The 239802-nt window shown below is 42.6% G+C and overlaps 3 protein-coding genes and 1 long non-coding RNA gene across 9 annotated transcripts; 2 read left to right on the top strand and 2 right to left on the bottom strand.

Annotated features, from left to right (window-relative positions):
- The first annotated feature begins 18161 nt into the window (after positions 1–18161).
- LOC133488938 (zinc finger E-box-binding homeobox 1-like) lies at positions 18162–55207 on the top strand. 4 transcript variants are annotated; one of them, XM_061797482.1, is made up of 9 exons: positions 18171–18281; positions 19370–19510; positions 36553–36753; positions 41684–41878; positions 43020–43219; positions 44368–44491; positions 47445–49129; positions 50497–50653; positions 51281–55207. In XM_061797482.1, the coding sequence occupies exons 2-9, from the start codon at positions 19495–19497 to the stop codon at positions 51943–51945; spliced, it is 3243 nt and encodes a 1080-aa protein (XP_061653466.1). In that variant the 5' UTR covers positions 18171–18281; positions 19370–19494; the 3' UTR covers positions 51946–55207. The 4 variants fall into 4 exon arrangements, with proteins under 4 accessions (XP_061653464.1, XP_061653466.1, XP_061653467.1 ...); XM_061797483.1 differs by lacking the exon at positions 18171–18281 and adding an exon at positions 18290–18931; XM_061797480.1 differs by lacking the exon at positions 19370–19510 and having other exon boundaries at positions 18162–18281.
- LOC133488940 (uncharacterized) lies at positions 36673–44452 on the bottom strand. Its single transcript, XR_009791774.1, has 3 exons — positions 44265–44452; positions 37095–37195; positions 36673–36996 (listed from the first exon to the last, which is right to left on the bottom strand). It is a non-coding gene; the product is annotated as an uncharacterized LOC133488940 (long non-coding RNA).
- Positions 55208–76434: 21227 nt separating the features above from the next.
- Positions 76435–189414, bottom strand: LOC133489302 (contactin-associated protein-like 4). 2 transcript variants are annotated; one of them, XM_061798242.1, is made up of 24 exons: positions 189282–189414; positions 160617–160727; positions 144957–145150; positions 138550–138697; positions 136937–137179; positions 133353–133528; positions 133148–133273; positions 127630–127909; positions 126603–126746; positions 126358–126532; positions 121930–122036; positions 119383–119502; positions 119099–119299; positions 117530–117692; positions 114683–114810; positions 113040–113210; positions 103087–103305; positions 100151–100390; positions 97424–97663; positions 90959–91092; positions 85586–85673; positions 83179–83397; positions 82231–82293; positions 76435–80768 (listed from the first exon to the last, which is right to left on the bottom strand). In XM_061798242.1, exons 1-24 carry the CDS (start codon positions 189358–189360, stop codon positions 80572–80574), a joined length of 3966 nt encoding a protein of 1321 aa, XP_061654226.1. In that variant the 5' UTR covers positions 189361–189414; the 3' UTR covers positions 76435–80571. The 2 variants fall into 2 exon arrangements, with proteins under 2 accessions (XP_061654226.1, XP_061654227.1); XM_061798243.1 differs by lacking the exon at positions 113040–113210.
- A 35764-nt stretch (positions 189415–225178) lies between these two features.
- On the top strand, positions 225179–238559 carry pold3 (polymerase (DNA-directed), delta 3, accessory subunit). Of its 2 annotated transcripts, none has more exons than XR_009791883.1 (12): positions 225179–225345; positions 225956–226011; positions 226117–226216; positions 226308–226347; positions 226432–226564; positions 228369–228615; positions 232714–232786; positions 232895–233030; positions 233571–233738; positions 235757–235830; positions 238131–238215; positions 238280–238418. XR_009791883.1 is itself a non-coding variant. In XM_061798394.1 (12 exons), exons 1-12 carry the CDS (start codon positions 225271–225273, stop codon positions 238471–238473), a joined length of 1320 nt encoding a protein of 439 aa, XP_061654378.1. In that variant the 5' UTR covers positions 225180–225270; the 3' UTR covers positions 238474–238559. The 2 variants fall into 2 exon arrangements, 1 of the variants encoding a protein (XP_061654378.1); XM_061798394.1 differs by having other exon boundaries at positions 225180–225345; positions 233571–233677; positions 238280–238559.
- The last annotated feature ends 1243 nt before the right edge of the window (positions 238560–239802 follow it).

Genomic DNA, 239802 nt, shown 5'->3' with positions numbered 1-239802 from the left:
TAGGCATGAAACTATACTGTTGCTCACAAATACTCCTGAGTCTAGCCTCCACTACTCTTTCCCATAACTTCATTGTGTGGCTCATCAACTTTATTCCTCTATAGTTCCCACAGCTCTGCACATCACCCTTGTTCTTAAAAATGGGCACAGGCACACTTTCCTCCATTCCTCAGGCATCTTCTCACGTGCTACAATTCTATTGAATAAGCTGGTCAAAAACTCCACAGCCACCTCTCCTAGATACTTCCATACCTCCACAGGAATGTCATCAGGACCAACTGCCTTTCCATTTTTCATCCTCTTTAATGCCTTTCTAACTTCCCCCTTACTAATCATTGCCACTTCCTGGCCCACCACACTTGCCTATTCTACTCTCCCTTCTCTCTCATTTTCCTCATTCATCAACTCCTCGAAGTATTCTTTCCATCTTTCTAGCACACTACTGGCACCAGTCAACATATTTCCATCTCTATCCTTAATCACCCTAACCCGCTGCACATCCTTCCCATCTCTATCCCTCTGTCTGGCCAACCTGTATCAATCATTTTCTCCTTCTTTAGTGTCCAACCTGGCATACATGTCATCATATGCCTCTTGTTTGGCCTTTACCACCTCTATCTTTACCTCTATCTCAATGTATACACCAAGTCCTCTCCTGCCTGCCTCTCTGATCGACTTGGCTGCAGTGGTCCAGTCTTCTGGAAGCTCCTCCTGTCCGCCGAGAGCCTGGCTCACCTCTTCCCGAAAAGCTGCACAAAACTCGTCCTGTCTCAGCTTCCACCACATGGTTCTCTGCTCTGCCTTTGTCTTCCTAATCTTCCTCCCCACCACCAGAGTCATCTTACATACCACTATCCTATGCTGTCTAGCCACACTCTCCCCTACCACTACTTTAAAGTGGGTAACCTCCTTCAGATTACATCGTCTGCACAAGATGTAATCCACCTGCGTGCTTCTACCTCCGCTCTTGTAGGTCACCCTATGTTCCTGCCTCGTCTGGAAAAAAGTGTTCACTTCAGCCATTTGCATCCTTTTTGCAAAGTCTACCACCATCTGTCCCTCCAAGTTCTTTTCCTGGATGCCGTATTTACCCATCACTTCTGAAATCAGCCCTATTTCCTTCACCGACATGTCCATTACAATCTGCACCAATAACGACTCTCTCTCCGTCTGGGATGCTCAGAACTACTTCGTCTAGCTACTTCTAAAATTTCTCTTTCACCTCTAGGTCACATCCTACCTGTGGGGCATACCTACTAATCACATTATACATAACACCCTCAATTTCAAATTTCAGCCTCATCACTCGATCTGATCCTCTTTTCACCTCCAAGACATTCTGAGCTAACTCTTCCTTTAAAATAACCCCTAGTCCATTTCTCTTCCCATATACACCATGGTAAAATAATTTAAACCCTGCCCCTAAACTTCTAGCCTTACTTCCATTCCACCTGGTCTCCTGGACACACAATATATCAACCTTTCTCCTAATCATCATGTCAACCAACTCCCGAGATTTTCTTGTCATAGTCCAACATTCAAAGTCCCCACATTCAGTTCTAGGGTCTGTGCTTTCCTCTTCTCTTTCTGCATTGCCCCTCCCCCCCCCCCCAATAGGGCTGCATTGGTTATCATGACTAAATATGCCGTCACATTAATTATATGACGCCTTTAGCAAATTGTGAGTGCATGTGACTGGGAGTGGTGTGGACATTGTTTATTTTGTGGATTATTTCTACTCTTTCTTTTTATTTTCATTGTGCAGTTGGATCGGCATGTTAGCCGGCGAGCTCCCTAAACTTCATCAGAAGGCGTATTTTGTGAGTTGTGCGCTAACACTCTGGTGTAACATGAGTCTGACAGTGTTCTGGAAAGCATCTGGTTAAGAGCTGTGTGATGTTGTTTTTACAGTAAAACAAGAGGAAGTGCTTGTAGGCGAGGGAAAAAAACAAAGAAAAGAAAAAAAAGCTCCCGTGTTTTCACCTGCCTTGGGACTGGGTCGAGACGACATAGGCGGCGGGACAAAATGACCTTTTTGCTGGTGTGGAGGAAGTGGAAAATAGTCCTCATTCATCCATCATTTGTTTCTTAAATTCAGAAAATGGATTTAAAAAGAAAGGACTCCATGACATGAATGATAATGCATCATACTGAGAGCCCTTCCCAGTACTTAGAGAAGCTCTAAAAACAACCCTCAGTGTGATGCAGTACGCAGCAAACTACAACTGCATTTATTCGTAAATAATAATAATAATAAATTTAATTGTCATTATTATTATTATTCATTTTTTATTAAACTAAATTAGTAATAATTAAATAAGACAAGGTCCGTTCACCAAATGTAACGTAATATGTAAAACAATCATTTCTATACTTACAAAAAGTATTTAAAAATACTTTAAAAAAATAAAAAAGACAAGATTTTATTTTTTTAAAATAATATTTAAAACTAAATGAAAACGAATTTTTTTAAATATTAATAAAAAAAGAAAAAAAACAAAGTAGAAGACAAAACATAATTTCTTTTTAAAATAATAGATATTTTTAAAACAATAAACAAAAGAAGTACATGGTAGATAGGAGATTCAATAAAAAATTATGAATTTAAATTAATAAAAAAACTATTTAAAAAAACAAAGCAGATGATAGAAAGTAGGAAATTAATTGAAAAAAGATTAGTTAAAAATGTTAAACAAAAGAAACAAAATTGAGTAGTTCAATAAAAAATAAATAAATAAATGAATTAAAAAAAACATGGAAAAAAAAAATATTTATTTAAAAAAATAAAACGAAGCAGACAGTGGGAAGTTAAATAATTGTTTTCATGAATTATAAAAAGATTAAATAAAGATGTAGAATCTAGATAAAAAGAAAATGAATTATTTAAATCACAAAACAAGCAGAAGATGGATAATAACAAATAAAAAATGCTATCGATGATGCTAACGGGGTGCTAGCAGTACTGCTAATAAAACAGATTCCATTCCCAAAGCATTTACCATGCTCACATGTTCAAGTCATTCTCTGACGTAGCGGCGTAGGTGTAACATGCACACACACGCAGACATGGCGCGGTCCATCTGGAGCCTGTTATAGTGGCTCCCACCCACAGGAAGTGGGCCATCATTCGAGAGTGACAGGTACATGGAAGGATATCAGCGCTCGTGTTCTGTGATTCTGTGACTTGTCTGCACTTCGCTTGATGTCTTTGAGGGCCTTCACATTCTGGACAACAGGGATAGCTGCTCGTCTTTTGAGAGAAACCAGCTGTGAGTGTGTGTGTGTCAGAGAGAACTGTGTGTGCGTGAGGGAGAGAAAAAGTGAGTGTTTGAGTGTGTGGCGTTTTTGTGTCAGGGTGTGTGATGTGTGTGAGTGCTGTCAAAGGAGATCATGTCAATGACGTCTCTGTGGGGACATACATCAAGTGTGCTCTTCCTTTCTGGCATACTTTTGATGTCTTTTTTTTCTTTCCTTTATTTCCAATATTTCATATCCTGGAATTTGGGCCCATTTCCTTTGATTGCATAGCCTTTCCTTTCATTCACTTTTTTCTTACCACTACTCTGCACACCTTTTCTCTTCTTTTGCATCAATGATATTCCCTTCCCACTCTTCCTTTTTTTCTATTAATTTCCTTGTACTTGTTTAACATTTGACTTTTGCTTCCCTTTCTTTGATTTGATTTCATTATCATCTCTTCCCCCTTTCCTCTATTTCAACACTGAAAGTATGTCATCCCTTTTTCCTTTTCCTTTAGTGCCGAGCGTGCGTGCCAAGTAATCCACGGCGTTCATGTTGAATAATGTCACGCAGGTGCGTCACCATGATTTAACGTCTACGCTGACTCACACAACCCCCTATCTCCACTTGCTTTTATATGGGAGTTATACAAATATGTATTTACAGCAGCTTAAAAAAGTATTTAACACGTCACCATTTTTCTCACCAAATATATTTCCAAAGGTGCTATTGACATGAAATTTTCACCGGTTGTTGGGAATAACCCAAGTAATCCATACATACAAAGAAAGTAGAATAAATAAGATCAGAAATTAAGTTGTGCGTAATAATGTGAAATGACACAGGGAAAAAGTATTGAACACATGAAGAAAGGGTGGTGCAAAAAGGCATGGAAAGCCAAGACAACACCTAATATCGATCAATAATCCAACTGCAATCCAGCCCTTTGTCAGTGCAAATGTATATCAGCTGGTTAAATCCTAATTGACGGCCTACAAAAAGGTCTCATTGCCAAGCTGTGAGTCAAGACATTTCATGATGGGTAAGAGCAAAGAGCTGTCTCAAGAACATTGCAAAGCATAACGATGGAAATGGTTACAGGCGCATAGCTAAGCTTTTGAACGTTCCAGTGAGTACGGTTGGGGGCATAATACGCAAGTGGAAAACCAATCATACCACCATAAATTTACCTGGATCAGGTGCTACACACAAGATTTCTGACAGAGGAGTGCAAAGAATAATTAGAAGAGTGAAGTTCGAAGGTGGGAACATGATGGTGTGGGGCTACTTTTCAGCAAATGGTATTGGTAAACTTCTTATTAGTAAAGGAAGGATGAATGGGCAAATGTACCGAGAGATTTTTGACAAAAATCCGCTGCCATCTACGAGGATGATGAAAATGAAACGAGGTTGGACATTTCAGCAGGATAATAATACAAAACATACCGCAAAGGAAACTCTCAATTGGTTTCAAAGAAAAAAAATTCACCTGCTATAATGGCCCAGCCAATCACCTGACTTGAATCCAATCAAACATCTATGGAAAGAACTGAAACTCAAGGTCCATAGAAGAAGCCCACGGAACCTTCAAGATTTGAAGACTGCTTGTGTGGAGGACTGGGGCAAAATCACACCAGAGCAACGCATGTGACTGGTTTCTCCATACAGGAGGCGTCTTGAAGCTGTCATTGCAAACAAAGGCTTTTGTTCAAAGTATTAAATAAATACCAGTTGCGTGTTAAATACTTTTTCCCTGTGTCATTTCACATTAGTATACACAACTTAATTTCTGATCTTATTTGTTTTACTTTCCTTGTATGTATGGATTATTTGGGTTGTTCCCAACATCTGGTGAAATTTGCATGTCAATAGCACCTTTGGAAATATATTTAATGAGAAAGAAATCCATCCATCCATCCATCCATTTTCTTTACCGCTTATCCTCACTAGGGTCGCGGGCTGCTGGAGCCTATCCCAGCTATGTTCGGGCGAGAGCCGGGTAGACCCTGAACTGGTCGCCAGCCAATCGCAGGGCACATATAAACAAACAACCATTCAGACTCAGATTCACACCTATGAGCAATTTAGAGTATTCAATCAACCTACCATGCATGTTTTTGGGATGTGGGAGGAAACCGGAGTACCTGGATAAAACCCACGCAGGCACAGGAAGAACATGCAAACTCCACACAGGCGGAGCCGGGATTTGAACCCAGGTCCTCAGAACTGTGAAGCAGACGTGCTAACCAGTCGGTCACCGTGCTGCCATGAGAAAGACAAATACTTATTTCAACTGCTGTATGTTCAATATGCATATGTGAAACATTCATATGTTTGTGTGTTCTTTTCCATATATGGGTGTGAGTGTCATGTGACATGTCTGGATCGCTGGTCCTTTGGCGAAAAAAAAAAAAAAAAAAAAATGAGGTCAGCAGCCTCCAGGTTGACGCGTGAGCAGCAGGCAGCTATGTAAGAGGGGCCGTTAGGGACATTATTCAGGATTAGCTCTCACACTTACTATTCAAATGCTTTCACACACACACTAACTACTGAAAGGCTCTCATAAGGACAACTCAAACACTCTCATTTGTACGAGTCTTGCTCGCATATATACTACTCAAATGCTCTCATTGGCTACTCAAATACTCTCGTTTACACTACTCAAATGCTCTCATTTACACTAGTCAAATGCTCTCATTTACACTACTCAAATGCTCTCATTAATACTACTCAAATGCTCTCATACACACGCGTCTTGGTCTCATCAACACTACTCAAATGCGTTCACGTCAATCACATTCTCACACACATCACTGGCATTCACATGTTCATGTCAATCATGCTCACACAAGAATAGCGTAAATCTTTTATTAGGTAGTTCAATTCAAAAAGTGAAATTATAGAGATGAACTGCACACACTCAGAGTGAAATATTTCATATTTAAAATATGTATTATTTTGATGATTGCAGCCCATAGCAAATAAAAAAAATCCCAATATTGAGAAACTAAAATATAACATCAAACGAAATAGTCAATTAATTCAAGAAATAGTGATTTTTAATGTAAAAATTAGGCTGGAATTTCCCCTCTGAAAAGTACTTCAGCGTTTAATCACTCTATGAGTACAGAAGAAAAACTTTTAAACTATATTCTAATATATTGAGCGGTACCTATATTTAAAAAAAGTCATGAAATATTTGACTGTGTGTACTCTGGAGTGCATATCTATGACACGAGTTTCACTACGACAATTAAATTCCTTCATTCCCTTTGGACACCTCGTTAGGTACACCGACGCAGGGGAGCTTTAACGCGACTATCTGGCCATCCTGCCTGCAACGAACCGTATACGTTACAGATTGTAACGCAGCGGTGTTGAAACTCTGTCTTGAGTCCAGGAGTAAACACACGTCCACTGCGCTTTAGCCCGAAAGGCACATTTATTTGGCAACATCCACGTCCGAATAATTACGCCTCGCTCTTGATTGACGAGCCACCCTAGCTCTACGTCATGCACGACAAGGCTTCTGATTGGCAGACCATTACGTCATATCCTACAGAACTTACACATTAAAAGCGATCATTTTAAATCAATGAGGAAAAGCGTTATTGTAACACAATAATCAACAAGTATATGACATATACACATTAAAAATATATATGTATGTATAATGCTATGTAACGCTACTGCTTAAGTTAGGCTTACTATTGTACTTTATGGCTGTTGATCAATGCCATATTTTATTTTGAAACCACTTACTTTTCAACTCACACGCTCACATACACGCCTCAAATGTTTGCACACATACAGGTCAAACACACTCACATGAACATGTCAGATCTATTCACATACCATCCTCAAATCCATTCATAAAATATACTCAAATCCTTTCACATTTCCATCTCAAATGCTCGCATACATACTTGTGGTAGATTTATTTTAAGATAGATAGATAGATAGATAGATAGGATAAGCAGTATATAAGTTGGATAGATACATTCTGCTGATATTTATAATGCGTTAAATCGAATATATAGCACAGGTGTACGTAACTGGAACAGTGTTTCTCAAAGTGTAGTGCCAGTACCGCTAGTGGTACCCGAAAGTAAATTAAATGTTCACTGCATGATGTTATAGTGACTTCATGTTTTTAATCAAGTACAGTACATTTGTAAATAACAGTACAGTTGTTATTAAAGTTTTAATATAATACAGTAACATTTAATCATTTAGTATAGGGTTTTTTTCAAACATGTAGCTACAATATTTTATATGACCTTATGTTTTAATTGATCATTATTTCAGTACAGTTTATTTTATGTTCTCATATTCAAGCGCACTGTTACTGTTCAAACTGTTCATAATGTTATCGTAGCTCACACTAACACTACTACTAATACTAACACTACTACTGTATTTTAATATTTGTCATGATGGTGGTACTTGAAGAGTTAAGTTTTATTTTAGGTCGTAATTTAACAGGAAGTACTGCCTGTCTACTTCCTTTACAAACTAGAAGACCCCATAAAACCTGAAAACATTCAATAGGGCGCATCAACTCATTATTGAAATCACTATGGCGGCTCAACATCCCACAAGTAACTTAACCGAAGCAGCAGCATTTGAGTAGTGTTGATGAGAACATTTGACTAGTGTAAATGAGAGTATTTGAGTAGTGTAAATGAGAACATTTGACCAGTGTAAATGAGAGCGTTTGAGTAGTGTAAATGAGAGCATTTGACGAGTGTAAATGAGAGGATTTGAGCAGTGTAAATGAGACCATTTGAGTAGTGTAAATGAGAGCATTTGAGTAGTGTTAATGAGAGCAAGACGCATATGTATGAGAGTGTTTGAGTAGTCCTTATGAGAGCCTTTCAGTAGTTTGTGTGTGTGTGACAGCATTGAATAGTAAGTGTGAGAGCTAATCCTGAAAAATGTCCCCTCATACTGACACACTCTCATACATACAACAATCACACAACACCCATACACGCACACCCACACTGCCTTCCCCTCACACTCACTCAGATACGCACAGACACACACACACACACGCACACACAGAAACACACAAATACACATGCGAACACACCCTCTCACACCCTCTCACACACACCCTCTCTCACTCACACACACACACACACACACACACACACACACACACGAGTATACTGTCACGATTGGTAATCGTATAATATCGGACTGGACCCAAAAGCAGGCGGAGGCGGAGGAAGTAGATGAGTGGGGGTGGGAAGGTATGATATCCGAGAAGTGATGGTGGTCCATTGGAACAAAGAAAGTCCAGGTAGCGGGAGCGTGGGCTGGTGGAAGAGCTTTGACGGCGTGGTAGGAGCGGGCAGCGAAGCGGGAGACACAGAAGGAGCACTGGGGACGGAGGAGGACACAAGACGATTAGTAGAAGGCAGGTAGCCAAGTAATCAAAGGAACACACGAAAAGGAATCATGACAGCCGGCCTGTGTGCCACGAACGAGCGTCAATACTCTCGGGCTGGATTCCTGGATCTGGCAGGCTTAAACGCAGGCAGTGATGAGTGCTGATTGGGAACAGGTGCGCAGGCGAGGGGGTGGTAATTGCTGGGGAGAGAGCGAGAGCGAGAGAGAGAGAGAGCGGGGAGGGAGGGGCGCAAAGCGCCACCCAAGCTACAAACCAGGAACTGCAGGGCACAGATCACGACATAATATGAGGCTATGCTTGTTGTTGTATATCGACTGTATGACTCATCTCACTCAAAAATAAAAATCAGACATTGGCGCTTATCGTCACCGACCTTTATCAAAATGGCCGTCAAGATGGCAACATGAAGTTGCCGCTCGCCGACAACAGGAAATGAATGTCGCGTCATGACCCTCATCGTAACTCCTGCAGAAGCTTCAACTACAACAATCCAAATAAAATCTCTCATTATATTCACAACAATCCGATTTCCAGTTTTCATTGACCCCCCTCCCCCATTTACTTATTAAATAATTAACGATAATTGACAATAACATTAGTTGAAACAAGTCTTTCTCTTTGATTTTTTCCCCTTCTGGGATTTTCTTTATTTCTCCTAATATGAAACAAGCTTCCAAAGTGTTTTTATCCAAGCATTAACTTCTAAAGAAATAACAGAAATATTAATAATAAAAATATATATGCGAACACCATCCATTAATCAATTTTCTATTGTGAACTACAGTGGGCTAACAATTTTTTTTGTCGTTTTTAAGTGAAGTGCAAAAATGGTTAGCGAAAAGGCATGTCTTTCAGATGAATACTGGTCAAAATCAAGGTTTAGTTCCTATTTTGACATACAGGGGGCAGTTGTAGTATAAACTATTTTTATTTATCATCTTTCATTAAATCCTTTTGTGTGTCCCAGTGATCCTAGGAGCTAAGTTGTCTGGGGCTTTATGCCCCTGGCAGGGTCAACCATGACAAACAGGTCCTAGGTGAGGGACCAGACAAAGCACGGCTCAAAGACCCCTAATGATGACGACAAACAATGGACTTCGTTTTCCCTTGCCCGGACGCGGGCCACCGGGGCCCCCCACTGGAGCCAGGCCTGGTGGTGGGGCTCGAAGGCGAGCGCCTGGTGGCCGGGCCTGCACCCATGGGGCCCGGCCGGGCACAGCCCGAAAGGGTAACGTGGGTCCCCCTTCCCATGGGCTCACCACCTGTGGGAGGGGCCATAGGGGTCGGGTGCAGTGTGAGCTGGGCGGTGGCCGAAGGCGGGGACCTTGGCGATCCGATCCCCGGCTACAGAAGCTGGCTCTAGGGACGTGGAATGTCACCTCTCTGGCAGGGAAGGAGCCCGAGCTGGTGTGTGAGGTCGAGAAGTTCCGACTCGATATAGTCGGACTCGCCTCCACACACACCTGGGGCTCTGGTACCAGTCCTCTCGAGAGGGGTTGGACTCTCTTCCACTCTGGAGTTGCCCATGGTGAGAGGCGCCGAGCAGGTGTGGGTATACTTATTGCCCCCCGGCTCGGCGCCTGTACGTTGGGGTTCACCCCGGTGGACGAGAGGGTAGCCTCCCTCCGCCTTCGGGTGGGGGGACGGGTCCTGACTGTTGTTTGTGCCTATGCACCAAACAGCAGTTCAGAGTACCCACCCTTTTTGGAGTCCTTGGAGGGGGTGCTGGAGAGCGCTCCCGCTGGGGACTCCATTGTTCTGTTGGGGGACTTCAATGCTCACGTGGGCAATGACAGTGAGACCTGGAAGGGCGCGATTGGGAGGAACGGCCCCCCCGATCAGAACCCGAGCGGTGTTCTGTTATTGGACTTCTGTGCTCGTCACGGATTGTCCATAACGAACACCATGTTCAAGCATAAGGGTGTCCACACGTGCACTTGGCACCAGGACACCCTAGGTCGCAGTTCGATGATCGACTTTGTGGTCGTGTCATCGGACTTGCGGCCGCATGTCTTGGACACTCGGGTGAAGAGAGGGGCGGAGCTGTCAACTGATCACCACCTGGTGGTGAGTTGGCTCCGATGGTGGGGGAAGATGCCGGTCCGACGTGGCAGGCCTAAACGTATTGTGAGGGTCTGCTGGGAACGTCTGGCAGAATCCCCTGTCAGAAGGAGTTTCAACTCCCACCTCCGACAGAACTTTGCTCATGTTCCGGGGGAGGTGGGGGACATCGAGTCCGAGTGGACCATGTTCCGCGCCTCCATTGCTGAGGCGGCCGACCGGAGCTGTGGCCGTAAGGTGGTCGGTGCCTGTCGTGGCGGCAATCCCCGAACCCGTTGGTGGACACCAACGGTGAGGGATGCCGTCAAGCTGAAGAAGGAGTCCTATCGGGCCTTTTTGGCCTGTGGGACTCCTGAGGCAGCTGATGGGTACCGGCTGGCCAAGCGGAATGCAGCTCTGGTGGTCGCTGAAGCAAAAACCCGGGCATGGGAGGAGTTCGGTGAGGCCATGGAGAAAGACTTCCGGACGGCTTCGAGGAAATTCTGGTCCACCATCCGACGTCTCAGGAGAGGAAAGCAGTGCACCACCAACACTGTGTATAGTGGGGATGGGGCGCTGCTGACCTCGACTCGGGACGTTGTGAGTCGGTGGGGAGAATACTTCGAAGACCTCCTCAATTCCACCGACACGCCTTCCCGTGGGGAAGCAGAGTGTGGGTTCTCTGAGGCGGGCTCTCCTATCTCTGGGTTTGAGGTCACCGAGGTAGTTAAAAAGCTCCTCGGTGGCAGGGCCCCGGGGGTGGATGAGATTCGCCCGGAGTTCCTAAAGGCTCTGGATGTTGTGGGGCTGTCCTGGTTGACACGCCTCTGCAACATCGCGTGGACATCGGGGACAGTGCCTCTGGATTGGCAGACTGGGGTGGTGGTCCCCCTTTCCAACTACAGGGGGATCACACTGCTCAGCCTCCCTGGTAAGGTCTATTCAGGGGTGCTGGAGAGGAGGGTCCGTCGGGAAGTCGAATCTCAGATTCAGGAGGAGCAGTGTGGTTTTCGTCCTGGCCGTGGAACAGTGGACCAGCTCTACACCCTCGGCAGGGTCCTCGAGGGTGCATGGGAGTTCGCCCAACCAGTCTACATGTGTTTTGTGGACTTGGAGAAGGCGTTCGACCGTGTCCCTCGGGGAGTCCTGTGGAGAGTGCTTCGGGAGTATGGGGTACCGAACCCCCTGATACGGGCTGTTCGGTCCCTGTACGACCGGAGTTAGAGTTTGGTCCGCATATCCGGCAGTAAGTCGGACTCGTTCCCGGTGAGGGTTGGACTACGCCAAGGCTGCCCTTTGTCGCCGATTCTGTTCATAACTTTTATGGACAGAATTTCTAGGCGCAGCCGAGGCGTAGAGGGGGTCCGGTTTGGTGGCCTCAGTATTGCATCTCTGCTTTTTGCAGATGATGTGGTTCTGTTGGCTTCATCAAGCCGTGACCTCCAACTCTCATTGGAGCAGTTCGCAGCCGAGTGTGAAGCGGCTGGGATGAGAATCAGCACCTCCAAATCTGAGACCATGGTCCTCAGTCGGGAAAGGGTGGCATGCCATCTCCAGGTCGGGGATGAGATCCTGCCCCAAGTGGAGGAATTCAAGTATATTGGGGTCTTGTTCACGAGTGAGGGAAGAATGGAACGGGAGATCGACAGGCGGATCGGTGCAGCGTCTGCAGTGATGCGGACTTTGTATCGGTCCGTTGTGGTAAAGAAAGAGTTAAGCCGAAAGGCGAAGCTCTCAATTTACCGGTCGATCTTCGTTCCTACCCTCACCTATGGTCATGAGCTGTGGGTCGTGACCGAAAGAACAAGATCCCGGATACAAGCGGCCGAAATGAGTTTCCTCCGCAGGGTGTCCGGGCTCTCCCTTAGAGATAGGGTGAGAAGCTCGGTCATCCGGGAGGATCTCAGAGTAGAGCCCCTACTCCTCCGCATTGAGAGGAGCCAGATGAGGTGGCTGGGGCATCTGATTCGGATGCCTCCCGGACACCTCCCTGTTGAGGTGTTCCGGGCATGTCCCACCGGGAGGAGACCCCGGGGACGACCCAGGACGCGCTGGAGAGACTACATCCTTTGGCTGGCCTGGGAACGCCTCGGGATCCCCCCGGAAGAGCTGGATGAAGTGGCTGGGGAGAGGGTAGTCTGGGCGTCCCTGCTGAAGCTACTGCCCCCGCGACCCGACCCGGATAAGCGGTAGAGAATGGATGGATGGATGGATCTTTCATGAAATGTTAAATTTGATTGCTGTTTGGTCTCAGACAACTATTGCAATATTTTTTTTCTATTCCTTGTTTCTTTTGTTTAAGGTAACCTAGATGATACTGACTGGGATCCAACCTATGAAACTGAAGATGATGACAGTATCTCAGTTGTGGATAAAAGTGTAAGCAGTACGATCCAATATATATATCCAATATGATCCAAGTCCAAAATCATTACATTGGGCCAAATGCAAGAATCTGGGGAAAACCCAAATTTATATAAAAAGATATAAATCCCCCAGATTTTATTGCAGCCAGAAAACTTGTCATTCACCTGCAAAATGGCAAGAATTGAGTTACCTCACTCTTGCTCTCATTGACTCAATTTAGTCTTCAATTAAGCTAACATGCATTTTTTGGGGAATGTGGGAGAAAGCCAAAGTACCCATAGAAAAGCCAAGAGCTAACCTAATATTATGCACCTAATATAAGTAATAAATACATAATATTATGGCATCCAAGTGTACCTGATGAGCATGTTGTTACTTTTTCTATGCTAGTTCTTGCGCATTTTTCCGATTTCTCCAGATTCTCTGAACCTTTTGATGATATTATGAACCGTAGATGATGAAATCCCTAAATTCCTTGCAATTGTACGTTGAGGAACATTGTCCTTAAACTGTTCGACTATTTTCTCACGCACTTGTTCACAAAGAGGTTAACCTCGCCCCATCTTTGCTTGTGAATGACTGAGTAATTCAGGGAAGCTCCTTTTATACCCAATCATGGCACCCACCTGTTCCCAATTAGCCTGTTCGCCTGTGGGATGTTCCAAACAGGTGTTTGATGAACATTCCTCAACTTTCTCAGTCTTTTTTGGCACCTGGCCCAGCTTTTTTGGAACGTGTTGCAGCCATACAATTCTAAGTTCATGATTATTTGCTAAAAACAATAAAGTTGATCAGTTTGAACATTAAATTTCTAGTCCTTATTGTGTATTCAATTAAATATAGGTTGAACATGATTTGCAAATCATTGTATTCTGTTTTTATTTATGTTTAACACAACGTCCCAACTTCATTATATATATCATATTTGCATTGGTTCTCTGACCTTGACTATGTTGCACACGTCACCTGATCTTTGATATTGCACATTCAAATAATACTTTTTATACTGTATATACCGTAGTTTTATTTAGCTTTTTGTGCTGTCTTTGTACCACCGCTTTGAGTACCGTAATTTCAAACCTCTGTATGTGTTACGCATATTGAAGAATTGACAATAAAAGCACCTTGACCTTGATCCTGCCACAAGACTCTCCATCGCATAGTGAGGGCAGCTGAGAAGATCTTTGGAACCTCTCTTCCCTCCCTATAGACCATTTACAGCATCCACCTCAGCCGCACAGCCCTCCGCATAGCGGGCCATGTAACCCATCCATCTCACAGCCTCTTCAGTTTGCTGCCATCAGGGAGTAGACTGCGGAGTCTCCGGGCCTGGATCAGCCACCTTTATTCATCAGGCCTTCAGGAAGCTTCTCTTGGCCCGCTCCAACCCCTCTACCTCTCTTGTCCTCTGCCCACCTGAACTCTGAACCCCCACGCGCATGCACACACGCGCACACCTCGCCACACTGCCTTCTAATTTGTAAATGTCTTTATGTGCCTTGGTGCTCAGACATTGACTATGTTGCACATGTCTCCTAATCTTTTATATTTGCACATTTAATTTATAATTTTTATACTGTATACAGTACACCATGGTTTTATTTAGCTTCTTTAGACTGAGGTTTATTATTTATACTTTTTTTGATATATTCTTTTGGAGCACTGTGGGCCCTTGAGTACCATAATTTCAATCCTCTGTATCTGCTATGCATATTGTAACATTGACAATAAAAGTACCTTGTACAAACCACAAAAAACTGGGCCTACAATAGAATTGACACCTTTTAATACCGTATTAGCATTCACCATAGCAATCCAGTAAGGTAGAAACCAATGGTACATGACGAGGATGTTGTTACTTTTTCTATGCTAGCTCTTGCGCTTCTCTAAATGCTAATGCTAAGCGCTAACACCTCTTAAAGCAGGATCATCTGCTTATACCTCAAAAGCACCCCAAAACCACAAGAGGTTTATGACACCTTTTCACGCAGCATTACCATCAGCATTCACATTCGCAATTCAGCAAAGTAGTAACACCTTAAAGGTTTTGTAAGGGTTCATTCTCTGCCCCCCTTGTCTGTGTCCCAGCTTTACTCCTCAGTAGGACCCCCACCTGAGCATTATTCCCTAATGAACCCAGTGAAGAACAGAAGGAACTTAACTTCCAACTTAATTCCATTTCCTCATTGGATGAACGTTAAGCAGCATGGGGCTCACCTGTGGAGGTGTTGTCATGTAACCAAGCCCCCTGACTCACCCGGGGGTGCTCGACCCCCCCCCCCCCCCTCCCACCGAGGAGCCCATGCATTCAACAGAAATTCAAACGCTTACCTTAGCACCTGTGTGTGGATTTCAGACACATTTTTACATTAGCAAGGAGTAAAAACAAAGTATTAATAGTAATAAATGCTTTTTTAAACCTGAATTGTAAAGAATACTGTGAAATTCAACTGAAACATATATATGTAATAAATATAACTACTTAACTATATAACTATTTATTTAACTATTTCATATTACAGAAATAAGGCAATAACGTAGACTGTATATTGGTTTTTGTAACTACTGAATTGGCCTGTGAATTTACCATGATTGATTTTTGTTAGTTAATTTAGTTTTAAGTATTTTTTAGAGAGTGATTTCTTTCCAAAATGAAATAATAACAAAAAAAAAATCAATTAAATAAATTATTATTTAATTGATTAAACTAAAATTTATAATTATTTTCTTAGCTTGTTGTTCAATCATTTATTCAATTCTGTAAAATTAAATATTTTATTCCTCCTTTTTTAATTTTTTTTTCATATTTAGCCAGAAGAGAAAATACATGATTATTTATCAATTTAAGGGCAAAAATGCTACCCTTTTAAAACTCAAAAAATTTAAGAAAATGGGTCCAAATAAAGTACATAAAAGTAAAGGCAAAATATTTATAGCTCATCACTAATTTTAAGTCTCTGCTGTGATTTGTCCCTCCAGTCTTTCACCTCATTGGGAATGAATCTTGCATGTGGCGTTCAGGGGGACCTGGTGCACACCGGGGGTTTCGGAAACCCGATCTTCCGCAGGTACCAGAATAGCCCAACGGGCATGGCAAAGGCCACTTCACTGACCTGCTGTGGCCTGTTGAGCGGAGGATCCTATACACCATACATATAACTTGTAAATATATAATATAAATGTGTCACTTGGTAAACCAATGATGACACTTGGATTTTTACAATAATCATTATTGTTATTAATTATTGGGAAAACCCATATTTTATAATTCAGAATTTGCTTACTGTTACGACTATGTTATTATGAGGGTTTTATTGTTTTTATATGGTATTATGTGTCATAAAATTTTACAAAATGATGGTTTGGTCATGAAATCTATTTTTTGAGTACAATTTTAAGAACATTTGATCGCTGTTAGGTAACTTTCTTTTTTTAATTATTATTTTCCCGTGTTACCAGAGGAATCAGGGGGACCACATCATCATTTTCTTTATTGCAATGTTTCGTTTATTGATTCTTTTACTCTGAACTGCTTCATAGTTTTATAATGAAGAATAAAATAAAATAAATAAATAAGCCGCTTCTCCTCACTAGGGTCGCGGGCGTGCTGGAGCCTATCCCAGCTGTCATCGGGCAGGAGGCGGGGTACACCCTGAACTGGTTGCCAGCCAATCGCAGGGCACATAGGAACAAACAACCATTCGCACTCACAGTCATGCCTACGGGCAATTTAGAGTCTCAAATTCATACATGTTTTTGGGATGTGGGAGGAAACCGGAGTACCCGGAGAAAACCCACGCAGGCACGGGGAGAACATGCAAACTCCACACAGGCGGGGCCGGGGATTGAACCCGGGTCCTCAGAACTGTGAGGCTGACGCTCTAACCAGTCGGTCACCGTGCCGCTAAAAGATAAATTAATGAATAAAAATACATTTTAATGAACCAATTGTAGAGGACAAAAACGGTTAATTTAATGCAACAAATGTTTCAGGACATTTGATAATGTCCTGGTAGAGCCCCTTAACAGGCAATTGTACAACAGTTTATAAAAGGTAAACCCAAGGTATTATATAGTACAATCCAATTTTACTTACAGGGTGGTTTCATTTGAGTTGATCACTTCAATGCGTTGTAAAGGCCCAATGGTAAAGATCATCGCCTGCCACCGTGGGGGACCTAGGTTCAAGACTCCGACTGGACCATCCGCCAACATCCCCCGGACTCACGGTTGTGGTGTCCTTGAGCAAGACAGTGATACCCCGAAATGCTCCCCGGGCGCTTCAGCTGCCCCCCTGCTCCAGTGTGTTCCACTAACATGTGTATGTGTTCACTGTGATGGGTAAAATACAGAGAACAAATTTCGTGTGCATGCATGCATGTTCATGACAATAAAGGTGATTCTTCTTCGTCTTCTTCTTACCGTCAAGCAGTACAAATTGCTGAAAATCAAATCCCCTTGTTGACACGTGCCAGCGTGTTTTTCACCTGTATAGCGTTTACTTTAATATTTTTAATAATTCGACTACATAATGACATAAGTGTTATATGAGTTGTTTCTTTGTGACCAGTAGGAGGTGTCGCGTAACGAACGAGTAGGTGTTTGACGTATAGCAAGAGAAAGCGTCGCAAACCAGGTGTTCGGGGCGAAAGGAGGAAGGGTGTCTATGGTAACGAAGGATAAGGTGTTAGCCATAAAGTAGAAGACAGTGTCGCAAACCAGGTGTTCGGATTGGGGGAAACACAACACCCGTTCATAACATGGCATTTTATGATACAAACAGGTATTATTTGTTACATATTAAGTGTTTGTTTTCAGGTGTGTTTTTTTAAATATTTTTTTTACAGCACAACAGGTTAGGAAAGGGTGTTTTCGTAAGGGGGACATGGGGGAAGGTGATGTCGTAAAGCAGGAGGCAACGTCGCAAACCAGGTGTTTGTCGCGAGAGGAGGGAGGGAGAATAAGATTCTCTGGTAACGAACGCGAAGGTGTTGACCGTAAAGCGGGAGGCAGCGTCGCAAACCAGGTGTTCGGAAAAGAGGAGGGGGGGGGGGGAAGGTGACGTCGTAAAGCAGACATGGGTGGGTGAGGAAGGGGAGGGGGGTGACTCGCGAGTGGCTGTGTGTGTGCTTCAGACTCGCAGCGAGCGAGGCGATCATGGCGGATGGCCCCAGGTGTAAGCGCAGAAAACAGGCCAACCCGAAGCGGAGCAGCGGTGAGTTGTTCAACTCCGCCCGGCCCGGGCCACCGCCGCCGCGCGGACCCGGACTCGGACCGGACCCTCACTCTCCTCCTTCCCGGACTTGTTGCGGTCGACTTTGGTGGAGTTTAACGGGGGGCGGTGTGTGTGTGTTTTTCTTTTTTTTTTGGGTGTACCGTTATACCTGGATGGCGTCTCTCCCTCCGCCTAGCGGTACTCTCTCCGAACCGTTATCCCTTACAATAAATCCGGGAGCGCTTGTTTTGTCACTTGTTTGATTGATTTTCACTACTTTTTGCACTTTTGCAGTTGACTTTTCCCCCCCTTTCTCCACAACAACGTGGCTCTCGCTCGCGCTCCGCACTTTGTTTAACGGCAAGAGGATGAACGCCCGGGCCAGGGCCGGGGCGAGGCTCGGCGGGGCTCGGGGAGGGCCGCCGAACCGGGCCGTGGGAGTGCACCGTGGGGTAACGACAACTCGGCAGGGAGTCGCTTTAATGGTCGGACTCTGGCTCTGGACGTCGCGGCTTTTTTGCACGAGGTTTAGTGATGGCAGAGAGATGGGATGTTTATTATTTCGTGGCCACTTCCCCCCCTCATTCCTCCGCCTCCTTCTCTTCCTCCTCCTCTTCCCTGCTGCTGCACCAAATGTTGCCTCGTTTAAGGTAAGCGTGGAAGTGATTATCCAAAGGAAATAATAAAATAAATAAAATATAAAAGGGAATAATGACTTTTATCGTCGTCGTCATCACACGCACCGGACTCCCTTTACTAATCCGCTAATTCTCCCGCAAACCTGCGTGGAAGTACGTGTCCACGCAACAGAAAGTGGAGCACATGGTAGCGTTTAGTCAGTACGTCACGCACCTGTAAATTCGGCGTCGCTTTGGAGCAGAAAAACTCACGCGCCGTCGTACTTCACGTGCTATGTTTACATTAGCCCGCTAATAATAAGGGACCGTTATTCGCGCGTGTATGAGGGGGCGGAGAACACCTTTCCCCCCCTCCCTCTCTCCTGTCGTGATGACGTCACGACGGTGCGTCCGTCCAGGAGCCATCATCATCACCGTCCTCATCTTCATCCTCCTCCTATTTACCTGAAGGTGGCTCGGCGATGGTTTCGAAAGCGTAAGAATTAACAGAATACCTGCAGAAGCTCGACCGGAAGCGGATCTGGTGGCGCGTGTGTGGCGAGGACCTCGACACGCACACGCACAAGGGGCTGCAAATGACAACCTGCGCAGGTAGCGATGCCTTTTTTTTTTCATGGCCTCCTCTGTTATTATTCTTTTTTGCTTTGATAATCTCGCGGGATTTATGTCATCGTGACTCACTTGTGCGTGATTTTATTTCCTCGCCTCCTTTTTTGTTGTTGTTGTTGTTGTTGTTGCTCGTTTGATTTATGCAAAAAAATATTGCTGCACGCGCGGTGCTTCGCCGTCCATTGTGGTTTGCGGTTCATTCGCACTTTTATCGGCTCAATGGCGGCCGTCACTGCAGTGAAGGGAGGAGGGGTGGGGTCGGGTCGACCCCTCGCCCCCCTCCCTGGCCCCCACCCTACCAGGCTTGTGGCTCACTCGGTTCCTTCGTGCCGCACAGGTGATGCAAAACCTCAACCAAGGTGCCTTTTGTGACGCGAGTGGTGCGTTTATGGTCCTGGGAGGACGCGGTGGTGGCCCAAAAACGGGAGCGGGGGAGGTGGCGGGCTCAGGTGTTGTCTCCCTCTTTAACTTATTGCACGAGGCGAAGCCATGTGATGATGATAATTATCTGATGATGATGTAGATGAAGACCTGGTTGTAGATGAAAGTGGAAACTGCATGAAACACGTGACGTTTGCATTTGAATAGATTAAATATACAGACTATTAATCCAATGTGGGCTGGACAACATTAATTCAAAATTGCAGTAAAAGGGGGAAAATGTGATACAAACGTGAGAAAAAAGTAATAAGTAATTTTCCCCCAAATGAGAAGTATTTGAAAAAATATATGTATGTAAGGCATATATGGATAAAGTTGAAATGTTACAAGGAAAATTTATAATGTCACAAGAACAAAGGAAATAATACGGGAAAATGCTAAGCACGTAAATCTGTAAAATGTCAAGAATAAAATGAGAACATCATGACACTATTAAAAAAAATTGGAAAAAAATAAAATGTCACAAAATAAAGTAATGAATATGTCCATCCATCCATCCATTTTCTGAGCCGCTTCTCCTCACTAGGGTCGCGGGCGTGCTGGAGCCTATCCCAGCTGTCATCGGGCAGGAGGCGGGGTACACCCTGAACTGGTTGCCAGCCAATCGCAGGGCACATACGAACAAACAACCATTCGCACTCACAGTCATGCCTACGGGCAATTTAGAGTCTCCAATTAATGCATGTTTTTGGGATGTGGGAGGAAACCGGAGTACCCGGAGAAAACCCACGCAGGCACAGGGAGAACATGCAAACTCCACACAGGCGGGGCCAGGGATTGAACCCGGGTCCTCAGAACTGTGAGGCTGACGCTCTAACCAGTCGGCCACCGTGCCACCTAATGAATATGTTTTCCTATTAAATATTATGAATACATAAATTATGTATGTATGAAGTACATAATACGATTAAAATGCTACACGAAAAAAAAGTCCTTTGTCACAAGATAAAGTGATTTATTTGAGAAAAAGGTGAAATGACAAGAATCAAGTCGTAACAGTATGAGAAAAAAAATCAGGAGCTTATGGGAAAATCAAAATGATACAGAATTATGTTAATATTTATTTTAATACAAATTATGAATAATTTTACATGTATATGATCTATAATACTGGCACGGTGGGTGACTGTTTAGAGCGTATGCCTCACAGTTCTGAGGACCGGGGTTCAATCCCCGGCCCCGCCTGTGTGGAGTTTGCATGTTCTCCCTGTGCCTGCGTGGGTTTTCTCCGGGCAATCCGGTTTCCTCCCATATCCCAAAAACATGCATGGTAGGTTAGTTGACAACTCTGAATTGCCCGTAGGTGTGAATGTGAGTGCGAATGGTTGTTTGTTTGTTTGTGCCCTGCGATTGGGTGGCAACCAGTTCAGGGTGTACCCCGCCTCCTGCCCGATGATAGCTGGGATAGGCTCCAGCACGCCCGCGACCCGAGTGAGGAGAAACGGCTCAGAAAATGGATGGATGGATGATCATTAAAATGTATTTTTATTCATTAATTTATCTTTTAGCGGCACGGTGGCCGACTGGTTAGAGCGTCAGCCTCACAGTTCTGAGGGTGTACCCCGCCTCCTGCCCGATGATAGCTGGGATAGGCTCCAGCACGCCCGCGACCCGAGTGAGGAGAAACGGCTCAGAAAATGGATGGATGGATGATCATTAAAATGTATTTTTATTCATTAATTTATCTTTTAGCGGCACGGTGGCCGACTGGTTAGAGCGTCAGCCTCACAGTTCTGAGGACCCGGGTTCAATCCCCGGCCCTGCGACCCGAGTGAGGAGAAACGGCTCAGAAAATGGATGGATGGATGATCTATAATAATAAGGTTGAAATGTTATAACAATAAGTTTTTCTTTGGAAAAACAGTGAAATTGCAAGAATAAAGTCATAAAAGTATGAGAATAAAATGATGAGACTATTGGGAAAAAATAAAAACTATAACTTATTATATTATTATATATTATATTATATTACTTTAATATTCGTTTAAAAAGGATTACATTTTTCCTTGAGGATTACAATGAGTGTAAGCAAAAAAATAAAAATAAAAATAATAATACAAGAAAGAGGTTTCAATGTCATGAGTGTAATGTGATATTTTTCAGAGAGAACAATTCGGAGAATAAAGTCAGGTTATTAAAGGTTATTAAGTAACAAGGATAAATTCAATTAAAAAGTAGTCCAATTCTGGCAACTAAGTCACAATAATATGAGAATTAAGTCCTAATTTAACAAGAATTAAGTTGTGGTATTACAAAACATAATTTTATTAGAATTAAATTATATGTTTCCACGAGAAAAGTTAAAATTGTCTTTGTGTTGTGCATTATTTCCTGTTTTGGAATCATGTGACTGCCTTTTCGGCCAATCAGCAATCTCCTCCTCCTCCTCCTCCTTAAAAAATATCACCCTAATTGTGGCAAATGTGTTTTATTCTATTGTGTATTTCTATATATTTTCATATTGTTTATGATTTTTTTTTTTTACATGTAGAGCATGTGTGTGGGGTTCAAAGGTCACAAGGCTGTGATTGGATGTTGGTTGCCGCCATGTGATGCTGCCATTACTCTCTCTCTCTCTCTTCATGTGTGCGCATGTGTGCGCGTGTAGCAAATCGGATGACAAAGCACAACAGGACGTCTTTAGCAAGTAAGCATCAAGTCCTCCTCCCCTTTTTTGCCTTTGTAGTGCGTGGGGGGGAGGTGTGCCCCGACCACTGATGCGACTGCTGCTCTGTGACTAATTGAGCAGTCCAGCGTGTGTGTGTGTGTGTGTTAAAGTGGGGAAACTGCTACTTTCCTTACCAGTTTTGCATAACAGTTTTGTATTGACATGCATTAAGACATCCCTTCCTGTTGTTGCTGTTAATCATGACACAAAAATGCAGTGTCACTAAATAGTCTGAATCTTAATTGTTTTTGTGTATTTATTATTGAATTTGTATTGTATGAACGCGACATATCGCGGGGCAAAGTGACACTAAAAAAAGGGGGGGGGGAATGATAAGAAAAAAGTTGTAATGTTAGCAGCATAAATTTCGAGGGATGCAAGAATAAAGTAGTAAAACTAAGAGAGAAAACTTGCAGTTAGCAGAATAGAGTTTACAGGAATAAAGTGGTCATATCTCAAATAAGTTATACTGTTGAAGGAGAAACTTGTAATGTTACGAGAATTATAGTGTTTTAATATTATGAGGAAAAAGTCAAAATGTTACAAGTAAAAGTTGTAATATTAGCAGAATAAAGTAAATAATAAAGAATGAGAATAAAATAATAAAATGAGAACGATCTATAGCCGAGTATAAAATATCATTTTTTCATAGTTACAAGAATACAGTCGTAAAGTTACGAGTTGTACTAGTTGAAATATTGTAAAAAGCAGAAATAGTAGTATTTTCTTTGTTGAAAAAAGCAGCAAAATTACGAGATACATTTCAAAATGTAACCAGAATAAAGACGTGATATCACGCCTATTAATGTCATGAATCAAAGTAATGAGGTTTTATTTTTTTTTAACAAAAATGTAAAATTAGAAGAATAAAGTCGTAGCAATGGAAACTGGAATTGCTAATAAAGGCTTATTCTATTCTATTTTATTGTATCATATTCTATTCTATTGCATTGTAATTGTATGACTCAGTCAGACCTAATTTAGCACTGGTGTCACATGACTCTTGACGTGCCCTTTATGACTCTTATTTTGTCCGAAAGAGGAGGTGTGAGATTAAACGTGAAAGCACGAGTGTGAGCATTAAACTAGCGTGTTAGCGTGGTAACGTGGCGGCGTCGTGCACTACCGGTGGTGGTGCTGTGGGCGTGGCCTTAGCATCTGGACAATGAAGTGTTTGCATGGGAGCCCTACCACCCCCTCAGCCCCCTTTAAGAGGTCAAAGTTCACTCCATTAACGCTCCCCAACCCCGACGCTTTGTTGCACGTGCAAGTCAGCACAATGTGCTTGCTTAAGTAATCACATTACATCATCATACGCTAAAACGCTATGATGTCATCAGCACGCGTAATGATGCTTCCATTAAGCGAGAGAACTAGCAGTAAGCGAAAGACAAAAGCAGCAAAAGGTGGTTTCAGACGGAACTTACAGAAGGGGAAAAAAGGGAACAAAAAAGTTATAACCAAAGATAACAATAACAGCACCTGCTAATATGTAGCTAGAGAGGGGACAGACAGAAAAAAGGGAACAAAAAGCAATAAAAACATCTTCTGGTTTGTAGTTTGTGAGGGGAGAGAGGACCAAAAAGCAATAACAAAAGACAACAACAGCAATAATATGCAGTGTAATTAGAGAGGGGACAAACTGAGAGAAGAAAGTGTGGAAAAAAGCAATAACACAAGCCCACAATAGCATTAATATGTAGTTTGACAGTGAGTAGGCAGAGAGAAAAGGTTACAAAAAAACAACAACAACTGAAGACAATAACAGCAATAACGACACCTTCTTGTTCTTATTTTGTGACGGGAGAGTGAACAAAAAGCAATAACAAAAGACAACAATAGCAATAACATCTGTTAGTATTTTGTTCGAGAGGGGACAGACAGAGAGGAGAGAATAAAAAGCAGTAGGAGACAACAGTAGCAAAATTCTTCTGACACTTAGTTTGTGCGTAGACAGACACAGAGAAGAGAAAACAAACAGCAAGAGCAAGGGACAAAAACTGCAACAACACCTGCTGGTATGTGTTTTTAGAGGTTGGACAATAAAAAGCAGCAATAACAACACCTGTTGATGCAGTCTGTACAAAAGAGACCAAAAAAAAGCAATAACAAAAGACCACAGTAGCAAAAATAAGTAATTTGAGAGGAAACAGACGGAGAGAAGCGAGACAACAAAAAGCAATGCCAACACCTTGTGCTACTTCATTTTAAAAGCGGCAGTCCGAGAGAAGAGAGCGAAAACAGCAATAGCAAAAGACAACATCAACAACACCTGCTCGTCTGTCTTTTGGTTTTCTTACATTCGTCCATCCATTTTCTGAACGTCTTCTCCTCACTAGGGTCGCGGGCGTGCTGGATCCTATCCCAGCTATATTCGGGCAAGAGGCGGGGTACACCCTGAACTGGTCGCCAGCCAATCGCAGTTAGTTTTCTTCGTTTGCATCAAAAAGCAACAAAAAAAACTGATGAATCTTTTTTGTTATTGTTAGCCCTCATTCTGTTTTTGTTTTGCCTGTTGTCACCTTTCTTTCTAGCAGACATTTTAGCAGCTATACGGTGCAGTATATGCTATATGCAATTTTTAAGCCTTTCCTTCACTTTTAATGGCAACTTTTTAAGCACACCAGATTACTGTTGAGCCAAATCCTTCTTTTAAGGCTTTACAATTCTATAATTATGCAACAGATGAATGGTGATGTTATCACTTCTTCTTTATGTGATGAAATTCATCTTTAATCTGCATCTTTTTTTTTGAAACAAAAACAAACAAAAAATGTTCTCCAACCTGAAGGAATTTGATCATGGCTTGTGTGTGTGTTGCCAGAAAAGACAGCTATTCAAAGCGCGTTTGTGTGTGTGTGTGTGTATAAGACAAATCCTCCTCCCCCCATCTATGTGGGCGGTGGGAAAGTCCTGTGTCTCTCTTGTGGCGCTGTTGAATTTGCATATCTCTCCGTCCTACTTTCTCTTTCTTTCTTTGGCTGGGCCTGAGAGGCTCAAAAGAAGCAGCTGGTTCCACTAAAGTGTGTGTCTGTGGGGGGGCGGGAGGAGGGGGGGGGGAGTGAAGCACACCGCAGCGAGCACTTACAGTAGGTAGACTCGCTTACATACCAGGAGTACTACAGCTTGTCTTAAAATTAGACTACAAGACAAATTTGGTCTTTCATGATTGCACTATGTCAGACTAATGCAATAAAATCTTGTATTCCGATACCACCGCATCCCGTTTTTTACGATCACTGGGCTTTATCTTGTCAACTCAGACGCGACCGGATACACTCGTTACCACGGCCACGACAACAACAATCGATCGCGTCGTGTGTATTAAGAACTAAATGGGGGGGGGGGGGGAACGTGTATTGGTGCTCGGCAGAGGACTTGCTTGAGGTATGTTCACGTACTTTGAATACGATACGGCTCGCAAGCAAGAAACAAAACGTTATGTAACCTAGCAAGATAGTGCTAACACTAACGGTTGTACCGGCGTTCTGGCGAATCATGCTCTAAAGTTCCGGTGTGTGTGCAGTAATGTAATTACAATTGGGTAATTTAATTACAGTAAGTTAGCACCCATTATTTCTGTGATGTTGTAATTTTGGTTTGACCTGACTGATTACAATACATGACCTGACTAGACCAGTGATTTCCAACCTTTTGTCGGGGACGGCAATGCCGTAAGAGCAGATCCCAAAAATAGACTCTTGATAAAAGGTCCAACAACAATTTTAATTCAACGAAAGAGCATGTGATGACGAGACGTACTAAGCCAAAGGGACTCACAACCAGAGAGAATCAAAAAATGTATAACACAGGGGGACACGACAAAAGGTCTGTGTGGTAAACGATATACTAACAGAGTAACTAAGTTGAGACAGAGGACAAACGTCGGGCTGCGAACACGGGGCAAAATCGGGTGAATATTCCGACAGCCGCACACTGTCACGGTGGCCCCAAAAAGGCTGATGATGACAATTCACAACAGGTGTGTTACCGATGTCAACGCCCACCATTGCTCACTCAGACACTGCAACACAAAGAAAAACAATTGGAAAAACAGGGTCATGACACCTTTATGGAGCCAAGGCACATATTTTACAATTGAAAAATCTCACGGCACACCAACAAACAAAAATGTCACAAAAAGTGGACACATTAATCAGTGTATTTACTTTCTGTCATCTAATAAAAGAGCATTTATTTGTTCTGTCTGTCACTATGCCTCACTGGCACAAATAGATGAACAAAGATATCCATCCATCCATTTTCTTTACTGCTTATCCTCACTAGGGTCGCGGGCTGCTGGAGCCTATCCCAGCTATCTTTGGGCGGGAGGCGAGGTACACCCTGAACCGGTCGGCAGCCAATATGTATTGTAAATATAATTTTTTGAGCAATTAAGTAAATGAACAAGTCCTTTAAATAGACACATTGCTCCTTCTTGTGATCGAATCGGTGATCGTTTATCGTTTTTTTAAACTCGCTGATTGGTGATCGGTGCTCGTCCCCAAAAATCCTGATCATGTAAAGCCTACTTAAAATATGATCAATAAATTACTTTGTTATTTTGATAAACTTAATATACTGTACTGTTGCTGTTATCCTGCAAAAAAAATCTGAATGTTTTAAAATTAAGTTTAACATCCTAAATGTATTATATATTTTTTATTATTGTAATATTGTTGTCTTAACATTTTGCAGTCATAAAAACCACAAATGAGGAATGTCCCATTATTATTATTATTATTATTATTATTATTATTGCAGTTTATGTATTTTTTCAATTATTCTCATTATTTTTCTTAATTTGTGTTCAACTCTTTTTCTTAATTTGTGTTTTTAATTTCAACAACAGAATTGCACTCACCCTGGTCATGTTTGCAATGGCCACTTATTGCTCGGCAGAGTTCGTTGGGGTCAAGCTGACCAAATCATAAACAAAGAAATCCAGTAGTGAAAATTGTAATAATATTTATTTATTTATTATTTTTGTAGTTATTTTTAATTTGTTTGCAAGGACAACTTGTTGCTAGGCAGCGTTCGTGAGGCTCAAGACAAAAAAGAGATAATACAATTTTCAGAATGAATGTTTTAGAAATTACTTACAACAAAATTGTGATAATTAGTTTATATATCTTATTATATTTTTGTTTACTTACTCTATACTTTTGTGATTTAATTGTCAGAATGAAGGCTATTTTAAAATTCAAATCTACTACTAAAATGTAAATGTTTTTAAAATGTTACCAATACATTTTGTAGTTATTGTTGTAACTATACATATTTTATTATTTTATTTTTGTACAGTTTTAATAATGTTAAATAAACAGAATTGTTTTGTTCCTAGGGGCTGAAGCCTACCAAAAAGAAAAAGGAATACATAAATTGTTTTTATTATATTGATTTATGATACAAAAAAAGCAAAGCAAAGCAAATTTATTGATATTGCGCATTTCATACACAAGGTAACTCAATGTGCTTTACATGATTAAAAGCATTTAAAAGCAAAGTAAAAAACAGCTTATAAACATTTAAAACAAAGAAGAAAAATAAATAAATTAAAAATAAAATTAAAAAAGTAAATTAAATAAAAATACAAATACGCTGTTGTAATGTGGAAGCTAAGTGATTGAATTACAGGTGTGTGCATATGTGTGTGTGTTTGTGTGGGCGTCTGTGTGTGTCTCGGGGGTCCGTGTTGATGAATCAGTTAGCGTCAAGTGTCGGCGCCTCCGAGACCGCCGAGTCCCCGTGGAGGAGCGCTAATGGAGGCCACTCAGGGAGGCCTGATAGACGGCAGGTGATGCTGTTGTAATAGAGGTGGCTAGTGAGCTACATGCTAACTGCTTGTTAACATCACATACGAGTGTTCTTCCTGCCTGACGGCGCCTTGTCAAAGTAAAAGCAATGTTCAAAAAGTGCCTTCATTGTATAAGTTTGAATGTGCGTGATGACCTTTAGTTGAACTGCATGTCACATTTTCCTTCCGCTCCCCCCGCCCTGCATTGTGTTTGAAGAAACACACGCACGCACACATGCACGTACAGTGGATATAAAAAGTCAACACACCCCTGTTCAAATACCAAATTTTGTGAAATACAAAAATGACACCAAGATAAATTATTTCAAAAACGTTTTGCACCATTAATGTGATCTACAACGTGCCTATGTAATTTTTTACATAATTACATACTTAATGGTATACAAAAATTAACAAGTGAGATAATGTGGTTGTGTGCACACCCTCTTATAACTGTGATGTCGCTGTGTTCAGAATGAACTAATCACATTCAAACTCATGTTAAAAGGAGTCAGCACACATCATTCGTTCCTCTGATTGAACCCAAATAAAGTTTAGGCTGTTATAGTAGGCTTTTTCTGACTGCATGCAAGAAGTCAAAATATGGTGACACCCTCATGTCATCCGTCTGTCTGTCTGTCCATAATCTATAATCTATAATCGACTATCTATCTATCTATCTATCTATCTATCTATCTATCTATCTATCTATCTATCTATCTATCTATCTATCTATCTATCTATCTATCTATCTATCTATCTATCTATCTGTCTATCCGTCTGTCTGTCTGTCTGTCTGTCTCTCTCTCTCTTTCTCTTTCGCTATCTATCTATCTATCTATCTATCTATCTATCTATCTATCTATCTATCTATCTATCTCTCTATCTATCTATCTATCTATCTATCTATCTATCTATCTATCTATCTATCTATCTATCTACAGTTCTGCTCACCTTGATTGGCACCCATGAAGCTTGCGTACTAAATCTGGAATATCTCCTGTAGAAAATGAATCAAGTGAAACATTTTCTTTAGACAACTTGTGTTTGATACAAAAGAGCAAATGATAAACAACATTGTATGGACAGATGAAACAAAAATAGAGCTTTTTGGGAATGCACACAAACAGTATGTTTACAGATGACGCAATGAAGCCTTTAAGGAGAAGAGCACCCTGGCAACAGTCAAGCATGGTGGAGGAGCCATAATACTGTGGGGCTGCTTATCCACATCTGGTACTGGAGGCCTTGACTGTATCACAGGCATCATGAAATCAGAAAATCATCAAGAGATTTTAGAGCGAAATGTCTTACCCAGTGTAAGAAACTTTGTTTGTGGCAAAGATCATGGGTCCTCCAGCAAGACAAAGCACACATCCAAAAGCGCACAGGAATGGAAGAAAAGGAAAAAGCTAACTGTTTTAAAATGGCCAGCAATGAGTCCTGATCTCAATCCAATTGAAAATCTTTAGGGGGAGCTGAAATCTGCCATTGGGGAAAAGAACCCTGCAAATGTTAAAGCACTTGAACAAATTACAAAGGAAGAATGGAAGAAAATACAACCTGAGAAGTGCAAAAAGCTTATAGATGGATACAAGAAACGCTGTCATTGCTCCCTATGGGTGTGCAACCAAATATTAAGGAAGGGTGCCAATATTGCTGCACATGCTGTTTTATGTTGTTTTTTTCGTCTTTTTCTTTGAAATTATAATATCTAAATTGAAAAAAAAAATCTTTTTTGAATTACTTTGGAACTCCAGTTAAAAGATCCGAGTGACATAAGTACATTTCCATTTATTTCTGAAGGATTATGCAAAAAATGAAGGCGTCCCAATAATGGTGAGCACAACTATCTATCTATCAATCATCCCTCCTTCTTTTCTCACCCTTTTCACCTCATCTCTCACCAAACCCTCCCTATACCTCCCTTAAATAGTGGACAAAGGACTATACATTCAATGTTATGTATTATGCTCTATGCAATGTTATATAAACACAATAATTAGTGGTTATTTTTAGAATAAGAACACTTCCTGCAGGGCCTTGGAGAGGCTGTAACGCTCTGCTGAGAAACATGCACGTACACATGCGCGCGCACACACACACACACACACACACATTGTTCAAGTGTGAGCCTCTATAACGAGCAGGTGACTGGATTCATTAGTTACACACTTGACCTCCAGTGCACTGCGACTCGTAGAGAAAGTATTAGCGCAAATGCTAAAGCTAAAGTGACGATGTCATACCTGGCGAGGGACATCCAGTTGCCCCCCAACGTGGATGTTGTGCCATACAGCACTTACTCTGCGTGCATGTGTGTAGGTGTGTGTTAAATTACTCCACCGTAATCGCGACATAGTGAGTCATCTTAACGTGAGTGCATCACCTGAGCAGGAAGTGACAGCAGGACACAAACAGGAAGTGACCGCTTTTAACCCCGCTTCCCGACGTGTCACTTCCTGCACATGCACCTAGCTTCCTCGTACGTCACTTCCTGTGTTGATGGCGCGTGTGCTGATATACTGTCGGCCAAATGTGTACGTGACTACATAAGAGATTGGACACAACAGTTCCTATGTAGCAGTGTCTCCTGAGTAGTGTGTATCCTATGTAATACTACATGCAGAACAGTACTACAAAGGATACAGGACTCCTTATGAAACAGTACTACATAGGAAACAGTACTGCTTAGATGACAGTACTACATCGGATACATTACTAATACATTACTACTTAAATTGCAGTACTACATATTACATTAGAATTGGAGTGCTACTTTAGAATACAGGACTGCTTTGGAGAAACATGATTGAGGATACACACTACTACATAGGATATAGTAGTACATAAACTACAGTACTCCACTGAATACAGTACTTAGATTGCAGTACTACATAAGATGAGTACGACATAGGAAATAGGACTTCTTAGGAGACACTTGACAACTTAGGATGTGTACTACTCCATAGGATACAGTACTTCATAGTATACATTACTGCATAGAGTACAGTACTACATGAGGATGCAGGATATAGGACTACATAGCATACAAGTATGCATAGGATGCAGGTCTACATAGGAGACAGAACTAGAGTAAATAGGATAAAGTACTACTTAGGATACAGAACTGCATAAGATACTACTCATACTACGTTTAATACAGTACTAAACAGGGGACATTACTATATAGGATAAAGGACTACATAAGTTACATTATTTACTGTATGTAGGGAGTACTATATCCTATGCAGTGTTGTATTCTAAGTAGTCTTGTGTATGCTAAATAGTACAGTATCTATGTAGTGTATTCTAAGTAGGATTGATATGCAGCATCATACACAGGACTGCTTAGGATATAGGACTACATAGGGTACAGCGCAAGATAGGACTATTTAGGATTTGCAGGGCTACTTAGGATACACAGGACTGGATATGACACAACACTACTTCATACGATACAATACTACATAGGTTATACATGACTAGGATACACACTACTACATAGGACATATTTGAGTATTTAGGATACACATTACTACATAGGAAAGGGCCCTCATTATCATCATAGAGGATTACATAGAATACAGATGGCTAGTGCTGTCACGATGAAATGTTTTTGGAATTGATTCGCATATTGATTATTGACCTAATAATCGAATAATAATGCCCCCCACTATTAAATTTATTTGTTTTAAATTACTACTAACATGTATTTTGTTCTCATTTATGAGAGATGGACTCCAACTCTTAAACTGCATATGTTGGTACTGAGTGTATGGGTATAAATTTGGTGTACAGAATCTGAGACAGCAAAATGCTAAACGCTGAATGGTTAGCAATCGCGATTATCATTAGCGCATTTAAAAAAAAAGAAGCTGACTACAATTCAGCTCACTCATAATTCTATTATGTTATGTTATATACATCTAACTGTGTCTTATAAATCACTTAAAGACGTTCCATTGTCGTTTTTGGCCAAGTTTATTATTGGCCCAACATTGCATCCGCCTGCAATAAATGTTCGTGTAAAACATGGGTTCTGGCAGCAAACATGGTTCCGGGCAGAACTTTTTTTTTTTTCTTTTCTGGTCCCTGCGGAGCTTCGAGGCAGAAATTTTGTGTCGACCTATTTTTGACGTCGGCTTAGCCGGGTTATTTGATTTTTCCCCCCAGGCCTACACATGGCTACTTAGGATATATATGATACAATACAACATAGGGTACAATAGTAGTGTATCCTATGTAGTAATGTATGTAATCCTGTAGCATACTGAGTTTTGTGTCTCCTAACTGCTACTCCATAAAGTACAGATATATCACTACATAAGATACACTACGGCATAGGATATACAGCAACAGTATTACAGTACGTAGGATACACTTCAACATAGAATACAGGATTACAGTAGTTAGATTACAACATACGATACACTATGAAATATGACATGATGCACCACAACTCAGGATATAATACTACATATGGTTCATGGCTCTGGTTAGAGCGTCTGCCTCACAGCTGAGGGCCAGGGTTCAATCCCCGGCCCCGCCTGTGTGGAGTTTGCATGTTCTTCCTGTGCCTGCGTGGGTTTTCTCCGGGCACTCCGGTTTCATCCCACATCCCAAAAACATGCATGGTAGGTTAATTGAAAAATCTAAATTGCTGGTAGGTGTGAATGTGAGTGCAAATGATTGTTTGTTTGTTTGTGCCCTGCGATTGGCTGGAAACCAGTTCAGGGTGCCCGATGATAGCTGGGATAGGCTCCAGCACGCCCGCGACCCTAGTGAGGAGAAGCGGCTCTGAAAATGGATGGATGGATAGCTAAGCTATGAGGTAAAAGGAAAAAATGGGCGACTGTGCCTTTAAGAGGGCCTGCAGCTGCTCTCTGCGTTGAAGTCTGGTCACATCTAGTTGCAGACATGCACACACACACACACATATACACACAAGCACACATATACATATATACATGAACACACACACACGTACACACAGTGGGGTAATTGTCTGTTGGGGGCTTGGCGGGCTTCCCATGCTGCACAGCTGCACTGGGTCAACACTAACACACGTACACGCATTAGTTGGGGTCTGGTGATGGAGTGTGATGCTTCACATCAATTTGCTCACCTGTAGCGACCACTCGTGGACTTGCTCGTTGTTGTGTTTGTGCGCTACCTACTGTACCTACCGCGCAGTGGACCTTGGTGTTTTGCTCGTGACTTCCTGTTTGGGGTCACTGGTGTGGGCGTGGGGTCCACTCGTGTGAACTCCGGTGAGATCTGTTGTGAACCGGAAGTGCTGGCAGACCCTTACACAATAAGTTGCTGCATTTATTCATGACTAATTACGTATATCTAAATTGCAGTACATAAAAAAATTACATAGACACATTTATACATAATGATATACTTACATGGACATACAAAAATCATTGCTTACTTATTTACATACATAGACACATACATAGTTAATTATAGGGAATGTTGTGGGTATACACATACTGAAATAAATGGTTACATATTTGTTTAAATATTTTCATAGCTACATAGACATATCGTTACATAATTACATACTTAATGGCGTACATATCCACATCAGAATCAGAATCATCTTTATTTGCCAAGTATGTCCAAAAAACACACAAGGAATTTGTCTCCGGTAGTTGGAGCTGCTCTAGTACAACAACAGAGAGTCAATTGACAGAGAACACTTTTAAGACATAAAGACATTAAAGAAAAACAGTCACTGCTCAATAAATGGTTGCTAGTTATCTGGTAATGCCGGTACAATTTTTTATTATTATTTTTTTTGACAATTGTGCAAAAAGATGCAGAGTCCTCCAGCACTTAGAGCAGTTCGAATGACTAATCTCGCAATAGTCCGGTGCAATGACCATTGTGCCAAGGGCGCCGAGACTTCAAGGAGTGTATGCAGTTTAAAGTGACGAGTAGTGCGATAATCTGGGACAATGTTGATTGTGCAAATGTTGCAGATACTCCTCAATCAGTGTGGAAATGGAGCAATGCTACTCTGGCATGAGTGGCCTGTATTGGTCAACAACAGTTATGCAAATAGTCCAGCGTGGCGAGACTACTACAGTGAGTGCATGAGTAATATATAATTGGCCCGACAGAAATGTGACAACAAACTCAGACAAAATAAATTCGCAGCATGTTGCAATGGAATTGTAAGTTAGCTGTTTAAGAAGTTGATGGCAAGAGGGAAGGAGCTGTTGGAATGTCTGCTAGTTCTCGTTTCCATTGATCGGTAGCGCCTACCTGAGGGAAGGAGCCGGAAGAGCCGGTGACCGGGATGTGGAGGGTCCGAGAGGATTTTGCATGCTCTTGTCTTAGTTCTGGCAGCGTGCAAGTCCTTAAGGGTGGGTCGGGGGGTACCGATAATCCTTTCAGCAGTTTTGATTGTCCGTTGCAGTCGGAGTTTGTCCTTTTTTGTAGCAGCACCAAACTCGACTGTGATGGAAGAACACAGGACTGATTCGATGACCGCTGTGTAGAACTACCTCAGCAGCTCCCGTGGCAGGCCGTGCTTTTTCAGAAGCCGCAGGAAGTACATCCTCTGCTGGTCCTTTTTGAGGACGGAGTTGATGTTGATCGCCCAATTCAGGTCCTGAGAGACTGTAATTCCCAGGAACGTGAAGGTCTCGACGGTTGACACAAGGCAGCTGGACAGCGTGAGGGGCAGCTGTGGCAAAGGATGCCTCCTGAAGTCCACGATTATCTCTACAGTCTTGAGCGTGTTCAGCTCCAGGTTGTGTCGGCCGCACCACAGCTCCAGCTGCTCCACTTCCTGTCGAAATGCAGACTCGTCACTGTCCTTGATGAGGCCGATGACAGTGGTGTCGTCTGCAAACTTCAGGAGTTTGACAGCCGGGTGCGTTGAGGTGCAGTCGTTCGTGTAGAGAGAGAGAGCAGCGGAGAGAGGACAAAACCTTGGGGTGCCGCAGTGCTGATGCTGCATGTGGATGAGGTGGTGTCCCCCAGCCTCACCTGCTGTGTCCTGCCCGTCAGGAAGCTGTAAATCCACTGGCAGATGGCAGGTGAGACGCTGACCTGGAGAAGCTTGGAGGAAAGGAGTTCAGGGATGATGGTGTTGAACGCTGAGCTGAAGTCCACGAACAGGATCCTCGCATAGGTCCCTGCACTGTCGAGGTGATCTAGGATGAAGTGCAGTCCCATGTTGACTGCATCATCCGCAGACCTGCAGGGGGTCCAGCAGGGGACATGTGACGCTCTTGAGGTGGTCCAGCACGAGACGTTCAAAGGACTTCATGACCACAGATGTCAGGACGACAGGCGACTGTAGTCATTCAGACCTAAGATTGTAGTTTTCTTGGGGACTGGGATGATGGTGGAGCGTTTGAAACAGGATGCTACTTTGCACAGTTCCAAAGATCTATTGAAGATCTGAGTGAAGACTGAAGCGAGCTGGTCCGCGCAGACTTTGAGGCAAGATGGGGACACAAGGTCCGGGCCTGCCGCTTTGTTAATCTTTTGTTGTTTGAAGATGCGTCTCACATTTTGTTCGTGGATGGTCAACGCAGAAGTCAGAGGTGTGATTGTGGTCAGTGGTGCGGCTGGGTGGGTGTGGGCTGTGAAAGTGTCTTTTTCAAATCTGCAGTAGAAGGTATTCAAGTCGTTGGCTAGTGTGCTATTGTTCTCAGCTTGGGGTGATCGTCGCTTGTAATTGGTCAGCGATTGTAATGCATGCCAGACTGAATTAGGGTCGTTAGCGCTAAACTGTTTTTCCAACTTTGCTGCATAGTTCCTCTTTGCAATGTTAATGTCTTTAGTCAGCAGGTTTCTAGCTCGATTATACAGGGCCCTGTCCCCGCTTTGATATGCGTCCTCCTTAGCTTGACGAAGTTGCATACTTACATAGACACATGCTTACATACTTTATTACCTACTTTACAACACAGACATTCCCACGACCCTAGTAAGGATAAGCAGTACAGAAAACGGATGGACAACACAGACATATTTAAATAATTACATACTTATTTACATACATACTTGTGACTGATAATTGCAACGATGTGTTAATGTGACTTTTAAGTCTGTCTGTTTCTTTTCCTGTTGTCTTCTGTCCCCTCGCAGTGACGAACGTAAATGGCGGCTTGGAGGCCAGCAGCTCCGACTCGGACGATGACGACAAGCTACACATCGTGGAGGACGAAAGCCCGCCTGACGCCGAAGAGACCGCGGTGGCGAGGGGGGACCGCCGCGACGCCAAAGACGCGACAGACGCGACAGACGCCAACAATGCAGTATTAACACAGAATGGAGCCTGGAACGGAGGTAAGTGTCACAATTGGTAATGGTATAATGTCGGACTGGACCCAAAAGCAGGCGGAGGCGGAGGAAGTAGATGAGTATGGTTTAATTTGTAGAAGCTCGGGGTTAGGTAGGATATCTGAGGAGTAGGATATCTGAGGAGTCCGTTGGAACAAGGAAGGTGCAGGTAGCGGGAGCGTGGGCAGGTGGAAGAGCTTTGACGGCGTGGCAGGAGGAAGGAGCGGAGCGGGAGACACGGAAGGAGCACTGGGGACGGAGGAGGACACAAGAGGATTAGTACAATGCGGGTAGCCAAGTAATCAAAGGAACACACGAGAAGGAATCATGACAGCCGGCCTGTGTACCACGAACGAGTGTCAATACTCTCGGGCTGGATTCCTGGATCTGGCAGGCTTAAACGCAGGCAGTGATGTGGACAGGTGCGCAGGCGAGGTGGTGGTAATTGCTGGGGGAGAGAGAGAGAGAGATAGAGAGAGCAGGGATGGAGGGTTGCAAAGCGCCACCCAAGCTCCAAAACAGGAACTGCAGGGCACAGATCATGACAGTAAGAACACCTTGGACTAAAGATTTGGGACACATACGATGTGAAAAGGGAAGGAAGGAAGGAAACAAGATTGGTATGAATGGAAGGAAGGAAGGAAGGAAGGAAGGCTCTAAGAAGGAAAGGTGGAAGGTAGGAATATAGTGAGGAAGGAAGGAAGGTAGAAAGGAAGGTTAGAAAGGAAGATTGGGAGGAAGTGAGGGAGGAATGGGAGAAAGGAAAGAAGGGAGTAATGATGGAAGGGAGGAAGGAATAAAGGTTGTAAGCAAAAAAGTGAGGGTGGGAGGAAAGATCGAAGGAAGGGAGAAAGAGAGGAGGAAAGGAAAGGAGGAATGTAGGAATAAAGTGAGTGAGCAAGGAACCTTGGAAGTGAAGAAATGATGGTGGGACAAAGGAAGGAATGCTGGAAGGAAAGGATAGGAGAAAGATGGAACGATGAAGAATAAAGACTGGAAGGAAAGAAGGATGGTAGGGACGGAAGGTGGGAGGAAGGATATAAGGAAGAATGGAAGGGAGAAATCAAGGAAAGAGGAAGGTTGTAAGAAAGAAGGAACGGTGGGAGGAAGGAAGAAAATGGAAGATAGGAAGGAAAAAGGATAGAGCAAAGGAAGGAGGAAGGAATGAAAGATGGAAGGACGGAAACAAGATAGAAGGAAGAAAGGAAGGATGAGAGGGATGAAGGAAGGATGAATTGAAGAAAGGAAACAAAAGATCACCCAAACGAATAAGGGAAGGAAGGTAAGAAGGAAAAGAGGAAAGATGAAGGAAATGTGGAAGGAAGGACTGAGGATAGGAAGGAAGGATGAGTGGAAGCCATTGTAGTCCATTTTTGGGGGTGCTGAAGCACCCCAAAAATAGATCCCAGCACCCCTAACATTTGAGAGATCAACATTTTTTTAAATTGTATGTCATTTTCAAACAACCTCGAAAAGTGGAAAACCATAGTACTACTTGTTTGTAACATAACGAAACAGCGTAACAGCAAAAGTACAGCACCCCAACTAACAAATGGTTTGCGCCACCCAATCCCTCCCACTTTTCCTTGATTGGGCTCTGACCTTTCTACTTGCACAGAACAATACTCTGCCTTCAGTGATATGGTGTAAGTCCTGGCTTAAACCACGATTTGTGGCACATTTCTTCACTACAACCACTCAATAGCAACGCACTATTTCACTACCAGTCCTCATTTTTGCTGCATTTAATCGTAGCTCACTGTTTGTTATTTGGTGGGAGCGAGCTGACATTTATTTATTTATTTTTTCTAGCTAGGAAATGATTCACACGGTGGGCGACTGGTTAGAGCGTCTGCCTCACAGTTCTGAGGACCGGGGTTCAATCCCTGGCTCCACCTGTGTGGAGTTTGCATGTTCTCCCCGTGCCTGCGTGGGTTTTCTCCGGGCACTCCGGTTTCCTCCCACATCCCAAAAACATGCATGGTAGGTTAATTGAAGACTCTAAATTGCCCCTTAGTGTGAATGTGAGTGCGAATGGTTGTTTGTTTGTATGTGCCCTGCGATTGGCTGGCAAGCAGTTCAGGGTGTACCCCGCCTCCTGCCCGATGATAGCTGGGATAGGCTCCAGCACTCCCGCGACTCTTGTGAGGATAAGCGGCTCAGAAAATGGATGGATGGAAATAATTCAGGTGGCCACTATCCTCTGTTTGAATTGAAATGAGAGAAGTTAGTTGTTGTGTCATGTATTAAAGCCAAGGTGCTACTGAATAGCTTACTGACTCTCAGGGTGGGACTGGGGGGTAAAAGTGGCCCGGGAGTCATGGACAGACCGCCACAGTTCATCACGCCATAATGTTAGTCAAATAAGCATTTTCACCTAAAGCATCACAAAGTTTCAAACATAACTTACCATTATATCACTAGGTTTTTCATGTTTGTTGAGATTCAGCTGTTGAGGAGTAGGCTAGCCGCGGCTTGCGCTGGCAACGGAGTCCTGTGTGGCGGTCGCCAAACTCGAACGACCGCCAAATTATGTGTGCCCGGCACTTCCTCGAGCGATTTAAATATTTTGTTTTTTTTAATCTCTCAACTTCTCAGCAGCACCTTTTCGTTTTGGAGGTTGTTTTTTTTTCATGTCCATCTTAACTCTGGTCCGGCTGGCTATCTATCTACAGGTTCTAGTACAGTTAGCTGAAGAGTGATTGGCAGGTGATGGTCAGCCACAACAGCTAGGGAAAATGGGTGTGACATAAACATATGTAATATGTAATTTGATTGGCTCAGCATAGACAGTAGTAGGCGAAAACATGTAAGTACAGTATACCCTCACATCGCAACAATGGGCCCACGAGTCACAACACTAACCTCCCGCCCGCACCCCTCCTAGTGGACAACAAAGCTGTTGGCTGACGGCTCCCCCCCCACCCCCTTTTCTGTTTCATTTGCTTCTTCCTCTTGTGGCCACTGGCCCATCGTCCCACCGGTCCACTGGGGATATCCCCAGTCTCCCTGTACGCCAGTCTGCCCTTGCTGACTGGCACAGGTTTGTAGCCCATTTTTGGGTTAAAATGAAATCCCAACACCCTTAAACCTCTTATCCTAGAATTGCCCCCTGATTGGATGGAAGAAAGAAATCAAGAATATATGGAAGGAGGGAAGGAAGGGTAAGGAAGGAAGAAAAGATAAGACAAAAATATTGGGACACCTTCAGGAAATTGAGAAAATGAAGAAAATATGGACAAAAGTGATTGGATACTCACAGGAAGTAAAAAGTGAAGAAAATGTAGAGTTTGAACCAAAGCACTGAGACAGAAAGAAATAAAATTGAAGAAAGCACTTGAAAGAAAAAGAACCAATGGTGTGTCGGCAGGTGGAGGTGACGACTGAAGAAGGGAAGCAGATGTGGAAAAATTGGGATGATGAGGTCATGGGAAGCCCAGATCATGTGGCTAAACACACGCACACACACACGGCTGGCTTCACCTGTCCCTGACCGAGCTTTGCAGCAAGAGGTGTGGCATTAGGGGCTCGTCTGGCTTCCATTATAATCCTTTGTCTCCATGGCAATGCGGAAAACCTTCTGACATGGGGGGAAAAAAAAGTTCAACAACACATACACGCACGCACTCACGCACATGCACACAGTTCCCATTCCTAAAACACATGACACGGGTGACGCAACGCATGTCTGTCTGTCAGCCATTGTGCCTGTTCCATACGTGGGAAAATCCAGATTAAAATAACAACACCTTGACTCGGGATGCCGTGGCTGTAAACAAGCCCAACAGAGGCTTATTTTATCTTAGTTTATCTTCATTCATCTTAGCTTACTTTAGCTTGGTCTAGCCTAGCCTGCTAACATGGCTAGAACATGCAACTGAGACTACAACCCTGAGCATTGCTAATGTGAGCTAAAGGTAGTTCTACACTTTTGAAATTAATTTATTGAAGGATGGTAGGAAAGAGGCAATAAGGATTTTTGAAAAGGAGGACAAATGAAGGATGGATGGAAGGAGGAATGGAGGGAGAAGGGAAGGAAAAAAGGTAAAGGAATGTATGAAAGGAATGAAGGAACGACGGATGAATAGAAGGAAGGCAACAAGGATTGTATGAAAGGATGGATGGAAGGTAATAAGAATGGAGGCTGAAGGGTTGGAAGGGAGAAAGGATAGGAAAGAAATCATGCTGATGAAAGGGAGGAATGATGAAGGAAAGATCCAAGTAATAAAGAATAGATGAAGGAAAAGGGATGGTGAGAAAGGAAGGAGGGACAGAAGAAAGAAGGAAGGCAGAGAGGAAGGAAGTATGCAATGATAGAAGGAAAGAAACAAAGATGGATGAAAAGATGGAAGGAAGACTGAAAGAAGGATGGAAGTCAGGACTGAAGGATGATAAATGAAAGGAAGGAGAGAAGGAACAAAGGATGATGAAGGAGGGAAACAAGGATGTACGAAAGGATGGAAGGGAACAAGACTGTATAAAAGGAAAGGTTAGAAGAACAACAACAAGGATATATAAAAGGAGAGATGGAAAGAAGGATGAGAGGAAAGGAGGAATACAAGAAGGGAGGGAACAAGGAAAAGATGGTGAAAAGACAGATGGAAGCAAGGAGAAAAGGGAGGGATGGAGGTAGGATGCAAGGATGGAAACAAGAATAGTATATGAAAAGAAAGTAGGAATAGTGGAATGAATTAAGGATGGATGGAAGGAAGGATGTAGGATTAAGGATGAAAGAAGACCATTTTCAGGGTCTCCGCCAGCCACATCAACACAAATTGACCCTAACCTGGATTTGAAACCCCAACACTTACATTGAAACCCTCATTTGAAACCTTAACCCTGGATTGTGGCGCCGTCTAGTGGTGACTCTGTGCAAAAACAACACACGCTCTTGTCAGGATGGAATGATTCAAAGCATGTTTGGGTGTGTTTTCAGTGAAAGAGGAGTGCGTGTCCGGAGAAGAAGAAGAAGAAGAAGAAGAAGAAGAAGAAAATGGAGTCAAGTGTGGAGTGAAGAAAGAAGTGGTGGTGGAGGAGGAGATCCTCCAGAAAGAAGACACGGCTGTTATCTACCCAGAAGCCCCCGATGATCAGCAGAGTCCTGCGGAGACGGGGGGCGTGGACGAAAACGGTAGTACAAGCAGAAATTGTGTAGTAATTAGTAATCTACTCGGTTTTGTAAACATCAATGATGATTAAGTCTTCAATAAACATCACTTTTGATCTTTGGGAACGATAGCTAATGATGGTAAAGCGATTTTGTCTTCAGAAAACCGAACATATTTTGTCAACTTCAATGACAATTTAAAGTGAAAGTGTTTTCCTAAACATCAAAGATGATTTAGCGTCTCTTTTTTCATTAAATACTGGAGAATTTATATTCTTCAGTAAACCTGAAACATTTTCGTAGATATCAAAGGTGTTGCAGTCTCCAGTTAACTTGTTGCACAAGGTTTTGTAAACATCGACGACGCATTTGAGTTGAACCAAACTAAAGTAAGTTTTTGTTATAATCAATTTCGAGTCAATGCATGGGTTTTCAATAATATTGAAGACGATTTACAGTCTTCAATTAACTCAATTTACATATTTTTGTAAAAATCCATCCATCCATTATCTGAGTCGCTTATCCTCACAAGGGTCGCGGGGAGCGCTTGAGCCTATCCCAGCTATTGTCGGGCAGGAGGCGGGGTACACCATGAACTGGTTGCCAGCCAATCGCAGATTTTCGTAAACACTGAAGATGAATTCATCTTCAACTAAATTATCGTAGGTGTTTACCTCAAAGGCGGTTTAGAGTCACTAAATTCTCATCAACATTGATGATTCATAGTCTTGGAACGATATATCGAAGAGAAATTTTAGCCTTCAGTGAGCCTAACATTTGTTTTTGTAAACATCAAAGGCAGGTTTTCAATGAACGTGATGTACGTTTTTCGCAAAGATCAAAGCCGATTTAATATTGAAAGTGTATTTTTGTAAACATTGAGGACAAATTTGAGATCAACAAACCTGCTTATCCTCAAAATTATCGTAAACATCAAACATATTTAGACTAGAAATCTAACATACGATGCTGTGGTAAACATAAGACTATCAGTCTTCAACTAACCTAACATGCGTGTTTTCGTAAACGTCAAAGTCGTTTTTGAGTCTTTAACCTAAGCTAAAGGGGAATTCAGTAAAATTCTGAGCTCTCGTCAAAACTTAACACACGTGTTTCAAATACATTTTTGATATTTCAAAGAATGAACGTGCGTTTCTGTAAACAGGCACACCAGACTCCCTTCAGCTGCACACGTGTCCGTACTGCTCGCGAGGCTACAAGCGCAACGCTTCGCTGAAAGAACACATCAAGTACCGGCACGAGACCAGCGAAGACAACTACAGATGCTCGCACTGCAGCTACACCTTCACATACCGCTCGCAACTCGAGAGGCACATGAGTCACCACCGGGGCAGCAAGGAGCAGGTAGTGATGAAAATGAAACTTTTTTCACAATTTAGTGACAATTTCTAGTATTAGTTTGCCCAACAAAATTTCAACAAAATGGCCATTTTTAAAACGAAATGGCTGACTTCCTGTTCGTTTTACCAAACAGGTTCTTGAGACTTTTTTGCGGTTCTTCTCCTGATAGATATGTCAACCAAATTTTATGCTGCTAAGGAATACTGGCTTCAGGGTCTGAATATTTTTTTTATTTATTACCGTCACCCTTGGAAATGGCCCAAATTACCATCAAAATGAAATTTTCAAATTAAAATAGCTGGATTTCTGTTTGTTTTACAGCATAGGTTCTTAATGCTTTTTTGTGGGTCTGCTCATGATAGAGATGCTGACCAAATTTCATGATGCTAAGGGTAACTGGCTTTGGAGGCTGAATTATAAAAAAATATTACTTGGACACTTGGAAATAGCCAAAAATAACCCCATATTCAAACCAAAATGGCAGACTTCCTGTTTGTTGTACAGCACAGGTTTGTGAAACTTTTTTGTGGGTCTGCTCATGGTAAAGATGCCTACCAAATTTCATGCTGGTAAGTGAAACTGACTTCGGGTGCTGCTTTTAGAAAAAAAAAGAAAAGCTTTGATCCTTGAAAATGGACAAATTACCCGAAAACAGCCATTTTCAAACAAAAATAGCAGACGTTTATTGTTTATTATTGTTGTAGCTCAGATTAGCGTTACGATTGACAGTTAAAAGGTCAAACAGACGAGAAGAAGCATACGGACCAAAATCATGAATGATTAACTTAAGTAAGCTGCAGGTGCAACCAAATTACCTCCCCTCCACCTTCTTATACAAACTATTTTTAACATAACCTTTATTATGTCCAAGTAGAATCATTTACATTATTTTTAATAATTAACATTTTTCAACTAGTTTCTTAACCTTTGGATGGACCCCTGGTAGTCCACCCTCACTACTATTCTGGAAACCACCCCCATCTATTTATCCCAATGGACCAGTCTGGCTCAGTTTGGCCATTTCCTACTTGATGACACGTGCGCTCACCTTCCTCGCTTCTCTTTAGCATTAGCATGACCGTTAGCGCTGTTTCTTTTTTCTTTTCCTTGCATCAGTGTCTGAGAGTGTTTCTTTTATTTCCCCGCCTCAGCGTCACGTGCAGTCGTCCGGTGGCGGTGGAAGTGGAGGAGGCCCTCGCAAGTTCAAGTGCACAGAGTGCTTCAAAGCCTTCAAGTACAAACACCACCTGAAGGAGCACCTGCGCATACATAGTGGTGAGTGGCAAAATTTATAGAGTTCTTGCTAGGGATGGAGAAACCGAGGCTTTCTGAAGCAATTAATCATTTGAGACAACTAGCCTAAAATGATTCACTGTTTTGAAGCATTTGACACACTTAAATCAGTTATATCAAAACCATATGTATATATATATATATATATATATATATATATATATATATATATACATACATATACACACAGTTTTTACATTGGACCTCATAGCCTTTTGAAAGGTAATGTGGAAGTAAAATCCTTGTGAAACAGGGATATTGATTGTTAGTCACTGGCAACTGTGTCTAAGGCAAATCGGTGATGAACAACTTTTATTTTTATAAAATCGTTGATGCATGTCATGCCTGGCACGCACTTGTCGCAACATCAAAGATGTGTTTTTGCTCTATGTAAACTATGAAGCCAAAAAGCCGTCTATGTATACAACTTTGAGTCACGGTGGTCGGTTCAACCACAAATGGACTCGAACACGCGCCACGTCCGTCCTCACAGATTGAGAGCGGAGTCCGCTACAGCTCTGCTAAAAACTCCAGACTGCAAGTCTGCCGGGCAAAAAACAACTCTGGTAAAAGTACTGAGCCCACTCCCTAAAGTAAAGGTACAAAAGTACACACTTATAAATGTACTTAAGTAAAAAAGTAAATCTACCTTTTTCAGCCCAATAATAGAGTACATGTAATTAGATCAGGGGTGTCAAACTCATTTTTGTTCCGGGCCACATTTTTTTTCACTCATAGGACCGTTAGGACTCTGAAACCATATAAATGTTTCATCACCTTATCATAGTATTACATATACACAACAAATTGACGGATAACTAGTTTTGAAATTTTGTTTGTTCAGCTTTCGTTAAAGTTACTGTAAAAATGCGTTTATTTACAAAAACTTCTTGCAATATCTCAATGTCCTCAATTTCCTCTTATATGTTGCATATGACAATTTAAAATTTAGGTACAAATTTTAGTGAGAATCCGTTGGCACGGTGGAATCACAGTTCTGAGGACCGGGGTTCAAATCCCGACCCCGCCTGTGTGAAGTTTGCATGTTCTCCCCCGTGCATGCGTGGGTTTTCTCTGAGTACTCCGGTTTCCTCCCACATCCCCAAAACATGCATGTAGGTTAACTGAAGACTCTAAATTGCCCGTAGGTGTGAATGTGAGTGCGAACTGTTGTTTGTTTCTATGTGCCCTGCGATTGGGTGGCGACCAGTTCAGGGTGTACACCGCCTCTCGCCCAAAGATAGCTGGGATAGGCTCCAGCACGTGAGGAAAAACGGTACAGAAAATGGATGGATGGATTTTAGTGAGAATTAAGATGAAGCAAATCATTTGCTTTTATGGGCCACATAAAATGATGGGCGGGACAGATGTGGGCCCCGGACCTTGAGTTTGACACCTGTTAGTTAGATTTTTTTGTAATGCATCTCTCCACATGATTTGCATGCTTTCTCTGGCGGGCACAATGGACAAAACAAATACAAACAAAAATTAAATGAAAAGACGAGCATTTATTTGGACTATTTAAATAAAGATATATACAGTACAACATAAATAGTTAAAAATAAAAAAGCTATTTTTATTTTTATTTTTTTAAACAGGTTATTATTATGATTTTTTTTTTACGGTTTTGTTTTAGCAGTGTGCAAATAAATGTGTTGGAGGTATTTTATTGCTCGAAAAGTGACTGCCAGCGAGCCTGACTTCGACAAGCTAACATTCTAAAAAACTATCACGGTTCATTCATTGCAGGCACCTTTGGAAAAAGAGAGTAAAAAAAAAATCATTCTTACCCATGAAAGGTTAATCCAAGTTCAGAGTGATTGTACGAACCGTACGCAGCACAGTGTGCAGGCATCTTTGTTATTTTGGTTTCCGACCTGCCATCCACAAACATGGAATCTGCCGAAACTTTGCCCCCACTAACTTAGTTAGACATCGAATGCACCGATACTTTCCCCCACTAGCTTAGCATTGTCGCAGGCACGCGGCTCAAACAGGAGTGTCGTATCTACAATGTCTAGGATCAGTGGGTTGACTTTACTTTCGATTTCCTGTTTTTCGGCATTCTGCCTTTTACATTGCGTCGTCGCTAACTTGAGAAGGTTTGAAAAGTAACAAGCAAATTTTTAAAATGTAAGGGGTAGAAAGTACAGATATTTCTGTGTAAAATGTAAGGAGTAAAAATAAAAAGTTGTCAGAAAGATAAATACTTGAGCAAAGTACAGATACCCAAAAAAATTCTACTTAAGTACAGTATTGAAGTACGAGTACTTTGTTACGTTCCACCTCTGCAATAGGGTTCTTGGTTTGCCACCGCAACAATAAGCTGTTAAAGTTCAGAAATTGGTTTAACATTTAACAAGTCGAAAAATGACACGCAAAACGGATTTTACCTTGTATTTTGGGGCTGAAGGCCTCTCGAAATCAATAGGTTCAAGAAACCCGAAACCCTGAGAAGTCTTTGAACATTAACCTGTTTCGGTTCCGAGATTCGTAGAGAAGTGTCAAGCATTGCTTATTTTTACCTTTGATCCCAGCTACCTCATGTAGTTTTTGACTCAAGATGTCTCAAATATGGTTCTTGTTTTCACATACACAGAACAAACTGTTCATGTTCGGATAGATTTTACTTTTCATCCCAGCTCTCAAGTACCTTTTGTCTAAAAAGATCTGTCAAAAGCAATAGGGTTCTTGTTCTGACATAGATATTCTGTTGAAAGTTGCGATACTGAAATGCAAAACTTTTATTTGACGTTTAAATGCTAAATTCATGTATCTTGGCCACCACTGAACATATTCTGAAAAAAATACAATAGGGTTCTTGCTCTGGCAGACCTATGACATGAAATTGTGTCGTTCTGTGACATTCATTGTAGGGAGTTCTGTTTTATCAATGTTTTATATTTATTTTTAATATTTTTTTTTTGCTTTCCAGGTGAGAAACCATACGAGTGTGCCAACTGCAAGAAGCGATTCTCACACTCTGGCTCGTACAGCTCGCACATCAGCAGCAAGAAGTGCGTGAGTGCGGCCAACGCCCCCAACGGCCTGGCCCGCAAGTCCGTCAAGTCACTGCCGCCCGTTGCTGACATCCCGGGGGTTGCGGTCACCTCTACCCGCGTGGTCCTAACGGAGAAGCCGGAAAGCAAACCCCTCCAAGAACAGCTCCCCGTCACGCAAATCAAATCAGAAGCGACCGAGGTGCCCTGCAAGCCGGCTGTGGCGTCGGCACCATCGGCCAATGGGGCGGCGCCCCAGCCCCAACCGCTATCACAGGGCGTAGCTATGGTGCTTCCCACTGTGGGGCTGGTGCCCCCCATCAACATCAATCTGAGTGACCTGCAGAACGTCCTGAAACTGGCTTTGGATGGGAACGTTTTGAGGCAGGTTCTGGGGACCGCCAATGGCTCTGCGGTGCAGGGAAAGCCGGGGATCGTGGTCCAGCAACCTCAGCAGCAGATCATTAGCCTGCCCGCCTTCGTTGACCACGATGGGACCACCAAGATCATCATCAACTACAGCATCGGACCCGCACCTGTCACCACCGCTACTACTACTGCCACCACCACCCAACCCATGCCGCTTCTTGTCAAAAACAACCTGGTCCCGGCTGCACCCATCCCGACCAAAACTGACAAGCCACCCAGTCCCAAGGTTGACCTCAGCCTGGTGAAGGAGGAGCCCGAAGAGTCGGTGCTCATCACAGAAACAAAAACAGACCAATTGAAGAGCATCAAGACTGAAGAAGCTGAGGTGCTGCCACCCGACACCGGATCTGGTACTTGTTCACTGTGCGACGAGTGCCCCGAGAACCTGGAGGCGTTGCACTTGCTCCAGCACCACAAGGCGGCCAACGGGGAGGCGGTGGACTCGGCCGCCTTGGACCCATCCTTCGCCGCCTTGCTCAGCGACGCCGGTGTGACGCTGGAGCAGGAGCCAGCTGTGGATGATCTCCTGACCCTCCTTAAGACCTACTTCGCCTCCAACGCCAACCCTGACCAAGAAGAGCTAGAGAAGATATCAGACTCTGTTAGGATTCCCGTGGACGTGGTGCGGAAGTGGTTTGCCAAGATGAACTCTGGAAGAAAAATCTGTCAAGACCAGGCGGCGTCCAAACAGACTGAACCTCTAAACTGTGAGTCAGAGGCCCCCAAACAAGCCTCGTGTCAATCCCCATCTGAATCCCCGTCGTTAAACACCAGCGACTTGGTCATCATCAAAAGCGAGCCAGAGGACCCCGAGGCTCTGGACTCCCAGGCCGAACCCTTGGACCTGTCCCTCCCGAAACAAGTCCCCCCTCCCACATCTGCTGCACTCCCAGAGGACACCTCACCTGCCAAAAAAACACCCCAGCCTGTGACCCTAGCCTGCCTAAGGAAGGAGGAGGTGGGTGGTCGTACTATCTATGTGGCCACGCCTCAGACGCGCCGAACCGCCGTCAACATCATCCCCACCTCACAGCTGCCCACCTTGGTGGCCATCACAGGTCAGGGCCCGGTTGGCTGCCTTGGCGCCCTCGGGGGCTCGGCCAAGCGGACCATTCTCATCCCACAGCTCACCTACACCTACGCCAACTCGGCTGGAACCACGGCGAAGACGGTCGTGCTCAACGGACACAAGGTAATACCATCTTTGAGTTATAAACAGCAGTCATTTTAGTACAGAACCTTGTGTCACTCCATAAGCCGATTGCTTTTACATTGGCACCTTGACTTACAAGTTTATTTCCTTCTGTTTTAAATCTTCTAAATCATCCATCCATCCATTTTCAACACCGCTTATCCTGGTTAGGGTCACGGGGTGCCGGAGCCTATCCCAGCTGACTTCGGGCGGAAGGCGGACTACGCCCTGAACTGGTCGTCAGTCAGTCGCAGGGCACATATCGACACGGACAACCATTTGCACTTGCATTCACACCGTCACTGATTGGGTACTGAACCCACGCTGCCTGCACCAAAGTCACGCGAGTGTACCACTACACCGTCAGTGACGCTTATTAATCAATTTACTCTTATATTAAATCAATATTTCTCATGGAAATTAAATGAAATATCATTAATCGTTCCACCATGTTTTTTTTTTTAAACGTCTTTTCAATAAAGAAAATAGCACGATATTGTATAAAAACATCCATCCATTTTCCGCAAGGCTTTTCCTCACTAGGGTCACGGGTGTGTTGGCGCCTACCTCAGCTGACTTTGGGCGAGAGACGGGGTACACCCTGAACTGGTTGCCAGCCAATCGCAGGGCACATAGAAACAACCAAATATTTACACTCACATTCACACTGATGGGCGATTTAGAGTCTTCAATTAAACTACCATGCATGTTTTGGGGATGTGGGAGGAAACCGGAGTGCCCGGGGAAAACCCGCGCAGGCACGGGGAGAACATGCATACTCCACACAGGCGGGGCCGGGGATTTGAACCAGAGTCCTCTGAACTGTGAGGCAGATGTGCTAACCAGTCGTCCACCGTATAAAATGTAATAAAACAAAAGAGAATTTGAAGGAATAAACCGGTTTCATATAGTATAATTACATACTGTATTTGTGTTTTAAGATGCGTGGCTGAGTGATTGATGTCACAAGTTGATTTCAGTTTGAGCGTCTGGGTGCGGGACAGGAACTCCTTGCAAGTGTTCTTATTTTGTATTTGTGTTTGACAGTTCAGTAAACGACTGAAAGTGCCTCAGTCTATGTGGCTCTCCTTGCCCACACACGCGGGCATTACTGTACCTTGATTGCTCTATTTTCTTTTTCACTTAATTCAAGTGGCAGCATATCTGGAGATTGCTCTTAGCCAAAATTTTGGCTCAAAACAGCAAAAATAAATAAATCTACCAAGCAATGTCTAACAAGAACCAAGTCCCGAAGCACTGCGGAAATAAAGTCAAGTAACCTGTTTAAAAAAAACGACTTGGCTCCAACTCCAAAAGGGTATTTGAAGCTAATCCCACTTGAAGTTTTGTTGTGTTTTTCCGTGCAGACACCGGAAGCGAGCTCTGATGGCGCGGCGGACGAACAAAGGGAGATGTCACTAATGAAGAAGCCACGTCTGGAAAACGGCGTCTACGCTTGTGACCTGTGCAACAAGGCCTTCCAGAAGGGGAGCTCCTTGCTCAGGCACAAATATGAACACACAGGTACGTCCTACCTGGTGGTCTGACCCAGAGGTGGGGGACTTGTCTCAGATCTCAGTAGCCAATTTTAGGATTTTTGGGACATGCTTGGCTAAAACAAAATTTGTATTTTTGAGGTAGTCTGCCATTTGTCTTATTTTCCTTAGAAATGTGTTTTTTTTTTGTGTAGTCCGTGCAAACCTGGTAACCCACCAGTAGGCCCTGTGGCGAAGTGTCGTTGCCCCCTCCCATTGAGGGAGCTCAGAAGATTTTTACATTTGGATTCAAGGATTATATTTTTAATAAAATCAAGAAAAAGAGAATGGCAACATGCAAGGTTTTTATCTCAAAGCAAAAAGATATCTCACGTCTTCCCTCACTACAAAACCCACAAAGACAGGTAAGCTACAGTAACTTCACAGTTTAGCTAACCCATAGCTGGTCAAATATGAACTAAACTGAATGTCGGTAACACATTTAATTGTGAAGACAAAGTAATAGACAAGCCAGAGACTGGTTTTGGTACCATTAAAAACGGATTCTGAATGTGTGGGTACAGCTAACTCACACAAGTACAAATACTGAGTGCAAAGTGGCTCACGTTAATGAGTTGACCTCTGCATCGAGCCGATGTTTTTTTTTGGATTGCAGGAAAGCGTCCTCATGAGTGTCCAGTGTGCCACAAGGCCTTCAAGCACAAGCATCATCTTATTGAGCATTCGCGCCTGCATTCCGGCGAGAAACCCTACCAGTGCAACAAGTGCGGAAAGCGCTTCTCTCACTCGGGCTCCTACTCGCAGCACATGAACCACCGCTACTCCTACTGCAAGCGGGACGGCTCCGATTATGGCTCCAGCCCGGACGCAGACGCCACCGCCGCCGCAGTCGTCGTGGGAAGTCCGACCGCCACGCTGGACTCGGACGTCGGCGAGAGCGAGGACGACGACGAAGCCATGTGTGTCGACGACATCCGGGTCGTACAGGTGGACGACGGCGAGTGCGAGATTTACGAAGGCAACTTTGATGATGATGATGACGACGATGACGACGAAGAAGACAACGTGGAGAAAGATGATGAAAAAGAAGAAGAGCATGTAGAAGAAAAGGAGAAAAACCTAGATGTGGATGAGTTTGCGTGCCAGGTGGTAGAGGTGGAACTGAAAGACGAGCAGACGCCGGAGCCCCCCGTAGCGGACAAGGCGGAGGCAGCCGGCGTCAACCTTGAGCAGATGGCGGACTGCACTTACAAAAGCATCAGGGACTGGTCGGACAGTGAGGAATCCTCCGACGATCAAGCTGTGACGGACACCAAATAAGCCAACCCTCCCCCTTCGGGACACTTTTGAGAGCCCCAGCTCCAGATCTAACTCTGGCTTTGACTCCGGTTCCGGTTCTAGGTCTGGCCTCCAGATCAGGTGTCGTATGGAATATGAACCCTTTTAAAAATTAACCCACCCAATGGCTGCCCCACCAAAATTTGCATATAAAGAAAATAATTTAATGTTCTCGACCGGTTAGTCACGGTTAGGGTTAGAGTCAGTAATATATGCTATTTGTAGTCATTTAGTTAAATTTCTTTTTATCACGGAAGTAATGACCCCCTTACGCCCCAAAAAGGTTTAACATTACCTATACATGCCACGAGATGGCACCAAAGCACTAATTTTGTCTAAATGAAACTTGTCAACTCACTTCACAGTAGTTTCTTGGCACCACAATGCCACGAGCTGGGATCAAAGCACTGCTTTGGCCTAAATCAAGCTCCTTAGTTCACGTCATCAGTTTTTTTTGTTTTGTTTTGCACCAAATTAATACTTTTATTTAGTTTGGCTTAAGCAAAGAAACAATAACAGCGGATAGGTTCCCCCTCAAAAAAAATCTATGATTTGGTGATTTTGCAAATGCCTGGTTCACGCAACATAAAGATGTGTATGTTTTTAAGTGAATATTTTAGGAGTTGGTGGGTTCATATTTTATGGGGGTCCATTTACAGTCTGACATCAGGCTCTGACTCCGACTTCAGTTCCAGCTGCAGTTCCAGATCTGGGTCCGACTCTGGCTCCGGCGGCGGTTGGCTGCTTTTAACGGTCCACTACTGTGTCCAAACACCTAGGTGTGCCTGAACTCTTTTCTTTCTCTTGCAAATATCAGTGTTACAAATGTTTGTTTATAGACACTTTGCTTCGTGTTACTAATTTGACTTTTATTTTTTTGGGTTGCCAATGTTTCCGACATCAGTATTTTCCTTGAGTTCTACGAACAAAAAGCGCTGCACTACGGTTTTCCCCATTGTCACCCTTTCAGTGTTATATGCCATTAGCTGACGTAAGCTGGCGTTTGTTTTTATTTTTGACTGTTAGCCTTAAGGAAAAGGAAAAAAAAAAAATTTCCCCCACCCACCCACGAGCAAAATGGGCGGCGCCCCTGCCTTATGCAAGACTTGCGTGCTGTTAAAGTGCCATTGAACATTGTTGTTGTCGTCTCCCCACTCGCGTGGAGGGTGTTAACAAGCGTCTGTTACTGTACGTTACCTGTTACATTACATACGTTTCGCACGATGGTTTCTTTATCTGTTACAAGCGCCCAGCGCCACGTTCACACCCGTATGACCACCCGTTAACCACAGCCGTCAAACACCATGCATGTCAAATTATTTACGTAATTGTAATGATTTTCGTATTTTTTAAAAAATACTGTATTACGTCTCAAAAGCAGTAAAAGCTAATCTCTAAAATCAAATGAAAATCAACAACACAGTGTTAATGATATGCCCTAAATGTTTTAAGTCATTGCGATTTGTAAACAGTAAAGTTGACAGTTTTAGTAGTAACACAATTTTAACAATTTTCTGGAGTTTTACCCCAAAAATTTCAGTGCGTTTTGTAAAGCAGTAAAAGTTCCAAGTTTACATTTAAAAATAAATAAATAAATAAAATAAAATAAAAATAAATAAATCTACGATTTTTTTTTTTTACATTGAATAAAATCTGCTACGCGTTTTTTTTTTCATATTTCATTAAGATTCATAAAGCAGTAAAACTTCTATTTTTTTATAATTAATATTGCTGCACGTTTTCAAATGTTTTTATATTTAATTAAATATAAAAATTATTAGAACAGGAAAAAGCTCAAGTTTACAAGTTAAATTTTTTCAATCGGCTTCACGATTTTAGAGATTTGCAATTTCAGGGCCAACATTTTGAAAATTCTTGCAAAAAAAAAATCCTGAACCTTAATTTCAATTTGTGAGGAAATAGTGTTTGTTTAAATAAACTAGTTTGCTACACTTTAATTTTCAATTCTTTTTTTTTTAGAATTCTATTTTTTAATTTGCAACTGTTTACCTTTTTTTTTTTTTAAAATGTAGTCTTCCATTACAAAGAAGTAAAAACTCAAGTTTACAAGATTACTTCATAAAAACAGACAACTTATGTGATTTTAAAAAAACAAATATTTTTTTCCTCGAATTGTTATGTGTAACTAGCTCCATTTGAAAAGTTTTTAAAACGGTTTGGCTACACAATTTCTAACGAATCTTTTTAAACCTTATTGTCCTTTGTTTGTAAAGTGGTAATAGTTCACGTTTACATAAAGAAAATATACAGAATTCAAATTATGTATATATTATGCTCGCGCACTTCAACGATGTTTGCATTTTTTTTAAATTTCATTGTGATTCATAAAGTAGTAAAAGCTCAAGTTTGTTTGAACAAAAATGTAAGTAAATATTTTCCCGATCTTGTTTCCATTGTGAAGTAGACAAAGCTCAGGTTTACAACCTCACTTTTAAAGAATTAGCTACACCAATTTTTTATTTTTTTTTGTAATTTTCTTTTGTAAAACTTTTATTTTCACAGTTTTGTTTAAGTTTAATTTTACATCTAAAATGACTTGACAATAACGCTTAATTTTATTTTATCCCATTTGTGCACTTGTTCCGGTTGAAAATGTCGGCGCGCTGTCCCGCACTTTGGGTGGCAAACGTTCGCGAACGTGGCGCTCGCCTGGTTTTTCCTGTTTATTACTTTACCAAAACAGTATTTCTTTTGTTGTTGGATTTGAGCGCGTTTTTAACAAAGCCAGTATTAAAAACTCTTTACACAACTTTTTTTTATATATATATTTATGTCTTTTTTGTATTTTCCTTTTGACGGTTATTTATTACGCTTTATTATTGGTAGTGTACATGACTGTAGGATGAATCGATAATATATTTTAGTATGAAAAACAACAAATCAAACAAGCTCAGCCCACCGTGTAGTTCTGGGACTTTCTGAGTTGGTTTTACAGAAAAAAATTAGGGGAAAAAAAAATAAATAATAAGATAAAAAGTAAAAATATTCGTCTTGAATTCTATTAATGTGTTCAAAAACAATGAAGAAAAAGCCAAATGAAAGTGTTACACGTCGTTATGAAGCTACTGATTAAAAACGCATGCGATGAAGCTCCAACCTTTTTTTGTTTGTTTTTTGCTTTTATCATTTTTTTTCCTCTGGTTTTTGTCGTGCCATCATTGCATCACATTTGTTCCTTTTATAATGTTTGTCCCTTCACAATAAACGTGACTGCATCTCTGAATTCGTTGTCTTCGCCTTGATGTTTTCAAAATCGGAAATCATCCCACCTTGACTTTAATGGAACAAACATCAAGAAAAAAACATTCTAATGGGGAAAAAAACATGCAATACAAATGACTCAAATTAGGCTTTCCCAAACTTTTTTAAGATGCACACTCCCTTAAAAAATTGGTGTACCCCCTTATCCCTTGCACATACCCTTAAAAACATAAAAGAAAGCTTATTAAAACTTATACACAAGGATTAGTGGAAATAGCGTCCCCAAACTTTTTATGCCATCCACCCCTTCCATATTCGAAGAGTTGGTGTAACCCCTCATTCCTGCACACATCCTTGAAAAATATAGAAAAAAGCTCATTTCTAAAAGTTACAAGCACGAGGGGACATATATGACGATTTTGTCAGATGAGTCCCAAACCTTTAAAGCTTAGCAACCCCTTAAACAAGTTGGTGCACCCCGTCTCCCATGAACACACTCGAAAAAGGCCAAACAAAGGCAGTCTATAGCAAATTAAATAGATTACCGTAAGTGCAGTTACATTTACATCATAGAACAATGTTCTTTTTAAGCCATGCATCCCCTTCAATATTTTAAATAAAAAAATAAAATAGAAAAACTGATTTCGAAAAGTTACAAACAAGCCTCAGTGGAAGTCAATGAAGATTTTGTCATAAATGAGTCTTTTGCAAACTGTTTTTTGCCTTTTTTGTTTTGTGCACCCCCTCACACCATTAAAAAACATCAAAGAAAGCTGGTTTCTAAAAGATACATACAAGCGCGAGTACAAATTTATGACGATTTTGTAATGGAGGAGTCTTTCCTGAATGTTTTAGGACTTAAACAAGTTTGTGCACTCCTCTCTCTCTTGAACACACCCAAAAAGGCAAAACTAAGCTGTTTTTCCCCCAAATAACGGCATCATTTTAAACTGATAAAACTAAATTATAGCTGTTGAATTTATGTTGAAGAACAGCATTTTCTGATGCATCCCTGTCAACACACAGTGGGCCCAGCCCCTCTCCCTGCACACTCCCTTTAAAAAACTAATCAAAGAAAGATGATTACAGAAACCAATCATGTTGCAAATTAAATGAAACTTCACAGTAAAGATCCAATCAAAATATGGGCAAGCGCCAGTGGAAATTAGCAGTACTCACTTCTGAGGTAAATAGGTCATTCCCATATTCCCATACCCTTCAACAACATTGCGACAGAATTGGCGCACCCCCTCTCACCTGCACACACCCTGAAAACAACAAAACAAAGCCTGCTTATTACCATTTAACTGATCAGGTTTCAAATTAAATTTCATAAATTAAATTACAGATGAAGTAGTCGTAGAACATCCATCCATCCATCCATTTTCTGACCCGCTTATCCTCACAAGGGTCGCGGGTGTGCTGGAGCCTATCCCAGCTATCTCCGGGCAGGAGGCGGGGTACACCCTGAACTGGTTGCCAGCCAATCGCAGGGCACACATAAACAAACAACCATTCGCACACACATTCACACCTACGGGCAATTTAGAGTCTTCAGTTAACCTAGCATGCATGTTTTTGGGATGTGGGAGGAAACCGGAGTGCCTGGAGAAAACCCACGTAGGCACGGGGAGAACATGCAAACTCCACACAGGTGGGCCCGGGATTTGAACCCCGGTCCTCAGAACTGTGAGGCCGACTCTACTGACCGAGTTGGTGCCCCTCTGCCCTGCACACGCCTTTAAAAGCATCAAAAGAAAAGATACATATAGTCAATAAAGGCCTCGTTTCGTCATGCTGAAATTCGAATTACAGTAAACTCAAGAAGGAACTAGAACTAGAAGGAAGAAGGTCCTGTCATGCTGGTAGGCTGTAAAAAACAAGCGTCCACTAGATGACGCAAGAAGACAAGTCAATGTTGCACTGTTGTCGATCCCTCCAGTTTTATTTATTTATTTTGAAAAAAATCTATATTTTGAATCCATCTAAAAAAAAGTGCAGCAAAGTGCAGCAGACACATATAGAAAATGGGAACTAACATAATAAAAAGAATAAAAGCTTGAGCGTGTTTGTGTGTGATAAAGTGACTAAGTGAATATTTTAAGTGTGCCGAATGTAAATGTGAGGCAGCAGTGGCATAACAAAAGGGCACCTGAGTGCTTTGCCTAAAAGGCTGTGCTGAATATTCACGCAACGCACCTGATGATGTTATTTTTCTCCAACAATTGCTGCTGAAAGCCAAAAATGTATTTGTCACATGGACAAAAGCACAGAAAGAAACAAAAAGGGTTTTACAACTGCCAATCACACAAAGATGAGACGTTTATACAAAAGAGTTTTTATTACGGGCTATGATGGATTTGAGAACAAAAATCAACAAGGACAAATCAAAGTGTGCAACATGTTTATGCCTTTAAAACCAAAGATAAAGTCTGACACACACACACACACTGTGATGTAACATGACTGTCATGACAACAATTCTGAAATCAATGCAACACACTGTTTCATCACAACTACTGCATGCTGTGTGTGTGTGTGTCCATATGAAACTGACATGGGTGTGTGTATCCGAGTGCATAAAGGTGTGTTTATGTGAAATAAAACAATTAATTCGACGCACTAACTAAAAACAATTGTTGATTTTCTATTGAAACAAAATGTTTTTAAAAAATAAAAGTAAATATAAAAACAATCTTTAAAACTAAAAAAACAAACTAAAAATGAAAATAGAAAAACATCCATAAAACACCTTAACAATTAAAAGTCAAATTAAATACAACAAGAACAAATGAAAATGGAAGTAAAAGTAAAAAAAAAAAGAAAAAAAGCCAGAATAAGGAAAATTCTCACCCATAAAAATAAAACAAAAACAATCTCTCAACCATAAAGCCAAAACCCAAAATGTGAAACTAAATAAGTGGGAATTTAAAAAAAATCCTCAGATAATAGAAATCAAAATAATAGTGAAAATAAATATATAGACCTGACCGGACCTGTAAAAATACAAAGTAAAAGTAAACAGGAAAAAAAAACTGAAATACAGTGGGTACAGAAAATATTCAGACCCCCTTACATTTTTCATTCTTTGTTATCTTGCAGCCATTTGTAAAAATCATTGAAGTTAATTTTTTCCATAATTAATGTACACACAGCACTCCATATCGACAGAAAACGACGGTATCGTTGACATTTTTGCAGATTTATTAAAAAGAAAAACTGAAATACTATTTCTTCTGATCATCCTTGAGATGGTTCTACACCGTCATTGGAGTCCAGCTGTGTTTGATTATACTGATTGGACTTGATTAGGAAAGCCACACCCCTGTCCATATAAGACCTTACTGCTCACAGTGCATGTCAGAGCAAATGAGAATCATGAGGTCAAATGAATTGCCTGAAGAGCTCAGAGACAGAATTGTGGCAAGGCACAGACCTGGCCAACGTTACAAGAAAAATTCTGCTGCACTTAAGGTTCCTAAGAGCACAGTGGCCTCCATAATCCTTAAATGGAAGACGTTTGGGACGACCAGAACCCTTCCTAGAGTTGGCCGTCCGGCCAAACTGAGCAACGGGGGGAGAAGAGCCTTGGTGAGAGAGGTAAAGAAGAACCCGAGGATCGCTGTGGCTGAGCACCAAAGATGCACTCGGGAGATGGCCGAAAGTTCTAGAAAGTCAACCATCACTGCAGCCGTCCAACCAGTCGGGGATTTATGGCAGAGTGGCCCGACGGAAGCCACATGCAAGACACATGAAAGCCTGCAGGGAGTTTGCTCAAAAACACCTGAAGGACTCCAAGATAGTGAGAAATAAGATTCTCTGGTCTGATGAGACCAAGATAGAATTTTTTGGCCTTAATTCTAAGATGTATGTGTGGAGAAAACCCGGCACTGCTCATCACCTGTCCAATACAGTCCCAATAATGAAGCATGGTGGTGGCAGCATCATGCTGTGTGGGAGTTTTTCAGCTGCAGGGACAGGACGACCGGTTGCAATCGAAGGAAAGATGAATGCGGCCAAGTACAGGGATATCCTGGACGAAAACTTCTCCAGAGTGCTCAGGACCTCAAACTGGGCCGAAGGTTCACCTTCCAACAAGACAATGACCCTAAGCACACAGCTACAAAAACGAAGGAGTGGCTTCAGAACAACTCCGTGACTGTTCTTGAATGTCACAGACAGAGCCCTGACTTAAACCCAATTGAGCATCTCTGGAGAGACCTGAAAATGGCTGTCCACCAACGCTCACCGTCCAACCTGACAGAACTGGAGAGGATCTGCAAGGAGGAATGGTAGAGGATGCCCAAATCCAGGTGTGAAAAACCTGTTGCATCATTTCCAAAAAGACTCATGGCTGTATTAGCTCAAAAGGGTGCTTCTACTAAACACTGAGCAAAGGGTCTGAATACATAGGACTGTGTGATATTTCAGTTTTTCTTTTTTAATAAATCTGCAAAAATGTCAACAATTGAGTTTTGTTTCTGTTAATATGAGGTGCTGTGTGTACATTCATGAGGGGAAAAAATGATTTTAGCAAATGGCTGCAATATAACAAAGAGTGAAAAATTTAAAAAACTCTTATCCAAACATAAAACCATCCACCCATTTTCTGTACCACTTATCCTCACACGGGTCGTGGGCATGCTGGACCCTACCCCAGCTTTCTTTGGGCGAGAGGCGGGGTACACGGTGAACTGGTCGCCAGCTAATCACAGGGCACATAGAAACAAACAACCATTCGGACTCACATCCACACCTACGGGCAATTTAGAGCCTTCAATCAACCTACCACGCATGTTTTTGGGATTTGGGAGGGAACCGGAGTGTCCGGAGTAAACCCACGCAGGCACGGGGAGAACATGCAAACTCCACACAGGGGAGGCTGGATTTGAACCCCGGTCCTCAGTTTTGTGAGGCAGATGTGCTAACCAGTCGGTCACCGTGCCGCCTCAGTAAAATTGGAAATACAAATAAAAGTAAATACCGTATAAAGACAATGTATAAATATATAAAACCGTTTTCCTTAAAACTAAAAATTAAAAGTGAAATCCCAAAAATACACCACCAACAGCAACAATAACTAATGAAAACAAGAGTAATAAATAAAATGCCAAAAACACCTGCTCACCCATAAAAAATAAAACCAAAAACTCTCACCCATAAAGTTAAAACAAAAAAAACAATAAAATAAACAAAATAAACAATAAAAAAAAAAAGAATTGTGAAATCATAAACTACTCGTAAAAATACAAATAGAAGTACAAAGAAAAATAAAGACCCTTGATTTACTCACGTAAACAAAAACAGAAAAATCAAACTAAATTAAAAAAAAACCTCATCTGTATAAATAGAACAAAAGAAAAACCCCTTCTCCGGACAAAATAAATGAACAAACAAGGAAGTCCATCCATCCATCCATTTTCTGAGGCGCTTATTCTCACAAGGGTCGCGGAAGTGCCAGAGCCCATCCCAGCTATCATCGGGCAGGAGGCGGGGTACACCCTGAAGTAGTTGCCAGCCAATCGCAGGGCACACATAGACAAACAACCATTCCCACACACATTCACACCTACGGGCAATTTAGAGTCGTCAATTAACCTACCACGCATGTTTTTGCGATGTGGGAGGAAACCGGAGTGCCCGGAGAAAACCCACGCAGGCACGGGGAGAACATGCAAACTCTACACAGGCGGGGCCGGGGATTGAACCCCGGTCCTCAGAACTGTGACGCAGACGCTCTAACCAGTCTTCCACCGTGCCGCATAAGTCAATTAATAAATAAATAATCACCACAAGACTTTCTATCTTTCCGATTACGACCTGTCTCCTCATTCCGGTTGCCTGGCAACCATAACTATTTAGGAAGCGAACGCCACGATGTTATACGTCACCTCTATTAAGGATTAGCAGTCGATTAAAGTTGTGCAAATCCTCTTCTTTGCTCCAAATCTACCCGGCAGCTTCCCTCTCAGCACACGTTTTATTGCCCCTGTTGGCACTTTTCACTTGAAAGGGATGCCATTAAAAGCGGCGCCACCCGGCATATTTTATAGTTATATTTTTTAAAAAGTGCACAGAGAGGGTGGCTTCCCAAAATCTTCTTTTCCTTCGTTTGAGTGAGTGTCGCTGTCAGCAGCATCTGAACACACACACACACACACACACACGCGCACACTCACGCACACAAACACACACTTGGCTTTAAATACATCCATTTGCAAATGTATTATTCATGCAGGCCCGGTAAGCACTAATGTATTTTTACCTGATGTTTAATGCATCGCAGAACACCAGCATGCTGAGACATGTTGTGTAATAACAGCTCTCCAACATGTCATCAAACCTCCCGGATGCTGGAAATATTCCGATAAAATGCTCACGTCGGAGCCTAATGTTGGATCAGGTAAGGCTCATCAAACATAAGTGTCAATCAAACATGCTTGCAGCTGTGCATACAGTCTGTTTGTTTTTTAAATCCAGTAAATTTTTTGCTTTTCAAGTAAGTGGCGGCACGGTGTGCGACTGGTTACCGCAACTGCCTCACAGTTCTGAGGACCGGGGTTCAAATCCGGCCTCGCCTGTGTAGCGTTTGCATGTTCTCCGGGTACTCCGGTTTCCACCCACATCCCGAAAACATGCATGGTACCTTAATTTAATACTCTAAATTGCCCGTAGGTGTGAATGTGAGTGCAAATGGTTGTTTGTTTATATGTGCCCTGCCATTGGCTGGCAACCAGTTCAGGGTGTAGCCCGCCTCTCGCCCGACGATAGCTGAGATAGGCTCCAGCACGCCTGCGACTTTAGTGAGGATGATCGGTACGGAAAATGGATGGATCCATTTTTTAAAGTACAGTTCAGTTGTATTTAACTTTGAAATACATTTACATGTCTGTTTTTAAAATGTTCCTAAAGTGCAGTACAACATTTATTCAAGTTGTCAGTCATCTTAAATCATTTAAGTCATTTTTTAATTTTCCAATACAGTGGTACCTTGAGATACGAGTTTAATTAATTCCGTGGACAAGCTCGTAACTCAAAACATCTAAAATCATCTTTCCTTATTGAAATAAATGTAACATCCAACATGTCTATATATATATATATATATATATATATATATATATATATATATATATATATATATATAATATGTATATAATATGTACATATATATAATGTCTTTCTAAATAAGAATAATAATACTTGATAATATTGTACTTTATGCAAATACACAATAATGCCATAATTAAATAGAATGTAAGGAAGTTAAACAGTTTTTGCTTCAATTCAATGGACATTGTGTTGCTTCTTCTGGTGCCTGCACCTTGGCCGCCTTAGAGGCAGAGTATGATACAGACATACAGATATACTGTACACAGAGACAGTAAGTAAGTAAATATTAGTCATTCTTCACAGAGAATAAAAAAAAATATATACGTTGTTATATTGTCTGTCTTCTACCTGGCAAGATAGATGCATGCTTAAAAATAAAAATGAAAGTAAAACTACTAAAACACTAAAACTACAAATTAAAACCACAGGTGAAAGTAAAATTAAAAAATCTTCACCCATTGTCTAAAGTTTTGAAAAATTATAGAAAAAAAGGTTTTAAAAAAAATCACCATCACAAATAAGAGTAAAACAACCAAAAGTAAAAAAAAAAAAAGGTAATACAAATGAAAGTAAAATCATCAAAATCAAGCATCGATAAAACTGAAACTTAAAAAATTCACTAAATATGTGTGATGATTACTTAAGTGATTTCTTCATTTTTCTTTTTAAGAAAAAATTTCACGTCATTGTGGTGTGTTGTGCTTTTGAGGTTAAAAAAAGCCATTTAATTCCATAAAAAAAAAAGGCTGTTGGATAACAAAATAAGGCAAAAGTGAAGAGCTGTAAAAAAAAATTCCAACTGACAAATTGTTAGCCTAACAGCATCGTGGCCTAAGCCATATTTGAACGTTTTGGGAATATAAGAAATACAATTTTTAGCAAGCACATTGTTATTTTTTATTCATTTGCTAAGCGTAAGTTAAAAAGGACTTAGACAATTATGCTATTAGGCTAATGAAATGTACAATTGATGACTTGGAGCACGGTGTATGAGAAAAACCTTGTTGGACAATGAGCCACATTCTGCTTCATTCTCTAAAATACGATTGTCTGATCGCAACTTAGCATGCAAACATTAGCACAAGCACCTGCTTTTGGAAACTAATAGTGATTTTTGTTTTCTTTGATGCTAATTTTGGAACACTTTTCTGCACATGTGGATGCCAAAATGATGGATTTGTAAAATCCTTTGTCTTTGGAAAATAAACAAGGTCCTCAGAGGTGCGGCCGTCGCGATGGGGTCGTCGAGGTGTGACATTCGGAATGTCCGGATTAGACCAGCAGCGACTGGCACAGCGTGAGTGGCTCTGACAAAGCTTCCACTGAATGTGAATGTGTTTTAGTGTATGTTTTTGTGGAGATAAAATGGTCGCAGTAGCTGCATTGATTTCTCAGGGAAATAAAAGATGAATGACCAAGCCAGGACACACCTTTTTTAAAACAAATATTTAATTTTCCCATTTATGGCTAGACAGGAAAATTGGTTTTCATAGTTTTTTTGCTGGTTACAGTGTGCGCTGTTATTTCCTTACTTGAGACAATTTCATTAAACCTTCATGTGTTAAGGTTTAGGTTAATGGTAGGGGATAAAGATTTAGGGATAGGGATTGGATTTGGGTTAAGGATTAGCTTTAGGATTAGGGTTTTGGTAAAGTAAGATTATGGGTTAGAGTTAGAGTAAAGCAATGGTTAGGGTAATGGTTGGGATACTGTAGGGTTAGGAAATAGGAGATTGGGATAGGTTTAGGGTCAAAATAAGGGTGAGAGTTTGGAAGTAGCGATTAGAGTTAGGGTAAAGATGAGGGTTTAGGTTTAGGAAGTCAGTACAAATCCCTGTGATGTCAAAATAAACAAGCTGTCTAAATTTGACACACCACACACGTGTTGTTAAAAAGCCTGCCAAATTTTAATTGTTGAAAAAATTTGCCAAGTATATACAATGAGGGCGGCACGGTGAGTCACTGGTTAGCGCATCTGCCTCACAGTTCTGAGGACAGGTGTTGAAATCCCGGCCCCCCTTGTGTGGAGTTTGCATGTTCTCCCTGTTCCTGCGTGGGTTTTCTCCGGGCACTCCGGTTTCCTCCCACATCCCAAAAATATGCGTGGTAGGTTGATTGAAGACTCTAAATTGCCCGTAGGTGTGAATGTGTGCACGAATGGTTGTTTATTTATATGTGCCCTGCGATGGGCTGGCAAGCAGTTCAGGGTGTACCCCGCCTCTCGCCCGAAGTTAGCTGAGATAGGGTCCAGCACGCCCGTGACCCTCGCGAGGCTAAAGCGGTACAGACAATGGATGGATGGATGGATATACAATGAGGCTTCAAAATCATGAAAAACCAAGCCATTCGATCCACTCATAAATGCCATTTAGTGCGTTCACTCATTGTGCTGTAACCAACCCAACTCACCTGTCAACTGTCAAACAAACACAAATACTGCGATATGGAAAAACGGATGCTACTTTGTCTAGCCTCTTTCTTATACATACACATAACCACGTATATATACGTAATGTTTACTTAAAGCCTCCAGTGGCTGGAATATATCTCACCGGGTCATTGCTTGGCTTTTCCACACCGCATCAATTGAAGCCCTGGTTTACACGTTGACTATCAAGTCTGACTTTTTTTTAAATTTCCACCCTCCTCAAACTTCCACTTTCCTCTCCGTGACGTGTGCACACTCAAGGTCAACAACGAGGCTCTCTAAAGTGATCACGCCAGCCTGAAACCCCTGCCCACATGCTGACTGTCACATTAGAAATGACATTTTTTTTTGCCCTCCTTGCACTTCCACCTTTCTCTCAGTGATGTACAGACGCTCACGCCCAACAACAAGGCGCGCTAAATTGGCCATACCAGCGGACTATCCATTTAACACTCTATCTCCACAATTGAGTAATACATAGTTCTCAGTCTTTGCACATTTTCAGCAATTATCTGAAACATGTATAATGTATTTTGAAACAAATCGTTGAATTGGACTTTTGGTAAGGTTAGGGCTTGGGTAAGGGTTAGGTCTATGATTAAGGTTACAGTTTGAACAATTTTCGGGTTAAGTTTTTTTTCTGGGGGGGGGGGCAGTTTTAGCATTTGTATAAGTGTTGGGTATACAGAAATTGTAGTGTCAAGTTTCAGATAAGGGTTTGGCATACGGTAATGACAGCATTAGTTGGGTAAACCCAACCCTTGTTCAAACCCTAACCCAACCATGACTGAAACCCAAAGGCGCAATCCAACCCTAGCATTACTAACCCTCACCCCGATTATCTTCCAGTTCAATGGACGCCATCTTAAAAATGGCAACAAACACACCACACGTGATGCTCATTTCAAAATGTCGATTGTTTTCACATGGAATCATGACAGCAGTTATCCACCAAGGCAAAGAAACGGCAAACGTAAATGAGACTCACGACATCCAGAGCTGCAAAAAAAAACCTCACGCAGGGTGATGTTGAACCCCCACACCCCCCAACATAATCCACGTCCGCTGAACAGCAAAGACACTCAAGTTCAGTCATAAATGAAGAAATACTTTTTTATGACCTCCTGCAGGGCCAGCCCGTCCTGCATGGGACAAATTGCCGTAATTACACCAATCGTCTCAGCAGAGGCTCAGATTACAAACGGTGGACGGTGGGCTTTGTCATTAGAGGAGGCCTGCTATGAGAGGAGATGTATTTTCTTTTCCTTCTGCAGGGCGGAGCAATAAGTGTCACTCGATGCTAACTTTGACGCCGTTGGTCATCAAATAGCGCGCTAACAAAAACTAGGATTAGCGGTTTATATAAATAGTAAAGAAAAGTGGACCTCATCCATAATACTGGGGAATACCTTTGGAGACTATATGCAGTAAGACCCTCCAAAGTGAATTTAACCCAAACATGCCTCAAACCCGAACCTTAATCGTAGACCTAACCATTACCCAAGCCCTAACCTTACCAATATTCTAATTCAGAGATTTATTTCTAAATACATTATACATGTTTGAGGATAATTGCTGCAAACCTGCACAGACTGAGAATTATGTAGTAATGAATTGTGGAGATAGCAATTGAGAGAATTGTAAAGACAGCGCATTAAACAGTTTTTCATCATTTCATTTATTCACCAATTTATTTTTAAGGCCTGACTTTTCCGCGCCTTCAGGATCTTTTTGTTGATGATGTCCGAGTGTTGCTGATCAGACCGGGAGGGGCGTTGTTGCCTGCAGTTGTGAATAAAAACTTGCATTGTGGAACACACCTCGCTGTCTGTTTCAACCACTTGTTACACAATCCGACACGCACTTTTAAAGTGGAAGGAGAGTGGGGGATTATTCCAGCACACACAAAGAGCTCTGTGATTATTTTCAAATGTTGCTAATTCCCACCATGAAGAATCTGCTGCTGTGGTGGGCCTCGAATGAGGACTGGTTCCTCTGTTTGGCCAAGTTGTGCAAACGTTATCTGGCTGTCCCAGCGGCAAGCTGTGAGTGAGAGGTTTTTTTAGTTTTCCTTTTTATATTCTTTTCTCTGCTATTATACAGTAGTACTCCACTGAAAAAGATCTCAGTGATGTCAGCGAGTTGTCAACATTGACTCGACTTTCATCACATTCGTGTTGACTGAAAAAAATGCAACTCCTAACCTCAGTCCTACCAGTCAAACCCTATCCTAACCCTAACCCTACCCTTACCCTGACAACAACTCCCACTCAAACCCTAGGATTACCCTAACCCCTACTTGTTGGATTTATCTTACCCAACATTATAAAAAATAGACACAAAAAGAATGAAGACACTGGTTTCTTTTTCTCATGAGGAGGGCGTATGGGAGATTGTTCAGATCACAGCCTCTCAACACGCTCTAACCAATCTCTCCCGTCGCTCCTGCATTTATTTGAAAATAGGGTTTTTTTTCCCAGACATAATGTTCTAAACAATAAGACACAACACAAAACATTGGACCAACACCTGTCACGTCCCCGACCACATCCGATCACGTCCTTGGTCCAGGCGCCCTTCCATCGGATGATGCTGAGTCATCTTTTCGAAGGCGAGACATCTAAAATCGTCCATAATACTAATGCAAGCTAAGCAAATAAATGATAACTTCTAGAATATATTTAACATTTCCCTCCTGTTTATCATGTATTTGCACAAATTCTCATATCATCTTACAGTCACTTCATTTCGATTTTTAACTGTAGAATCATTTTTATGAAACAAATACATTTACACTCAGAGTAAACTTGTCATACATGAATGTTGTAGTTTAAACATCGTAATCATCTGCATCAGGAAACAAATCAGTTAAAGCAAAATCATCATTATCATCATACAGTAATGGATACATCAGCTCCCTACGGTTCTTCATGTGGGTTATGGCTGTGGTGATTAATTTACTGATTAATGCCCGAATGCATGGGATACAACAACATCCACACAATGTCAGAATGGCTGCAAAAACAGCAATTGATATCAATATTGGTGAAATTAGGGTTTTATATTTACCAAAAACGTCCATTCAGCTGTTCCACAAGGAGTGTTGATTGAGGGTCCGTAGACCATCGATGGCTCTGGTCAAGCTGCCATCTGAAGCAGTATTGTTTGTTCTCCAAACATACCGCAAACACCTCCCTCTCTTGCGAGGAGCATGTCGACAGCTATGCGGCCTTGGAACGTCCTTGAGCTGCTCGTGCACAGCTTCCAACCCACTCTGAGTCCAATTTCCTAATCTCTGTACATTGAAGTGGATGTAGTTTATCCCATCAACATTTTTATTAATCGTACACCAACAGCATATGAAGTATTCAAATCCTCCTGCAACTTGGTCAGCTAATTTGTATTGATTAGGAACCCCACGAGGAACACCTATGGCGTCGATGTATGTTTTATGTTGGATAATTTTGCCTCTGCCAGGATAAATCTCTTTTTTGTCAAGTATGTCCAAAACACACAAGGAATTTGTCTCCGGTAGTTGGAGCTGCTCTAGTACAACAGACAGTCAATTTACAGAACACTTTGGAGACATAAAGACATTGACAAAAAACAATTGTGCAAAAAGATGCAGTCCTCTAGCAGCAGTTTGAATGACTAATATCGCAATAGTCCGGTGCAATGACCATTGTGCAAAGGGCGCTGAGACTTCAAGGAGTGTATGCGGTTTAAAGTGACGAGTAGTGCGATAATCTGGGACAATGGTTGTGCAAATGTTGCAGATGCTCCTCAATCAGTGTGCAAATGGAATAATACAATCTTGTGATAATTATGCCGGAACTATGCGCAACAAAGGCCTGGGACCCATGCAAACTACACAATCTTTTCTCGCTACATTTGCTGCTTGTTCCATCAATAGTAACCAATTGTTATTTTGTCCTGAAACTCCTGTGACAACAAGGAACCAATCATCAGTAGTTATGTTGTTAACCATTAAAATTTGTCCACCTTTCTTTGAAGTTTTCAATGGCATTTTTGGTTTAACACGGTTCCTATAACACAATACTACTTGGAAGTGGGGATCTTTTCCACCAGAATATGCCCACAAGCTCACTATCAAACACATTGGGTGACTTGATTCGTATTTCAATATTAAACTATGGGCCGTTTTGCTTAGGTTAAACTTCTTTCTATGTTCTTTTGCTGTTCTTTTTGACCAACTGGACCAATCATAACCTGTTTCACCAATGAGGTGTTCCCATCCAAAGCCTATAGTTGCATACCAGTCATATCCAAATCCCCAATTCTGCCCATTCTCTTGAGCATCATTGGTGAGAGCCGCATATGGAATTATAATTAAAGCAGCTTGATTTTGGGGGGCACAAAATATTAAACCGTTTTGCCGCATTTGGAGGCCATGCCCACAATTTTGATCATCAGCTGTACTCCTTTTGATACGAGTTAATGATTCAACATTTTTTATTATTGGGTTCATCATATTGGTCCAGTTGGTAGGTGATTTTCTATCTAAAAAATTGGTTGTATCATTTAGGGTGGGACGTCCCATGTACCACATAAACAAAACCAACAACATAGTAGCCAAAGTTGCTACGTAACAACTTATCGAATCTCGTAACCAACGTGGGTGTGCCATTCTGCTGAGTTCTCACTAAACGGGTTGGTGACTTTTTTCTTCACTGACCAGCAAGAGTTTTCAGCATCTCCACATCTGCTCCCGCTCCGTTATCAGACTTTTGCTCACCTTCCCTATTTGAGTACTCAGCTGAAATGACTCTTTTACAGTGTGTTAAATGAACCCACGTGTTTCTTTCTGCTTTTTTTTTAGGGCTGTAAAGTGTCAATCTATCTGTGCCACCATCCCTCCGGTTGAGACATGTGACACAGCATGGCTCAATATAGCAGCCCATTTGAATAGTTTTTTTTTTTTTTTTTTTTTTTTTCCTGTGCTAATGTAAATTTCATTTTGTAGTTTTGCACTTTGTTTTTCTCAATAATTGCGTTTTTGTTGTGGAATACTCATATTGGCTATCAGTATAGATTGTACCATCTTTATCATTAGTTTGCATGCCTCTGTTAATGCTACTAATTCAGCAGCTTGTTCAGCCAATTCCCTATCATGCTGCGTGCCTTCATTAAGTAAGCGTATTAGTGTGGCTGGATTTAAGGTTGTGCATCGCTCAACAGTCAAATGTGGTTGTGACAGCAAGATGGCAATGCAAGATAAATGTCTTGCAGGTGATAAAAACGCCATATTGGTTTGCAATAGGAGAGCAGACACTGTATGTGAACTGCTCTCTACTGCCGTCAAGGCTGCCACAAATTCTCTGACACAACGTAGTAATGCAAACGTTACGTTGTCCAATTTAGTTGAAAAATAAGCTATTGGTCTTAGCTTATCACCGTATTGTTGTGTAAGTACGGAGGTCATGCAATAGCTTTTACAATCTACCATTTGAATGAATGTTTTATCATTAAATTTGGAAGGCCTAGCGCAGCACTGGACACCAAATGTTGTTTAATGTCACAGAAGGCCTTTTCTGCCTCTGTACTCCATTAAACAGGTGATGTAATTTTAAGGTTGTTTTCATACATTAATTTTGACAATGGTGCAACAATTTCTGCATAGTTTGGAATCCATGCTCTACAATAATTTGTCAGACCTAAAAATGATTATTATATGTTTCTTCGTCTGTGGTTTAGGATTTCTTAAGACTATAGCTTTCCTGTCTTCTAATATAGTCTTTCCTCCTATACTTAAATTATGGCCTAGATATTTGACTTGTCTTTTACATCATTGCAATTTATTTTTGTTAACTTTATGTCCCTCTTCTGTTAGATGATGCAGTAAGTTCAATGAATCTTTGCATGTCTCTCCATCTGTAGATGCCAGAAGACATGCGTGTTGTCATAACTTGTGAATAAATAGTTGGACTTTCACAGTAACCTTGCGGTAATCTAGTAAATGTATATATATTTTTTTTTTTCTCAAATGTGAATGCAAACCAAAATTGACTCTTATTTTCTATTGGTACTGAAAAGAATGCATTACTTATGTCCACTACTGTAAACACAGTAGCGTCTGGTCTTAATGGATTTAACAATGTGCGTGGGTTTGGTACGCATGCTGCTCTCTGTATTACTGCAGCTCATCACATTCTTTTTTATCTTTTATTTTTGTGATAAGCTGCAAGGCTGCAGACAACAGGGCCTTTCCCACGTTTAACGGTGGTTTGTCTTTTATTTTTTATATAATTTGATTCCTGCAACGCGGCTATTTTTTGTGTATTTAACCAACCATTAAAGCCGTGTTCGGTTATCCCTGTCTCTAAATATTAAATTTTATCAGGATCCTGTTTTTTTTTCTTTTAAATTTAATTTAATGAACCTCCAACCTTTACACTGCAGTGTATTCCTGTTTTTTATTTTACTACTTCCTTTCCCCATTTGAAAGAATTTGGTTCAGTGTAATACTACCTAGGGTAGTCTAGAACACTGTTTCTTTTCAGTAGGACGGTGATTCAAATTTACTTTCTGTGGTAATTCTCACTTCAACTCTTTCGAGTGGAGAATTCTTGCCTTTGCATCAACAAAAGTCCACCGTTTACTTTCCCACTGTTTTGGTATGGAATGAAAAACCTAGTGGTTTCCCATTTCCCATTTACACTCTCATTCAAACAGTTATCATTCACACTGGCTCGTCAGAGGACTCCGCCGTCCTATACGGAATTTAACTACGTCTGTCAACAGCTCATTCGAGGACTCCGCCGTCCTATACGGAATTTAACTACGACGCCACGAAACTTTCCTAGTTTCTTTATTTCACCCGCCATTAACTAGTATTCACAGGGTTTATTAAACACGGAATTTAAGTACGTACAGGACTCCGCCGTCCTCGCGGAATTTGTGGACTCCGCCGTCCTTTTTCCTAAAAATTTTTTTAAAATTTAACTCACCAGTCGTCTTCAATCCTGTGGATTGTCGTCAACCTTCAGATCCCAGTTGAGGAGAACGAAGACCAGTCCCGTAAAGGGTCTCACGTCCCCGACCACTTCCGATCACGTCCTTGGTCCAGGCGCCCTTCCATCGGATGATGCTGAGTCATCTTTTTGAAGGCGAGACATCTAAAATCGTCCATAATACTAATGCAAGCTAAGCAAATAAATGATAACTTCTAGAATATATTTAACCCTAATTTAACCTTAGAATTAGCCCAACACTAACCCAAACACTTCCATTACTTGAACCCCAAACCCAACGCTGTTCTAACCCTACCTTGAACCAAATCCCAACCCTACCAGTTACCCTATCCCAACCATTACCTTAACTCTACCATAAACCTAGCTTTACCATAACCAGTTCCGTTACCAATAACGTAATGCTACCATGACTCTAACCCACCCAGTGGTTCAACCCTAACCCTACCATTGATGTAACATATCCTTACTCTACAATTACCCAAAACCTACATTAGCCTTATCCTAACCCCAGTGGTCATTCAAACCCTACCATTACTCTATACTCTAACCCTATAATAACCCTTAATCGTAACAAAACCCTAATCCTAATCCTTACCTAAAACCATAACACTATGATGACTTGTACGCCAAACCCTAACTTTACCAATACTCGAATGCAAACTTAACCCAACCATTACAGCCACCCTAAATTAACCCTTACCTAAACCCAAACCCCAAGTCTACTACTGCCATAACCCAAACCCTAACTGTACCGTTAACGTGACCCTCAACCCACTTTTGAGGAAAAAATGACTTAAGATCAAGAATGGATAACATGGTGGATGACTGGTTAGCACATCTGCCTCACAGTTCTGAGGTCCCGGGTTCAAATCCAGCCTCCCCTGTGTGGTGTTTGCATGTTCTCCCCGTGCCTGCGTGGGTTTTCTCCGCGTATTCCGGTTTCCTTCCACATTCCAACATGCATGGGAGGTTGATTGAACACTCTAAATTGCCCGTAGGTGTGGTATGGGAAATGGATGGATGAATGGATAGAGAATACCTGAAACAAATACTACTAATACTAGTTACTTGCGCAGTTTATTGTCTTTTTGGATGGGTTAGACAATTTAACTTGGAGACAGGTCTGGCCAAGAGAAGGTGTCAAAGCTGGATTTTTAACCTTCTTACATGCAAATGATCCAATCAATACACATACTACAGAAAGATATAGCCAAGTGGTCAAAGAAAGAAAGCTGTCTCAAGGGGCGGGTTCCTAAATCCATGCGGTCTCCAAAACATCTAACCTTGCTCGTCCATCTGATGAGCTCATTTCAAATACTTTCCAACCTGGTCACTCATGGAGAGAAGCCCAACATCTTCATTTCCACCACTTTGAGCTCTGCTTCCTGTTCTGTCCTCTTTAGTGCCACTGTCTCTAATCCGTACATCTTGGCTGGCCTCACCACTGTTTTATAAACTTTGCCCTTCATCCTAGCAGAGACTCTTCTGTCACATAACACACCTTCCTCCACCCGTTCCAACCTGCTTGGACCCGTTTCTTCACTTCCTGACCACACTCACCATTGCTCTGGACTGTTGACCCCAAGTATTTGAAGTCCTCTACCCTCACTATCTCCTCTCCCTGTAGCCTCACTCTCCCCCCTCCACCCCTCTCATATATGCACATACTCTATATTCTGTCTTACTTCGGCTAGTCTTGATTCCTCTCCTTTCCAGCACATGACTCCACCTATCTAAATGTTCATCCGCTGGTTCCCTGCTTTCACTGCAGATCACAATGTCATCTGCGAACTTCATGGTCCATGGGGATTCCAGTCTAGCCTCATCTGTCAGCCTATCCATCACCACTGCACTATTCTAACATACTTGTCTGCCACTCCAGACGTCCACATGCAGTACCACAGTTCCTCTCCAGGTACTCTGTCATAGGCTTTCTCTAGATCTACAAAGACTAACTGCAGCTCCTTCTGACCTTCTCTGTACTTCTCCATCAACACTCTCACGGCAAATAATACATCTGTGGTACTCTTCCTAGGCATGAAACCATACTGTTGCTCACAAATACTCACATCTGTCTTGAGTCTAGCCTCCACTACTCTTTCCCATAACTTCATTGTGTGGCTCATCAGATGTATTCTTACTAATCATTGCTACTTCCTGGTCCGCCACACCTCTCTTCTACTTCTTCCTCCTCTCTCCTTTTCCTCATTCATCAGCTCCTCAAAGTATTCTTTCCATCAATAAGCACACTACTGGCACCAGTCAACACATTTCCATATCAATCCTTTATTACCCTAACCTGCTGCACATCCATCACATCTTTATCCCTCTGTCTGGCCAACCTGTATACATCTTTCTCTCCTTCTTTACTGTCCAATCTGTTATACATGTCATCATTTACCTCGATTGGTCTTTGCCGTATCTACCTTTGCCCTAGGTCACATTTGTGTGTATTATTGTCCCACTTCTTATTAGCTAGCCTCTCTTTGAATGCTTTCCTGTACTTTAAGGTTCCACCAGCAAGTCTTCTTCTCCCCTTTCCTACCAGAAGACACACTAAGTACTCTCCTGCCTGTCTCTCTGATCACCTTGGCTCTAGTGGTCCAGTCTTCTGGAAGCTCCTCTTGCACCCCGAGAGCCTGTTTCACCTCTTCTTCAAAAGCTGCACCAAACTCTTCCTTTCTCAGCTTCCACCACATGGTTCTCTCCTCTGCCTTTGTCTTCTTAATCTTCCTCTCCACCACCAGACTCATCTTATACACCACCATGTCATACTTCATCACCTGTTTCCTTCATCAACATGTCCATTACAATCTGCATCAATCACAACTCTCTCTCTGCCTGGAATGCTCTTAATTACTTTGTCTAGCTCTTTCCAGAACTTCTCTTTCACCTCTGGTTCACATCCTACCTGTGGGGCATAACTACTAATTACATCAAACATTACACTCTCAATTTCAAGTTTCAGCATCATCACTCGATCTGACATTATTTTCACCTCCAAGACATTCTTAACTAACTCTTCCTTTAAAATAACCTCTACTACATTTCTCTTCCCATCTACACCATGGTAAAATAATTTGAACCCTGCTCCTAAGCTTCTAGCCTTACTGCCTTTCCACCTACTCTCCTGGTCACACGAAATCTAGTATAGCTCCCTTTCTCTTTATCATCATGTCAACCAACTCCCTAGCTTTTCCTGTCATAGCCCCGACATTCAAAGTCCCCACTTGTGGGTTCTGTGCTTTCCTCTTCTCTTTCTACCTAAAAACCCGCTTCCCACCTCTGCTTTGTCTTCGACCCACAGTAGCTGAACTTTTACAGGCGTCCTATTGGTTAAAGGTACCAGTGGCAGATGCTGTTAACCTGTGCCATGACCGATCCGGTATGGAATTCTTTGGATCAACACTCAAAAACACATTGGGACTGGCCTACAGTTTGCACTGGCTTGTGCCCCCCCTTGTGGCTGTGGTCCTTACGCAAACCCTGACCCTAACTAAACACTAAACCTTACCACAAAACAATCATTTGAGATTGCATGGTTCCAGTCAAAAACAGCTGACGTTAGTTTTCAAAGTAGTCACGAATCGGTCCATTACCCAGTCGTCATTCCAGGATAATCAATTAATTAGCAAAATTTCTCTCTTGCTGTAATAGCAGATGCTATCTTTACCCGAGCCGCGCTCTCTCTCATTTCGCTTTCAAGCCTCACGGAGCTGACGAAGGGGTCCGCCCACCTCCTCCTCCTCATACCCCCACCCTCCCACTGTGCAAATGGAAGCATGGGATTAAAGGCGACATGCAAGATGAGAGTGGCACTCAGCAGGCCCGCGGGGGCATCTCGTTCTGTTCACGGCACTGCTGCTTCTGTAGCGTCGATGCACCAACTGTTTACGTGGCAGAAAAAGCACGAAATTATAGGGGAATGCTGAGAGATGATGCCCCTTGATACAATGCCTATATGCCCCCCCAGGTGGCTATATGCATTAGAAGTGATGATGCAAAGAAGATTGGACATAGGATGTCGTTTGGTTCTGTGATTGCATTGGAATCAGTTAAACGGTAGCGATGATATTAATAGCGATAAATGATAACAAGCTCATATTTGCATTAAGGTGAATGGTGAAAGCGCTGTTAGATTTTTTTGAGTGACGCCAGGACAGAATTTTAAATTTTTTTAACAAAATCATGTTTTAAAAATTCTATTAAGATTTCTTCGATTGCATTGAATCCATCGAACGCTAGCACAGCTATTAAACGCGATAACCAAATAAGATTTTCATATCAGCAAAGATTGTGAATGCTGAACATTCTGTTCGATTTTTGGGTGGTGTCAAAATTATTATTTTTTAAAATATGCTAATAAAATTAAATTGTTTGATTGTGTTTGAATGCATCGTGCGGGAGCACCAAAATGATTCAAGACATCAAGTAAAGGTGTTTATATCGGCATGAATGTGAATAAATTCAAACATTTGATCTTTTGGTGATGCCGTGATACAATTATTTTTAATCATGAAAAAGTATTTTCTAAATTAATAGCACACAAAGACAGAATCAAACACACATTTTGTTCTCTGATTGCGTTGGAAACAAACAAACAAACAAACAAACAAACGGTAGACCTGCTATTATTCACGATAAGCGATAATGTTTATATTCCCGCCAATGTGAATGCTGATCGCTAAGTGGCAATAAAGGAAAAGGTGTTACGTGATTATTTATAAAACATCTTTTAATATCATCAAACAGTGTGTCAACAAACAAAAAGAAAATACGCTTCAAATATTTTGGGACATTATTTTTACAATTTCAGACATCTATGAAAAATGATAAAGTGGAGAAGATGTGCAGTTTGGACTAACGTATCGGGACACTTAGAGGAAGTTGGACAGAAGCATTGGGACACCTGCAAGAAGTGAAAAAGTGAAGAAAATGTGGAATTGTGACAAACGTTTGGGGACACCTCCAGGACTTTTGATAAATGGGACACCTGCAGGAAGTCAAAGAAAATGAGGACAAAAGCATTGGGACAGCGATGGGAAGTGAAAAAGGAGACAATATGTGGAGTTTGAACACCTCAAGCAAGTTAAAATAAAATGAAGAGTTTGGACAACAGTATGGGGACACCTACAGATTGAGAAAAGTGACACAAAATGAGGACTTGGTGGACAAGATCTTTGTCCCAATATGTTTGTCCATTTCATTTTATTTCCCTTTCCTGAACCGACCTTCTGCCAGGCCAGCACTTATGATTATTTTCTACCTTTTTGCAGAAAAATCAAAACAGCAGAAAAGGAAAAAAGTTCTACACAGACAAGAAATGCAGAGATGCACCTTGAAGTTGTTGATAGTTTCCTCATTAAAATGCTTGCCGTCTGTTTGACAAACAGCTGCCGCGCCGTCTATCAGGATGGCTTCGCTCCATCGCGACGTGTCTTCATTACATCCATGAGTGCCTGAGACGTCGCTCTCGTCGCCGTCAAAAGGAGCTCTTCGAAAACAAGCGCCGCCGCTGCCAGCCTTCTTTGGAGATGCTTCAAAGCTTCAAAAGCTCTCCGAGGACTTTTAGCGAAGTGCCACACGCTCGCAGCAGGCGGGAGAAACATCAAATAAAAACTACAAAAAAGCAAAAAGCCCTCTGTTGAGGAAATAAAGACGTTTCACAGATGTGTTTTGGATTTCCTGTCTCACATTGGCAACCTTGACAGGATTAATAATTCAGTAGGCCAACAAGAACGAAGTGAGTCATCAACCTCCTTCAGTCCACATTTGGATGTCTTTCAGCGCATAGCTTGAATGTCACTCAGTCGAGTGTAGACCTCCGACAAGGCAACATGAGTGGAAGAAAAAATTGTGCAGTGTCTTATTTTTGTTTGTTAGCTTACAGGGTACATCGTGATTCATGGAGGTTGGAATCAGGTTAGGATTTTGAGCTTTTTTTTGTTTTTGTTTTGGTTACAGTATTCCATTTGATTTTTATTTGATCTGCATCAAAAATGTTTAAAAGTTTGAGGAAAATAATAGCCCGCACACCTGGAATGAAACACACTTGTTTTTTTGATTGCATCGGAAACCACTGAACAATGAAACGTGAATATGAAGAGATCAAATGCAAAAGCAGACATCTCCATGTTCTGTGAATTTAGAAAAAAAAAAAAAATTTAATTCCTGGATCCAGGTTAAAGATCATTTTTATTTAAGGTATTCTAAGTCTTTCAAATAGGTCTTTGATGTAATTTCATTGCAAAACCCGACAACTCCAAGAAAATAATTTTCTTTAAAAACAGACAAGTCGACGGCACGGTGAGGGCGACTGGTTAACACGTCCGCCTCACAGTTCTGAGGACCGGGGTTCAAATCCCGGCCCTGTCTGTGTGGAGTTTGCATGTTCTCCCCGTGCCTGCGTGGGTTTTCTCTCAGAACTCCGGTTTCCTCCCACATCCCCAAAACATGCATTCATTGAACACTCTAAATTGCCCGTAGGTGTGAATGTAAGTGCGAGTGGTTGTTGGTTTCTATGTGCCCTGCGATTGGCTGGCGACCAGTTGAGGGTGTACCCCACCTCTCGCCCGAAGATAGCTGGGATAGGCTCCAGCACACCCGTGACCCGAGTGAGGAGAAGCGGAACGGAAGATGAATGAATGAACAGACAAGTCCAAAATTTTCACATGACTATAAAATGACACTGAAATGGTAAGTATTATGCTTTATGAATAAAAATTAAAAACAGGTTAGTGTACAATAATTAGTTTCTTGAACTAACCCTTAACCCCTACTAACCCCTACCTTAAATGAACCTTTAACCCTAACCCTTCAAAGGGGAAGACAAGTCACATTGATTGCTGATCGTGCCAATGCCATCGTTTTTGTTTCCCGTTAGTTTCATAAGCTATACAGTATGAGCAATTGGTAATGTATTGTGTTTCATGTATACTATTCTGTCTGTCAAAACACTTTGTAAAGACATTTTTACAACAATCTTCTTCATTGCTGCTACCCTCAAGATCCCGTCGACTCACTTGATTGCGACCAACATTGGCGAAGGCTTCCTTGTAGACTCTGCGGACCTGATCACTAGCTCACTAATAAGTTTCATGACATCATCTCTCTCGTACCATTTCATACAATTAGGCAATAAAGTTGAAAGTTAGATTTTACGCTCACGTTCAAGCACAATCAAAGCTATAGTCGCAGCGAGATAACGAGAATTAACGGCCGCAGACATGTTTAAGGATGAACGTGATGACGTCAATACTGTACGTACAGGCTCGTGACGGATGAGAAATGAGATGATGGGTTCGGGTGCAGTGAAATGGAGCTTATCGGTTTCTGCAATAAAACCTTTATTTTCAACGGGTTTTACATACAGTAGGAGTTGTTTGGTTTTGCAGGGTTAGGAAATGCAACATCGAACAATGCCATGATAAGCAGTCTGCTAGTAGGCGTGGCTCTATTTTTGTCTCAATGGCGATTGTCGGCTTTTGTGTTTGAACACCACAAATACATTCCTCTAATTCAGAGACTTACAAAAATACAAAGAATTCTTCCACCCCTCTAGATGACAGTGTAGGTGACGACCGCATCGGAGCATTCTGATCGGAATTAGATCTTTCGGTGAGCCCAGGACATCACTGTTGTTTTTCACTCATTTCATTTTGATTTCAGTCAAAAGAAAATGTTTGAGAAAACTCTCGTTTGTTAGAAAAATAATAGCACATACGCCCAGAATAAAATGCACATTTTTGACTGTGTCTGTTGGTAGCGCTTCTATTGAGTGCAATTTCTGTATGTGTACCTTCATTGAGATCCTGTCCTAAATCCAATGGAAAATTGTACAAAAACTGAAGGGGGCGTTTGAAAGGTGGCTTGATGCCCTCTATTTTTGTATTGTTTTGTAAAGAGCACATTCCGTGTTCTATTCAGGTCAATTTATTCAAATTCACTACCAGTTGATATGTGAAAACCGCATTTTCCTCCATACACCACTGCTGTGATTATGTCTTTTCCACATGCAGTACAACATGATCTGACATTTGATATCAATCCAAAAGAAGTTTAAGGGAGAAAGCTCACGTTTAGGAAGAATAATAGCACATGACTTAGAAACAAATGCTTATACTGTATTGTATTGTTATTGTACATTTGTGTACGTGCACCTTTATTCAGATTCTGTCTTTTCCACGTATGACATGATCTGACATTTGATCTTGAGCAAAAAGAAGTTTTGTGAAAAAGCTCACATTTGAGAAAACTAATAGCGCACACCCCCAGGCTGAAACGTGCATTTTGTTTTTTGAAAGCGTTGGAATTTGTCGAGCAGTATCGCTGCTATTCATCGCAATAATTGATAAAATGCATTTCTGTATGTGCACTTTTATCCAGATTGACATTTGATCTTTGTCTCCCAAATTGGGGGAACAAAATGCCCATAACAAAATGCAGATTTTGTTCTTTAAATGTATTGAAATGTGTTGAGAGGAATCACCGCTATTTATCGCAATAATTGATCAATAACATTTCTGCTTGCGCACCTTTATCCAGATCCTTTATCCTTTTGTGCATTTTCCACGCGACTTTCTTCAGGTTTGATTGGCTAAATCGGCCTTACAGTTACCTGTTAGCGGTTGCTTTGGCATGTACCTTACACCCTGCGATACCCATGTACTTGTGGACATGCTGGAATCATCCGGCTCATGTGATGTTTCCTCACCATTCTCCATTTGAAAAACTGAAAGATCATTTCAAAATTGTCCAGAATATCGTACAAAGACACATTGACATTGTTGAATATTTACATGTGTACAACTATTTATAAGTGTGACCAAGCATGTCCGATTGCCTTCCCTCGCGCTCAGATGAAGTACTCTTTTGGGCTCTGCCCCAAGGCATTGTGGGAGTCTGTCTGGCATTCGAAGGGTAAGTCTTGGCTTTCCTCCTGCTGGCTGCCTTTCACTTCCTGGTTCTGGTACGTTTCCTTCCGCCGGTACACAAATTTGGCGACCACGGCCAGGCCGGCCAGCGTCACGAAGATGATCACCGCGATCACGCCTGCCAGGAAGAGCCATGAATACGTTTAATTACGATTACGGTTTTTAAATCTTTTAATATCCTTATATGAAATAAGCGTATAAAAAAGCTGTTTTCAGATAAAAAAAAAAAAAATCGATTCCATTTTTTTCCCCTTTGGGGAGTTATGACCGAGCTCCACAAATGCTGCCTAGCAACAGGAAAGGGAAATGAGTGGGGGAAAAGTAAAATTTTGAAGGAAAAATCAAGATATCACAATATTAGGGGCAGAGTGCTAGTGTTCCACTAGATGTCTTTTTTTCTTTCTGTTCATAATACAGTATGCATTTTATATGTAATACAGAGCAGTGGCTGAATTTTCAAATTCTAACTTGTTCATTTGCCAAAGGGGCAGTTGTGGTCAAGCCCCATTAATTCTGCCTAGCAACAGAAAGGGGAAAGAAGTGTGGGGGATGGGGAGTCAAATTACTGTATGACAGAAAAGTTGTGAAGAAGAAGAATAAAGTCTCCAAGGTGAAATAATAAAGTCATGATCAAGTGTTCTACTTTGACAATACATAATGCATTTTATTATTAATACTGACTGAATTTTCAAATTTTAACTTTTTCATTTGCCTATGAGGCAGTGATTGAGTCCCATGAATTCTGCCTAGCAACAAGAATGGGAGAAATGGGAGGGGAACGTCAGATTATGATAGAAAAGTTGTTTAGTTAAAAGAATAGAGTCCTAACATTAAAACAAGTAATGAAGTCATATTACTATGAGTAAATTGAATTTGATGAGAACAAAGTACTGTACTTAAGACTGAATTCTGAATTCGAGACAAATGAGCCAGTGCCCCACCATATCTAGCAGGCATTTATTTATTTTTTTAACGCAACACGATATTTTATTATAAATAGAGAGCAGTGAATGAAAAGTGCAACTTTTTCATTCGCGTGTGGGGCAGTTATGATCAAGCCTCATGTTTTCTGCCTTGCAACAAGGGGCCATGCTATGAAGGAGTATTAGGGTGACACCGAGTGAAAAGAAGACGTGTGGAATTACTAGACAAAGTTTCTGGTTGTGACTGCATTTGGGGTAGTGGCCCACCACATGTAGAAGTTTTTCTTTCTACGCATTTTATATTCCATACAGAGCAGTGATTGAATTGTGAAATGCCAGTTTTTTTTTCCAGCTATGGGGCAGTTATGATCAAGCCCCATGAATTCTCCTTAGAAACCAGTGGTCACTCTACAGTGTTTTTGGCCCACCATGTGAAAAAAGTTCAACTATAAAAAAAATAAAAATAAATGAATCAATTCTTAATATTAGGAGAATACAATCTTAATAATACAAGAGAAATTTGATGGAAAAAAGTAAATATGACTGATTTGGGGTGGATGAGGCAGTGCCCCACCTGATAGGATTTATTCCCTCTGTTTTTACAATCACGTATCTATTTTATATATAATACAGAGCAGCAATGAAAATGTTGGGTACCTCCAATGAGTGCAGAGTCTGTCCGCATGGCATTGACTAAAGGCTGGCCAGAACCGGACGGGTCTACAGCGACGGAAGACAAGAAAAAGAGGAAAGGAAGAAGACAAGAGGAATAAGAGCAAAAGTTAAGGCAAAGCAGGCGACATAACGCCGATGTCTGATGAGGCACAACGCGACCAGGCGGAAAATGATTAGATAACAGCGACACAGGCGGAACACACAGCACAGCGGAAATAATTAGGTGATATCTAGTTATCCATCCATCCATCCATCCTCCTACTGTATGTCTATCTACAGCACTATGAAAAAGAATTTCCCACCCTTCTCAAATGATATTTTTGGTAGAGCTTCCCCACTTCAATGTTTAAGATAATCAAAGAAATGTAGATATCAGACAAAGCTAACCCAAGTCAACATAAAATGCAGTTTTTAATTGGTGATTTGATTTATTGAGGGAAAAAATAGCTATTCAAAGACGGTGGGGAGGCCGCGGGCCCCGAAATGACTAGCTAGTTGCACCCTGCTTCGAGCCAGCGCCGCCACCGCCGCTCAGCATGACAACCAAAGTGGATTAGCGGCTCGTGCATTGATGGAGAACTAATGTGAATTGCAGGACACGTTGACTGTCGACATTTCAAACGTACGTCGCGGTAATAAATATGCATGCTTCAATTCGGCGCGACGAGACATTGGGTCTTGTCTTCCCCGATGCGCCGTTCCCCGCAGCTGGGAAAGCCCGTGAGCCTGACTGATTAGCCAGCAGCAGCTGGACGGCGGATTGAAGCATTTTACAAAGCGGGGGGGGGGGGGGGGGGGGGGGGGAACTAAACCCTTAACATTGTTCACTCACAGCAGAATGAGAGGGCTCATTTTGAACTCGTTTGCGTTTTGGCACAGGCAATTTTGATTCGCGAGCGTGACATACATGGGCAATATTCGCTTCGCTACCTGACAGGCGTGGCGTGTTGTGCGTGGCGTAGCTATTGGACGTCGCAGGCGAGCCGCAGTTAGAGCGGACCAATGGCCCACTGACGTCCACGGTTCCACCGTGCAGCCGGAGCAGCGCCTCCTTGAGGGGGCTGATGGAATTAAAGCGAACCACTGACAGACAGCCACTGAATCCCAGCGTGGACAAGCGCACCAGATCTGGATCCACATCGTCGGACTCTGAAGGGAATGAGAAGACCACCGAGGTGAGAATTGAGTCAGTGGACAGTACATCCCCGCCAATTCATGATTCACCATGCTAGCCAACAATTAAGTAGTTGTGATAATATAAAAAAAAAATTTGGCCCCCAATTTAACAACTTTTTTCGAGTAGTTTTATGACTTTTTTGTTCTATTCATAAGATGCGTTTTTTAATTGGCTATTGTGAATTTGTCCTGCATTCTTGCGACTTCTTCACCCATTCTTTCAACTTTTTTCTCCAATTGTCACGACTTCTTCCCGTATTCTTCCCACTTTTTCTCCTATTCTTACAACTTTTTTCTCCTACCCTCACAAATGTTTTCAAAAATTCCCGTGACTTTTTGCTCGTGTTCTTGTGACGTTTTTCTCATATTCGTATCTTCTTTTCCTCAAATTCTTGCAGCATTTTTCTTGTATCATCACTTTTTCTCGTATTTTGGTGACTTTTTTTTCACCTATTCTTACAACTTTCTCCTATTCTTACAAACTTACAAATTGTTCTTGAGACATTTTCTCATATCTTGCGACTTTTTTCTTGTATTCCGACATCTTTTTACCCCTATTCTTAAGAATTTTTCTAAATTCTTACAATTTTCGATATTTTTGCTACTTTGTTCTCATATCTGACAATTTCTGTTGTATTATTGCGACGATAATCTTGCATTCTTACGACTTTTATCTTGCATTACTTCTTTCTTGCATTCTTACAACTTGTTTCTCCTATTCTTCCAACTTTTTTCTTATATTCTTACAATTTTCTTCTTGTTTTCTTTCGTTTCTCCTTTTTTATGACTTTCTCATATTTTTACGATTTTTTTATTTTATTATTACCACTTCTATCTTGTATTCTTACTGATTTCTCGTATTAATACAACTTTTTTTGTATTCTTGTCATTTTTTTCTCTCATTATTGTGACTTTTTTCTTGTATTATAACTCTTCTCTCATTCTTACAACTTTGTACGCGTTACTGTATTTAGTTATTTTCTACATAATATTTTGCGAATGGTAGTTTACAAATCGGCAGGGGTTGACTATACACCATTCATCATCTTTCTTGTGTGTGAGTGACACGTGGCCCATAAGCTCCTCTAGGCCCAAACCCTCCATCACGGCCGAGCCCAGCCACCCACCATGTTTGTGCTTTCATTTGTAGCGCTGCTAGATGACGGGGTCAGCGGGAAGCGACAGAAAATCCACTTTCCCGTTGCTTTTCCTCAATGACGGTTTGACACCATTGGTTAAAACACAAGCAGAAAGCACATCGTCGCCTTATGAGTCTAGTAAGTGTTCGCGATGAGACCATAACAGGCCACTTGTTTTACAGACAGGCTTTCTCACTGGCTTCCTGTTAAATTGGTGCATTCGAGGCATAACGGTAAAGCCTAGATTTATTGGTCTGATCCTTCAAGACAGAACTCAAAAAGCGGGACATCACCTTGTCTGAAGTATGCGTCTGCACGGCTGTTGCGGCTTCTCACACTTAGATAATTAATTGCGTCAACACGACAATTTGGCAATTTAGTCTCATCCATCTGACTAGTATATGGGATTCAAATTTGGTAGCAATTAGACAAAATATGTAAGACAAGTTTGTCTTTGAAAGACCCCTTGGAAATTTGCCTAAATATGTGTTTTCGGGTTCCTGAGAATTTTTTCATGAGTCTACACATGATAGACATGCCCAAAAAGTTCCATAATGCCAAGTGAAACAGCTTTCAGGGGCTGCATTTTTTAAAAAAAAGTCATGAGATATTACTTCATTTCGAGGAGAAGTTTGTTTTTGAAGGAGGCCTGGAAATGACGAAACTGACCTGAAAATGGCCACTTCAAACCAAAATGGCAGCCCTCCTGCTGCTCTTCTCCTTATAGATACTGTACATCTGCCAAGTTACCATTTGCAAAGCAAAACTGGCTTCACAGGCTGAATTAAAAACAAATAATTTGTTCCCAAGCATGCAAAACCTCTACAACAGATTTGTCTTTGAGGGAACCCAAGACATAGTCAAAATGAGCCACATATGGCCACTTTATTTCACAGTATGGGTTCTTGATACTTTTTGTGGGGGCCTACCCATGATACAGTGGACATGCCTACCATATTTCATGCTGCTAAATGAAACTGGCTTCAGGGGCTGAATTTTCAACAGCCGTTTGTTCCACTCACCTTGTACTTTGCCAAGCAAAAGTGACCTGATGCCGCTGAATTCGCCATCTGACGTCAAGTTGAAGACTTCGCTGGTACGTTGGTCAACCTGGAAAAGAGAATCACAATATGGGTTGATGTTTTTTTTTTGTTTTTTGTTTTTTTAGTAATCGACCTTTGCAGCCATTCTTTGTCAACACATCCATCCATCCATCCATTTCTATTTTCAACACCGCTTATCCTGGTTAGGGTCGCGGGACGCTGGAGCCTATCCCAGCTGACTTCGGGCGAAAGGCGGGCTACACCCTGAACTGGTCGCCAGTCAGTCGCAGGGCACATCTTTGCCAACACACAAAGACAAAAAACTCAAATCCCTTGCAATTTAATGCTGACCCTCTGTCGAATATAGGTGATTTAAATTTAGTAGAAAATTGGACACAATCTCTATGAGAGAAAAATTACCTTAAATGGCAGCTCCAAAACCTAAATGACAGACTTTTTTTTTTTTTTTTTTTTGGGCATGGCATTTTGAAACTTTTATGTGGGTCTACTCATGACAGCAGTGGTGGGCGGTGCATTTCAGACGTGGGCCTTTGCCCAGCAGCCAAACCCCCACCTCCGTTGATGAATGTACATCAGTGGGGAAGAAGTTCCATCAGAACACCCTACCCTCACCAGACCCCTCCACGCCCCCACCCCACTCCACACACACACACACACACACACACACAGTTGACAAATGAGAAAGTTCGCTCAGCACCAAAGACCCTGATTGACGAATGTACGACGATGGAGAAACATTAAAAAAATTCAAATTGTGGCTGGTGACAGTTGATGTCAACCCCTTTTTATCCTCCATTACAACATTCAACTCTGTCGCGAGCCTACCCAGCTAATGAATTATGATGTCATTGTTTAAAATCGGGCGGCACGGTGGACGACTGGTTAGAGCGTCTGCCTCACAGTTCTGAGGGACGGGGTTCAATCCCCGGCCCTGCCTGTGTGGAGTTTGCATGTGGGTTTTCTCCGGGCACTCCGGTTTCCTCCCACATCCCAAAAACATGCATGGTAGGTTAATTGTCAACTCTAAATTGCCCGTAGGTGTGAATGTGAGTGCGAATGGTTGTTTGTTTGTATGTGCTCTGCGATTGGCTGGCAACCGGTTCAGGGTGTACCCCGCCTCCTGCCCGATGATAGCTGGGATAGGCTCCAGCACGCCCGCGACCATAGTGAGGAGAAGCGGCTCGGAAAATGGATGGATGGATGTTTAAAATTGTATAAAACGGCACCAGACGTCAGCATTAGCGGCAGTGCCCAGTAGACTTGCGACACTGCTGTCTGAATCCTTTTCAAAGGCAGTTAATTAGGCAAAAATGAATCAGGACACTTAAAGCCTTAGACGTTCGCAGTTCCTATTATTAATTTTTAATAAACCAGGCTCACTCAATTCAAATGTGCTGTTTTAGTGTGGTTCTGATACCAAATCTACAGTATAGCGGTTCACAATCATGATTTATCTAACAACATAACAAAAACCTGAAAACTTTCAATAAAACGCATCGTACTCACAGGAGATGCATATTATTTATAGACAAACTCCACCCTCTTTTGCTCGCTGTGTTGGGTACGAGCCAGCCACGAATTTGTTGAAGTGGTGAATAAATATTTTACCATGTTGAAAACAAGCCAGCCAGCTTTAAGCATCGCCCGGCTTGTCTTGAAAAGTCTGCCCTGAAAGTTAATTTTTAACCATAATTTCTGTTATGTTCGTCATGTTGCTCAGCCCCCGGCTTCACGTAACGTTATGTGGGGAAGAGCCAGTCGAGTGGCTCTAAACCAATCAGAGTATAGAAAAATTCTAACGTCACTGGAGGCCAGCTGTTTACTGAATCTGAAATCTGAAAAATAATGGATATGCCAACCAAATTTCATGTTTCTAAGTAAAACTGGCACGAGGGAATAATAATAACAACAATTTCATGATTTATTACTAGTGTTGTCTTTTGTGATGTGTCTTCAAACTTCACTGTCATGCTCCGCCCATGCACAATGATAAAAACTCAAATTGTTGGCCATTTAGCGTTGCTCATCGTCATGTACAATTTTGGTAGCAACCGGACAAAATCTCTTGGGGGAGTCTGCCACTGGAAATGGCCAAAATGACCCATTGAATGACTTTTGCATTCTACAAAATGGCTGACTTCCTGTCTTTTCAGGGATTACTTCTTGAGACTTTTTTGTAGCTCTCCTCGTGATAGACATGCCTTTCAAATTTCATGCGGCTCAGTCAAACTGGCTTCAAGGGCTTAATTTTCTTGTCTCTCTGAGAAGTTCCATTTTGAAGGACCCCTGGGCACAGCAAAGACGATCTCTAAGACAACTGGTTTATATAAAAATGGCTGACTTCCTGTGTCTTTTCATGTTGCTGAGTGAAACTGGCTTTAGGGGCTGAATTAAAAAAAAAAAAAAAAAAAGGGATTAGAAAGCTTTGGCAGTGGTGGTTTGCTAGTTACGACTACAATGTAACATTATACAGTGTATTTGTGTTCCGGTTATCAGAAGCTAATCTATGCAGCTCTGCTTAGCATTCAACTTTGACATGATAGTCTGTTCGTGAAGTAAAAAAAAAACAAAGTTCTCCAGCTCTTGTTTTGGAAATCTCGCACTAAAACTTTGCCAAGTGAACCGCGTCTGCGTTAAACCTCATCAGACAGACAGTGAAGCTTTAAATCGGGAGACCCCGGGCAGCCCGGCGCAGACTCCCTCTGTTCAGAAGTCCGACGTCGTTTGTAGGGCTAAAGCCTTAAATCCTGTCAGAAATATTTTAAGTTCCTCCTTCAAACGGGCGAGCCAGCCAGCCGGCGAGTCGGCCGCTAGAGCTTCTTTCATGTCAAGCAGACGGTTCAAGTGTTTCCAAGAAAAAACATGCACTGAACAGGGGAAATAATGGAAATAAATTGCTAGCTTTAGCAATCTTTGCCTTCCGGAACTTTACTCATAGCTCTATGTCTTGAGATAAGCACTTTCTGACCATTTTGAAGTGTGCACAAGAACTTGAAACAATTGCATTTGTAACATTGCTACCGCTAATGCTAATTCAACACTTCCAGGCTGGTCCACCTGCACACAAACCGCTATAGCAGGTGACACAGGGTTGTCATATAAGCATTGTCTGATCATTTAACAGTGTCAACATTGATTAATAGTGTGAGCGATGAGGCTAAAGCTAACTCAACACAAGAGGTGTCAAGGCCAAATGAGCACTTACATTATCAGGAGTCCTGCAATATTTGTGGCATGAATGTTGCCTTTTCTCCTCCAAATTAGTTAAAATATTAGTAAAATAAACACTTTTACCAATGCATTTTTTTTTTAACTTTATCAAATAACATTTAAATAAAATTAAATTATTAAATGAGAAAATACCTGTAATTAAATTAAATGTAAATAATACAATTATAAATGAGATGTAATTATTTTGTTATTAAAATACAACATTTTACATGTACATTTTTCGTCTACAAATTATCTGGCCTGTCTGTATGTTAGTGACAATGCTTGTGCTAACGCAACAAGAGAGGTGTCCAGGCTGGTCCACCGACAGCACCTATTGTCATCATAATAACAGACACAAGTTTGTCCTTATTACAAACTTACACTAGCTTGTAATCTTGTAACCGGCCTAATGTTAAAGTTAAAGTAATAGAAATGACTGATGTCCTAGAAGACATGATTGGAAAGACCACTGTAGCAAGAGGAGGTCACGTTGCGCTTCATCTTCTGACAATTAGGCGGTGAGATGACTTTATACATCATCGACTGCGGAAAAGATGAATATTTCATCAGAGGCTCTTTGCATATTCCTGATGCAACTTTGACATCTCGATGAGGGTCAGTCGTCGTTTCTACTGGTCATAACTCTACAAAAATGATATATAGAATTTGAATAATGATGAAATGAGACTTGGATGTTGATAAAGCCAAGTTGGCTTGGCCACAAAGTAGAGCAGGTAGACTAAATTGCGTCTTTAGAGGATGTCAAGGATGATATGCATTTTTTTTAAAATTCATACAGTCTCTTTTATGCGAGTACGAAATGGGTGCTTCAAACCAAAACGGTCAACTTCATGTTCCTGTTTCGATAGACATGTCCACTCTGTTTTGTGTATACAATAGGGAAAACTGGTGTTGGAAGGCGATTTTTTTTTATAACTTTCCAGGTGTGCGACCAAGTGCTGTTTCAAACCAAAATGGCTGTCTGGTTTCAGGGGCATTTTTCCCCCCAATTTTCTAGGGGAGTTAACCGAGTGCGAAATGACTGCTTCAAACCAAAATGACTTATTTTCTGTTCAATTACAGCCATAGGTGCTTGAAATTTTTTCATGCCTCCTATTATGATAGGCATGTACACCCAATTTCCTTTCAATCTGAGAAAAGTTTTTCTAAAGGCCTTTTCACACTGCACTTGCTCAGTGTGGAAGGGCCCCCATGTCAAAGCGCAATAATGAAGGCAACGGGGGTGCAGTCATCCCATATTTGTATATGGTGACGTAACAGCGTGCAAGCATGTTGGGAGGCTTTCCCCGCTGAGTGGATCACAACTTGGCAATATGTATTTGTCACACTGTTGGAAAAAAAAGTCCTAACTTTGCTAATTTTTAAGGAGGAGGAGGTGACACAGCAGCAAAAAAAAAAAAAAAAAGGGAATGGGAATATCCCATATTAATTTCATGCCAGCAACTCAGTTTAAACCTCCCACAGAGCCTCCCACAGAGATGTCTCGGTATGTAATTTTCCTATTGGCCCAAAGTTCGGGATAGTACGACACCTCAATTATTATGGCTTCCTCTATTTCCCCCTTACAGTTTACAGTACAACTCTGCCAAAATAACTCAGAAATCACTCCGCTAGCCTCTCTGCCATTGAAGGAGCTTTTTTGACGTCACAGCGTCAAAGTTCTTGAATAGAACATTATTCTATTCAATGACACGACGCTCTCCATTGACACGACACTCGGTGTCATGGCAAAATTAATGGGAAAGTCGTGGGCGTCAGACGCTTTGCCAAGTGCAGTGTGAAAAGGCCTTAACTTTCCAGGGGGTGCGACTGAGTTTGAAAATGCTGCTTCAAACCAAAATGGCTGACTTCCCACTCAGTTTCAAGCATGGGTTCTTCAGAATTTTTCTTGTGTCCTGTTATGATAGACATATGCCCCCAATTTTACGTGGAATTGGTGAAACTGGTGCCGGGGGCTATTTCTTTCTAATTTTCAAGGCGGTGCGACCAATGTTGGGGTATTTATTTTATTTTTTTTAAACTAACCAACGTGCTACTGAGTGAATTTTGGGGACAATAAATATGTTTGTCTATTCTGTTAAGTGTGTTTTATGTTACCTGCAGAGACACGGCATCCATCACTCTGCTGACGACCACCGTATGCAGACGACCGTCAGCCAAACCCTTGGCTTGGCTCCTCAACACTTCGGCTTCCTTGCTGCTGTGGAGCTTATAGCGGACTTCCAGCTTATCTGCACGCACACGCACACACACACACACGCACACACACACACACACACACACACATTATTCAAACCTTTTCTCATTTCTTATCTTGCCAAGCATCCGTTATCATTATTACAAAGTTACATCTTTCATCCTAAACCTGAATCTCAATAAGGAGCTTTGCATATTAAAGAGGATTAGGACTCATTGCCCATCAATAACACTAATTAATTTTTCTAATATTATCGCAGCATTAAGAGGAGACGTTCGGAGGTCTTTGAGGCAGTGTGGTGAAAAAGAAAAAAACATTGTCCTTCACATGGACTATTTAGAGCCGCTTTCAAATACACTAATTGATCTTGTAAAGAACAGTGCTGAGCTGGGAGGTTATTTTTATAACAGCAAATGGATGTAACAATACACCACTGAACAAACCACGCCAAGATTTTAATAACCTATTTAGCATGCGACGTTAGCATTTAGTGCTATTTTAGGAGCATTTGAATAGACAAAGCTCTAAAAAAGACTGCAATAGTACCCAGTAGAGCGAAGACCTTCGCCAAGGTGGAAACATGAGCAGTTTGTTGGGTGTCATCAAACTTCGCCGAAATGCTCCGCTCACACATGATGATGAGAACTAATATTTTCTCAATTAAGCATTGTCCCTCTGTCTAATATACTTGGTCTAAATTTGGTAGCAATTGGAAAATCTCTAGTAAAAGTTGATCTTTGAAAGACTTCGCTTCAAAGCAAAATTGCTGTATCTTTATTATCTTTCTTCTTGAGACTTTTTTTAGTGGGTCTATTTATGATAGACATGCCTACCAAAGTTCAAGTAGGTAAGTGTAACTGGTTTCAAGGGCTGGATTAAAAAAATAAATAAATAAAAAATCACAAGCAGAGATATTACTATAGTTTCGTGTTTTATGGCAAATCATCAAACTTGGCCGCTATACGCCCACACGCAATGATGACAACTAAAAATATTTTCAATTTAGCGGTTTTTTGTGGTCCTGTTCAGCTGCTTGGCCATGCAAAATGGTGGCTCTTGTATGCCTTTTTTGCTGGAACAGTTTTGCTGTGCAACAGTGGAGTTATTATTCTGGTGTTTATTAGGGCAGTGGTCCCCAACCACCGGTCCGCGGACCGGTACCGGGCCGTGAGGCATTTTTTACTGGGATGCAGAGAAAGAATGACCAATTTATATAATTTCTGTTGTATTGCAAATCACGTGTGAATGTGTTTTATTTTGAAAATTGACCGGATCTTTTCCGACGCAACAGCTGCACGTCTCACGTGATACGTCAAGACTGCACAGAACGCTTCCGTTTCCGGTCCCAGCCGGCTCGAACGCTTCTGTTTCCGGTCTGTGCGGGCTGGCTAACGGTGGCAGAGTTCAAAGAACGAAATCATTTCATAAACTAATTCAGCTCATTACGTTAACTGAAAAGATTTGTTCTTTTGAACGAAACAACACTATATCAGGAGTCCTACTTAAAATACGGGTTTATCGCAACAGTTAACTCTCAGCCACTAAGTCTGCTCTGATACAGATACAGTCGTAAGTTTCTGCTTGACACAGGCAGAACTACTTTTACGGAGTTAAAAGTCTACTCTCTTTGAGGAGCTACGGAACTGCAGTATGGTCTGGCTGCCTACAACAACTCCGAGCCCCACTCCTGCATTGCGCCCACAGTGGACGCACCACGAACAGCGAAGGAGGAAGCAGAAGCGAGGCAAGCATGTGTGTGTGTTGCATGCCACCACAGCCGGTCCGTGAGAAAAATGCCGACTCCTAACCGGTCCGCGGTATTGAGGGGCCATAGAGGTCGGGTGCAGTGGGAGCTGGGCGGTGGCCGAAGGCGGGGACCTTGGCGATCCGATCCCCGGCTGCAGAAGCTGGCTCTAGGGACGTGGAATGTCACCTCTCTGGCAGGGAAGGAGCCCGAGCTGGTGTGTGAGGTCGAGAAGTTCCGACTTGATATCGTCGGACTCGCCTCCACGCACAGCTTGGGCTCTGGTACCAGTCCTCTCGGGAGGGTTTGGACTCTCTTCCACTCTGGAGTTGCCCACGGTGAGAAGCGCCGAGCAGGTGTGGGTATACTTATTGCTCCCCGGCTCAGCGCCTGTATGTTGGGGTTCACCCAGGTGGACGAGAGGGTAGCCTCCCTCTGCCTTTGGGTGGGGGGAAGGGTCCTGACTGTTGTTTGTGCCTATGCACCAAACAGCAGTTCAGAGTACCCACCCTTTTTGGAGTCCTTGGAGGGGGTGCTGGAGAGCGCTCCCGCTGGGCACTCCATCGTTCTGCTGGGGGACTTCAATGCTCATATGGGCAATGACAGTGAGACCTGGAAGGTCGTGATTGGGAGGAACGGCGCACCGATCAGAACCCGAGCGGTGTTCTGTTACTTGGACTTCTGTGCTCATCACGGATTGTCCACAACGAACACCATGTTCAAGCATAAGGGTGTCCACACGTGCACTTGGCACCAGGACACCCTAGGTCGCAGTTCGATGATCGACTTTGTGGTCCTGTCATCGGACTTGCGGCCGCATGTCTTGGACACTCGGGTAAAGAGAGGGGCGGAGCTGTCAACTGATCACCACTTGGTGGTGAGTTGGCTCCGATGGTGTGGGAAGATGCCGGTCCAACGTGGCAGGCTCAAACGTATTGTGAGGGTCTGCTGGGAACGTCTGGCGGAATCTCCTGTCAGAAGGAGTTTCAACTCCCACCTCCGACAGAACTTTGCTTATGTTGCAGGGGAGGCAGGGGACATCGAGTCCGAGTGGACCATGTTCCACGCCTCCATTGCTGAGGCGGCTGACCGGAGTTGTGGCCGTAAGGTGGTCGGTGCCTGTCGTGGCGGCAATCCCCGAACCCGTTGGTGGACACCAACGGTGAGGGATGCTGTCAAGCTGAAGAAGTTGTCCTATCGGGCCTTTTTGGCCTGTGGGACTCCTGAGGCAGCTGATGGGTACCGGCTGGCCAAGCGGAATGCAGATTTGGTGGTCGCTGAAGCAAAAACTCGGGCATGGGAGGAGTTCGGTGATGCCATGGAGAAAGACTTCCGGACGGCTTCGAGGAAATTCTGGTCCACCATCCGGCGTCTCAGGAGGGGAAAGTAGTGAACCATCAACACTGTGTATAGTGGGGATGGAGCGCTGCTGACCTCGACTCGGGACGTTGTGAGCCGGTGGGGAGAATACTTCGAAGACCTCCTCAATTCCACCGACACGCCTTCCCATGAGGGAGCAGAGTCTGGGTTCTCTGAGGCGGACTCTCCTATCTCTGGGGTTGAGGTCACCGAGGTGGTTAAAAAGCTCCTCGAGGGGTGGATGAGATTCGCCCGGAGTTCCTCAAGGCTCTGGATGTTGTAGGGCTGTCCTGGTTGACACGCCTCTGCAACATCGCGTGGACATCGGGGACAGTGCCTCTGGATTGGCAGACTGGGGTGGTGGTCCCCCCTTTAAGAAGGTTCCAACTACAGGGGGATCACACTCCTCAGCCTCCCTGGTAAGGTCTATTCAGGGGTGCTGGAGAGGAGGGTCCGTCGGGAAGTCGAATCTCAGATTCAGGAGGAGCAGTGTGGTTTTCGTCCTGGCCGTGGAACAGTGGACCAGATCTACAGATCTGGCAGGGTCCTCGAGGGTGCATGGGAGTTCGCCCAACCAGTCTACTGATGCCACCCACTCCCCAAGACCCAGGGCGGTCCCCCAGCCCAACCGAAGCGCCCTGACCAGTCCCAAAGGGAGGGGCACGGGTACCAAACCACTATCCAACACGCCCATAAAATTGGCTTCAAGAACTGAGTTTTAAAAAAAAATAACGAGCTGGGATTTTCTTACAGTTGTGTTTATCGCGAATCATCAAAGCTTTCCTCTATGCTCCGGCCACACGCAATGACTAAAAGTCAAATGTTTGGCAATTTAGCACCACCCATTTGTCTAGTACACGAGGTTAAAATTTTTGACCAAGTTTCTAGGAACAGTTTGTCTGGAAGAACCTTCGCCCGTTTGCACGCCACATATCAATCGACAACTGTCTTTATCCTGTTACCTTATGTCGCTAATGTCGTTATGCTACTGTGCAGGAGCATGCCAGGATACAAAATAGGAGTCGGCAGGAAACGTTTACAGTCAATCTTAATCAGAATCAGAATCATCAGAATCATCTTTATTTGCCAAGTATGTCCAAAACACACAAGGAATTTGTCTCCGGTAGTTGGAGCCGCTCTAGTACAACAGACAGTCAATTTACAGAACACTTTGGAGACATAAAGACATTGACAAAAAACAATTGTGCAAAAGATGCAGAGTCCTCTAGCACTTAGAGAAGTTCGAATGACTAATATTGCAATAGTCCGGTTCAATGACCATTGTGCAAAGGGCACTGAGACTTCAAGGAGTGTGCGGTTTAAAGTGACGAGTAGTGCGATAATCTGGGACAATGGTTGTGCAAATGTTACAGATACTCCTCAATCAGTGTGCAAATGGAGCAGATGCTACTCTGGCATGAGTGGCCAGTATATGCAAATAGTGCAGCATGGCGAGACAACTACAGTGAGTGCACGAGTAATACATAATTGGCCCCAAAGAAATGGCCCCGAATTCAAGTCAAAAAATTGCCAGCTTGTTGTAATGGAATTATAGGTTAGCTGTTTAAGAAATTGATTGCAAGAGGGAAGAAGCTGTTGGAAAGTCTACTAGTTCTAGTTTGCATTGATCGGTAGCGCCTACATGAAAGTTACATGAGTTTCATTGTGACCTGCTGAAAAGTGGTGGTAATGTCTCACTAATGACACCCAGTGGACTTACCCTCCTCCAGGCCTGGGTTAAAAAGCTAATAACGTGCGTAGCTGGAGCGATTAAAAAGGTAACAGAGGCTGACAAGATGATTGCGGCTGGAGGATGAAGTGACTGACAGAGCTTGTTAGGATTGCCAAAGCAAAAGAAGAGTAGAAGGAAGTGGTGCAGGAGGTCAACATCAGGCGAAAACGCTGGGCATGGCCGACAAGAAAAGACGAGATGCGGTGAAGACAAGCATCTTTGAGGAAAATGAAAGGTGAGGAACTGAGGTTTAAAAAACCCCCAACTACAAATCATCAAATTTTGACACCATGCTCCACCCATACTCCATGGTATAGGCAAAAAACCTTGGCATTTTAGCATTGCCCATTTGTCTAGCATGTCAACGTCCTAGTCACGGTCTTTAAATAGCCATGGAATGTGCCCAAAAGCGCTGTTTCAAACAATATTATCAACTTCGCATTCAATTTTGGCATGTGTCCTTCAGACTTTAATTTGCGTCCAGTTATGATAGACATATGCAGCCAATTACGTGCTGATCGAAGAAACAACTGTCAAGGGCGTTTTTTTCTCACCTTCCAGGTGGTGCAACTGAGTGCGAAATGACTGCTTCAAACCAAAATGGCCTACTAGAAAGTAGGCCATTTTGGTCCCTGAGTCCCTGAGACTCTTTTGTGCGCTTTGTCATGATAGACATCCAGCAAATTTCATGTTGATCGATGAAACTGGTATTAGGGGCTGATTTTTTTAAGTTTTATTTTATTTTATTATTATTTATTTATTTATTTTTACTTTTCAAGGGGTGGAATTAAGTGTGACAAGTGTGCTTCTAACCAAAATGGCCGACGTCTTGTTCAGTTTCAGGCATGGGTTCTTGAGACTTTTTTGTGCGTCTTTATATATTGGGTGCATATACATATGCACCCAATTTAATGTTGATCAGAGAAACAGGTGTCAGAGGCTATTTTCTTCTAACTTTCCAAGTGTGACTTTCCTAACTTTCCTAAGTGCAAAATGGCTGCTTCAAACCAAAATGGCCCACTACCTGTTAAACGTCATGCATTGGTCTTTGACACTGTTTTGTGCGTTCTGTCATGATATACATTTGCACCCAATTTCATGTTGATCTGAGAAACTGGTCTCTGGGGCAAATTTTTTCCAACTTTCCAGTGGGTGGAACTAAGTGCGAGATGTGTGCTTCAAACAAAAATGGCTTATTTCCTATCAAATTCCCAGCATGGCTTCCTGAGACTTTTTTGTGCTTCATTTTACAATAGACATGTCCACCAAATTTGGTGTTGATCGGGGAAAAAAAAATTCATCCCAGGGGGTGCGCAGAGTGCGAAATGGGTGCTTCAAAACAAAATGGCTAACTCCTTGTTCAATTTCTGGCATGTGTCCCTGAGACTTTTTCATGTATCCTGTTATGATAGGCATGTCCACCCAATTTCATGTTGATCAGAGAAACGGTTGAGTGAGTTCTTGGAGGTCGTGTTGGGGACCCCTTAAATACATTTTCACCAGGATTAAAAAAACAAACATATTCCTCACCATGCTTGTTGATGAGCAGTGCCAGGTACTCTCGTTGGTACGATGACACATAGAGCAGCAGTGCAGGACTCTGGCTGGTTCGGAAGCTCAGTGACACGTTCTCTGCTCTCAGGCTCACGTCGGACAAAATGGAGGAAGGCGACGGTGGCTTCGCACTGACATTCCCGCCGCCCCGCTCGGAGGCTTCCATCTCGAAGGCGTAGCGGATGGACGTTGTCGGCTTAAAGACGGCCGACACATCTGGAGAGAGGGCGCAGGTTTATTGCACCTATCTGTAGTAAACTGTATACTGTATGCTTCAAATTTGGTAGCAAATCTGGGAGAAGTTCATCATTAAAGGAACAGGAAATGACCCAAATGATCCTAAAGTGGTTACCGTACTTCAAACTAAAATGGGAGACGCTCATTCCATTCATTTTCAAGTATGGCTTCTTGAGCCTTTTTTGTGCGGTCTTCTCATGATGGACATCGATACCAAATTACGTGCTACTAAGAAAAACTGGCTTCAGTGGCTTAATTTTCCAAAATAATATGAGGTTTATTAATATTGGAGTTTCAGGCTTTCTGACAAATTTTCTAAATTCCCAGCCATGCTCCACCTACACATAATAATGAAGTCTCAAATGTCTGGCAATATAGCACAGCCTAACCCTAACCCTAGCATATGTGGTTAAAATGTTTTAGCAATCTGACAAAATCTTGATTGGGAGTTCATTTTTGAAGGATCCCAAGAAATGGCCAAAATGAGCTTAAAATGTCTGTTTCAACCCAAAGTGGCAGACTTCCTGTTTGTTTTACAGCATGGGTTTTTGACACTTTTTTGTGGGTTTACCTGTATTAGACATTCCCACCAAATTTTAGTTTTTTAAGTGAAACATGCTTCGAGGGGTGAATTTTCAAAATTTCCATCCAACTCGTCCAAGATGGCGCATAACCGTGTGGTCGCCTCGGTTACGTGCTCTCTGGTAATGTCTATGTCTTTGTGTTTTTCGTTCGTCTTTGGAGACATTACACGACTCACTTACACAAAGGAAGACCTGCTAAACATTAGGGAGTCTACCCCGGACTTTCTTTCACCAATTTTTACTAATCTGCTCAGCTTTTTTTGAGTTACTTACCGAAGGGGCGGCTCCGGTCTATGGTGCATGGAGGTGAAGGTAATGCCATAATGGGAAGGAAGCTGGAGTGTAGGTCAAGCTCCGTAAGAGAGGTTTACAAATGCCGTTCCCGTCGATTTACCTCGCAAATCTACGCTCCCTACCCAACAAAAGGGACGAGCTTCATGTGCTCACAAAGACCAGTAAGGATTTCGGATGGCGGCGTAATGCTTCCGGGCTTCCAACTACACCGGGTAGACAGAAGGCGGCGGGGTATGTTTCTATATCAATGAAAAATGGTGTATCGACATCGTAGACCTTAACATTCAGAATCACGCCGTTCCAGGTCACACTGTCATTGCCCACGTGAGCATTGAAGTCCCCCAGCAGAACGATGGAGTCCCCAGCGGGACCGCTCTCCAGCACCCCCCACCCCCCCCACTTTGTCCTTTTTTGTGCTGCCACAAAAAAGGACAAACTCCAGGAGATGGGCTACAACTGTCGGGTTACTCGGGTCAAGCCACTTCTGAGCCTGAGCCAACGTAGGAAGCATTTCAACTGGGCCAAGGACAAGAAGGACTGGACTGTTGGCCAGAGGTCCTTGGTCCTCTTTTCCAATGAAAGTAAAGTGTGCCTTTCATTTGGGAATCAAGGTCCAAGGGTTTGGAGGAAGACGGGTGAAGAACAGAACCCAAGCTGCTTGAGGTCCAGTGTGAAATATCCACAGTCTGTCATGATTTGGGGTGCAATGCCCAGTGCAGGTGTTGGTAAACTCTATTTCCTTAAATCCAAGGTTACCACAACAGTCTACCAGAATATTTTAGAGGACTTTATGATTCCTTCTGCTGAGGATCTCTATGGAGATGCAGATTTCATCTTCAAGCAGGACCTGGCCCCTGCCCATACCGCCAGAAGCACCAAAACCTGGTTTGATGTCCATGCCATCACAGTGCTTGACTGGCCAGCCAACTCGACGATCTAAACCCCATTGAGAATCTACGGGGTATTATCAAGAGGAAAATGAGGGGCACCAGACCCAAAAACAAAGAAGAACTGACAGCAAGCATCAAGGAAATCTGGGCTTCCATAACTCCTAGGCAATGCCACAATTGAGGCAATCACCTCAATGTGATTAAAGCAAAAGGGATTCCCAACCAAGTATTGAAGATTAAAATATTGTTTTGAAAGTAGTTTTTTTTCTCTCCAAAAACTTTGAATTCCTGATTTTGTGGGTTTTATAAGATGGAAGCCCAAATTATGAAAAAGTAAACAAATAAATACTTCAAATTGTTTAAATTGTGGGCGCTGAATCTATAATCTATGAAAGTTTAACTTTTTGAATGCAATTATGGAACTAAATACACTTTTCCATGATATTGTAAAATGTTTTTTTTTGTTTTGTTTTTAAAGGGCCCCAAAAAAATGGTGAAAATGAGCCTTTAAATGTCTGCTTTGAGCCAAAACGGAAGACTTCCTGTTCATTTTACAGCATGAGCTTTTGAGGTTTTTTGGAAGGTCTACTCAAGATGGACATTCCCACCTAATTTCAGGTTGTAAAGTAAAACTGGATTCAGGGGCTGAATAATGTCACACACGGACATTTTACTGCAAACTACGACTGGACGTTCACCTGTGTGACAGAAGACTCCGTCGTAAGCCGACTCGTCGCAGTCGCAGTGGAAGCCATTGTTCCTCTCCACGCAGCGACCGTGGTTCTGGCATAGCGCTCCGTAGCTGTCGCAGTGACCCGGGCAGCCAGGTTGGACGCCGGGTGTGATGCGCGCCCTCTCCTCCAGGTCCAGGGTGGCACCGTTGAGCTGCAGGGAGCGGATGCAACCACGGAAACCCTTCTGGCGGGATGCCGTACCCCCTTTAAATGAATATTGTCAATTTGTTCTTTCAGACAAGCAAACACCAAAGGCATGTAAAAGCTGACAAAAAAAAAAAAACATTGTAGGGAGGGTCTGGGGGGGATCCCCTGGGCCCCCGCCGATAATTTTTTTTATTTTAACATAAATTAAGCAATCTGGAAGACTCTGAAGAGTATAATAAGGCAGAAAACAAAACAAAAATTATTCACGCGGTCACATTTATTGACACCGCTCAAGTACATTGTTGCATCCATCCATTTTCTTTACCACTTATCCTCACTAGAGTTGTGGGCAGATGGAGCCTATCCCAGCTATCTTCGGGCGGGAGATGAACTGGTCGCCAGCCAATCGTAGGGCACAAATAAACAAACAACCATTCGCGCACACATTCACACAATGTAATGTATGGGCAATGTAGAGTCTTCAATCAACCTACTATGCATGTTTTTGTGATGTGGGAGAAAACCGGAGTACCCGGAGAAAACCCACGCAGGCACGGGGAGAACACGCAACCTCCACACAGGCGGTTTGAATCCCGGTCCTCAGAACTGTGAGGCAGATGGGGCACATACATGTCGAACAAATTTAAGATTAAAATTAAATTTGCCTCATTTATTTGCTATTTTGTTCTGGCCTCCAACTTGAGGCAGGCCCATCTCCACCTGCACCTGATGCCTGCTTCAAGCTGTGCCACATGAATACTGAGTAAATAGTGAGTAACTTCAGAGTTTTTTAACCGCAGCATGAACATCAATAAAAGAAAAATTACAAAATAAAACGTGTGTGCATGTGCGTGTGTGTGTTTGTGTATGTGTGTGTGTATGCACAGTCAAAACTACAACAACACATCTGCAATTGACTGCAAGGTGTTTTCTAAAGTTATATGTGAGCTGAAATATGCACATTTGTGCAGACAGTGCCAGACAAATACTACAATACATGAAAGCTGTTGTTTTTGTTCGTCTAAATGTAAACAAGAGTAGCGCGCCGTTGCCTTAATGGTATCGACGACCTTCCCAAAATGGTGGCCATGTAGGCACGACAATCAGCTGGGCTGGCTAATCTAGTGTTAATACCTATGTAAGGGAAGCCCAATAGCAGACGTGTGAAGTTATGTTACTTTCTTGTGTCGTTTGATTGGTGAACTTGACTTAAACGTTTTAACCAGGGCAGTTCTGGGAGAAGCTTAAGGTAGTCTAGTTTTAACCAGTGCAGGTTTTGCGGAATTTATGGTACTCTCATTTCAAAGTGAAACTTTTTGGGGTGTTATGGTAGCCTAATTTTTACTTAATTTTAACATGGGGGAGTCACGGTGGTCATATTTTAATCTGAATTAAAAAATGTTTTTTTTTTTTAAATCAACAGTTGTCTCATTTCAAGCTGCATAACTATTGGGGGATTTATGTTAGTCTTACTTAAACCTGTGTCATTTTGGGGAGATTTACATTAATGTTATTTTAACCTGTGCAACTTTAGGAGGATTTACGTTAATTATATTTTGACCTCTGTAACTTTAGGAGAATTTACGGCAGGAAATGCATCACTCCTGTTACACCAAACCTTTCCCACTCTCATATAATCTCTGGGATCAAGGGTTGCGGTGAAAATTTATGCTTCATTTCCTCTCTGGAAAACAAATCCACCCGAGTGCTCAGGTAAACACGCTTAGCACATTACTGGCTAAAATCAATATTTCATGCCACTTCCTGATGCAATCTGCTGACTTGTTGTTTGCTGGCTTGTTGATGGACATGGAGTGAAGTCCATGATGAGATTTACACAATGATAAAGCCTAAACAATGGATTTAGCTCTCTGGATATGGACAAACAGCATCAGCGAGATGAACAGACCGCTGGCTGTATTGATGAAATTTTGTCATAGCTCGTTAATGGCTAATTACATGATGGACTGATTAATGACACCCCGTGGTTTAGGTGGTTCAATTAATGATTCTTTTAAGAGCCTCACAAGAATAAATCACATCGGGAAGTTTATTAGCACGCCATGCTGACTGGAGCAATTTTCTTATTTGTTCTGTGGTTAGGGAGATAATGAAGCTAAGCTGACCAACACAAGCAACTAAATTCTAATGCCCCGTTTCTAGGGATTCGGTTCATTTCGGCATGGTACGCATTTTTCGGGAATTTCTGTTGTGAAGGTTATAGTGATGTTTTGCAGTTGTACACAACTGAATGGTAAATGTACATTTGTTAAGCGACAAATAAGGTAGGCTAACAAAGATACGCACCAAAAATAAAAATTCCCTTTCCATTTAGTGGTTCAATTTGGCAGGGTCGGCACGGTGAACGACTGGTTAGATCGTCTGCCTCATTGTTCTGAGGACCGGGGTTGAATCCCCGGCCCCGCCTGTGTGGAGTTTGCATGTTCTCCGGATGTCTGCGTGGGTTTTCTCCGGGCTCTCCGGTTTCCTCCCACATCCCCAAGACATGAATGGTAGGTTAATTGAAGACTCTAGATTGTCCGTAGGTGTGAATGTGAGTGCGAGTGGATGTTTGTTTGTGTGTGCCCTGCGATTGGCTGGCAACCAGTTCGGGGTGCACGCTGCCTCCTGCCCGATGATAGCTGGGATAGGCTCCAGCACTCCCGCGACCCTTGTGAGGATAAGCGGCTCAGAAAATGGATGGATGGATGGATGGATGGAATTTGGCAGGGTACGCATTTTGATTGGCTCACCAATGAAGAGCTGGCTGTTGAGCTGCAGGTGAATGTGTCCATCAGCGGGCGCCTGGCGGGTGGCCGTGGGCATGGCGTCCAAACGCAGGCACGCCTCTTTCACGTTGCGCTCCACGCGAACCCGATGCCAGCGCTCGTCATTCAGCGGGGAGCTCGAGTTCACGTAAACCTCCAGAGGACCGTTACCCACGTCGAAGGAGAACAGAACCCGGGTGGGAGCTGGTCAGGGACAACATGGATACCATTACATTTTTTTTAAAATAAACAAATCACTATTTGGGTCTTTAAAAAAAAAAAAAAAAATAGTTTTTTTTCTTGTTGAGTTGTTAGTCTAAAATGTCTTAGGTTCGCCAAAGACAGCTCATATTATTCAACTCTAATGAACTTAACATACCATCCGTGTTTTTGTAAACTTTAAATACTCTTTGTGACTTTAACATACTACTTTATGTGTTTTTTTCGTCAAGATCAAAGAACAGAACAAAAATAAGTTTTCGTAAACTATTTTTTTGGGGTCTTAACCTTATGCACATGGTTTTGTAAACATTTTAACTAGAGTCAAGGAAAGCTCATCTCTCTCCAATGTTTGTGTCTCCTATTACTACGGTCTCGCTCCGGGTTCACTCCTAGGACTACTTCAGTTTTGTTCCAGACACTCGACTCCGTTTCTGCAAGCGCTGACTGGTATCTACCAAGATGCCGCCTACCCGTGTGGTTGCCTCGGTTACTTGTTCTTTAGTATTGTTTTTGTTTTTGTGTGTTTCATTCCTCTTTGGAGACATTACACGACTCACTTACACAAGGGGAGACTTGCTAACCATCAAGGAGGCTACTCCGGACTTTCTTTCACCAATTTTCACAAATCCGCTCAGTTTTTTCTCTGAGTTACTCACCAGAGCAGCGACCGCGGTCTTTGGTGCATGGAGGCGGTGCCACAGAGGGAAGCGAGCCGGCATCCAGGTGAAGCTCCGCAAGAGAGGATACAGATTGGCGTTTCCGTCGATCCACCTCACAAATCTACGCTCCCTAACCAACAAAATGGACGAGCTTCATCTTCTGATAAAAACCAGTAAATACTTTGGACGTTCCGCCGCCATGTGGTTTACTGACACTTGGCTTTGTGAGGCTGTACCCGATGGCGGCGTCATGCTTCCCGGCTTCCATCTTCACCGGGCAGACCGCGACATGGAATCATCGGGGAAAAGGTGGCGGGATATGCTTCTATAGCAATGAAAAATGGTGTACGGGCGTCACGGAGCACAGCACACACTGCAGCCCACATTTGGAGTCGCTGTTTTTGGACTGAAAAGCCATTCTACTCGCCTCGTGAGTTCGCATCATTCATTCTCGCTGGTGTCTACATTCCGCCTCAAGCTAACACGAACGGCGCACTGCTAATGCTCGCCGAACAAGTAAAGTAGTAAATGAAATTGAAAAAAAACATTGGACTCACCCCTCATTATTCTCGGGGACTTTAACAAAGCTAAACTCAACCACAAACCCCTAAATAAAAGCAGCACATCGACTGTCTCACCAGGGAAAATAACATTTTAGACTACTGCTATACTACGCTGAATACTGCAGCCCTATGGGGGGGACAAGCCAGTGCAAACTGGAGGCCGGTCCCAAGCCCGGATAAATGCAGAGGTTTGTGTCAGGAAGGGCATCCAGCTTAAAGCTTTGCCAAACAAATATGAGTGTTCATCCAAAGAATTCCATACCAGATTGGTCGTGGCCCGGGTTAACAACGTCCGCCACCGACGCCGTCAACCTGCAGGGCGCCGGTGGAAATTCCGCTACTGTGGGTCGAAGTCGAAGAGGTGGAAAGCGGGTTCTTCGGGAGAAAGACAAGAGGAAAACACAGAGCCTAGAACTCAATGTGGGGACTTTGAATGTTGGGACAATGACAGGAAAATCTCGAGAGTTGGTTGACATGATGATTAGGAGAAAGGTTGATATATTGGGTGTCCAGGAGACCAGGTGGAAAGGCAGTAAGCCTAGAAGTTTAGGGGCAGGGTTTAAATTATTTTACCATGGTGTAGATGGGAAGATAAATGGAGTCGGGGTTATTTTAAAAGAAGAGTTGGCTAAGAATGTCTTGGAGGTGAAAAGAGTATCAGATCGAGTGATGAGGCTGAAGCTTGAAATTGAGGGTGTTATGTATAATATGATTAGTGGCTATGACCCACAGGTAGGATGTGACCTAGAGGTGAAAGAGCAATTCTGGAAGGAGCTAGACGAAGTAGTTCTGACCATCCCCGACAGAGACAGAGTCGTGATTGGTGCAAATTGTAATGTACATGTTGGTGAAGGAAATAGGGGTGATGAAGATGTGATGGGTAAGTATGTCATCCAGGAAAGAAACTTGGAGGGACAGATGGTGGTAGACTTACCAAAAAGGATGCAAATGGCTGTAGTGAACACTTTTTTCCAGACCGACAAGAGTGGAGGTAGAAGCATGCAGGTGGATTACATCTTGTCCAGACGATCTAATCTGAAGGAGGTTACCGACTGTAAGGTAGTGGTAGGGGAGTGTGTGGCTAGACAGAATAGGATGGTGGTGTGTAAGATGACTCTGGTGGTGGGGAGGAAGATTAGGAAGACAAAGGCAGAGAAGAGAACCATGTGGTGGAAGATGAGACAGGATGAGTGTTGTGCATCTTTTTGGGAAGAGGTGAGACAGGCTCTCGGTGGACAGGAGGAGCTTCAGGGAGACTGGACCACTGCAGCCAAGGTGATCAGAGAGGCAGGCAGGAGAGTACTTGGTGTATCTTCTGGCAGGAAAGGAGAGAAGGAGACTTGGTGGTGGAACCTCACAGTACAGTAATCATACAAGGAAAAAGGTTAGCTAAGAAGAAGTGGGACACTGAGATGACCGAGGAGAGGTGAAAGGAATACATTGAGATGCGACATAGGTCAAAGTTAGAGGTGGAAAAGGCCAAACAAGAGGCATATGATGACATGTATGCCAGGTTGGACACTAAAGAAGGAGAAAAGGATCTATACAGGTTGGCCAGACAGAGGGATAGAGATGGGAAGGATGGGCAGCCGGTTAGGGTGATTAAGGATAAGATGGAAATATGTTGACTGGTGCCAGTAGTGTGCTAGATAGATGGAAAGAATACTTTGAGGAGTTGATGAATGAGGAAAATGAGAGAGAAGGGAGAGTAGAAGTGGCGAGTGTGGTGGACCAAGAAGTGGCAATGATTAGTAAGGGGGATGTGAGAAAGGCATTAACGAGGAGGAAAAATGGAAAGGCAGTGGGTCCAGATGACATTCCTGTGGAGGTATGGAAGCATCTAGGAGAGATGGCTGTGGCATTTTTGACCAGCTTGTTCAATAGAATTCTAGAGCGTGAGAAGATGGCTGAGGAATGGAGGAAAGGTGTGCTGGTGCCCATTTTTAAGAGCAAGGGTGATGTGCAGAGCTGTGGGAACTATAGAGGAATAAAGTTGATGAGCCACACAATTAAGTTATGGGAAAGAGTAGTGAAGGCTAGACTCAGGACAGAAGTGAGTATTTGTGATCAACAGTATGGTTTCATGCCTAGAAAGAGTACCACAGATGCATTATTTGCCTTGAGGATGTTGATGGAAAGGTACAGAGAAGGTCAGAAGGAGCTACATTGTGTCTTTGTAGATCTTGAGAAAGCCTATGACTGACTACCCAGAGAGGAACTGTGGTACTGCATGCGGAAGTCTGGAGTGGCAGAGAAGTATGTTAGAAGTAGGACATGTACGAGGGCAGCAGAACAGCAGTAGGTTTGCTGTAGGTGTGACAGACGAATTTAAGGTGGAGGTGGGACTGCATTAGGGATCAGCCCTGAGCCCCTTCTTGTTTGCATGGTGATGGATAGGCTGACAGATGAGGTTAGACTTGAATCCCCGTGGACCATGATGTTTGCAGATGACATTGTGATCTGCAGTGAAAGCAGGGAGCAGGTGGAGGAACAGTTAGAAAGATGGAGGCATGCAGTGGAAAGCAGAGGAATGAAGATTAGCCGAAGTAAAACAGAATATATGTGCATGAATGAGAGGGGTGGTGCGGGAAGAGTGAGGCTACAGGGAGAAGAGATAGCAAGGGTTAAGTCCTTTAAATACTTGGGGTCAACCGTCCAGAGCAATGGCGAGTGTGGTCAAGAAGTGAAGAAATGGGTCCAAGCAAGTTGGAACGGGTGGAGGAAGGTGTCAGGTGTGTTATGTGACAGAAGAGTCTCTGCTAGAATGAAGGGCAAAGTTTACAAAACAGTGGCGAGGCCAGCCATCATGTACGGATTAGAAACAGTGGCACTGAAGAGACAACAGGAAGCCGAGCTAGAGGTGGCGGAAATGAAGATCTTGAGGTTCGCTCTCGGAGTAACCAGGTTGGATAAAATTAGAAATGAGCTCATCAGAGGGACAGCCAAGGTTCGATGTTTTGGAGACAAAGTTAGAGAGAGCAGACTTCAATGGTTTGGACACGTCCAGAGGAGAAATAGTGAGTATATTGGTAGAAGGATGATGAGGATGGAGCTGCCAGGCAAGAGAGCTAGAGGAAGACCAAAGAGAAGGTTGATGGATGTCGTGAGGGAAGATATGAGGGCAGTTGATGTTCGAGAGGAGGATGCAGGAGATAGGCTTATATTGAAAAGGATGATGCACTCTGGCGACCCCTGAAGGGACAAGCCGAAAGGAAAAGAAGAAGGAGAAGAAGAAGCTATATGCTAAATAACACATACCGTGCCAAACTTCGTGCAGGCTTGTCTGATCACTGCTTCATTCACTTAATACCGACATACAGGCAAGAACTTAAATGTGTGAAGCCTACAGTGAAAACAGTGAAAAAGTGGACCAATGAAGCAAATACAGAACTTCAAAGATGTTTAGACCGCACAGACTGGAGTGTCTTTGAAAATTCAGCGGGCAGCCTGGATGAATATACGGACACAGTCACATCCTATATTAGTTTCTGTGAAGATGTGTGTGTACCAATATAGTCATTTCGCACATTCAATAACAACAAGCCGTGGTTCACTGCCAAACTTAAACAACTTCGCCAAGCTAAGGAAGGCACATATGAGAGCGGGGACAGGGCCCTGTATCATCGAGCTGGAAACCAGCTGACTAAAGAAATGAACATTGCAAAGAGAAACTATGCAGCAAAGTTGGAAAAACAGTTTAGCGCTAACGACTCTAAATCAGTCTGGGATGCATTCCAATCGCTGACCAATTACAAGCGATGATCACTCCAAGCTGAGAACAATAACATTAGCCAACGACTTGAACACCTTCTACTGCAGATTTGAAAAGGACACTTTCACACCCAACCAGCCGCACCACCGACCACAATCACACGACAACCTGCGTTAACCATCCACGAACAGGATGTGAGAAGCATCTTCAAACAACAAAAAAATTAACAAAGCGGCAGACTGCGCGGACCATCTCCCTCCAGTCTTCACACAGATCTTCAATCTCTGGAACTGTGCGAAGTACCATCCTGTTTCAAACGCTCCACCATCATTGCAGTCCCCAAGAAACCTAAATCTCTGGTCTAAATGACTACAGATCTGTCGCCTTGACATCTGTGGTCATGAAGTCCTTTGAACGGCTCGTGCTGGACCACCTCAAGAGCGTCACAGGTCCCATGCTGGACCCTCTGCAGTTTGCCTACCGAGCGAAGAGGTCTGCGGATGATGCAGTCAAAAGGGGACCGCACTTCATCCTAGAACACCTCGACAGTGCAGGGACCTACGCGAGGATCCTGTTCGTGGACTTCAGCTCAGCGTTCAACACCATCATCCCTGAACTCCTTTCCTGCAAGGTTCTTCAACTCACTGTCTCGCCTGCCATCTGCCAGTGGATTTACAGCTTTCTGACGGGCAGGACACAGCAGGTGAGGCTGGGAGAGACCACCTCATCCACACGCAGCATCAGCACTGGGACACCCTAAGGTTGTGTCCTCTCTCCGCTGCTCTTCTCTGTCTACACGAACGACTTCACCTCAACGCACCCGGCTGTCAAACTCCTGAAGTTTGCAGATGACACCACTGCCATCGGCCTCATCAAAGACGGTGACGAGTCTGCATATCGACAGGAAGTGGAGCGGCTGGAGCTGTGGTGCAGCCGACACAACTTGGAGCTGAACACGCTCAAGACTGTAGAGATGATCGTGGACTTCAGGAGGCATCCTTCGCCACAGCTGCCCCTCACGCTGTCCAAATGCTTTGTGTCAACCGTCGAGACCTTCAAGTTCCTGGGAATTACAGTCTCTCAGGACCTGAAGTGGGCGATCAACATCAACTCCGTCCTCAAAAAGGCCCAGCAGAGGATGTACTTCCTGCGGCTTCTGAGGAAGCATGGCCTCCCACAGGAGCTGCTGAGGCAGTTCTACACAGCGGTCATCGAATCAGTCCTGTGTTCTTCCATCACAGTCCGGTTTGGTGCTGCTACAAAAAAGGACAAACTCCGACTGCAACGGACAATCAAAACAGCTGAAAAGATTGTCGGTACCCTACCCACCCTTGAGGACTTGTACGCTGCCAGAACTAAGACAAGCGCGTGCGTCCTCTCGGACCCTCCACAGGTCACCAGCTCTTCCAGCTCCTTCCCTCAGGTATGCGCTGCCGATCAATGCAAACTAGAACTAGCAGACATTCCAACAGCTTCTTCCCTCTTGCAATCAACTTCTTAAACAGCTAACCTAAAATTCCATTGCAACATGCTGCCAATATTTTTGTCTTGAGTTTGTTGTCACATTTCTGTCGTGCCAATTATACATACTCGTGCACTCACTGTAGTAGTCTCGCCACGCTGCACTACCTGCATATCTGTTGTTGACCAATACTGGCCACTCATGCCAGAGTAGCATCTGCCCCACTTGCACACTGACTGAGGAGTATCTGCAACATTTGCACAATCAACATTGTCCCAGATTATCGCGCTGCTCGTTACTTTAAACTGCATACACTCCTTGAAGTCTTTGCGCCATTTGCACAATGGTCATTGCACCGGACTATTGCTATATTAGTCATTCAAACTGCTAGAGGACTCTGCATCTTTTTGCACAATTGTCCAAAAAAATAAATTATAAAATTTTACCGGCATTACCAGATAACTACCAACCCTTTATTGCTCAGTGACTGTTTTTCTCAATGTCTTTATGTCTCAAAAGTGTTCTCTGTCAATTGACTGTTGTTATACTAGAGCGGCTCCAACTACCGGAGACAAATTCCTTGTGTGTTTTTTGGACATGCTTGGCAAATAAAGATGATTCTGATTCTGATCTGTGCACCCGCCCAAGCCTCAAGGGCTCAAGAAGAAGAAGAAGCTATTCCGTATTGTGTGACCACTTTCATTTGCACTATTGATATAATTGCCTGGGGCCGATTATGGATCCCCGCATGCCGGAGTTCCGCCGGACAATGTCGGGCTCCTGAAAGATTTAGTAGAGTACTGGCCAAGCAGAACGCCGGTGGCGAGCGGGAGGAGAAGATGAAACAATATTCTGACTCCCTTTGTTTCTCGGGACTGGCGCCTGGCGAGAAAGTTACCCCTGATGGAAGCAGAGCGGCAGTATTCCGAGCTGGAACCTGGTGATTTCCCCAGGGCGTCCCTGCATTAGCTGCTGTTTTTGTCCCCTCAACTCCCATGTCGACCATCGCGGCACCACAAATGAAAGTGTGTGGGCTCGTCAAAATTTCACATCGTAAACAACCGTCTCATTCTCATGCAAACTAAATCACATGGAAATGATACCCAGAAGCCCCTTTCACAAGGCTCGTCAAATCTATCTTTTTCCTGTCTCGTCGTTCTGTACACTGTATTGAGGATGAAAGCAGATTTGGAGGTACATTGTAAAAAGTAACAAGGAATATTATACTATAATACTATTATGCAAAATTAATTGTCCATACAGTGGTCCCTTGAAATATGAGTTTAAAGGAACTAGTTAATGGTGAGAACATCAGCAACAACTTATTCCATAGTTCTGGACTTACAAATGATGTCTGCAGAAAAACAGCACCCAAAATAGACTCAGTAGTAATTTTATACTTGTTTTCTAATTAAATATTTGATTTGTAGCCATATTTTGGCCAGCTCACATTTTGGACACGTCAGCTACAACCTGACATGTAACGAACAAGAATTCATTGAACTTCTATGTATTCTGTGGTTTAAGTTTTGCTTATATTTAAAGTCTGGATGTTTTTATTTTTTATTTTTTAGACAATAAAGAGTGAAAATAGTGATAGTGAAACATGTTGGAAGGCTTGTTGTTTAAAAAAAATCGAACGTTGAAATGCCTCCTTAAAGAAATACAACAGCCACATCATCCCACATGAAGTAATTCTTGCAGATTAATTAATTTAGAGAGTTCCTGTGGATGACAAAGGCGTTTTTGTAGGGTGGATGGTAGCATTGTGTGACAGATGCGGACTGTGACGCGCAATGCTGGCTGTCATAACAGGGTATCCCGGCCAAAAGTATTACGTCGCTTAATGTCCTAAAACTGCGACCGATTGTCACCAAAATTTAGGTGGACATCCCTATTTACAGTATGCCCACTTGCACCTCTGAAAATATCAGAACAATCGGCCTGGTATTTATGATTTTATGGGGTTTGTGCTTTGCAACGTCATTTACGCATATATGAACGGGTTTTGTCTGCTCAATTTTGTATTGATTGCACCACAAAAGAGTTCCTATGGAAGACAAAAGCATTTCTGTAGGTGGCATTATGACAGACACGGCTGGCTGCCACAACGTCAGATGACCTATGCTGAGGGTCTTGCCGTGTTTGTATCATTTGAATCGATGAGGCCCTAATAAATTAGCAACCTTTCAGCATATGAAATTAGCGATTGAACATAATTTTGGGGCTCTAGCTGATGAAAAGGGGGCGTTCCAAATTAGTTACTCACCAACTGCTCCAAAATGTATGGATATTATTGGAAATGACTGCCAGTTTCAAAAAATACAGAAAATCAACTTCATAGTGAAATATGAACCATTAGGACCAATACTTCCTTTGATTCGTCCTGTGACCACGCATATAACTCAAAACACTCAAATCAGCTTTGCCACCATGATAAATTAATTGCGGCTCATTCTGATGTGCATGACTTGGCCACCAGGGTGCAGTATAATACAGTCATACGTACAGTTTCACAACTACTGTAAGTGACCCAGCAAGCTGTTATAATAGTAGTTTATCACAGATAATATGGGTATTGTTATATTGTCTGTCTACATGTGTTGCTGGAGCATTTGTGTTCAAATAACCGTTGCTTAAAGCGTTATAACACCGCTACATAGATGCTATGCGTTAGCCCATCTTTGGTATTTACCATTATGTGCTAGCATGAAGCTAGTGACTTTAAGGCAAAGTTATGTTGTTTTAAATACACAACGTGCAATTGCCTTTGTTTTATGTTTAGTTTGACAGTAAACCAACACTGGGAGGGGCAATAAACAGCTTGAAGCCTCATTTTTGATGAATTATTCACTATCTGTTTGTTGGGAAGTGAGTTGAATTCATTACCACCATACAGCGCTCGTATCTCATATTTTTGTTTGCAAGTCAAAGCAAAAAAAATAAAAAATCGGCTCATGTTTACATGATGTTTTTAGAGCCAGAGGCGGCTCGAAATTACGCAGAGGCGGGAATTTTATACGCAGATGGAACGTCTTTTCCCCCGTCTCATTGTAAGGTATTATTGTGGCACAGCAGAGCTGGGACTGTGAAAGGCTGTCTCTTATTTATCCCACCCTGTTGTAAGTGTCCCATTGTGGGATTCTGTATCGGCTGTGTGAAAGGCACAGTTAGATCCTGTTACGGCTCTAATGAGGCCCTTTTCCAGGATCTCAGCTTGAAACAGACTAAAATCAACACAGCTAGTTTTATTAGGAAAAACCTGTTGGCTGTTAATACATATCATAGTATATTAATCAAAACCTGGGGCGCTAACTCACAGCTAAGCTCAATGCGTATGAAATCCCTGATGCCCAGGTTCTCCAAGAAGACTCCTGAGGGAGCACCGGTCTTGAACAGGAAGGAGATGTCGGCACTCAGTTCGCCGTGGAACGTCGGGAAGTGGAGGTAGGACGTCTCTGTGGCAAAGAAGGCTGCGTTCCAGAAATTCTCTTTGGGGAGAAAATGATTTGAATCATGAATTGAAGCACTTTTAATGATCTAGTGCTGGATTTATAGGGTGTGATTGAAGTGACACAATACAGATTTTTTCTGTCAAGTGGTACAATTGGGATGTGCGTCACGGCAAAGAGAAAACCATACAACCTTATTTTGGGCTACATGGGCTTCGATTTTTGTTTTGTTTGTGTATATATACCCTGCGATTGGCTGGCAACCAGTTCGGGGAGTATCCCACCTCTCGCCCAGTCAGCTAGGCTCCACCACACCCTTGACCCAAGTTAGTGTTTATTATTATTATTATTATTATTATTATTATTTATTTATTTCTTCTTCTTGTCTAACTCTACGAGTTACACTGTTCAAGTTACATTCTTCGTTCATATTCTTCTTTTCGGACTCATTGTGACTCTTCGATTTGGACTCTTCTTTTCCAGATTCTTCTCTGACTTTTCGATTCTGAGTCTTGCTTTCAGACTTTTTTTTCTCTATCCAACTCATTAATTCAGACTCTTCTTCTTGGACTCTCTGATTCAAACTCTTGTTTTCGGGACTCTTCTATTCTGACTCTTCTTCTCCCACTTTTCTTCTCGGACTCTTTGATTAAACTCTTGTTTTCTGACATCTTCTTTCCAGACTCTTCCTTGTCAAACTCTTCCATTCAGATTGTTCTTTTTGATGATTTTTTTGTCTGACTCTTTCATTCAGACTCATGTTTCTGAAGTCTTCTACTCTGGCTCTTCAATTCACACTCTTGCTTTCATTGTTTTTCTTTACAGACTCTTTTTGTCAGGCTATTCTTCTCCGGCTATTCCATTCAGAATCCTAAATTCGGACACTTCTTTTTCAGACTATTCTTTTCTGACTCCCTTACTGATTTATCCTCTCCAACTCTTTTATTCCTGAATCATCTTTTATGGCTGTTCTTTTCCACACATTTCTTTACCGACTCAGATTTTTGGAGGCTACCTTTCGCTTCTTTAGACACTTCCTTCCGGACTCCACTTTCAGATTCCTTTCCTCAATCAACTTTTCCAAATAGTGTTTCCTAACTTTTTTATTAAAACTCCTTTCCCAACTTGTCTTTTCTGACTCTTCTTTAATGAATCTTAAGATTAAATCTGATACATTTCACGTGATATAGACTTCAAATATTGTCTAAATATGTATTTAAAATGTAAACAGACAAGGGAAAAAAAAATCTGTAACAGGCAGTGAATCAGAATTGGACACTTGCAGGGTCCTGCAATGTAAATCCAGCCTACAATATCATTTCTTATGCACATGTGGGACTCAAACCTAGAGCCCTTTGGTCACAGGCCGACTGCTTAACCACTTACCCTACAGTCACCCCCTGCCTCTCCCCTCCCCCATCTGACTATATTTGACTAATATGTATGAATTTTTTTCTGTGCTTCTCCACTGTATGCATGATTTATTTATTTACATAGGTGACTGGACTTACTGTCGCCATGGCAACGCAGCGGCCCCACCCGGTAGGCAGCCTCTGAGCCAGTCCGCCTCACGTCGCCTAGTATCAGGGAGCGGACAGGGAGGCTCTCCTTGTGGATCAGCAAACCTGTGTCCTCAGCCCTGCAGAAAGGAAAATATATACTGTAAACAGTATTATAAATTACATTCGCCAGTTTATTATTCAGCCTTATCATGTCATACATGCCTGTGCTAATTCAATCCAGGCCAAAATGTAGCATCTGGTAATAAATACTGAAATATTTAGCCACTAGAAATAGATGTTTGAACTGAGAAATGACAGGAAAATGTAAAGGCCAAGCGCTAACAGTGTGAATAAAACATAGGAGGTTACAAAGAGCAAATGCACAGAAGGTAGTATGTACAGTCTAGTCATAAAAAAATGTATGTTCGGTTAGTTGACGACAGTAAAATGTCTTGCTTTGTTATGAGAATAAAAAAACTTGAAAACTGAATGCTGAAAACACAAAGAAAGTTTTCAATGTTTATGGAAAAGCATTTGTTACTTTCTTGAAGACTAAAATATGTGTAATATTTACATAAAAACTTGTATGTTAGGTTCTTTAAAGAGCCAAAAAGTGTTCAACATTTACAAAAACACTGATGTGAAGTTTATTAAAGACCCAAAAATGTTTGTTTTACACCATATTTAAGTCTATACACTTCTCATATGAGATTTACATATTTCTTGTTTTATACAGCGCGAACATTATATTTATTGGCTATAAATATTTGATGTGCTATACACTTCAAGGTCACTGATGGTATAGTGGTACACTCGCCTGACTTTTGTGCGGACAGCGTGGGTTCAGTTCCCACTCAGTGAGGGTGTGAATATGAGTGTGAATGGTTGTCCCTGTCTATATGTGCCCTGTGACTAACTGGCGACCAGTTCAGGGTGTAGTCTGCCTTTCGCCCGAAGTCAGCTGGGATAGGCTCCAGCGCCCCGTGACCCTAACCAGGATAAGTGGTGTTGAGAATGGATGGATGGATGGATATACACCTCATATAGCATTTACATATCCATCCATCCATTTTCTGTACCGCTTATCCTCACCAGGGTCGCGGGCGTGGTGTAGCCTTTCCCAGCTATCTTCGGGCGAGAGGCGGCTGCGTATGATACTGTGAACCACAGGACACTCATCCTAAAAGTAGCCCAAATGTTACAGAATTCCACCTTGGTTTGCATAATTGAATCTTTACTTAACAATCAACGCTTTTATGTTGAGATGGATGGCAAAAAGAATAGTTGGTAAACCCAAAACAACGGACTCTCACAAGGCTCAGTCTTAGCTCCAGTTTGGTTTAACGTCTACACAAACGATCAGCCACAGTACCAGAACACCCACAGATACAACATCATAGAAGGAAAACTTTCAGATGCCCTAACCACACTCTCAGAATACTACAAGAAATGGTACCTGAACACAAACCCAAGCAAGACTCAGGTTTGACCGGAACAACCATCAAGGCAACAGAAAATTAGGAATTAAGTGGAACAACGAGCTGACAGACCATCTGTTCCCTGTTTATCTTTGAGTAACCATCAATAGAACGCTCTCTTTCAAAGAGCATGTCACCAGCTTTAAAGGAAAACTCGCATCACGGACAAACCTCTGAGTAAGCTTACTACCACCACCACCAGTTGGGGTGCTGACCCCAAAACACTGAGGCAAACAGCTGTGCCAATCCACCGCTGCATACTGTGCCCCCATGTGGGTAAGATCGTCCCACGCCCACAAAATAGATGCAGAGCTAAATAAAGTATATCGGATAATAACGGGCGCTCTAAAACCAACACCCTTGCCAGCTCTATATCGTGTAACAGGCATCCCACCACCACACATCCAACAAGAAACAATCACGAAAATTGAACGCTAGCTTGTTATGTCTACACCCCAAAAATGCATCTTCCCTTCAGATAGTCTGATGGCGTGGCCACTTCAAAGTGCCTCATGGTCGGCTGTGAGTGTGCGCACGTCACACAGAGAAAGGCGGACGTGCAAAGAGGGGGGAGGACTTTTTTTTTTTTTAAAGTCCAACTTAACAGCTCGCTTCGGGCTGGCGCGGCCGCTTTAGAGCACCTCGTTGTCCGCAGTGAGTTTGCTCACATCACTCAGAAAAAGGCAGAAGAGCAAGAGAGAAAAAAAAAAGTCTCACGTGATAGCCAACATGTGGACAACGCCTTGTCGCAGCGTGTAAAAGCCCCACGATGACCCGGTAAGATATATTCCAACCAACCATCGGGGTCTTTAAGCATGTATATTTACGCTGCTCAAACAATTTGGGATGTGGAGGCATAAGAAAGATGTCTGTTGTTTGATTGACAGTTGATAGTTGAGGGGTTGCATGGTGTCCAGTGGACAGACCCACAGTGTTTGACACCAAAGACAACAAAGACAACAGCTTGAATTTGAAGCCTTATTTTAGACACGATTTTTTTAATCATTAAAATTTGGCAGGGTTGTTAATAACACGCTTCACGTTCTTAACTGTTACTTGACAGGGACTTCAATTTGTCTAGTCTTGACTACTTGGTGGGCACGGTGGATGACTGGTTGGCACGTCTGCCTCACAATTTTCTCTGGGTAATCTGGTTTCCTCCCACGTCACAAAAACATGCATGGTAGGTTGGCTGCGCATAGGTGTGTACGTGAGTGTGAATGCTTGTTTGTCTGAGTGTGCCCCCTGCACTTGGTTGGTGACCAGTTCAGACCAGAGTCGCTTGAGATAGGCGCCAGCATGCCCGCGACCCTAGTGAGGAAAAGCGGTACGGAAAATGGATGGATGGATGGATGGATGGACTATTTGGTGTAGGTACCGTTCTGCACTGTCAGCATCACAGTTGCAGTAACGTTTGGGATCCAAGCAGTCTCCCTGCAGGCCGCATGCACACTGCTGGCTGCCCGGCTGACCTCCTGCCCAATAATTCTGACGTCCACCCGGAGCAGCACCGCCAATCCACCAGCTCAAGGGGGAGCCCTCTGGAATTCACCACAAACATTAACATGTCATACAAAAGCTTCTCTTTGGATTTTACCACTCTTATTGTTGGACTCTTCTTTTTCCGACAATTCTCTTCACTTTTTTTCCCAGACCCTTATTGTAGAGGTCTTTTCTCAACCTTTTCAAGACTTCTGTTGTGACATTACTTTCCGTGCTTTTTATGCATTCTTTTGGGGCTCTTTTGTTTCAACTATACTGTACTTTTGCAGACGCCTTTTTTGCACTGACTTTTCTTTTCGGACTCCTGCTTTGCTGACTGTTTTTTTTCCAACTCTTCTTTTCTAGGCTCTTCTTTCCCGACACTTCTGACTCTTCTTGTTTTGTTTTTTTCGACACTTCTTTTCCAGACACTCCTTTTCTGACTCACCTTTACATACTGTCTTTCCTGACTCTTCTTTCTGGACACTTCATTTTTTTTTTACTGTCAGGCGGTTCTTCTTTCTAAGACTTTTTTTTTAACTCTTCTTCTCTCGCTTTTCGGTTCAGATTTTTGGGTGGAGGTGTTTTGTTGTGACTCTTATTTTATCACTCTTCTTTTTCCACACTTTGATTCAGACTTTTCAATTAAGGCTCTTCTTTTTCAACTACTTTCTGAACTTTTCTTTTCCCAACTTGTCACTTGTTACTTCTTTCCGGAATCTTATTTCCCATCTCTTCTGACTCTTCTTGTCTTTGGAACTGCTGACTACATTTTTGGCTCTTCTTTTCTGGAGTCACCTTTCCTGAATCTTCTTTTCTGAACTTACATTCCAGACTTGTTTTCTTACTCTTTCCAGACTCTTCTTTCCTATCTCTACTTTTTAACTCTTACTGTTGGACTCTTCTTTTCTGGCTCTTCTTTCACGACTCTTCTTTTTTCCATAGTCTTCTTATGGACTCTACTTTTCAGACTCTTGTTTTCAGACTTTGTAATTACTCCTCATAATCTTCGTTTCTGACTCGACTTGTTTCATGTTTACTGTTGGATTCTTCTTTCCTGACTTCTTTATGGACACTTCATTTCTGACTATTCTTTCCTAAATCTATTTTTTTGACTCTTGGTATTGTACTCTTCTTTCCTAATTCTTCTTTCTGCATTCTTCTTTTCAGAGTATGGTTTTTGGATTCTGTCGTGACTCTTCTTTTTGGAATTGTTGGGTTCCTCTTTTCCATACTCTTCTTTCTGTACCCTTCTTTTCAGACTTTTATTTTCCTAACTCTTCTTTCAGGACTACTTTCCTGAGTCATCTTTCAGGCCTCTTCTTTTCCAACTCTTCTTCTCCAGAGTCCAGACTCTTATTTCCAGACTCTTCCTTTCAGATTACATTTCTGACTCATCTTTGAAGACTCTTCCATTGTGACTCTTCTTTAGAGATTGTGACCGCTAAACAAAATAGAGCCTCACCCGGAGTGTTGAGGAGGCGGGACTTCCTGCAGTGGTAGGCCATTTCCTGTTGGCAGTGGTCTGACTGGCCGATAACGGCCAACAGCTGCTCCTCGCTAGCAGAATAGTCCAGTTGCACCAGGTGCTGATGTTCACCACTAGATGGACTCAATGTGGTCAGCTCGGTGTTGTTGTGTCGGATCTCCATCCATGTGTTCTCCTCTGGTGGGAAAAATTGGAGGTTAAAGAAAAACAAATACGTAGATATTAATTATATAAAAAAACAAAAACAATGTGTGCCTCACCTGTCATATTGCAGTAAACTAGTTGAGGTTTGATGGGACCGCTGCCATCCACGTCGATGTAGAAATATCCTGATGTGTTGCCATTGTGTTTATACGCCTCGCAGGATTGTTCATACACCGCTAGGAGGAAAATAAGTAGAAAGGTTTACTGAATTATGCTGAGAAAACGGCAAGGTTCAGTTCAATAACCTCAGGAATTACATTTTTGCCTGCACTCTGTAGATCAGGGGTCTCAAAATCCCGGCCCGTGGGCCAATTGAGGCCTGAGGAACGATATTTTGTGGCCCCATACTCGACAGCAAAGCTTTGTGTTAGTGTAAATTGCATGTTTTTCTCAAATACATCTTTTTGCCGAGTCGTTGCCCTAGACATTTTATATGTATTTTTGCAGTGATGGGCTACCATGGCTCAGCCTCATGACACCTTCCGGTGGGGTTTGTCGACAAATTAGCCAACCCAAATTGGGTCACTTGGTTGAAACATGATTCCAAAGTGACACTATGAGGATGGAAAATATATTCTGTCACCCAGCCCCAGTCATGTCTTTCTCAAAACCTGCCAAGAAGAGAGGTTGGTGACAAGCAGAGACAATTTCAGGAAAAGGCGTAGGCAAGAGAAGCCTACATTCTGAAGAACTGTTCATGTTCAGAAGAACTGTTCATGTACTGAACTGTTCTTGACAGATTCAAAACGTTGGATCAGTTGTCCGTTTTTTGGAATACTTAAAACATTCCACAAAAAAGTGGAATACTTGATGTGGCCCACACTCACCCAGACTCTACCTCCAAGTAAGTTGAGTTTGAGACCCTTGCTTTAGATAATATCCTTATTACAGTATGTTATAGCGACATAACAGAGCTATTCATAGCATTTAGTGGAGCCTCTAAAATTGAACGCCCCTGAGGTTGTACAAGTCAGAAATTCATAATTTTCTAGAAAAATATCCCATTAAATATAATAGTCTTTAAAGCTGTCATCCACAACATAAAATAGTCATACAATAATTACTGTGTAATCAAAAACAATAATAAAAAGTGGCGCAAATGAACAACATTTACCTCTTTTCGAGGAGCCGTTGGCTGCCAGCACCGGTGTGGGTGGTGATCTGGAAATCTATGTTTATGTCTCCACATTAAGAGGTACTGTAACACTTCAGTGGTTAGAGAATGAATTTGTACGCTGGATATTGAACTATTGACAGTTTCTCTCGGCCGTTTTATTTAACTCGCGAGTTTCAACAGCTCTATTACACATTACGTTGGTGTATATTCACCCGCTAGGGGTTGTGAGAGGGGGAGACGGGGACAGTTGGACTCGGCACAGCCTATGTCATACCGAAGCGACAGACTGCTGGGTTGTAATGCTGAGTTCCAGCAGTAGGGGGCGCGGATTATATCTTTACAAAACAGTTTTTTTTTTTTTATATGAAAGTACAGAAAATGGATCAATGGATGGATTTTAGAGTCCTCAACTGCTAACATGGGTTTTTGTACACTTTTTGGGTCTTTAATGAAAATAAAGTTTTTTTTTTCCACAAACACGAGAGACATTATCCCTTTAACACCTAAGCCTCAAAATGTCTGCGTGGACATTTTTGCTTATTTTGATTATGAAAAGATCAGAAAATGTCCTGTGAATAATTGCTTTTGCCCCTTTTCCCAGAAAACATGGAATTTTCAAATATCTAGCAGGTTAGGGTTAGGTTAGGTTATCCTTGACGTGTCGTCGCCAACGTGTCAGGGATAAAAATTTAACAATCTTCATTGTTGCTAACATACATATTTTTACAGAAATATAAAAGACATTTTAGCCTCTTTTACGAACCAAACATACGCATTTTGGGCTTTAACAAACAGATTTCATTAAAATAAAAGGCAATTTTAGGGCCTTCAACAAACCTAACATAAACATTTTGGTAAACTTTAGTTAACATATGCATTTTCATAAATGTTTTCACTTTTGAGGTCTTTCATGAACATACAGGGTTTTATTGTCAACAGGAAAGACATTTTAAAGCCTTCAACAAAACACATTTTCACTTTTTGGGTCTTTAAAAAAAACGACTTTTCATAAAAGTGCAAGACAATTTAGTCTCTTCAATGAAGGTATAGCACATGAGATTTTGTTCACGTTGAACACCTTTTGGGTCATAAAGACTATTTGGGGGGTTATTGTAAGCATGAAAAGACATTCTTCAACTAATTTAACACTCATTTGAGTGAAGAAATTTTTTTTTGTGTCTTTAATGAACATACTTGCTTTTTGTAAACACGAAAGACATTTTAGGGTCTTCAACAAATCCAACATACATGTTTTCGTAAACACGGAACACTTTTTGGGTCTTTTTTTTTGTAAACAAAGGTAAACAAAGGTTTAAGAGTTAGTGGTCAATTTACTTTTTGGCCGTGCAAAGTGACTTATAAAGAAATACAGCAGCTGATCCATATTAAATGTCGCAGTGTGCTGACTCTGCCTGAGTTTGCAGGGCCTCGCTTTTATTTATTTTCCACTATTTTTATTTCGGAAACTGGCCCCGCAATGACTCACAACTGTGGCAGGTGGCGCCACCGTAGCCGCTGTCGCTGCAGTTGCAGTGGAAGTGCGTCCAGGTTTGAGTGCAGCGTCCACCGTGCTCGCAGCGACTCGGAGAACACCTGAAAATATATATATTTTTTAAAAAAAACATAAATACAGATGAAATATTACTTATGGTTATATGTTTATGGTAAAAATTGAAAACGTTTGGAAACCTAGGACATACGAAAGAAAACATGGAATATCGAATGTTAATGGTTTTACTATATACTTAAGATTCTGATATATAATTTATGTTCTGCTCTATTTCAGAGTTTCTAATTTTTTTAGTTTTTTTTATATGATGCAAAAGAAGTGCTGTCTATCTTATGACTGACCTAATTAAAAAAAATTTAAAAACTTATTCTATATCGGATAAAAACGTTATTACTCATACTCATTAGAGCACAATTGGATGATAAAATCGCTGTCGTCCTTTTTTATTTTCAGTGGTTGATTATCTTTCTGTTTCATATGTATGATAACAACAACCTAGGCTAATGGCGGCCAGACTTACAACTGATGTAAAAATCAAACAAAATCACAAAACATCAGATATTGTATGAGAAAGCTATTATTAATACTCATCTTACCACCAACGGACAATAAAATCTGTTTTGCCCGTCTTGAGTATTTGTTTCTATTGATGTTGTTTACATATAATGTGAAAAGTATACTTCAAACGCGATCTGACTTGCATCCTACGTAATTACCGAAAAAAAACAATTATTAAAATAAACAACCCCCCAAAAACACTACTGGTTTTAGGTTTTCAGATTTGTGTTTTATTACAGCAATGCTGAAAACTTACACCTGGAGCCTAAGCGTGATCCGACTTAAATCCTACGTAATTAGTGACAAAAAAACGTATTAATTAAATGAATGCATTAATTAAACAAAAGCAATGATATAAACAAAAAATAACATTACATGTTTTACATTTTAAAGGACTGTTAATAATAATATATAATAAATAATAAAGGAATAATTTTTCTGCCTTTTCCAATGTTTTTTTGCACCAATAACTGAAACCTGTAAGGGAATATTTCGAACGGACTTAAATCCTACATAATTATCAAAAAATGAGAATGTTTTACATTTCTAATTTTCCTGCCCCTTTTCATATTGAGTTGATTTCTGGTTTCATACTGTGTGTGTGTGTGCATGTGTGTGTGTATATATATATATTTATATATATATATTTATATATATATATCCTTTGACTTTTATTTCATTTGACTTTTACTTCATTTGACCTGACTGAAAACTTTGGTGACGTTTTCTTCCTGACGCGCAACAGTAAGAATACTGGAGGGTAGGCGTAATAATAAGGTCCCATGGAGTATGACTACCATGCTGGCCTTTTGTTGAAAAACGACATTTTCCACCTGACTTGCGTTCAATTCAATCAACGCGTTCACCGAGCGTATGGGTGCTACGCGCTAACCACTAACAACACAATGGATGCAAAATGGAGGAATTGTGACCTTGGCAAGGACATCAGCTCGCTTCGTTAAGCGTTAGCTCGTTTTATTCCCCACACGTTTCGAGCCGCATGTTTTTTTGTTTGTTCGTTTTTTTTTACGTCCGACAGTCTTGATAATTGTTGTGAACGTTGCATTAATTGAGCGCCGGTTTGTCAGCCAGACCAAACTAAACGATTAGTTCTGCTTCGGTGGTATCACTCCATGTGATGCTAGCGATCTGACATGGAGTCTGAGGCTGGATTGATGGCATGTGGTTCAAGTGACAAATGTAACAATAAAAAATAGTTCACGGGACAACTGTAATTATGCCCTATGAATTTCACCTATGGATGACTAACTACAAATGTACCTGGAAATGCAACATATAAAACATTGTGTTACATATACAATATGTATGTACTGTAACTATTATGAACTGTGTAGAGACATTCAATACGTAACATGCTGCATTAGAGGTGTACAGAACATTAAATAAAATGTAATTATGGTAGATAAGAGTTGTATAAAATATTAAATATGTACAGTAAATAGGATACAAACCCTAAATATCATGTCAATATGATAGGTTAGCATTGTATAGAACAGGGGTGTCAAACTCTTTTTTTGTCTCGGGCCGCATTGTAGGTACGATTTCCCTCAGAGGGCCGTTAGAACAGTGAAATATATAAATGTTTAATCATCACCAAAACATATTACCATTACACAACAAATTGAGGGATAACTAGTTTTGAAATCAGAAGACAAGAATCATAGTTTGTTCAAGTATTGTTTAAGTTACTGTAGAACAAGGGTTTGGTAACAGAAAAATGTAATATCTCAAAATTATTGTTTATTATTATGACAATTTGGAATTTGGGTACAGATTTTAGCAAAAATCACGGAAGTTGACGAGCATGATTTGCTTTCACGGGCCACATAAAACGATGTGGCGGGCCGCATCTGACCCCCGTGCCTTGAGTTTGACACCTATGGTATAGAACATTAAATATGATCAAAATATGGTACGTTAGAGTGGCATAGAACATTATGATGTAAATGTTACATTAAAATTGTATAGAACATGAAATATGATGCAAATATGCTAAATTAGAGGTGTATTGAACTAACAATGGTACAGTTGTATAGACAGGGCTTGACATTTGCTCACCAGCCACTGTTGCTAGTGGTTTCCCAGTTAATAGCTACACAACACTTTCTTTCGGCCCAATTTTTTTTTTGGATAATAGGGGTTATGCGCAACCAACTTCCTCATTCGGTAGAACAGGTCGACGCACTTGACAAAAATGACATGTAATAAAGTTATTCTTACTGGCTCCGTACAAGAGGGGTGTCATCACATCTGAGTGTGTTGCCAAACACCACTTGAGAAAGACTCAGAGAAGGGATCACAATAAATGCACTTGGACAAAAGTGTGGCTTACTGGCTTTTCCTCCTTTACATCAGTTTTTACCTTCAATACACTTCTCTCTTCATGCATATGTTTGTACAGTTGTGTGTGTACCTGGGTGGGTGTCTGCTCTTCCAAAATAGACGGACAGAAAAAAGACCAATAGGCGAGTGCAGACAACATTGGATAAAAAGGTCGACTTTACAAAGCAGATTCATCAAAACGCTGCCAAAACAGCAACATTGCCAACACGCCACTTCCGATTGATCCACTTATTTTGAAACTCTGATTTGTGCTACTTCCTCTGGGCTACTTAGACGACTGAGGCTAACTTACTGATCGCCGCATGGGAAAAGGTTCACTAATAAACTCCACATCAAACACGACAGACCACTCTGGTAAAACGGACTATGGCTAATTATAACAATACGTTTGCATGCTCATGTATTTGAATGATACAACTTATGGGTCATTGATGCACACTGCCAAATGCACTCACAATACTGCGCATCTTGAGACATCTGACTGCGGGAATGCTCTTCGCTTTTCGAGGCACACGTATGCGCAAATCACGTGACTTGAACTTCTCAAACAGCATTATTCAAATCCGTACAAAAATAATAAATGCTTAAGGTACTCAAATTACAACGATGAACATATTTCCTGAAACAATAAATGCATAGCTGCCATCCTGTAGGAATTCACTTTCAGAACAATTTGTCCAAATTTGTCTGAATTTCCATATTTTAGAAATAAATTACAGCAGGACAGTTATTGCAGTACATTATGTAATTGGATAAAGATAAATTCTGCATACTGTTCAAATGCAAAACATAACCATTACTCTATAATTGTAATCATTAATAAATGATGGCTTCAATATTTGGTATTTTAATGTTTTTATTTCTATCACCCTTGTAATGGCGGACGCAGATGCACCCTGAATCAGATTAATCAGATCACAAAAGTCAATTAAAACTCAGCACTCTATTTTGCAAACAAACAAATAACAATGCTGATAGATACTTTCATTTTGTTATTTTTCACTAACTGTTGGTTTATTTATTCAAAAACCATGAGTTAGTTTCGTGTTGTGGTTAGTCACTTGCCTCGTTGTCGCTCATTTGTACTAGTGGCCAGTGTTTGCTAGTTTTCTTGGAAGTAAAGCTGTTTATTATCAAAGCCGTAGTATGTCTTTCTCGTTTTTATGATTCGCGATTCCCTTAGTATCAACTTCAACCTGCCACAGTGGCTAGTGGTAGTGGCTGTGTTACCTCGGTAAAATCCACCCGCATTCGTTGGGTTGGTGGGCATTAATGTCAAGCCCTGTGTACGGAAAATTAAACATCATGTATATAACTTACATTGAAGGTGTAGCAATGTTAAATATGATGTAGATATTGTTACATCAGTCAATTTTATACAACATTAACTATGATGTAAATGTGATGTGTTACAATTGTATAGAAACTCCTTCCAGTTAACATGTTGTCACTTAGTCAGCAACCTAATAACTAATAACCGACCTGTCCATTATCCCACACGTGTCAATCATGAGGTCACTGTAGTTTCCCAGCATCCTTTGGTGCACCAGGATGAGGTCTACTTGTTGCTGGTCCACAGTCAGTTGGCGGAGGCAACCCTGAAACGCGGTAAAAGGGTTCCTGCAGTCCTCCCTCCTCTTATCCTCCACAGGACAACCTCAATAGAACATAACGTTTTAAATTTAACTGTATATGATGTAGGAGAATGTTGTCAGATGTACACCTACCACCGAAGAAGAGGTCCTTCTCGACGGCAATGATGAAGGAAGGACTGGATTGAGCCATTTCATCTTTGTCCACACTGATGCTCAGGTGTCCTCGTCTGGACTTCAAATCCACCGAATGCCACTGACCGTCATCCAGACCAGAACCTGACAACCAATCCACACAGACTCCCAATTCAGTATTGTAAGCATTTTCTTTTTTTACATTTACATTGTGAAGGCTCGGAACCTAACCATAACACTGACCTTGATACCAATTTTACGCTAATCTAAGAAGAACTCGAACTTAACCCAAACTCAGGGTCCGCAACTTTAATTCTGAAAGAGCCATTCTCTCACAGAAAACAACACCAGGAGCAACAAAACCATTTTGACATCTAAAGTGAGAATAAGACTGCATATCTCTTTTTTTTTTTTTTTTTACCTGTATTTCTACCTGTATAAAAAACTAGTGTGTTGCATTTCCAAAATCACACATTGTAAACTGACATCTGTGAGCCGTGAGCAATGTTTGTTTTTAATACAGCTCATATAGCACATAGCATTAAATATTTTGTTTTCTTCAGAAACTTTTTTCTAGGATTTTTCCATAGTTTGCCTATCAAACGTGGAACAGGTCAACAAATCTTGGCGCCCATGTGTCACAGATTTATTTTTTATTTTTTTTACAAGAGCACTATCTTCAAATTTAGAATTACATTAGAAAAATGAAAGAACTAACTGAGAATTAAAATTAAATCCTTATTATTTATTTTCCAAAGTCACAGAGAGCCACAGCAGACACACATGCTCGGACCTCACCCAACCCTTATTCTAAGATAACAATAACCCCAACTGAACATGAACCCAAACCGAACAATTTTGTCTTAAATGAAACTAACGTGCATGTTTTTGGAACATGGGGTTAAGCATGGGGAGAACACGCGAACGCCACACAGCCAAGTAGGAACACAAAACCTTAGAAGTTGTAACGCAGACACGCTAACCACTCTTGGACCGTGCTTGCCTATATTTAATGCTCTGTACTGACCTGCCTTGAGCTCCAACAGCACATTGCCAGCCTTCTGCACCCGCAGCCTGAGCCGGGTGTCGCTCAGGTACACCCAGATGATGCCACCCTGCCGAGGAAGCTGGAAGGTGAGCAGGAGACCCTCCCGGTTCCAGGTCCGGAACTGAAGCCCCACGGACACTCCCCCAGCGGGCAGCAAGTCCGCCACCCCCGCACCTGGCAACTGGAGGAAGCCTTGGGGCCCGGGGAAGGTGGCCGCCACAGCCAGCGTCTGGTGGGCACATGCGAAGGTGACATTGCCCTGTGAGACAAAAAAAAAAAATCAAAACAGCAAAAGCATGAATATTAATCAACTGTGGGGCGTGGGGTGCGAAGGGGGCGTGTCTGTGTGACCGCGGGTCACTGCTCTCCTCATCAGTGAGTCTCCTTAAACGTGACATTAGCAACATTAGCATAACCATGAGCAGCCAATAGCGTTAGCAAAGCAAAACTGGGGGGGGGGGGGACAAAGTCAAATGAAAGACAGGTTGTTTATGGTGGAATGAAATGAAATTTAGTAACAATACTGAACCGATTTAACTGTAATGTAACAAAGGGTGCTTTGCTTTGCTTTTTGTTGTCTTTTTTCTCTGTGTCTGGCACCTCTCAAACTACATACTACCAGTCAGCAAACATACCGACGTTGGCTTGTCATCAAAAGTTCCATTGCCCTGATGATGACACGTAAAGCATGTTTGTGGTGCAGTTTGCATAAATTCAGGTTCATGAGGGGTGTACAAAGTCACTGTACTGAAATTCTTTTTAAAAAAAGCTGCTGCCATCTCTCCATACACACACATACACATTGTGTTTGTGTTTTAGAGAAATCATCCCTTGAAGAGCCTGCATTGGAGCGTTAACCGAGCATGTGAATAGGTCCACTTTCTTCCTCCAGTATTCATCATTTTTGTGTGGACTTTTATAGTGAAAATGCTCCCCAGTGAGTATGAATTTTAAAAAGCAAGGGAGGTCTAAATGGCCAATATGGAGGTGTTATGCTGAGAGACTCCTTTGCCCATCGCCTAATTTATCATAAAAAGCCAATAAAGGATAAACATAATCTATATATCAAGGCAGTCAGATGGCAAGATGCCATTTATTGAACAATGCCTCGATGGTGAAAAAAAAAAAATCTTTCAACCACCAACATTAAATGACACTATGAATAATCTTACATCTATTAGAATTATGGACAATGCTATCATTTCATAGCTAAGCAGATTAGCATCGTAGCTAACTAGCCATGGACTTGGAATAAAGGGCTCTATTTTCGTAGACAGCGTATCTGCGGCGTGGCGCAAATAATGATTTTCATCCATGCGCAAGTCTTGCTGCACGTCTGCCAATTTGGCAGAATGGTCTGTGCCAAGCTGGCCATTTCGGCGCAGTGAGGGTTTTTCCTGGGAGATGCGCCGAGCGGTGTGACAATTTGGAGGCAGAAAGCCTGTCTGAATTTAGGCTTGCTGAGACAACGGCTAACTATTGGCGCAGCTGGTCTAACACAATTTTCACGAATTTGATCGGGCACAGGCAGATAGGCAAGCTCCGTGAACGTGTGGTGGATGTCAGACGTATTCCATTCATAAATACAGTATGTGAACAGCGGCCATGAAACTCTCTTAATCATTATTGAATGAATTATTTTTATTCATATCATTATTATATTGTTGAAATTATCCCACAGTTATGGGGGCACACAAATGATCACGGGTGGGGGTCGGTCTCCAAGTCCCCACTTCACAGCGTAGATCTGTGATCTCCTCCCAAGCCAACTTTACATCATCCGCCCGTGGAGGTCTGCTTGCAGTTCGTTATAAACGTACTTTGCATCGACCTCCCAGACTCTAGCAAATCAGTTTCTTCTTTCGCCATGTCAAAGACTGTCAGTGTGCAATTGTGAGCCGCATTTAAAGAGGATGAGAGAAGCCGCTTTGACGGACATGAATGAACTCGGCTGTGATCACGGCCACAGCAGCGCAGACAACCCTCTTTTAAATGTGCCGGTTGCACTGGTCCATGGAATTACCAACACTGAGTCCAACCCACACACCGTGCCTGATTTACGCCGGTCACCAAAATAGAGCCCAGCGTGTTAAATTTTATACTTGGCTACTTGTGAACTAGTTTAATTTCATAGCTTGTTACCAGTTTTTAAAAAAAAACTATTTCAAAGCTATAGCTACCCTTAAACCACCTTAATTTCATAGCTCTGTGGATATTCATATCTTATCTTCTGAGCGAAATAGCCATAAAGTAGCCTAATTTTACTTGTGAATGAGCTTAATTGTATTGCTTGTAACCATCCATCCATCCATTTTCTCCCGCTTATCCGAGGTCGGGTCGCGGTAGCTTTAGCAGGGACTCCCCAGCCACTTCCTCCAGCTCTTCCGGGGTCATCCCGAGGCGTTCCCAGGCCAGCCGAAGGATGTAGTCTCTCCAGCGTGTCCTGGGTCGTCCCCGAGGTCTCCTCCCGGTGGGGCGGACCGGAACACCTCACCAGGGAGCCGTCCAGGAGGCATCCGAATCAGATGCCCCAGCTACCTCATCTGGCTCCTCTCGATGTGGCGGAGCAGCGGCTCTACTCCGAGATCCTCCCGGATGACCGAGCTTCTCACCTTATCTCTAAGGGAGAGCCCGGACACCCTGCGGAAGAAACTCATTTTGGCCGCTTGTATCCACTTCACCTCGAGGACCCTGCCGAGGGTGAAGTGCTGGTCCACTGCTCCACGGCCAGGACGAAAACCACACTGCTCCTCCTGAATCTGAGATTCGACTTCCCGATGGACCTTCCTCTCCAGCAACCCTGAATAGACCTTACCAAGGAGGCTGAGGAGTTCTTCTTAAATTTCTTAAAAAGGGGGACCATCACCCCAGTCTGCCAATCCAGAGGCACTGTCCCCGATGTCCACGCGATGTTGCAGAGGCGTGTCAACCAGGACAGCCCCACAACATCCAGAGCCTTTAGGAACTCTGGGCGAATCTCATCCACCCCCAGCGCCTTGCCACTGACGAGCTTTTTAACCACCTCGGTGACCTCAACCCCAGAAATAGGAGAGCCCGCCTCAGAGAACCCAGACTCTGCTTCCTCATGGGAAGGCGTGTCGGTGGAATTGAGGAGGTCTTCAAAGTATTCTCCCCACCGGTTCACAACGTCCCGAGTCGAGGTCAGCAGCGCCCCATCCCCACTATACACGGTGTTGATGGTGCACTGCTTCCCCCTCCTGAGACGCCGGATGGTGGACCAGAATTTTCTCGAAGCCGTTCAGAAGTCTTTCTCCATGGCCTCACCGAACTCCTCCCATAGCTGAGTTTTTGCTTCAGCGACCATCAAAGCTGCATTCCGCTTGGCCAGCCGGTACCCATCAGCTGTCTCAGCAGTCCCACAGGCCAAAAAGGACCGATAGGACTCCTTCTTCAGCTTGACGGCATCCCTCACCGTTGGTGTTCATCAACGGGTTCGGGGAGGACAAGCACCGACCACCTTACGGCCACAGCTCCGGTCGGCCGCCTCAGCAGGTGTTCTGTTATTAGACTTCCGTGCTCACCATGGACTGTCCATAACGAACACCATGTTCGAGCATAAGGGTGTACACACGTGCATGTGACACCAGGACACCCTAGGTCGCGGTTCGATGATCGACTTTGTGGTCGTGTCATCGGACTTGTGGCCGCATGTCTTGGACACTCGGTGAAGAGAGGGACGGAGCTGTCAACTGATCACCACCTGGTGGTCAGTTGGCTCCGATGGTAGGGGACGATGGCAGGCCCAAACGTATTGTGAGGGTCTGCTGGGAACGTCTGGCAGAATCCCCTGTCAGAAGGAGTTTCAACTCCCACCTCCGGCAGAACGTCACCCACGTCTCGGGGGAGGTGGGGGACATTGAGTCAGAGTGGACCATGTTTCGCGCCTCTATTGCCGAGGTGGCCGACCGGAGCTGTGGCCGTAAGGTAGTCGTTGCCTGTCGTTGCGGCAATCCCCGAACCCGTTGGTGGACACCAGCGGTGAGGGATGCCGTCAAACTGAAGAAGGAGTCCTATCAGGCCTTTTTGGTCTGTGGGACTCCTGAGGCAGCTGATGGGTACCGGCTGGCCAAGCGGAATGCAGCTTTGGTGGACGCTGAGGCAAAAACTCGGGCGTGGTAGGAGTTCGGTGAGGCCATGGAGAACGACTTCCGGATGGCTTTGAGGAAATTCTGGTCCACCATTCGGAGTCTCAGGAGGAAGAAGCAGTGCATCATCAACACTGTGCATAGTGGGGATGGGGCGCTGCTGACCTCAACTCGGGACCTTGTGAGTCGGTGGTCGACAGGCGGATCGGTGCAGCGTCTGGTGATGCGGACTTTGTATCGGTCCGTTGTAGTGAAGAAGTAGCTAAGCCGAAAGGCGAAGCTCTCTATTTACTGGTCGATCTACGTTCCTACCCTCACCTATGGTCACGAGCTGTGGGTCATGACTGAAAGAACAAGATCCCGGATACAAGCGGCCGAAATGAGTTTCCTCCACAGGGTGTCCGGGCTCTCCCTTAGAGATAGGGTGAGAAGCTCGGTCATCCGGGAGGGGCTCAGAGTAGAGCCGCTGCTCCTCCGCATTGAGAGGAACCAGATGAGGTGGCTCGAGCATCTGTTTAGGATGTCTCCTGGACGCCTCCCTGTTGAGGTGTTCCGGGCACGTCCCACCGGGATGAGACCCTGTGGACGACCCAGGATATGCTGGAGAGACTATATCTCTTGGCTTGCCTGTGAACGCCTCAGCATCCCCTCGGAAGAGCTGGAGGAAGTGGCTGTGGAGAGGGAAGTCTGGGCTTCTTTGCTGAAGCTACTGCCCCCGCGACCCGACCTCGGATAAGCAGAAGAAAATGGATGGATGGATGGATGGAATTTCAATTTATCGCCCAGCCCTCGTATTTACTAAATTTAAAAAATCTAAAAAATATGAAAAATACAGATGTTAGAGGTTAGATCTGATAGACTTAATCAGCTTTGTGTCCTCTAATAGTAGCTTAGGTGAAAATTACTTTACAAACTGCAGGTTTATGCACCTGTAGGGCAAAAATTATAGTGCCCCAATTCTGTCTAGCAACAACTGATGTGATGAGGTAAAATAACCGGAGTGAGGATCTACTGTATGTTTCTGCGCGCCTGCTTGCTAGACAACATTTTATTTCAGTCACGTTTTATGATGAATTTATAACACATGGCCATTGGAAGTCTTATTTTTCAGCAAAGGAGAGAGAAACCAGTTCCCTGTGTCAAGAAGAGTGGTGATTTGCATGATGGGGCCAGTGGGGCAGTGCCCAACTACATCCAACATCTACACAACAAAGGCTAACATAAAAGGGAAAACATTATTTCTTGGATTTGACCTATTATGTTTGCATGGAATTCTGTGGTTTGTTAAAATGTTGCTAGCTAAATGTGAAGCCAATTAGCACAAATGTAAAGATCATCACTGTCTATTCGTTTGACGTTTGACCTTATTAGAAAAGCCGTCACTGACTGACCGTCACGGTGACTCGGCGGTCGCCACGTCTGGCCATCTCGATCAGGTTATGTTGGTTGTACGCAAAGTTCTCTAGGCAGCCTCGGAACCTACTGTCGGGAATGTTGGGAATTCCGCCCACGCTCAGCTGGAAGACACCAGGATGCAAAACGTGAAGCATGACACAGAGAGAAGAAGGCAGATGGCGGCGATGGTTTTTAGAGAACCTGCTGGATGTGCCAGTGGTGGAAACGCGGCGGCAGGTCCACGGTCTCCCTGTGCTGGTCCACGGTGACGTTGCACCGAGCCGCGTGACATTCTACGGCCACCAGGTGCCATTGTTGGTCATCCAAGAGGCTGCCCAACGAAGCCACATGCCGACGTCCGGGACTGGAAGTCCATGCTGGGAGAAAAAAAAACCAGATACTGTCAAGGTGATTTTATATTCGAGGCAGTGCCCCACCAGGTCCCCCCAAAAATGTGACCCTCTGAAATCGTACACAGTCCATTCAGTAGGCTGTTCCATCTTTGTTTTGTTCAGAATTCAGTGTCCTTTTCTTACGGGTATCGTCTCAAGTAAGGTCCGCCAGATCCAGCACATAGTGCGGTACATGGTGCCTAAAAAAAGTCTCACAAGTTTTTTATCATGTCAACTGTTTGTCATCTGTCTGATTTGAGGACTAAAAAAGACAAAATAGAAGAATAACTTTCTAACAAGACATCAAACAAAGTTGAAAGGAAAAGTTTTGTGTATTCCAGAGACAATGTTGTCTCCCAGCAGGAGGTTGAAAGTCGGGTTGTCGTATCTCATCATCATCTTCATCATCACAAGAAGAAAAAGTGGAGATGTGAAGCCAAATATTCCGGCGTTCACGCCAAACGTGAGACGTTATAAATCTTAGATGAGCGTCGGCGGCTCCAAATTGGCAGGGCCAGGTTCCCACAGGTCCAGCTCTGTGGGGAGAATGAAGGAAGGAAAAGCTCCAGAAGAAACCCAACGCAGTCGTTAAAAATGTATCCATTGGTGTCGGGGGAAGCCGAGGAAGAAGATGATGGACAAAAACATCTTCATCTGAAAATGAGGAGGCAGGAGTTTGTCTCCTAGTCAACAACTTATTTACAATCCAAAGAATAAATATCTTATTTTGTCACTGGCGCATGATAACAAGAATCGCTTTTGCATAAAGTGATAAAACATATTACAAACAGCTGACAGTAAGATCCATCTGTATGTTTTCATGCAACTCTTGTTTTGGAATGCATTAGACTATAGCAGGCGGCACGGTGGACGACTGGTTAGAGCGTCAGCCTCACAGTTCTGAGGACCTGGGTTCAATCCCCGGCCCCGCCTGTGTGGAGTTTGCATGTTCTCCCCGTGCCTGCGTGGGTTTTCTCCGGCCACTCCTGTTTCCTCCCACATCCCAAAAACATCCATGATTTGGAGACTCTAAATTGCCCGTAGGTGTGAATGTGAATGTGAGTGCAAATGGTTGTTTGTTTGTATGTCCCAGTTCAGGCAACCAGTTCAGGGTGTACCCTGCCTCCTGCCCGATGATAGCTGGGATAGGCTCCAGCACGCCCGCGACCCTAGTGAGGAGAAGCGGCTCAGAAAATGGATGGATGGATGAATAGACTATAGCATCATTATTAACAGAAGTAGTAGCGGTGGTACAGTATTATCATTAGTAGTAGTTGTAGTAATTGAAAAAAATAGAAGTATTAGAAGTAGTATTAGTACTAGTAGTTAATAGTTGTCTTTTAGCATTTTTATTATTAGCAGTATAGTATAAATACTATTAGTAGGATTGGTATTGGTAATAGTAGTAGTAGTAGTAGTGGCCTATAGCACTAGTAGACAGAGTACTAGTAGAGTAAGTATCATGGTATTAGTATTTGTAGGATTAGTAGTTGTAGCTTTAATAGTAGAAGTATAGTAGTACAGTATAGGAATAATAGTTGTAAAAGTAGTACGAGAAGAATTTGTAGTCTTAGTATTTGTAGTCAAAGTATTGGTAGTAGCAGTAGCGGTTGTGGTAGTAGGATTAGTAGTTATAGTTATTGGAATGAAGTAGTGGTAGCAGTAGTTGTAGTAGTGGTAGTGGAAGAGAGACTAGTAGTTGTAGTAGTAGAAATAATATAAGTAGAAGTGGAATTAGTAGGACTAATAGCAGTTGTAGTGTTAACAGTCGAAGCAGTAATGATAGTAGCTGCAGTCGTAGTAGTATTATTAGCAGTAGCATGAGTGGTAGAAGTATAGCAGTACAGTATTAGTACTAGTATTATTAGTAGTAAGAGGCGAAGGAGGCAGAGGAGGAGGAGTACCGTTCAGAGTCAAACTACTTGTAGTAGTAGGAGTAAATGTAGTACTAGGAGAAATCATATTAGTAAAATTTGTAGTAGATGTAGTATTAATAATAGTGGAAGTAGTAGGAGATGTAGAATTAGTAGCGTGCGATTGGCTGGCGACCAGTTCAGAGTGTACCCCGCCTCTCGCCCGAAGATAGCTGGGAAAAGCTCCAGCAAGCCCGCGGCCCTAGTGAGGAGAAGCGGTACAGAAAATGGATGGCTGGATGGATGGAATTAATAGTAGTGATATTGGGAATAGTATTAGTCGTAGTAAAGTTTTAAAGCGTGCATTTCTGAATTGAAATGCAAATGTTTTTGTTTGTTGCTATAGCATGAAAAAGATGAGATAAGCAGAGGAAATATGAAGATAAACCATTCTTTCCAGCCAAAAGCAGACAATGAGAAGATTATTGCACATACAGATAGTGAATATTGCACATGAGGAGTGAACATCAAATCTGATTTTCAAGTTTCACTTGAGCGCACCAAGCTAATGACAAACATCTGAAATGAAAGCATGACTCACAAGTAAGTCAATGGATCATCGTATGACTTTCAACAATTACAGCAGAACACACAAAGGATATTATATCGACTTTGGAGAAATTCAAACTTAAAAAAAACAATAATACCCTACCTAGAAATCTGACTTGAAGCCCTACTTTGTAACCTTAACCCTGACTTGAAGCCCTGCTTTGAACTCCTAACGCTTGGTGAAACCCTAACCTTGGCATGAAACCATAATTTGAAACTCTAAACGAGATTTGAAACCTTAACCCAGGCTACAAACCCTAATTTGAAAGCCCAACCCTTGTTTGTAACCTTACCCCTGGTTGGAAACCTTACTTTAGAACTCTAAATAAGGCTTGCAACCCTAACCTTGGCTAGAAACCCAACCCCCGTCGGGAAACCGTAATTTGGAACCTTTGCTCAAAACAAGACTTGAAGCTAATTTAAAACCCTAACCCAGGCTTGAAACACTAACTGTCAACCCTAGTGCTGGTTTAAAACCCTTTGAAATACAAATTTGACAACGTAACCCTGGCTTGAATCCCAAAATTGAAGTCTAACCCTGACTTCAAACCTATTTGAAAGCCACCCCCTTGTTTCAAACCCCTCTGTTGTTTTTGGTTAGTATGTTGATACCTGGCGGCACGGTGGGTGACTGTCTAGAGCGTCTGCCTCACAGTTCTTATGACCAGGGTTCAATCCCTGGGGATTGTGTGGAGTTTGCATGTTCCCCCCGTGCCTGCGTGGGTTTTCTCCGGACATTCCGGTTTCCTCCCACATCCCAAAAACATGCATGGTAGGTTAAATGACAACTCTGAATTGCCCGTAGGTGTGAATGTGAGTGTGAATGGTCGTTTGTTTGTATGTGCCCTGCGATTGGCTGGCAACCAGTTCAGGGCGTACCACACCTCCTGTCCGATAATAGCTGGGATAGGCTATGGATGGATGTTGATACCTTGTTGTTGTTGTTCTCCTGTGGTCGCCATGACGAATTTTCCTGCTTTCAGCTCCACACTGAGTCCAAGTCCCCAGGTTCCTTTAGCGTGCAGCAGCGTCCCACAATTCTTCAGGCTCTTGAACTTCAGCGAGACCTCCTCCTCGTTCTCTTTCTCCTCTTCACTGGACGAGCTCCTCGACACGCCGCTCCATGAGTACGCCACGATGCCACCCTCGCCGTCCAACGACATCACGTCAGAAGCTGAGGAGCACAAGTCACGACCATGTCCACCAATGAGAAGACTGTCAAGAGTAGGCTGGATACAAGTGTGCTTACTTGTGACTTATTTGCTCATTTTTAGAGGGAAAATCTCAAAGAGCACTTAGCGCAGTTTGCTCTATTGAAGAACAACAAGAACCACAACTAGACGAACACACAAACCAAAGCTTGAAACCTTACAGTATGCTGAAACCCTAACTATGCATTGAAACCCTAATTTGAAATCTTGACACTCGTTTGAAACCCATAAATTGGCTTGAAACCCTTCTTTGAAGCCCTTATTTGAAACCCAACCCCTGGCTTAAAATGCTCATTTGAAACTCTAACTGTGGATTAAAACTCTAATTTGAAACCCTAAACTCTGTTTGAAACCCTATACCTGACTTGAAACCCTAATTTGAAACTAACACTTATTTGAAACATTACCCCATAGACCCTAACTGTGTCTTGAAACCCTAATTGGAAACCGTAGGCATCTTAAAACCCTAATTAGAAACTACTTCAAAGCCTTTTTAGAAACCAGACCCCACGCTTGAAACGTTTTGAAACCTTTCCCAAGGCTTGAAACCCTAGTTCTAAAATCCAACCTGTGTATGAAACCCTAATTCGAAAACCTGGCCTTTGTTTCAAACCCCAATCCTGGCTTGTAACCCTAGTTTGAAACCTAAGCCCAGGCTTTTTTTGAAACCCCAACCCTAGCTTGAAACTCATTTAAAACCCTAATTTCAAGAATTCAAGGAATTTGTGTCATACCAACACACATTTACACATGATATGGCACAAAATTAGATATCCAAGGTCCCAGATTAGCCCAGTAAGACTCAAGACTATATCAAGAATAATAAAATAAAGTAAAACCCTAATTTGAAATTCCAACCCTTTTTTAAACCCTAACCATGGCTTCAAACTCTAAACTTATAGTGAAACCCTATAGTGAAATCCTAAACCTGGCTCGAAAACTCAATTTGAAACACTAACCCTGTTTTGAAACCCTGTGGCTCAAAACCCTAATTTGATGTCCTAACCTTTTTTAAAACCTTGACCAAGACTTGAAACCTTAATTTGAAGCGCTAACCCTTTTTTGAAACATTAACCCTGGCTTCAAACCCTAATTTGTTGTTTGCCGCTCACCTTCAATAAAATACTATCTCGACGTACGACGTGATATGAGAGAGAGGTGAGAAATAAAACCCAGATTGTGTGTCTGTCGCTGCTAAACCGTCAGGAGAGCCAGACAAAATTCCAATTGGAGGAAGAAGACGTGTGATGTGATGTGATGTTTTTAATGTTCCTTCATTAAAGCCTGATGGTCCACTGGCGTCTCTTCTAACGAGCAGAAGTGGGCGACTCACTGTAAGGGCAGCCGTAGACCTCCAGCCGCAGTCCGATGCGTCCACCGGGGTTCCGACCCACGGGAAGCAGACGCAGGAAGCGAGCGATGGCCGACTGCTGTAGCTTGTGCTGAACCACACTGTCCGCGTTGATGTTGCCTGAAAAAGACTGACAACAAAAAACAACACACTAAGGAACACAATCATGTTAACTACATATTATCAATGAATAAATCAATGAGTGGTTGGGGCAGAGATCCAATACTTGGGTCCACTTTTTTTCCCCAATTTTCATTTTCTGTATGTGTCTCAATACTTTTGACCAAACTCCGCATTTTCTTTAATTTAGTGTCCCTATACTTTTGTTCACTTTTCACTTCCTTTAAGTGTCCTCATATACATGTGTCCTCATTTTTGTCAAACAAAGATGTTGCTTGGATGGCAGCATATTTGTTGCTCCTTCAGGGTTATTTAAACCAACAGGCTCACACCAAGGAAGGAGACAGAAGTAAGAATCACAACTTGAGTTAAGTAACTTTGCAAAGTGAGAGCAGCTACAAGAACAAGCACTGCGCTTATCTCTCCCAACTCCTCTGAGGGGCCTGTCCTTGCGCAGCTCTTTTTATTAAAGCTTGAGTAGGTGGTATCACATTCCGTGACCTTTTAAGGAATTGTTTGTTATCAAGATGTGGTCAGTGCCTGGATGTGCGGGGGTTTGTGCCTTGTGGAATGTGCACTATAGTACTTTTCCAAACTGCTCTTGTTTCCAGTGAACAAGGGTGCTATCATCGTAATGCAGTTACAGCAACAATGTGTTTTTATGCGATAATGCGATATATAATTTTTCCATCAGCTCCATAACCTGTATGTACCTTTTGAGATGAATGGTGCCTTCCCAGCATGTTATCCATGCCATGGGCACTAAAAACACCCCCATACCGTCACAGATGCTGGCGTTTGAACTTTGTGCTGATAACAATCCGTATGGTGCTTTTCCTCTTTGGCAAGGAGGACATGACATCCATGATTTCCAAAACCAATTTGAAATGTGGACTCGTCAGACCACAGCACACTCAATGTTGGTTTTCTGCCGTGTATCTGTATCTGTATCTTTTGAAGATATTATGGACCATAGATGATGAAATCGCTAAATTCCTTGCAATTGTACATTGAGAAACGTTCTTAAACTGTTGGACTACTTGCTCACGCAGTTGTTAAAAAAGTGGTGAACCTTGACCCATTCTTGCTTGTGAACAACTGAGCCTTTCGGGGGTGGTCGTGACACTCACATGTTTCCAATTAACCTGTTCACCTGGAAAATGTTCCAAACAGGAGTTTTTGAGAGTATTCCTCTACTTTCCCAGTCTTTTGTTGCCCCTGTCCCAGCTTTTTTGGAACACGTTGCAGGCATCAAATTCATCCATCCATCCATCCATCCATTTTCTGAGCCGCTTCTCCTCACTAGGGTCGGGGGCGTGCTGGAGCCTATCCCAGCTGTCATCGGGCAGGAGGCGGGGTACACCCTGAACTGGTTGCCAGCCAATCGCAGGGCACATAGAAACAAACAACCATTCGCACTCACAGTCATGCCTACGGGCAATTTAGAGTCAACAATTTATGCATGTTTTTGGGATGTGGGAGGAAACCGGAGTGCCCGGAGAAAACCCACGCAGGCACGGGGAGAACATGCAAACTCCACACAGGCGGGGACGGGGATTGAACCCCACACCTCAGAACTGTGAGGCTGACGCTCTAACCAGTCGGCCACCGTGCCACGCATCAAATTCAAAATGAGAGAATATTTGCAACAACAAAAAAACAATGTTCATCAGTTTGAACATTAAATATATTGTCTTCGTAGTGTATTCAATCGAATATTGGTTGAAAAGTATTTGCAAATCATTGTATTCTGTTTTATTTTACACGATGTTCCAACTCCATTGGAATTGGGGTTTGTACATTTGTCCTCATTTTCTCCACTTCCTGTATCTGTCCCAATACATCTGTCTGCAATATTTTTCACTTCTTGTAGATGTCCAAATAATTTTATACAAATTTTCTTCACTTTTTCACTTCACATAGGTGTCCCAATAATTTTGTCTGCATTTAACTTTTTCTCTAATTCCTGTTTTCTGTCCAAACTCCAGTTTTCTTCAATTAAGTGTCCAAATACTTTTGTTCACATTTTTCTTCACTTTTCACTTCCTTTAAGTGTCCAAATACTTTTGTCCATATTTCCCTGCCTTCCTTTAGGTGTCCCAATTAGGGTTGGGCATCGTTTGAATTGGAGCGATTCCGGTTCCGATTCCTGGTTCCTTATTTCGATTCCGGTTCCAAACGATTCTCGATTCCGATTCTTTTAGGGGGCTCGGTCAAAAAAGTTTGCATGGTTTTAAATAAAGGGTGTCCAAATTATGAACATCCATTTTCTTACCAGCCCGCAGCATAGACTAAAATGAACATTTGACTTGAGGTTCTTTATAACCAGTATCAATATCAAACCTATGAACTAAAAGGCAACGTGTGTGGAACTAACCCAATTGACTTAATATTCATTGATTAATGTTTCAGCTAAAATTTAAATATAGAATTGTTAAAATAGTTATTTGGGACTCTTTCATCACGTCAAATGGTTTATATGTGCAAGTTTTAACTTGACTTACTGTTGCTTGTAGTCTTTTATTTTAAAGGGTAAGCAACGGAACTCAGCATTTTGTAACTTCACACGGCACCGGTGATTTTTAAATGGATGGAAGCAAATGCTATAAAACGCTGATTCCTTTCCCTTCCCACCGATGAGGCACAAGGTTAGTGTTTGTGATACTCTGAGACAAAGTTTATGTGAATTTTGTCCAAAGGAAAGTTGCTACGGTTTTAGCCCAATGTTAAGCTTTTTTTTTTTTTTTTTTGGTCATCGGCACTTCTGTTGGTTTGAAGACTAAAATAAATGCTAAAAAACATCAGTGCAGAAGTGCAACCAACTGTTTACCTTGTTAGCTGTCTCAATGTTTTATTGTTTCACTTACCCAGTTGACTGTGAGTTGACTTCACTGAATCTTCGCACGGTGTAGGCTGATGCTCGGAGCGCGTCAGACGCTACACATCGTGAAAGCCTCCTTTGCCCAATATAATCTTATTCCAAGTGTTGCACTGAGGCGACTGGTCATTCATTTTAACAAAGTTAACACACACTTTTGATCGCCGCCGCCGTTGGGCACAAGTCATCGTGCGTGTTCTTCTTCATTGGTTTACGCTGCTTCTTCATTGTTTTTCGCCACTTCTTTGTGGCTGGAGAACTACGCATCGAAACCAGGAACCGAAATTTTTAAATTTGAACGGTTCCAGTAGAACCGGAACGTTAGTCCCGGTTACTATCGGTTCTCGATTCCCAACCCTAGTCCCAATACATTTGTCCAGATGTTTGTCACTTCCAGTATGTGTCCCAATACAATTGTTCAGAGTTTTCTTCGCTTTTCCCTTTCTTGACACTTTTGGCCACATTTTCTGCAATTCCTGCAGGTGTCCCAAGACATCTGTCTAAACTCCAAATGTCCTTCAGTTAAGTGTGCCAATCATTTTGTTCACATTTTTCTGTACCTTTCCCTACCGTTAGGTATCTCAATACTTTTCAGAATCAGAATCATCTTTATTTGCCCAGTATGTCCAAAAAACACACAAGGAATTTGTCTCCGGTAGTTGGAGCCGCTCTAGTACGACAACAGACACTTTTGAGACATAAGACATTGACAAAAACAAACAAAAAAAAAACAGTCACTGAGCAGTAAAGGGTTGCTAGTTATCTGGTAAGGCCGGTACATTTTTTTTTTGACAATTGTGCAAAAAGATGCAGAGTCCTCTAGCACTTAGAGCAGTTTGAATTACTAATATTGCAATAGTCCGGTACAATGACCATTGTGCAAAGGGCGCCGAGACTTCAAGGAGTGTATGCGGTTTAAAGTGACGAGTAGCGCGATAATCTGGGACAATGTTGGTTGTGCGAATGTTGCAGATACTCCTCAATCAGTGTGCAAATGGAGCAGATGCTACTCTGGCATGAGTGGCCAGTATTGGTCAACAACAGATATGCAAATAGTGCAGCGTGGCGAGACAACTACAGTGAGTGGACGAGTAATGTATAATTGGCCCCACAGAAATGTGACAACAAACTCAAGTCAAAAAAAAAATTGTCCACAATTTCACCACTTCCGTACTTCTCCCAATACTTATGTCCACATTTTCTACACTTTTCACTTTCTGCAGATACTCTTGTCCCCATTATCGTTACTTCCTGTATATCCTAATATTTTTATCCACATTTTCTTCAATAAGGTTAAAGAACAAGATCCCAGATACAAGCGGCCGAAATGAGTTTCCTCCGCAGGGTGTCTGGGCTCTCCCTTAGATATAGGGTGAGAAGCACGGTCATCTGCGAGGGGCTCAGAGTAGAGCCGCTGCTCCTCCGCATTGAGAGGAGCCAGATGAGGTGGCTCGGGCATCTGATTCAGATGGTGCTGCAGAGACTATGTCTCTCTGCTTGCCTGGGAACGCCTCGGGATCCCCGCTGAAGAGCTGGATGAAGTGGCTGGGGAGAGGGAAGTTGCTAAAGGTACTGCCCCCGCGACCTGACCTCGGATAAGTGGAAGAAAATGGATGGATGGATGGAGGATTCCCAATACCTTTGTCCACACTTTTTCTTTCACTTCCTGTACATGTCCCAAAACGTTTGTCCAAAACTCCACATTTTCTTCAATTTTGTGTCCCAAAATGTTGTCCACATTTTCTGTACTTCTTGTATGTGTCCCAATATTTCTGTCCTGACTCCACATGTCCAATTTGCGCTCTCTGTAGGTTCCTCATTACTTTTGTCCACATAGTGTATAAAACGTACCACAAAACCAACGTGTCCCAATTCAGTTTTCCATCTCATGAACCATAATATGAACCATAATATCATATATCAATAGCATAATATCTTGTCCGCCTTCTTCTTATCATCATGATCTGGTGCATCTATCTGGCCTGGATTTTTATCTCGGCAGCACGCTGGACGTATTATTTTAGCCTACGGCTGTGCTGTAGTCCGCACGGGCGTGTTCCCGGGCAGTTAAATGGTGCCGGGTGGCTCAGAAATGGCAACAGGTTGTCCACGTCAGCAGCAGCTCATCCTCCGTTCTGCATGTATTATTAACATTGACTCAAAACGATCATGATAAATGTGATTTTTCTCAGCAGGATGGACAGATCCCTGCAGGTCGTACTGTTTAAAAAGGAAATCAGCTCCGAATTATGCAAATTACCACTAGTTTTACAGCCTAGAGTATGACTATGATAAAGTGCATTTTAGCCTCAATGTATGACAATTTATTACATTTTGATCTGGCCAGGCTTGTTAGCTCAGCTGGCTAAGCTCACTAGGGACAGTTTTGGGAGTTACGTTAGTATTTTGGCTCATGAGTTAACAACAGCATAGCATTGTTCTACAGATGTGCCACTGACACAGCTACAGCAATTATAAGAAACCTTTTGTTTATTCACAGTTTGGCCTAGGTGGAGGAGTGTGTCCGTGGTTCTAGTCTTATAATTACGTGTGTGTGAGCAGAATTACCTTTTAAAAAAATACTAAATCAATTTCTGAAAAAAAGCCTGTGGAGAGGAAGAAGGAATCACGCTGTGAGAAGTAGGGGATTGATCATTTTTTTCATATTTGTGAACAGCTGGGCTTTGGCGGAAGTCTGCGCTCTACTGAGTGACATTAAAGTCAAAATTATGAAGGTTGTGGAAAGGAAGAATGAGGAATTTTATTGTAAGAAGTTGGGGTCCAGAATTTTGGCAGCTATCTGCGCTGTACTACCTACCACTTTCTACTTTTATATCCATGTTTGTGCTAGCAAAAGTACGCCAACACAGCAACACCAATTTCCGAGAAATCTTGTGGGAGAAGAATACATTTTGGTGTGAGAAGTTGTGGATTGCAAATTGTTTTTAAACATTTGTTAACAGTTTGGCCTTGGCGTACATCATTGCTGCAAAATTACGCTAAAAATCTCAAATAAATTTCTGAGAAATCTTTGGGTATAAGAAGTTGGGTATCAAGCATTTTTTGCGGCGATCTAAGCCCAACTGAGTGAGATACTAGCAAAAATTTCCAAGGTTATGGTAAGGAAGAAGAAATTTTGGTGTGAAAAGTTGGCTATCAAGCTTTTTGTAATTTTTGTTCCAGATGGATCTTGACAGAGGTCGGCACTGCAAAATTACTTAAACAACCAAACTGAATCGATTTCTGAGAAACCTTGTGGAGAGGAAGGCGTGTGTTGGACTCCAGAATTTGGCCTTGGTGGAGATCAATCTAGTTTTACAAGCATGTGGGTTTGTGTGTAATAATTTTGGTGAATTGAATTTGGTGAAATTTGGAGAATTCCTACACATACGCCCATGCTGTCCTCCAGCCGATGCTGCTTCCAGTTGTGACCGGTGTCGCTGAACATGAGCAGGTAGGATGTCAGCCAATCAGAGCTGCCGTAGCGTCCCTGAGTGGACACCGCGGTGATGGTGGTCCGCTCTCCAAGGTCAACCTCCAACCATTGAGATGAGTCGGAGGTCAGCGGAGACCAACCTCCCGCTCCTGAAAACAAAATTACATATTGTTGTCAGAAAAACCCCGTTCACATCGACTCTATAAGCCAGCATTTTCCTGGATTCTGGTCCTGTGTCTAAGGTACTGGTGTGGGATAGGGGGATTGAAGTCACCCAAAAAATGATCAGGCTTCAGTGGCGTAGCAAAGGCATAACAGCATCTGTGTGTGAGGCACCAATTTGCGGTGGTGAGGGGTTGATGACGACCCATAGAAGTTTAACAGATGCAGAGTGTCACCTGCATGTAATGTACTCATACAAGATTGGCATTGAGCTCAAGACAGGAAATTACCAGCTTCCATCATAGTATCAGAGGCCGAATGCCGGCTTTGTGTAAGGTACCAATGCAGGATGGGGAGTGGAGTTGACGCACACATTTTCTGTCTTCCGATGTAGCATCAGAGGCAGAACGCCAGCTGTGTGTAAAGTACTGATGCTGGTTCAGTGGGTTAAAGTTGACCCAAAAATTAGTCACCATCCAACTTTGTATCAGAGGTGGAATGTGTCTGTGTGTAAGGTACTAATGTGGAATGAGGAGTTGAAGTTGACCCGCAAATTTGTCGGCTTTCAACATACCACCTGTGTGAAAGGTGGATGTGTGTGTAAGGTACAAAGGCACGATGGAGGGTTGATGTCGACCCGCAAACCCGTAGCAGCAGGGACTTAACGCCACCTTTTTGTAAGGTACTGATGGAGATGAGGTAGGTAAAAGGAATACTATTACGAAGGGAATATTACCTGTTTGTAAGGTACAGAGACATAACAGTGGGCTTGAAGTCAACCCACGAATTTGGAGGTGTAACAGATGAGAAACAACACTTGTGTGTAAGGTACAAAGACATGAAGGGGGGTGGTTGAAGAACACCTGCGAATTTGCTGGCTTTTGACGTGGCATTGTAGGCGGAACGCTAGCTGTGTTTAAGGTACCGATGTGGGAGGGAGGGGTATAAGTCCACCCGTGATTTTTCCAGCATCCGAATTCACCGCCTGTGTGTAAGGGGCCTCGACAAAAGTGTTTAGTTTAACACCCGACACACACTGACTGCACCCCTTCGTGTTTAAAGCAATTGTCACTAAGCCAGTTGAAAATGAAACTATACCATTATGCCTCTGGATATGCCATTTTGCCAGGAAGGCCGTGTGAAAGGGGCCTATAGAGTCACCTTTCATGAATGCCTTCTTTCATGGTTTTCATTTCGAAAGGCTGCTGGAGTTGCTTTGAATGCAGCACATCACATCTCCATTCGTCTTCATAACGTCAACAGATGGCGGAACTCTGCCAAATCCCCAAGAAGGGCCCCACGTAAAAGGTGCCACCGACGCACCTTTTAATTCTCATTCATCATCTGCGTGTAGTTGTCACGCCTGACAGTCTCATTTTATCACTCATCCAACTAAATGTTGACGTCTGGATTTTAACGCTTCGGCTGCATGGCCGGCTGGCGAGATTATGTCCAAACAGCGTGTGCTTTGTTTTCTATCGCCAGACAGCTTTTTCATGCTCAAACGTAATGTCCTCATGGAGAGAAGCGACGTTCTCCACCACTTCACTTTGGCAAACTGTTTGGCCTTGGAAGAGCTCTGCTCTACTAAATCACCGCCGCCAAGTACAAAAGGATTATTTTGATTGGCAGCAGGATTATGCAAAAAAAACTACACAACCCAAAAAGATGGGACTTTGGTGTGAGAAGTTGGGCATCCAGAATCTGCTAACAGTTTGGCTTTGGTGAAAATCTGTTCGCTGTTGAGTGAGTGTGTCCTGGAAGAATTAAGTAAACAAACAAAAAAAAAAAGATACTACCAAACCTATTCTCAGGAAAGGTAATTTCAGTTTGAGAAATTGAGATAAGATTTTTTTTTTTTAACATTTACAAATAATTTGGCCTTGTTGCAGGTCTTTGGCATACTGACTGATGCACTACAATAAACTACTGAGGTTGTTGAGAGGAAGAAGGATTTCCGGTGTCAGAAGTTGGGGTGCACAATTTCTTTTCACCTCTGCTGGCCTTGGCAGAGGTCTGCACTTGAATGGGTTACATTCTAGTATTGTATGTGTGTCCCAGCTAAATTTAAATAAAACACTACTACGTAATTTTGGTGTGAGAAGTTGGTATCAGGATTTTAAATAATAAAATTTACAAACAGCCTTGCTGCAGATCTGTACCCTATTAGGTGATGCACTAAAAAAAAAAAAAAAAGTACTAAGGTACTAAGGTACAACCTTAGAAAGAAGAAGGAATTTTGGTGTGAAAAGTTTTTTTTTCCCACATTTTTTAACAGTTTAGCCTTGATGCAGGTGTGCACGCTGATAAATGATGTAATAGAAAAACATCTAATGTGGAACGGAAGAAGGAATTTTGGTGTCAGAAGTTGAGATTCATGTTTTGTGTTTTACCTTTGTTAATGATTTGGCTTCTGTGCTCAACAGAGTTACATTTTACTTTTACATGTGTATCCTGGGCTGCCACTGTGGGCGACTGGTTCGCACATCCGCCTCCCAGTTCTGGGGACTGGGGTTCAAATCCCAGCCCCGCCTGTGTGGATTTTGCATGTTCTCTGCCTGGGTTTTCTCTGGGCACTCCGGTTTCCTCCCACATCCCAAAAACATGCGTGGTAGGTAGATTGAAGACTCTAAATTTCCCATAGGGGTGAATGTGAGTGCGAATGATTGTTTGTTTCTATGTGCCCTGCGATTGACTGGTGACCGGTTCAGGGTGTACCCCACCTCCTGCCCGAAGATAGCTGGGATAGGCTCCAGCAGCCCGTGACCCTAGTGAGGATAAGCAGTAAAGAAAATTGATGTGTCTCCTAGCAGAAAAAAAAAACTACTGAACCGATTACAGAAAAAAGGAATTCTGGTGTGAGAAGTTGAGATCAAGGATTTTTTTATTATTTGCTAACAGTAGGGCCTTGTCAAAGGTCAGCCCTCTACTGTGTGATTTATTGGCAAAAGCTATTAAAGCGGAAGGAAACACAAAACATTTTGCTGTAAGAATAAGTCGTTTGTGCCCCCACTAGTCTAAACACGGTATACTGATTAATATTGCATTCATGGAATAAGAATTAAATAAATAAATTCATCAAGTTTCACCAATCCCAGGGGCCAGCCATGTTGGGCAATATTGCCCTCTGCTGTTGACTGGAATTAACGTCACAAGTGCCCTCATGCTTGCTTTGCGAACGTCACATGACCAAACCCAGAAATCAGGATAGCAGGCTCCCCGTGTATGCTGCGAGAACTAGCAGAACTACAGGTTGATTACATGATGGTTTGAACCCAAATTTTGGTGTGAGAAGGTAGGATCCAGGATTTTTTTCCCAACATCTTTTTAAACAGTTTGAGTTCGACTGAGAAACATTCTAGCAAAAACAACTAAGGTTTTGGGGAGAAAGAAAAATCTATTTTGGTGTGAGAAGTTGGGATCCAGGACTTTCTTTCTCATTAGTTACAAATTTAGCCTTGGTGGAGGTGTACACTCTACTGACTGACATACAGTACTTGCAAGAACTACTAAGGCTGTTGAGAGGAAGAAAATTTTATTTTTGGCATGAGAAGTTGGGAACCAGGGTTTTTTTCCACATTTGTTAGCGTTGACGGAGGTCTACGCTCTCCTGAGTGACCAAAAACCACTAGCAAAACTTTCAATGAAATAAAAAATTACGAGGAAAAAACTGCTAAGGTTGTGGAGAGGAAAAACAAGTAATTTTGGTGTGAGAAGTTGGAATCCAGGAATTTCACCACTCAAAGTTGTGAATTAATTGAACAAATGTAATTTCTTTCCTCTTGTTTTCTGGGTTCTTGTTAGTTAGTTAATTGACTTATTTTTAACGGATAGTTGAATTATCATTAGGTGCACAGTGACTTTGTTTCAGCTGTGAAAGGCTGTGTTTGCGACCATGTCTTCATTAATTAGTCCTCGGAAAACGTAAATGCTGACACGTGAACTTTGAAGGGTCTAAAAGGCCAAACGCTAATGTGCTCCGGATGACAAGACGGAGGAGTGAACGGTTTGATCTTTTCCGGAAAACGGCCAGGTTAAAGGAAATCCGGGAAAGGAAATCTACGCCGTGGGACACCTTGAAAAACCCGAGTGCGGCCTGTAAATTTCAGTGATGTGAAGGCGGGTAATAATAACCATCCTTTTACCATATTTAGGTACATGAGAGACATTTAACACCTTATTATTATTATTATTATTATTATTATTATTACCCCACCTCTCGCCCGAAGATAGCTCCAGCATGCCCGCGACCAGAGTTAGGATAAGTGGTACAGAACATGGATGGATGGATATTATTATTATTATTATTGTTTTTTAGAGTTTTCAGATATACTGTACTATAGTTATTATTAGCACTTTATTGTTTTATATTAATTATTAGTATTCTGTCTTACTGATGCTAAGTACTGTGTCCTTGACTGGCCTATAAAAACAATATTATTAATAATAAGTTGATTTATTATTCATTCAGGCGGCACGGTGGGCGACTGGTTAGAGCGTCAGCCTCACAGTTCTGAGGAGTGGGGTTCAATCCCCGGTCCCGCCTGTGTGGAGTTTGCATGTTCTCCCCGTGCCTGCGTGGGTTTTCTCCGGGCACTCCGGTTTCCTCCCACATCCCAAAAACATGCATTAATTGGGGACTCTAAATTGCCCGTAGGTGTGAATGTGAGTGCGAATGTTGTTTGTTTGTATGTGCCCTGCGATTGGCTGGCAACCAGTTCAAGGTGTACCCCGCCTCCTGCTCGATGACAGCTGGGTGAGGCTCCAGCACGCCCGCGACCCTAGTGAGGAGAAGCGGCTCAGAAAATGGATGGATGGATATTATTCATTCATTCATCTTCCATTCCGCTTATCCTCACTAGGGTCGCGGGCGCGCTGGAGCCTATCCCAGCTATCTTCGGGCGAGAGGCGGGGTACACCCTGGATTGGTTGCCAACCATTCGCACTCACATTCACACCTACGGGCAATTTAGAGTCTCCAATTAACCTACCTTGCATGTTTTTGGGATGTGGGAGGAAACCGAAGCACCTGGAGCAAACCCACGCAGGGTTTAATATTTTTTAATTTACGTGTTCATTATCATTACCTATAGCCGCTAAACTAATCTATTCGCGGTTCGGCACCCGCTGATTGACCTATTTGTGGAATTTTTTTCAATTAAAAAATAGCTTTGAGGTGCAAATCTGAGACCATGGTCCTCAGTCGGAAAAGGGTGGCGTGCCATCTCCAGGTCGGGGATGAGATCCTGCCCCAAGTGGAGGAGTTCAAGTATCTTGGGGTCTTGTTCACGAGTGAGGGAAGAATGGAACGGGAGATCGACAGGCGGATCAGTGCAGCGTCTCCAGTGATGCGGACTTTGTATCGATCCGTTGTGGTAAAGAAGGAGCTAAGCCGAAAGGCGAAGCTCTCGATTTACCGGTCGATCTACGTTCCTACCCTCACCTATGGTCACGAGCTGTGGGTCGTGACCGAAAGAACGAGATCCCGGATACAAGCGGCCTAAATGAGTTTCCTCCGCAGGGTGTCCGGGCTCTCCCTTAGAGATAGGGTGAGAAGCTCGGTCATCCGGGAGGATCTCAGAGTAGAGCCGTTGCTCCTTCACATCGAGAGGAGCCAGAAGAGGTGGCTGGGGCATCTGATTCGGATGCCTCCCGGACACCTCCCTGGTGAGGTGTTCCGGGCACGTCCCACCGGGAGGAGACCCCGCGGACGACCCAGGACACGCTGGAGAGACTACATCCTTCGGCTGGCATGGGAACGCCTCGGGATCCCCCTGGAAAAGATGGATGAAGTGGCTGGGGGAAGGGAAGTCTGGGCGTCCCTGCTACAGCTACTGCCCCCGCGACCCGACCTCAGATAAGCGGTAGAAGATGGATGGATGGATGGATGGAAAAATAGTTTTTTGTCCAAGATATCCCTGCACTTCGCCGCATTCAACTTTCCTTCGATTGCCAGTCGTCCTGTCCCAGCAGCCGATAAACATCCCCACAGCATGATGCTGCCACCACCATGCTTCACTGTTGGGACTGTATTGGACAGGTGATGAGCAGTGCCTGGTTTTCTCCACACATACCGCTTAGAATTAAGGCCAAAATGTTTTATCTTGGTCTCATCAGACCAGGGAATCTTATTTCTCATCATCTTGGAGTCTTTCAGGTGTTTTTTTTTAGCAAACTCCATGCAGGGTTTCATGTGTCTTGCACTGAGGAGAGGCTTCCATCAGGTCACTCTGCCATAAAGCCCCGACTGGTGGAGGGCTGCAGTGATGGTTGACTTTCTAGAATTTTCTCCCATCTCCCGACTGCATCTCTGGAGCTCAGCCACAGTGAACTTTGGGTTCTTCTTTACCTCTCTCACCAAGGCACTCCTCCCCCGATTGCTCAGTTTGGCCGGACGGCCAGGTCTAGGAAGGGTTCAGGTCATCCCAAACGGCTTCCATTTAAGGATTATGGAGGCCACTGTGCTCTTAGGAAACTTAAGCGCAGCAGAATTTTTTTTTTGTAACCTTGACCAGATCTGTGCCTTGACACAATTCTGTCTCTGAGCTCTTCAGGCAGTTTCTTTGACCTCATGATTGTCATTTGCTCTGACATGCACTGTGAGCTGTAAGGTCTTATATAGACAGGTGTGTGACTTTCCTAATCAAGTCCAGTCAGTATAATCAAACACAGCTGGACTCCAATGAAGTTGTAGAACCATCTCAAGGATGATCAGAAGAAATGGACAGCACCCGAGTTAAATATATGAGTCTCACATTGTTTGTTTCTATGTGCCCTGCGATTGGCTGGCAACCAGTTCAGGGTGTACCCCGCCTCCTGCCCGATGACAGCTGGGATAGGCTCCAGCACGCCCGCGACCCTAGTGAGGAGAAGCGGCTCAGAAAATGGATGGATGGATGGATATTGTCAATATATTTATTTTAATCTAATGTAATTCTATTTCTAATCTTATTTGAATTTTATTTAATATAATTGTAAACATTTTAACATAAACATCCTTGTTTTAGGCGGCACGGTGGCCGACCGGTTAGAGCGTCAGCCTCACAGTTCTGAGGAGCCGGGTTCAATCCCTGGCCCCGTCTGTGTGGAGTTTGCATGTTCTCCCCGTGCCTCCGTGGGTTTTCTCCGGGCACTCCGGTTTCCTCCCACATCTCAAAAACATGCATGAATTGGAGACTCTAAATTGCCCGTAGGCATGACTGTGAGTGCGAATGGTTGTTTGTTTCTATGTGCCCTGCGATTGGCTGGCAACCAATTCAGGGTGTCCCCCGCCTCCTGCCCGATGATAGCTGGGATAGGCTCCAGCACGCCCGTAACCCAAGTGAGGAGAAGCGGCTCAGAAAATGGATGGATGGATCTTTGTTTCATTCAAATTGAAAGCAAATGTATGTACAGTAGGCGGCACGGTGGACGACTGGTTAGAGCGTCAGCCTCACAGTTCTGAGGTGCGGGGTTCAATCCCCGTCCCCGCCTGTGTGGAGTTTGCATGTTCTCCCCGTGCCTGCGTGGGTTTTCTCCGGGCACTCCGGTTTCCTCCCACATCTCAAAAACATGCATGAATTGGAGACTCTAAATTGCCCGTAGGCATGACTGTGAGTGCGAATGGTTGTTTGTTTCTATGTGCCCTGCGATTGGCTGGCAACCAATTCAGGGTGTCCCCCGCCTCCTGCCCGATGATAGCTGGGATAGGCTCCAGCACGCCCGTAACCCAAGTGAGGAGAAGCGGCTCAGAAAATGGATGGATGGATCTTTGTTTCATTCAAATTGAAAGCAAATGTATGTACAGTAGGCGGCACGGTGGACGACTGGTTAGAGCGTCAGCCTCACAGTTCTAAGGAGCGGGATTCAATCCCAGGCCCCGCCTGTGTGGAGTTTGCATTCTGTGCCTGCGTGGGTTTTCTCCGGGCACTCCGGTTTCCTCCCACATCCCAAAAACATGCATGAATTGGAGACTCTAAATTACCCCTAGGTGTGCATGTGAGTGTGAATGGTTGTTTGTTTGTATGTGCCCTACAATTGGCTGGCAACCAGTTCTGGGTGTACCCCGCCTCCTGCCCGATGATAGCTGGGATAGGCTCCAGCACGCCCGTGACCCTAGTGAGGAAAAGCGGCTCAGAAAATGGATGGATGGATGGATGTACGTACAGTATTTGAGTTGTATACATTGTAATTGTGTTTATTTTATGGTGTTTATTTTAATTTCATCTAATGTAATTGTATTATCTAAATGAAATGTCAATGGTTTTTATTTTAATGTAATTGTATTTATTATAAATAATTTTTATGTAATGTATTTAATGTAAGTTAAATTTATTATATTTGATTTATTTTAAGGTCCTTTCTTTCTTTTCTTTTTTAAAATATTCCTTAAATTTCAGTTAGCAAAAATGTTTTCCATGCCAGGCTTCTTTGAATTCCACGCAAATCCAAAGTGGAAAAATTCTCCTGGAACAGACGCCGTTGGACCTTTGGGCGTCTGTTCTTCGTCAAGCGTATATTGTGAGTGTATTACGCTGTCACTTCTTTCCCGTCGTCACCTGACACCTGACACTTCTCAATTTGTCTGTCTCGGCCTAGCGGAGCGAGGCCCTCCGAGCAAGGAACAAGGACGCGTCACGGTTGGACGACCGCAAAGACGACGACGAAGCCGACCAATAAGACAACCATCGAGACAATGTCGTTCTCTGTGTGAGGCTCGAATGGACGCCAGGCTTACAGGCTGCTGAATAATGCAAAGAAATTCCAGTTGCTGCCCCAAAAGATAACCAGGAGAGTGAAAGGAAAACCTGAGTTTGTTACTGCCGTGCTTAGTTACTGAGGTAATTTAGTTCATTACTGTAGTTAGTTCTTTCATTACTGGAGTTATCTTGTTAATGTAGTTAGTTACTGTTGTTATTTCCTAAGTTACTAATGTTATTTGGCTTGTTACTTAGTTAACTACATTGTTAGTGTATTTGGTTAGTCACTGTAGTTAGTTTGTTACTTGGTTAGATAGTTACTGTAGTTAGCTTCCTACTGTAGTTAGTTTGTTACTCTATCTGGTTATAAAGTCTGTTACAGTATGTTTTGTTACTGTAGTTTTTTGTTATTCACCGTATTTTAGAGAAGGAGAAGGTTTTCGTCCAGGATATCCCTGTACTTGGCCGCATTCAACTTTCCAATCGTCCTGTCCCAGCAGCTGATAAACACCCCAACAGCATGATGTTGCCACCACCATGCTTCAATGTTGGGACTGTATTGGACAGGTGATGAGCAGTTCCTGGTTTTCTCCACACGTACCGCTTAGAATTAAGGTCAAAAAGTTCTATCTTGGTCTCATCAGACCGGAGAATCTTATTTCTCACCATCTTGGAGTCCTTCAGGTGTTTTTTTAGCAAACTCCATGCGGGCTTTCATGTTTCTTGGACTGAGGAGAGGCTTCCGTCGGGCCACTTTGCCATAAAGCCCCAACTGGTGGAGGGCTGCAGTGATGGTTGACTTTTTAGAACTTTCTCCCATCTCCTGACTGCATCTCTGGAGCTCAGCCACAGTGATCTTTGGGTTCTTCTTTACCTCTCTCACCAAGACCCTTCTCCCCCGATTGCTCGGTCGGGCCAGCTCTAGGAAGGGTTCTGGTCATCCCAAGCGTCTTCCATTTAAGGATTATGGAGGCCACTGTGCTCTTAGGAACCTTAAGTGCAGCAGAAATTTGTTTGTAATGTTGGCCAGGTCTGTGCCTTGCCACAATTCTGTCTCTGAGCTCTTCAGGCAGTTCCTTTGATCTCATGATTATCATTTGCTCTGATATGCACTGTGAGCTGTAAGGTCTTATATAGACAGGTGTGTGGCTTTCCTAATCAAGTCCAATCAGTATAATCAAACACAGCTGGACTCCAATAAAGGTGTCGAACCATCTTAAGGATGATCAGAAGAAATGGACAGCACCCGAGTTAAATATGAGTCTCACAGTAAAGGGTCTGAATACTTTCAGTTTTTCCTTTTTAATAAATCAGCAAAAATGTCAACAATTACTTGTTTTTTTCTGTCAATATGGGGTGCTGTGTGTACATGAGGAAAAAAATTCACTTAAATGATTTTAACAAATGGCTGCAGTATAACAAATAGTGAAACATTTAAGGAGGTCTGAAAACTTTCCGTACCCACTGTATATATAATAGTTTGTTACTGTCATTAGTTACTGTAGTTATTGTTTACAGTTAGTTAAGGTAGTTAGTTGGATAGTTTGTTTGTTTGTTTGTTTGTTTGTTACTGTATTAAGTTACTGTCGTTATTTATTTTTATGTAGTAGGTTTGTCGCTGCAGTTTGTTCACTATTGAAATTAGCTACTGCAGTTACTTTGTTGCAAAGTTACATTAGACAGTTGCTGCAAAGCTTTCTACTAATTAGACTATCAATTATTGGGTTAGTTAGTCTTAGTCAGCGAGTTATTTCATTCAGTTCAGACATGCAGTCAGTAGCATACAGTCAGTTAGTCAGTTGCTACTTGATTTGTCGTCTCTCCACGCCGCCTCGTATCAGCTTGTAATTAAACTTTAATTATACTTTTAAATCCAAGTCCTTTGGGAAAAAAAAGTGATTACAGCAGCCCAATTATTTTCTTGAAGTCTGCGTAATTGCCTCGGTGTGGCGTGGGAGCGTCAGGAAGCGATCAGACATAAAGGGCGCTATTAACATTTGGCATGCGGCACCGGACCTGGAAAGCCACACTAGCAACACGCTAACCATTACAATGGCAATTACGCAAAGACAATTCAAAATACAACGAGCGGGGTGTGGAATCTTTCCTTCCAAATGGAAAAGAAATCTTGTTCAAGACAAGGAAACGCTGCCAAATAATGAGTTAAGAATTCCGACTCCAAAAAAATCATGAAAATTATACAATAACACTTTTCATTGACACACACAGAGTGTCACAGTTAGTTAGTTAGTTAGTAGTTAGTTTATTTGTTTGTCACTGTAGTCAGTGACTAGTTAGTTTGTTACTGGATTTAGTTAGTTCATTCGTTCTTTGGTTGGTTAGTTAGTTCGCTACTGTCGTTAATTTGTTCTATCGTTAGATAATTATTCTTGTTCAGAAAATGGATGGATGGACGAATTGTTTGTTACTGTAGTCAGTCAGTGAGTTACTTTAGTTATTTAGTATGTGGTTGATTAATTTTTTCGTGAGTTAGTAACTTAGTTTGTTACTTTGCTGGTGTGTTACTGTAGTTAAGTTAGTTTCTGTAGTTAGTTGCTAAAGTTTGTTTATAGTAGTAATTATGTTAAAGTGCGGCACGGTGGACGACCGGTTAGAGCGTCAGCCTCACAGTTCTGAGGATCCGGGTTCAATCCCCGGCCCCGCCTGTGTGGAGTTTGCATGTTCTCCCCGTGCCTACGTGGGTTTTCTCCGGGCACTCCGGTTTCCTCGCACATCCCAAAAACATGCATTAATTGGAGACTCTAAATTGCCCGTAGGTGTGAACGTGAGTGCGGATGGTTGTTTGTTTCTATGTGCCCTGGGATTGGCTGGCAACCAATTCAGGGTGTACCCCGCCTCCTGCCCGATGACAGCTGGGATAGGCTCCAGCATGCCCGCGACCCTAGTGAGGAGAAGCGGCTCACAAAATGGATGGATGGATGGATTATGTTAAAGTATGCAAGTAAGCAAGTAGTTTGTTACTATTGTTATTTTGTTCATTCATTAGTTAATTAGTATTGTTTCTTACTAAAGTTAGTTTGTCAGTTAGTTAGTTGTTAGTTAGTTAGTTAGTTGGTTAGTTAGGTAGGTAGGTAGGTAGGTAGGTAGGTAGGTCACTAGTTTGTCCATGAATTTTTTGTTGGTCTGCTCAAGTCCTTATTTTCAGATCATGAATAATCTATATCTAAATCTGTCAAGCTAAAGGTGCTCCACTGAGGGTGGCCAACACTAGCGCCCCCTACAGGACACATATGGCTTGGCGAAGGTCTGCGCTCTACTGAGACCACTCTTGCTTGTTTATTGTTGTAGTTGTACGACATGATTAAAGCTGAGGCAAATGAGAAGATTTGTGGTGGCAAAGTCAGCTCGGAGTGAAGTATTGCTGACAGAAAAAGATCATTTAGCATGCTGACGGCGGGAGTGAGAGTCTATGTTGATAAAATGCACATTTAAGAGCGGCGCAATCACTTGGGTGTCGCTCACATAGTCCATGTTCATTTACACGGACGTCAGGATGCTCCTCACCGCACACACACTCAATTGGAACGCTTCATCTATTGATTCATTCGCCCGCTTAATACACACACTAACTGTGCCCTTGTGTGTGTGTGTGATCTTTTGTTAGTAACTTTGTTACTTGTACCTGTAGTTTGTTCCTGTTGTTAGTTGATTCGTTAGTGTGGTTAGTTAAGTTGTTACTGTGGTGAGTTAGTTTTTTACTGCAGTTTGTACGTTTGTTACTGTAGTTGGTTAATTGTAAAGTTTGTTGCAGTAGCCACTTTATCCATGTAGTTTGTAACTGTGGTTTGTTGTTGTACGTGTTACTGGAGTTCGTAATGTAGTTTGTAACTGTAGTTACATCATTACTTAGTTGATTACCTAGTTCGTCACGGCAGTTAGCTTGTTGCTGAAGTTAGTTTGTTACTGTAGTTATTTAGTTACAGTTTCTTATTGCAGTTTGTTACAATAGCTAGTTATTGTAGTTAAGGTAAATAGTGTTTGACTGCTGTTAGTTAATTAGTTAGTTAGTTAGTTAGTTAGGTTTATTAATGTAGTTAGTTTGTTACTGGAGTTAGTTAATTGCATAGTTCGTTGTTGCAGTAACTTTGTTAGTGTAGTTGTTTGTGACTGTGGTTAGTTCCTGTAATTAGTTTCTTACTTAGTTGACTACATAGTTTGTTACTGTAGCAGTGCATTATTCAATTACATACTATAGTTTTGTACAGTAGTTTGTTTCTCACTGTAGTTAGTGCGTTATTTGTTTATTGGCATAGTTTATTACTGCACTTTGTTACTCTGTTTGTTTGTTACTGTAGTTTGTTGCCGAGTTCTGTCTGTTATTGCAGTTAGTTGCAGTTTGTTATTGTTGTTTGTTTGTTTGTTCGATTAATGCCGTAGTTATTTCATATTTTTATGCATTACCATTCATATAGTGCATGACTTGTTTTTACACTTACAGCTAAGATTGTTAAAAGCACTGTTAATAGCAAAATGTAAAAAAGAGCATAAACGTGCTTTCCTGTTTTTATATTTTACTGTTAACAGCGGTCATAAATTTTTACACTTGTATGACATCTAAGAGTGTTAATAGGCCAGCGGATGACTTCGTTACGCTACGTGACAAACTACGCAGAATTATAACCTGCCGCCACTTTCCACTGGGCTACATGTGCACTATTTGGCTCTTAACAATCTAATGGACCAAGCAGCATCTGGAGCACATTAACAGCCTGCTGAGGGGAAACTTTTCATAGGTAAAGAGACAGAGATATTTTTACAAGAGAGCTTTTATCAGCTGTGGGAGGCCACAAACGTCAGATCGATGCTCCTGCTAACGTCGCTCTGCCAGCACATTCGCTCCATCGGGTAACGGCAAGCTTGATTTTTTTTTTTTTCCTTTTTGTGCTTGTTTAGCTTGCCTCACTTTGACAAAAATCAATGCTCCCCTCCAGATCCAGCACTTCACCTTAATTTCCTTTATCACTCCTGCAACAACTCCACAACTTTGAGTGCCAAAACGTACTGGAAAGTTTGTGTTTTTTCCGCATCCCCGGGCGGTCTTATATTGATGCCAATTGTCACAAAGTCTTTACTTCGAATGTAACTTTGGGAATTTTAGATGATTACGCTCAAAGGAGACTTTTTAAGCAAGTATTTCACAATTGAAAAGAGTTTCCAGGTGTCTTAATAACGTCTGTGGCATTATGTCCTCAAAGTACCACAAGGATCATGAATTAGTCGTCTATAAGAAGCTAACACTGTTATATCCCTCAAAGCGAGCACCCTGAGAGATGCAGCATTTCATCACCAAGCCACTGAATGCTACTTGTCAATTAATGTAGTGGTATGAAGCATAACATCTGCGATGATTAAAAAGTAAATTCTCATAATATGTCCCGGCGAGCGGCATGGTGGGCGACTGGTTAGCACATCTGTCTCATAGTTCTGAAGACCCGGTTTCAAATCCGGCCTCCCTGTGTGGAGTTTGCATGTTCTCCTCGTGCCTGCGTGGGTTTTCTCCGGCTACTCCGGTTTCCTCCCACATCCCAAAAACATGCATGGTAGGTTAATTGAAGGCTCTAAATTGCCCGTAGGTGTGAATGATTATGTATATTTGTTTATATGTGCCCTACGATTGGCTGGTGACCAGCACAGGGTGTAACCCGTCTTTCCCCCGAAGATAGCTGGGATAGGCTCATGCACGCCCGCAACCCTAGTGAGGTTAAGTGGTACGTAAAATGAATGAATGAATGAATGTCCTGGCGAATATATTGCTGAAAATGTATTTCTGATTTATTTATTTTTTTATATACAGATAGTTGTGTGTCTGGAGTGGCTGCCCATCCAGCAAGTGTGAAATTAACAACCATATTGTTACCCGCCTAATTCTTAAAATGTGTCTCTGAATGAGTCGTTTTAAAATTTTCCCCACATGATGTCACAATTTCAAAGCATGATATGTTTCCTTTAACTTTCCCAATGAAGGATCTTTCTCGGGGGTATTATAGGGGTCCTGGTAGTGAACCCAAGGGTACACCACAAATCAAGGATTTCCAGTGTATTACCCCCAGAATGGTTGTTTTAAGAGGCATCAGGTGCTTACTAATACACAATAACAATTAAGTTTCACAAATAACGAGCCTTTTCAAGGGTATGATAGGGGTCCTGGTAGTGAATCCTGTGGTACACACCACATGTCAAGGATTCTCTGTGTATTAGTCCTAAAACGGCCAACTTGAGAGGTGTCACTTGCTTCCCAATACATAATAACACATATCAATAATAAATTAACTGTATTCAGTTTTACAATTAGATAGCTTTTCCTAAGGGCCTGATAAGGGCCCTTGTGGTAAACCCTGGGGTATACCATAGGTCAAGGATTCTTGGTGTATTACCCTCAAAAGGGCCAATGTAAGTGACATCAGATGCTTACCATAAAAAGACTAACACTTCTGTTTGAATTATGTCAAGTGTCACAAATATGAACCGTTCCCAGGCATAAGAGGGGCCCCTTTAGTGAACCCTGGTGTATACCATAAGTCAAGAATTGCCATTGTATTAGCCCCAAAATGGACAATTGAAGTGGCATCAGATGCTTACCAATACATAATAACACATATTGCTTTTCCATTGAGACATCATAGGTGGAACAATGATAAATGAAAGACAATGCTTAAGGGCCCGAGAGGAGATCAATGGAATAATTGTATTTCCATACCACAGCAGAAAGGCAATGTGTCAGTATGACCTTGTCAGGGTCATATTTCCCACTCACCATCTCTCCTGTTAAGCTTGGCAAAGACTGGAGCGTGACTAGCAGACAACTGGGAGGAGCTTCTGAAGGCCGACGGCGGCAGATTGGACACCAGAGCGCTGTCGCATGCGTCTGTGGATGCAAAACAAGTCATCATTAATAATAATGAACCATCATTTAACCAATCAGAGTAATTAGTTGTTACTGAATCTTATTTTATATATCTTATCAAGACGTTTTGGACAATGTGTGGGAACCATCCCAATATTTACTGTACATAACTTTCTGTACTTTTTGAATTTTGTAGCTGTCCAAATACTTTTGTCCAAACCGTACCATTTCTTCCTTTAAGTGTACCAACCAATACCTTTGACCACAGTTTGACTTCATGTAGATCACGGTGTCTCAGTGCTTTTATCAAAACTCTGACTTTTGTGTATTTTTTTTTATTTCCTGCAGGTGTCTCAATACCTTTGACCAACCTTCTGTAGGTGTCCCAATACCTATGCCCCCCCCCCCCCCCAACAAAAATTCACTTTTTCTTCCTGTATGTGTCCTAATATTTTTGGCCAAAATCCCAAAAATGTTTCCCCCTTTTTGCTTCCAGTGGGTGTCTCAATACTTTTGTTAGAATTCCACACTTTCTTCACTTTTCCCTTCCTGTAAAGTGTCCCAAAACCTTTGTTAAAAAATTAATAAATAAATAAAATCAAAATTTAAAAAATCCACATTTTCTTAACTTTCTATAAGTGCCCCAATACTGTTGTGCAAAATCACATTTTCACTTCCTGTCGGTGTTCCAATACTTTTGTCCTCATGTTCTTCATATTTCTACTTCCTATATGTGGCCCAATACTTTTGTCCAAGCGCCACATTTTCTTCAGTTGTGTGCCTCAATACTTTTGTCAACATTTGCTTCACTTTTTCCACTTCACAGTACTGTACTTCTGTCCTAACTCCCCCTGAGGACGAGGTGTGTGTTCAGAGTTCAGGTCCACTGAGGAAACACTTGAGAGGAGGAAGAATAAGAAGAAGAAATGAAGTATAAGGAGTTTTTTTCCCCCTCCTTTGAAGAGTCTCCAGAGCACTAGAGGAAAAACGGATCTACTAACCGAAATGTTCAGACGGTCAACACAGACGTGACCCCGGCTCCTTCCTGGAATGTTAAGCGAGAGCACCTTGCTGCTCGTCGCAGCACTTGTACTGCTGCACTTGTAAAAGACGCTGGAGAAAAACTCATCTCTTTCCCTCATGTTTAACATTCAGGAAGTACACAACAACACCTCTAGGAAATAGAACTTTCAATTTTTTTAAACACTCAGTTAGGGGAAAGGTTTCAAGCTAGGGTTAAGAGTTCACATTTCGGTTTCAGTTGGTGTTTGGGGTTCAAGTTAGGGTTAGGGCTTTAAATTCGGGTTTCAAGGTAGAGTTCGGGTTCAAATTCAGCTTCATGGTTCAAATTCAGGCTTCAAAGTAGGGTTAAGGATTTCAATTCAGGGTTTCATGGTAGGGTTAGGGTTCATTTGGGGTTAAGGATTCAAATTGGGGTTTCAAGCAAGGGTTAATGTTCTAAATTATGGTTTAGAGATAGAGTTAAGGGTTCAAAATAGGATTCAAGACAGAGTCAAGGTTTCAAAATATGCATACAAGCCTAGGGTAAAATTTTAAATGGTGGTTTCAAGCCCAAATTGAGATTTTGAGTTTCTAGCTTCGGGTAGGGTTTCAAATAAGGGTTGGGGCTTCAGTTTGTGGTTTCAAACCAGGGTTAGGGTTTCCAATTTGGGTTTCAATCTAAGGTTGAGGTTTCACATCATAGTTTCAAGCCTGGGTGCAAATTATGGTTTCAAGCCAGAGTTAGGGATTCAAATAAGAGTTAAGGTGTAGAATTGGAGTTTGTAGCTGGTGTTAGGTTTCAAATAAGCATTGGGCTTTCAATATGGCGTTTCAAGCCGGGGTTCAGATTTTAAATTTGGGATTGAAGTCTGGGAAAAGTTTCTCATAAGGGTTTTGGTTTCAAAATAAAGTTTCAAGCCTGGAGTAGGGTTTCTAACTAGCCTTTCAAGCCTGAATTGGGGTTTCAAATAAAGGTTAGGGTTTCAAATTGGAGCTTCAATCCAGGCTTAGGGTTTCAAGTTTAAGTTTCAAGCCTGCAGTAAGATTTCAAATTAAGTTTAGGGTTTGAAATTGGCGTTTCAAGCCTAGAGTAGGGTTTTAAATAAGGGTTAGAGTTTTAAATAAGGATGTCAACCCAGGGGTTGGGTTTCAAGTGAAGGTTTCTCAGGTTCACTCTCAGTCATCTTAATTTTCTTTTTTGCTTATTTGGTTTTTCATCAGGTTCGTGATTAGCTAAAAAGAAGTGCACACTGTGTGACTCTCTCATCTATAACCGAGACCGGAAATGAATAATAGGTCATAACCGGCGCAATCATGACATTTAAAAAATATATTAGAATAATAAGGGATAAATATATATATATATAATTAATCATGGTTCTGCATCAGCTGTTGCTGTTTGATACGTTATTCTTTGTAAAGGCCAAACTGGAGATACAACTGTATCGAATCTATTGTACCGATTGAAATAAAAAGCCTACTCTATTACAACCCCAATTCCAATGAAGTTGGGACGTTGTGTTAAACATAAATAAAAACAGAATACAATGATTTTCAAATCATGTTCGACCTATATTTAATTGAATACACTACAAAGACAAGATATTTAATGTTCAAACTGATAGACTTTATTGTTTTTAGCAAATAATCATCAACTTAGAATTTTATGGTTCCAAAAAAGCTGGGACAGGGTCATGTTTACCACTGTGTTACATCACCTTTTCTTTTAACAACATTCATTAAACATTTGGGAACTGAGGACACTAATTGTTGAAGCTTTGTAGGTGGAATTCTTTCCCATTCTTGCTTGATGTACAGCTTCAGCTGTTCAACAGTTCGGGATCTCCGTTGTCGTATTTTACGCTTCATAATGTGCCACACATTTTCAATGGGAGACAGGTCTGGACTGCAGGCAGGCCAGTCTAGTACCCGCACTCTTTTACTACGAAGCCACGCTGTTGTAACACATGCAGAATGTGGTTTGGCATTGTCTTGCTGAAATAAGCAGGGGCGTCCATGAAAAAGACGTTGCTTAGATGGCAGCATATGTTTCTCCAAAACCTGTATGTACCTTTCAGCATTAATGGTGCCTTCACAGATGTGTAAGTTACCCATGCCATTGGCACTAACACAGCCCCATACCATCACAGATGCTGTTTTTTTAACTTTGTATCCATAACAGTCCTGATGGTTCTTTTCCTCTTTGACCTGGAGGACACGACGTCCACAATTTCCAAAAACAATTTGAAAGGTGGACTCGTCGGACCACAGAACACTTTTCCACTTTGCATCAGTCCATCTGAGATGAGCTCGGGCCCATAGAAGCCGGCGGTATTTCTGAGTGTTTTGTTGATAAATGACTTTTGCTTTGCATAGTAGAGTTTCAAGTTGCACTTACGGATGTAGCGCCGAACTGTATTGACTGACATTGGTTTTCTGAAGTGTTCCTGAGCCCATGTGGTGATATCCTTTACACATTTTTGATGCAGTGGCGCCTGAGGGATCAAAGGTCACGGGCATTCAATGTTGATTTTCGGCCTTGCCGCTTACATGCAGTGATTTATCCAGATTCTCTGAACCGTTTGATGATATTATGGACCGTAGATGACGAAATCCCTAAATTCCTTGCAATTATACAATATTAACATTGTCCTTAAACTGTTCGACTATTTTCTCACGCACTTGTTCACAAAGAGGTGAACCTCGCCCCATCTTTGCTTGTGAATGACTGAGCAATTCAGGGAAGCTCCTTTTATACCCAATCGTGGCACCCACCTGTTGCCAATTAGCCTATTCACCTGTGGGATCTTCCAAACAGGTGTTTGATGAGCATTCCTCAACCTTTTTTTTTTTGCCACCTGTCCCAGCTTTTTTGGAACGTGTTGCTGCCATGAAATTCTAAGTTAATGATTATTTGCTAAAAACAATAAAACAGTTAGAACATTAAATATCTTGTCTTTGTACTGTATTCAATTAAATATAGGTTGAACATGATTTGCAAATCATTGTATTCTGTTTTTATTTATGTTTAACGCAACGTCCCAACTTCATTGGAATTGGGGTTGTATAATATGGGGCCTGCGAGTGGCTGGCGGCCAGTCCAGGATGTACTCCGCCTCTTGTCTAAAGTCAGCTGTGTTAGGCTCCAGCTTACGTGGCATGGAAAATAGATGGATGGATGAATATATAATAGAAACAGGAATAAACAGTCCCACAGTCACAATCATAATACCATCCTTTTTATTCTTTATTGAACATATCCAAAAATTTTCTAATACTGTACAGACAATGTTTCAAGTAACATTTTAACATTAACTGTCATACACGTGTAAAAATAACTGTACCCCGAGTAATATTAAAACAAAAACAATACATTTTGGAGTCATCCTGATTTTTTTATTTTTTATTTTGTTTTTTTTTGACGAGGTGATGAATATGACCAGCATCATAAAGTATGTTTCACCCTAGTAATTTTATGCTTGCCTTGTCTCATTTGAAGACAGACTGTGGTCTGTCCTTCGCAGCAACCCAGAGAACAACAACGGTGCATTTCAGAATCAGAATCATCTTTATTTGCCAAGTATGTCCAAAAAACACACAAGGAATTGGCTTGTACCCGGCTTGTAAACTGGAGTACCCGGAGAAAACCCATGCAGGTACGGGGAGAGCATGCAAACTCCACACAGATGAGACCGGATTTGAACCCGGGTCCTCAGAACTGTGAGACAGATGTGCTAATCAGATGCGCTAACCAGTTGTCCACTATGCCGCCTATGATAAGATTTAACACAGATAACATTTTTTAAAATGTTTGTTTTTAGAGATCTGTTTCTCAATGGCCCATGGCGACGGGTGTGTCTATCTGTATCGTATCGCAACAAGTCAAAATCTAGATCACTTGTCTACATCCAAGCTGTGTTGCATGCAGCATTTAAGTTCTCAGTTTCCATTTTTTCCTCTTAGCTTAATACTTAAAAGTCATGGAAGAGTGGCAGTAAAGTTGAGTGGGGAAATAAAAAATCAGCATTTAAGTGTGTCGGTCCCAAGATTCAAAATTAATCTGCCCAGCGTCTAAGGCTTCTCCAGGCACAATTAAACCACCTCCCACCCTCCCTCCAACCCGTCTATGCAGCCAAGAGAGAGTGAGAACCCACAGCTCATTGTCCACTTTCTTTTTTGAATAACAAAGAGCCCGGAGGGTCCAGGACAGCGGTGGGGACCATGAATACAGATGAGCTCCAGCCATCAGCTCCAACATACACACACACACAAGGTCTTGCCCTTTGAAGCGCTTTTACGCATAAAAAAAGTCCCACAGTGCTTCACTCCTTTTTTTGTGTTCATTCCGATCACGTTGGAATGTTGTTTTGGTGATTGCACTCAGGCAGAAAATATCAATGCACAGCTTCTACTTCAGATCCTGCATGGACAACACTCTTGCATCTTGGTGTAAATAAATAAATAAATAGATAATATAATATAATATAATATAATATAATATAATATAATATAATATAATATAATATAATATAATATAATATAATATAATATAATATAATATAATATAATATAATTACTACTATGAGAATCAAGTCATAACCTTGCGGGAAGTCTTGATTTGATTGAAAAAAAGTTGGAATTTTCTGTAAACAAAGTCAAATTTTCATGAAGATAATGTTGTATTTTTTGAAAAGAAAGAAAAAAAAAGTAATCCTATGAGAAATAGTCATAATTTGTTCATGAAAATAACATTGTCCTGGGAGAACAAAGAAGCATTTTCCAAGAAAGAAAATTGTAGTCTGAAGTCATATAGAAAAGAAAAAAGTCAAACTCTCAAGAGGATAAATTCGTAATTTTTTGAGGTTGTAATCTTACAAGAAATAGTCCTATTCTTTCATGAAACGAATGCTGTAATTTTAAAACAAAGTAGCATTTTATAAAAGAAATGTAATGAAAGTAACTGCATTTTTTGTGAAAAATTCTGGAATAAAGTTGAGGAAAAAATGTAACCTTACGTGAATTAGATTGGGGGGGTTAGGAAAAAGTTGTAATTTCAGATCATTAAATTGTGTTTTGTAGGGGGAAAAGGTGTAATATCATGAGATTAAAGTATTTTTTAAGACAAAAAATGTAATGTGATTAAAAAAGAAAAAAAGTTGCAATCACATGCACATAAAGCCGAATTAATTCATTCATTCATTCATCTTCCGTACCGCTTATCCTGAATTTTTAAGAAAAATGTCGCAGTCTCGTTCAATTTCCTCATTGGCTATCATTCGATGTGTACCTAATGAAGTGTCCAGTGAGTGCGTGTAAGAAGGGTTAATGCATCATGGACGCAGCGTTAAACAGCTCAGATTGCCTTTAGCGCTCAGAGCGAATCTAGCTCTTAGCGTCGGGTACTTCCTCACATCATTTACATTCCCTGAGTGTGGATGGAACAAGCTGATTAAGACTCTTGCATTATTCAACAGGAGTGCGCTGTGTGTGTGAGCGTGTGTGTGTGTGTGGCCAAGGCGTTAATTGATTAATTGAAATGCCGAGGCACTAACAAACAGCCCGAAGGTGAAGACACGGCGCTGGAGTGCTCACCTCCTCGTTTCATTAGCGCCACGTTAGCGCAGAATTAGCAACCAAAGAGGCAGCAAGGGAAAGCGAGTCAGAGAAATAATATGCAATTACTGCGACTCACTTCTATCACTTACTTAACTTACACACTTACTTTAACAAGCTACTAACTTTTTCAACTGGTCACTTCAACTAGTTACTCCCGTTAATTAGCTTACTTCAATGACCTATGTGCTTACTTCAAGAAACTACTCCCTTACTTCAACGACCTTCATACTAATAGAAGTAATTTCCTTGAAATAACTGCTTACTTGGACAAGTTACTTCCTTTAACTAGTTACTTACTTCAACTACTCGCTTACTCACTTAGAAAAAGCTTATTTTAACTAGTCACTTCTTTCAACAAGCTATTTACTTCAACTTCTTACCTCAATAAGCTACTAATAAGCTTCAACAAACTACTTACACGAAGTACTTACTACCCTTAACCAGCTTACCTCAACATGCTACGTTTTTCAACGAGTCACTTAAACCAAGTAGTTGCTACCATTATTGAGCTTACTTCAAGGACCTACTTACAATACGTTCTTCAACAAGTTAATTAATTTAACTAGTTACTTACTTCAACTACCTTCTTATTTCAACTAGTCACTTCAACATGTCACTTCAACTAGTTACTACCTTTAACAAGTTTACTTCAATGTCCTACTTACTTGCAGCAGGTGCTTACTTACTTACAAGTCCCTACCTTTAAAGAAGTACTTACTTCCAGTAACACATCATGTACTTACTTCCTTTAATTTGTTACTACTGTCAACAAACTACTTACTTCAGCAACTTACTTCAATGAGTTACTTACTTCACCTACTTACTTTCAATTACTGACTTACTTTAATTACTTACTTAAAACCTGTCATTAACTCAATAATAATAATAATAATAATTGGCACTTATAAAGTGCACTCAATTACAATTACATACATTATATATTGACTCCAAACTCACACCTACCAGTGGTAAGTGGTACGAATGGTACCACACTTCAAATGAACATCATTAGAAAAGAATGGTCACTGACTCACTGCATTATTTTTCTATTAGTAATCCATGTATTTCCCTATTAGTATTTAATTTATTTCCCTATTAGTATTCCATTTGTTGCGTTTTTCAAATGTAATTCATTCTCCGTCTTAATGTCTCTGTCACGCGTGGCCCAACATTTTTAAAAAGGATCTTAACGAGAACACACATTCATATTTTGTCGTGTGATGACTGTCATCATCAACACGCTAATGCGCTAATACCGAATTGCGCATTGAGAGTGATGGGATTAATCTAACACAACAACAAAAATAATCCTTATTACTGAAGATAACAGTAAATGGATTATTGCATTAATCATGAAATATAAAAAAGGAAAATATGCAACTTTTCCATTGTATGGACCATTCAAGAAAATTAGCCTACCTTGAAATTAATGTTCCTTGGTCCTAATAAGCCATAAAGCTTTTGGGTGTAATCCAGATAACAAAGGTGGTGGCAGAAAAACTAAAATTAGAAAAAGACATTTCTAACTCAGTCAAGGATGGTATAGTGGTACACTCGCCTAACTTTGGTGCGGGCAGTGTGGGTTCAGTTCCCACTCAGTGATGGTGCGAATGGTTGTCCATGTCTATATGTGCCCTGCGACTGACTGCCGACCAGTTCAGGGTATAGTCTGCCTTTCGCCCAAAGTCAGCTGGGATAGGCTCCAGTACCCTGTGACCCCAACCAGGATAAGTGGTGCTGAAAATGGATGGATATTTCCATCCTGTACATTTAGGCATCTGCCTCACATTTCTGAGGTCTGGGATTCTAATCCCAGCTCTGCCTGTGTGGAGTTTGCATGTTCTCCCCGTGCCTGCGTGGTTTTTTCCGGGTACTCCGGTTTCCTCACACATCCTAAAAACATGGATTTACAAGCAAAGATGCGGTGAGGTGTCATGGTTGTGTGTTCCGGTTTTTGTCTTCCCCCTGTTTCATACACACCTGCTCCTGAGTGCATCTTCACCACCTGTGCCTCGTTCACCCTAATTACCCCTTGCATTTAACCTCGTGTCCCATTCTCATTCTCATTCGTCGCCAGTTCGTTGTACTTTGTCGTCACGTTCCAGCATTCCTAGTTTCCACGTCAAAGACTCACAGTAAGACAAGACCCTGTTCCGATTATCGACCTCACAGCTGCCTTCTTCCATCGAGCGGGCAAAGATCGCTTTCGTCATTTCCCACCTGACTGGTTGTGCGGAGGTGTGGGCTACTGTTGAATGGAGCCGCAATTCCGCCGCGTGTCATTTGTGGGCTTTTTTCGTAAAGACTATAGAGCAAATGTTCCAGTCTTCCACACCAGATCGTGTGGCAGCTCGCTCCCTTGTCACCTTACAACAAGGCAAGCGCAGGGTTTCAGATGACGCGATTGAGTTTCGCATTCTAGCAGCTGAGAGTCAGTGGAATAATAGGGCACTGCTCGATGCATTTTTTTCAAGGACTATCCCCCGCCGTCAAGGATCATTTGGTCCCGCTAGACCTGCCGACTGACTAGGACACTCTCATCGCTCTCGCCGTAAAGATCGACAAGAGGCTTTTGGATCGCGAGCTGGACGGAGTTCGGCGGAGGGCTACGTCACCGCACACTTGGAGGACGAGCCTCGGTGACCAGCCAAACCAAGGCAGATCCTCTGTTTCCGGTCTCAATCCACTGGGTAGCTTCACCACGGATGAACCCATGCAACTGGGCAGGTTCCGTCTCTCCCCTGAGGAACGTCAACGCCGGCTGAGGGAAGGAGGGGTGCTTCTACTGCGGGCAGTTGGGTCATTTCTTGAGGAACTGTCACTTCAAGGTTGCCGGTGCCAGTAGCATGGGCATGGGAGAGGTGAGTCTAAATTTCATTAAGGAAGACCCTTCTTAAAGTGGCACTATGCTTTCTTTATCAAGAAATTCATACACCTGTATTAATTGACTCTGGTTCTGACGCAAACTTACTCAACTCCCTCCTCGTTAGACGTATGTACCTTAGAACCTTTCAAATAAAACGCCACCGCAACACCTGTGCTGCAGATGGCAGTTTTTTGGGCAAGATCACTCACCGCACCCAAACACTCACATTGACATTTCCTGATTCTCACTCGGAACGCATTAGTTTTCATGTTTTTGACGCCATGTATCATGACCTTGTTTTAGGGAAGCCATGGTTGAAATTACATAACCCCCACATTGACTGGTCCTCTGGGCAGGTTATGTCATGGGGCAGCAATTGTGCACAGAACTGTTTCAAGCCTCCATGTGATGTTCAGGTCTATGTTTCAAATGACAATCCACAGACCCCATCTGGGGATCCTGACTTATCTCAAGTGCCCACCTGTTACCAGGACATTAAAGACGTTTTTTCCAAGTCCAAGGCCAAATCCCTTCCCCCCCACAGACCTTATGACTGTGCTGTTGACTTGCTGCCTGGAACCACACCCCCACGAGGGAGGTTATTCTCTCTTTCAGGGCCGGAACACAAGGCTATGAAGGAGTATGTGGATGAATCACTGGCAGCCGGGATTATTCGCCCATCTTCATCCCCTACAGGTGAAATCAAAATGAACCCTTGCAAAGTTGATGCCATGACTAATTGGCCCACTCCCACGTCACGCAAAGACGTACAAAGGTTCTTACGGTTCGCTAATTTCTACAGAAAGTTCATTAGAAATTTCAGTTCTATAGCCTCGCCTTTCCATGATCTTACCTCGCCACACAGACCTTTCGTATGGAACCCGCTTTGTCAGGCAGCTTTTCAGAAACTTAAATCCAGGTTTACCTCCGCTCCCATCCTCACTTTGCCAGATCTCGAACAGCAGTTTGTGGTAGAAGTTGATGCGTCTGATTCCGGTATAGGAGCAGTGCTCTCCCAGAAATGTCTCAAGGATGGTAAATTACATCCTTGTGCTCATCTCTCTAAAAAACTGACTCCAGCCGAGAGAAATTATGACATCGGTGACCGTGAACTGCTGGCAGTCAAGGTGGCTTTGGTGGAGTGGAGCCACTGGCTAGAGGGGGCACATACTCCGTTTTTAGTATGGACCGATCACAAGAACCTGGAATATCTTAAAACTGTTAAGATATTAAATGCGAAGCAGGCGAGATGGGCTCTGTTCTTCACTAGATTCAATTTCACATTATCTTACTGACCTGGTTCTAAAAATGGTAAGCCAGATGCTTTATCACACATTTTCTACGCGGATAATTCTTTGTTCAACCCTAAAACCATTTTGCCCAAGTCATGTTTCGTTTCTGCTTTTGTTTGGGACATTGAGACTGTGGTAAAGGAGGCTCTGAAGAACACTCTTAGCCCTGAAAATTGCCCTGAAAACAGGCTTTATGTGGTTCCGACCTTAAGGGGAAGAGTCATCCACTGGGCTCACACTAACCGGACTGTATGTCACCCAGGCATTGCCAAGACTCAATCTGTGGTCGAACAGCACTTTTGGTGGCCCAATCCTAGAAGGGATGTTACCAATTATATCAATGCTTGCCAGGTATGTGCTGTGAACAAGTCCTCTCACAAACGTCCTTCTGGGGAGTTGCGACCCCTGCTAATACCACAACATCCTTGGTCAGACATTTCCGTAGAGTTTGTGACAGGATTACCGGCCTCCAAAAGAAATACCACCATTCTCACAGTTGTGGACAGGTTCTCTGAGATGGCACACTTCATTGCACTCCCGAAACTCCCCTCAGCTAAAGACACTGCCGAATTAATGATACACCAGGTATTCAAGTTCCATGGTTTCCCCAAGAATGTGGTGTCTGATAGGGGTCCCCAATTCATTTCGCAATTTTGGAAGGAGTTTTGCCATCTCATAGGTGCTACCGTCAGTCTGTCATCTGGGTTTCACCCTGAAACCAACGGACAAACCGAGAGGCTGAACCAGGACCTGGAGACTGGGCTCCAATATCTCGCTTCACAGGAGCCGCGATCCTGGTCTCAGAAACTGGTTTGGGTCAAATTCTCTCACAATTCCCTCCCCTCTGCATCCACTGGTCTATCGCCTTTTCACATTGTGCATGGTTACCAACCATCTCTATTTCCTGCCATAGCCCCAGAGTCCACAGTTCCAGCGGCTTTGACCTTGGTGAGATGCTGGAGGAGGACCTGGGAGCGAGCCCTCCAGATGCTGCTGCGCCAGGGACGGTCCTACAAAACCGCTGTTGACCGTCGTAGGACACCGGCCCCGAACTACAAAGTGGGTCAGCGAGTTTGGCTCGCCACCAAGCATATTCCACTCCGGTTGGAGTCCCTGAAGCTCGCTCCCAGGTTCGTTGGGCCCTTCCCCATCACAAAGATCATCAACCCTGCCACCGTGAAGCTTAGGTTCCAGCCTTCCTTGTTTCCACGCCAAAGACTCACAGCAAGACTGGACCGATTATCGACCTCGCCTTTTTGCCTCACGTTTTTGGATACTGTTGCCTTTTTTGGATTGCCTGCCTGTGTACCGACCTCTGCCCTTATATTAAACCTCTTTTTTTTAAACTGTCCATTTGTTTTGGAGTCGTGCATTTTTGGGTCCTCTCCTCTGTTCCGTTCATGACAGTGAGGTTCACCTCTTTGTGAACAAGTGCGTGAGAAAATAGTTGAACAGTTTAAAGACAATGTTCCTCAACGTACAATTGCAAGAAATTTAGGGATTTCATCAGCTACGGCCCATAATATATTCAAAAGGTTCAGAGAATCTGGAGAAATCACTGCATGTAAGTGGCAAGGCCGAAAACCAACGTTGAATGCCCGTGAACTTCGATCCCTCAGGCGGCACTGCATCAAAAAACGACATCAATGTGGAAAGGATATCACCACATGGGCTCAGGAACACCAATGTCAGTAAATACAGTTCGTTGCCACATCCGTAAGTGCAACATGAAACTCTACTATGCAAAGCAAAAGTCATTTATCAACAACACTCGCCGCCGGCTTCTCTATGCCCGAGCTCATCTAAGATGGACTGATGCAAATTGGAAAAGTGTTCTGTCGAGTCCACATTTTAAATTGTTTTTGGAAATTGTGGACATTGTGTCCTCCGGGCCAAAGAGGAAAAGAACCATCCGGACTGTTATGGACGCAAAGTTCAAAAGCCAGCATCTGTGATGATATGGGGCTGTGTTAGTGCCAATGGCATGGGTAACTTACACATCTGTGAAGGCACCATTAATGCTGAAAGGTACATACAGGTTTTGGAGAAACATATGCTGCCATCCAAGCAACGTCTTTTTCATGGACGCCCCTGCTTATTTCAGCAAGACAATGCCAAACCACATTCTGCACGTGTTTGAACAGCGTGGCTTCGTAATAAAAGAGTGCGGGTACTAGACTGGTATTGTAGTGTATTCAATTAAATATAGGTTGAACATGATTTGCAAATCATTGTATTCTGTTTTTATTTATGTTTAATACAACATCCCAACTTCATTGGAATAGGTTGTAGTAGAGGAATAGGCTTTTTGTTACAATCGGTACAATAGATTCGTTACAGTGGATAAGTTGTATCTCCAGTTTGGCCTTTACAAAGAATAACGTATCAAACAGCAACAGCTGATGCAGAACCAAGATTAATTATGTATATATATATATTTATCCCTTATTATTCTAATATATTTTTTAAATGTCATGATTGCGCCGGTTATGAGCTATTATTCATTTCTGGTCTCGGTTATAGATGAGAGAGTCACACGGTGTGGACTTCTTTTTAGCTAATCACGAACCTGATGAAAAACCCAATAAGCACAAAAGAAAATTAAGACCACTGAGAGTGAATCTGAGAAACCTTCACTTGAAACCCAACCCCTGGGTTGACATCCTTATTTAAAACTCTAACCCTTATTTAAAACCCTACTCTAGGCTTGAAACGCCAATTTCAAACCCTAACCCTAATTTGAAATCTTACTGCAGACGCAGTAATTCTGCAATTTCAAGGCGCAGCCGAGGCGTAGAGTGGGTCCGGTTTGGTGGCCTCAGTATTGCATCTCTGCTTTTTGCAGATGATGTGGTTCTGTTGGCTTCATCAAGCCGTGACCTCCAACTCTCACTGGAGCAGTTCGCAGCCGAGTGTGAAGCGGCTGGGATGAGAATCAGCACCTCCAAATCTGAGACCATGGTCCTCAGTCGGAAAAGGGTGGCGTGCCCTCTCCAGGTTGGGAATGAGATCCTGCCCCAAGTGGAGGAGTGTCCGGGCTCTCCCTTAGAGATAGGGTGAGAAGCTCGGTCATCCGGGAGGATCTCAGAGTGGAGTCGCTGCTCCTCCACATTGAGAGGAGCCAGATGAGGTGGCTGGGGCATCTGATTCTGATACCTCCCGGACACCTCCCTGGTGAGGTGTTCCAGGCACGTCCCACCGGGAGAAGACCCCAGGGACGACCCAGGACACGCTGGAGAGACTACATACTTCGGCTGGCCTGGGAACGCCTCGGGATCTCCCCGGAAGAGCTGGGTGAAGTGGCTGGGTAGAGGGAAGTCTGGGCCCCCCTGCAGAAGCTACTGCCCCCGTGACCCGACGGTAGAAGCGGTAGAAAATGGATGGATGGATGAAATACGACAACGGAGACCCCAGACTGTTGAACAGCTGAAGCTGTACACCAAGCAAGAATGGGAAAGAATTCCACCTACAAAGCTTCAACAATTAGTGTCCTCAGTTCCAAAACGTTTATTGAATGTTGTTAAAAGAAAAGGTGATGTAACACAGTGGTAAACATGACCTGTCCCAGCTTTTTTGGAACGTGATGCAGCCAGAAAATTCTAAGTTAATGATTATTTGCTAAAAACAATAAAGTTTATCAGTTTGAACATTAAATATCTTTGTATTCTGTTTTTATTTATGTTTAATACAACATCCCAACTTCATTGGAATAGGTTGTAATAGAGGAATAGGCTTTTTGTTACAATCGGTACAATAGATTCGTTACAGTGGATGAGTTGTATCTCCAGTTTGGCCTTTACAAAGAATAACGTATCAAACAGCAACAGCTGATGCAGAACCAAGATGAATTATATATATATATATATATATATATATATATATATATATATATATATATATATATATATATATATATATATAAAATGTTTTTATTTATGTTTAACACAACGTCCCAACTTCATTGTAATTGGGGTTGTATATGTGCCCTGTGATTGGCTGGTGACCAGTTCAGGGTGTACCCTGCCTCTCGGCCGAAGATAGCTGGGATAGGCTCCAGCACACCTGCGACCCGAGTGAGGATAAGCGGTACAGAAAATGGATGGATGGATGGACATTTCTAACTACCTGGCCAACTACCTACCGATCAACCTACCTACTAGGACTCATATTGACAGTAACAAAATGACTTTCAATCAAATTGTTACCCCTTGTACTATTCCGAAATAAGACTCCAAGAAATAAGAAGTCCAATTTGATTATTTGAAAACTAGCTTTGAACTGGAAGGAGTAAGCTGGCACATTTTGTCATTTGCCCCTCCAGAAAAGTTTTTCTTTCTATCTTAAAGTGGATTACTTTAAGGCGGCACGGTGTTGAACTGGTTAGCACATCTGCCTCACAGTTCTGAGGACTGGGGTTCAAATCCCGGCCCCGCCTATGTGGAGTTTGCATGTTCTCCCCGTGCCTCCGTGGGTTTTCTCCAGGCACTCCGGTTTCCTCCCACATCCATGGTAGGTTGATTGGAGACACTAAAATGCCCTGAGGTGTGACTGTGTGCGAAAATAGTTGTTTGTTTCTGTGTGCACTGCGATTGGCTGGCGACCAATTCAGGGTGTACCCCGCCTCTCGCCCAACGATTGGCTCCAGCACGCCCTCGCTGAGGATAAGCGGAAAAGAAGATGAATGAATGGATGAATGAATGGATTACTTTCACCACGATCTCCCGCTGTACTTTGGCCTAAAGTAGAACACGGGTTGGATTTGCACTAGGGGTGGTTAAAAAATTCCACAGTTCGGTTCACATCTCGGTTTTGTGGTGACGGTTTTCGGTTCAGTTCGGTATACGTTGACTCTTAAGAAAATGTATTATGTCTTGTATATTTTGTATTATTATTATTTTAATTTGCATAAATCAGAAATATATCTTCGTTTGTCTTTCTATGCCAGCGGCATTTAGCGACAGACAAAACAATTAAATGCTCTTCCAATGGATGGTAAAAGGTACAATAAATGTTGTATCCGCCTGTTGCTCTTTATACGACAGAATAAGTTGAGTTCCAAACGTGTTCAACTACAAGCCCAGATTTCACAGAGTAAAGTACATTTGTGACCAAACCACACAAGATTGCAGTAGTCATACATTTTATGATATTTTTTCTTGGTGGTTGACCGCAAGATTTTTCAAATAAAAATAGGTGCCTTGGCTCAACAAAGGTCTACTGATCTACTGAATGAGCTCGGCTTATTTATATAGTTCACTCTACAAACTTCATCTTTATGTCACTAGCAGCATTGATATATTCTTTTAGTCTGGTTCATAAATATTGGGACATGAATCATCTTTTTGGCTAAAACACCACCACAATGGATTTGAAAACAAACAAAATGTGTTTGCTGCAGACTTTCAGCCTTAATTTGAGGGTATTTCGATCCAAATCAGGTACAAGGTCTCGGAATTAAAACAGTTCGTGTTTATGACTCCCACTTTTTAAAGGCTAGCTCGCTACATGCTAGCATTGCGTATCCTCAGGTGAAAGCAAAGTTTCTGTTAATCAAAACCACTCAGACAGTCACAAACATTATCGCGATATCACTTCAATGGTACTTCTTGGATGAATTTGTTGCTTGAGTTGGGCCGCCTCCGTCGGCGGGAGAAGGAGGGTCGTCGACTCGGACACCTATGAGTCGGACGGGACATTGCCCAATGGAGCAGCCAAGCCGATGAACCAGAGATCTTGTGTTGGAGACAACAACGCAGAAGTACCATCGTAATCTTACTGCTTCTCCAAGGGCCTGTATCTGTTCTCTCCAATAAAAGATCTCTGCTCACACGCCCCGTGCAATATGATTGGATGCTCCCTAGCTGGAGGTCATGACCAAGAGGAAGTGTCCACGCCATCATCTTGACATCAACGTGACACTTTCGCCTCATTGGTAAAGAGTGTGCATCTTATGAACCGAATGGAACACATGCGGACCGAACCGAAACAGTCGAACTGAACCATTTTGATGGTTTTAAAAAAATGCGCCATCTCTATTTTGCATCTGTCGGTACCGTAAATCCTCGCTGTCTTGAACAAGCTGCCTACTTTCTTGTTAGCCCGCTGGCTACCTATTGAGGGCTACAAAGCCTGCTAGCAACCGAGCCGGCTGGCTATCTGCCATGCGGTATGGGATCAACTCTGCCACGGTCGCCGTCCACCTCAGCGATATGGCTTCTTTTCGGCTTTGATTGTGGCGCTGTTATTAATATCCGTGCAGCTACTCAGGGCTATGCTAATGGACTCCTCCTTCTGCTGAGATCTCGATGGAGGGCAATACTGTAGCTACAACTGCGTACATCAGAATCAGAATCAGAATCATCTTTATTTGCCAAGTATGTCCAAAAAACACACAAGGAATTTGTCTTCAGTAGTTGGAGCCGCTGTAGTACGACAACAGACAGTCAATTGACAGAGAACACTTTTGAGACATAACGACATTGAGAAAAACAGTCACTGAGCAATAAAGGGTTGGTAGCGCAGAAAGTATGTGCAGTAAATCCAAATGGCGTCACCCATACACAATTGCCAAAATTTGTGAAATATTGTGTATGTTTTAAAGTAAACGCAACGTGGCAGCAGTCTACACACAAATCTACACATGACAGAACCAAACAACACAACAATTGTTGAGCTAATACATCTATATCCTTTTTTCTTGTCCTAAGAAGTATAAGTAGAGAACAAAAGTTGCTAACTTGACTTATTATAACTAAAGAGGCTCTGATCTTCTTTCTTGAAACAATTTTGGTGTTTACCATTTTATTTAAAAGTAAGTTACTTCACTCACACCCATAACTTCTTTTGTTTTCGGCTTGTCCCTTTAGGGGTCACCACAGCGTTTCATCCTTTTCCATGTAAGCCTATCTCCTGCATCCTCCTCTCGAACACCAACTGCCCCCATGTCTTCCCTCACGAAATCCATCAACCTTCTCTTTGGTCTTCCTCAAGCTCTCTTGCCTGGCAGCTCCATCCTCATCACCCTTCTACTAATATACTCACTATATCTCCTCTGGTCGTGTCCAAACCATCGAAGTCTGCTCTCTCTAAATTTGTCTCCAAAACATCGAACAATGGCTGTCCCTCTGATGAACTCATTTCTAATTTTACCCAACCTGGTCACTCAGAGAGCGAACCACAACATCTTCATTTCCGCCACCTCCAGCTCTGCTTCCTGTTGTCTTTTCAGTGCCACTGTCTCTAATCCGTACATCATGGCTGGCCTCACCACTGTTTTATAAACTTTGCCCTTCATCCTAGCAGAGACTCTTCTGTCACATAACACACCTGACACCTTCCGCCACCCGTTCCAACCTGCTTGGACCCGTTTCTTCACTTCCTGACCACACTCACCATTGCTCTGGACGGTTGACCCCAAGTATTTAAAGTCCTCCACCCTTGCTATCTCTTCTCCTGTAGCATCACTCTTTCCCCACCACCCCTCTCATTCATGCACATATATTCTGTCTTACTTTGGCTAATCTTCATTCCTCTCCTTTCCAGTGCATGCCTCCATCTTTCTAACTGTTCCTCCACCTGTGCCCTGCTTTCACTGCAAATCACAATGTCATCTGCAAACATCATGGTCCACGGGGATTCCAGTCTAACCTCATCTGTCAGCCTGTCCATCATCACTGCAAACAGGAAGGGGCTCAGGGCTGATCCCTGATGCAGTCCCAGCTCCACCTTAAATTCGTCTGTCACACCTCACCACTGTTTTGTTGCCCTCATACATGTTGTGTATTATTCTAACATACTTCTCTGCCACTCCAGACTTCCACATGCAGTCCCACAGTTCCTCTCTGGGTCCGCTGTCATAGGCTTCCTCTAGCTCTACAAAGACACAATGTAGCTCCTTCTGACCTTCTCTGTACTTTTCCCTCAACATCCTCAAGGCAAATAATGCATCTGTGGTACTCTTTCTAGGCATGAAACCATAATTTTGTTTGAAAATACTCACTTCTGTCCTGAGTCTAGCCTCCACTGCTCTTTCCCATAACTTCATTGTGTGGCTTTACACTTTATTCCTCATTTCCAGTCGGTAACCTCCTTCAGATTACATCGTCTACACAAGATGTAATCTACCTGCGTGCTTCTACCTCCACTCTTGTGGGTCACCCTATGTTTCTGCCTCTTCTGGAAGAAAGGGTTCACTACAGCCATTTCCATCCTTTTTGTAAAGTCTATCACCATCTGTCCCTCCAAGTTCCTTTCCTGGATGCCGTTTTTACCCATCACTTCTTCATCACCCCTGTTTCCTTCACCAACATGTCCATTACAATATGTACCAATCACGACTCTCTCTCTCTCTGTCTGGGATGCTCAAAACTACTTCATCTAGCTCTTTCCAGAATTTCTCTTTTACTTCTAGGTCACATCCTACCTGTGGGGCATAGCCACTAATCACATTGCACATAACACCCTCAATTTCAAGTTTCAGCCTCATCACTCGATCTGATACTCTTTTCACCTCCAAGACATTCTTAGCTATCTCTTCCTTTAAAATACTCTATTTCTGTTCCCATCTACACCATGGTAAAATAATTTAAACCCTGCCCCTAAACTTCTCGCCTTACTGTCTTTCCACCTGCTCTCCCAGACACACACTATATCAACCTTTCTCCTAATCATCATCCCGAGATTTTCCTGTCATAGTCCCAACATTCAAAGTGCCCACATTCAATTCTAGGCTCTGTGCTTTCCTCTTCTCTTTCTGCCTAAGAACTCGCTTTCCACCTCTCCTTCATCTTCGACCCACAGTAGCTGAATTTCCACCGGCGCCCTGCAGGTTAATGTTGCTGAGGGCGAACGTTGTTAACCCGGGCCAGGACCGATCCGGTATGGAATTCTTTGGATGAATGCTCATATTTATTTGGCAAAGTTTTAAGCCGGATGGCCTTCCTGACGCAACCTTCTGCATTTATCCGGGCTTGGGACCGGCCTACAGTTTGCACTGGCTTGTGCACCCCATAGGGCTCCATCTCACTCACACCCATAAGAATACTGATATACCCTGATACCAGCTACTGGACTTAATGTCTTCGAGAAAATATCAATACTCTGATACAGGCCTTCCCAATACCAGAATCGAATGGCATGAGAAAATGTTGACACTGAAATAGATACATATGCTTCGATATCACCCTTCTCAGCAATGGAATCAAACCCTAGGAGAAAATGTTGTGACTGAAATATCCCATCCATCCATTTTCTGAGCCGCTTCTCCTCACTCGGGTCGCGGGCGTGCTGGAGCCTATCCCAGCTGTCATCGGGCAGGAGGCGGGGTACACCCTGAACTGGTTGCCAGCCAATCGCAGGGCACATAGAAACTAACAACCATTCGCACTCACAGTCATGCCTACGGGGAATTTAGAGTCTCCAATTAATGCATGTTTTTGGGATGTGGGAGGAAACCGGAGTGCCCGGAGAAAACCCACGCAGGCACGGGAAGAACATGCAAACTCCACACAGGCGGGGACGGGGATTGAACCCCGCACCTCAGAAGTGTGAGGCTGACGCTCTAACCAGTCGTCCACCGTGCCGCGTGACTGAAATATCGATATTCAAAATACTAGCCTTCGCAGCGCTGGAATTAATTCCTAAGAGAAAATATTGATACTGAGATATTAAAATAGGAATCATGACTCTGCATTAAATATAAAAATAAAGTGACAAGTGCTGGATTTGCTTCGCCTCTAATACACCAGTCAGCTTCCTCTTCCTCAAGACAACAAATTCAGAGAGCAGATGCTGGCCCACACAGACACACAACCATGCACACACACACACACACACACACACACACACACACACACACTCATTCATTGGAGTAAGTCAGCGAGGGATAAAATGGGAAAAATAATATAAGCTGTCACTCGAGTTGTGAAGAACAACAGCGGAAATGCCAACAGGCAAAAAACTGTGGATAAATGTATTGGGACACATGTCACTTGAGTCAATAAATGGACCACTACCAAGGCCCGAAAATAAAGCCAAATAGTAGCTATTTTACTGGCTAATAGAAACTATATTTCAGGATGATAGTTGTCAGTTGCTGCTAGGAAAAGTTCATAGGGCTGAAATATGGAGTAGTTGACCCATGGGCTAGTGAAAAGTTCTACATGGGCGAGCAGGGGCTGACAGCACACTCGGAAAACTACCCCCAAAACAAAAATATAATATTGGCTAATCTATATTAAATATATGTAAATAATGTCAAAGTCTTCCAAAAATTCAGTTTTTAACAACCAAAACAGTTTTGTTCATGTGTACCAAATGCCAAAGTCCAATGACAAATCAAATCATTACGACATTTTTTTCAGTCAGTTATTGCTGGGTAGAATTTATTGGGCTGGACTACTCTATAGTTGCCCTATGGGACAATGAAAATATTGGCATTACCTCACTAGGCTGGTGCCAAACACAGGGCTGTCGAATGCAGTGCCACTTAACAGAAACACAGTAAGTAAGAAAATTACTCCAGAAACAAAAATATAAACTGTGGTTCTCTGTATAAAATATAAAATCTCTGTTAATGACCGCAAACCTATATTTGTATGTAAATAAGTATTGAAGTCAATTGTTGCTTGGCAGATTTTTAGGGCTCAACCATTGTTGCCCCGTGGCCCAATAATAATATTTTTTTAAAAACTGCCATAAACTTACCACACCAACTAGTCAGTTTGATTGCAACCTCTTGACAGATGGCTGACGGAAACAGGAAGTCTGAAAGACTGACCGAAAACCTATATTTGTATGTGAATAAGTATTGCAGTCAATTGTTGCTTCGCAGGTGGCACGGTGGACGACTGGTTAGAGCGTCAGCCTCACAGTTCTGAGGACCCGGGTTCAATCCCCAGCCCCGCCTCTTTGGAGTTTGCATGTTCTCCCCGTGCCTGCATGGGTTTTCTCCGGGCACTCCAGTTTCCTCCCACATCCCAAAAACATGCACATTAATTGAAAACTCTAAATTGCCCGTAGGTGTGAGTGTGAGTGCAAACGGTTGTTTGTTTGTATGTGCCTTGCGATTGGCTGGCAACCAGTTCAGGGTGTACCTCGCCTCCTGCCCGATGATAGCTGGGATAGGCTCCAGCACGCCCGTGACCCTAGTGAGGAGAAGCGTCTCAGAAAATGGATGGATGGATGGATGTTGCTTCGCAGATTTTTAGGGCTCGACCATTGTTGCCCCACGTTCCATTACATTTTTTTCCATTTTCTGTCCTGCTTATCCTCACTAGGGTCGCGGGCATACTGGAGCCTATCCCAGCTATCATCGGGCAGGAGGCGAGGTACACCTTGAACTGGTTGCCAGCCAATCGCAGGGCACATACAAACAAACAACCATTCAGAATCAGAATCAGAATCATCTTTATTTGCCAAGTATGTCCAAAACACACAAGGAATTTGTCGCACTTACATTCACACCTACGGGCAATTTAGAGTTGTAAATTAACCAAGCATGCATGTTTTTGGGATGTGGGAGGAAACCGGAGTGCCCGGAGAAAACCCACGCAGGCACGGACGGGGAGAACATGCAAACTCCACACAGGCGGGGCCGGGGATTGAACTGTGAGGAAGACGCTCTAACCAGTCGTCCAACGTGCCACCCCCATGGCCCAATTAAAAAAAAAAAAACTGCCATAAACTTAACTACACCAACTAGTCAGTTTGATCCACAACCTCTAGACAGACAGCTGACGCAAACAGAAAGTCTGAAAGACCGACCGAAAACCTATATTTGTATGTGAATAAGTATTGAAGTCAGTAGTTGCTAGGAAGATTTTTAGGGCTCAACCATGGTTGCCCCATGGCACAATAACAATAACAAATTTAAACTGCCATAAACTAGCCACACCCATAGGTCTGTTTGATTGACAACCCCAAGACAGACAGCTGACGGTAACAGGAAGTCTGACATAAGATGGGTAAATTTTCCCAAAACAAAACAAAATTACGTCACGTGATACATCTATAGTTGTTGCGAGGCACAATTCCAAGGGCTCACCCAGTTGCCCCATGGGCCAATGAAATAATTAGCTTTAGCTAGCCAGAAGACACACTCACTAGGTTGTTTGACTGACCCAAAACGTTTTTCCCCCAACAAAATTCTAATCAATTACATCACATTACATAGTTGTAGTTAGTTGTTGCTAGGCAAAATTCATAGGTACTGCCAATTGTTTTACCATGGGTCAATAAAAAACGAGATTTCAGATGGAAAAATAGAGGCGTGTTTTTCCCGATGAAATGATGATGAAAAGCCGGTAGCAAAGGCGTGTTTTTCCCGATGAAATCATGATGAATAGCCGGTAGCAAAGTCTTGGAGGTCATTCCTCTTATCTGGATCATGTCCTGGTCCAGTGGAACGTCTCCACCGAGATCCCGACCCGACTGATAATAAAATCTCAGCCTTCCCTGACTTAATAAATCCGCATTCATCCCCCTCGACCTTGACTTCTGCCTTTCATGGCCGCACTTATTTCCATAAGTGACTCTGAAGAGGAAATATGAGCACAAAGAATACAGGCTCCAGTGTCGCTATGCTGTTTTGTTCAGCTGAAGGGTGCTTGATGATGAGCTGCGAGGTTTAATGGAGGGAAGCTAATGGTCCCCTCAAGCTTCCTCAGCTCAAACAAGCAACTCCTTTAACAGGAGCTTGACTTTCTGCCTTAAGCCTGCCAGTAATTACTCTCAAGTGCGAGGGGAAAAACATGGCTCCAGGACGCCGTCATTCTTCCACCGTCCTAAAAGAGGTGCTAATGCTAACATTAGTGGCGCCTTCAAAGCTAAGAGGTCATTGTTCTTTAAGACCCAAGCAACTGGTCAAATTATAGTTTCAAGGACTTACCCATACATTTAAGTGACTTCCAAAATTGGCTGGGTAGTGCCACCTGGATTTAAAAAAATAAAAAATCTAAATCAGCCTCCAAACACAGTTTCATGTAGCAATGTGAAATTCGATCGGCATATCTATTATGAGTAGACCCTCAAAAAAGCCTAAAGAACCCATGCCTAAAGACACTGCAAGTCTGCCATTTTGTTTTAAAAAGTTCATTTTAGGATCATTTTGGTCATGTACAGGTTTGTTTTGAATCTTTTTGAAAATTGAGCCCCCCAAAGCTATTTTCATGTAGAAACATGAATTTTGGTCGGCATGTCAATCATGAGTAGACCCACAAAACAATCTAATGAAGACATGCCTGAAATGACACAGGAAGTCTGCCATTTTGGTTTGAAAAGACAGAGATCTCAAAGAAAAGCCAGGATTCATAAGCCTTCATCAGCAGCCCAACAATTGACAGCTCCCCACTGTTAGATTAATTTCTGGTGTGTCCGTTTTCAGCATATTGCTTTGTTGTTATTAGCATTAGGATTCCCAGTCCAAAGACAAAGGACAAAGGCATCATCTTCTTGACTTTTTTTGACAGTCGGTAACAATTTGAAATGTAAGCGTACAGGTCTTAGCTCTCATTTGGTGAAAGTACACCGTTAGCACCGTTTCCATTGTTAGCGTTATGCCTTCCCTGCATGGACGATTATCGGTTTGACTTTGACTCCAACAAGCAAACAGCTTTTAACCTCTACACCAGGCGGCAGTCATTCGCCATCACTCGTCACCTCAGGCGCCACCACCGTCCAAGTTCTGCCATTAAAAAACCCAATTGGAAGCAAGCGGGGAACTCCGAAGGAAGGCGAGAGCGAGCAAGCAAGTGACCGTCGGCATGCAAATGAGCACAGCGTGCGGCGCCATTATCTTTCATTAGGCTGGGATTAAAGTCGTTTGCTCTTGTCGGGGCTATCTGTCAGCGAGATGGCGTGGAAATGAAATGCAGAGAGAAAAGGAGATCATATGTGATGATGATGACAGGTGGCAGAGTGTGTGTGTGTGTGTGTGTTTGTGGATGGCTTTGTATGTGTATGCTTGCGTGTGTTTGCGCATGAGAGTATGTACGTAGGTGTGTGTGTGTGTGCACGTGCGTGTGCACGTGTGTATGCGCGCGTGTGTTTGTGGATGTTTGTGCATGTGAGTGTGTGCATCCGCGTGTGTGTGCACCCATGTGCGCGTGTGAATGACCTAGCCGATCAAAAGCTTTTGGTTCCAAACTCGGCACAGGTACAAATGATGCTTCACAAGCGCTCAGCCGTGTGAAATGATCACGTCACGCTCTCTCTCACACATCCTTGGCGTTTTGTCCAGAACAAGAACCCTGATGATTTTCTATGATGTCCTATTCAAGCATCCTCCAAAAGCAATTCTGTAGAAAGTTTTCCCTGCAGGAGAAAATATCAATTTATCAGTATCGGCCTACCCGATACTGCAATCAATTCCCAGGAGAAAATCTAAATTACTTAAATTTACACTCAGAACTGGGCATTTTCTTTACTTTTCACTAATGTGGCATCTCAGTGTTTTTGTCCAATTTGCCCATTAGTGTTGAACAGAACGATGCTTCAATATCAATACTCTCATACCAGCCTTCCCAATGCTTGAATCGAGTCGCATGACAAAATATACAGACTGCGATAATAGCCTTTCCGATACCGGTATCAATTCCCAGGAGAAAATGTTGATACGCCATTACCAGCTGTTCCAAGAGTGGAATCGATTCCCAGGAGAAAATACGGATACAGTCTTCCCTCGCATATTAGCTACTCTCTGATTTCACGTATTTGCTGATCTTTTTGGGGGGTGGGACCTATCCTCTGTTGTTAACTAAAAAAAATACAATTTGCTACTTATGTGCTAAGGCCAAAGCCCAGTATAATAAATATTGATTTGGTGCCATCCTGTGGCATTTTGGTACGTGGAGCTATGTTGAGGTGAATTGAAGAGCTTCGCGTTGGGCTTTGCCGCCAGCTTGTGGCATTTATAGGCAACGATAAACCTTTCGCTGCGGCGTCAATTACTCACGGCAAGACTCGCTCGGTCCACTGTACTGAAATATTAATACTTGGATACTAGCTTTCCCGATACAGGAACTGATTTTCAGGTGAAAATATCAAAGCTCCTTGGCACAACACTGGCATGGATTCTCAGGGGAAAATCCATCTTTTCTGATATTGGAATTGAGAAGAAGAAACTCAAGGCTTTACGTTGTCGTTACTACTTGTATATTCTGGTGTTGTTGTTGTTAGCATTCCAACGTTAGTATTGCCAGGCTGCTTTTGACTTATTTATCATCGCGAGGCCCGAGGTCACAATTTTGTGCATTAGCTTCCCGCCTCCGTGTGAGGTTATTTTAGTAGCTTTACGATAGCATTACACTACTAGAAAAAGGCGAATAAATTGAGCTGTGACAAAATCATCATCTTCATCATCATCGCCCTCTAATCTACTGTATTCTATAGCCGTAATGCTTGCTGTTGTTCATACATGGATCACAATGTGTTGGAACAGACAGGATTTACACCAGCTTGTGTGGAAGGGCATCATCGTGGAAGCATCTTCTATCCAAAAGTAAGTGGATAGTCTGATATAATACCGGCTTCCACAATGTACGAATCGACTACTGGAAGAAATTATCAACACTGAAATGTCAATAATTCTGATATTGACTTTCCTGGCACAAGGACTGGACAATATCCCAATACCAGCCTTTGTTTTCAGGTACTGGAATTGATTCACAGGAGAAAATATCAAGACTGAAATATTGGTACGCCGATACCAGCCTTCCTGATATTGGAATTAATTCCCAGGAGACAATACCAGTTTTGACTAAATCCCCTTAGAGCAGGGGTGTCAAACTCATTCTTGTCACAGGCCACATTACAGTTACGGTTTCCGTTTAGAGGGCCATTATAAATGTGAGACCATATAATGTTTGATGTTTAATCACCTCATCATATTATTACATATTGACAACAACTTGATGGATAACCATTTTTTAAATCAGAGTCAAAGCATAATAGTTTTTTCAACTATAGTTCAAGGTATAGTAAAAATTTTAGCTAGAATTGTGGACGTTTCGGAGGCCATTTAAAATGATGTGGTGGGCCTTGAGTGTCACACCTGTGCTCGAGAGACAATATCAAGTCTGAAATATTGTTACTCCCAAACCAGGTTTCCCAATACCAGAATCGAGTTCCAGGAAAAAAATATTGATACTCTGGTACGGGCGTTCTCGATACAGAAATTGATTTCCAGAAGAAAACGATGATACTGAAACGTCAATAGTCTGATACTGTCCTTCCTTTATTCATTCATTCATTTTCCGTGCCGCTTATCCTCACTAGGGTCGTGGGCGTGCTGGAGCCAATCCCAGCTGACTCTGGGCAAGAGGCGGGGTACACCCTGCCAGCCAATCGGAGGGCACATAGAAACAAGCAACCATTCGCTCTCACAGTCACATCTACGGGCAATTTAGAGTCTTCAATTAACCTACCATGTATGTTTTGGGGATGTGGGAGGAAACCGGAGTACCCGGAGAAAACCCACGCAGGCACGGGGATAACATGGAAAGTCCAGACAGGTGAGGCCAGGATTTGAACCTGGGTCCTCAGAACTGTGAGGCAGATGTGCTAACCAGTCATTCACAGTGCCATGTCCTTCCTTCATAGTGGAATCTATTCTCAGGAGGTAATATTATAACTGTGATACCGGCCTTCACAACAATGGAATCGATTCCCAGGAGAAAATATCGATACTTTGATACCAGCCTTCTCGATACTGAAATTGATCCCCAGGAGAGAATATTGTTACCAAACTATCAACACTATGACACCAGCTTTCCCAATACTGGAAATACTGAATATTGATTCTCCGATACCAGCCTTCCTAGTACAAGAATTGACAACACCCTATGGCCTTAGCCTTACTAATAAATTCTCAGAAAAAGAAATATGAATATTGAAATATCGATTTTGGTATTGATATTTACGGTCCTGGAATCCAAGAAGTAATATCTATATCAGTCCCGCCAAAACCATCTACTGTTTTACTTGGTATCATATCGGCAAGGAAGACCGTTTTATTGCTGATGTATCTTCTAAAGTGTCATTTTGGTTCATTTATTAGCCTGGAGGCAGACAGCAAATCAAAACTTTTTGCTACACATGAAGCACGAGTCGTGAAGAAACGTTTTTGCTGTCTTTGCCGCCCCCTAGCGGCCAAGAAAGCAGTACATGCCCTAAAAAAACACAGCCCTTATGTGTTTTGTGATCCTCTTAAACGCACACACACAGAAATGATGAACAAGAAGATGAAACAGATGGAGAAGGAGGACGAGGAGGAGGCTGACGACACATTTTTACACTCAGGAGGAGGAAGAGTCGACATCAAATGTGCCCTTAGGGGAAGAAGATGAAAAGGAAGAAGAGAACAAATGACGTCCTAGATGCTTTCAACTTTTTTGCATCTTGGCGAGCTACCTTCTGACCCTTTTGAGGATGACTCACTGCATGCATGAAGATGATGACGAGTAGATAAAATGCACCCTCATCATCCTCACCCTCGACACACTTTATAGATCTATTTTCTCCACATAAAAGATCCAAGAAATGAGCTCCCAGGTTCTCGTTTGCATATCAAATATCAAAGAAACAAGCAAGTCAAACATTTTAATTGCAACTTTTCCCACTCGCGGTCCATTTTTAGTGCACTTTCTTGCTTATTTATAAAGTGGACCGAGTCTCTGAGTTGTCGCAAGCCGGCCGAGAAGGCTCCGCAGCGGGGGTCGCGCTCGCTGCGTCTCCCTTCTCCTCCTCCGGTGGGCAAGAAAGAGAAAGAAAAAGTGCCCAGATGAAAGCAGCGAGCATGCTCACCTTGTGCTGGAGTCGCGCACAACAGCGACGAGAGCGCAAACAAACAAATCCACGGGGTTCTGCTTCGGCGCGCATCCATAGTGATGAGAGGATGAGGAGGATGGTGCGGATCCTTCTCCTCTTCCCTTCCTCTTCTCTACTGGTGATGCAAGTGCGCACTGAAGGAGGAGATGTGAGAGAGAGCGAGAGAGAGAGAAAGAGAGAGAGAGAGATCAGAGAGAGAGAGAGAGAGCGAGAGAGAAGGAGGGTGGGGGGGAGGAGAGAATAAGAGAGTGAGAGCGGAGTGCGATAAAGAGAGAGCAGAGTCAGGAGAGCGAGTGGAAGAGAAAGAGGCCTGAAGAGAAGGTAAATGAGGGAGAGAGGAGCAAAAAGCGGTAAAGGTAGGGGAGAAAATGAGAGAGAGGAAGGAAGGAAGGATGAGGGAGGAAGGAAGGAATGATGAAAGAAGGAAGGAAGGAAGGAAGGAAGGAAGGAAGGAAGGAAGGAAGGAAGGAAGGAAGGAAGGGAGGAAGGAAGGGAGGGAGGAAGGAAGGAAGGAAGGAAGGAAGGAAGGAAGGCAGGAGAAATAGAGAGGGAAAAGGGGGTGGGTCAGGTGAGGGAGGAAGGCAGAAAGGAAGTTTGGTGAACTAAAGAAGGAAATGAGGAGGGGTTCAGGAGAGGCCCAAACATTTTGGCATATTCATAGGAGTACACAATTCTCAAAATTCAGCCCCCGACGCAAGTTTTACAGCACCAACATGAAATTGGGTCAGCGTGTCCGCCACGAGTAAGCCCACAAAAAAAGTCTCCAGAAGCCATTCCCAAAAAGACACAACAAGTCTGCCATTTTGGAGAGCCATGAACGCCACATACTGTATTTGAAAGTGTATTTCCCTGAGAGACATGTAATATTCTTTAACATGGCATACAACTAAATGCATGCATTTTTAAGCAAGACCAACAATTTTAGAATATAATAAGTCTCTGAATGTATTATTTTTAATAACTTTGTTCTACTGACGCTAACCAACAATAAATAAAATAATGCGACGTCTGTTGCAGCGTTTTACGTGGTGAGGTTGAGCCTCATGCAGCCTCTGTCCATTTGTCCTGAAATGTACGGTAGTCCTCGACTTTCTTTCTTTTCGCCAGCTTGGCAAGTTTGCTCTGCAGAATTAGTTAGCTATTTGATATAAAGGAAGGAAGTTTAGTCACTGATGGTGTAGTGGTACACTCGCCTAACTTTGGTGCGGGCAGCGTGGGTTCAGTTCCCACTCAGTGACGGTGTGAATGTGGGTGTGAATGGTTGTCCGTGTCTTTATGTGCCCTGTGACTGACTGGCGACCAGTTCAGAGTGTAGTCCGCCTCTTTGCCCCAAGTCAGCTGGGATAGGCTCCAGCGTCCCGTGACCCTAACCAGGATAAGCGGTGTTGAAAATGGATGGATGGAAGGAAGGAAGTTTATTTCTTGACCTCACAATGACCTGGGTATTATCCAATAACACTAGAGTTTGGTGTCTGACGCTAATGTATCCGGAAGGACAGCTGTCAAGGCTCCAGCCACCCGCATCGGTAGATCATTGGTAAACCCCCAAAAAATTCTGAAGAGGCCATGCCCAAAAGAACACAGGAAGTCTACTATTTGGCTTTGAAGCAGCCATTTTGAGTAATAATAAATAGCCTTTCACTTCAAATATGAACTTGTCCTTAGAGATTTTAAAAATTCAGTCCCTGAGGCCAGTTTAAATTAGAATCATGAAATTGGCTTGTCTATCATGGCCATTCTCAAAAACACACATGAAATCCGCTATTTTGCTTTAAAGCAACCATTATGGGTAAAATGAGCCATTTAAAAGCGGCACTTGTTCAAGGAATTTTGAAAATTCAGCCCCTGGAGCCATTAATTAGCAACATGAAATTTGGTAGTCATGTCTATCATGGGTAAAGCCGCAAAAAATGTCTCGATCCATGTCTTAAAAGGCACAAGAAGCCTGCCATTTACGAAAGATTCAAGGAGTTTAATTGTCATACAAATACATTGACACATGATATGGCAGGAAATTTGATACCCAAGGTACCAGATTAGCCCAATAAATCTCAAGATTTGTGAAATATGAATAGAATAAGAAAATAAGATACAATAAGACAACAGAGAAAAGATAAAAAATACTTATTTGCAGTTGTGAATGTGCGCAAAGGTGCAAATGCAGCAAGGATTAGCATGCAGTGAAAACACAAATGCCAGGGGCATGAATTGCACATAATATTCACATGATATGTTCCATGGTCCTTGTACTTGAGCAGAATTTTGTAGCAGCCATTTTTGGTCATATAGGCATTTACTTCAAAGATTAATTTATCCAAGAGATTTTGAAAATTCTGCCCCCCAAAGGCACTTACTGTATGTAGCAACATGAAATTTGGTTCGCATGTCCGTCATGGGTAAACCCACAAAAAAGTCTCAAGAAGCCATGCCCGAAAAGACGCAGGAAGTCTGCCATTTTGGTTCAAAGCAGCTATTTTTAGGGTCAATTTGTGAATTTCAAAGTGTCCTTCTAGGGCAAATGATTTATGAAGTCATAGCTCATGATTTTTTATTTATTTTTTAAATTCAGCCCAAACATCAGTTTAACTTGACAACATGCAGAGGTGGGGAGGATTGCGGTACATTTACTGCGTTACATTTACTCAAGTAACATTTTGGATAAATTGGACTTGTCAGAGTAGTTTTAATGAAGCATACTTTTTACTTTTACTCGAGTATTTGTGTTTAAAAGAAACTGTACTTTTACTCCGTGACAATAATCTACATGCCGCTCACTACAGTCACTATTCTACTGTCACAAGTAACTGTTAAACATGCATCTTCTGGGTTATGTTCTGTTCTGTTCTCTCTCTCTTTCTCTCTCTCTCTAATGTTTCTGTAAGGCCCTATGCATGGGTTGTTGTCTTTTTCCACTTCAAAATTGAAATGGTGGCAGTTGTGTGTGGACTGCTATTGAACATGAGTTTGAACGTGATCTGTTACTTCTGAACACAACCACATGCCAGTGATCAGAATCATCTTTATCAGAATCATCTTGATTTGCCAAGTATGTCCAAAAAAGTTATCTGGTAATGCCGGTACTTTTTTTGACAATTGTCCTCTAGCACTTAGAGCAGTTCGAATGACTAATATTGCAATAGTCCAGTGCAATGACCATTGTGCAAAGGGCGCTGAGACTTCAAGCGAGTAGTACAATAATCTGGGACAATGTTGATTGTGCAAATGTTGCAGATACTCCTCAGTCAGTGTGCAAGTGGGGCAGATGCTACTCTGGCATGAGTGGCCAGTATTGGTCAACAACAGATATGCAAATAGTGCAGCGTGGCGAGACTACTACAGTGAGCGCACGAGTAACATATAATTGGCCCGACGGAAATGTGACAACAAACTCAAGACAAAAAAATTGCCAGCATGTTGTCATGGAATTGTAGGTTTGGTGTTTAAGAAGTTGATTGCAAGAGGAAAGAAGCTGTTGGAATGTCTGCTAGTTCTAGTTTGCATTGATCGGTAGCGCCTACCTGAGGGAAGGAGCTGGAAGAGCTGGTGACCAGGATGTGGAGGGTCCAAGAGGATTTTGCACGCTCTTGTCTTAGTTCTGGCAGCGTGCAAGTCCTCAAGGGTGGGTAGGGGGGTACCGACAATCCTTTAAGCAGTTTTGATTGTCCGTTGCAATCAGAGTTTGTCCTTTTCCTGTAGCAGCACCAAACCAGACTGTGATGGAAGACCACAGGACTGATTCGATGACCGCTGTGTAGAACTGCCTCAGCAGCTCCGGTGGCAGGCCGTGCTTTCTCAGAAGCCACAGGAAGTACATCCTCTGCTGGGCCTTTTTTAGGACGGAGTTGATGTTGGTCGCCCACTTCAGGTCCTGAGAGACTGTAATTCCCAGGAACTTGAAGGTCTCGACGGTGGACACAAAGCAGCTGGACAGCGTGAGGGGCAGCTGGGGCGAAGGATGCCTCCTGAAGTCCACGATCATCTCTACAGTCCTGAGCGTGTTCAGCTCCAGGTTGTGTCGGCCGCACCACAGCTCCAGCCGCTCCACTTCCTGTCGATATGCAGACTCGTCACCGTCCTTGATGAGGCCGATGACAGTGGTGTCATCTGCAAACTTCAGGAGTTTGACAGCCGGGTGCATTGAGGTTCAGTCGTTCGTGTAGAGAGAGAAGAGCAGCGGAAAGAGGACACAACCTTGGGGCGCCCCAGTGCTGATGCTGCGTGTGGATGAGGTGGTCTCCCCCACAGTTTAGAGTTGGAAATAGGCATTATGATTGAGACAGTTTGCCTTTTATTTTTATTTTAAGTAACTAATGTTTTGGGAGGTCATTTGCGCCAACCTGGCAACACAGTCTGCATTGTTGCGCACTTGGCAGTGTGAAGTAGCCGCCTGCATAAACAACAATGGAAGGAGCTCCAAATATAATAACATTTTGATTCAAGGATTATGTTGCCGATGAAGTCTGCAAAAGAGGATGGCAACCTGCATGGCTTGCAACTCGCGCATTAAAGACACAACAACAACGACGTCGAACTGCATCACGACAAAAAAACTCACAAAAACAGGTAAGCTAATTTAACAGTTTTGCTAGCTGGTCAAACATTAAGTTTCATACACTGGTTTGGGATGATTAAAAATACAAATGATGTGATTTTGAACGTTTTAGTACAGCTAAGTAATGTAACTACGGGGGACGGTTTATGATTATTGACCAAACCTTTCATTTCGGTTTACATAGGCACGCAAATGTCACTCTTTTTTTCTCTCTTTCTCATGCAGTCTGGAGCAGAATATAGCATCTAAAATATAATGCCAACCTTAGAAAGCGGAAGAAGTGATGTGGCGTTGCTAGCGTTGTGGAGATAAAAAAAACATTAAAAAAAGTGTGGAGACATTTACGGTATAGGTCTTACTGTATGGGATCACTTTGCATTACGATCACAGCGATAAAAATGTTGACAAAAGTGCGTTCCACTATTAGTAAGTAGAGTACAAATTGTGAGTAGGTATATAATTTTCACACTACTGAACGTGTTTATTGAAGTTTCACCATTGAAATGTCATCTATTGTATCTGCCCTGTGATAACACTTTTTGCACATTTTTTTTAAATTAAGACCACAGCATATGAAACATAACCTTTAATCTAATGGCAATTGTCAATTGTCCAGAGTCAGTGCTTCTAAATAAATTAACAAGCCCGACTGAATTATTTAATTAAAGTGGACACAGAAGGAATGCAGATTTTGTTCACAGTCGGGCTCTGAGATCGACAGACTCAGGTCAAATAGTGGAGCAAAGAGTCCAATGCAAACATGGTGAAGCAGCATTTAGCTATTATGCTGCACACAAATGGAATAAGTTGCCAACAGAAGTGACGTCAGCCCCAAGTGTGCATGTTTTTAAGTCCAGGTTAAAAACTCTTCTTTTTTCCCATGCTTTTTTTAGAGCATTTCCACTTTTAAATATTTCTTGCACTGTATGCTGTTTTAATTGTATTTTTATTTATTTTATTTTTTTTCTCTTTGTTTTAAATGTTTATAAGCTGTTTTTTCTTTGTTTTTAAATGCTTTTAATCATGTAAAGCACATTGAGTTACCTTGTGTATGAAATACGCTATATACATAAATTTGCTTTGCTTTGCTTATTATTCCCTTAATTCTGAATCTCTTTCATTCTCCATTAGCTCATTAGGTACACATCTAATTATATGTGACCGACAGAAAAGAGTCTTGTATTTTACTTAATTGTGTTCTCTTAAGAACCGTAGGAGTTACAAAGCTGTCATCAAGTACACAGCATAGTTTGCTCAGAAATTAAGTTCAGTTAAATTGAGTTTGAAATACAACGTCAAAATAATTCAGTGCAGTCAACTCAATCCATCATAATCTCAGTTGTTGTTCATTTAAGTTTTATAGGGTGTGAATACTTTTTTTAGTATTATGATTTATGGGGGGGGAAATGTGAAAAAACATTTTCTTACCACTCCAATATATGTTGTGACTGGAGCAAGTTTGTGTGACTTACTTAAACCAAGTCATGACTTGGGACTTGCTTGAGACTTGAAGGTTATGACTTGAGACTTGCTTGTGACGTGCACATATTGTATGTGACTTTCTTACACCTGCTAGACCGATGGGCAACACTTAAATTGCTATATTTAAAGTTCACCGATAATAAACTGTAAAATAAAACTAAAATAAAGTCAAACTACTAACCGTTTGAACATTCTTCACAAACATTTAAACGGGAATGACTATGATGGTGAGCTTTTCAGGACACTTTCACGCTTTCATGTTATTTTCTTTAGCATCTGCTTGGTCACATCAAGGGTTTAGGTCACCCTTCTGTTTTGGAATCACTGCTTCAGAAGAATGAACAGCTGAAAGTCAATGCAAATAATTTTGTTTGTGTGATGGGGAAAAAAACGATTATTTTCTCCCACAGCCGAGGAATGTTTGTGCACTCGCTGTCTGATTGCAAAAAAAAAAATCATTTCGATCTTCACAGTCAGTCAGAGTGCAAATGTGTCCGAGGGGCTCGATGAAGATGCTCGGGTTTATCTAAGCTGACGCGTCAGCAGCCTCCAAAGCGGACAGAGCGTCTGTGGCGTGATAAGCCGTCGATGTTTTATCCACGCCGCGCTCTTAGCAGTTTATCTGGGATCAAACACCGCTAAGACCATTTTTTTGTCCATCCAAAAATCCCTCTGTGTGCAGATTCTTCCTTTTATGTGATTCAAAGAACCGCAGTGAATAGTTTTTGCTTGTGATAATGATTCAGAGGATGAGTGAGTCAGTAACAAAGGACTTGCTTTGTTTTAGTGGGGGAAAAGTTGATTAAAACACAATCTTCTTGTTCATTTATCAAACTTTTTAACAAGCTGCAGGCAATTACCTGAACACAAATGTTTCATAATTTTGCGTTGGTCATCTGTCTTGTTTTGGTAGTACTGTGATCTGGTAAAATCTTTAATGTTTAAAGACCCCTGGAGATGGATCAAATTACACTAAAGTAGTCGCCTACATGAAAACTCCTGTGCCTTTCTGGGCATGAATCCTGAAACTTTTTTGTGGGTCTACTCATAATAGACATCCATCCATTTTCCATACCCCTTATCCTCACTAGTGTTGCGGGCTTGCTGGAGCCTATCCCAGGTGACTCTGGGTGAGAGGCGGGGTACACCCTGAACTGGTTGCCAGCCAATCGCAGGGCGCATAGAAACAAACAAGCATCCACCCACTATCAGGAGTTTGCTTTTGGAAATGGCCAAAATGACCCTAAAATGGTCCCTTCAAACCAAAATGGATTATTTGCATTAGTTCCTGAGGGGGGAACTAATATGCAATTATGTGGCTCCACATTGCTGTTAAATACCTTGAAATAGTTAACTTGAAAAAAAGAAGTTTTTATTATTATTTTTAAAAAAATATGTTTTGGGGTTTTGTGGGGTGGAGGGTGCATTTTTATTCATGGTTTATGCCAAATATGATACATTTTCATTTTATTTTATTTTAGTTGAATAGCTGTAAATAAAATTGTTTCAACTTATTAAAAATTATTTGTAATTTTTGTTGCTGTTATATGATTCTTTATTTGTTTTTTTTTTGGTTTGATTTTTAAATTGTCTGCATTTTAATATGTGGTTTGTGCCAAGAATGGTAAATTTCATTTTTATTTTTATTTTTTTTTTTTGCATTTTTGATGACCCTACCATCCTTTTGGTTTAAATTTGGTAACAATTGAACAATATTTCTTGGAGGTGTTCGTGTTTGAATATGGACCAAACCAAAATGAATTATTCCTTTTTGAATTATTTCCGGGCGGCACAGTGGACGACTGGTTAGAGCGTCAGCCTCACAGTTCTGCGGACCCGGGTTCAATCCCCGGCCCCGCCTGTGTGGAGTTTGCATGTTCTCCCCGTCCGTGCCTGCGTGGGTTTTCTCCGAGCACTCCGGTTTCCTCCCACATCCCAAAAACATGCATTAATTGGTGACTCTAAATTGCCCTTAGGTGTGACTGTGAGTGCATATGGTTGTTTGTTTGTATGTGCCCTGCGATTGGCTGGCAACCAGTTTAGGGTGTACCCCGCCTCCTGCCCGATGATAGCTGGGATTGGCTCCAGCACGCCTGCGACCCTAGTGAGGAGAAGCGGCTCAAAAAATGGATGGATGGATCAATTATTTACTATAGGGGGAAAAAAAAATATTTCAATTTCCAAAATCAGAATAAATCAGATTTCCTGTACAAACTCTGCCTGGCAACCAGTGACCACAAGAGTGATAAGAGATAATATATGCCTTTATTTAGCCCACAATGGGGAGATTCCCATTGTTGACAGCAGCAGTACACACATACAAGTACACTCCACAAGAAAACAAACAAACAAACAAACAAACAGTGCACAAACAGTAAGCGGACTATGTATTTTTATACATAGTCCAAAATAATTACGAAATATTGCAAGCTAACAGAATAAAAATAAGATATAAGCCTACAAAATATTACACAGGATGTAAAGTGCAACAATGCAGATAAAAATATATACAGTATATCTAAATGTAATTTATGGGTATTGCACATTTGACAGGCTATTGCACATGTTGTTGGTCCACTCCACTGGGAGCGGAGCTGCTTGTGGAGTCTGACAAAAGAGGGGAGGAAGGACCTTTGATGCCTCTCTTCGCACAACGGGGAGGCCTGAAGAAGCCCGTCACTGATGGAGCTTTTCAGGGCTCTTACAGTTTCATGTAGCAGATAAGCTATTCTAATGCTCCACTTTGCTGTTAAATAGCTTGTAAATATTCCGTTTTAATTTCTTTTCAATTATTTTTGTCATTTTTGTTTTGTTTTATGATTGAATTATTTCTTTTTTCTTATTTTCTTTTTTTCTTCTGGATGTTTACACATTATTTATACCAAGACTGGTGCATTATTATTTATATGCATTTTAATGCCCTACCTGTTTTTTCCTCATATGACACACCAGCTGTCTGTCAGTGCGTCCATCTCCCGTCAGCCAGTCGCGTGTCCCTTTGCTCCTGTCACTTTCCTCCTGGCTGGGTTACTTCCGCTCCTCATCCTCTTCGCCGTCTACTGTACAAACATCTATCAGTGAGGAAGAGGAGGAAGACGAGGTCTTGATGTCTTTCAGAAAGCGGCAACAAAGCCCGACGGTCTGACCTGAATCTGGCAGCATACCTGGAACGTTCCGCTTCCATTACAAACACAACGGGGGGAAAAGACGTCAACCACCAGCCAGGAAACAGATTACAGTTGTGTGTAGTCCAGCACAAATCTGATTCTTCTTTCTTACTTCTTCAAGGGAGGTTTTCAGCTTTCTATCTTTGATTTTTGGGATTGCAGAGGAAAAGAAAAGGAAGAGATTTTCTATTTGGTGAGAATCTGGGTAAAGGTGCAGGACCAGTCCAAGTGCGAAAAGAGTGATCAGAAAGTCCCTAGCCAAATTTCCACAAATTTTGGTAAAATTTGATGAAAATAGTCTTTGCAATTTAGTGAGTATCTGGTGAGACTTTAGATAAAGGGGCAGGTCCAGTTCAAGTCTCAAAGGTGCAAGGTGAGAGTTGTCTTTTGTTGTGTTTCGATGTGTGTTAGCAGGATTACACAAAACTGTGTGGGCGAATTTTCACGTACTTCGCAAAAATCGAACAAAAACTCATTTTGTAAGGAGAAAGGTGCAGATCCAGTCCAAGTACAGAAACAGGCATGAGTTAGTTAGTTATTAGTTACTTAGTTAGTTACCTAGCAAGCTAGCTAATTTGCTCGTTCGCCCATTCAGTAGCGCTAAAACTGTTCAGCTGATTTAAAAAAAAAAAATAATAAAAAATCCATAAAATAACTCGCTATTTTGGTGAGAATGTTGATCCAGTCCAAGTAGTTAGCCGTCGTACTTCACTCGCTTGAGTGGTATGGGTCAAATATATATGAGAACATAAACTGAAGAGCTTAATTATTATTGATGAGGTCAAAGCGTCTCGCAACAACATTGGTCATTCATAGCTAGTTTAATCTAACAGCTAACGCCCTGTTGGGCACGCTCTGGTAGAGAAATTGACTATTCTTTCACACATTACCTAAAGTAATGGTTTCATTAAAAAAAAAAAAAAAAGTAAGCTAAGCAAATTTATTTATATAACGCATTTCATACACAAGGTAACTCAATGTGCTTGACATGATTAAAAGCATTTAAAAACAAAGAAAAAATACAGCTGATAAACATTTAAAACAAACAGGAAAAAAATACAATTAACACAGTGTACAGTGCAAGAACTATCATTTAAAAGTGGAAATGCTCTAAAAAGCATGAGAAAAAAGAAGAATTTTTAATTTGGACTTAAAAACATGCTTCGGGCTGACGTCACCTCTGTTGGCAACTTATTCCATTTGTGTGCAGCATAATAGCTAAATGCTGCTTCACCATGTTTGCTTTGGACTCTGTGCGCCACTATTTGACCTGAGTCTGTCGATCTCAGAGCCCTACTGGGTTTATGTTCCATTAGCATTTCATGTATTCAGGACCTAAACCGTTTTGTGATTTATAAACCAGTAGCAGAACTTTAAAATCTATTCTAAAGGTGACTGGAAGCCAGTGTAAAGACTTCAGAATTGGAGTAATATGCTCTGACCTCTTTGTTCTGGTCAGAACATGAGCTGCAGCATTCTGAATGAGCTAGAGCTGTTTAATGCTCTTCTTAGGGAGTCCAGTCAGAAGACAATTACAATAGTCTACTTGAGATAAAAGCTTCTCCTGGTCTGCTTGACACATGCAAGCCTTCACTCTGGATATTTTCTTCAGTTGGTAGAAGGCAGTTTTAGTAATTGATTTGATATGACTGTTGTAAGTTAGGTCAGAATCTACAGAACACCAAGGTTTTGGACTTGGTCTTTGGTTTTTAAAGAGAGTGACTCCAGGTATTTACTAACAACAATCCTCTTTTCTTTATTGCCAAAAACAATTATCTCAGTTTTGTTGTGGTTTAATTGAAGAAAATTTTGGCTCATCCAGTTATGTATCTGTTTTAGAGTGACACAACACCTCAATTGAACTGTAGTCATCTGGAGACACTGCTAGATATAACTGTCTCATCTGCATAGCTATGATAGTTAAAATTAAAGTTCTGAAGAATTTGACCCAAGGGTAGCATATACAGGCTGAACAGGAGGGGTCCAAGAACTGACCCCTGAGGGATCCCAAAGGTCATTGCCATTCGATGAAATTGAACACTTCCAATGGTTAACAAAATAACTCCTTTCCTCCAGGTAGGATCTGAACCATTTGACTGTTGGGTGAGTGAGGTCTTTCCCTGGTTTCAGTATTAGTTTTATTGCAGCTGTATTCATATGGATTATAAATAGGGGTTTATCTTATATCTCTATTACCATTCTGGAAAATAGTGGTTCTAGTATACACCAGAAATGTTATAGAACCCTGAGGAAAACCCATCATTGCCTGAAGCTATACCTATTGGCATATTGTTTCAAGCCTTATGTAAGGGTTAATGGGGCATCTAAAAACTCTTTACTTTCTGAAGTTAATTGAGGGATGTTTAGGTTATTGAAAAAAAGTTTCAATGTCATTTTTATTCGGCTTATTATGGGATGAATATAAGCTACTGTAGTAGAAATTTGGCTTTGATAAGATGACAAACTTGTGTTTCTCTTTTTTTAAATTAATGCCTTATGTTTTTGATACTCACAAGAAATGCCAAGTTTAAACTGAAATCTATTTATATTTGTTTGAAATTGCCTCACTAGAAACGTTTGTAGACAAGAAAATGCAGTTTCCTGCTATATGCATAATGTGAATTTAAGAAATATACTGTTGATTATCTAAAAGAGGAAAGCAATTGGTCGTTCATTATTAAGTGAAATGTCTAATTTTCTCTTGTGTATTCATAATTTAACCAAGCAAACATATATTTCATCCTCACACTTGATTATTCCGATGGAATTGTCAGTGTAATACTCGATTACTAATTGCAGCACTACTAGATGCAAATTCTTCTTTGTGACAGGTCTATTTAACGTCACTGCAGAAATAAAGTGGGAAAAAGTAAGTCATAGCATAGCATTTTCATAGAATAACTGAAAACCTAAAATCAATCCGTTTTCAAGGGGCAATAAACTAAGTCTCAATGTTAACGATTGGCTTTGACGGTGCAAAAATTTTTTGACCAGTCCCCTGGTTTTCTTATGAAGATTCAATGCACTCGTTTATCAAATTTGTTTTGCTAAATAAATATGGATTTAAAAATATATTAAATATATAAATACAATATATAATATACTGTACACATATTAATCAAATATAAATATTCTATATCTTAAAATATCTTTTTTATTTTTTGGTAAAATGACTCGAAAGGGGCGGCACTGGTTAGAGCGTCTGCCTCACAGTTCTGAGGACTGGGGTTCAATCCCCGGCCCCGCCTCTGTGGAGTTTGCATGTTCTCCCCGTGCCTCCGGGCGCTCCGGTTTCCTCCCACATCCCAAAGACATGCATGGTAGGTTAATTGACAACTCTAAATTGACCGTAGGTGTGAATGTGAGTGCGAATGGTTGTTTGTTTGTATGTGCCCTGCGATTGGCTGGCAACCAATTCAGGGTGTACCCCGGCTCCTGCCCAATGATAGCTGGGATAGGCTCCAGCACGCCCGCAACCTTAGTGAGGAGAAGAGGCTCAGAAAATGGATGGATGGATGGATGGATGACTCGAAAGGACTCAAAACTCAAAGTGTAGTACTTGCGACTTGACTCGGGACTTGAGGGCAAAGACTTGAGACTTACATGTAACTTTAAAGCAAAGACTTGGTCCCACCTCTGCTTACAGGTGTTAAGACACTAGATAACTACTCCACATAACATCACTAGCACTGCCTTGCTCATGACTCCCTTGGTGTGTCCGTGAAATATAGCCAAACATTAGAATGCTTCTGTCTTTAAAGCAATGTTGGAAAAGTTCGGAGCCAAAATCTTGCATGTGGCATCATTCACTTGCGGCAAAAGAGGAATCTATAAGTGGAACTGTCAGGCAAGCAAACAAATGATTCCTAGGCATCAAATCACTGGGAACCGGTTCTCATAACAAACCAGCTTTTTATTTCCATCCCTACTTCTAATACTACCTCTGAAGCTAAAAAAATGCCAGGTTTTCCATTCACGTGACATAAAAAAAAAAAAAAAAAAAAGATGCGAGAATCCTGCCTTTTACAGGCTTTGCGAAAAAGGCCAAAGACTGTACTACATGTCATTTTTGATGTGGAAAACGTTGCTCCTGCGGCAGATTTCCCTTTCCGAACTCTTCCACGTTTATCAGCTCATTTTCACATCGGAGCTCCCCCGAGACATCATCCCTTTATTCCACAATGAAAGACGAAAGAACGTTTAGACAAAAGCTCTTCGGTGACATTGTGAAATCGGCAACATGTGTTCTCTGTGTTACTTTTAAAAGCCTCAGAGAAAATTTCTTCTTTTCTTCCAATTAATGAGGAAGCTTGGTGTCACACAGCAGATGGCCTCTGACACAAAAGTTAATTGCTTCTCGCCCTTTTATGAAGGAAGACCTGAAAGACGATTTAACAGAACACACTTCTTGAGAATCACTTTTCTTTTTCGTTTTTTTTTTCTTGAAACATCACTTTCTTTTATTGGCAAATGTGCCTTTTTTTGGCAGCTGTGGCTCAGTAAGTAGAGCGAGTCGTCCAGTGACCGAAGGGTCATTGGTTTGAATCCCGCCTATGACTGTTCGCATGTCAAAGTGTCCTTGGGCAAGACACTAAACCCTAATTTGCTCCCAGTGGGCCTGGCAGTGCCTTTGTATGGCAGCAGTCGCCCATTGGTGTATGAATGTGTGTGTGAGTGTATGAATGTGAGGCTTTGTAAAGCGCTTTGGGCACTGTGATAGTGTAGATAAAGCACTATATAAGTGCAGTCCTTTTACCATTCTTCTTCTTTTTCTTCTTCTTACGCATATACTGTACATTATGAACAAAAGCACCTACACAAAACACACACAAATATATTCAAACCCAAAACATAAACTAACACAAGTTTTCCAAACAAAAACGACAAACGGTCGAAACGCATAAATAAGTGAAAATGTATGAAACTAAAGTAAAAGACATGGATGGAGCCACAGCGGAAAAGACGATGCCAACAAAGGAAACACAATCATAACTCCACAAGTTAAGAATAAAGAGAAAGGCAAAAAAACAGCATAACTTATATCAAATGGACATAAACATGGTAAGTACATAACATATTTGAACCGTGAAAATATATCCGCTTAAAGCCTCCGGGTCGTTGTAGGGCTGGCTTTTCCACACTGCGACAACAAGTTGCTCTGAAGCAGCTGTGCCCGTCCACACACTAGCTGTCAAATTGCACTTAAATGAGTTATGTGGTCTTAATGGTCCATATTTCATTTTATGTATTTTTTGCACAAGAAAATTAAACTGGCAGTCATTTACAATAATATCAATGCATTTTGGAGACATTTTTAAATAATTGCCCTTTCATCGCCAAAATGTCATCTTTTTAGCAAAAAAAAAAAAAAAAAAAAAAGACTGGAGACACTGCAGAGCCGGTGTGACGAAGGAATGTGTTATACTATAAAGTGGCTGTATTACTGTACTTTAAAATGGCAGTATTAGGTAATATTTTAAGCTGTGAGGTGGACTCCCCTTAACTCCAAAATGATACCTTTTTCATTCATTCATCTTCCATTCCTCTTATCCTCACTAGGGTCACGGGCGTGCTGGAGCCTATCCCAGCCATCTCCGGGCGAGAAGCGGGGTACACCCTGAACTGGTCGCCAGCCAATCGTAGGGCACATATAAACAAACAACCATTCCCACTCACATTCACACCTACGGGCAATTTAGAGTCTTCAATCAACCTACCCTGCATGTTTTTTGGGATGTGGGAGGAAACCGGAGTACCTGGAGAAAACCCACCCAGGCACGGGGAGAACATGCAAACTCCAGACAGGCGGGGCTGGGATTTGAACTCCGGTCCTCAGAACTGTGAGGTGGATGTGCTAACCAGTCGCCCACCATGCCACCTAAAATGACACATTTCAGGGAAAAAAAAGAGAGCTTGCTTGATTTCCAAAATGCTTTGTTCAAGTTGGTATTATACCTTATATTGCTGTCATATATCGTTGCTCTCATGAAAAACAGCTAGCACCCCAAAATTATCATCAATCACTAATTTAATATGCTAAGAAATCGCTAATTTATAAGATGTGTCATCAATTAAAATGACACAAACATGACTGCGAGTGCCACACATCCTTGAACTCAAACAATCATATAGCGTTGCTTTGCACTCTGACATGAAAACAACAGCTATGGAACCGTAAAATTATCCATCGTTAATTCAATTAGCTAAAAAAATCGCTAATCTATTAGGGTCTCATCGATTAAAATGGTAATGCAGGGACAGTCTGAAACACTAAACGTAAGCGTATGAAAGCTTAATATCCCAAAACTGTCACAAATCATCACCAAAATTTACGTGGACATCTCTACTCATGGCAGCTTCAACCCCAATAAACCATGCTAGTGAGTGCTCACTGTAGTGAGAGTGCATAAGAAGAAAACACTTATTGTCCATGAACTTAAAAATATTGGGCCGATAGTTGGAATATTTTCTGAGGTGTAAGTGGGCATAAATAGAGAGGTCCACGTACATTTTTGTGACGATTGATTGCAATTTTGGGACATTAAGTGACGTCAAGTTTTTGGCCAGGAGATCCTTGTCAGGTGTGTGCTGTGTTTGACCAGCCACCCGAGCCCATCAAAGTCCGCGGTCAGCCGAGCCCCATGACCGTACAAAAAGCCTTTAATATGTCACAAAATCAAACGCCTGTTTAACGTCATCTCGCAAAACTATTTTATCTAGCTTTCAAGCCTGATAAAATAGTATCAACACAACTCCGTGATGGCAGGTGTCCGCCGTGACAGCCAGCAGTGCACAATAAAGTTTGCCTGAGTCACACAAAGCCACCATGCACAAAAATGGCTGTGTCTTCCATTGGAAATATGGTCAAATGTCTTCAATGGATTTGTGATGCAATTATTGTAAAAGTTAGCGGACGAAATCCATTTATACTGTACAGGCGGAAATTAATCTACAAACATTTGCATCATGTGGGATGAGGTAGCTATCGTCTTTCCACAACAAGGCATTTCAACAATGCCATTTTCTGAGCCGCTTCTCCTCACTAGGGTCGCGGGCATGCTGGAGCCTATCCCAGCTATCATCGGGCAGGAGGCGGTGTACACCCTGATTGCCAGCCAATCGCAGGGCACATACAAACAAACAACTATTTGCCCTCACATTCACACCTACGGGCAATTTAGAGTCTCCAATTCATGCATGTTTTTGGGTTGTGGGAGGAAACCGGAGTGCCCGGAAAAAACCCACGCAGGCACGGGGAGAACATGCAAACTCCACACAGGCGGGGCCGGGGATTGAACCCCGGTCCTCAGAACTGTGAGGCAGACGCTCTAATCAGTCGCCCACCATGCCGCCTCATTTGAACAATGGATTTTAAAAAAAACAAGCCATTTAAAATGTTTCACAATCGCTATTTTCAGTCGTTATTGTCTTAAAAAAAAAACATCCAGACTTTCAATATAGAAAAAAATTTAACCCCCAAATACGTAGCAGTTCAATGAGGAAAGGTCCTCGTCTTCTGCACACGGTGACGCGTTAAAAATGTGGGCAGATCAAAATCTAGCTGAAAATCTGATATTACTGAGTCTATTTTGCGGAAATTTCTGCAAACATCATTTTTAAGTCCAAAATTATAAAATAAGTGCCAATGTTCACAGTATTAAATCCCCATCCTCGCTCTTCTATCTTTCTCTGCGTGACTTGGGAGCACTCACAGCCGACGACGAGGTGCTCTAAAGCAGCCACGCCAGCGTGCAACCCCTGTCTACGCATTAGCTGTCAAGTCTGACTTTTTTAGATTATTTTTTTCTCCCTTCTACGCTCTTCCGTCTTTCTCAGTGTGACATGCGTGCACTCACAGCAGCCAACAAGGCACTCTAAAGCAGCCACGCGAGCTGACTATCCGAAGATAGGAGTGTAGGCATAGCGAGATAGCTGATGAGAACAAACAGACGAAAGTTCTTATATAGTGGGGCCGGGGCAACTCATATCCAGTGCATAACTGGGCACCATTTTAGGCACTCCCAAAAAATCAGGAAAACTGAATTGATGAAAAACTGTTTAACGCTATATCTCCACATTTGTGTACTACATAATTCTCAGTGTTTGTACATTTTCAGCAATTATCTTCAAACATGGCTAATGTATTTAGAAACAAATCCGTGGATTCACATTACAGGGTCTTTAAAAACCATGACAGCAGGAGGCTTCTGTTCACCCACATTTGGATTGTTTCTTTGAAGGCTTTGAGTGTTTTTAGTGGCTCTGTTCCGTGTGTTGTTAATTAGCCGCCAATCAAAGACGGCTAATAATTGCTTGAGGTAAGTAACTGATGCCTACATACATTGCTACATTTTACATTGCTTTGACGGGTACAAGCTGTCCTAAATGTCACCGACTCAGATGCCACATGGGTTTTTCATGGGCGTGAACGTTTGATAGCGTGGAGCAAACTACTTCCAAAATATAATACATGACAGAACAAGTTACTGCCCTATCAAAGTTGTATTAGATTAGTGTACTCATTTGTACCAAGTGATATTAGGGGAAAATCAAATCCCACAAAAACAAATATTGTTTTCTCCCCAAAAATGTCTTACTTTCAAAGAAATAAGATTATTACTAAAACAATTTCTGGAAAAAAAATTATTATTGACATTACACTGAGAACTAGAGTGGTCTAACTCCATTTTGCAAGAGACTGATTAATTTATGTTTTATGACTGTTTTATGAATACTTTTCACAGAAATTGTTATTTTCCTTCAGATTTTGAAATTTTGACAATTAAAAAAATAATAATAAAATTAGTTTGATAATAATTAGTACGTATAATTTATTATTATGAATGTATTATAATATTGTAAAATATATATTTTTTAAATAATTTGTCTAATAAATTAGGGTAGTGTAATAGTGGTGTAAGTCCAAATACGGGTCAAACTTACTTTTTGAACCTTCTATCCATCTCTGAACCTCATTTTCTGGTATGTTTTTGTAAAAGTTGAAACCTGGTTTCATGGGAGTTTGCCCAGTGTTGCACTGATTAATCAGTAAACGCTTTATCTCTATTAATTTCTGCACTTAACTTGAAAATAACAAACATGGAGTTAGCACATGCTAGTCCTCAGATTCTCAAGTAAGTGCGAAGGACTTACACCGTTTGACATTGAGCTTCCGTGACTGTAGCTGCCCTAAATTTCAAACTAACAGTGGATGGTAATTTGGTATTAAAATAAGAGCATTCACTTGAGCGTCTCAGGATGAGTTTAGCTTTCGCTAATCCACCCGGCATCAGCGTCACGCTGCCTGAAGCGCGACTCAGTGCAATTCTGTAGACAGCAACGCTTGCATCAGTTGTATGAGCGCAGTAGGACATGAGTATGAGGGGCCGTTAGGGACATTATTCAGTATTAGCTTTCACACTTACTATTCAAATGCTTTCACACACACACAAACTACTGAAAGGCTCTCATGAGGACTACTCAAACACTCTCATACACACGAGTCTTGCTCTGATTAACACTACTCAAATGCTCTCATTGACTACTCAAATGCTCTCATTTACACTACTCAAATGCTCTCATTTACACTACTCAAATGCTCTCATTTAAATGACTCAAATGCTCTCATTGACACTAGTCAAATGCTCTCATTTAAACTACTCAAATGCTCTCATTACCCCAATAAAATGCTCTCATTTAAACTACTCAAATGCTCTCATTTACACTAGTCAAATGTTCTCATTTACACTACTCAAATGCTGTCATTGACACTAGTCAAATGCTCTCATTTACACTACTCAAATGCTCTTATACGCACGCGTCTTGCTCTCATCAACACTACTCAAATGCGTTCACGCGAGCATGTCAATCACATTCTCGCACACATCACTGGCATTCACGAGTTCATGTCAATCATGCTCACACGTGAATAGTGTAAATCTTTTATTAGGTAGTTCAATTCAAAAAGTGAAATTATAGAGATGGACTGCACACTGCACAAACTCAGAGTGAAGTATTTCATATTTAAAATATGTATTATTTTGATGATTGCAGCACATAGCAAATTACAAAAATTCCCCATATTGAGAAACTAAAATATAACGTCAAACGAAATAGTGAATTAATTCAAGAAATAAAGTTATTTTTAACGTAGAAATGAGGCTAGAATTTGCCTTCTGAAAAGTACACCTGCGCAAGGGAGATTAAACGCGACTATCCGGCCATCCTGCGTGCAACGAACCTTATACGTTTCAGATTGTAACGCAGCGGTGTTGAAACTCTGTCTTGAGTCAAGGAGTAAACACACGTCCACTGCACTTTAGCCCGAAAGGCACATTTATTCGGCAACATTTGCGTCCGAATAATGGCGTCTCGCTCTTGATAGACGAGCCAGCCTAGCCCTACGTCATACACGACACGGCTTCTGATTGGCCGACCATTACATCATATCCTACAGCATTTACACATTAAAAGCAACCATTTTAAATCAATGAGGAAAAGCGTTATTGAAACACAATAATCAACAAGTATACGACATATATACATAAAAATATATATGTATGTACTATACAGTATAATGCTATGTAAGGCTACTGCTTAAGTTAGGCTTACTATTGTACTTTATGGCTGTTGGTCAATGCCATATTTTATTTTGAAACCACTTACTTTTCAACTCATATAAATACACGCGGCGGCACGGTGGCCGACTGGTTAGAGCGTCAGCCTCACAGTTCTGAGGTGCGGGGTTCAATCCCCGTCCCCGCCTGTGCGGAGTTTGCATGTTCTCCCCGTGCCTGCGTGGGTTTTCTCCGGGCACTCCGGTTTCCTCCCACATCCCAAAAACATGCATTAATTGGAGACTCTAAATTGCCCGTAGGCATGACTGTGAGTGCGAATGGTTGTTTGTTTCTATGTGCCCTGCGATTGGCTGGCAACCAGTTCAGCGTGTACCCCGCCTTCTGCCCGATGACAGCTGGGATAGGCTCCAGCATGCCCGCGACCCTAGTGAGGAGAAGCGGCTCAGATAATGGATGGATGGATGGATGGATAAATACACGCTCACATACACGCCTCAGATGTTTGGACACATACACTTCAAACACACTCACATGAACATGTCAGATCTAGTCACATACCATCATCAAATCCATTCATAAAATATACTCAAATCCTTTCACAATTCCATCTCAAATGCTCGCATACATACTTGTGGGAGATTTGTTTTAAGAGAGATAGATAGATAGATAGATAGATAGATGGATAGATGGATGGATGGATGGATGGATAGATAGATAGATAGATAGATAGATAGATAGATAGATAGATAGATAGTAGTTGATTTGAGTAGTGTGAATGAGAGCAAGACGCGTGTGTAAGAGAGCATTTGAGTAGTGTAAATGAGAGCATTTGACTAGTGTAAAAGAGACCATTTGAGTAGTGTAAATGAGAGCATTTGACTAGTGTAAATGAGACCATTTGACTAGTGTTATATTTGAGTAGTGTAAATGAGAGAATTTGAGTAGTGTAAATGAGAGCATTTGAGTAGCGTAAATGAGAGTATTTGACTAGTGTAAATTAGAGCATTTGACTAAACTAAATGAGAGCATTTGACGAGTGTAAATGAGAGCATTTGAATAGTGTAAATGAGAGCATTTGAGTAGGGTAAATGAGAGCATTTGAGTAGTGTAAATGAGAGCATTTGAGTAGCCAATGAGAGCATTTGAGTAGTGTTAATGAGAGCAAGACTTGTAGGTATGAGAGTGTTTGAGTAGTCCTTATGAGAGCCTTTCAGTAGTTTGTGTGTGTGTGAAAGCATTTGAATAGTAAGTGTGAGAGCTAATCCTGAATAATGTCCCTAACGGCCCCTCATAGTGTTCAGACAGTAAATCTCTTCATAGTCATGAATCATGGAGGTGGCATTCAACTTTTAAATATCTTATATAAGATGTGGACTTCAAATTCTGTCCGACTTTTCACTAAAAGCCATACACATAATGTAGAAATCCTATTTGTCCATTCGCACGCACACACACATACACACATGCATGCGGAACATACAATTGCTTGTCAATTCTGTGTATGCATACTGTAAACATCTGTTTGTCCATTCACATTACACTAAAGGCTTCTTGGCCATTGCACCATCCCTTTGTTATGAAACTCACTCACTCGCTCGCTCACTCGCTCACTCACTCACTCCCGCTGTCTCCTTTATCTTTCCATGAACACAACCTATTAACATGTCCAGTCTCATACACATATCTGGATTTAAAAATTGCGTGTTGTGTGTGTGTGAGTGTGTGTGTGTGTGTGTGTGTAAAAGTGTTTTTTAATGATGCAGGACAGTCTGCTTAATGACATGAACACGTGTGCAAGTGTAAGCGTGTTCTGGGCTGGCGTGAAGCCACTTTAATTTGGGAACACAGTCTGTTAGCAGTGAGATGGTATCGGTGTCCGCTCAGTGCTGCTCACCAAACAAAAGGACATTGTCTCCTTCCTCCTCGCTTCTTCACAATTTGCATTTGTGAGCCACGCAAGGTGTTAGTTGGATTTTGCGGCGTCAAACTTGCCCTAAAGGAACATGTTTTGTGTCATTCTCAGACTTGTGTGCAAGCTTTTGGCTTCTTGAAAGTGACAGATGGGACAGTGCATGGTCAGAAAATGGACATAAATATTTTTGAATGACATGGACATACATGGTTTTCATGTGACAGTGCATGGTCATAAAATGGATGTACCGTACATGGTTTTCATGTGCAGGTGCAGCATCATAAAGTGGACAAACATGGTTTTCATAAAGTTTTCCTGTTAGAAAATGGTTGCCAAATACAAAAAAAAAAAAAAAAACTTGAAAAGATTGTTTTCAAACTTAGACATTCCACCTCAATATAGTATGATTTCTTTTTTATTTGCATAAAATATGTAGCTGTAAAAGGTTTACTTGCTTCAGTAATTGTAGATACAGTACATGTTCAGACATGTTGTTGAGGTGATGCATTCTGATTGCCTCTAACATTTAAAGCCCTCCTTGATGGATTCTTTTATGAGAGATGTGTTGGCGTTTGGCAGTAAAAAGCAAATAAATAACATTTGCGTTATGCTGCACATTTAAATGCTCGTGTCAACATTTACAATCTTTCTGCCTGGGATGATAACACGTTTGTCAGCGCAGAACAGGAATCGGCCTCCCAGACAAGCATAATGAATATGTAAAATGTGGTTCATTCCCCCTGCAGATGCAACTGTGGGGCATATTTTTCCTGCGCTCAACTGCAGGAATCCCTCAAATCAACATCCTGATGAGTTTGAGGATTGGAGCTCTTCAAAAACCCTCCTTAAAGCCATATTTCACACACAAATTCAATGCATGCGAGAGTGGAAGGCCACAACTGAGGCCAGTCAACCTGCTGGCAGATTAATCTTTGCCAGGATCAAATTTTACTGTTGTGAATACATTCACATTGAGGTGAAATTATGTGGGATTAAATGAAAAATCCTCCAAAAAATGATCCAAAGATAAAAGAAACACAATTATTTCACAGTTTCAAAGTGTGTTAACTTTTTGTTTATCTTGACTGTTCGGGAAAATATAAACATAAAGTGGAAATACATATTTTTCACAGGACATCTATGATCATAAAGTGAACTTATTGGTTTCCAAGAAATAGTGAATGATCATAAAATAGACAGATGTGGTTTTCATGTGGCGGCACGGTGTCCGACTGGTTAGAGCATCTGTCTCACAGTTCTGAGGACCGGGGTTCAATCCCCGGCCCCGCCTGTGTGGAGTTTGGATGTTCTCCCCGTGCCTGCGTGGGTTTTCTTCGGGCACTACGGTTTCCTCACACATCCCAAAAACATGCATGGTAGGTTCATTGACAACTCTAAATTGCCCGTAGGTGTGAACGTGAGTGTGAATGGTTGTTTGTTTGTATGTGCCCTGCGATTGGCTGGCAACCAGTTCAGGGTGTACCCCGCCCCCTGCCTGATGATAGCTGGGATAGGCTCCAGCACGCCCGTGACCCTAGTGAGGAGAAGCGGCTTGGAAAATGAATGGATGGATGGTTTTCATGTATATGTACATGGTCATAAATGGATACATCTTAAAGTGGATATACAGTATGTTTTGTTTATTTCACAATGCATTGTCATAAAATGGACATGCATGGGTTTCATGGGACGTAAATGGTCTTAAAATTAACAGACATTACCTACAGTTTCCACTGCATCATGGGATTTTGGTTGACTTCACACAGAAAGTTACTGTGTTTTGTAGTCAGAGCCCTGTGGCTTCCAGCATGCATTGCACCATGAAATAAAGACGTTAATCCTTAATGTTCATGAATGATCAGGAATAACGTAACATGAATAATGTGCGTTTATGTTACCCGTAGTTCATTGAATGTATTGAATGTATAATTCTCGTGTTACATTTATGTTGCACTTTGTTTTCATGAAACCCTGACTGTGGGTTGTGAGCGACAGTGGGAGCTGTATGTTAAGAGAAGTTTCGCTAACTGTTACCTGGTGACTTATGAACTGAATTAGATACAAATGTGAGCTTCTGGGCAATTTCTCAATTTGGCAGTGACAGTGCATGATTATCAAATCTACATGGTTTGCATGGGATGTCATAAAGCGGACATAAATGTTTTTTTGGTATGATGGTGCAGAGTCATCAAGTGCATGTTCTTAAAATGGATACACATCGTTACCTTGAAGTGGACATACTGTACATGGTTTTAATGTGACCTGCATGGTCATAAAGTGGACATACATGGTTTCCATGTCATAGAGTGGGCATACATGCGTTTCGTGTTACAGTAAATGGTCAAAAGTTGATTTACATGGTTTTCACGTGAGTATCATGGTCATAAAGTGAACATATGTTTTTCATGTGAAAATACATGATCATGAAATGGACATAGATTGGTTTCATGTGACTATGCATGGTCATAAAGTGGACGTACTCATACTTTTCATGCCACAGTCCATGGCTACAAAGTGGACATACATGGTTTTTATAATGTGGACATGGTTTTGACATGAGATCAAGCCTGAAGAGACTATTTAATTCATTGCTCCCCTCAAAAGAATAAATCCCAAAATGCACCTCTTTGTCTTTTACCTGTCCCCCCTTCTCAAAAAAAGGTCATAATTGTGATAGTCTGTGTTTGTGGGTTATTATGGCTCTATGGTATTGATTCTTTCCTGCTTCAGAGAGCTGAGTGAGTGGAGGTTGTGTTATTACTCAGGCCACAAATGACACCGAAAAGTTGTTGTGAAACCTGAAGTCCGCTTCAAAGCAATTGATGACGTCGCCTCTGATTGGCTGGAAGTTAAAGTTCATTTCACTGTGAAAAGAACATCAAGTAACGGGGCCCTCAGAGACACAATGACTAGTTTTTCCATACACGCATTCGATGAAGTGGACATCCCACCTGCCACTGTCTGACGGCTCCATTTGACATTATTGCTCAAGCCACGTCCCTGAAGCGCAAGCCGTCCAATCACAGTGCAGAACAGAGGTACTACGCAATAACCCGGATAAAATCAAGCTCGGGATAAAGCTATGCAGTCCTCTGTAAGGGTCAATTCGACCCGCTACGCAAAAGAATGACTAATATTAGGCAATTTCAAAAAAAGATTCTTACTTAAAAACATATTTTTCTTTCTCAAGTTTTAAACTTTAAAATTGGTCAATTTGTCCAGAAACATAAACCTTAAAAATGTTTTATCATGTTTTACACTTTAACATGTGATTATTTGACTGGTTAAACAAAAACAGGATCAATTTCAACAAATATTTATCGGAAAAGAAAATTGTTTTACTTATTTTTCTGTAGTTTTAAGGTAATATCGGTCATTTTAAAAATATAACATCTATCCAAAAAATATAGATTTTTCCTTCTCAAGTTTGAACATTTAAAATGGGGCAATTTGACTTTCAAACGGGTGGGTAAATATCGGTCAACTAAAAAAAAAACAATTTATAGTGATAAGTGAGTTTATACATTTTAAAATGCGTCAATTTGACCAGCTACAGTATGTACAAAGATGGATCAATTTCAACAAATACCTGCCCTAATAGAAAAATGTTTTAAATATTATTATTGAGTTTTAAGCGTTAAAACTTTAAAACGGGTCTATTTGAACTGATGATACCAGGAGGGTTAATACTGGTCAATTTAAAAAAAAAAAAGATTTATCACTATCATTTATCGAATCCATATTTTTTTTCTTGAATTCATCAAATATAAAATGGGTTAATTTGACCTACTACATAACAGTAGTGATCAATTTGAAAAAAAAGCATCCATTTAATGAATTTGTTCAAGTTTATAAACTTTAAAATGTGCCTATTTGACCCAATATACAGCAAGACGGCTAATACTGGTCGATTTGACAAAATATCATGTATCAATGTTAATATTCCAGGTGGAAAAAATAATAATAAAAGCTAATGAGGTGTCATTTTCGCTCATAATGAGCTTCATCCAATGCAGAAAAACATGGGTGTGACCATTTATTAGCAAAAAAGAAATAAATAGTGCGATTGATGATGAATAAACGTGCACAGGTGGCTCATTAAATCGCTGTTCTAATATGGCCATCAATTTCCACCAATGATCTTTTTCGCTTTTCTGGGGACCACGGTGGGTCCTCATTTCCAGTTATCATCTTTCTTTCATTCCGTTTTCCTCCTCGCATCCAGTAATACTTTTGAAAAAGTGTGGTGGCAATTCCGAGTGAATAAGTAATGAACGTTAACAAGTGGCCATGGAAATTGTAACAAAAACACAATCCAGAGCCCCCGACCCCCGCCACCTCTTTTTTTTCGACGGAATCATTTCAAGGTTCATGCGCCTTGTTAATTTGCCGCCGTCGTGTTTTTTTGCTCGGCTGACTGCGGTGACGTGGAAAGTAATCGCTAGCGTATGCAATTTACAATCACGTGGAATGAAATTAGCTCTTTGAAAGCCTCCATTAAATAAAAAAAGGAGTAAATTGTCTCACGGTAATTCCGCAATAAGCCGATGATGAGATTCAAAGTTTTGTGACGAATTGACTTACCCAATAACTACATTTTGACAATAGTAACCATGGTCCAAGGACATAACAGTCCTCCAAAGGTTTGTAGGTCTGGGATAAAGTCCATACAGTCAGATCTGTTCAGGGCTGCAGTCCCCAACCCCAAAGTTCCGAGAACTGTAAAAAGTACTACCGTTCCTAGTGCGGTCTGCTTATTATTTGACCTCAGATGCATTTCTGCCTAAAACTCAAGGAATTTTTAGTTAATGGTACTTGTAGTTCCAAAAACAAAAAGGTTCCAGTAAGGTATGGTCAGTGCTGCAGCCCCAGCACCAAAGGTTGCTGGACCTCTCGAAAGTACTACAAGCCTTTTGGTCTCCATAAATTAACCAGGAACTTAATTTAGACAATAGTCCTCCAAAAGTTCTTTGTTCAAAGGCAAAATCCCACGCAGAAAAGCATCAATGCCATAGCATGGCTGGAAGACCACAGAGTACTGACTTAACCGCTCTCAATACTCCACATAAAAGTTCCTGCAATTTGTGATTTTCATAAAACATGTGAACTACTATATGGATTAGCACCTTCCTATTGAGGTGGATTTCCGGGTCTGAGAAAGCGTGCATGTCGAGTGGAAGCAAAGAATACTCCGAGACACAGGCGGCTGGGCTAAATCAGGTTTATTGAACAAGCCTTTGTGTCTTAACAACTGTTTTCATGGTCAGATTTGCTATCAGCCCACCCTGCAAATTTCAGTCACAAGCTTATAAATCTTGCATCTGTGGGCGTACTTGTAGGTACCGCCCTTAAGCCTGATTGGTTTCACTAAGGTTTGAATAATACAACTACTTCCTCTTGGTGTCACTTTTTGTCCATCAGGTGGACATTGAATCAACCGAAACCGTAATGAATGAGACAGGATTTGACGCACCAAATGGCGGTCGTAACCTTTGATGCTAAAAATTTTATGGCTCCGTTTATGGCTCGATTCATTGTTTACCCAGAAGACATATTGTCCTGTAAACTGCAGGGGGGATTTACAAATAAGGATTTGGTCTCAGTAATGCAATTTCCCTCTTTGAAGTTGAAAGAGAGATCTCTAAAGCAGGCAACACTTCTGCAGGCCTACTGCTATACTGTAAAAATGTCTCTCTTCAAGTCCGTATTAAAAATACACTACACTATCATACTGACTTAGTGGTACCTTATATTGCATCCCGAGTCTTAAACTCACAACATGCTGGTGTTTTGGTGACTCCGAGAGCTAAAATGAAAGTCAGCAGGTTCTAGAGCAATCTCTATTCAGGCTCCAGTACTGCGCAATGCCCTACCCACGGAAATTGGAGCGGCAACCACTGTAGAAATGTTGAAAACTCCACTTAAGACTTATTTCTACACTCTCACATTTGGTTAATCTACACCTTGTATGCAGCTACTCTTGCCCTGCCTAACCCTCCAACATTTGGATTTTGGCCTGTTTTACTGCCCCACCCCCCTCCCTCTCCTGTTCCAAGAGGGGGCTTGGTCATCCAAAAGTTCCTAGCTCCAAAAAAAAGTCCTTTGCATTTACTTAATTTAAACATGTACATCGGTTACGCATGATAAAAATGTAATATACTAACATCCATCCATTTTCTGAGCCGCTTATGCTCACAAGGGTCGCGGGAGTGCCGGAGCCTATCCCAGCTATCAACGGGCAGGAGGCGGGGTACACCCTGAACTGGTTGCCAGCCAATCGCAGGGTACATATAAACAAACAACCATTCACACCTACGGACAATTTAGAGTCTTCAATTAACCTACTATGCATGGTTTTTTTTTGGGATGTGGGAGGAAACTGGAGTGCCTGGAGAAAACCCATGCAGGCACGGGGAGAACATGCAAACTCCACACAGGCGGGGCCGGGGATTGAACCCCGGTCCTCAGAACTGTGCGGCAGATGCTCTCACCAGTCATTCACCGTGCCGCCATATATACTAACATATATTTCATTATTTTCACAGAAAAGATTATGAAAATTACGGTTTACCACATTTTAATCATATGAATGAAAATTTTAATCGTTTTTCAGTGCAGGGGAAATGCCAATTTCAGTGCAGGGGAAATGCCAATGTCCAATCGGATTATTCTAACTTTCAAAACATGTTGTCTCAGTTTAGGTGGTTTAAATTGTTTTGAGTTTAACTCTGCAATAAGCCGATGATGAGACTGAAAAGTGTAATAACAAATGGTCTTTTTTGCATGAAGAGGCATAGAAAGAGCAAATGGTCCAGAAAATGTTCGGCTTCTTGTTAAACGCGTGTGCCTGAGACACATGCAGAAAATGATGAACAAGCAGAGTTAATCTTGTAAACGATGCCAACAGCTGCCCGGTGAGCTTTTAAAATTAGGAAACAGCAACGATTTATCATCTTTTTTTACTAGCCGAGCTTCACTTGCGGTGTGGACATTTTCATCAAATTAAGTAATGCGGAAAAAGGATAGTTAAATGCCTTGTGAATGTTTAATATTGAAAGCAAATCAACAACCAAAATCCATCCATCCATCCATTTTCTGAGCCGCTTCTCCTCACTAGGGTCGCGGGCGTGCTGGAGCCTATCCCAGCTGCCATCGGGCAGGAGGTGGGGTACACCCTGAACTGGTTGCCAGCCAATCGCAGGGCACATACAAACAAACAACCATTCGCACTCACAGTCAAACCTATGGGCAATTTAGAGTCTCCAATTAATGCATGTTTTTGGGATGTGGGAGGAAACCGGAGTGCCCGGAGAAAACCCATGCAGGCACGGGGAGAACATGCAAACTCCACACAGGCGGGGCCAGGGATTGAACCCGGGTCCTCAGAACTGTGAGGCTGACGCTCTAACCAGTCGTCCACCGTGCCGCACAACCAAAATGTCAATTTTATGTGGGTTCATATTTAAATATTTGTTTTAGTACAGTTTTTTTTAAGATAATGGCTCTATCTGAAGTTGGGACGTGTAAAACATAAATGAAAACAGAATATAATTATTTGCAAATCCTTTTCAACCTATATACAATTGAATACGCAACATTTTAATGTCCACTGATATATGTATAAATATACATATATATATATATATATATATATATATATATATATATATATATATATATATATATATATATATATATATATATCCCCACCTTGAGCCATCACCTTGTCGTGGTGGAGGGGTATGTGTGTCCCAGTGATCCTAGGAGCTAAGTTGTCTGGGGCTTTATGCCCCTGGCAGGGTCATCCATGACAAACAGGTCCTAGGTGAGGGACCAGACAAAGCACGGCTCAAAGACCCCTAATGAGGACGACAAACAATGGACTCCGTTTTCCCTTGCCGGGACGCGGGTCACCGGGGCCTCCCACTGGAGCCAGGCCTGGTGGTGGGGCTCGAAGGTGAGCGCCTGGTGGCCGGGCCTGCACCCATGTGGCCCGGCCGATCACAGCCCGAAAGGGTAACATGGGTCCCCCTTCCCATGGGCTCACCACCTGTGGGAGGGGCCATAGGGGTCGGGTGCAGTGTGAGCTGGGCGGCGGCCGAAGGCGGGAACCTTGGCGATCCGATCCCCGGCTACAGAAGCTGGCTCTAGGGACGTGGAATGTCACCTCTCTGGCAGGGAAGGAGCCCGAGCTGGTGTGTGAGGTCGAGAAGTTCCGACTAGATATAGTTGGACTCGCCTCCACACACGGCTTGGGCTCTGGTACCAGTCCTCTCAAGAGGGGTTGAACTCTCTTCCACTCTGGAGTTGCCCACGGTGAGAGGCGCCGAGCAGGTGTGGGTATACTTATTGCCCGGCTTGGCGCCTGTACGTTGGGGTTCACCCCGGTGGACGAGAGGGTAGCCTCCCTCCGCCTTCGGGTGGGGGGACGACGACAACTGACTGTTGTTTGTGCCTGTGCACCAAACAGCAGTTCAGAGTACCCACCCTTTTTGGAGTCCTTGGAGGGGGTGCTGGAGAGCGCTCCCGCTGGGGACTCCATCGTTCTGCTGGGGGACTTCAATGCTCACGTGGGCAATGACAGTGAGACCTGGAAGGGCGTGATTGGGAGGAATGGCCCCCCCGATCAGAACCCGAGCGGTGTTCTGTTATTGGACTTCTGTGCTCGTCACGGATTGTCCATAATGAACACCATGTTCAAGCATAAGGGTGTCCACACGTGCACTTGGCACCAGGACAACCTAGCTCGCAGTTCGATGATCGACTTTGTGGTCGTGTCATCGGACTTGCGGCCGCATGTCTTGGACACTCGGGTGAAGAGAGGGGCGGAGCTGTCAACTGATCACCACCTGGTGGTGAGTTGGCTCCGATGGTGGGGGAAGTTGCCGGTTCGACGTGGCAGGCCCAAACGTATTGTGAGGGTCTGCTGGGAACGTCTGGCGGAATCCCCTGTCAGAAGGAGTTTCAACTCCCACCTCCAACAGAACTTTGTTCATGTTCCGCGGGAGGCAGGGGACATCGAGTCCGAGTGGACCATGTTCCGCGCCTCCATTGCTGAGGTGGCCGACCGGAGCTGTGGCCGTAAGGTGGTCGGTGCCTGTCGAGCCGGCAATCCCCGAACCCGTTGGTGGACACCAACGGTGAGGGATGCCGTCAAGCTGAAGAAGGAGTCCTATCGGGCCTTTTTGGCCTGTTGGACTCCTGAGGCAGCTGATGGGTACCGGCTGGCCAAGCGGAATGCAGCTCTGGTGGTCGCTGAAGCAAAAACTCGGGTATGGGAGGAGTTCGGTGAGGCCATGGAGAAAGACTTCCGGACGGCTTCGAGGAAATTCTGGTCCACCATCCGGCGTCTCAGGAAAGGAAAGCAGAGCACCACCAACACTGTGTATAGTGGGGATGGGGCACTGCTGACCTCGACTCGGGACGTTGTGAGTCGGTGGGGCGAATACTTCGAAGACCTCAATTCCACCGACACGCCTTCCCATGAGGAAGCAGAATGTGGGTTCTCTGAGGCGGGCTCTCCTATCTTTGGGTTTGAGGTCACCGAGATAGTTAAAAAGCTCCTCGGTGGCAGGGCCCCGGGGGTGGATGAGATTCGCCCGGAGTTCCTAAAGGCTCTGGATGTTGTGGGGCTGTCCTGGTTGACACGCCTCTGCAACATCGCGCGGACATCGGGGACAGTGCCTCTGGATTGGCAGACTGGGGTGGTGGTCCCCCTTTTTAAGAAGGGGGACCCGAGAGTGTGTTCCAACTACAGAGGGATCACACTCCTCAGCGTCCCTGGCAAGGTCTTTTGAGGGGTGCTGGAGAGGAGGGTCCGTCGGGAAGTTGAATCTCAGATTCAGGAGTAGTGTGGTTTTCGTCCTGGCCGTGGAACAGTGGACCAGCTTTACACCCTCGGCAGGGTCCTCGAGGGTGCATGGGAGTCCGCCCAACCAGTCTACATGTGTTTTGTGGACTTGTGGGAGTCCTGTGGAGGGTTCTTCGGGAGTATGGGGTACCGAAACCCCTGATACGGGCTGTTCAGTCCCTGTACAACAGAGTTTGGTCCGCATATCCGGCAGTAAGTCGGACTCGTTCCCGGTGAGGTTTTGACTCCGCCAAGGCTGTCCTTTGTCACCGATTCTGTTCATAACTTTTATGGACAGAATTTCTAGGCGCAGCCGAGGCGTAGAGGGGGTCCGGTTTGGTGGACTCAGCATTGCATCTCTGCTTTTTGCAGATGATGTGGTTCTGTTGGCTTCATCTAGCCGTGACCTCTCACTGGAGCAGTTCGCAGCCGAGTGTGAAGCGGCTGGAATGAAAATAAGCACCTCCAAATCTGAGACCTTCGTCCTCAGTCGGAAAAGGGTGGCATGCCCTCTCCAGGTCGGGGATGAGATCCTGCCCCAAGTGGAGGAGTTCAAGTATTTTGGAGTCTTGTTCACGAGTGAGGGAAGAATGGAACGGGAGATTGACAGGCGGATCGGTGCAGCGTCTGCAATGATGCAGACTTTGTATCGGTCCGTTGTGGTAAAGAAGGAGCTAAGCCGAAAGGCGATGCTCTCAATTTACCGGTCAATCTACGTTCCTACCCTAACCTATGGTCACGAGCTGTGGGTCGTGACCGAAAGAACAAGATCCCAGATACAAGCGGCCGAAATGAGTTTCCTCCTCCGGGCTCTCCCTTAGAGATAGGGTGAGAAGCTCGGTCATCCGGGAGGATCTCAGAGTAGAGCCGCTGCTCCTCCACATCGAGGGGAGCCAGATGAGGTGGCTGGGGCATCTGATTCGGATGCCTCCCGGACGCCTCCCTGGTGAGGTGTTCCGGGCACGTCCCACCGGGAGGAGACCCCGGGGACGAACCAGGACACGCTGGAGAGACTACGTCCTTCGGCTGGCCTGGGAACACCTCAGGATCCCCTCGGTAGAGCTGGACGAAGTGGCTGGCGAGAGGGAAGTCTGGGCGTCCCTACTAAAGCTACTGCCCCTGCGACCCGACCCGGATAAGCGTTAGGAAATGGATGGATGGATGGACATGTACGAGGGCAGCAGACCATATATATATATATATATATATATATATCTCGAAGTCTGCTCTCTCTAACTTTGTCTCCAAAACATCAAACCTTGGCCCTTGGCTGTCCCTCTGATGAGCTCATTTCTAATTTTATCCAACCTGGTCACTCCGAGAGCGAACTGTGCCACTGTCTCTACTCCGTACATCATGGCTGGCCTCACCACTGGACACTCCAAGAGCGAATCTCAACATCTTCATTTCCGCCACCTCCAGCTCTGCTTCCTGTTGTCTCTTCAGTGCCACTGTCTCTAATCCGTACATCTTGGCTGGCCTCACCTCACCAAGTTTATAAACTTTGCCCTTCATCCTAGCAGAGACTCTTCTGTCACATAACACACCTTCCTCCACCCGTTCCAACCTGCTTGGACCCGTTTCTTCACTTCCTGACCACACTCACCATTGCTCTGGATGGTTGACCCCAAGTATTTAAAGTCCTCCACCCTTGCTATCTCTTCTCCCTGTAGCCTCACTCTTCCCCCACCACCCCTCTCATTCATGCACATATATTCTGTTTTACTTCGGCTAATCTTCATTCCTCTTCTTTCCAATGCATGCCTCCATCTTTCTAACTGTTCCTCCAGCTGCTTCCTTCTTTCACTGCAGATCACAATGTCATCTGCAAACATCATGGTCCACGGGGATTCCAGTCTAACCTCATCTGTCAGTCTATCCATCACCACTGCAAAAAGGAAGGGGCTCAGGGCTGATCCCTGATGCAGTCCTACGTCCACCTTAAATTTGTCTGTCACACCTACAGCACACCTCACCGCTGGTCTGCTGCCCTCGTACATGTCCTGTATTATTCTAACATACTTCTCTGCCATTCCAGACTTCCGCATGCAGTACCACAGTTCCTCTCTGGGTACTCTGTCATAGGCTTTCTCTAGATCTACAAAGACACAATGTAGCTCCTTCTGACCTTCTCTGTACTTTTCCATCAACATCCTCAAGGCAAATAATGCATCTGTGGTACTCTTTCTATGCATGAAACCATACTGTTGCTCGCAACCACTCACTTCTGTCCTGAGTCTAGCCTCCACTACTCTTTCCCATAACTTCATTGTGTGTCTCATCAACTTTATTCCTCAATAGTTGCCACAGCTCTGCACATCACCTTTGTTCTTAAAAATGGGCAACAGTACACTTTTCCTCCATTCCTCAGGAATCTTCTCACGCACTAGAATTCTATTGAACAAGCTGGTCAAAAACTCCACAGCCATCTCTCCTAGATACTTCCATACCTCCACAGGAATGTCGTCAGGACCAACTGCCTTTCCATTTTTCATCCTCTTTAATGCCTTTCTAACTTCCCCCTTACTAATCATTGCCACTTCCTGGTCCACCACACTTGCCTCTTCTACTCTCCCTTCTCTCTCATTTTCCTCATTCATCAACTCCTCGAAGTATTCTTTCCATCTAGCTAGCAGACTGCTGGCACCAGTCAACATATTTCCATCTCTATCCTTAATCACCCTAACCTGCTGCACATCCTTCCCATCTCTATCCCTCTGTCTGGCCAGCCTGTACAAATCCTTTTCTCCTTCTTTAGTGTCCAACCTGCCATACATGTCATCATATGCCTCTTGTTTGGCCTTTGCCACCTCTACCTTTGCCCTGTGTCGCATCTCAATGTATTCCTTCCGCCTCTCCTCGGTCCTCTCAGTGTCCCACTTCTTCTTAGCTAACCTTTTTCCTTGTATGATTTCCTGTACTGTGAGGTGCCACCACCAAGTCTCCTTCTCTCCTTTCCTGCCAGAAGATACACCAAGTACTCTCCTGCCTGCCTCTCCGATCACCTTGGCTGTAGTGGTCCAGTCTTCTGGAAGCTCCTCCCGTCCACCGAGAGCCTGTCTCACCTCTTCCCGAAAAGCTGCACAACACTCGTCCTGTCTCAAATTCCACCACATGGTTCTCTTCTCTGCCTTTGTCTTCCTAATCGTCCTCCCCACCACCAGTCATCTTACACACCACCATCCTATGCTGTCTAGACACACTCTCCCCTACCACTACCTTACAGTTGGTAATCCTTCAGATTACATCATCTGCATAAAATGTGCTGCTACCTCCGCTCTTGTAGGTCACCCTATGTTCGTGCCTCTTCTGGAAAAAAGTGTTCACTACAGCCATTTGCATCCTTGTTGCAAAGTCTACCACCATCTGTCCCTCCAAGTTCCTTTCCTGGATACCGTACTTACCCATCACTTCTTCATCACCCTTATTACCTTCACCAACATGTCCATTACAATCTGCACCAATTACGACTCTCTCTCTGTCTGGGATGCTCAGAACTACATCATCTAGCTCCTTCCAGAATTTCTCTTTCACCTCTAGGTCACATCCTACCTGTGGGGCATAGCCACTAATCACATTACACATAACACCCTCAATTTCAAATTTCAGCCTCATCACTCGATCTGATACTCTTTTCACCTCCAAGACATTCTTAGCCAACTCTTCTTTTAAAATAACCCCAACTCCATTTCTCTTCCCATCTACACCATGGTAAAATAATTTAAACCCTGCCCCTAAACTTCTAGCCTTACTGCTTTTCCACCTGGTCTCCTGGACACACAATATATCAACCTTTCTCCTAATCATCATGTCAACCAACTCCCGAGATTTTCCTGTCATAGTCCCAACATTCAAAGTCCCCACATTCAGTTCTAGGCTCTGTGTTTTCCTCTTCTCTTTCTGCCGAAGAACCCGCTTTCCACCTCTTCTTCTTCTTCTTCTTCTTTGACTTCGACTTCGACCCACAGTAGCTGAATTTCCAACAGCGCCCTGCAGGTTGACGGCGCCGGTGGCGGACGTTGTTAACCCGGGCCACGACCGATCCGGTATGGAATTCTTTGGATGAACGCTCATATTTGTTTGGCAAGGTTTTAAGCCGGATGCCCTTCCTGACGCAACCCTCTGCATTTATCCGGGCTTGGGACCGGCCTACAGTTTGCACTGACTTGTGCCCCCATAGGGCTGCATTTATCCTCACCGTTTATCCTTACTAAAGGATTATTATTTTTATCATACACAGTACTTTGTATTTTAGAAGACATTTCTTCTAATGTATAGCGAGACATGTAACGCTACACGCAAAATCCTTTAGTGGGCAGCACGCAGCAGAAGTGGAATGAGCGCATGCGTACTCACGTGATCGCCTGGACAGGAAGTAAATAAAAAGTATTCCCGCGTAGTTTCGTGTTTTCAAACGATTCCTAAATGCAATTATTTGACAAAATGGACGAGCTTTATCTGGATAACATCGACGAGTACGTCAACGACCACGACAGGATAGTAAGGACGATTTTGTGTGGCTTTACTGTCAGGTTCGCAATTAGCTTTTTGTGTGTGTGTGTGTATGCAACGGCGTTTGGAGTTGCTGAATGTCCATTGACACAACTGACGATTTAAAGTTAATCTCCACACTGAATGCCGATAACAAGGCAAATAAAACAAAAATGTTCAAGTCATGTTGTTTTACAGACTATTTGGATTAATTCGGCATCAGTTTAATCTCGGAAAAGGCGTTGCAAAAAGGAACAATTTACGTCAACTGTATTGTAGCTACCGAGTCATGTATTGACAAAAGCGTATTTAAAGTAAATCTCACATACGGCATGGTGTTCAACGTCATATTGTTTGAAATGCTTTTAGGACTAATTCGGCGTTGGTTTCATTTCTGAAAAGGGGTCAAAACAGTGCAAAATGACTCTAAACGCCAACAATCATCAGTTTGTAACTGCAAACCACAACTACTCTGAATGGATCGAACTAGGCTCAAATTGAAGATAATTTTAGTTTCAAATGTGACCTTAACGTCAACGAGACTCGTCCTGATATTACCATGGAGGATCTTGTTTATGAATAATAAATAAAATAATGTAATAATATGTCTGTTCAACAGGTGACATATAAATGGCTGAGTCTCACTCTTGGAGTCCATGTCAACACAGCTAAACAGTGAGTCTTTTTGTTTTATTATAAGTAAAAAATGATGATTGTGATTATTTTAGTGATTAACACAAAAAAATGATGAAACGCAATACTTTATTTATGTTTACCCAGAATGCTATATCACTACCTGGATCACAAAAGGAAGGAGAGCTCAGCTCAGCTCCATGCAACGTACTTGGTGTCGGGAAAGTTTGTGGATAGTGGTCACACGGTGTGCTAAAACAACTCAAATCCTACGTTTTTTTTTTTTTTTTGGTGGGGGTGACTTCTGATTATTTATAAAAATATTGTTTCTTCTCCAGAGTCATAAGGTGTCAGTGGTGCGTGAGGAGCAACTGGAAGGTGTGTCAATTCATCCACATTTAATTAGTTACCCCAGATTCACAAATTCTGTCATTCTAATTGTGTGCGTGTTCGTTTTTGCAGATTTCAAGTCCAAGATGAGTTTGATTGTGAGCGTGCACGTTTACAGTGTCCAGAAAGCTCTACTAAGGGACAGCGGGCCGCTCTACGCCGTCGACTATGATGCCGTCAAAGACAACCTGCTCAACTGTAGCAAGTACGTCATTCTCGAAAGGGTTTGACCCCACATTGGAGGGTTGTTAAACACTTTTTTTAATGGAACTATGCATTGCACAATGTAAAGAATAAACTGATTTTCCGAAATGAAGAAGTCCTTCGATTTAAACTGCTGATTAATCTGAAGTAATTACCTGTTCAGTGTCTATAAAATGCCACATTAAGCAACATGTTCTTTGGGTATCACAGCAATGCCCAGATACTTGAAAACTAATTTGTGAGTGGTATGGGGAATAATCTGATTAGACCCCGATAGTGTATTTTGACTGCTGCAACATTATTCTCATGGAACTAGGACTTTTGTTAAACTATTGTTTTTGAAAAGAGGAAACTATTGTCTAGCTCTCTCAATATATTATGTGTTTAGGCCTGTCTTGATAGCAAATCTTTTAGGCAAACAATAATATCAATGTTTTTTATGCCAGTGATGTAATGATAGTAGAGCATAATAATTCAAGTACATCCTTTTTAAGAACAACTCACTTTTAATTCTAATTATAAAAATAATGAACATTGACATTGTAATGTAGAAAAATAAATAAAATGAAAAAATAAACAGACTCAGGCTTCAACTTCTACAAATATTAAAATTGGGCACAGCGGTATAAACAGTCTAATGCCTTAACAGGTAATATACTGCTTATCAATTATTCAGTTGGTTAAAGTGCTAAAAGTCTGCAGCCTTTCTTAAAACCCTGCTTTGTCAACATGGTCAACAGTTACATCGCTGACAAAAGTAACACTGTAATGTATATAATGTGAGCATACGTGCGCCATATACGCTGTCACGTTTGTATTTGCATTGTTGGGCAAAGAGTTCCATAATTTCAAGATGACGGGAAACGGGAAATGTCCCACCGTATTTTTTGTTCCCAGCTGAAGAAATTGGGTGGGATGGTTGTGTTTAAAATTGATTTTGCCACTTTGAGGTTTTAAGTTGTGTTGTCTTTGTTGCAACTTCATACAATTTGAATGCGATTTCGAGCGGCTAGTCATGCACCACGTCAAGTCCTCCCTACCCCCTCCTTGGACCCCTTCCGATTTGCATATCGGTCCAACCGATGACGTCGTCTCCACCGCCCTCCACTCTGCCCTCACACACCTGGACTCTAAGGAGTCATATGTCAGAATGCTGTTCATAGACTTCAGCTCAGCATTCATTACCATCATCACTAAACAACTGATCGACAAACTGGACCAGCTGAGGCTCAACACTTCGATATGTGCAGGCAGTACGGGTTGGCAGGAACACATCCAGCACCATCACTCTGAACACGGGGGCCCCTCAAGGTTGTGTGTTGAGCCCTGTTCTCTTCACCCTGCTGAACTAGAACTGCACACTTTCCGCAGAGTACAGAAGAGGTAGAGGGGGCAGAGCTGTCAGAGAGTTCAGATTCCTGACAGGCTGAGTCCACAACAATCTCTGTTTTTTTTTTCCACGTTCAGGGCGAGACTGTTGTCCATGCACCACCCAGCAATGCAGCTCACCTCACTCCTGTAGTCTGTCTCGTCCGCGTTGCTGATGAGACCCACCACAGTTTTGTCGTCTGCAAACGTGATGAAGAGGTTGGAGCTGTATGTCGGTGTCCAGTCCAGTTTGTAGATCAGTTGTTTAAGGATGATGGTATTGAATGCTGAGCTGAAAGCAGGGTCTTCTTTTGGCCCGAATAAATTATCCCAGAACTACATTTAGACAACAGTTCACATGGCCCAAACACACAATGGTACTTCAAAAGTTCCTAGTTTTCGCCAGCATGTGTGATGACCGAGTTTGTCCATCACAGGTACAGCGCCATCCGCTGCCCCGGTGCCATTCCCATGTCCTCAGTGGAACGCAACACGCGGCAAGCTCCGGCTCCTCCTGTTCCAGAGCCGCAACAGAACAAGAAGCCTTCCACGATCGGTGACGCCGCTTCCAAAGCCACGGCGACCAACGGCATCATGGGAATGTTCGCCGGTAAAGTCGCAGCGGTTAAGAGCCAAGGCGGTGGGAAAGAGGTTAAGTCAGCTCCTCAGGAAACAGCGGATGAGGTTTGTCTCCATACAACCTCTATTGAGCCAAGGCTAATAATGTCACTGTTGGGTGGAATCCTCGCATCTCCAAAATGCCTACTTTTCAGGAAATAAAAAAAACAGCATCTTGCTTGCGTTCCAAAACACCGCATGGTTTAAATTGCTATTATACCTTGTATTGCTATCATATACCATTGCGCACTAACATCAACACAACAACACCCCAAAATCATGTTCAGTCGCAAATTTAATTCACAAAAAATTGCTAATTTGTTACACTGACAAAATGGTCTGGACACATCACCACCACCAGCTGTGCAGATCAAAATCCGTGCTCTCACTGATTTCCCCCCCCCCCCCATTAGAGTTGGGCATCGAGAACCGATTGGAACCGGGACTTACATTCCGGTTCTTCCAGAATCGTTAAATTTTTTAAAAATTCTGTTCCCAGTTTCAGTGCCTTAAGTCCGCCAACCCCAAAGAAGAAGTGGCGAAAACCAACGAAGAACGCGCACTTGTGCCCAACGGCAGCGGCGAACAAAAGTGTGTCTATGTTAAAATAAATGACCAGTCACCTCAGTGCAAGACTTGGATTAAGATTATATTGTGCAAAGGAAGCTTTCACGATGTGTAGAAGTCTTGACGCACTCCCTCCCACTCCGAGCCTCAGCATACACTACACGAAATTTCAGTCAAGTCAATTGGGTGAATGAAACAATAAAATACATCTATGCCAACATTGAGGCACCTAACAAGTTGAACGGTGGGTTGCATTCTTGCATTGATGGTTTTTAGCGTTTATTTCAAACCAATGTAAAATCTGATGACAAAAATAAAATATAAATTACCATACTGGAAAGAAAGTAGAAACAGTTGCATTACACGCTTAACATTGAGCTAGAACTTCACCAAAGGTCAAACTAGCAACATTACATCACAATGAATGGGGACAAAATTCACAAAAACGTTGTCTCACATTATCATGAACACTAACCTTGTGTCTCATTGATGGGTAGGGAAAGGAATCAACGTTTTACAGAGCATTTGGTTCCATTCACTACTCTTTTTCGTTTACTTTAGTTTTTACCGGTGTCGTGTGAAGTAATTTTTTGTGCCAAACTGCTGTGTTCCGATGCACACCCTTAAAAATTAAAGGCTACATGCTTAAAAGAGGAAGTCAAGTTAACACTTGCACATATTAAACCATTTGACATGATAAAACAGTCGCAAATAACTATTTTTAACAATGCTATATTTAACTTTTAGCTGAAACAATAATTAATGAATATTAAGTCAATTGTGTTAGTTCCACACACATTGCCTTTTATTTCATAGATTTGATATTGATACTGGTTGTAAAGAAGTCAAATGTTCATTTTAGTTTATGTTCATAATTTGTACACCCTTTATTTAAACCATGCACACCTTTTTGACCCCGCCCTCTAAAATAATCTGAATCGAGAATCGTTTGGCCGCTTTTATCCCCGATCTTGTTCTTTCAGTCAAGACCCACAGCTCCTGACCATAGGTTAGGGAAGGAAAGTAGATTGACCAGTAAATAGAGAGCTTTGCCTTTTGGCTTTCTTCACCACAACAGACCGATACAGAGTCAGCATCACTGCAGACGCTCTGCCTGAATTGTCAAATCTCATCCACCCCAGGGGGCCTCCCACCGAGGAGCTTTTTAACCACCTCGGTGCCCTCAAACCTGGAGATAGGAGAGTCTGCCTCAAAGCCCCCAGACTCTGCTTGGGAAGGCATGTCAATAGAATTGAGGAGGTCTTGGAAGTATTCGGCCGACCAACTCACAACGTCCCAAGTTGAGGTCAGCAGCGCCCCATTCCCATGATACACAGTGTTGATGTTGCACTGCTTACCCCTCCTGAGATGCCAGATGGTGGACCAGAATTTCCTCTAAACCATCTGGAAGTCATTCGCCATGGCCTCATCAAACTCATCCCACGTCTGAGTTTTTTCCTCAGCAACCACGAAAGCCGTCTTCAGTTTGGCTAGCCAGTACCCATCAGCTGCCTCCGAAGTCCTACAGCCCCAAATGGCCCGATAGGACTCCTTCTTCAGCTTGACGGCATCCCTGACCGCTGGTGTGCACCAACGGGCACAGACCAATTTACGGCCACAGCTACAGTCGGCCGCCTCGACAATGGAGGCGCGGAACATGGTCCACTCGGACTCAACTGCCTACTCTGGGACGTGGGCGAAGTTCTGCCGGAGGTGGGAGTTGAAACTCCTTCTGACAGCGGACTCTGTCAGATGTTCCCAGCAGACCCTTACAATATGTTTGGGTCTGCCAGGTCGGACCGGCATCTGTTCTTCACAGTCGTGCCCTTTCAGGGCTCACTGTCTTTGCCCACACCTGCTTAGCGCCTCTCACCGTGGGCAACTCCAGAATGTTAGAGAGTCTAACCCCTTTCCAGAAGACTGGATCCAGAGCCCAATCTGTGTGTCGAGGCGAGCCTGGCAATATCCAATCGAAATTTCTCGACCTCGCACACCAGCGCAGACTCTTTCCCTGCCAGAGAGGTGATATTCCACGTCCCTAGAGCAAGTTTCTGTAGCTGGGGATGGGACCGCAAAGTCCCCGACTTCGGCCGCCACCTAGCTCACACTCCACCCGACCCCCTTGGCCTCTCCCACAGGTGGTGAGCCCATGGGAAAGGGTGACCCAAGTTGTCTTTTCGGGATGTGCCCGGCCGGGTCCCATGGGTGCAGGCCCAGCCACCAGGTGTTTGCCATCATGCCCCACCTCTGGACCTGGCTCCAGAGGGAGGCCACAGTGACCCACGTCCGGGCAAGGGAAAACAAGGTCTAATTTTTTTACTCATCATAAGGGGTCTTTGAGCATGCTTTGTCTGGTCCCTCAACAAGGACCTTTTTGTTATGGGTGACCCTGCCATGGGCATAAAGCCCTAGACATCTTAGCTCCAAGGATCGTTGGGACACACAGACCCCTCTACCATGATAAGGTGACAGCTCCAGGAGGGGACAGGGACGTTATTTTACATTGAATTTTTTTTTATGGCAAACCACCAAACAAAAATGCCACAAAAAGTAGATATACTAAAATAATAATGATCTTGTCTCAATTTCCTCACAAATGGACTTAGACTTGGTACTTGTATAAGGATTTTTTAAAATTTAAAACATGTTTTTTATCTGTGACAGACCCCACACATTAAGATAAAAAAAAAACATCAGGCATTTAACATTTTGGTCACATTGTGTGTGTGGTGTGTGCTGATAATCTCAACATAGAACACCACACACACAAAGATTCTGTTCTACCACCGATCTCGAAATCTCGCATGATCACACAGGATCTTACAAAACCTAAGAACAAGAAACACTTCCGGTTATGCGCCGAGCTTTGCCGAATTTTCCCGCCGGGAGCCTTGTAAAATGGCCATATCCCCCGAAAAAGTGACTTAGTTTGGAATATACTTCTTGCCGCCTGGGTAACCCACTTTTAGACAAAAAAAAAACATCGGGAAAGGTTTGTATTTCCGGTCTTTTCCTTTTGCTGAGTCAGAGCGGTTCTTAATTGACTGTATTCTGGTCCACGTCACAATTCACAAACTTATAATTAGGGAGCCGTCCGCTTCCCCCACAAACATGAAGTGTTATTGTTGTAAATATTGAACACGTTCATTATTTAAGATTGACGACCTGTTTCAGACCGTAAAATCGGGACAAATCCACTCATAACACACCTCAGAACTAAGGATAATCTTAGGATAATCTTATAAAACATATGATTGTCTGGCGTTTGATGCGCTTGGTCGGGAAGGTGCAAAATCGGCACAAAAACAGGACAATTGTCTTTATGTGTGTACCGGGTATTACTCAATATGTGCCTGACATGGCTTATTCAGTTTTATGAATGACAACAGGTGGATCCACAGGTTAATTATGTACCTTATGGAAGCGCATGGTGTTATTCTGTCACTATACGTCACTGCCATAGATAGATGAACAAAGATATGTTATTTGTAGTAAATAATTATTTTCAGACCAATCAAGTGAAATTGGTGGTTGGGAGTAACTTATTTAAAGAAAACTGGAAATCTGACTTATGTATATATATATTCTTTTTTTAAGGTGGATGTCCCTAAAGGTAAAGCATCGGCAAAATCCAATCACCTGATGAACTTCTTTGGCAATCAAAGCACGAGTAAGTGAATAATGAATTATGTTTATTAAAAAAAAAAAAGCTCTGATGGATAATACATACACATGCTGATGTGAAATTATTTGTAAAACGTAAATTCTCTGATTTCAGAGAAACAAAAGAAGCCTGTGAAGAAGGAGGAAGAAGCGGCAACGCAGTCTTCCTCGTCACAGCTGCAAGAGCCGGAAAAAAAGCAAGAAGAAAAGGTCACGGCGGAACTACCGAAGCACAGCAAAAAAGACTCAAGGTTTGTGAGTTTTCAATGACTGGACAATTCACTAGGTACACCATCTCCATGAGATCAACACAAAAATTCTGCCAGATTGTGTTTTACTTTTGCGGTTCCACCATATTGTTCAATCACTGAGAGAGCCAGATTATGATGTGGGGCTAATTTACATACAGTAATAACAGCCCCCACGCACTTTCTCTGCCCGTAAATTTTCAGCGAAGGTTTGGTGAAGATTAATAGCCACTTTCAAGCGATGGACCTGAGTAAAATTTTTGATAGGGGTATTTTTGTTTTTGGCGATTGTTTGTGAGATTTGCTTGTCTGCTGCACAAGCAACCTACACAGATCCAGACATGAATTTACCGGTGTAAGATGATGGCTTGGGGATGAAGTGCTGCATCCACAAGGGAAAATGCAATCCATGCTTTTACTGGTTTATGGGGTCTCTCGCTTAGTAATAATTAGTGCACCTAATGAAGCGACTGCTAATGGGGTTTATTTTATGGTGATGATCTCTTGTTGCGTATTAACTTTTTTTTCTTGTACTTCATGAAGCAAAACCAAACGTCAGCAGAGTTCTGACAGTGAGGAGGACAAGATGGAGAAGAAGAAGCGTCGAAGGATCAAGAAGCCAGTGCCCGACAGCAGCGAAGACGAAGACGGTAAAAATGTCTTACCCAGTGGCGGCTGGTCAATAAGGGCACTAGTGGCGCTGCACGACAGGTCAGCTCAGTCACATTGAATAATAAAAAAAAAAAAACTTAAATAATGAAAATTAATTAGCGACCCTAGTGAGGATGAGCGGTAAAGAAAATGGATGGATGGATAATGAAAATTTAATATTATAGTAAAAATATTGCAAATTATATGTATATCTTTTTTTAGATGAGAAACATAAATAGTATACTGTTAATGATGAGCAAAATGTATTTGTTTATATCGCCGCTGTCTCATTTCTTCATGTCACCTCCTGCTTGGGCGTACAGTCGATGTGCTCGAATTCCAGCGCCCACAGCCAAAACACGATAAATTTGCCAACTACACTGAATAGACTCAGAGATTCTGTCGTGAAATTAGTATGGAATGCACACATTCCCTTTTTTTACCTGCTGTGTCACCTCCTTAAAAAAGCAAAGTCACAGCTTTCTTTTGCAACAATGACAAATACATATTGCCGAGTTGCGGCGTACTCAGCGGGGAAAGCCTCCCGACTTCTCTGTAGGCAGCGATGTCAGCCCTTCCAAATTTGGGCATGGTCGGCATTGGCCACACTGGGGTGCCGTTGTCTTGGAGCGCTGCTACGCAGACCTTTCATACTGAGCAAGCGCGATGTGAAAACACCATAACCGTCTTTATATTTGTCACATCTGTCCGGTTGGGCTATACTGTTCCACTCTAGTCCTGCAGGTAACCGTCATGCGCATTACACAAAATTGGATGCCAAAAACCACACACGGCCAGTTTCTGTGAGATTTGGTTGGTCACCTCCCCCCCACTCGGCTCCAATGCAAGCAGACTGTAACAGCTTAAAAAAAAGAATAATAATTCCTTGATTTGTGACTTTTATCTGCATCTCTAATGGAATTGGATGACTGCTTCATCAATAGTTTTAAAACATATTTCCTTTTAAACAGGATTTTTGCAATTGATTTTCTCGTCTTTCTAGATCTTGTTTTATTGTTGATTTCTGGGTTCAGTGCTTTTATCCTCTGTGGCCCTTTGAGATTTTCTTTTAAACGAAAATTTCTTTACATATTACATTTTTGTATTATTTCATTAAAAGGTAGTGGATGAAAAGGCCATTAAATGGTGTTGAAATTACTTTTATGTTTTATCAAATTAAACCCAAAAGGTTTCCTGGCTCTTTTGACAGTACTGTACTACCTGCCTTTATTAAATGTAACACTTAAATATTGTATAATACAATTCATAAGAATTAAAAATTCAATATATGACTAAAACATGGGCGGCACGGTGGGCGACTGGTTAGAGCATCAGCCTCACAGTTCTGAGGTGCGGGGTTCAATCCCCGTCCCCGCCTGTGTGGAGTTTGCATGTTCTCCCCGTGCCTGCGTGGGTTTTCTCCGGGCACTCCGGTTTCCTCCCACATCCCCAAAAACATGCATGAATTGGAGACTCTAAATTGCCCGTAGGCATGACTGTGAGTGCGAATGGTTGTTAGTTTCTATGTCCCCTGCGATTGGCTGGCAACCAGTTCAGGGTGTACCCTGCCTCCTGCCCGATGACAGCTGGGATAGGCTCCAGCACGCCCGCGACCCTAGTGAGGAGAAGCGGCTCAGAAAATGGATGGATGGATGGACTAAAACATGCATTTTTTTATAACAAGGTACAGTGGACAAGATGGGTACCGAGTCCCACTAGGAATAGCGAAGATCTGTGAGTAATTAATGCTCCCTTGTGAATGCGAATAAGCAGGGATTTCTGCAAAGAACGGAGGTTAGGTTCCCATAAAATACATGAATGAAAGAATTTGTGAATGCGGAACCTCGACTGTGGGAGTCCACTGTATTCATAAATGTAGAAAAAGAATGTATGTACAGTATTTACTGAACTTGAGTATGTTTGTACATGCCCTAACGTAAAATGTCATTTATATAATAAACAACTGGAGGATGCCCATCGGGTTCTATTGCAGTTGTCTACCAACTTGTTGGTAGGTAGATTTATTAAAAATTCATAAATATTCCAGTAAAAATAGTAATTGTCTGGTCTGTCCGCAGTCATTCCAGATTCTCCACCACTGACGGCAATGAAAGAACTATCGCCAGAGCCTGCCAAGGAACCTGTTTCACATGTAAATATAACCACTTTTATGCCTTATACTGATTATGATAAAGAAGAAAGTTGTCATGGTCTGTGTTTTGGTTTGGGTTGTGTTTAGTTTTGTTCCATGTTTTCCTGTGTTCCATGTTTGTCGTGTGCTCATTAGGTTGTTGTGTCCACCTGTTCTCGTCTATTTTGTGTCGACCAATCAGCTCTCTCCAGCCACTCGTGTCTTGTCCAGGTGTTCCTCGTTGTCTCGTCAATTTGTTTGAATTTAGTTCCCTGGGTTCTTTCAGTCCTTGTCGGTTCATTGTCGTTGTCACATGTCTTGCCATGTCATAGTCGCCAGTTGTTTTTGTCATTGTCGCCAGTTGTTTTTGTCATAGTCGCCAGTTGTTTTATCATTGTGATTAAATATTATTATTTTGAGATTCCCGCACTCCTGCCTTGCCTCCCTGCTTCCTTGCAATTGGGTCCACCATGTTCTTGCCTTGCGTTCCTCGCCGTCGCCCTAACCATGTTCATGACAGAATGAACCGACCAGAACAGGACCCAGCGGGAAGAACATGGCGTCACCCTGGACGCCACCAAACTGCCTCCCACCGTCCTCAGCCTGCCATCCATACCTACCCTCCTCCAGTAAGCCCTATCATTCAGTCTTTTCTGTCCTTTTCCTCGGGTCCCCCCACTTGTCCTACTATTGTACATCCACATGTTTCTTTAGATTCAGATTTTTCTGATTGTGAAGATGGCCCTGATTTAGTTAACCTGACTCGGATTCTGACTCTGACACAGATTTAGATTTTTCTGGTTCCTTCCCTAGTTTATCCCGTCCTCGTCAGTTTTTGTCACGTTTCCAACCCCGGTGAGTCAAAATCCTTTCCCTCGGACCTTTTCTTGGGCACCCGTTTGGCCATCTACCCGGGACCGCCGCGTGGTGGCCAACGGAGGCGCCCAAGTAAAGGTCAAATTTTGCCCCCTCGTTTTTTTCCCCCCTGTTCACAAATCACTTGATTTTTCACCTGTTCCCACACGTTGTTCCACGGCTCCAATTAAGTCACGTCTAGTCAAACCTGCCCCCAAGCCATGTTCAGTATCAGCCATTTTTCCTAGTTCACCTTCCCGAGACCTTGTGCACTCTTCCACTCCCGTACCCTCTACTCCCACACCTCAATGGCGGCAGGCTGAGGAAGCGACTGCAGCTCCCGTTCCGGCTAATCGGCAGCGGCGCCAGGCTCCCGTTCCGGCTCCTCGGCAGCTGCGCCACCCGTCCTTGCTCCGGCGGCGCTCGTCCAGCGGCCGCCACCCGTCCTTGCTCCGGCGGCGCTCGTCCAGCGGCCGCCACCCGTCCTTGCTCCGGCGGCGCTCGTCCAGCGGCCGCCACCCGAACCTGCTCCAACGGCGCTCGTCCAGCGGCCGCCACCCATCCTTGCTCCGGCGGCGCTCGTCCAGCGCCCGCCACCCATCCTTGCTCCGGCGGCGCTCGTCCAGCGGCCGCCACCCGTCCTTGCTCCGGCGGCGCTCGTCCAGCGGCCGCCACCCGTCCTTGCTCCGGCGGCGCTCGTCCAGCGGCCGCCACCCGACCACGCTCCGGTGGCGCTCTTCCAGCGGCCGCCACCCAACTCTATTGCCTGGCCCCTGCATTACCATTGGGTTCGGCACCGTGGCCGTCCGCCTGAATGGCCCTGTAAAGACCCTGGTGCTTGGCGTCCTGGACGACCTCCTGAACAGCTCAGCCAAGCACCTCACCTCGGGTGGCCTGGATGGCCACCAGACTGACCTGAGGGGTGGACTCTGTACCCTCCTCCAGGCCCCCTTCCGCCCACCCTGGGTTGATGACTTTTTGGTTGTTGTTTGGGGAACGTCTGGGATCCGTTCCTTTAGAGGGGGGGTACTGTCATGGTCTGTGTTTTGGTTTGGTTTGTGTTTAGTTTTGTTCCATGTTTTCCTGTGTTCCATGTTTGTCGTGTGCTCATTAGGTTGTTGTGTCCACCTGTTCTCGTCTATTTTGTGTCGACCAATCAGCTCTCTCCAGCCACTCGTGTCTTGTCCAGGTGTTCCTCGTTGTCTCGTCAATTTGTTTGTATTTAGTTCCCTGGGTTCTTTCAGTCCTTGTCGGTTCATTGTCGTTGTCACATGTCTTGCCATGTCATAGTCGCCAGTTGTTTTTGTCATAGTCGCCAGTTGTTTTATCATTGTGATTAAATATTATTATTTTGAGATTCCTGCACTCCTGCCTTGCTTCCCTGCAATTGGGTCCACCATGTTCTTGCCTTGCGTTCCTCGCCGTCGCCCTAACCATGTTCATGACAAAAGTATGTTTCTTTACAGCCCGGACTCCCCGGGAATACTAAAATACGCAAGCGCAGACGTGTGCTGAAGTCTCAAACCTTTGTGGACGACGAAGGTTGCATCGGTAAGAAAAGCAGAAATGTCAACTTTCTCCTGCTAGTGGTTTTGATTCTGTTCTGTGGTCACAGTGACAGAGAAAGGCTACGAGAGCGAGTCGTACTCGGAAGACGAAAGCACTGCCCCCGCCTCCATGCAAGTGGCGACGAAAAATCAGGCCAGAGCAAAAGCGTCGGCGAGCAATGTTAAGAAAGGTCAGAAGAAAACAACAGAAAACAAAGCGACGAAACAAGCTTCCATTATGGGATTTTTCCACCGGAAGTGATGGACACACACTTATTCTGCAAAAGCTTCTGGTGCTTTCATACAGCTGTAATAAAACTCAATAAACACTCATGAAATTTTTTTATATTTGTGTTGATGTTCAATGTATTTTTTAGGTTATGTTTACACTGATGGCAAATTTGGATTAGATCTGGATTAAACAAGGTTGGATACTACACTTAGCATCAAAGCCAATTTTCGTTAAAATTTGAGATGACAATGGCTAATACATTTACAACATTAGCCAGCCATCCATCCATCCATCCATTTTCTGAGCCGCTTCTTCTCACTAGTGTCGCGGGCGTGCTGGAACCTACCTCAGCTGACTTTGGGCGAGAGGCGGGGTACACCCTGAACTGGTTGCCAGCCAATCGCAGGGCACATATAAACAAACAACCATTCGCACTCACATTCATACCTACGGGCAATTTAGAGTTGTCAATTAACCTACCATGCATGTTCTTGGGATGTGGGATGAAACCGGAGTGCCCGGAGAAAACCCACGCAGGCACGGGGAGAACATGCAAACTCCACACAGGTGGGGCTGGGGATTGAACCCTGGTCCTCAGAACTGTGAGGCAGATGCTCTAACCAGTCGTCCACTGTGCCGCTCATTTGCCACATTATTTCAAAATTAAAACATTTCAATTAATATTTTGAGTTTTATTTAATTATAAACAGTTTTCCCCCCAAACTACAATTGTTAAACAATGTCAAAAGTTTTTCTTTTTTACAGTCCCCTCCAAAGGTATTGGAACGGCAAGGTCAATTCCTTTGTTTTTCCTCATATACTGAAGACATTTGGGTATCAGATCAAAAGATGAATATGAGAGTTCAGAATTCCAGCTTTCAATTCATGGTATTTACATCTAGATGTGTTAAACAACTCAGGACAGAGCACTTTGTTTGAAGCCACCCACTTTTCAAGTGAGCAAAAGTATTGGAATAGACATGATTAAATTAACTTAGTGAATAACTTAATATTTGGTGGCATAACCCTTCTTTGCAATAACTGCATCAGGCCTGCGACCTATTGACTTCACCAAACTGTTGCAGTCTTCATTTGAAATGCTTTTCTAGGCCTTTACTGCAGCCTCTTTAAGTTCTTGTTTGTTTTTGGGGGTTTCTCACTTCAGTTTCTTCTTCAGGAGGTAAAATGCATGCTCAATTGGGTTAAGGTCCAGTGATTTACTTGGCCAGCCTAAGACCTTCCACTTTGTCCCCCTGATGAAGTTTGTCTGGCAATTTACAGAAAAATGCATCTAAACTAATTTGGTTATACCACCAACTATTAAATGTTATTCACTTTTAAGTTAATTTAATCATGTCT

Source organism: Phyllopteryx taeniolatus, chromosome 14, assembly GCF_024500385.1.
Source record: "Phyllopteryx taeniolatus isolate TA_2022b chromosome 14, UOR_Ptae_1.2, whole genome shotgun sequence".
In the NCBI taxonomy this organism is placed as follows: Eukaryota; Metazoa; Chordata; class Actinopteri; order Syngnathiformes; family Syngnathidae; genus Phyllopteryx; species Phyllopteryx taeniolatus.
This window is presented reverse-complemented; position numbering and strand designations above follow the sequence as displayed.

What these genes read in the sequence shown, in the direction of transcription:
- LOC133488938 (XM_061797480.1), top strand. Translation starts at nt 18,224, where the DNA reads ATGGCGGATGGCCCCAGGTGTAAGCGCAGAAAACAGGCCAACCCGAAG. An exon ending in GGGGGGCGTGGACGAAAACG is followed by an intron (nt 41,879 to 43,019) that starts GTAGTACAAGCA and finishes TTCTGTAAACAG; the next exon opens with GCACACCAGACTCCCTTCAG. An exon ending in TCGTGCTCAACGGACACAAG is followed by an intron (nt 49,130 to 50,496) that starts GTAATACCATCT and finishes TTTTCCGTGCAG; the next exon opens with ACACCGGAAGCGAGCTCTGA.
- LOC133489302 (XM_061798242.1), bottom strand. Translation starts at nt 189,360, where the DNA reads ATGGATGCGCGCCGAAGCAGAACCCCGTGGATTTGTTTGTTTGCGCTC. An exon ending in GAAGGACCTCTTCTTCGGTG is followed by an intron (nt 126,533 to 126,602) that starts GTAGGTGTACAT and finishes TGTTCTATTGAG; the next exon opens with GTTGTCCTGTGGAGGATAAG. An exon ending in GCTGCGTTGCCATGGCGACA is followed by an intron (nt 113,211 to 114,682) that starts GTAAGTCCAGTC and finishes TTCTCCCCAAAG; the next exon opens with AGAATTTCTGGAACGCAGCC.
- pold3 (XM_061798394.1), top strand. Translation starts at nt 225,271, where the DNA reads ATGCAATTATTTGACAAAATGGACGAGCTTTATCTGGATAACATCGAC. An exon ending in CATGTCAACACAGCTAAACA is followed by an intron (nt 226,012 to 226,116) that starts GTGAGTCTTTTT and finishes ATGTTTACCCAG; the next exon opens with AATGCTATATCACTACCTGG. An exon ending in CCAAGGAACCTGTTTCACAT is followed by an intron (nt 235,831 to 238,130) that starts GTAAATATAACC and finishes GTTTCTTTACAG; the next exon opens with CCCGGACTCCCCGGGAATAC.